Source organism: Amblyomma americanum, chromosome 3, assembly GCF_052857255.1.
Source record: "Amblyomma americanum isolate KBUSLIRL-KWMA chromosome 3, ASM5285725v1, whole genome shotgun sequence".
NCBI lineage: Eukaryota > Metazoa > Arthropoda > Arachnida > Ixodida > Ixodidae > Amblyomma > Amblyomma americanum.
Window position 1 is genome coordinate 38,040,876 of NC_135499.1, and position 248,646 is coordinate 38,289,521.

General features: G+C 48.5%; 1 protein-coding gene across 1 annotated transcript; it reads right to left on the reverse strand.

Moving 5' to 3' along the window:
* Nucleotides 1–27,887: 27,887 nt before the first annotated feature.
* LOC144123685 (alcohol dehydrogenase class-3-like) lies at nucleotides 27,888–205,668 on the reverse strand. The gene is made up of 9 exons (XM_077656467.1): nucleotides 205,656–205,668; nucleotides 205,430–205,596; nucleotides 201,006–201,153; nucleotides 174,332–174,419; nucleotides 158,290–158,422; nucleotides 143,011–143,227; nucleotides 100,852–100,982; nucleotides 37,670–37,799; nucleotides 27,888–28,030 (listed from the first exon to the last, which is right to left on the reverse strand). Exons 1-9 carry the CDS (start codon nucleotides 205,666–205,668, stop codon nucleotides 27,888–27,890), a joined length of 1,170 nt encoding a protein of 389 aa, XP_077512593.1.
* Between the last annotated feature and the right edge of the window lie 42,978 nt (nucleotides 205,669–248,646).

Below are 248,646 nucleotides of genomic sequence, written 5' to 3' on the forward strand. Positions count from 1 at the left end.
GAATTACTCGTTTCTGAATAGTGAGAAGTGTGTTTCAATTTCCTTTTCTGGTTGCACGCCAACTAAGGTATACCAAAATAATGAGAAACTAAACAATGATCGATAGATCTGAAGTTTTGTCTTCCGTAGAAGTATGCAGCGATAGCATGACAGGGATTTTATGTTCGTGAACGATTTTTATTTCCTGGTAATCAAACTGAAATAAGAGGTTAGGTGAACTTCCTTATTCCCAGCACAAAAAATTACTGCTTTTATTCTGGCAGCATTGTTGCTAAATTGATTTACTTTTGACCATGTTAACAATTTTGCAGAACTTCATTGCATTTCAGACCTGCTGTGAACATGCTTCCTATGTTCGAGAATGTTTCCTATGTTCCGTCTATGTTTTCGAGAATTCGCTCCTTTAATGTTAACAGAGCCGTTTCCGTGGACGTACGTTTCACAAATCCAAATTGAGTGTTAGTTAAAATTATATATTTCAAAAAACTTTGTTACTCTAAGAAATATAAATTTTTAGTGCTTTGCTGAAAGCTGAAAGGACTGATATTGGTCGATAACTTGTTTGCAAGTTCAGTTTCCTCCTTTAAAAATTGCGGACACCTTAGCAACCTTCATTGCATCCGGGAAAATGACAGATTCCATCAGTAAGTTGAGTATAACAAGCATATATGCGCAGTTACACTTGATGCGTACTTTGTTCTCTTAATTTAACGGTATATTACGTCTAAAGCTTTGCGGTTGCACAAGGCTATCACCACATTAAGAACATCAGAGTGTGGGGAATCAGCCCCGCAGTTTCCCCTTGTGGTTTTGCTTTCCCGGGTTGCACCGTGTAGCCTCGAGGCGTGGTTAGTTACCTTAACTAACAAGGGAGGGCGCCAGCGTCGGAGCGCTAGAGACGGCTTTCAACTAGCGCGCGGGAGAGGGCATGACGCTCTTCGGCTGGGATCGTGGACGCGAGCGGACGTGTCGCTCGTGGCTCCGCTTTTCTCCAGTGGGGCGAAGTGGCGGGAAGACTTGCTCCCGTATCTCGTCCCGTCCGGCCCCGGAGTATCCCTTGCCCTAGCATGGGCGAAAATTCGCTCGTAACCTTGATGGTGAGTCGGACGACCTAGATTCATTAGCGTATCTAGTTGCCAGCTGGCGTTATTGTTGCTGTAGAAATGAATGCCTGTTTGTGTCAGCCAGTGTGTCGTTCCTCTGTTCCGTCATAGGAAGGCCTGCCATGGTCGACGTGCGCTCGGTAGCGTACGAGATCACGGGGTTGGGTCTGGCGGTTTTTAACTGTGTCAGCCGTGATTAAGCGGGGAGAACGTATTTATCTCCTCTCGTAAAACCCAATAATTGTCATCGGTTGGCTGAACGAATATGCCATGGCCGATGTTACTTCAGTATATTGTTTCTTCCAGGGGATTGTCTCTGGGGTTAAAGACAGCAACGTTAACAAAGTAACGATTTATGTGATCAGTAAGTTCGTTTCCATTAAGTTCTTCGCCGTCTGCCGCTGAAGTATTGCTGAGCTTGAATGCCGTGGATAACTAAGGAATGCATAAATGCGAAACAAATTAAAAACTTACCTTTAGAGCTTTGCTCTACTGGTTGTGTTTCGAGCCTCCGTGTTATGCTGATTCCACAGATAGAATCCAAGATGGCGGCCTCCATGGCAACGACATTGTAATGGAGCATCAAGCTCTAGTTCACGTGTTTTGGGTCAGAGCGTTATAACGCAAATCGTAACCCACTGGTTACCATGGTAACCATGGTGGTTATATAATGGAATAAAATAACAGGCGGTAGCGTGATGCCTGAGTGCCAGAGATGGAGACTGAACAATGTCGATCCGCTATACATATTCGTCTGGACGGCGTCGAAGCTGGTGCAGTTGGCCCCGACATTCGTGTGAGATTTGTGGGCTATCCGTGGGCCGCAAAATGTCCGCATGGTATCATACGATTCAACGTTTCGTGCATCATAGACTTACTAGTTAAGCTAGAGCCTAGCACGGGATTCGAACCGGCGACCTATGTACACCCAACTCCACGCCTTTCCGAATCTTCATATGAACGTTTCGGATCAATCGCTTATTGGCGTGGTGGCATACGATTTCGTGTTTCATGCAGCATGTACTTCTAGATCGCGGCAGGGATTCGAACTGGCGACAGATGTTACGTGTGTTAACGCTTCATGTTCAACCACTGCCTCAGCGTCGGCTCATTTTTTCCATAAAGAGAAGATTATTATCTTCAGAAGTTTAAGGATGCGAGAAATGGAGCAAACAGTATAAAGTCGCAGGCCAAAAAAAGCTGCATCGGTAACCCATTTAACGAGGAAGTAATCAAGCACCTTAATATTGTCTGCAAACGATTCATTAATGTTCTGAACTTATAATAAAAGCCTGTAGTGGATGAAATAACTGCAGGTGGCACTCATCTGTTCGGTTTTGCTTTAGCATATTTTAATTTCTTCGTGTCCATTGCAGACGGCAGCAAATGCAATCAATATTTAAGATACATGGTTTTAGGCTTATGGGGACTTAACGCCCCAAAGCGACAAAGGTTATGAGGGACGCCGTAGTGAAGGGCTCCGGAAATTTCGACCACCTGGTGTTCTTTAACGTGCACTTGCATCACACAGTACACGGGCCTCTAGAATTTCGCCTCCATAGAAAGAGGTTAGCAAAACCATCAAAAGGTTAGCGAAGCCGTATTTTCAGTGCAAGACAAGAACTAAAGCAGTGCTTTTTACGCCTAAAAACAAGCCACTAGGACCTTCACATGTACTTACAATTGGTTCCCAATGCATTGAAATAGCTTCCCCAGAAAAGTGCCTATGTGCCATAATGCAGTGCAATATGTCATGGGACTTATATGTTGATAAAATCGCTAAGGAACTTTCCAGATGAACAAGCATGCTATGCAAAGTTCGTTTTTATCAGCCCATAGTGTCAGACTTTATGCTTATAATCGAGTATTTCTATCAGATCTTTCTTATTGTCACATGATGTGGTGCACGACAACATGACAATACGTGGAGAGGTTTCAGAAAATGCAAAAAAGGTCCTTAGTATCGCTGCTAATGCCCCTTTAAGGCTCATACTCATCCTCTTTTCACATCGGTGAAAATTACACCATTAACTGACCTTTTTAAATTATTGCGAAGTGAATGTTATGAAAGAAAACGAAAAAAAATGCCCTGAGATGATCTAGCTTATTTACAGCCGTGGCGTCCTCTCTTGTTAGTTAAGGTAACTAACCAGGCCTTGAGGCTGCACGGTGCATCGCGGGAAAGCAAACCACAAGGGGAAACTGTGGGGCTGATTCCACACATCCCCCAACCTTAAATAGACCCTCGCGCCTGAAAGTACATACAATACAATACACTGTGCAGTAATGAACAGAAACTCTCGCATCACCACTCCTCTGGCTGTAAAATTCTCTATTATCTTTCGAGGAATCTTTATATGTTAAGACAGGGTCAGTGCAGCGTGACAATGATAGCCTGTGTGACTTGGAAGCAAAGCACGATAACACTGCATACTTCATTTCAGATACAGGTTCTTCATGGAAGAACTCTTGCTTTCATAACAAAAATACGTCTACAGACAGACAAGCCTTTTTTTATTTCAATAAATTTGGCCAGTTGGTCTGTGCCTTCTATGGAGAAGCGTATCGTATTCTAAGGGTGCTCCATAGAGGATGGTAGCCGCAGCTAGCTTTTAGCGGCAACCGGCGAAATCACGTTGCTCCTGGAAATGACCACTTTTAAGCCCGCTTCTTCTCTTCAAACTTGTCAGCGCGCTTCACCGCCACGGCTTCTTCCACGACCTGAGATACCGGCGCCGACCTGCCTCTTTTCTTGAAGATGGACAGCGCAGTGGTTGTCGTGCGCCGTTTGTCCTGCTTGATCCCTTTCGGCCCAGGTAGCGTCAGTTGACCCCACAACACAAGTGTCTACCGCTCGCTGCTCAGTAACGGACGGCAATACTATTAATTTCTGCTTATAGAATTCAAATTTTTTTATAGTGCGATTCCGCCAAGACCCTTCTTGATATCTGCATCACAGTTCTCGAATTTCCACTCAGCTGTGCGGTCTAAGAAGCAGCAGCAGCATGGTAGGCGCGACTTAAGAAGCCGAGGTACAGCAATTTTGTAAATTTATAATTTCTACATTTTATTCATTTATTGATTATATTTGATTATTCCATAATTCAGACGTTGTTCAGGTCCAAGCAGGGTGTTAAAGACAACAATATTACAGACAATGCATCAATCGATGTACAAAGGCAACAACGAGTCATTCCACTCTATGCGGAGAAAAAAAATTGTGTACTGGGTTTAAGTTTCAGCTTGGTTCTGCTTGGATTGGATTTGGCCTTGTCTATATGCATCTATAATTTATTAGTGACTTCACGCTTCGCAGCACCAATGGAGGAAGCAACCTACTTATTGCATCAAGTTCCTTCACAGCGTCAAGCAACGCCATCGTTGCCACAAGTTCCTCCGCAAATTCAATGGGAAGCTTCGTCTTTTCGTCAAGTTCGTCCCCGAAATCAAGAAACCAAGCCTCCGTTTAAGCAAACTTATCCGCAGTCTTCTACTGCATTTCAAAAGCGGCAGTACACCATATGTCCACAAGGTCCAAGATCTTCAAGACGCCCGGTGCAACAACGTATCGTCGCACAGTCAACGGGCAGATGCAACTTCAGCAGCGTTGCTGCCAGTGTTCCGAACGAACGTAACTTTTCCGCAGCGTCCTACTTCCGCAGTGATGAGTGATGCACCTGTGAACGGGTGTGAGGTGCCTTTTGGCACAAGTTCTCAGTGTTCAAGTGATATATCAGTGGGCAGGCAAGATGTGCCTCCTACCTTGCGTGCCCAGTGTTCAGTGCTGCCTGATGAAAGTGGGCCCGCCCTAGCTGTTCCGCCTAGGAAAAGACGCTGACGGCAGCCTTCGGAACCTGGTCTGAGGACGTTTTCTCAGGAATCCAGTTTGGCACCGGAGCGACCGAGAAGGAACGCCAGCAAGCCATTCTGGTTTAAGGACTATGTGTCCCAGTAACGTGTCTTGCATTCTTCTCCCTTGCCTAAGAAGGGGCATTGTTGAGATTTCAATTCTTGGGTAATATAATTTTAACTTTCATAATGAAATGCAACCGGGTATTTTACATGCCTTTCAATGTCATTTCGGTCGTTCGCAGTTTCTCCTTCCCAGTAGCTATTGTATGGGAAGTGAATATATTTCTATGATATATTTCTGTGCATAATATCATACTGATATTATGATGTGATATGAATGTTTCAATATTTCTGATATTTGTTTCACTGTGTTTTCAAGATTAATAATTATAATATTTTGAGGTTGCATTTTTCATTAAGAACATTCTTCTAATTTATATTCTCACATTATTGAGATAATACTCCACTGTTCAGAAATGAGTATGATTTTTCAGGCTACTATGCATATTTCCTTTTCTTCGTGCAGGCAGATGCACCTATAGTACTGTTTCATGTCAGGCATCATATGTCATTTCAGTCGTGTGACTTCTTTAGAAGGTGACTTGCTGCTCTTTTGTATGTTTATTCCTGTTTAGTAGTTTGGCCAATGTTCATGTGTGTATAATCCGATTGAGTAAAGCTCGCCGATGTTTTATGGTCGTGTGGACCTTTAGTTTTCATTGATGTAGGATGTTTTTTCCGACCAATTAAAACTAGCCGATGTTCCTTATTTTTTTACGAAATGACCGTAATGTCATTTCGTAAAGAAAGCAAGAAGGAGCATTTTATGAGATATCACTTTATTTAAATGAAGGATTCACTGCTCATGGGGACGCCCATCAGCAGATTCCCTGGGGACGCTCAGGGAATAGATAATTCATCCAAACCTAATGATATCTTGTGAGCTCCAGTGTCTGAGTACTAGTAGCCTTCAGTGACGCTGCGCTAGCAGCATTTGTTGACTCAAAAGAAAACATTGGACAGAAGTCTGTCTGGTTGGGAAAATTTTTTTTAGTAGAAAGATGGCTGACGCCAACCAGGTTAATTTTTGAAAAATACGACGTTTCGGGACCGGCTCGGTCCCTTCCTCACGGTGTAACTACGGGCGAGGCGCAGCTTGGTTTTTAAGCAATCATGTTGAATACCTCCGGGTCAATGGCCGCAAACCATAGATGTAAGGCGAAGGAAGTGTCCCCAGGGAGCGATTAACATTCCTTCGTGTCTTTTGTATGTGCCACGACGCCAGCAGAAGCCTCCTGCGCTTGAGCATACTTGAGCATTTAAGTTTGCCATGCATTTAAGAACCCTCATTATTTCTAAAGAAAAAAGAGAAGATATGTTTCGGATGGGTATATTCATTGTTTTCTATGAAGTGTTCATTCAATGTTCTTTCGGGATGGAGTATCAAATTTTGTTTTCGAATTCAAAGTTTACATAGGAGTAAGCTAATTTCTGTGTTCAGATATTTGTTCATGTTGTATTCATACTTGTATAACTTCGTATTCAAAATTTCCTATGCCATTTCAATTTTTCGCCAAAGTTTGCTTTTCCCCGAAGGGAGGGAGTATGTTGTGTCCTTGTGTCCTGGGTTTCAGTTTCGGTTTGATTCTACTTGGATTGGAGTTGGCCTTGCCTATGTGCATCTGTACTTTATTAGTGACTTGAATTGTCACGTGATCGTTCTATATAAAAACGCATCCCGCCATGAATCTCGACTCACTTCTTCGGCGGCCCTCCAGGCCGACACCACAAAAATGAAAACTTGAATCAATCCGTCTGTGCAAAAGAAGAGGTTAGTGAATTCACATGATGGTGTAGAGTAAGCCTGGACGTTGAACGAGACAGATAGCAATAAGGGTTAATTGCTAAATCTCCATTAAAAGCATGGAAAATAAGAGAACTGTTGTATCCCGTACCTTTGGGGAACTGCCCGGTCCGATTGCCCGGAGCAGCCGGAGCACCACCACGTCAAGCACCCGCCACGTACATCCTTCGACCAACTCCCCTTTATTCCAGTTCAATGATGAATATATATACAGATGTGCGAGTCAGCTGACCAGATAGGGCGCATGCCTAGCGCCACCTAGTTTATACAAACATAACTACAGAATACAATACCACATTATTCCCCCTCAAAAGAGTTAGCAACTAACACTGGAAAAACACAATAAACACTCAATGTCTTTCATAGTCTTTAAACCACACTGGTGGTCTTCTTTGTCTCGTCGAATGCCTCAGTCCTGGAACGTCCCTTTCAACTGGCGTCTGAACAGATGGCTGCTGGGGTGGGTCGTGGTTCTCCTGCTGTGGTTCGCCAAGTGGTTTTGCTGATTCAGGCGAACAACTTTTCGGAACTGTAGGTGGTGGAACTGGTTGGGGGCAAGGTACCAGCCGACTCCGATTCCATGTGCGGCCATCATTGAGCTTGTAGGTATCTTGACCACATTGGTCCACAATGGTGAATGGACTCGAGTAGCTCAGAGCGCCCTTAGGCACGTGACCAGGCAACTTGACTCTCACCGGTTGACCTGTTGTTAATGGAGAGTACTTTGCAGCTCGTCGACGGTCAGTGTAAGTCTTACTTGCTTGTTGCCTTTGTGCTACTCTGCTGTGGATGGACTTCATCGCTGCCTGCGGATCTTGAAAAAACTCTTTACCTGGCGCTCCTACAAGATCAAGTTTTGTTCTGGGATGACGGCCGTGAAGAAGGACGGAAGGCTTCACTCCTGTGGTCGCATGCGGTGTGAAACGGTAGACTCCCAGGTATTCGGTGATAGCTTCCTTCAAAGGCCGATGTTCTTGTGCGCAGACTTGAACGTACTCTTTGAGTACTCGATTAAACCTCTCTACCTGCCCGTTAGCTTGCGGATGATAGACTGCCGAATACGTATGAGCGATGCCACGTTCTTTGAGGAAACTGTCAAACTCCAAGGCTGTAAACTGAGCACCATGATCACTCACAATCTCGTCTGGATATCCTTCCCTGCTGAAGATGCTTCGCAGAAAGGAGATGACTGTTGCAGTTGTCACCCTTGCTGAGAAACAAACCTCAGGCCACTTGCTGTAGTAATCGATGGCTGTAATGGCAAAACGGCAATCTGCCGGCACTTCGGAAAAAGGGCCCACAATATCGATGCCTAGCTTCTGCCATGGTGCAGATGGGAATGCAACTGGCTGCAGAGGTGGTGTCACGGGTTTTGCAGACTTGTCAACAGATTGGCATACCGCGCAGGATGCAATGAATTGTTCTACTTGCTTGCACATAGCAGGCCACCAGTATTGCTCACGTAGTCGCTGCTTTGTCCTCGTTATTCCCGGATGAGACTCGTGGGCTGCGTCAAGAAGACGTGCTATGAGGGACGAAGGTACTACAAATTTGTCACCACGAAGCAGGAGGTCTCCAACGACTGAGAGCTCAGTTTGCACCCGGTAGAACGGAACTGCTTCGGCAGGCAACATCTTCACTGCGGGCCATGCCGATGTCACCCACTTTATAACCTGCTGCAGCAACGGGTCCTGCATCGTTTCAATGACAAACTCTTCATGAGTAATGCATGTTGAGACAACACAAACAGTCTCTTCTTCCTCTTCCTCCACACGACCTGGAAGGGGCATCCTTGAAAGAGCATCAGCAACAGTATTCTTGTCACCCTTGTGAAATTCAATCGTGAAGTTGTATGCCAACAGCCTGGCGTGCCACCTCGCAATCCGGAATGGTCGGCGACCTACTCCCTTTGTACTAAGGAGTGTGACCAGAGCCTGGCGATCGGTGCGTAATATGAATGAACGACCCCAAAGGTACACTCTCCAATATTCGCATGCCCACAAGCAAGCAAGGGCTTCCAATTCCCCTACAGAATACTTCTGTTCCTGTGAAGTAAGCCTGCGAGAAGCAAAAGCAATCGTCACCAGTTCATCATTCCTTGTCTGTTGCAACACTGCTCCCAAGCCAATGGATGAGGTATCCGTAGTGACAATAATGTCACCCGCAGGATCAAATAGCTGTAAACATCTTGTGGCCAGGGAACATTTCAGTTGCTCGAAACAAGCTTGTCTTGCAGGGTTCCATGTGAATGTGGCATTCTTACGTAGCAACTCTCGAAGAGGCTCGACAACCACCGCATAGTCAGGTATAAATTTGGCGTAGTAGCCTACCATGCCCAAGAATGAGCGCAGAGTACCGACATTTGTTGGGGCTGGCACAGCCTTGATGGCGTCAATGTTACTTTGTAAAGGGCGTATTCCCTTGTGACTGATCCTGTGACCAAGGAAGTCGACTTCTTGCACATTAAAAATGCATTTGTCATTCAACTTCAATCCAGCCTTTGCAATCAAGTGCAAAACTTGTTTCAAATTCTTGAAGTGCTCTTCACGTGTGCTTCCGTACACAATGACATCATCTATGTAGCACAAAGTGTTTTTGCAGTTCTGCAAAATAGTGGCCATCATTTTCTGAAACGCAGACGGTGCTGATGCAAGACCGAAACAGACGCGCTTGAATCTGTACAGTCCACTATCGGTTATGAAGGTAGTCAGTTCCCTGCTTTCAGGGCTTAGCAGAACTTGGTGATATGCAGCTGCTAAATCAATCTTTGAAAAGTAATTTGCGCCATGAAGTTTGTGCAATATTTCTTCCGTGTGCGGCAGTGGAAATTTGTCAACGACAATCGCTTTGTTTGGTTCGCGCAGATCGACACAAATTCTTATCTTGCCGTTTTTCTTTGCTACTACTACGATTGGAGACACCCATTCAGACGTGTCAATCTTTTCTATGACATCTTCTTGCTCAAGGCGCTGCAGCTCTTCGCGTACTCGGTCTCGCATTGAAAATGGCAAACGCCGCAACTTAGCAACAACAGGCGTGATTCCTTCTCTTATCTTGACCTTATGGACAAAATTTGTTGCAAGCCCTAACTTGCCATCAAACAAGTGCGGAAACTGGCAAAACAGTTCACGGTCAAGGCCTTCTGGCGCTTGCGTAATATGGGTGCATTGCAATGACGTACCGTTGATTTGCAGACGCAGCGTTTCGACAGCGTCGATGCCGAGAATGTCAGTACCGTCCTTGACGACGTAGAAGAGAATGTCGGCCTGCCGATCCTGGAAGATGACTGGCGCCGTGGAACACCCCTCGATGGTTATTCTGCGGCGAGAGAAATCGTAGAGTGACGCTGATGTTGGCTGCAAAGGGAAGCGTTTCAACCTTGAATACGTGGCGTTCGACAGAATGGAGACAGCAGAACCCGTGTCTACGAGGAAACGTATAGGAACATCTTGTACGAAGACTTCTGTGTGTATCCCTCCTTTGCACTGCCGGTCGAGAAGCAACACGTTGAGATCGCCGGATGCACTGCAGGTGTCGACTTCTCGGACAGCAAGGGCCCTTTCGTCAGGCATGCCGCTTCTACAGACACGCTGAAATGTCCTCGTTTGCCACATTTGCTGCAAGTTTTACCCCGCGCCTTGCATGTCTTGGAATCTGCAAGATGCCCTGAAGACCCGCAACGGAAACAGGACTTCGGCTGCTGCGAACGCGGTAACTGCGTTTCTGAGCGGCATGGCATCCGATGTTTTTCGACCTTTTGAACGCTCGCAGCCGATGACTGCAGCTCAAGTGAGTATTTCGTGGCTTCTTCGATACTGTTTGCAATAGCCAGTGCGCGTTCAAGAGTGAGCGAAGTGCCTTCAAGCAGTAAGCGTTCCCGAAGAACAGGGTTGCACGTTTTCGCTACAAGTTGGTCACGAATAAAATCGTCAGCCTGCTTACCGAAGTCGCAACTTAATGCCAGCTCACGCAACGCCGTGACGAACGCTGTTGCAGTCTCCCCGGGCAGTTGGGTGCGTTGTCCGAACCGATGCCGCTCCACGACGACGTTCGTTTTAGAAGTGAAGTAAGCGTCCAACGTAGCCACCGCTGCATCGTACTCGTCGCTCGTACCGCTTCCTTCCTTGCCTTCTGTAGGCGGCGTCGACGATTTCTCCTCCGGCAACGCGTAGTACAAGCGTTGGCCTTCCACACCCAAACAGTGTAGCAGCAAAGCTTTACGGCGCGCAGGTGGGTGAGCGTCGCTCCCGGACGCCAGGAGATAGTTCTTGAAAAGGCGGTGCCACTGCGTCCAAGGAATGGCGGGCTTCCCGGGCGTCGGCAGGAACTCGGGCGGTTGATGCAGGCTCATTGCTTCCGCGTTCGGTTACTTCACCACTCGTCGCCAACTGTTGTATCCCGTACCGTTGGGGAACTGCCCGGTCCGATTGCCCGGAGCAGCCGGAGCACCACCACGTCAAGCACCCGCCACGTACATCCTTCGACCAACTCCCCTTTATTCCAGTTCAATGATGAATATATATACAGATGTGCGAGTCAGCTGACCAGATGGATGGATGGATGGATGGATGGATACGGCTGAACCCTTTACATCGGGCGGTGGCTCAAGCCACCTAGCCATGTCTTGTGAAATTTTACTCCTGTCTTGCTTTTAGCCACCAATCAGATAACCTTCGCTTGGTTACTTCTAACCTCTTAAAATCCACTTTCCCTTCACTATCCCTAAACCCCAATGCCTTGGGTAAGTCAGCCCCGCTGCCTTCCACTGTAGGGTGAAGCCCTTTACAGAAAAGTATCAAGTGTTCAGCCGTTTCCTCCTCCTCTCCGCACGCAATGCACAAAGTGTCTACCTCCTGGTACCTGACTCTATACTTCTTAGTCCGCAAAACTCCAGTCCTGGCCTCAAACAACAAAGAACTTCCCCTACAATTATCATAGATATTTTCTTTGACAATTTCCTGTTTAAAGGTCCGGTATGTTTCTAGTGCCGATTTCGTCAGCATCCCTGTTTTCCACAAAGCTCTCTCTGTTCCTTTAACCTTTTTCTTAACCGATAATTGCTGATTTGCCCCCTTACTGCTGTCCAGATATTTGCTTGTCAATTTTCTAGTTCGCTTTCTCCATTTCGTGTCAACATTCTTTATATACAGGTATCTGAAAACTTTCCTAGCCCACCGCTTTTCCTCCATCCTTCTCAATCGTTCCTCAAATGCTATCTTACTGCTAGCCTCTCTGCTCTCGAAAGACGCCCATCCCATATCACCCTGTACCCCCTGATTTGGTGTATTGCCATGTGCTCCCAAAGCTAACCTCCCTACTTCCCGTTGCCTAATTTCCAGCCTTGCTTGAACATCTGGCCTCATACACAGGACCGCATTCCCGAAGGTCAGGCTAGGGACCATCACCCCTTTCCAGATCCCTCTTACCACCTCATACCTATTGTAATTCCACAGTGCCCTATTTTTCATGACAGCTGCATTCCTACTAGCTTTATTCATTACATATTTTTCATGCTTTGTCAGATACTCAACACTGTTATTTATCCACACCCCAAGATACTTGTACTCATTCACTACCTTTAGCACGAACTCCTGTATTCTATGCTCGCCGCCCTCTTCATTAAATGTCATGACTGCAGATTTTTCCTTACTATACTTGAAGCCTAATCTATCTCCCTCTGTACTGCATATGTCTAACAACTTCTGCAGGTCTTCCTTGTTGTCAGCCATTATCACTATATCGTCCGCATATATTAGTCCCGGTAATGTCTGTTTAATCAATTCCCCTTGCTTGAAAAAAGATAGGTTGAAACCTAGTCCGCTCCCCTCTAGCTTGGCCTCCAAACCTTGCAGGTACAACATGAACAACAAAGGGGACAGAGGACATCCTTGTCTAAGCCCCCGCTGTATCTCTACAGGCCCTGATACATTTTTTTCCCATTTTATGAGCACTCTGTTACGTCTATATATATAGGGCGCATGCCTAGCGCCACCTAGTTTATACAAACATAACTACAGAATACAATACCACAAGAACCCTTTGTGCCAAACGGTTGGGACACAATTTTGTCACCAATGGCTACCCCACGTGGCACCAGTCTCTGCACCCGCTCAAACGGTACGTTATGGAGGAACGCCAGCATACGGGGCAAACCGGCCGCCGTGCACGCCCGACGACTGCGCGCGCGCAAGGTAATGTGATGGGGGGGGGGGCAGCAATTTGATCACGTGACCAGCCGCCATCTTGAAATTTTGGATGGACTAGATGGAAAGTTCGAATGCGACTAGTAAGAGCTCACGCTGTTAAAAAAAAACAAAGGCAGAGGTAAACGATAAAGGAAAGTATAAAGAAGCGATATGGAGTAGTGGGAATGGAAGTGGCGCTTGTTTTTTTCTTGTGGCATTTTTTTATTTACATGAACAGTAAAGGAGAGGCTGGTGCTGCACAGCGTCTCCGGCTACTCCTTTTCACCAATTCATAACAACCACTTGGTCCGACGACGTACAGATCAACATAACAGATACAAAGATTGCACAACATAAAACAAAGTACAAGCGCCAGGAGGAGTAACATTACAGCGAGCATAAAGGCTGTGAATGTTCAGAAAACAGTACAGAATGCAATATAAATAATAGATATGAATAAACAAGGACATAACAAAAATAAGCTTATTACAGTATACACAGCAAAAGTTAATAGAGAGAGAGAGAGAGAGAGAGAGAGAGAGAGAGAGAGAGAGAATAACAAAACTTTTTTGCCGGAGAAGAAGGGTTCTTAGCAGAATTCTTAGCAGAAGGGCCAGGTGCCCGTGAGCTGACAACAGGCGGCGACCTCTTCGGCGCACTCGATGGCTCCCGCCTGGGCGGCGGGGTCCGAGCTGCGCAGCACTTCTTCCCAGGCTTCTGATGACGGAGCAAAAGTGAATAACAACGCTATTGAAGCACTCACTCACAAAAATGAATAAAAACAATACTAAGTTTGCAGCAAACACAACAAAAGCAAATAACAAAGATATCGAAGCACTCACTCACAGATAGGTAAGAGCTTTAGCTTTGACTCCAATTCTATTAAACTACTATTTCCCAAGGATACCCCTGTCCTCAAGGTATGGTATCAACGCCGCAAGTGCTCGCTTTTGCAGTTCTTACGTCAGCCACGAGCCTAAGAGCTTTTGTAGATTGAAGGGTCTTTTGTGAAGAGCGCTCAAGTCCCTCTTCAATCGCGACCTGAGGTTGTCGTGCACTCGGCAATCCAGTAATAGGTGGGCCACATCCTCATTTTCTTGGCCAAACGCACACCGTGGGCTGTCTGCGCGGTCAATTTTATGAAGAAAGTGCTTCGTGTAAGCCGTTCCTAAACGCAAGCGGTGAAGAAGCGTTTCTCAACTTCTTCTGATAGATAGTTGAATATTAAACCACAGCAATGTATCGATAAAATGCAGATCATAACCTGTATGGTCTGGCTGAAACCACATTCTTTTCGTTCATTTTATTATGCATGGACTTCAAGAAAAGGCGCAATGCGCCACTCGATAGCGGAAGGCTAGAATTGAGGGCATTGGAGTGTGTTTGCCGAGCCGTTGCATCCGCTTCGCTGTTTCCAGGAATAAAGCAATATCCGGGTATCCACTGGAAAACTATATGCTGCTTTTTGGTAGCCCTGGAAAATTCTTTAAAAACTTCGTGTACCAGCCTAGCTTTCAATAGTATGAAACTAGCGCTGGGAAGAGATTTCAGCACGGATTGGGAGTCGCTAGAATTTACCCACATACGTCGGACTCGCACCTAGGAGATGAACTGGAGAGCAGAATAAATAGCGTGAATCTAAGCAGTCGTTGATTCTGTCGCGAGAGCCAGTTTGAATGCCTCGATCATTCAGATGCGGCATCACAAATGTGGACGCTGATAAATTTTGAAGACTATAACCGTGAGTATACACATGAATGTAACCGGGATACCGCATGTGTAAAGTGCCAACTGGTGAGCAGCGAATATCATCGTGTAACGCTTCCTAACTACCCCTTGGACCGACAACTGCATTTATAGGGTTAACTAAAACCATGGGGGGTTGTCTGCGTGTCCTTTAGAAAGTTCATAACTTGGGAAAAGCTGGCGATGGTGTTTAAACACTTGATGTTTATGACTTCCATTCATTTCATGAAGTGCGGAAGCTAATGGGTGCCTTTTATGCTGTTTTATCAGGCGGAAAATGCGTCTGCAGGTCTCTGCTGTCCGTAACACTTGAAACGGAGGCTGCTGTGCCTCAGCAATGACCACAGCGCTGGAAGTGTTTGAAGTACTCCCAAACACACACGGAGACCCCTAGCTAACAGTCTTTGCATGCGTTTCTCGGAGGTTCACGACAGACCGTGAAGAATCGGCGAGGAGTACGCAATTTTTTTGATAAATGAGTGCATTGTCAACTGTGAGCAGAAATGACGAAGAACAGCCCCAAGACGTACCTGGAAGCCTGCGTAGCCCGTGCACAAAAGTGTTCACCTGATCCTTGATAGATTTTGTATGAGGAGCCCAAGAGAGTTGTCTGTCAAGAACTGCACCCAGAAAACGGTGCTGCTTAACAGACGCCGAACGTTGACCGTTGAGGCGGAGTGGGAAATTCTTCAGATTCTTACGAATAAAAGGCAGAAGAGCTGTTTTTGCGTGAGAGAGCATCATGCATCTCTCTTTTAAAATTAATCATTGATATGGTAGATATGCAATGCCTCATTGGGGTCTTAAAGGGAAAATTAATGGTAAATGATGAATGATATCTAGGCCTTCTTGCAAGGTATACTGGATGAGGCGTGCAGTTTTGCCAGAAACCCAAATGCAGACATCATCGACATATAGCGAACAGTGTAACCCAGAAAAGAGCTTTCACGGCAAATCCGCCATCACGCAGTTTAAAAGAAAAAGGCTTAGCATGCTTGCCTGCGGCCCCCTTGCTTTAGGCTATGTTCCGCGTTTTTTCCTTCACTCGTCTGCGTGAATATTTCACTGCCACCTAAAAGGTGGCAAATCAAACGTAATGGACTTCCACTCCTACCGAAGTCTAGCAAACAGGAGAGGACATGAATATGACTTAGAGTATGGAATGCACGCTTGATATCTAAAAATACTGCGACGGTGACGCCTTTGCCACGCTCATGCTCAAGCATGTTACTATGTTCATAATTCCATCTATAGTGAATCTACCTCTACGAAATCTAGTCATGAGCTCAGAAAACACTCCTCTTTCATCACACCACCACTGAAGCCTGGCGTCTGTCATCTTCTCCATCATTTTGAATAAGCAGGTCGTCAGGATCACTGGGCGAAAGGAGCCGAGAAAAAAAGGGGATTTATAGGGCCTTAAAACAGGAATAACACGCGCAATCTTCCATGACTGGGGAAAAATTCATTGACCCACACCTTGTTAAATATCCCTCAAAGTACTGCGGTGCCCTTGAGCCCATGATTTTGATGCATTTCATAAGAAATGGCACCAGGTCCAGCAGTCTGGACAGCACAACGTCAGAGCACTTTTAAGTTCACCGGTTGTGAATACAGAATCCAAATAGGCATGTTGTGCGTTGAAGCAAGCACTAACTTATTTTATTGAAGCTTATTTTATTTTAACTTATTTTATTTAAAGTTTATTGAAGCGCCAGGACGAGAAATAAGCTGACAGGACTCATCAGCCAGGTCTGCTTATAGAGTTTCCTGTATCCTTGCAAGAGCTCTGAAAGGGTTATTCTGATGAACGGGCCTCCTTAAGGAGCGGATCATCACCCTATCGTAGGTACATGAGTGTGAAGGGTCAATGTACAGCAGAAGTCATGCCATTTTTTCCTTCCTTATTGCTGCGGACGTTTACGCATTGAAGAATTAATCTTTTAGCCCCACGATACGATTTTAAAGATCCGGATCCACGTTAAGCCCTTCCTGCTTTTCTTCGTAGTGCCCTCAGTCGTTCATACTCTCCATCAGTACTTGTGAACCCATCAGGTATGGGGACTTCCTAGGCACAACGACTCAGGCTATATTGCGCCAGTGAAGTGAATAAGTCGTCAATACTAATGTAAGTGGAAACTTGTTGAGTTATGTTTTGACGAAAAGCTTCCCAATAGGTAAGTTTAGATTTACGTTGGACACCCTGACATCGTAAGCTAGGATGATTTACCAGCATCAGATAGTGATCCCTACCACGTGTCTCAATGTCTGTGGCCAACCTCACGTTATACACCAGGCCTTGAGTTCACAGTCAGATCTAAACCCTCGAATAAAGAAAACCGCGTAGAATGGTCGGAGAACCGTCGTTCAGAACACTTAAGTTACATTTCTCTGCGGCGCACTCAACGACCCTTCCACGGGTGTCACAGTGGTCACTACCCCAAGCAGTATTATGAGCGTTAAAATCACCGCAAATCAATAAACGAGAGCCCACTATTTTAAAGCTATTCAATAGAGCATTAATCGAGACGTGACAAGATGCTTGCAAGTAAATACTTATAACAGTAACTCTGACCTTACCGAAGGACACTTTGCAGGCCAAGAATTCCGGAACGTCAGAATCAGTGGACTCGATCAATAGCAGGGTCGGTCCTTCCTCGCACACAACATTGCCCTACTCAAACCACAGGGAGACGATGATTTGTATGGCACATACTTCGAGAGATGGAAATCGTCACCTAAGCCGGCTTCCTGTATGCACAATACGGGAAAATTGTTTTGCTCAAGAAGTCTGCGAAAGTCTGCACTTTTTGTTCTTAAGCTGTTTGCATTCCACTGAAAAACGGTGACATTTTGATAGCGGTTGTTCATAAACAAATTGCCCAGTGGAGGACCTAGGAAGCTGAGCCAGTAGAGGCTACACCGACAGCAAAGCTTTCACATCCGGCTGGATGTTTGCTTGCGGAATGGCTGTCAGAATTGCTCGAAGTGCACTAAACAGCATAGGTAGAAAGAGCTGCACCACTGAGACGGACGAGTTGACTCCAGCAACTGGGACTGGTTCAGGTACGACTTGCGCTGGCCGAGCAGAAGAACGCTTAAATGAGGCAGTTGAGGGATCCGAAATAGGACCTTGCACTTGGCTGTCAGAACGTTCCCGAGTACGCCTCTTCAATGCGGAAGCGGGCAGCACAGCTCAAGAACTGGAGGTAGAATTCTGCACTTAATGGCTTGAACTTTGGCGAGAAGACTGCAGCGCGGACGCATATGACGCAGGTTTCGAAGCCTGGCGTTTGTAATGATGGACTGGATTCTGGCGCACCCGATTCACTGCTTCCAGAATTAGAGGAAGTGCGTTTTTGCGAGGCGACCTGCTATGAAGTATTTCGTGGCGCCAGAGGTTTCGAGCATCTGTGCTTTGGGGACAACCCGAGAAAGAAGCGGTATGATTACCACCACAGTTGGCGCACTTCGGATGCAGGAGAGATTTGCACTGGGTGTGCTCATGGATCTCAGAACAAATCTTGCACCGGCACAATGCGCGGCACTTCTTCGCAATGTAGCCGAATCGCTGACAGTTGAAGCAGCAGAGTTCTGGTCTAAGGTGCTCTTGCACAGGTAGACTAGTGAAGCCCAAGACACCCTCTCTGGCATTGGGCGGTCTTCCCTGAATGTCAGAATCACGGAGTAGAAGGGACGGGGTTACACTGCTCCATCTTCTTGACGCCGGTACATAGTCCGTCGGCGTGCGAGATCACCTCGACATCCCTCAGAAATGCTAGAAGTTGCTACAGAGTAACGTGGAGGATTTTATCAACGTTTCTTGTGTACGACTCGGGAATGGAAGAACTGACACCTAATCCAGCCACTTCAGATAGCAATAACCGACACTTAGCTGATGCTAAGGAATTAACACATACAGAGAAGCTGCCGTCTCTATTCACTCTGAATGACGTAACTTTCTCCTTTGCGGCAGAAACAGTTTCTGACGAAACTCTGTTTGGGTTCACTTGCCAAAAGCTTCGGCCCTCTTGAGTCGGACTGAACACTACAGGAATTCCGGTCACTTTTTCTTGTAGGTGACAAGCGTAAACGGGGCTTGATCACACTCTATATTTATTTATTTATTTCAGAATACTGCAGACAAATATATTGACCCATGCAGGAGGGGCTATACAAGGCATTTAGCATGACAAATACCCAAGGGATACATGCAGTTAAAATCAAGAGGAAAAAAAAAATACAACACTAATTCTCTCAAGAAAATGCTTCTCGAGAGCTTTACTGAAATTGGAGGACTGGGAAATGGCATCAGAAAGAGAGTTCCAGTCGAAAATAGTCCGTGGAAAACAGCTGTGCTTGAAGGAGTCAGTCCTTGCAAAAATGGGGTTGAGCAAGTGAATTCGTGAATTGTGTGTTTGGCTCGACAACCGTTTGAGAATTGCTGGGCGGGGTATGTTTAATTTATGTGTTCAAAGGTTATGCATAAACAATAGACGGGAAATTTTTCTCCGTACTTCTGGTAGTGGAATATGATTGGCTTTCATTATTGTTGTATTTTTTTGTGTTTTATGCTTTCATCAGTCATCATCATCATTAGTGTTGTAGATGAGTCTAACCTCCTGTATTTTTATCAGTAAACCTAACCGCTTTTCTTTGCACCATCTCTGTCTGGTGAATGTCTTTTTTTATTAATGGATTCCATAAAACCGTAACAAACTCTAATTTGGACCTAATATATGTTGTGTATGCAAGGAGTTGGGGCATCTTTAAGCTTCCGCCTTAAGCCACAAAACTTATAAAAAGACGAGGAGCAAATGTCTGCAATGTGGGAAGTCCATGTTAAGTCATGTGTTAACGTTACCCCTAGATATTGTTGCGACGAAGTGGCAATGGAAGACGAAGTGGCCTCCCGCGTGAGAGGACGAACGAAGGCAAAGAAGCTCCTTGTTCGTGTTGCTGCTCCCTGCTAGGAACTCTTTATTCTAACCCCAACACTTGTAAATAAATGTAAATAGTTTTTCCCCGTAACATCCTTGGTGGAGGTGCGGCAAGACGGAACTACGTAGCGGACGATACCTACCACGGCCGACAATGACGGAAGCATCCCCCCAAAGACTCGGCAGCATCGGTGCCCTCCGTCGTCCTCACTCACCCTCGTGATCCTGGACCCTTCTCTGGCGACGATGACGCCGACGTCGAGACTTGGCTTCGCAGGTATGAACGGTGCAGCGCTAACAACCGCTGGGACCAAACTTTCATGCTTGCGAACATAGTTTTTTACCTTAAGGGCACGGCGTTCAAGTGGTATGATGCCAACGAAGAGACACTGACCAGTTGGGCTGACTGCAAGCAGAAGCTTATCGACCTTTTCGGCAAGCCACTCGGCCGGCAGCTTGCCGCTAAAAGAGATCTTGCCAGTTGCGCCCAGTCATCCACGGAGCCCTACGTTTCTTATGTTCAAGCTTTGTTGTCTCTGTGCTACACAGTGGATACAAAGATGAGCGAGGCTGACAATGTTGGACATGTGCTCAAGGGCATCGCAGACGACGCCTTCAATCTGCTCATCTACAAAAACTGCGACAAGATCGCCGACATCATAAAAGAATGCCGCCGCTTCGAGGATGCCAAAAGCTGACGGATCACCCAGCATATTGCACGCCTGCCCAAAACGGCTGCGTCTTCCTCCTGCCAAGATCTTTGTTCTCGGAATCAGCCGACCTCACCTGAGAGCGTGACCCGTATTGTGCGCCGTGAGTTTTGAAGCAATGGGTCCGGTTCCCTTAGCAACTCCTGTGGCCGACCAGCCGTTGACCCTTCCTCTTATTCAAGCAGTCGCGCAACAGGAAATATCTAACTTGGGTTTCAACTCAGTCACCGCTATTCACTCCCCCCCCCCCCCCCAAGTACCCGAAGTCTCTCCTGTTTATCCTGTCCGGCCTGTTTACGCCAATCCTCGACCACGCAATCCCTCCGAGTGGCGTACACCTGACGACAGGCCCATATGTTTCAATTGTTCTCGTGTAGGCCACATCGCCCGTCATTGCCGTAGTCGATGGTACTCCTCCCAGCGGACCCGTTCCTCGACTCCCCCTTATCGCCCCGACGCTTCCCGCTCAAGCTCTTTCTCGCGATCCTTGGACCCTTTCTCGCGATCCTTGGACCCATCAAGCCCCACCAGCGACGTCTCACCGCCCCGCTTCAGCCGCTCACCATCCCCACAGCGCCGCCAGTCCCGTTCGCCGCAACGACCACGCGCTCCCTCTCCTAGATCCTACGGACGATCACAGGCGGAAAACTAGCTTCTGGAGCGTCTAGAGGTGATTCTGCAGTGACGACCTGGCCCCAAAATCCTCGTTTAGTTCTTCGTGCCCGCGGAATTTACTGACCATACAAGTCGATGGAGTTGCCGTATCCGCTCTAGTTGACACGGGCGCCCACATTTCTGCAATGAGTTCCGACCTACGTCGCCGCCTCCGCAAAGTACTGACGCCTGCTCCTACAGCCGTTGTTCTAGTTGCCGATGGCACAACGTCCCTAGTCCTCGGCCTGTATGCTGCTCGTGTGACGATTTCTGATCGCCAAACCACCGTGCTCTTTACCGTTCTCAACCACTGCCCTCATGAAATCATACTCGGCCTTGATTTACTTAATGAGCACGCAGCCTTTATTAACTGTGCTACAAGTGTGGTTGAGTTGGACCTACCGTTCCTCTTAGAACCACCTGCCCAAGTTGTGCACCGTCTCTGTACTGCCGAGTTCACCCGCTTACCACGTGCAGCCGCTTCTTACGTTTTGTTTAAATCTGTTCCACGTCTTCCCAACGGCCAGTATGTCATCACTCCCGATCTTGATTTGCCCGTCACAAAGTGTGCTGCACTTGAACACACAGTTGTCACAGTATCGGCAAACCGCGCATGTCTACCTGTTCTCAACTTCCGTACGCACGTCCAGACGCTTCCTCAAAGCATGTACCTCGCCACGCTGTCCCTGACCGACGAGTACGTGATCTCCGCAGTCACAAACTGTGTATCACCCTCTTCTGGCTGTCATTTCAGAGCTATTTCAAAACCTGGCCATTATGCCAATATGATCGCTTCCGATCTCCCCGCAGACCAAGATCAGGCGCTTACCCATTTACTGGCATCCTTTCAGGACATATTTGATTTCAATGACCGCCCTTTAGCGCGTACGACTATTGTGCAGCATCGTATGAACACTTGTGACGCCGCTCCTCTGTACCGCCGGCCTTACAGGGTGTCCAGTTTCGAACGCCAAGTGATACAAAAGGAAGTCGAAAAGATGCTCGGTAAGGACATCATCAAACCGTCCTCCAGTTCATGGGCCTCTCCCGTCGTCCTTGTTAAAAAGAAAGACGGCAGTTGGCGTTTCTGCGTTGATTACCGCCACCTGAACCGCATCACAAGAAGAGAAGTGTGCCCACTCCCAAAGATCGATGACGCTCTCGACTGCCTCCACGGATCTCAATACTTTTCTTCCATTGACCTTCTTTCCGGTTATTGGCAAATCGCCGCTGATGAGCAGGACCGCGAAAAAACGGCTTTTGTCACACCTGATGGTTTATTTCAGTTTAAAGTCATGCCGTTCGGACTTTGTAATGCACCAGCTACCTTCGAAAGGATGATGGACTCGCTTCTTCGCGAATTTAAGTGGACTACGTGCATGTGCTACCTCGACGATGTTGTTGACTTCTCGCCCACCTTTGCCTCGCACCTTGAACGTCTCAGCAGTATCCTGACTGTATTTCGTACGGCTGGGCTACAGCTCAATTCGTCCAAATGCCGATTGGTCCACCTTTAACTCACCATTCTTGGACATCTCGTCGACTCCTCCGGCGTACGTCCTGATCCCGCTAAAATTGAAGCGGTACGAAACATTCCGCGTCCACAGTCCCAGAAGGGCGTGCGCAGTCTTCTTGGGCTGTGTTCCTACTTTCGCCGTTTTATTCAAGATTTTGTCCTTATCGCTCGTCCCCTCACTGACCTACTGAAGACCGACACCGAGTTTACCTGGGGCCCGGATCAACAAATTGCGTTTTCCACGTTTGTCCGCCTGCTGACATCATCACCGATTCTGGCACATTTTGATCCCGCGGCCCCTACTGAACTCCGCACAGACGCCTGCGGCTACGGGATCGAAGCAGTGCTCGCACAACGCTCCCGGGGACTAGACCGCGTCGTTGCGTATGCTAGCCGCCTGCTTTCACCTTGCGAGCGAAATTACTGGATTACCGAACGGGAGTGCCTCGCCCTGGTTTGGGCTGTAGCTAAATTCCGGCCATACTTGTTCGGGCGCACTTTTTCTGTTTTCATGACCACCATGCCATTTTCTGGCTGTTCTCGCTGAAAGGCCCTTCCGGGCGTCTTGGCCGCTGGGCGCTACGCCTTCAGGAGTATTCGTACACTGCTGTGTACAAGCCTGGACGTCTTCACCAAGATGCTGACTGCCGGTCTCGGTACCCTGTGCAGCCACCTGATCACAGTTACACTGACGATATCCCTTCCCTGTTTGGCATTTCTGACCTACACAACATCGCCGAAGAGCAGCGCAATGACCCATATTTGCAAACCATCATCGAGGGCCTCAGCTCTGGAAGCTCGAATCGCTCCCTGCAGCTCTTCGATACCAAAAATGGCATCCTCTATCGCCGAAACTTCCGTCCTGACGTGCCCTCTCTCCTTCTACTCATTCCCCAGCAGATGCGCTCTTATATAATCGTAAACTCCATGGCCTGCCTGCAGCTAGACACCTTGGTGTGACAAGAACCTACGACCGGATACGGCGCCGCTTCTTTTGGCCTGGCTTATACCGTACAGTCAAGCGTTACGTCACCACTTGCGACCTGTGTCAACGCAGGAAGAAGCCTTCAGCACCACCTCCTGGTCTTCTGCACCCTATACACGTGATCGCGGAGCCATTCCACCGTGTAGGGCTCGACCTCCTTGGACCATTCCCGACCCCGGAATCCGGAAGTAGGTGGGTCGCAGTAGCCACCGACTATGCCACTCGGTACGCTATCACCCGTGCGTTGCCTACGAGCTGCGCGACCGATGTCGCTGACTTCCTTTTGCACAATCTTATTTGCAACATGGTGCCCCTCGTGAATTACTTACGGACCGCGGACGCTATTTCATGTCTCGAGTTGTTGACGACATCCTGCGCTCATGTACAAGATTGCCACAGCCTACCACCCGCAGACGAACGGGCTAACCGAGTGTTTGAACCGGACATTAACTGACATGTTGTCTATATAGGTCTCTCCCGACCACAAAGACTGGGATCTCGCCTTGCCCTATGTGACGTTCGCTTACAACACCTCCCGGCATGACACAATTGCCTACTCTCCATTCTATCTCTTATATGGGAGACATGCCGTCCTGCTTTTGGGCACACACGTCCCATCCGCTAACCGTCCCGTCACCGCCTACGCTCGTGACGCCATTGTTCAAGCTGCAGACGATCGCCAAATCGCCCGTAGTCGGCTAAAAGCGTCCCAACAAGCACAGAAGTCTCTGTACGACAATCGCCATTGCCACGTCACCTACGAACCGGGGTCGCTCGTTCTTCTGTGGTCTCCTTCCCGTCGCGTCGGTCTCTCTGAGAAACTTTTGTCCCCCTACCATGGCCCTTATCGTGTGGTGCGTCAGGTCACCGACGTCACGTATGAAGTTGCTCCTCATACGCCTGCACCCTCATCAAGTAGACCACCCACCGATATTGTTCATGTCATGCGCCTCAAGCCCTACCACGTCGCTTCTCCAACACCGGCCTAGCGCCGAGACGGCGCTCGTGCCGCCGGGAGTCATGTTACGAAGTGGCAGTGGAAGACGAAGTGGCCTCCCGCGTGAGAGGACGAACGAAGAAGGAGAAGAAGAAGCTCCTTGTTCGTGTTGCTGCTCCCTGCTAGGAGCTCTTTATTCTAACCCCAACACTAGTAAATAAATGTAAATAGTTTTTCCCCGTAACAATATTTATAATGTGTAACCTCCTGAATTAAATGATTTAGCAGGCTGTAAGAGAAAAAACTAAAATGTTTTTTATGCGAAATTCGCAAGAGGACAGTTTTATCAAGGTTTAATTGCATATATCATTTTACGCACCATTGATAAGCAGCTAAAAGCGCATTTTGCAAGATGTAGTGGCCATTCTGTACATTTATCGTCTTAAATATTATGCAGTCATCAGCAAAAAGCTGTAACGAGACATTCTCGGGGATAGAAACCCACAGATCATTTATGTAGATTAGGAAAAGCAGCGGCCCAAGACGCTCCCTTGGCGTAAACTTGAAGTTACTGGAAGCTCGTTAGATGTGCAGCCATTAACCGCAACGTATTGTTTCCTGTGTTTAAGATAAGTACAAATCCAATTAACAAGGTAAGTAGGGACGTCAACACTATCTAATTTATAAATGAGTTTGTGTGAAAAGTGTGTGAAAAGCCTTGCGGCAGTTTAAAAAAAGAACATCAACCGGGTCGACAGCTGGGCTTGTTGGTTTGCATTATTATGGAACATTGTACCAGCGCAAGCAACAAGGACGAAGTAGGAAGAAAGACAACACGAACGCCGGCGTTCGCGTTGTCTTTCTTCTCCCTTCAGCCTTGTTTCTTGCGCTGGTACCATGTTGTATAACATCAACCGGCCCTGATTTTCAAGAACAACTTGGAATTCATTAACCGTAGTAACCAACTTCGTCACCGTGGACATATCCTTTCTGAAGCCATGTTGCAAAGGAGATAAAAAGTTATTTTCAACTAGAAACGAATTAAGGTAACCAGAGGCTATGTGTTCTATTAACTTACAACTCGAACTGATTGAAATTGATCGGTAGTTAGGAATAGCTTATCTCCTTTTTTATGGATTGATACAACGCGGGCCATTTTCCAGTCATCCGGTACATCACCAGAAAGTAAGGAAACTTGAAATATCTGCGTTAAATATTCAGATAATTGTGCTGCAATACTTTTAAGAAAAGCATTTGCAAGCCCATCAGGACCAGAGCATTTTTTATCGTCAAGTTTACACAGCATGTACAAAACACCATTTACAGAAATAGCCGGTACGTTACCAGGACCTTCACTTCGAATTCTAGTTGTGGTTTCCCTCTCCCTCAGAAACACGCTTTGAAACAATGTTAAAACCTTCTGCAATCATCGTGCAGTCGGTCACAACGTCAGCATTAATTCGAACTTTACTGAACTGCTCATTCTTTTGACCTAAAAAATTCTAAAATTTTTGGGGACGTAGCACGTCCTGTAAAATTACGTCCACCGCTATGGGCGAGGGTGGCGCTGGCGAACACGCTCAAGGTTCGCTTACACGCAAAAAAACATAAATACCCACGAAAGCAGCAGATTGGACAGCCGTCACCATAGCTCAGTTGGTAAGAGCACCGGACGCGATATTCGGAGGTCGTGGGTTCGGATCCCACCGGCGGCATGGTTGTTTTTTCTGCTGGTTTATAAGTAATTTTCTTTAATCCAACTGATTGGCATTAGAAATAAAAAAAGAAAACATTCCCCTATGCACCTTGGTTTCGGTGACTGTTGGCTTCCTTAATATGTTTGTCAAACGAGCCCCTCATTTCATTTGCCTTGTCTGCTAATATATATATATATATATATATATATATATATATATATATATATATATATATATATATATATATATATATATATATATATATATATATATATATATATATATATATATATATATATATATGCGCTTCGCCTCAGTGCATTGCAGTCATAGAGAGCGCGAAAGAGAACAACGACAGAACAAAGCGAGCAAAAGACGACGCGCGCGAGAGACGCCAGAAGAACGCGCCGCACGACTCGAGAAGCGTCGTAACGCAGACGCCGCTAGAAGTGACACCTCCCGTAGTGACTCTTCAACTGCGGAAGAGACCGGTTTGAGTTCTCGAGGGCGTCGGAATGAGACGCTGCGTAGACGACGTGCCGAGGAAACGAAGCTTTCGCAATTCAACTAGGGTTAACCAGAGCTAAACCACAGCCAATTTTTTTTCCCTTGAGGACGCTGTATTGCACAATTGGAGACCATCAACACCAAAGGCGAGCTACGAAAAAATAATGTACCAGGTTCTGCTGGATGTCCTAGCGCGCAAAGCTCACTTCAGTGCTTTCACGTTGGCATCATTAACACTACTTTAATTTCATGCAGTTGTCAAGAGAACTTTTCGGAGCACAAAGAACGGGACAAGTGCTCCAGGCTTTAGCCGCTCTTCCCGTCCCAAACATAAGAGTTGTAGGACAGGCACGAGGACGAGTAAATCACGTTTATTCTTCGATACAGTCGTCTTCGTCCACGCGCGGAAGGCGAACGCATGATGCGACACTTTCGTTGCAGCATCAGAAGCTGATCACTGCACGAATTCTGTGGAAGAGAGCAAAAAAGGTAACGGTGGTGAAAATATGAACTGGTTTACACTGGTGACCGCCAGAGTAAAACATGCACACAATGACTCCCACTTTTCTAGAGAATCTGAAGGGGAGGCATACAATGTGACTATGACTCTATCGACCAGATAACAGCTAAAGGTAAATTAAAAACAGCATCCTCTACACTGAACCTCGTTCCATAGTTGCGATTTCGTTGTCCGGTGTCTCTGTTAAAGTTTCCATTCCGGGCTCTCATGAGCATATTTCTTTAGGGACAACAGCGCCAAATACGGGGACGAAAAAACAAACACACCATCAGGTGTGGTGTTGAACTTAATTTCTTTCAGGCTCTGTTACTTGTCCTAACCATTGTCTTAAGACAGCGCTCGTCCTGTGTTTCCTCTTCTTTTCGTCCCCGTCTTTCACGCTGCTGCCCCTAAAAATGTATAAACAACTCGCCCCTTTAGCCATAGTCAGGAGGATATATTTCGGAAGAACGACGCTTCATTTGCTGCGGCGCATCAGGAATGCGTGAGGCGCATCCACTTCTTAAACCTTACTCATGGTTCTGTTCCACTCATGCGATGTCCATGGACTGTACAGTATTAACAATGCCTCTCTGACAGCCGCTAATACTGCTCCTAGATCTCCTGGCTGATCTGTTTCTCTGCAATTGTTGAACTCGCGGCCAGCCAGAGCGGCAGCCAGCAGAGAAGACTCACGAGCGGCCACTCCGGCGCATCGCGAATGCCTCGTTGATCTTGGCCAGCGGCAGGCGGTGCGTGATGAGTGCGTCGAGCTTGATGGCCTTCTTCAGGTACAGCTCGACCAGTTGAGGGACCTGGTCCACACTCTTCCAGCCTGCGCGCAGGAAACGTCCATGGTGTCGGCCTCTTCGTCGGCTACCATGCACTGATTGCGCATGAACAGACATGCGCTGGTCCGCTCCAAGATATTGCTTTATTATTACCAAAAGCACGGCCTAATTACGGCAAGGAAACGACTTCCTCGAATGCTTCTTCCAACTGGAATAACTTGAATGAATCCTGGAAATGCTCTATGTAATTGCGTAGTGTCACATGTGACAGGAAGTTTGAAATAGAAATGTGAACTAAAGAAGTTTGGAGAAGACGACGAGGCTGACGATAAGCATGACGTGTATTAATACAAGAACAAAGAAGATGCAGAAGTATTTGATGAGGTGGAGAAGACTAAGACGACAAGGATGATGTGTACCAACACCAAGGTTAAAAAAGCGCGAGGGATAGCGTAGCACTGAGGGGAATAATAGAGAAGCGGAGGTTCCGGCAGGTCAGGAACACCTCGGATGGAAGAGAGCGACCCCGGCTACTGCTCCGGTGATCTCGAGTTCTACGGCGTCGCAAAGTAAACTTCCTGTCGTTCCTGAGCCCATTCCGGGGAGTCAACGGCTGACGCAACAACCTGCTACGGCCAGGGTGCCTCCATGGCGCTGTTGGCACCCATCCGGGTGGTGCCCACGAACGCCAACATCACCAGCATCACCTCCACCGCCATTTGGACCGGCAGTTGTACGACGCCGCCAATGACGCCGCCAGCGATGCCAGCCTGAGCACTTTGAACTCCACCTCGACGCCGCCTACTTGGACACCACTGACTGGACCCATGCAACGCTTCATCAGCACTGAACCGTGAGCACGAACGCGGAACTCTAGTAGACTGGGTGTTCCAGGATAGTGTACATTGGCAGTCTTTGTGTTAGCTTTGTTAGTTTTCTGTGCTAGTGTTTGTGTCACGTAGGGTGTATTAAATCATTTTTGCTAGCGCTTAGTGAACACAGGCGACAAAGAACACAAATACACAGGATGTCTGTTCCGTGTGTTCACTAAGCGCTAGCAAAAATGATTTCAAACGCTTGTTTCCGCCTTAATAGGTGTAATAAATGTGCGTCTGTGTGGACACACCTGTCGCCCAGTCCATTCTCTCGGCCCGATAGTTCCCCGGAGATCCGTGACAAAGTGGCGAGCCTTGTTTCCTGGTTTATTTTTGTTTTGTCTCGGATCTTTCCGATCGCTAGACGGTGGAAATTATAGTTTTGGCAAAGACGTTAGAACTGGCTCTCAAGCTAGGGTTAAGCCAGGAAGAGGCGATGAGTATGACGAGGAGGCAAAGAAGCAGAGCGGGGAAAGAGCGCTAGCATGCGCAGACGCTCGTGAGGCAGAAGAGCGGGAGGATAAAAGAGCTCGCGGGGCAGTAAAGCGGGAGCCTAAAAAAGCTCGCGAGGCAGAAGAACGGGAGAAAAGAGAGATAGAACGGGAGAAGGAGTTTCTTTTGTGGAAACAGGCGCATATCGCAGGAGGATATGAGGAGATGACGGACGATGGTTAGCGTTTCTTAGCGGGTACAGAATCTCCCATACGAGCCAGAGTTTGTCCAAGAAAGCTGATGGCACCTTTTGATGACAGAAGAGATGATTTGGGCGCATACCTGCAACGGTTCGAGCGGATAGCTTTGGGTAGAGGCTTGGAGCGCAGTGAATGGGCCACGGCATTGGGCATGTGCTTAGTAGAGGTGGCGCTGAATGTGTTTGGGAGGATGCCTGCTACTGATCTCACGGACTACGAGAAAGCCAAGAAGGCACTCTTCCAAAGATTTAGGCTTACGGCAGAGGGTTTTCGCGAGAGATTTCTCACCGCGAAACCTGAAGATTCTGAGAGCGCTAAGCGGTTTTCCTGAAGGCTGACAAACTATTTCGACAGGTGGCTTGATATGTCAAACACAGAAACGAGTTTTGAAGCGGTGCCTGACAAGCTGGTGACAGAGCAGTTTTGAGCATGTTGCAGTACAAAGCTAGCGCTATTCCTCAAGGAAAGAAAGTTGTGTTCATTAGGAGAGCTTGTCGACACTGCAGACAAATTCCTCGGGGCTCAAAAGCTGAAAAATATGAGTAAGGCAAAGAAGGAAACTCAAAAAGTCCTAGAGACAGATGCGGCAACACCAAGAGCCTATGGCGGTGCATCTAAGGCCCTAGTAAGGTGCTTCCTCTGTGCCAAGGTGGGACACCGTGCAGTTGACTGTCGGACTAGTAGCGTTGCCCAAAAGATACACGTTGTGTGTCAAGGTTGTAAGAGGAGGGGTCATACTCTGGATGAGTGCAGATACAGAACGCAGGACCAAGCTGCATGCGTTGTCGACTCTAGGGTAGAACTTGTCACGCCACCTGAAGTTTCACAGCTGAAAGGAGAGCAAACGTCGCTGGAAAATGAGGCGGTGAGTGGAGCACCGAAGTCGAAAGCAGCAATGCCGGTGGTGGTTGGGCAAATAGCAGACCGTCCCATATTGATGCTTAGAGACAGCGGAACCAACACAGTTTTGGTTCGGAGAAGCCTGGTGAAGGAGGAGGACCTTATAAAGGAAGCGTCGGCCGTCACTGTTGTGGATAGTGCAGTCAGGTACCTTCCTGAAGCCAGGATTCTAGTGTCCACGGTATATTATACTGGACAGGTAGTGGCAAAAAAAGAACAACTAAACTACGATCTCATCCTGGGAAACATTACTGGTGCAAGAAGTGTCGAGGACCGCGATCCCGAGTGGAGGATGCTCGACTTTGAGGAACACCCAAAGGAGGAAAGGCCCACGACAGCTCAAGTGGGTGATGGGGCAGTCTGTTTCTCGTCGGCAGCGGAGACAAGAGCTCAAGTGACAGCCCGAGCAACGCAGCATCCACTCAATACTCCCGTTGCGACGTGTCTGAGCGTAACACCGGGCGAAATTGCAATTACGCAAAGGGAAAACTCGAGCTTGAAAGCCTGCTTCGAAAGATTTGGGGAAAAGGTGAGAAGAAAGAGTAGTACATCATTCGAATATCAGTTGCTAAACGGTCTTCTGCACAGGGAATGCATATTTAGCTCTGGAAGGTGGGTCCAATAGCTGGTGTTACCGAAAGATATGCGAGATACAGTGTTATGCTTAGGACATGACGCCACTATGGCCGGACACCAGGGTGTTCACATAAACAGTGTCTAGAATCACCAAGGAGTTCTTCTGCCCAGATGTTCAGAGTGACGTTAAACGCTTTTTTTCGCTCGTGTGGCGTGTGCCAGCACACAGTTCCAAATGGAAGAGTTGGTCCCATACCTCTGGCAAGATGCCAGCCATCGACCTACCGTTTAAAAGAGTGGCTCATTGTGGTGTCAATCCCTTCAGTATCCGCCAGAGGCAATATATATATGCTTACTCTGGTTGACATGGCCACTCGTTATCCTGACGCTATTCCAATGAAGAATACGGACAGTATCCAAGTGGCGGAGGGTCTTGTGCAGATTTTCTCGTGTTATGGGCTCCCGAGGGAAATTTTGAGTAACCGGGGCTAGAACTTCACGTCGGAACTAATGAAGGATGTTAACCGCCTTTTGTCAGTAAGGCAGTCACTAACAACGCACACCATCCCATGTGTAATAGGCTTGTAGAACGGTTCAACGGCACCTTTAAAAATATGATCAGGAAAATGTGCCAGGAGAGACCTACTGATTGGAACAGACACCTCCCAGCTCTCTTGTTCGCTTACCGCGAAGTACCGCAAATGAGTTTTGGTTTCTCACCCTACGAGGTGTTGTATGGGAGAACCGTTAGAGGTCCACTTACAATACTCAAGGAGCTGTGGGCTAACAAAAAGATTTCGTCAGATCTCAAGACAACATACACATACGTTCCTGAGTTGCGGTAGAAGTTGGAGGAAACATGCAGGCTTGCTCATTAAGGCCTGAAAGGGTGCGCGAACGCTATAAGGGCTACTATGACAAGGAATCCACTCACAGATTTCTGAATCCGGGCGACAGGGTTCTCATCCTCTCATCCTGCTACCCATGGATCACAATAAGTTACTTATGCAATGAAAGGACCCTTACTTTGTAACACAGAAGAAAAATGACATGGATTATGAATTATTGATGAATTATTGATGAATTATCGACGCTGCCAAGTGTCGGCTACAAAAGCATCGGAGCAGCACTGTAACGATGGGGCGTGGAACTGGCGAGATGGCGGTGACCCTTACAAGCTTTCTACTGCTCACGCAGGTTGGTCTTTTTCACCCTTTGAAACCGTCGCGCTACATTTTGCCGGTTCCACCCCAAATGCTTTATCTTACTTTTTCCTGTAAGCCACGCGGTTTTGTGCTGTCAAATCGTCTGTATGTTAAGAGGCATTTTTCAGTTTTTCGTAGCCCAGCGTTTTATCTTCTAATCTTGTTGCTTTGTGGCGGGGATATTGAGAGTAACCCTGGCCCAGCAACAGCTGAACAATTTCGAGAGCTGTTGAATGGTCAAACCACAATTCTTTCCAAGTTATCGCAGCTTACCGCGGACGTAACTGACGTAAAAGCCCGGCTTGTTGTATTGGAAACTAAGTTAGGAAAAATTGACGCAATTGAAACAGCTCTAGCCAACGTTGAAGATCAACAACGAAAAGATCATGAAGTTCTGACAAGCATGATTGCAAAAATAGACGATTTGGAAAATCGTGGAAGGTGTAATAACTTGATTTTTTACGGCTTAACTGATTCTGATGACAGTGAGACGGCAGCCAAGTCTGAGGAGCTTATCATAAGTCAGTGCACTGAGAAGCTGGAATTGTCTTCCGTGTCTATTGAACGTGCTCATAGGCTGGGTAAATTCTCCCAAGGAAAAAATCGGCCTATCATTGTGCGCTTCAATTCCTTTAAAGACCGCCAGGCTGTGCTTGCAAATGCATTCAAGCTCAAGGGATCCAGTGTTGCTATATCTGAAGACTTTTCCCGTACTCTCCGTGATAGGAGAAAGAAATTATGGGATTATGCCAAGCAAAATGGCGAAAAAGGCGTGAAAGCAGTTCTGAAATATGATACGCTTCATTTGGGTAGTAGGCGTTTCCAATGGGACAGTGAAGCCGGCACCGTACGGGAACAATGACAAACCACTGTTCATTCTGCGATGTGCCCGGTCAGCATTTTGTCAATCAATTGCCGCAGTATAAAAAATAAAGTTGATGACTTTCACTTTCTTCTTCGTACCGTGCAACCGACCTTTGTTTTGGGAACAGAATCGTGGCTCGATCCTACCATCTCAAGCGCTGAAATATTTCCTGACACGTACGAGTGTTTTCGTCGCGACCGTTGTGCACGTGGCGGAGGAGTGTTTATTTTGGTCCATAAAAGTGTCCCGTGCGCTCAAATGGAATTCTCTGATAGTGAAACTGAATTGGTTGTTTGCAAAGTACGACTGCCGAACGGGAAAGCAATGGTTCTTGGGTCATTTTATAGGCCTCCTGGTCCTTCTGTAAAGCCGCTAGTTGGCTTATCTCATTTTCTTGAAACCATTAACACTGAATGCCTTGTTTTAGGGGGGGACTTTAACCTTCCAGACATTGACTGGTCAGCTAACGAACCAAGAGATATAGCTCGAGGGAATCTATACTCAACTTTTTTTGACATTTTAGATTCCAACACCTTTTGTCAGTATGTGCATGAGCCATCACGAACGGACGGAACTGGTCACGTACTCGACCTCTTGCTGTGTAACGTGCCTGATGTTGTATGCAATGTACAAGTGTTGCCTGGTTTGAGCGACCACAATATTATTCTAGCAGATTTATTAGTTCACTACGTGAAGGTTGCAAAACCACCTAGGCGAAAGATTTATGTCTACAGCAGGGCCAACTACGAGGCGATTAGCGCTGCTTTCGATTCGTTCTTTCCAACTTTTGATGAACTCGCGGATAACTTAAATATCGAACAGCTATGGAGTACATTCAAACAGAAATTGTTCGAATTACGTGAAGCTTTTGTTCCATTAAGCGTTATATCAAATAAGAGAGCTCGAGATAAACCCTGGTTTAACACCGAGTTACGTGCCCTTGTTCGCAGACAGCGACGAATGTATCGAAGATACAAGTTGTCTAAATCGCCAGAGTGTTTGGCCTTGCTGAAAACAATAAAAAATGAATTCAGACAGAAGTCTCACATCGCTAAAGACTTGTATTTTTCGAATTTAGGGGAAAAACTTGTCAAAGATACCAAAGAATTTTGGAGATATGTGAAGCGTAATGGTAAGGATGACAGCTCAGTACCTGCTCTGAAAAATGATGAGTTAATCATCCATGATGATGAGGCTAAAGTTGAAATGTTTAGCCGTTATTTTTCATCTGTGTTTTTGCCACCTAGTTCACGTTCTGTCTGTTTTGCATTACCTCTTGAAATAGATTGCATGCCGGAAGTTACTTTTTGTGTTGACGGTGTGCGTAAATTATTGAAGGATTTGAATCAGGCTAAGGCTTGTGGCCCTGATGACATTCCTGCCGCAATTTTAAGGAATTGTGCGGATACATTATGTCTGTATTTCACCCGGCTGTTCCAGAAGTCTCTTAATGAAACCGACTTGCCTGCTGATTGGAAGGTAGCGCGTGTCGTGCCCATACATAAGAGTGGTATGCGAAACTCCGTTCAGAACTACAGACCCGTTTCCTTAACCAGCATAACCTGTAAAATTATGGAGCATGTAATATATAGTTGCGTTATGGCCCATCTCACCAAACACAATCTCTTATGCACTAGTCAACATGGTTTCAGGCGTGGATTTTCCTGCAATACGCAGCTGGTGGAGTTCGTTCATGATTTGGCATCGGCAATCGATAAGCAACAAATTGTGGACTGCGTTTTCTTGGATTTCCGCAAGGCATTTGATGTTGTCGCGCACAGTCTTCTTCTCTCCAAATTGAAAGCGTATAACCTGGATTGTAAAATAATTGCGTGGATTGCAGAATATCTGTCGTTACGAAGGCAGGCTGTTGTTCTGAACGGTATTTCTTCACAGTATGCACCAGTTACGTCGGGAGTTCCCCAAGGCTCAGTATTGGGACCACTTTTGTTTTTGCTGTATATTAATGATATTTCAGTTGGCATACAGTCTTCATTCAGGATGTTTGCCGATGATTGTGTTGTTTACAGAGTAGTAAATTCCACTTCTGATTCACAAATCCTGCAAACTGATTTAGATACTGTGGCAGACTGGTGTGTACGTTGGGACATGTCCTTAAATATAAACAAAACTGTTCACGTCACCTTCACAAGAAAACGTGCTAATCATCCGTATAGGTATAGAAATAATGATCTTACTCTCAACATAAGCAAGTCATTTAAATATCTAGGCGTCTTTTTTACATCGGACTTACGATGGAATAAGCACATTAATTATATTGCGAATAAGGCAGAGTCACGTTTGGGTTTTCTACGGCGGAATTTTAGCCATTTACCAAGTAACTTAAAAACACAGCTGTATTTCAGTTACGTACGCTCCATACTTGAATATGGATGTGTTTGCTGGGACCCACACACATCTGAGTGTGTAGGAAAATTAGAGAAAATTCAGAATAGGGCAGTTAGATTTGTTCTTGGTAATTATAATTGGCAAGTTAGTATGACGGAAAGCAAACGAAAACTTAACTGGCAAGAGTTGAAGGACCGTAGAAGGTACATCAGATTGAAATTTTTCCATGAGATTTATTATTCAAAAACTGGCATAAACCGCGAACAATATATCCAGGCACCTCATTATATATCAAAGCGACTAGACCACTGTTTGAAGGTCAGAGAATTTTCTTGCAAGGGTGACATCTTGCGTTATTCTTTTTTTGTTAGAACTGTTCGGGACTGGAACAGTTTGCCATCGAGCATTGTATGTATTACATCTAACGAAGCATTTTTCCATGCACTGCAATAATTGCTTTATACCTATAAATGAAGTCTGTACCCCCCTGCTGTAATGCCCTGCGGGGCGATGCAGGTAACTAATAAATAAAAATAACACCAATAAGGTTTTCCTTGCAAATATGTTAAAAAAATACGAAGAAAGAGTTCCCGTAAGGTATGCCCCCAAGGCAGCATGCTCGGTAGTGGCAGAGAAGACAGATGATCTTGCCGAGGTGCCCACGTGCAGTGGGAAGAAAAGTGTAGGATGGGATAAGGTACTAATAAACCCCAATTTAAATGAAGACAAGATCACAGACAAGATTACTCATTTTAGGTGGAATATATTAAAGGCAGAGATAACGCTGGAGCGGACTTCATGAATAGAGCCAACTAAACAGCTTTAGCTATCTCTGGGATCTATCTTGTTGTTGTGTGCTTATACATCGCAGTGTGTTGTGGACATGTTTATTAAGGACACCGTACAGACAACGGTAGTGGCGTGTTAATGTTCGGTAAATGCAATTTGGTGTGCTGTGTCAGTGGTGTGGTTTTACTGCTTGACATCTGCGGTGTGCGGTGTGCTGGGTCTAGAATCGCCACAGAAGATATTCGGTTGGCTGGAACGCTTGAAGATAGGGATGATGTGAGCAGCTTTTTGTGGAAAAACTTTTGAGAGAGGGGGCCCTTGCCACATAATATGGAGTCTGGAATAAAAGTATGAACGGAAGAGGTTTGAAGAAGATGACGAGGATGGCGATAAGGATGACATGGAATAACCGAAAAAGAAAGAAGATGAAGAAGTATTCGGTTAGGTGGGAAGAGATGATTGGTGGAGAAGAGGAATACGACGACAAGGATGATGTGTACCAACACCAAGGTTATAAAAGCGCGAGGGATAGCATAGCACTGAGGGGAAGAACAGAAAAGCGGAGGTTCCGGCAGGTCAGGAACACCTCGGATGGAAGAGAGCAACCCCGGCTACTGCTCCGGTGATCTCGAGTTCTACGGCGTCGCAAAGTGAACTTCCTGCCGTTCCTGAGCCCATTCCGGGGAGTCAACGGCTGACGCAACCACCTGCAAACGGCCAGGGGTGCCTCCATGGTGCTGTTGGCACCCATCCGGGTGGTGCCCACAACACCAGCATCACCTCCACGGCCATTTGGACCGGCAGTTGTACGACGCCTCTAATGACGCCGTCAGCGATGCCAGCCTGAGCACTTCGAACTCCACCTCGGCGTAGGCTACTTGGATACCACTGACAGGACCCATGTAACGCTTCATCGGCACCGAACCGTGAGCACGAATGCGGAACTCCAGTAGACTGGGTGTTCCCGGATAGTGTATATTGGTAGTCTTTGTGTTTTGTGTTAGCTTTGTTAGTCAGTTTTGTGTGCTAGTGTTTGTGTCACGTAGGGTGTATTAAATGTGCGTCTGTGTGGGTACGCCTGTCGCCTAGTCCATTCTTTCGGTCCGAGTGTTGCCCGGGGATCCGTGACAGATAGGTTCAGAACGTTAGAGCACATTTGGGAAGCCTTAGATAATTAATCAGCCTGTTTCACATTCCGCTGCTCTGCATATATTTTTTATCACTATTTGAACTTAAGATTATTTTGCACGCACTGTTTTTGCTTGCTGATGTGATCATAAGTGGTCCCTTTTCAAGGTTCGTCTTTTGGGCCTCCTGCTGGAAAAGTGTCCTGTATCCTGCAGTACACGTTAAAAACTGAATGCAAAATAAAACTTGTTGAATGGGGAGGGGGCCGCAGGGACTGTCGTCCAGACTCGAAAGGGCGACGCACCTCCGAAGGTGCATCCGCGCCAGCAGCGGCCCTGCTCGAGGGTGGTCGGTGCCGCACACGCCTGGCTCGCGGAGGCGCCCAGCACCACGCACTCGCCCCAGCCGTCGTGGCTGCACTCCAGCGCGTCCCGCTGCGGAGGTGCGGCGGTGCGTGAATAAACTGCTTCTGTAATTAGATACAAGTGAACAAAAAGGCGGCTTTTCCCCGGCGCGGGACACCCTTCCAGGAAGTGGCGTCGGGCGATTCTTATAAACCTGCTACAGCGACAATGCAGGGAGTGGCGGATGAAAGGGATAGTTCACACGTTGCACTGTTAGGTGGATGGATGGATGGAATGGATGGAAGGTAGGAGCGTCCTCTTTAATGGCAGCGTCCTCTTTAATGGTGATGGCAGTTGCCACCATGCTCAGCTTTTCTTCTTTAACTCTGTTGTAAGTTGTTAAAATTCGCCATTTTCTTTAAATGCGTCTTCCTACAGTTTTAACCCTGTGTCACTTCACTGCTTTTGAGCCAGCAATCTCCCAATCGCTATTTGCTAATTTTCAACGCACATTTATTTACATGACCACTGTTATCTCTAAACCCTAGGGCCTCAGGAAGAGTGACTGTGCCTGCATCGACATCGGAATGGTTACCATCACATTTGGGCATAAGGTGTTCTATTGTTTAAACAGATCTACCTCATACATCACACGTGCCATCTTCTTTGTTAATTTTTTTATAGCTGCGCGTTCTAATACATCATGACCTAGCTTCAAAGAGCAGGGCACTGCCTCTTCAGTTATCATAAAACGCTTCCTTCCTGAACTGCGTTTTCCAGTATCGATATAGTTCTACACTAAGCCTGTTTTCCATGCAATTTTTACCTTCCGCGTTTTTAACCTGTCATTTAATGCCCTTTCCTTCCCCGTCCTTGTGTCTGGCATACTGGTTAACTTCCTAGTTCTTTTCCGCCAATGTGAGTCAACGCTCTTTCTTTATAGGTATTTAGCTGCCCACCTGTTATCATCCAATTTCCTCAGGCGTTCTTCGTATAGTATTTTACTCTGAGTTTCCCGTGCTTCGAACGGTGCCCAGCACATATCCCCCTGTACTGCCTCGTTTGTGGTTCTCCAGTGGGCAGCTAGTGCTAATCTTCCAACAGCTCTCTGATTTACTTCTAATCACGACTGAACTTCTGCCCTTAAGCACAGAACTGCATTTACGAGAATAAGCCCGAGCAAAATTATTCCTTTCCAAATACCTCTCAGTACTTCTTATTTGTTGTACCCCCATAATGCCCTGTTTTATTATCCCGGCATCTCTTCACCCTTTCGCAATGAGAGACTGTTCGTGCTTTTACGTGTACATCTGCCCTTAATTTACCAATAACCCGAGATATTTGTTTTCGGCCACTCGGCGCATTTCATGGTTTTGTATTGTGAGCTCCTGATCAGTTGTATCGTCAAAAATCATCACACCTGGCCCGGTTGCGCTAAAACGGAAACCTATACTGTCGACTTCGTCTCCACAGCAATTAACCAGTGTTTGCAAATCTTCCTGGCTATCTGCAAACAGCACAACATCGTCCGCATATATTAAATCCGGTAGTCGATGCTCAACAACCATTCCGCCTAATTTGTAGGACAGATTATAACCTAGATTGTTTTCTTGTAGCCTTCTTTTCATACTTATCATATAAAGCATGAACGGCAGCGGTGATAAAGGGCAACCTTGCCTTAACCCTTTGTGTACCTGGACAGTGGTCGTAATCTTAATTCCTTCCCATCTTATTTCAACTTTATTTTATCGATATATTTCCTGTAGAAAATCAATTACCTCATGACCGATACCTTCATCTTTTAATATGTTCCACAGGAGTTCCCTGTTCACGTTGTCGTATGCACGGCTTATGTCCAGGAAGGCTAAATACGGAGGTCTGTTTTCCGCCTTAGCTATTTCTATGCACTGGGTAAGCACGAACAGGCAGTCATCTAAGCGCCTACCACTTCTGAACCCGTCCTGAAGTTCTCCGAGTATTGCATTACGTTCTACCCATGTCTGTATTTTTATTTCCACCGCCTGCATCGCCAGCCTGTATGTAACTGATGTTATCGTAATCGGTCGGAAGGGTTTTATGTTCGCCTTATTGCCTTTCCCTTTATAAATCAAATTTATTTTACTCTGTTTCCAGCTGTGCGGAATTTGCTCATTTGTTATGACTGCCTCCAATACTTTTATCAGCGTTTCATTGCCTCTTGGGCCAAGTTCATCAATTAGCTTGATTAGAATTTCGTCGATCCCTGTGCGATGTGCATATTGGAATATTTGCTTCCGCCTTTTTCCACTTAAGATTGGTCAGTTCTTAGCTGTTTTCTACTGTGCTATCCTGCGTTGCTTTGCTCCCTCATTTGAGGCGATTACCCTATCGCCTTTCCTATACGACTCAGCTATACATGATACAATGTAGTTCACACCGTCAGCTCCCTCTAAACATTTTCCCTCAGCATCGTGAATCTCTTCCTTCTTTCTGTGATTCGCTTTGCCCAGACAGCTTATATGGGTGCAGAATTTTCTGAACCAACCTTTAGTTGAATCGCGGACTTCAGTCAACCAGCGATCAGAGGACAGCTTTATTTTAGCCTCAACGAGGACCTGCACTTGCTGTTTCTTTTCTCGGTAAGATTCCCATTTTTGGCCTATTTCCTTTTCAGATAACTTCACCCCCTTTGCTTCTATGTGTTCCCGTGATGCCAACCGTCGTTGTTCGATGGCCTCTGTAATTTCCTTATTTCACCAACTTCGTGGCTTCCTCTTTCCTCTACAGCGGTTTACTACTTTTACTTATCTTACTTTTGTATTAATTAGGAGTTCTAGCTGATTATAATCCCACTTTTCCATGGGATGTTTTTCTATGGCTTACTCTATGCAGGCAGCTATTATCGCTATTTGTTCGTCATTTAATTTTGCGTACTCTTTTTGGGTTCTCTGCATTTCTATTTTGAGCAGGGCTCGCAACTCTACACTATTACGCTTATGATCGCTTGCGAGGCTGTAATTGTCCTCTTCGTCTATTTCCATTATTGCGAGCTTGCGATACATCCCATCCCCTGCGACATTAAGCAGTAGTCAATGGCCGTTCGCCTGTTACGGGATTCCCACCTGATTTGTCCCTCACACTTAGTTTTTCTATTTACAATAACTAGTTTGTGCCGCTCACCGAAGTCTAGCATCAACTTACCGGCCGTTGCAATCTGCGTATCCCTCCAGATCGTCGATGTGGCCATTCATATCACCCAGCAGATTAATATCGGTACCTTCTCCAAACTGCTTTATATAGTCATTGAGACATTTATGTAAATATATCCTTGTTTTCTTGCCTGCATTTGTCCCCAGTCCGTAAATAAACTACTCCCATTCATGTAATTTTACCGGCAATTGTACCTGATACCCAGATATGTTCTTTCCAAGTTGACTTTATTCTTTGCCAATTTGTTCCTTGATGTATCAGCATACCTACTCCTCCTCCCTTCTCTGATGCTCCCTTCCCAGACGTAGCCACCAATAAACGGTGGATCTTCTAGATCCCTGAGATGTGTCTCACATAGCGCGTATGCACCCACTTCTTCGTCCTTTTACTGCTGTTCTGTTTCTAACCGCTTCGCTCTCTTTCTACCGCCTTGTGTGTTTATGTACCTGATCCTGGTTTTTAATTTCTTTTTTGTAGTTTTCTTCCTGGACTTCCTAGCGGCCATTTTGTTGGGGTCAGCCGCTATTGTTACACTTTCTGCTTTGCTTTTACCTACCCCTACGCACTGAGCCGCAGTGGACGCACTAAAATATCTACTGCCCAGCCTGCCAGGCGCCAGCCGATCTCGGCTCCTAGCCTTGCATTAAAATGGATGTCATCTCGTGTAAAGCCTCCGCCAAAGCCTGCTCTATGCACTTCCCTGTTTACGTCTGCCACTTCAAAGCCTTTCTCCTGGCTTTACTTCCTTATCTCCCAATTAACAGCCAACGTCCTTGGCAATTTCTTCGCTCCGTCCTTGCACTTCCGGCACTGTGCACACCACGATCTGGGCTTGCTGTGCTATCGCCCTAAAATCGTGAACTCCTTGCGCTAATCTTTCCACTACTTTTGGGGCTTTACCATTCAGGACGTCATTTAGCCCCGCCGCTATCACTACCAAATTTCGCTCTGCAACATTCTTAGAAAGTTCGTTTTTTGTCTCTCTCAGTACTGCGTCCACTTTCCTGCCTGGGAATGCCCCTACAGCTACCCGCTTATCACTATTTACACACTCCATTATAGTTCTTTTGCACCTACTCATATCTGAGTCACCACCGATAAGAACTTTGCTATTCCCTTCCTCCATCCTAACTTCCAGATTATTATGCCGCCTCTTACCTATGACTGCGACCTCATTCCTGGAAGTTAGCTTGTTCCCCATCTCTCCATCTCCTCCTGACTTCGTAGCTGCCACGTGTGAGCAGCTGTTCCTGTCTGAACCTGCCTTACCTGCTTCCTTATCATTGTCCATGCCAGTGCAGGCCCCATCCACATGGCTGACGATGGAATGTCCGCCAGTGTGGCTTCCCTTGGCGGTGTCAGCCATTTTTACCACCAACAATTGACTAAACTATTCTTGAAGTTTTCGCTTCTCTGCCCTCTCTACCTAAAGCTCTCTTTCATGAACATGCATACGTAACGATAGGTTGGTATTCGCTTCGTCAGCCCTGTCCAGGCGTGCACTTAAAACGCAGCATTAGCAAATAAAATAAGCGCCTTCGGCCTCCTCTACGGATATGAATCATGTTTCCTTCAAATGTACCGATGTCTCACACTCCTTGTATTGAACCTTCAGTTGCTTTACCATTTTAGCAGCACTCGATTATTGCTACCACAAAATGCTACAAAATCTACAGGCTAAAAAAGAAGCACCCGCAAGCACGCGCTCAAATGAAATTCTGCCTACCGCAAAAGCCGATCACCTAAAATAAAGAATAACTACGTATCTAAACAAGTTAAACTTTGTAATGAGCGCTACAGATCTGTAGCTGCCGGCCGGATAAGACCCCGCCATTAGGGCACTGACCTGTTCTTTCGTGAGCACTTCACTTAACAAGCCTAGATCTAAAAATAGCCTTAATCTAAACTCTCAAAATATTAAACGAAATAACTCATCTATTCCTCGTAGTCACGGCGCTCTCGCAGTCGTCCGTCCGTCCGGTGCCGGTCACCACGTGTAATCCGAAGAGTACCGAAACAAGCGTAAGCGTCCGCACCGCACGGCTGTCAAATATCAACTTTTCCTGTCCTCAGTGCCACCATGCGTCTAACGAACATCAGCGCCATCCGTCGAGGATATAAAAGCCAGTGGTTTGAACGACTACTTTAGTGGGCAGAGATGAGCAGCTACAGTGCGGATGCCTGAAAATCCTTTTTTCTCTCTTGCTGTACAGATTCTCATTCTTCTTGGCACGTGACTATCTCCACCTCGCCGACAACATACCGACATCAACGCAACGTCACCGTGGTTTGTGGCTGTGAACTGGACGGCTGATGTCATCGATTATGCCAACATTTTCCTGCCCTCAGTGGCACCATGCGTCTAAAGAACGTTCGGACCACCCACCGAGGATATAAAAGACCGCGGTTTGAACGACTTCTTTAGTGGGCAGAGAAGAGCAGCTACAGTGCGGATGCCTGAAAATCCTTTTTTCTTTCTCGCTGTACAGGTTGTAACGGTACCTCTTTATGCACTAGACATACCAGCAGCATCTGTACGCTGCTCTCCCCTTGCCCACTTGTGTTAGCTTCAACAATTTGTGAATGCGTGCATTCTGTGAAGCTTTTATTGTTAACAAGCGACATTGAGACAAATCCTGGCCCAAATCCAGGTGAAGCTAACCCTAATGCTGATGTGCTTGCTGCTTTTGCAACAATGTCAGCTAAATCAGATGCCCACGCTTAGCAGATGGATATCTTAACCAAGCTTAAGGCAAACTAACTTGAGCTAGAGCAGAAAGGGTGTGATCTGACTACCAGGCTCACTGCTGTTGAGTCCCACGTAGGTAGAGTGATTGGAAGGTGAGCGTTCTCCCGAGCTCACAGGTGCTATATCCGATGCTGTTCATGTTGATTCTGCTGCAATGAATTCACGGCCAGATGATCTGGAGGGTCGGTCTCGTCGAGATAACCCTATCTTTAACGGTGTCCCGGACACCAGTTTAGAAACCTGCGCTGAGTCTGAAGAACACGTTCTGCGAAATTCTTTCCGACACATTAGCCTTATCGTTTCCTGATGATGGCATTCATCGGGCTCATATTCTGGGCTCGTATGTCTCGGAGAGATGTCGATCTATCATTGTGAAATTCGGTTCCTTCAAAATAAGAGAGAAAATTTTATCGCAGAGCTCGAAGTTCTAAGGTTTTAAGATAGCAATTAATGAACACTTTTCATGTGCCACATGTCCGCCTCGAAAAAAACTGGCCGAGTTCGGGAAGGCTTCAGGAGAGTATTTATTGCGAGCAAACCGATTGTACATAGACAAAAAATGCGACGTCTACCGTTCGACAACCGATCTAGTTTGTGAAGTAGATTTTGCCGAGAACTGTTCTAGTGCTAACAGACACCAAATTGGTGTTTCGGTTTCACTGATAATACCACGAGTGGATGATGCACTGTCATTAGTCCGCCAAGATAGCTACCTACACGCTCGGTTGCAAAGCCAGTTTCCTTTCTTTTTTCCAATGGGCGCAGTGTCCGTAACAAACGTGACGATTTGTCTTCAGTTATTCACGCGTGTTCAGCCGACATTGTTATCTTAACCGAAACATTGGTTCGAGTGATATTGCAGATCATGTAATTTTTGAATGTGACAGTACTTTCAAATTTTTTCGCTGTGACCGCATTTTGCACACTGGTGGCGGGGTACTGATCGTCGTACGTGATGATCTGAGATCGCGTGTTTTAGACATTACTTCACCGTTAGAAACTGTGTGTGCACGTGTCACTCTCATGCATCGTGATTTTATTTTTGGCGTGTTTTATCACGCACCCACTTTGTCCATGAAATTTAGTTCTGATATTAAAGATGTATTAAATGAATTGTCCGGTTCCCTTCAAGTCCAGTCTTTCTGCTTGGCGATTTTAATTTTCCAGCAGTTATTTGGCATGACTCTCCTACATCTGATGGCTCATCCAAGTTCTCTCTCTTCATTTGCATGGATCTCAATTTTAAGCAGCTTGTTCTTCAGCTTACGCGATGTACAGTTCGTTCTGCTAACATCCTTGCTCTCATCCTTACTTCCATACCTCAACTTGTCTCCTGTTTAAAATATTGACACGAGGATTGGAAGTAGCAGAAAGAGATCGCGGCCTCTAGAAGTAGACGACGCTGAAGTGTAGGTCCGTTTCTCTGGTGCCCTCGATCGCTGGTCGCTGTTCTGTTGACGTGGCTCAGCTACCCAGGCTGCGGGGCAGTGGCTAAGTACCTGGCGGTGTTGCTCTAGCTTGCTAAATTCCTCCTTTTTGTCTGTGCCTGTTTGCTCCTGTTCTTGGGTGATTGGGTGCGGGACGAAAGCTTAATGTCTACTTCTCCTGGCCAGGGGTTTTCCCCTTGGTCGGCATCTCTTCCTAATGACCAGCTCCCAACCGATCTCTTTTTCCGCAGCGGTGTTTCAAGCATTCCAGTCGCATTAGTGCCTTCCGATGGAGGCGCTATCCGACTGAACAACCCGGAGGCCATGCAGGCGGCCCTTAGGTCAACATCGCAGCATTTCATGCACATTACCGACGTCCGGCAGTTCGGCAGGGGTGGCATTTTGTGCAGGTCGCCGGATAAAGCCTGTATTGAAGACCTGCTGAAGTGTACGTCATTCGCCAACCACCCGGTGAGCGCATTCATTCCGCCTCATCTAGCATGTTCCAAGGGCTTGGTCCGAGGGGTCGACTCTCGATTGAGCCCTGCGGAAACGCTTGAGAACCTCTCGCCTGCGGGAGTGATTGATGTCCATCGATGCAGCAGGATGGTTGACGGAGAAAAAATTCCTACGGAGTCCGTAATTGCCACATTTGCAGGAATATTTTGCCCGTCAGAGATTAAGGTGTGGCCATTGGTTTTTCGAGTAGATGCCTTTAACTCTCGGCCCCTTCAGTGTCAAAACTGCTGGCGATTTGGCCACAGCGGCAAAGCCTGCAAATCGGCCTTACGCTGCTGTGCCTGTGGGGAACGTCTTTGCAGAGAGGAATGTCCTGAACAGCAAGAGAAATGTTGTTTGTGTAGCGGTGCACACCCTGCTGATTCGCCTGACTGTCCTGCACGAGCACAAGAAGTTCAGGTGCTCGAGCTTATAGAGAAGCGCAGATGCACGCGGAGAGAGGCTTTTGCCGCAGTCAAGGAGAGAACCTCAGCCTACTCTAGTGTGGCCGCCAAATGTCCACCCATAATGGATTCTAGTTGGTCCCAGGCTATTACAGCGGCAGTTGAGAACGCTGTGGCAAATGCAATGGATCGCATTATGGAAACCGTGTCCACGTGCATTTCGCAGGTCATAGCTGCTCAGATGACCAATCTTCTGCAGGCGTCCACCGCTCCGCTCTTGTCTTCTTTGGCTTCGGAAGCTACCCCTCCTTCTGTAATTATCGATTCCGCTCCACAGGGCCAAAAAAAATGTGAGCAACAAAAGACCTCTCAGGCCTCTCCTTCGCATAGCGTTATGGACGCATCCTCTATGGATTGTATGGATATGGAGTCTGATCTCCGCGCCCAGAAACGAAGTGGGTCTCCTCTGAATATTGCAGGTCCATCTTGCCCCCAGTCAAAGACAAAGAAAAGTAACGCAAGTCAAAATGCTAAGACCAGTATTCTAGAAAAGGCAGTCGCGGCTGCGGCACTTCCGCCAAGATAGGGTTCTTAAGTGTACTCCAGTGTAATTGTCGATCTATATTCTCAGCTTCAACAGATTTAAATTGCCTATGCACTCAGCTTCTACCACATTTAGTTGCTTTACAGGAAACATGGCTAACTTCAAATTTCAATTATCATCTCAAGGGTTACCATCCGTTCCGGCTTGACCGGTCATCACGAGGGGGAGGGTTGTTAGTGCTCATATCTACAAAGTTTTGCCACAGGGCATGCATTTCTTTTCAATATGCGGACAATGAATGTGAAATCCTTGCGGTTGACCTTAGTGTCCCAGGTCAACAGCCCTTTACGGTAGCTAATGCATATTTCTCTTCTGGTGTGCGTGACACTCGGCCCCTTGACTCACTCATGTCTAGTAGCTGATCTCAGGTTCTTTTACTTGGCGACTTCAATTCGCACCATGTGACTTGGGGGTTTAAAACAGACAGCTTTGGTTCTAGACTATTTGATTGGGCTTCTGGCAATAACTTGATCTGCAACAATTCCGGATTGCCTACGTTCGTTCGCAGTCAATGCCGCTCTGCCTTGGATTTAACTTTTTCCTCCCCAGGAGTCTCTGCTATGTCTTGGGCGCCTGTTGACTGTGCAACAAACAGTGATCATCTACCGATTAGTTTCAAGTTTGCGTGTACATTAACTCTTCCTGAGCGACATCAGCGCACGTTAATAAATTACAATTGCTTTAAAGACACGCTAAAATCAGCCCTCCAAATCACTTCAGACACTCGCGCTTAGAGAAGTGCCGAAAGCAAGGCTGCACATCTATGCTCGGTACTGGACCATGCAAGGCAAAAGTCTGAATTTTTGCTTAAGAGCCCAAAGGGTGCAATCGCGAACAATTGGTGGAATGCTGAGTGCACGCGTGCATATAGACGACGAAAAGCAGCTTGGAAGAAACTTCTCATCAATCAATGCCCAAAAAATTGGCTGGATTATAAGTATGTTGCAGCAACATTTAAGCGCACTGTCACCCGTGAAAAGGAGGAGTATAATACAAATCATTATGATTTCCTTTCCCAATCAGGAAATAAACGAGCTTTATTTAATTTCATGAGGCGCAACAAGGTGATTCCTCCGGCTGCCAACATTGAATCCTTTGTTCAGTCCCCTGCTGACATCGCAAAGGCCTTAGAGGATATTGCGTGTGGCCTAGAGCTTCGCTTTACATCTGCTTTACCTTCTCCTACTATATTCACATGCACCTCAAGTGATTTCACTGAGGTCTCTATGCCTGAGCTGTCGCAAATTGTTCTGCGCTTATCCCCAGCGGCTCCTGGCCCGGATAGGGTCACTTCATCTATGATCAAAATATTGTTCAATGAATCTCCTGCAGACCTGTTGGCTCTAATTAACCATTCTATTAAAGGTCCTTGGATACCGCATGAGTGGCGTCTTGCTGAAATAGTTCCATTGCTTAAAAAGCAAGGGAAGGACTTAACTTTAGACAGTATACGCCCTATTTCGTTAACATCGAACCTTGTGAAATTGGTGGAAAGGGTCCTTCTCAGCCGTGTCATGTCATTCATTTCAGAAAATGCTGTATTGAATCCATGCCAAATTGGTTTCAGGCCGGGTTGTTCAATTTGGTGTGCTCATACTGACCTTGAGAGTCGTATTAAATTAGCTCGCAATAGAAAAAAGTTTGCTGCGCTTGTCACCTTGGATGTCAGTAAAGCATACGACAGCGTGAAGCACTCGACTCTATTACTAAGATTACAGGAACTCAACTTCCCAAGCTATTTTGTAGCCTGGATATCTGTTTTTTTTGGAAAATAGAGAATTTTACTGCTGCCAAAATGGTGTTTCCTCAAGGAGATTTCCACAGACAAGAGGTGTTCCGCAAGGATCAGTTCTCTCACCTGTTCTTTTTAACATTTTTCTAAGCTCAATTCCATGCATTCAAAATGTGAAAACTTATGTGTACGCCGACGATATTGCATTTTTTGCATCAGCAAGTGACATTCACACTCTTTATCAAACCCTACAAAATTACCTCAATGTTCTTGACAACTGGAAAGGAAGAATTCATCTGTCCCTTAATGTGAAGAAATGCGCATTGTTAGTATTTCCAGTTTCTGTTCCAGTAAATATCTGCCTGGTCTATAGAAATAACATAATACCTGAAGTTCAGACGGTGAAGTATCTCGGTGCAATATACGACTCTACTCTCTCCTGGCGGCCCCACATTGAGCAAGTTTCTGCAAAAGGAGTTCGGGCCATTGGCATCCTGCGCAGGCTTTGTAGTGCTAGGTCAGGCATGAGAAGGCATACGCTTCTGATGATTTATAAAATGTACGTCCGCCCAATTTTGGAGTTCGGGTGTGTTTTATTCTCAGGAGCTCCTGCCTATAAACTTCGCCCTCTTGTGCTTTTGGAGCGTGAGGCGTTGCGCCTTTGTCTGGGGCTTCAAAAATATGTCTCCAATGCTGTTCTGCACCTTGAGGCGCGAATGCCTTCGTTATCAGCTAGGTTTCGCCTTTTAACAGTTCAAACATTTTTAAAATTGTGCGACTCACCTCTTCACGCTTCCAGTATAATATTTCTTAGTCAACCTTCCGCCTTTTTTAGTGTTGCCTGGTCTCGATTTCATACCCCGCAGATATGTTACGTGCAGTCCCTCCTTGATCGCATAAATATTCATTTCATAGATGTCCGCCAAATATATAACAACTCCTCATCTGTCCAGATTGAATTCGATGATATTTTCCCATCGAATGCAAAGCTGCAGCCCTTCCCACTTCTTCAGGGTCTATTGCAGGACCACCTAAGGTCCTTTCTCTCTCATGTTCTTGTTGCTACCGATGCCTCGCAGGATCGCGAAAAGGCAGGTGTGGGAATTTTTTCGCCTTCACTGGATTGGTTTTTTTCTCTCCGTCTTCCTGACTTCACTCCAATTTTTCTGGCTGAATTATTAGCAGTAATCTTAGCCTTATGAAAATTAGAATCTACAGTTTCCCAGGTCGTGGTTATGACACTCTCTGTCCATTTGCTCTTCCTTATCCTCACCCACTGACTCTCGGCCATTACGCCTCTTTAAGTTCCTGATTCCGCTCCATCTAAATTCGGTAAGGTTGCTTTGGGTACCCGGTCACATGGGCTTTCACTTAAATAAGGTTGCAGATTCCTTAGCAAGAGCCTCTCTCAGCGGCCCAATTGTTGCTGTCCTGCCATCATATGCATATACAGCTGCGGTGAGGTTTCGCAGCTACACAATATTTCAGGAATTTGTTGCCTCGGCTCTTACATCATCTCCCGAATATCAGCATCTTCTGCATCCTTGGAGTAGCAAAGACTGGCGCTCACGCAGACTAGAGGTCTCTTTCACACGCTTGCGTTGCCGGGTTCCCCTTCTAAATTTCTACCTTCACAGATCTGGCCTGGCAGCTTCCCCACTGTGCCCTTTTTGTGCCGAACCTGAGAGAATAGATCATTTCCTGCTGTTCTGCCGCCGCTTTTCTCATTTGAGGAAGAGTATTTTGCAGATTCCATTTCATCAACTCGGCTTGCCTGTGTCTTCCGCGGTTGTTCTTTCCATTGGCGCTTCTTTGCTTGGACGAAGCGACAGGAGTGTGCGCTCTGCTGTGCAAAATTTTCTTCAAGAAACGCAGCGACTCCCATTCTAATTTCTTTTTCCCGCCCTCAATCAGTACGACATTGCAACATTACAGGCATTGTGTTCTATTATGCACATTAAGCAATTGTCCCGTCTTTGATCTCCAAGTTAACTGGACCCCTTTCCTTCCCTTTTCCAATCTCTCAGACTACATACTATTACCACTCCTTTTCCCGTCAAAACATTCCTGTATCCAGTAATTAACCGCCTGTGTCTTGGTTACTCCCCCGTAGTGGGTATGTGCCAGCAACGTCTGAGGCCTGCCTTCCTTCCTTCCTTCCTTCCTTCCTTCCTTCCTTCCTTCCTTCCTTCCTTCCTTCCTTCCTTCCTTCCTTCCTTCCTTCCTTCCTTCCTTCCTTCCTTCCTTCCTTCCTTCCTTCCTTCCTTCCTTCCTTCCTTCCTTCCTTCCTTCCTTCCTTCCTTCCTTCGTTCAGCCGCTGCAGTTCCTTTTCAGTGTAACAACTGTTACACATCTGGTGGAGCAGTGCTGGGTACGCTCCCCGACCTGCGTACGCCTACGAGATAAAGACGGCACTCACACCGGTCCATCAGCGCCCAAGCCGCCGCCTCCGCGGTGAGACACCTGAGTTCGGGCCTCTTGAGAACCCGACGAGGAAGACGCAGCCTCGACCGACGGTCCCACCGGAAATGGCCACAGACAGTAGGTTCCCGGCGCCCATCCTCTACCACACGCCGCGAACACCGCCATCTTTTCACGGCGACGTGTACGAAGATGCGGAAGACTGGCTGGACACCTTCGAGCGGGTCGCCCGCTACAACGCTTGGAGCGACGACCGTAAGCTCCATAATGTGTATTTTGCGCTCGAGGACTCCGCTAGGACATGGTACGAGAACCCCGAGAGCAACCTGTCCACCTGGGAGACATTTCGCCAAAATCTCATAGCTACATTCCCCAACGCAGACCGCCGGTAAAAAGCTGAAGCTGCGCTTCGCTCCCGTAACCAGCGGACTAACGAAAGCGTCCGCATGTATGTAGAGGACATGACGCGCCTCTTCAAGCGTGCTGACCCATCCATGGCGGAGGAGACGAAGCTCCGCCACCTCATGCGCGGGGTCAAGCAGGAACTTTTCGACGGTCTTGTGCGCAGTCCACCGCGTACTGTGGCCGAATTCCTCACGGAACGACTACCATGGAGACGACGCTCCTGAAACGAGCCCGGCAATACAATCCGGATGTAAGCACGCTTGGGCCCGCTGTTTCTTCGATGCCGCTAGGGAGTGATGCGGCCGTTTTACGGGACCTAATCAGGCCGATCGTCAGGGAGGAATTAGAAGCCCTCCAGCTGCCTCCCAGCGCGCCGTCTGTTACATCGCTGTCTGAAGTCGTCCGGGACGAGGTGCGCCTAGCAGCACAGCAGCAACAACTGCCTGAGATCCCAAGACAGACTGAGGTCAGACCGATCTATGCATCTGTCCTCTGCTGGGCCCCAACGCCAGGCTATGACGTGAATACCGCGACTCACGCAGCGCAGCAGTCTGGTCTTTCCCGTGTGCCTGCTCGACCAGCTTATCAGCGGCCACGGAAGTGTGAAGTGTGGCGTGCACCGGACCGGCGGCCCCTTTGCTACCACTGTGGTGAGGCGGGACATCTTTACAGGGCCTGCCCGTACCGCCGAGTGGGTCTGCGTGGTTTCGCGCCCGACGACCCTTGCCCCCGGAATGGCGAACGACCATTCGAAATTGAAGCTCATCTGTCGGCCCGTCAGAGGCCTGGGACATACGGTCGCTACGATCCTAGGTCGTCATCTCCGCTGCGTTACCGTTCCCCAAGCCCTCGCCGAGACGCCGGCTACCCTGAGCGGCGTTCTCCCAGTCCACGCCGGGAAAACTAATTCCAGCGGTCTCCGGAGGCAAGGCCGCTGCTGTCGGGAAAACTGAAGATCCTCCGCCGCCGATATACCGATACGCTGATTCCTCACCGGGGCAGGGTAGCGACAGCATCCGACGCGCTACTTCTGATTTGCGTGTGACGATTGACGGAACTGACACCATCGCTTTACTTGATACTGGGGCTGACTATTCCGTGATGAGCCACACCCTCGCCCAGGAATTGAGCAAAGTTTTGACACCATGGTTGGGCCCTAGCATTCGCACGGCTGGAGGTCACCTCATTAGCCCGGCCGGAAGGTGCACAGCCCGAGTCGGCATCCGCGGTTTCGTCTACGTGGATGAATTCGTCGTGTTGAGCGAGTATTCGAGGGATTTGATCCTGGGCCTCGACTTTCTACAGGCAAACGGTGCTGTGATCGATCTACACGAGGCTCGAGTCACATTTTCGACGAAGCAAGCCGTGGAGCACAGTAACACAGAAGGCCCAGGAGTCAACGCTCTGCGTATAGTCGAAGACGACGTAATGCTGCCACCACGGTCCAGTGTGCTGGTGTTAGTGAGGAACGACTCGTTTCACGACTACGAAGGTATTGCGGACAGTCACCCTTCGCTGTTGCTCGAGAAGGGTGTGGCTATCGCGCGCGGTCTTGTTGAACTGAATGACGGCTGTGCGACAGTTTTCCTGACGAATTTCACGAACGAAATTCAGCACCTCGCCAAGGGAACGGCCGTCGCCTTCCTCGACGACGTGGATAGGTTGCCGAATCTGTGCCCCGTACAGGTGAATCTTCACGACGATGCCGCACCAAGTAACGCCCTTCAGAAGGTTAAAATCGACCCGTAGTTGTCACCTCATCACAAGAACCTTCTGTCGTCGCTGCTACTTGATTTTAAAGATTGCTTCGCGGCGAGCTCCAAGGTCGGACGTACGCCGGTAGCCAAGCATCGCATTGTCACCGATTCGGCCACGCCACCAGTTTGTCAGCGTCCATACCGTGTTTCGCCTAAAGAGCGCGAAGCTTTTAGGACGCAAGTCGATGAAATGCTTGTAGACGACGTTATACCGCCGTCAACAAGTCCGTGGGCGTCGCCGGTGATCCTGGTGAAAAAGAAAGACAACACGTTGCGATTCTGTGTTGATTACAGGAAACTGAATAATGTTACCAAAAAGGACGTATACCCACTCCCGAGGATCGATGATGCCCTTGACCGACTCCGGGACGCCAGGTTCTTCTCTTCCTTAGATCTGAAAAGCGGATATTGGCAGATCGAGGTGAACGAGCGAGACCGCGAGAAAACGGCTTTCGTGACACCCGACTGTCTGTACGAATTTAAGGTGCTCCCGTTTGGACTTTGCTCCGCTCCGGCCACATTTCAACGCATGATGGACACTGTTTTAGCTGGTTTGAAGTGGCAGACGTGCCTTGTGTACCTGGACGACGTGGTCATCTTTTCGTCTAGCTTCGAACAACACTCGCAGTGATTGCGCATTGTCCTTCAAGTTCTTCAGTCTGCACAACTAACGATCAAGCCAGAGAAATGCCATTTCGCCTTCGAGGAGCTCCTTTTCTTAGGACATGTTGTCAGCGCACAAGATGTTCTTCCAGACCCCGACAAGACTTCCGCCGTCTCCAGTTTCCCACGCCCAACCGACAAGAAGGCCCTCCGACGTTTTTTGGGCCTCTGCTCGTATTACCGCCGCTTTGTTAAAGATTTTTCTCGCCTAGCTGAGCCATTGACTTCCTTGACTCGAGATGACGCACCCTTCGTATGGGGAAGTGCCCAAGACACAGCCTTCGAGGAACTCCGCTGCCGCCTTCAAAGTCCACCAATACTAGCTCATTTTGACGAGAATGCCGAGACTGATGTCCACACTGACGCCAGCAATGTCGGCCTCGGTGCGATCCTCGTACAGTGGCAGGACGGCGCAGAGCGAGTAATCGCCTACGCGAGCCGCACACTTTCTCGATCGGAACGGAACTATTCGACGACCGAAAAAGAGTGCCTTGCCGTCATCTGGGCTCTGAGTAAGTTTCGACCTTACATCTACGGCCGACCGTTTCGTGTTGTCAGCGATCATCACTCGCTATGCTGGCTGGCCAGCATTCAAGACCCTTCTGGCCGGTTGGCCAGATGGGGCCTCCGTTTACAGGAGTACGACGTTACGATCGTCTATAAATCGGGTCGGCAGCACCAGGACGCGGATTGTTTATCACGAGCGCCCGTGGAACCGGCTACGCAAGACATCCCCGAAGATTGCCCTGTTCTTTTTGCCATTAGCATCTCCCGTATGGCGCAGCTTCAACGAGCAGATTCTGAGTTGGCGCTACTCGTTAAGTATCTGGAGGGTTTGAATTCTCATGTACCTCGTGTGTTTCGGCGTGGACTACAGACCTTCATTCTGCGGCGTGGAGTCCTCTACAAGCGCCACTTTGACAGCAACAAAGAGACGTTTCTTCTTGTTGTGCCATCCCAGTTACGCTCCGAAATCTTAAGCGCTTGTCATGATGAACCATCCGCCGGCCACTTGGGGGTTAGTCGCACACTGGCAAAGATTCGGCTTAAGTATTACTGGCCCAATTTACTCCCATCCGTGCGTAGATACGTAACAACATTCCGGGATTGCCAACGGCGCAAATCTCCTCCTCTGAAGCCAGCCGGCTTTCTGCAGCCCATAGCACCACCAAAGACCCCTTTTCAGCAAATTGGCATAGACCTCCTCGGCCCTTTTCCGAAGTCGACCAGAGGAAACCGGTGGATTGCGGTCGCGAAAGATTATTTGACCCGATACGCTGAGACCACGTCACTTGCAAACGGTACTGCTGCTGAAGTCGCCGACTTCTTCGTCCACAACATCGTCCTGCGTCATGGCGCTCCTGCAGCTATCATTACTGACCGTGGAGCTGAATTTACGGCCCGCTTCACTCAGGCTGTACTCAAGCTCACGCACACCAGCCACAGACGTACAACAGCCTACCACCCGCAGACAAATGGCTTGGTAGAACGCCTCAACAGGACCTTGACCGACATGCTTGCCATGTATATTGATATCGAGCACAAGACATGGGACGAAATTCTCCCATACGCAACATTCGCGTATAATACCGCGCAGCAAGAGACGACGCAGTTCACTCCGTTCGAATTAGTTTTCGGTCGACAGGTTACCACCCCCCTCGATGCTACGCTACCCGTGGAGCCCCCTGACAGCGAGAGTGAACTTGTTGTCGACGTCGCCACCTATGTTCAGCGCGCGGAAGAAGCACGGCAACTGGCCAGACACCGCATTCACCGTCAGCAGCAGATCCATGCTGACCGCTACAGCCTTGGACGCCGCTACGTTACCTACCACCCAGGCGACTATGTGTGGGTTTGGACGCCCGTTCGTCGTCGCGGGCTGTCCGAAAAGTTACTGCGCCGCTACTTCGGCCCTTACCTTGTTGTCCGCCGCCTCAGCGATGCGAAGTTGCAGCAGCCTCGCCAGCTCGTTCATCGCACAACGGCAAGCGCAGCGACGTTGTGCATGTGGTGCGAATGAAGCCGTACTACGAGCGACCCCCCGAGTGACTTTCCGGCTGATGTCAGACTCGTGGTGTACCTCTTGAACACTTTTTCTCCCCGCTATTCGGTCTGACGGTAACACCGCATCGGGGCGATGCTCCTGCGATGCACCACAAAGTTGATGTGAAGCGCAGCTACACGTTCATTTTTGATTAATACCGAGAGCTTTATGCGGTCATTACAGAGCTGCTACATGCCAAATGACTAGAAGTGGTTCCTTTACATAAATCAGAGAACAGTGTTTTAGCTCTAGTGACACGAGGATTGGAAGTAGAAGAAGAAAGAGATCGCGGCCTCTAGAAGTAGACGACGCTGAAGTGTAGGTCCGTTTCTCTGGTGCCCTCGTTCAGCCGTTGCAGTTCCTTTTCAGTGTAACAACTGTTACAATATATGCCTGGTTTAAGTGATCATTGCCTCATTTATTTCGAACTGCGATTGTCTGTTCCCACTATCAAAGCGCCAAAAGTTATTTTTGACTTCAACAACGCTAACCTTGACTCTATAAACCATGCACTAATGAATTTCATCGCTGACTGACTACATTCCGAGTTTCCAAACTCATTGCGTTAAAGGAAACTAGGCCTTGTGCAAAGAAAAAGCGAATTTTTTATCGGTACATTCATCCCTCGGAGACGCATTACATCTACCGCCCATGCTCCGTGGTTTAACGCGTGCTTGCGACGCCTACTGAACGAGAATAAAAGGCTGTTTTGGCGGACTAAGGCAGCATAAACAGCCGAACGCTGGCACGCTTACGCTACCGCTAATGCTGAATACAAAAAGGTTGCATGTGAAACAAAAAAAAAACTTTCGAGGTCATTACGGTAACCCGCATTGGAAGAATGCGAAAGCATTGACGCCGCCAAGTTTCTCTTTGCGCATCTTTTCCTCTCTTTGCTTCTATGTTCCTCCCTTTGCCTCTTTCTGCTTCACACGCGCCTCTCTTTAGTTCACTTGTCCCTTCTCACATTTACTCGATTAAGCACTGATGAAAATTCAACCAATTTCCCAATTAGCAGGAGTAATTGTCTTACTTAATCAAGTTCCATCAATTCCCAATTTCAAGTTTTCAAACTTGGCGCTACGCTTCATTTTCTGATTTGGCGCCATGCGCTGGCTCCGCCCACACTTCCGGTTTTTCAAATTTGGCGCCACACATTGCCCTGGCTCCGCCAACTTTTTGGACATTCTTGGCTCTAATTGATTACCTGATTAAGTTATCTACATAATTCTTTTTTTCGACATCAACCTTACATCATCCTCTTTCGATTAAAATCATTTGTTTTGCGCTACCTCTTCTAAGTTCCTCACAACATCTGCGGACACGTTTCGCAGACACGACCTTGTCGACATAGCCTGGTAATGCTTTCGCATTAAAAAGCAATTCTATCAGCTCACCCTTCCGACTCTTCTGAAAGGCAATCCTAAGAAATTTTGGAATGTGGTCAGAGGGAATAAGCCGAATATATTAGATCTTTCCGCTGATTGAAACGCACCAATAGCTGAGACTAACTGCTGCAAAGTGTTGAATGAATATTTTGGCTCATGTTTCTGGCCTACTTTTCCGAACTGTTACCCCCGATCTTCCTGCATCTGACTATCTACCCATGGATCCGATAACCACTGATTCCGTTAGTGCGTCACGCTTAAATCAGAGGTAGATAATTTCAGCTTCGTGAGGTGTCGACGGAATAACCACAAAGTTGATGTGAAGCGCAGCTACACGTTCATTTTTGATTAATACCGAGATCTTTATGCGGTCATTGCAGAGCTGCTACATGCCAAATGACTAGAAGGTGGGGATGGTGGTTCCTTTGCATAAATCAGAGAACAGTGTTTTAGCTCTTAACTACAGGCTCATTTCATTAATCAGCGTACCCTTCAAACTTCTTGACCACATTAGTTACTCTCACGCAGTTACATTCCTTTAAGAACCTTTCAGTTCTTGTCAACATGATTTTAGAACATTTTTTCGCGCGAAACGCGACTTCTCTCTTCCACTAACGATTTATTTCGAGCTCTGAATGCTAACCTTATTGTGGACTGTATTTTTTGATTTTTCCGAGGCATTTCACACTGTATCGCATGACTTGCTACTGATTAAACTCAATGTTCTTATTATTGACGATAAGGTATTAGGCTGGATTAAATGTTTTCTTTCAAACCGAAACCATCATGTCTCAGTTAATGGTTATGGCTCCCCTTTACTTCCGTAACTTCTGGAGTACCTCATGGATCTGTGTTATGCCCACCCTTGTTTCTAATTCATAATAATGATCTTCCTAACAAAGTTTCCTCCCACATTAAATCGTTTGCAGATGATTGTCGGTGATATTCTATAATTACTAATCCCTGTGATGAGGCATGTCTGCAGACGGACCTGGATAAAATTTATTCATGGCGCTGTGACTCGCTTATGAAGCTTAACACTACTAAGTGCAAATACATGCGTATTAATTTAATCATTGGTACTATGAGCCCAAATAGAGCCTGGATAGGAGTGGTTATATAATACATCATGCAAGAACGAAAGGAAAAAAACTGCAAAACCGTTGGAACAACAAACAGTGCGAAAATACAACAATAGGAGCTGTTTCGTACAGTACCGTATGAAAATGGAAGGGGAAAAACGATGGAAAACTGTAGAACAGAACAAGGCAAAACACTTCATAAGAACTATTGCAATACATCCTAATGTGACAGTTGAAAGGAACAGAAAGTGGAAAACAGTACAAAATACACTTATACCCAGGACGTCAGTATTCTATTTTAAAAAGGCTCAATAACAGTGATGAAAACACTTCACGGCTCTCAGCCTTTACTGCTTGTTCAGGCAGGTTGTTCCAATCACGCGATGTTATTGGAAAAAAAATTGAATATTTAAAGCAATCCTCGGAAACTTTTCTCTCTAGGACGGCCCTATTATGCTTATTTCGCATTATACGTGAGAAAGTTTCATTGATGAACTTGCGTCTGTGTAGGAGTGTTTTGTTATAGATAATATTACAAAACAGACTCAGCCTTTTTATTTTTCTTCGAAGCTCTAAGAGGGGTAGGTAAGCTTTGATATACAATGTGAAATTTGTTCCTGTCTCCAATACTTGGAAAAAAATGAAACGCAGTGCACGTCTTTTGGGCATGCTCCAGTTTAGATGTTAGGGACTTAGTGTGAGGGTCCCATACCTCACAAGCGTATTCCAACATGGGGCGTACTATCATTTTGTAAGATATTAATTTTGTCTCTGGTGTGGCAAGTCTGGGCGAGCGTCTTAAGCATCCTACTTTTTGTAGCGAGAGCTACACTGGGCTACCAGTCGATCATTTCGCGGTGCATGGGAGAGGACAGTTGTGCGCAAGCGCTGTTACCGTGGCAAACGGAGAGGAGCAAGGTGCGACGTGCGCTTCGCCGTCGCCGCGGTCGCGCGCCCGCTCCACCGTCGGAGCTGAGCGTGACGGACGCCGATGAGCAGTTGTGCGCATGTGCCGATACCGTGGTAACCAGAGACTCCACAGCTACGCCGCATTCTTCGTCGCTGCCTCTCCGCACGTCGCTCTATCACCTGAACCGCGCGTCGTCGCATACGCAGTATTGCGTATAAAAGGCGGAGATGCAATGGGAGTCTGTATCATAACGTTTGACACGGATGCAGAGAAGGAGAGTCCAGCCGCTGCTAAACGGCGGTATAGACAAGAGAAGAACTCTTCCAATCCTGAGGTTGCCGCCTGGCACGTGGCTACTCGTCAGAGAGAATGAGCGTCACAATGCGAAGAAAGCAGCGGAGTCGCCCGAACAGAGAGAGGAGCGGCTTGCCAAACGGAGACGCCAGATTGCCGAGCGTAATTGACGGCGCATAGCCGCCGAGATGGAGCCTATGGAAGGCGTCAGTCAACGGGAACCAACATAAGAGGAACTGAAGTTCCGTCTATTGACTGATCCCACCTTTCGGGTTCCCCCCCAAAAAAAGCTCAGCCAGGAAAACGCACCTCTCGCTACGTATATCCTGGCATAGCCGAGCTAAGCAACTGCCAATTGTTTATTTGTTTTCTCTATTATGCTGTCTATTTGCGTGGTCCAACCAAGTTTTGAATCAATTGTTATGCCTAAGTAATTGTATTCTGTAACCTTCGATAAAGCATTGTTCTGTAATGTGTAGGTATATTGCAGGGGTGCACGTTTATGAGAATTTTTCATAAATACTGTCTTCTTCAAGTTTAGAGACATTTGCCAGCCGTTACACCAGTCGCTTATTCTTTTTAATTGTTCGTTGAGTTTAATTTGATCGGCTACTGATTTCACTTCAGTGTAAATAATGCAGTCGTCTGCAAAGAGTTTGGCTCCACGGATGACTTTTCAATCAGGTCGTTTACATACACCAAGAACCGAAAGGGCCCAAGGACGAAACCCTGCGGCACACCAGACTGCGAGCTGCATGTATCCGACCTGTATCGCTCGATAATGACAAATTGGTGTCTGTCTTTAGTACAAGCTTCTATCCATCGGACAAAGCTATTATTACCTAATACAGTTCTTATTTTCAATACCAGTTTTTCGTGAATAACAGAATCAAATGCATTTTAAAAATCAATGAATATTATACCTATTTGCGTTCTGCAATCGAGTGCCTAACTGATATTGTGTACTGTTTCAATTAGTTGCGTGACAGTTCACAATCCCTGACGGAAACCGTGCTGGCAGTTGTTGACGAAATTGTCTGTCTCTAGATGTTTACGAACATGTTTGGAAACAATGTGCTCTAAGATTTTACAGGCACTGGAATTGAGCGCAATTGGCGGGTAGTTTGACACGCACTTTGCATCACCACTTTTTAATATGGGGATTATTTTACGTACTCTCCAGTCTGTTGGGAGTGTGCCAGAGATTAGGGACTTCTGGAATATCAGTAATAGGTGTTTAGCCGACCATTAAGCGTATCGCTTAACCAAAGCGTGGGGAATTTCATCAGGGCCCAGAGATTTCGTTTCTTTGAGATTAAGCAGCTGCATCGAGTTCTTTCAGTGGTCAGATCAATCTCGCCAAGTGGTAAGGGCTGGCTGGTCAGCTGATGACCTACTACCCGATTATTATCTGTGGTAAAAACACTGGAGAAGTATTGGTTGAAACAATTCGCTATTACTTGTTTGCTTGTAAGTGTAGTGTTATCTGATGCAATTTCGGTAACTCTTCTTAGCAGGAGCTCGCTGTCTCAATAATTTTTCTGGTGATTCGCATAGGTACTTCTGCAAAGCAACATTATAATATCTGTGTTTTGAGTCTTTCATAAGGAGCTTCAGCTGATCGTTCAAAAAGGCATCATCATTCCTGCGTCGTTTGCTGCGTCGTTTCCGCTCTATGTTATTGACATTCCTCGTGATCCAAGGTTTTGTTCGTTCGTCCTTTTTTAGTGTTTAGAGGCACATACTGAATTATACATTTATCAACCATAGTTTTAAATTTCAGCCAAAGCTCACTAACAGTTCCCAACATGTTCTTACTTAGTGTCACAAAGTGACCGTATCGCAGGTCTCATCAAGAATAGCCGTATCATCGGCCATATTGAAGACACGATACAATGAGACAGTCTTTGCTTCTCTTTGAAATAATAAGCTCAAAATCATGCGAATAATAGAATGGTCGGAGATGCCTGACAGTACTTCCACAGTACTGGGTCGGGATTCGATGGTGTTACTCACAAATATGAGGTCAAGTGCGGAGCTACTGTTGCCTTGCATTCTCGTGCAGTCTTGAACTATCTGTTTGAGACCGTGAGAGAGACATAGATCAATGATTGCCAGTGATACTTCATATTCACGTGCTCCGGGAATCATTTCATCCCACTTAACATCGGGGACGCTGAAATCACCTCCCATAATAACATTTTTATTTTCTACGCGCAAGTCATGCAGAAAATTGCATAACTGTTCGATATAATTCGCCTTCTTCCTGGAGGACGATACACCGCCCCTATAATTATTTTGTTGCATGCCAAGAAAAATCTTGCACCATACCAATTCTTTATACACCGCCGAACTCATTATACACCGCTCGCTATCTTCCTGATAACACTAAGTTATCGCCTGTTTCGTCGTACAAATATCCCGGCGTTCACATAACACACAATCTCTCCTGAAAAATGCATGTGAACTATGTATCTAACAAGGCTTACCGCACACTGTTTCTAACGCCACCATTTCACAGCTGGAAACAGTTTCGTTAAGCCTCATTTGTACAGAAGTACCAGGACGGTAATAAGCCCTAAACTAGAATACGCATGCTTTATTTGGGATCCTAAACAAATGTCTCTAATTAACAGTTTAGAGTTTAGAGAACTATAGTTTCAAATTACTCATGAACAGGAAGCGTAGCTGCAATAAAGTCGACCCTTTGTCTTTCAGCTCTTTCTCAGCGCCATAAATATTTTCGCTCATGCCTTTTCCACGAGATTTACTATACTCACCGTGTTCTCAAAGATCAGTTACTGCTTCCTCCTTTTTATATATCCTCACGCACTGATCACAGTTTTAAGGTAGAATCCCGCACTGCAGAACCACCGTTTGCTTGATTTAATATAGTCCTTGAACTGCAAATAACTGAAACCAACTCCGTGCCTTCATCACTGTCATCACTGATGTCGGAAATTTCAAGAAAACCATTGCTCATTTTGTATGAGCCTCCTCTCTGTAATGCGTCCGGGCCTTGAGATTATTGGAAATAAATAAACAAGAAATAAATAAATGTGTTTTGTTTTTGCTTATGGGGGTTTAACGTCCCATGGCGACTCAGGCTATGAGAGACGCCGTAGTGAAGGGCTCCGGGAATTTCGGCCACCTGGGGTTCTTTAATGTGCACTGACATCGCACAGTACACGGGCCTCTAGAATTTCGCCTTCATCGAAATTCAACCGCCGCGGCCGGGATCGAACCCGCGTCTTTCAATAAATAAATAAATAAATAAATAAATAAATAAATAAAAGGCTCATTTGCTTACCGGGACGGAATACGTGGGTATGGACTCGATGCTAAAAGAGGCGCCTACATCCACAGGTGCGATCTCACCGTTAGCGGAGGGGAAGGAATTTCCATGGGACAACGTCTCCTGAAGGGACACTTTAAACTCGCGTAGTTCACAGGGTCCGGAGCACCTTTTCTTTCAAACTGACATTCGCCGCCGCGGTGGCTGAGTGGTTATGGCGCTCGGCTGCCAGCCCGAAAGACGCGGGTTCGATTCCGGCCGCGGCGGTCGAATTTCGATGGAGGCGAAATTCAAGAGGCCCGTGTGCTGTGCGATGTCAGCGCACGTAAAAAAAACCCCAGGTGATCGAAATTTCCGGAGTCCTTCACTACAGCGTCCCTCATAGCCTTATACCCCTGTCACACGGGCATTTCGAGGGCCCTCGAACCGATAGTCGATCGACTCAAAGGCGATCGAGCGCTGCTACACGGGCAGTTTCAATGGCGATCGAGTCAATAGCCTATCGAGTCAACGGAGCAGCGCGGAACTCCATCGAGATTTCGAGGGCCTTCGAGCGCTGCCCAAGGTTGCTAGCGTTGCTTCGAGCGGCGCCAAGCGCACTTTCGTACACGACACATTCATGGTACAAAAGCATGAACAAACATTATTCGCCTAGACTTTAATGCAAGCAGTCTGTACAATAATTCTAAAATTGTATCAGACTGGTTTTAAGCGCATTAATTTGGCGTAGCGGTCTTTGCGTTGTTTGCGTACTTCGCGTTGACAACATGGCGGCGCCCTGCCCGCCCGCTTCGCAGCGATAACAACTTCGTCGCTAATTCCTCAAAGCAATATCGTGTTCTAAGTTGTTGTATTCGCCTTCGATTTGCCCATTCTTACCCTCGCATAAAGTTTCAAGAGACAAATAGCTTTTGTTTTTCGGATATCAAGGCGACTTCCCATTTGTTAAGCCTAACGAAGCAGCGCTGCGACGCGGTTGGACTGGCTTGGTTTTGATTCGTCTTGTATTAGAGTGGCTACAGCAGTCTCTGCATCTGTCCGTCACGTACGTGCAATTAAAAGGGTTTTAAACGACGTGGGCGTATGCGTGTATTTAAGCATTTCGTATACATTTATCAAATATTTTTGTTATTTTGTAAAATCTAAAGTAGCGATTGTGGCGCCACACAAGCGTAGCGTGAGACACGAGAACCATTTCAATGGCCATTGAGATTTGCCATGTAGCAGCGACACAACTCCTTCGAGTTCGATGGTGATTGAGAATCTCGAAGACCCTCGACTCGATCGGCATTGAAACTGGCCGTGTGACAGGGGTATTAGTCGCTTCGGGACGTTAAACCCCCATAAACCAAACTGAGATCCAGCACTACCTTGAAGTTTAAAAGCTTTTAGCAGTCACTGGTGGAGAACCGTCAACGCATGTCCGACCACTACGTGGAGCGAAGAACTCGAAGAGCAGCCGTCGCTTTTCTCATCTTATGGTACGTCGCGCCGCAGGAACGCCGGTGACATCGATGGCAGCAGCAAACCTACGTGGGCTATTGGTAGCTTCAGACGCCTCACCCTTAGTGCCGCAGGAACACGGCCCATATTGGTGTCGGCAGCGCGCCAGTGCGTTGCCAACCTGCACTTCACCGACCAAGCTTTCCTCCTTTCCCATCCCGCCACCTCGTCTTACCTAATTGGCCGGCACGCTCTTAGTTTCCAATGTTTTTTGTGTTGTTTTTTTCTGCCTTAAATAATTTATATGTGCTCGAGGAAATACTTTTCGGCCCAAGGGGTCGCTAGTGCCCGCTTTGCGCATAAAAAGCCTGTTTTGTGGAATAAACCTTAGTTGATGTCCGGGGTCCGTTATGTCTACTCTCTTCGTCTGTGTGTTTTTGTGCACTGGAATGATGTCTCATAATTCTGCGAAACGGAAGCACATTAAAGTCATACAAACCCTCAGGAGAAAAAGGGCGGCCTTCTTTTGGTTGATTTCGTCGACCTCTATTTGCCAATGCCGACTTCGGAGGTACAGTGACGAAAAGTACGTGGCATGGCGGAGGTGATCTAGGAAGTCATCAATGCGCAGCAGGGTACACATCCTTTTCCGTGACGTTGTTGACGCATCTGTAATCCACGAAGAAAACTAGGGTGCTCTTCTCCTTTGTGACGAGTACAACAGTCGATGGTTGTTTGACATCGTCCTGGAGCATTTCTGTAACTTGGCCGCTGATAACATCACGTTCTTTTGAAAACACCCGATTAGGGCGCTGATATAGCGGTCTTTGGCCGTCCGCGACTATAATTCGGTGCTTGGTGGACGGCGTCTCTTGCATTTTAGTTGATCAAAACAGTCGCGGAAGGAATGGATAAGGCTTTCCACGCAGCAATTCGGAATGGCCAAGGGGTGCGGGTTCACGTCGGTCGTTGGGGATGTGTGCGTCGCCTCATCGAGGTCCGTTGTGTTGGATAAAGAGCACTGGCTGATATACTATCCAAGTTTTTCTAGATAAGCGGCTGTCGCTTTCTTTGTTAAATGTTAGGGTTCACTTGTAACTAAGATGTCGGTGCGACCACTGGCAAATTCTACAAGGCCTCGAGCTACACAAACTTGCCGAGCGAGTAGCAACGACATGTTCGCTTCAGCGACGCCGAGTGCCGGTGGTTGGATCGCACTCGACTGTGACGAACTTGCTCGCTCGCGAAGGGGTCGTTATGTGGTCGTCACATACGTGCACCAGTGCTCTGCGGGGCTGGGTGTCGGTATGAACAGCTCGCTGGGGGGAAAACGATGCCATGAGTTCACGAAGGTCGACGACCACACCATACGCTTGAAGAAAATTTATGCCGAGAATCACATCGTTTGAACACTCGTGTAATACGGAATAGGTGCCAGTGAAAGTGAGACCGCGGATCGGCATTCGGGAGGGGCAGTATCAAGATATCGTGGGCGGCTGTGGTGTTGGTTGGCGCCGAAGTGACAATTAATCGGGCCAACCTGACCATTACTGCATTCTCCGTAAGTTCGGAGGGGGAGGAGCGACAAACTTCTCCACCACGCGTGCGAAAGATTGTGATTCGACTGCTGACCGGCGATAGGGGCCACGCCTGATTAGTCGTTGACCGAGGCATGAGGCGTAGGCAAGTTCCGTAGGGAATTAATTTAATTAGGCAAACAACAACCAAGTATTACAATATGCCCGACAAGGTAGCGACGTACACTGACGTGACGCAAAAAAAAAACACAAGCACCAATTGAACAAGTTAACACAACAATTAACACAAAGAAAGCAACATCAGGGCGATTGCTATACAAAAATGTTACGAGACAGAAATACAGTATAAATGACCACAACGAGAAACACAGAAAGCAAAAATACAAAGATAAAAGAGTTGAAGTGAGTGGTGAGAAACGATGGCTTAGCTGCGGAGTGGCAAGGTCCAGTCGCAGGGAGCGTCGGGCTGCGGTTGCTCGTCGCGGGGCTGATGGGGGCTTGCGGATACGAGCGAACTTGGGCCTCGCGTCTTCGCGACCCCCGTCGCCGCGCTCTACGCGTCAGATCTCCGCCTAGGCTCCTTGCCGACCACTTCCCTGGCTGACCCAACACCCTCTCAATGCTAAGGCCTCTCCACCGGCCGCGTGACGTCACGCCAAGGGACCGTGCAGGCCCCGCGCTCCGCGATTTCAGCGCGCCGCGCCCGTCTGCACTATTCGGGTACTGCCGTACGTAGCTGCCTTATAAGTGATTCCTTCATTTTCATTTTTGTCGTTGCTGCAGAAAAGAAATTCGCTAGTTTGTGCGCGCCTTAGGCTATCATTTTATCTGCTTTATATATTTTTTTTATTGCAGAACACGTTATTGTCAAGAAAGTTCGAGCTGCTAATACAGTTTTTTATAATAAACAATTTAGCATACGGCCGCCAATTTCGCATTATTGGTCATTATAATAAAAAATTGATTAGGTAATTTCAATTAATCATCTAATTATTAGGTTCTATCACGTACATGATGTCTGCCGTGCGGTAAAATCCATCCGCACAGACCGCACATGCGTATATCTAGTTGTTAAAGTAGAAGTTCGTGAACATTGAAAAAAAAAACACCGTCTACTGCGCATTGTGTTAGTTTTATTCTGTATTGTGTTTTGCTAAAAGCTTTCACACACAGCAATAATGACACTCACAATAATGTTGCGCTGTTGAGTATTTGTACAGCTAATCTGACCCTTACAATAAAAAACGACGAGACACCAGCAATGAAGTGTGTGCAAAGCATTTTTATTGCTTGGGAATAAAACTTACTTCTTCTTAAGCGTTGCTGCTTTCCGGGCTGCGGCCTTCTGCTGCGCATTGTCTTGTATGGCATCATTTCTTAGTTTGCAAAAGTTGTTTAGAACAACGTTGGTTGCAACGCGTACTACCAAGCGCAGGAGAGTTTGTGCAGTGTGGCCATTTTCACATGTCTCAATGTCGTGTTCGTCCAGGAGGGAAATCGTCTGTGAAATCACGACACCACGTTGATTTCTACAGGAGAGAAAATCTTCCGCGGTTGCTCCAAAAGACAACTTCTCTGCAACTAGTTTAGTCATCAGTACCATGTGAACTGTGCATGGCTGGGGAAACTTCAGCCCTCCTCTCGACAGGTTAGCTATCATGGCAGTATTTTCCGCTTCGATCTCTCGATTTTCAATCACCAATGTGCTGAAGCAAGCAGAACATGAAAGCTTCTTTAAAGCAGCATGAGCAGCGTATCCTGCAATGTAGACAATAGCATCCATGTCAGAGTGGGCGTGTGTAATATCGTCGTCGCTGACAGCCACAGAAAAGTTGCATGGGACAAGATCCTCACTTACGTCTTCAAACTCTGTTTCCTCGCGTGGAAATGTCAAAAGTTTTTGAAGACGAAGCTTCTTCTCACATTCGTAGAGCTGACGCACGGAAATGTGGTACTGTGATCCTGCCAGCTGGCGGTAACGGCCGAACCGGTCTTCTAGCGCATCCGTCTGAAATTTGCCCAGCAGTACGTACTTGAAGTGAAGTTCTTCTAAGCAGTAGCGCGAGAGTTCTACCAGAGAATAGCATGTCAGTCGCAAAGCACTGTGAGTCTCTTTCGTCAGCGAGCCACTGGTGATGTTTATTCTTGCCCAAGCGTCCAACCAGTCCACAACGCCGCTCAGGAAAGCTAACTGTGTGTCATCAACAGACCTTACAGGGTCTTGCATGCTGTCCCTTAGCCTCTGGCCTTTGCAAGGGGTCTTAACATTGACTATTTGCCACCATGTGAGGATAACGTCAATGAAAAGAGCAGTCGACTCAGCTTGAGGAATCTTAAACGCGGAACCATGTGTCCTGAGGGCATTTGAAACAAACTGATTAATGACGTCGAGAGCGAGCTTTACATTTTGCCGCTCCATTGAGGTTGGATTCACGGCTTTTGCGTTCAGTCTGTAAGCAGCCTTCACAAGCGACGTCTTCTCTGAAGAATAAAGCTGCCGCACAGCTGCGAAAGAAGCAGCTTTCATACGAGGAGGCCCTTCGGGCATTGCTCCACTCAAGTCCATTTCAGGGAAATAGAGGCATGTTCCAGGGTTTTTCTGGTTAATCCAATTGTTCCTAATGCACTTCAAGAGATGCACAGGATCGACCACGTAGAAAAGAGGGCGAGCGTTATCGGCTGGATGGGGATAGACAATGCTCACCTGAGGACTTGTAGCAAATAACGACATCATCTTGCGGTTCAGAGCATTGTTGTCCGTTATCACAGCGATAATTTTGAGCCCCATTTTCTCAACATTAATGATTATGTTCTTAGCATGCTCGTGCAAAATTTCTGCGCTCAGTTTGCTCACAGGTAATATGTGAATGACGTCCTTGTTTGCAGAAAGGAGTGATTGTACCATGAACACATGGGCTGTTGTTGCTGGTTCCGTTGAATGAACCGACGATCCTACTATTGTGCCCCCTTTGTAGTCGAAGTATGGTTTTATGTGGATCTCATCGATCATCAGGGTCACTGTCTTCTCGTGGTCTTTCATTGATTTGACTCGTTCTCGGATGTAGGAGAGACAGTGCGGTTGATTTTGCTCCACAAGAGGGTCAGCTTTGTAATTTGAGCAAACACGGCGCAGTGTGGAAGGATGGGGCAGAATGATTCTTGATGCAGCTCTTGTGAAGTGATATGCGTGAGGAGAAATTGAATTCAAAATACTGGCGAATACCAGCAGCTCTGCGCTATACACATGCTGTTTCGCGAGGAGAAGCTCTATCTGCTCAACCAGAAATTTCAGCAAAGAAGACTGTTCTTTCGTCGTATCACTGTCCTCAATGAGGTCTGCAAGCAGTGAACCGACAAACTGCAATACTTTAGTATGTTTCGACTCTTTCGTCACCTCAGGTATATTATGCAAGCCTATCTCGAGTTCTTCTAGCAGCAAGGACAGGCTGGAGGTGTCGCATACTTGAGCTGGCAGAATCCTGCCTGAAGGAAGCGACAGAAGCTTCACTCCATTCAAGAAAACAGAAAGTGACAGATCAGGGAGAACTACCAAGGCGCATTTCACATTAGGTGAAGGATCATTCTCGATGAGAAGGAACCTAACGCACTGCTCATCGACAGAAACGGTCCAGAATTTCGTGTTGCAGATTCCAGGCAACTTAGATTTGAACTCCTCGTAAGATGAAACTTTGTTTCTTTTCTGTTCAAGCTCATTAGACTGAAGTGACTTCCTCATAGCCTCCTGCAAAGCAGCGTTTTCCCTTCTTGCTTTTTTCGTCTCTGGCGATTCACTCCGTCCAGGCGTTGAGGACAAGTATTTTGGGCAGTTTGGAAAAACAGAAGGCGCAGCATCAATCTTCAACTGTAGCCTGTCACGCTTCACCTCTATTATTTTCCCTGTCAGTTCATCTTGGTGTGACAACGTCGTAATGAAGTCGCCTGCGTGGAAGTGCAGTTCACACACCTGCACGAGAAAATGAAGCAAGGCCATTCGCCATGACTCTCCATTGCCTAAAACACTAAGTAAAAAGAGTCTGAATAGTGAACAGCTTTTACATATTTACACAGCTTTTACACAAGCCTTATGCACATCCACAGAACTAAATGCTTCCTGGACAATTCATACATAAGTGTAAGAAGTGATATCATTGCCTACAAAGACAGCATGCCTTTCCGGGAGCGACAGCTCACAACTAAGATAATTACCAGCGCCTATTAAGCAATATTTCAGAGTCTTACCCTCGAATGCTCTGTAGGTGTGAAATCCTTCCGTGGAATGGCTCGCAACCAGGCTTTTCTTCGTACTTCGTCTCTTGGGAAGCAATAAACACGTACTTTGGGACCATTCTGGTAGTTCCCGCGGCACCCGGGAACACAGCACCGGCCCATGTTTCACGAAGTTGCACTCGCTACACGGCAGGCAATCAGTTTCCCATTCGTGCGCTAGCACAGGTACGCACGCCACACAAGAAACGGCCACACGAAACAGACACAGCCGTGCGAGGAGCGAACGGAAATGCACCCAACGCCAGGCTGAAAGACTCAAGCAGCAGCTAGACGCTCACTGCAAGACTGCGTTCGTGTCTGTGCTTGCCCGGGCAAGCGCGAGCACATCGAGGGAGACAACCGAGCGGAGCGGAGCCGCGCTTGGTGAGCAGCCTGACCGGACACTTGGCGTGACGTAGCGCGTGTGGAAAGGAGGGCCTGGAGAGGCCTGAAGAAAGTATTTAGAGGGTGTTGGCTGACCTCACTCACGACCGCACGCACCGAAATCTCCAGACCAACTGCCTGCGCGCGGCGTTCCCGTCGCCCCCTTCGCATGGCAAAGAATGAAAAAAACAACACAGGAAAAAAAGACTCTTCAGGGGCCACGCACAGAGGAATGCAGCTCCCAAAAAGAAAAAAGAACACATGAAGGAATGTCGAAAGAATTTGGCACAATGCCTTAATCCCACGAGGAGTCATTGGGGGCCGCGAACAGTGCCGGGGCATTCCATCCGCTTCTGCTGTTCTCAACACGTGCAAGCGCTTGCCACCTGTATGGCAACAATGCTAGAAGGGGGGGGGGAAGTAGTTTTGAGTGACCCCTCCAGCGCTATGGTGAGAATGCCGTTCCCCCGCGGTGGAGGGAGAAAAAGTCGTCGACGCCGCTCCGCGACATGTTTCTGGGAAACAAAGGTCAAAGCTGGACAGGGCAGGCATGAACTTTGTGACAGGCAGATGGCAATCGGCGTCACCATATGACTACCGCCAGTGCGGATCTCAGGTCCACACCAAGGCGTCAAAAACCTTGATGACGATGACGATGATGATAGCGAATTTTTATGGTGCAAGTGCATCTGCCCCCGAAGAGGGCCATGTCACAAGATATGTTCGTTTGCTCAAGGTGCGGTCAAACACCCATGTCCCAAGCATTTCACCCTGTTTAAGCCGAGCACCAGGCCAGGGGAAGCTTGTACAGCCTAGCGTGATTTGAAGGTTATCGCGCGAGCGTCGACAGAGAGCAGGAATAGCGCCATGGCCCAGGACCCGCCACGGTGGCTCAGTGGTTAGGGCGCTCGACTACTGATCCGGAGTTCCCGAGTTCGAACCCGACCGCGGCGGCTGCGTTTTTATGGAGGAAAAACGCTAAGGCGCCCGTGTGCTGTGCGATGTCAGTGCACGTTAAAGATCCCCAGGTGGTCGAAATTATTCCGGAGTCCTCCACTACGGCACCTCTTCTTCCTTTCTTCTTTCACTCCTTCATTTATCCCTTCCCTTACGGCGCGGTTCAGATGTCCGACGATACGTGAGACAGATACTGCGCCATTTCCTTTCCCCAAAAAAACCAATTATTATGGCCCAGAATCTTCTGCTGTGGTGAGGGGAGTATCAGGGTAGCTTCCCTCACTCTTTTTGCTGTTCCTTAAGCAGCCGCCCCTCCTTTCTAGGCAAGCAGCTTTGAAATTTTTTTTTGCTCCATCGAACAGGCTGTGATGGTATTGCCCGCAACATATGCTTCGGTATTATCTGGGATTGGACCCAGCGAAGGTGCATCTGGCGTGTGTAACAGCAGTTATACCCTTATGCAAAAATCTTTTTCGAAATTTCATCGGTGGACAAAGACAGTATGACGAGGCGATGTTGTTATGGTATATTTTTTGCAACTATGAAATTCGTTCAAATGAAGCAATGCTAAGGATCAGCTTTACGAATTCTTTCTCACTAATTTTGTTATCGTTCGCGAGGATAAGAGGTAACAAAGTCCACATTTGATTGTAAAGAATGGAAAGCTTAGAATAAAGAAAAAGGGTGGTCATTTCGTCGTGGGGGTGATGGTTGTAGCCTGGAACAGCGAACGAGGGAGAGAACAATGTGAAATCGCGACTTTCATTGTTCCAAGAACTGCTGCTAGGCGCCTGGAGCGCTAGGCCGGTCGGCGCTCGCGTGATAACCTTCAAACCGCGCTAGACTGCACCCATTGTATCACCGGTGGGTACCCAGCGGCACATAGAATCGAACCCCACACCTCCCGCATGCGAGGCGGATGCTCACTCACTAGGCTGCCGCTGCGGTGGCATCAGAACCTTACTGGGAGTCGCGGTTAGCTGGCTACTCATCGCAGAAAAATCAGCGCCGGTATCCACGATTGCTTTCACGACACAACTGTCAGCGCTTGCTAAAATTTCAGAGAAGACCAGTAGTTCGCAGCACATTGTTGAGGTCGCCGGGTCGGGTCGTCGCGTCATATTGCCGGGTGGAGGGTGTTGAGTCTGTGCAGTAGCGGCGGCCCTACTTTCAGAGGACACCGTTTTCAGTTTTCCTGGCGAATGGACGTGCCTCTGAATGGACCAGGGAATGAGTGCAGACTGGGCGATTGGCGTTGCTGTGTGCTCGGCGGCAAGACGTGAGAGGCTAGGTACTCCTCAATGTCCTGCGGTCTTTCCCCAAAGCGGGGGTCTAGCCGCGACGGAACATATAGCGCTGAGAAACCAGGACGAACAAAGAAAGAGACAGCACGAGCGCTCTGCCGCGTTCTGTGGGAATCCTTTCAAACCCATCTTCCGGCACGGACAATTGTGAAGAATATGGCGAGACTTCCCGCAATGGTAGCAGAGTGGCCTATTATGGGACGTGCTTCAAACGTGAGCTTTCCTGATAGCAGCGCACTGGTCCTGCTGCTGCTCGACGGGGCGCAGGAAATGATGGGGTGTTCCGGCATCGGGCCGGAAGGCGTGCGGCGCGGGGCCAGGCCGGCGTAGGGCATCGTTATCAGACATGACATAGGGCTCCGGTAGTGGCGCTGATGGTGGCTGAACCGCTCGCCGGATTTCATCACGGATGATGTCCCCTGTAGAAGCAGTGCTTGCCGACGGGGCATAAAAGCAAAGGTATCGCAGTTCTTCGCGGGCAAAGCTCCGGACAAGCTCTAGCAGTGCCTCGTCCCTGGCGCGGCCACGGACGCGCAGTAGTGAGTGTGCGCTACATCTGTCTGACGGCCGTATTGTGCACTCCATCCCTGCAATAAACGTGTAATGCTCGTGGCTTCCCTGATGAAGGCGGCGACGGTTCTTCGAAGGTCGTCAATGAGGCCAGCAAACACCTGCTTCTTCACTCTCCGCATGAGGTTCTGTACGTTCGTTGCCTCTCTCATGGTAGGTGCGAGCTGGGCGACATTATTTTTCTTTCTTTTTTTTTCTGCCCACACTAATATATATCATGTTAGGGTCGCACCGATTGAAGTGTCCTGTAATGTCTTCTCTAAACATAGCCATGCTCTCGTTGGAGTGCTGCGACTTGGAGTGATGGGCAAATCTAGCGTTTTGTTCTCGCTCGTTAATCTGGCGAGCAATTCACGGCGGAAAACTTCCAGTTGGAGAAGGACGCCTCATGGTTCTCAGACCATGTCTTGGCCGAGTCTTGCAGGGCGAAATATACGTTTACCAGCTTCCGCTCATCGTCCCATTGGCTGAATGCGGGCACACGCTATAAACTGCCAACCAATCTTCTACATCCTCTAACCTCTCGCTGTCGAAAGATGGCAGCGACCGATGTTCGAGAAGGACGAACGGCAGGGCATTGCCGGAGTACTGACCTGTCTGGCTGCCCGTAATCACAACAATAATAATAATAATAATAATAATAATAATAATAATAATAATAATAATAATAATAATAATAATAATAATAATAATAATAATAATAATAATAATAATAATAATAATAATAATAATAATAATAATAATAATAATAATAATAATAATGATGATGATAATAATAATTATAATTTTATTGCACAAAAGAATTCAAAGTACAAGAAACGGGCCTGTCAAAGCCACCAATGGCTTGAAGGACTTGGCCCGGCAAAATCAGCGGACGAGTGTGCAATATTCACTCGACGCATAACAGGGTGAATGCAGGGGTATTAACAGTTAAGAGGCTAAACACAAGCAAGGAGCAAATCACGAGACAAGAATCAATACACATAAGATAAGATGAACATATTTCAGAGGTGATGACCAATACTTTTTAGAAGTATTGAAACAGCCGCGTTACAATGAACAAATAATCTTTTCAATGCATTTTTTGACTGAATCGAGAATGCCTCATTTGGCAAATCGTTCAGAATTTTCGGCACGTAAACACAGCGTCTAGCTTCACCATAACTTGTTGAGGATCGCGGCACTACATAGCGAACACTATTACGAATAATAATAATAATATTAATAATAATAATAATAATAATAATAATAATAATCAGCCTGACTACGATTACTATCGGGCAAAGGCATCCACAATGTGTCTCCAATTAACGCTACCTTTTCCCAGGTGCGCACACTGTATGCCTGCAAATTTCTCAATCTCATCCGCCCCCCTAGGTTTCTGCCGCTCCCTGCTACGCTTTCTTTCCCCTGCAGGGGGGCGCCTGCAGCTTGCAGGCGTCGCGACGGTGAGTGGCGACACCGCGGGTTCCCGAGCATCCGCAGGGACATCCCCGCAAGGGGATGATGGTGAACTGTGCATCACCACGGACCCGAGCACCCGCGCCTCGCCGTGCGTGGCATCGCCGTGTCCGGGGAAAAGGGGATCCTGGTGGTTGAGCCGATGCCGAGCGTTTGGACCCTTAAGGCCCCTTGGCGGAGGCAACACATCACTTTGGCCCCAGCTTCCTGCAGACGGCACCTCCGGCCTGACCCGACCGGGGTGAATCGGCAGTCGCCTTTTCCTATCCTCCTCTCCATCTTTCACTTTCCTATCTCTGTCTCACAACTCTCCTATATCCTACTCACTCCTTGGTTTTTCCTGTTTTCCTGGTGGCGAGGGTTAACCTTGTGTGACCAACTACCCTGAGTTGAGTCATATTTGGTTATAGTTGAGGTGTACTGCTGGCGTTAGCAGGACTTGCTTTCAAGTTCCTGTCCCGTCCCCTTGTTGGACTCCGTGGTGGGTGGCTGGCACCATGACCGAATAACTAAATTTTCTTTATGGCTCCCCCCCTTTCAAACCTGATCGCTCTCTGAAAAGAGGGCGGAACGAAGCAACAGACTTTTTCCCGAAAAAGAAAACAACCTTCCCAAAGTTCCATGTCATACATAGTACAGTAGAAGGAAAGTAGGCAAGAATACTATCCCCCTTTCTTGTATCAAAGTGCCTAACAGATGCACTGGGCCCCGGATATAAGCTATCGAAAATGGCCAGTGGCGACTTATTACTAGAAATCCGTGACCATACCCAAAACTCCAAGATCTCAGACATTCTCTCTATTGGAGACATCCCAGTCTCCATAACAGCCCACAGATCCCTCAATACCGTCCATGGTGTCATCTCAGAAAACGACTTCATTCATCTAACAGAAAAAGAAATGCTAGAAGGTCTCAGCGACCAAAATGTCACAGATGTCTATCGAATTAAAATCCGCAAAGACAACAAAGAAATAGATACTAAACACCTGGTACTCACATTCAGCACAAGCACATTACCTGAAACCATCGAAGTCGGATACCTTAAAGTTAATGTCAGGCACTACATTCCTAACCCACGCAGATTCTTCAACTGTCAGAGATTCGGGCACGGCTCTCAGAGTTGCCGCGGCCGCAAAACCTGTGCGAAATGCGCTTCTAAGGACCACAATTCAGAGGAATGTGACGCAGCACTGCGCTGCGCAAATTGCGAAGGAGACCACGCTGCGTACTCCAGGGCGTGTCCGTCCTGGAAAAAGGAGAAAGAAATTATCACCATAAAGACCAAAGAAAACATTTCATTTAAAGAAGCCAGGAGGCGTTTTGCACTAACCAACACATTCTCGTTCACAGCGAAACCAAACTTCGCTGATGTGGTGCGCAGGGGCGTAGCACCACACAGCACTCCGGCACCTGCCGAGGCCACTTCCACCGAGCCTATGGCAGGGCCATCCACGCCCCAGGCAGGGTCAGCGAAAGCTGCCCTGCCATTGTCACAGCAGGGAGCGCCGGTCCATGGGTCGGCATCCCGCAGGACTTCCCCCCGTCAGGGGAGGCCTGAAACTAACACAACCGCGGCTGCGCGGTCCTCCAGCACCTCTGGCGAGGTGATGGATACAACTCCCAGTCCGCCCGCTTTGCAGCGGCGGAACAGCTCTCTTGAGCGAAAAAAAGACAGACCCCTCATAACGGGCCCTGAGCATAAGTAAACGCCTTAGCGTTCTCACCCCAAAAATAAACATGGCTTTCTTAACTCAGTGGAATTGTAGAGGAATTATGCGGAACTACAGCGACGTAACACATATTTTAGGGTCAATGTTACCCACAGTTTTATGTCTTCAGGAGACCAATCTTGGTCCACAACATGTGCATATCCTTAAACATTATAACATTTTTAGACGCGATCGCGAGCAGGCAAATCGACTCTCGGGAGGCGTCGCGATTGTTCTTCAAAGTGGCGTCCCTGCTCAAGAAATCAAACTTTACACAAAGCTTGAGGCAGTTGCAGTTAGCGTCGTTACCTACAAAACAATAACAATTTGCTCTTTATATCTCCCCCCACACATCACATTAACAATACAAGATTTAGAAGGCCTGATCAATGAATTGCCGGAGCCATATCTGGTAGTTGGCGATCTTAACGCTCACTCCCCGTTTTGGGGAAGCGAACGCTGTGACTCTAGGGGCAAAATAATCGAAGATTTTCTCCTCTCGAATAATGTCTGTCTTTTAAACACAGGAAAGGCCACATATTGTTGCCCAAGCTCAGCAAAAATGAGCTTCCTTGATTTAGCTTTCACATCACCGTCTCTTTTTACCGATTTTATATGGGATGTTTTAAATGATCCTCTGGGAAGTGATCACCTACCCACTGTCATCAGGCTCTCGTCTTCCACTGCAGTCATCCCCACAAGACCACGGCGCTGGAAATTTCACCTCGCCGACTGGTCACTTTTTACAGAAAGTGCCACTCTAGATAAAGAATTTTCTGAAGACCTCAGCATAGATGAAATTAATGAAAGATTTACTACATGCATAATATCTGCTGCAACACTCGCTATACCACAAACCACAGGACTCGTACAGAAGAAACACAAAGTATGGTGGACAGAAGAATGTAGATTTGCAAAAAAACAGCAAAATAAAGCATGGGGCACCCTGCGCCGGTACCCCACTGCAGAGAACTTACTTACTTTTAAGAGGGCCAAGGTGAGAGCGCGGTACGTGCGCTGGAATGCTGGGAAAACCTCCTGGCAGAAATATGTGTCCTCTATAAATAGTTCAATACCATCAAAGAAAATGTGGGACAAAGTTCGTAAATTCTCTGGTGACCATACTTCATTCACACTTCCGCTTTTGACAACACCCGGTACACAAACATTGTTGGAAGAACAGGCCAATTTATTGGGCGAGCACTTTGCTGAAGTCTCAAGGTCATCCCACTACACAAACACATTCCAGAAACACAAAGCTATAGCTGAAAAACAAAAACTTCCATTCGGAGCAGGCATGCAGGAAGACTACAACCAGCCCATTACACTCCAGGAATTAAATAGGGTATTATCTTCCGGTAAAAAGACAGCACCAGGCCCAGACAATGTGCATTACAATATGCTTGCCCATCTCTCTGATACAGCCGTACAGGCACTGTTAAAATTCTTCAATAAAATATGGATGACTGGCAGAATACCTGAGAAGTGGAAGAAAGCAGTAATAGTACCTTTCCTGAAACCCAGAAAACCACCAACAAGTCCTGACAATTACAGACCAATAGCCCTCACCAGCTGCATTGCTAAATCTTTTGAAAGTGTAATAAATATTAGACTCACCTTTGTACTCGAATCTCGGCAACTATTAGATGTACATCAATGTGGATTCAGAAAAGCATGCTCAACCACCGATCACCTTGTCCGCCTAGAGAACACCATACGGGAGGCGTTCATCCACAAGCAGCAGCGTATCGGGGTCTTCTTCGACATGGAGAAGGCATACGATACCACGTGGAAGTTCGGCATCCTCCGCGACCTAGCAGAGCTAGGTATCCGAGGCAGGATGCTGAACTGCTTGAACGACTTCCTGGCTAACCGCACATTTAGGGTCCGCCTAGGAACAACTCTCTCCATGACTTTCACCCAAGAGAATGGCGTACCCCAAGGTTGCATTCTAAGCACGACACTCTTCGTAGTAAAAATGAATTCGTTAGCCAAAGTAATACTCAAGTCAATAATGTATTCGGTTTATGTAGATGACCTACAGATAGCATGCACTTCCTCCAGCATATCGTCCTGCGAGAGACAAATACAAATCACACTAAATAAACTAGCTGCTTGGGCAGAGATAAATGGGTTAAAGTTCTCTCCTCAAAAAACAGTGGCTGTTCTGTTCTCATTGCGACGAGGCCTACAATTCAATCCCAACCTATACTTGAAACAAGCCACACTACCAATTAAACCAGAACATAAATTTTAAGGACTCACTTTTGACAAGAAACTCACATTTCTACCACACATTAACAACCTAAAAAAGAAAGCATCCCAAGCCTTCAATGTATTAAAGGTGCTCTCGCGAAAACGGTGTGGGTCCGATAGAACATGCCTATTACACATCTATCGCTCTCTGGTACGCTCCAAGCTGGACTATGGGTGCATAGTATACGGTTCAGCAAGAGCATCCTACTTGAAACGACTGGACCCTGTTCATAATCTTGGTCTGCGACTATCAACTGGAGCATATAGAAGATCCCCGATAAACAGTCTTTACATTGAAGCTAATGAGCCTGCACTAGAGGATAGAAGAGTCACACTGACATGCGCATACGTCCTAAAAACCCGTTCTCTTCCTAAACATCTGTGCCATCCCATTGTTACCAAGTGCCCATCCAAAAGATTATTCAACAATAAACCACAATCCATCCGGCCACTAATAATGCGCTTTGAAGATAAATGTGAAGAGTTAGGAGTACTGGATGCCCTGCCGAATATTGCACAAAAATATGAAAATTTACCACCATGGTACAGCCTGCCTTCAGTGTGCGACTTCACACTGACACACTTACATAAAAAGGAAATGCCACATCAGCTCATACTACAAGAATTCTTTGAACTGCAAGAAAAATATGACACCTTCACTGAATTTTACACTGATGGGTCAAAAACAGAAAGTCACGTTGGAAGTGCAGTAATTCAAGAAAAAAAAATGAAAAAATGATACGACTGCCACAGTATGAATCGGTTTTTACTGCCGAGAGTTATGCAGTCTTTGAAGCCGTAGACCAAATAGTAAAAGAAAACATTAAAAATAGCGTCATTTACACCGATTCACTGAGTATGCTCAAAGCGCTGCACTGTAGAAACGCTGCTGAACCCATTATAGGAAACATCATACATAACATAATTAAAATAAAAAAACAAAAACATAACATTATATTCTGCTGGGTGCCCAGCCATGTTGGAATTGTCGGTAATGAGAGAGCAGATGCATGCGCAGCACAAGCTCGAATTGATCAAATAAAACAAGATAACATACCACACAGGGATTTTTTGAAATTAGTGCACAGTAAACTCAGAATTAAGTGGCAGGCTGCATGGGAAGAACAGGCAAACAACAAACTGCATTCTATAAAACCCGCTTAAGGAGAATGGAAATCATGCAGACATCAAGAACGTTTCACTGAAGTTATTTTATGTCGGCTACGCATAGGGCACACACACCTTACACACAACTTCTTACTGACAAAACAAGACAAACCTCTCTGCGAAATGTGCGGCGATGTACTCACTGTAAACCACATTTTAATTTCATGTACAAAACTGGAACAACTGAGAAAAAAATATTTTACAACACTCTACAATGAATACATCCCATTGCACCCCAAGTTGCTTTTAGGTGATCAAGCACTGGTTGATATTTCAAGTATTTTTAAGTTTCTTAATGAAGCCAATGTTTTAAACAAACTCTAGGTATAAAAAGTGTAACATTTAACAAAAACCTAACCTTGTGTTTGGCGCATCATTAAAATCAATATAACTAACTACGCTTTCTTTCACTTGGAATTCACTCTGTTAGTCTTAAGTACCACCGGCTACTTTACCTTCGCATTACATGCCCTGCCCAAGCCAATTTCTTCCTCATAATTTCGACTATGATGTATTAAGTGGCCTTTGTTCCTTCACCCACTCCGCCCACTTCCGGTCTCTTATTTTGCACATAACATTTTTCTTTGCATAGCTCGCTGCGTTGTCCTTATCTTAAGCTGAACCCTTTACGTTAGCCTCCGCGTTTCTTTCCCGTAGGTGAGTACCGGTAAGTTACAGCTGTTGTACACTTTTCTCTTGAGGGATATCAGTAAACTGCCATTCATCTGAGAGAACCGGCCATATGCGCTTCACCCCATTCTTATCCTTGTAGTTATTTCCCTCTCATAATCCGGATCAGCTATCAATACCTGCCCTAAGTAGACGCATTCGTTTACCAGTTCCAGCCCCTCGCTGCCTATTGTGAACTGCTGTTCCTTTGCTAGACTGTCGAACATTACTTTAGTTTTTTGCATGTTAAGTTTTAAACCCACTGTTCTGCTCTGCCTGTCTGACGCTTTGCAGTTATTCTGAGTGAATCAGCAAGGCAATGTCATCAGCGAACCGCAGATTATTTAGGTACAGGCTCTATTTACTCTTAACCCCAGTGTTCACATTCCAGGCCTCGGAATACCTCCTGTAAACAGGCAGTGAATATATCATTGGCAAGATCGTGTCTCCTTGCCTGACGCCCTTCATTATTGGAATTTTATTGCTTACTTTATGAATGACTTTGGCAGCTGTGCAGTTGCTGAGATATCTTCCAATTTTTAACATAAGGCTCTTCTATACTCTGATTCTGCAATGCCTGCATGACTGCTAAGTTTGCACTGAGTTAGATGCTTTCTTGTAATCAATTAAGGCTATATATAGGGATTGGTTATATTCTGCGCATTTCTCTATCACCTGATCGATAGTGTGAATATGATCTTTTGTGGAATATCCTTTACGAAAGCCTGCCTGATCGTTTGGCTTATTGAAGTCTAAGGTTGCCCTCACTCTGTTAGCGATCATCTTTATAAATACCTTGTAGGCAACGGAGAGTAAGCTGAACGGAAGTCTTTGGAGTCTCCCTTCTTATGAATAAAATAATGTTAATAATAAAGATAATGGAACGGGTCTGCTCTTATCTGACCCTCACCATGTGATTTTCCCTTTTGAAATGCTCCTAAGGCTTTCTTTACTTCCTCTTTCGGTAATGACGGGATGACGCATTGCTGCGCGCTACTGTCTGTCATTAACGTTAAGATTACTTTTAACTATCTTATCTATATTGCTAATGACATCGCCCTCCTTGTCTCCTAACGGATTAATCTGGCTTTTACCTATGCCTAGTTTCCTCTTCACTGCTTTAAGGCTACCTCCGTTCTGTAGAACGTGCTTTGTTCTCTCCATATCAAATTTTCTTATGTCGGCTACCTTGCGCTCATTTAACTTCTCTAGCTCTGTTAGTCTTATTCTGTCGATCGGGTTAGACGCGCTCATGCTTTGACGTTTCTTAAGCAGATCTTTCGTCTCCTGATATAGCTTGCCGGTATCCTGTCGAACTATTCTACCGTCTACTTCTACGGCGCATTCCGCAATGATAGCAGAGATATGATCGTTCATTGTTTGAACATTAAAGGGACACTGAGGAGAAATTGAAGTTGGCTTGTATCGATAGAATACCAGCTCCTGATCACAAAAACGCCGCTCTTACTGAAAACAAAGCTCTTGTAAGATAGAAAATAGCAAGAACCAAAATACAGGTATCGCCACCACAGGCCAATCTCGCAAGTACAAGCGTGGTGACGCCATAGGCCAAGAGACGCCACCTTGGAGGAATTTTCCATCCTACTTGGTGTCGCGAATCTCTGAGGCTGACAAAGGTAGGTTGCGCATATCAATATTGAAGTAAGTTTTGTTTTAAAACCAATAGTGCACTTTTGTCACACAAGGAAGGCAGGCAAAAGACAACCTGAATGTTGAAAGCAAAGAAAACGGATGCTTGGTGGCCCCACAGTCGGACAGGAGAGTTTCGATTTGTTATGGCGCTTCGCGTCTATGAGCATTGCGTGCCCCGTGGTTTTGTTTTTGACGCGCTTTGATTTACAAGCGCCGAACAGCAGAGGAACTCCAAGTGCCGCTTCAAGTGCTAACCTTTGAAGGAGCCTGTTAAGGCTTGTCAGATGATCGCCACGGTTGATGAAAAGCTGTGATGGCACGATGGTCGGTGATCGTACAAGGCAGCACTTGTGTATTCGCACGCTTGCCCGGCGAAGCATTGCCGGCTGTGCCAGTCAACTTCAAACTACTTCACGGAAATCGTTTATTAGCGACGGGAGACAAGGTACAAGGCAGTTCAGATAAATTGCTGATGGCCTAGCTCTGTTAGGCCAGGATATACCTAGCGAAAGCGCGGAGATATCTGCATCAGAAGAGTGCATTCACTAGATGCGCCTTTATTGACGGCTGTAACTTGAGCGTCGTGGCGGAGCGGTAGCGTTTCCGCCTCAAACGCCGAAGGCCCTGGTTCGATTCCGAACCTCGGCACCGGACATCGTTTCTTGTATTCAGTGAGTGGGCGGTGGGTTTCAGTGGCTCCCATGGATGCCGCCGCTGAATACGTTGGTTAGCGGTTAAGCGCAGGCTCTGTTAAGGTACGTTTATGCTGCGGCGAGGCGCGCGCGCGCGCGCGCTGCACGGCGAAGTCACGTCGGTCAAAGCGAGACCCTCTATACTCCAACTGCGCTTGACCGCCGACGCGTTCGGCGGCTTCGGCGCACTCTGACCGCACTGGTGGGGAGATTGGAGCATGTATCTGTTCATCTATTTCGCTCCGAGTGCGCCAGCCGCCGCCGGCCCGGCCAGACTGATTTGGCTCCGCGGCGAGGTGCGCGTTATATTCAATAGCTGCGGCAGTTGGGCGGAACTGTTCTTTTCGAGCCCGGCTATTTTAATCCATTCACAGTACATATCTGAAGGTACATGCAAGTTGGAGAGAGAGCCAGATCCAGTGGGCCCGTTGGATCTAGCGGAATCCGTTGAAGCGTCGTGCGCCGGCTTTGGTTTCAAGCCGCCGACTTTAAACGTGACCGCCCTCGAGCACCCATTTGTTTTTTGTGGCAAAAAATCAATAACTTGGCCCTTGCAACCGTGGGAGACCTCGACGCCGCCTGCTGCGCCGTGAAACCGCGCCGTTCAAGGAATCACAATCCGTTGGCCCCAAAGCCCCGGCCAGCCTCCAATGGGCGCAAAGCGCCGATCTTGTCCTGGCCCCTTGCGACTCCCCGCACTGGGGTTATGATATTTAGTTTGCAACGGCTGCTCTCTGAGGAAGGGGGAAACCACCCGCCGGCGCCTAACCTAAACGTGCTCCCTGAAAAGCATCGCACGCTCTGTGGGGCTAAGGTCGCTGAAATGCAGGCGAGAGTTTTTGCGAGAACTACGTCGTCGGGTTCGGGAACGGGATCCATGGTAACGCTGGCAAGACGCCGGTGCAAACATAAACGAAGCGACGGTGGCGACCCACGATAGATGCCTTCAACGTGCGGCGGTGGTAGCTTTCATTCGGCAGCTGCTAGACCGCACCGCTAGCCGCAGAAATCACGGAGTCTCCGTTTACGTCACGTGTCACGTCACTCCGTTCTGTGTCGTCATAAGAGTTCTCCGTGTCGTCATAAGAGTTCTCGAGTTTGAATCGGAGCGGCGGGAAAAAATTTTTCAACTTCGAATCCAAATTTCTTTGAAATAAATGCATCTTTCGCTCCCGGACAAGCGTGAACAAAGCCATGAAATGCCGAACTATCAGATATTGCTAACAAAAAAATTTTGATAGGGTTCTCCTCAGTGTCCCTTTAAGATCGCCTTCTTCAGCGAAAGCCGAGTATCTGTTCTGCAGCGAAATCCTGAATTCCTCTACTTTCCCTCTTACCGCTAACTGGTTAAGGGACTTCCTCTTCACTATAGTCGGGTACAACCAGTGCCTGCTCTATACTTTTGTGTGCCTGGGAAAAGGAGAGGCGAACAATGGGAGTCGGCCGTCGGGGCTAGTACGGCCTTTCGCCGCCAGGCGCCGTCACCGGAGTAGGACGCCCGTCGCATCACCGTCGCTCATAGAAACGCAGACCGTTCGCAGCTGTTCTGTCGTTGACTTTTCGACTGCGTTCATGTTGCTTCAAGTACAATCAAACCCTTTTAAAAGGGAGGTCGGAAGCTCTTGTCGCTAAGGGTAACGTGCCCATTTCAGTCGTGTCGTTTGCGGCTATTGCTGCGCAATGCGCTCGCGCGTCGTCTGCTGCGCTGATATGACAGCGCGCGCCTGCTTGAATCCAATTCGTGAAAAATTGTTCTGTCACCTTTAAGTTCGCTTGTCTGAGGGTCCTTATTTTAATGCAGTGTTTGGCAGCAGCTAATACTGAAAGCTTGGGCGCTGAAAAAAGCTCTGTTGCGTGCTGTTTACTCATGTAGCAGACGACGCAAGCCGGAAGGGCTTGCGCCAAGTAGCACGTAAAGCCGTTAGACTGCTTCCAAAGCGATACCTGATCCCTCATTTCCTTCGTGAAGTTTTTGAGAGTTACCATTGTCGCCACCGAAGCCACAGTTGGCGCCAGAAAATGTGGAGCTGTGCCATGTGGTTTCATCATTTGATCGGCCACGCACTTAATTTCCTGTAGCCCTGTTTCTCGAGTCGCAGTGTTGACGCTCAACTTGAGCGGTACGCGCGAAAAATGCGCCCTCGCCCTGCTGTCAGTGCCATCAGTTAAGTAACGTGAGGCGCTGCACCATCTGCCTGAAGATAGCACTGCGCGGACTACCTCAGCGCAACGGGCCTTCAATCCTTCTTTTAACTTTCTGTCTCGCATTCCTTCTACTTTTTTCAACTTAGGCCTCATGGCGAACTTTTCGAATAAAAAAAAAGATATAGGGGTTCATGTATTCAATAACGGTGCGTTGTGACTCAAAACTTACTCCAAATCGAAAAAAAAAACATTTATTGTGGAGTCCAACTCCCACATGGCAGGTTCGCGTGCTTTCGCGAAAGGGGCTTTTTGCAAAATGTTTAACTACGTCATGCTTGTCAGTAAAATTGAATGCGTAGTTGCAGAGGAGCGGCCTCAGGAAACGAAATGGTTCATGAGCTTTTAATTAAGCCTGTGCTCGTTGCTGCCATCGCTCTTGCACTTAGCAACTCTGAGGCACAAAGAGCTGGGACATCGTGCTCTACTAATGTAGAGAGAGGCTTTTGCAAGGTCTGATCTTCCAGCAGGGCGCGGTCAGCAAAAGCTCTTATTGTGTCGAGGACGAAGAGAAGTTGATCTGATGGGTAGAGCAGCCCATCTAGGTCATGGCTGCGGGTGAACAGAAGGAGTGGCTGGTTGCTAACCGGCTTCGTACACAAAGTAAGGTTCTCTCATTCTAAATGCTCGCCGACAACTCGTGCAATGTAACCGCTCACATAAGCGGTAGCCGAGTTCTGAAGCGATGTTGGGTGCTGTGGCAAAATTGTGATAGTAAGCCTCTGAAGCACCAATCTTTCTCTCAACAGCCTCGGCGCTGCTTGCACAGTCGACGTCAGGGGAGGCTTTGGAGCTGAAGTAGAAGTTGGTTGCGCAGAAGAGAGGAGATCAGCGGGCATGAGCCTTGACATCGAAGCACATTAATATTGGATGCTGAATTAGACGCAGCGATCCAGGTCTTCAGTAGCTTTCCGAGACCTGACAGTGCAGCCCGAAAATCCAACATGTCGTTACACCCGGGTGACATTGGCAGACTGCCAAACCGGGATGTTAAATTGGATCGCTGTTGAATTTTCGGGTGGGGACGAAAAAAAACTCTTCTGTAAGCAGGTATTTGACACACGCCACTGTAGAATAGGTAGTGAGCAGAATCGCATGATATACGTCTAGTCTGTGAGAAATTCACGGGTATGCCCACATCTTTTTTCTTTTTAGCGCTTTTAAATACATAGGAACAGATTGCATGCGGAATAAGAACTTGAAAAAGCCTAAGGAAATCATGAATGCCATTAAACACGCATGCAAACGCGAAAGCAAGAATCGTAGTGCGCGCGGCCGATCAGCGCAAGCCCAGCTTCTCGTACTCCCGAAGAGAGCGGAGGCACCCGACGCGCCAGACGTATTCTTAGGGAGCCTACATACATGCCGCCTGCCGCCTGGCTTAGGGTGGTGACATCTCTCCCAGTGTTGCCGAAAACGGCCGCTAAACATGACGGGCAGCCATGTTGTTCCCCTTCAAGAGACCATCCCCGGCTTTCAGTGGCGTGGTCGCTGGGGCGATATACAACATTAGTTTATATTCTAGTTTATCGGCGTTTCTTTCGAAGTTAGTACCAACAGATGACGCCGTTCCGACGACATAGAGCAGTTCTCAGCGACGGTGCATTACACTCCGAACGGGTCTCTCCTCTGCGCGCGTCATCGCGCCAAAAGGCAGCGCTTATCAATTACGTAAAAAGGGTTCCTCCTCACGATGAGCACTAACCGAGCTTAGGTGTTGGGCGTTCAGAATTTAATGTTATGACGGTAATCAAAAGATTACGCAGGCCCACTTTTTAATGCTTATCAATTACTTGGTTCATGCGCGGCCTGTACAGAATGTGGCCGTAGTGGCTGTGTAGCTTATGTCGGGCATAATCGCCGCAAGTGTTCTATCGTTGGATAGCTTATGTCGAGTATAATTGCACCGGACTAATTGTAGGTCTCAATTAATTACCGGTAATTAGTTAATTGTAATGTAATTGAAATTTACGCTACATCACTAAGTCGCTGGATAGCTTATGTTGAGTACAATTGCACTGAACTAATCTTGTCTTACCGACCATTAATTAGATAACCGTGATTAAAAATCAATCGTTATGCTCCATCATCAAGCTATATATCGTTGGATAGCTTATGTCGAGTATAATTCCACCGGAGTAATCGCAGGTCTTAATTACCATTAATTATTTATTTGATTTAAAATGGAACCTAATGCTATAGCATCGTCATATATCGTTGAAAGGTCTCGATGAGTAGAATCGAAAATGTAACGGTAAACCGAGCTAACGCTGGTCTATGTAGGTTCAAAATAAAACCACGCAACAGAAGCAAAACAGTAGCACCTAATGCTTATGCATTCACAGCACGGGAAGAGACTTAAGTGCCCCAGTAGTTCTATTACCGACATCACAATGGCATTTGCGTGTGCAATGTACCATTAGTTTGTGCATTTTGCTCTTCTGTGAGCAATTACACATGCTCTACGCAATGAGCTATGCAACCCCATACTAGCACACTGTAGCTTCAGCAAAAGGTATAAACATACTTAAAAAAATTTAGGGAATCTTGAGGCTGATGTTAACAAATTAAGATCGAGTGTTGTAAGCGTCTTAGTTTTGTACAGATTGCCATTGAGTTAACATTAAAGCAGTGCTTCATTTCACATTGCCTACCATTTTTCCACGTGTGCTGAGAAACTAACTTACACAGGGTGTTCAGTAGGAGGCTCAAATGTTCAGAGTGTAACATGAGACTTGCTGGAATGGAATCAGAGAAAGAGGAGCAATACAAACAATGGGACAAGTGAGAAAACCTAAAATCAAGAAACCAAATGACATTTTCAGACGCCTTCGTGTAAACATTCAAGAAGCTTCTTTTATTGCCGACACACTTCTGGCAACTGTCAATTAAAGGGGAGGTGCTGATATTCTTTCTCAAGCAAACTGACAGAATATATAAGCATCCGCAGCCAGCTAAAGTGCATATGAAATTACATTCTTCCATTATCAGCATCTGTGAAACCAGTGAAATTTTTGTACACATATCAGTCACTCCTGTAAAACATATCTGGTGCGCACACTGATGGTGTAATTGCAAACAGGCTTATTATTTTTAAACATTGACCGAAGTAAAGCAGCTTCGTTGCTCAATGAACACTTCTACATAAAACAAAATATACTGATAGCCATGAACAAATTGCATGAGTGCAGTACAGAGGACACAATAAATGGGCTAAATTAGCAGGACTAGTAATGCAAACAACTCAAATGATAATGAGAAACACCACGGCAACTCTGTGGGAGCGTATGTTTTACTGCCCCTAAATAATGCAAGGCATGGTAGTGATGCTCCAGCCACAAAAATAAGACTGTTACGCACTTCACAAAAGACTTGAAACAGTGGTTTACACATTTGCATCTAGTTCCAACACTTGCTCCTAAAAACTTCACCTTTGATGAACACACTAGTGGCACGCACTGTAAATCAGTTTGCTATTTCCAAATGCTGACTGAAGCAAAGCAGCTTCATTGGTTAGTGCACACAATCTGCAAGCAACAGCTTGCTACAGAGAGGTGACATAAAAATATGCTGAAAGACGTGAACAATTTACAGGCGAGCAAAGTACACACGACATACACAGTGAAAGTGTCAGAGTGCTATATTCGGGTACAACCCAAGGAAGTAGTGGCAGATGCCCCCCGACCGTTTCCCTCCAGCCAATAGCAGTGACCGATTTTCATGACAACGCGGTCAATCCGATTAAGCCACGGTTAACTGCCGTTCATCTGCCACTCCCAGCGATGCAACTTCCCAGCATTAAACATGGTGTCATGAAAATCGGTTGGCGCCATTGGCTGGATAGAATTCTTTAAGGACATCTCCCCTATTTTCTTGAGTTGTGTCAAACTATAGAAAAACAAAGAAAGCAAGGCCAAATCATTAACTAGCTGACTGCAAGCATCTAAGCATATGATGTTACCATCCTTCTCAGAGTTCAGACCAGGTTTGTTGCGGCACATGTTTTGCTAGACATTCCATCCACCCTCTGTGCATGCTGCTGTCGTAGATGGATCCTCAGTCTTGTCCTCACATATTTTGTCAGGAGGACCTTCCCTGCCTGAGCATGATGTGTTTCACAGCAACCTAAGTTCAACTTGACAGCCTTGCACAGGGCATTCAGAATGCTAGCAAATGGGGTTTTGAGCACCATGATTTCCTTCATATCTGCAAAAGTCTTAAACTGCTCCTCACATTCTATAAGGACATTAATCACTGCTTGCGTTGGATAAATGAGGTTCTCAGAATTTTTCACGTACTCTTTAAGCTTAATAAGATTGCTATACTGATTTGTAGCATCTCCAAGAAGGGCATTTCTGCAGTCACTACAGTTACCAATGGACTTCATGACAGACTTGACCAGGAATCCTCCTAGATAAGCAAGAATGTCACATTCTGCTTCTGTGAGAGCACACACAAACAGGTTTTCTAGCTCTTCAGGCTCTTGGTTTTGTCCTTCATGTCTCTGGATAGTTGGGTCAAGGAGGTCAGCTAGATGCAAGCTGTCATCAACCTCGTAGCTAGAATTTGTAGGTGTGTGCATGAACTGTCCAACACAAATCAGCTTCAGTGCACACTTAACGTCGTATGCACTAGGGACCGGCTTCTTGAGTCTCACCACAGAGAATATGTTTTCGAGACAATCTTGTACGAGCCGGCCAAGAAGCACATACTTGTAGCTTTGGTTGTCCAAGAGGTCTTGCGACAGGCTGAGAGCAACAGTGGTCGATGCCAGAAGGCCAGCTTGTGAAGGCTTCCAATGTGCCGTTGCTCCCATTTTCATTTGACGGAAAGTGCTGCACGTCAGTTCCAAAAGCGCAGTGGCCTCTTTATGCTTTGAAGGATCTATATCGCTCAGAGCAACAACCGGATGTCTGGCCGACATAAGGGTGTACCACCTGCTCACGAGGTTAAAAAACCACGCTGTAGCCTCTGCTTCGGGGGGCAAAATTTTTTGTTGGATTAAATATCGGATAGCAGCAGGAGCCTCACGGAACAATTGCACAGCAATGTTCACTTTCATGGTAGTGAAATGTCCACTGCTGATGTGGATTTCCGACAGCCTATTTGCAATCTTCAGCTCACTTTGACAGTCGTACTTCAACACTGCTTCAACATGCTCCACCTTGACAGTGCCAGAAGGAAGACTTTGTTCCTTAACAGTTTCTTCACCCAGAGTGAATTCTCCCACTCGGAGTAGTTGGGCACGGATGTTCTTCAAGACGTGGGTGGGGTCAGCCATAAAGAATAGTTGCCTGCCACGGAGGTGCGGGTGCGGAATACAGCAGACAGTCTGTGAGTTTCTGTGGTTGGACAAGCCAAGCAGGCGCCAAACTGCACGGTTGGCAGCTCCCATGTCACTTGTGACAACAAGCACTCTAAGCGAGATTTGAAAACAAAGCTCAATCAAGTGGAACACAATGTCCTTCAAAATAGAGCCATCTATCGACCTTCCAGTGAAGTGATAGGCGATAACCTGTTTCCATCTCGTGTTCACGCCACCAACCATGAACACAAGAGCATGGTTGGCAACATCTGTAGCGGACTCCGGCAATGTAGTGCTCCCAAAAAAGCAATCAAGCGAGCGATCGTGGTCAAATCCTTGGGAGATTTCCATCTCATCCATGAAGAGCACACAGTCTTTTTCTATGTCTTGCATTGTGGCTACTTTGGATTTCAGGACATTAAAAACTTCATGAAGAACTCCAGGCAAAAATTTAATATTTTGAAGCCTTCGTATTAATGTCCTATTGCATGGCAGTGGATATGATAATGATCTTAATAATTCATAGCCTGCTGTTCCACATGCGTGCTTTATTTGAAGGGCCTCTCGAATAGTCTTCTCAGACCACTTAAGGCCCTTCGTAGTTTTCACCGTCAAAGCCCTTCTCTGGTCGTGTTTGAGGAACGGTAATTGTTCCAAGGTTATCATTTTTTGTTGTGGCGACTGTGACTTCTTTACAAGACTGCGCAGTTTTCTCTTTGTTTGCTCGTGAAGCCTCTGTAGGTTTCTGTACTTTTGGGCCAAGTCCTTATTTCTCTTTCTCAGCTCAGCATTCTGTCTTTGAAGAGACAAGTCAGTTGAAGCCGTACTTGAACCAAGTGTGAATGCAGCTTGAGGTATTTCTTTACTTGATCGCTCATTACTATGCTGTGACCTTTCAGCGCTTAAGGATTCGGCCTCCATGGGTGAAGCTGCGGGCAGAGGAAGTCGACTTCATCAGTGGAATCTTCCCCACTGGCTTTATCTGTTCTCAGAAAAGAATGGGCAACGCTGTCTGCATAGATAACAGTGTCGACAGCTTTGGGCGGCAGCAAGCTGGTTGTTAAAGGTAGATCATACCCTGGTACCTGAGCACATTGTAGTGGACTGACAGTGTCCTGGGAACTCATGCTGTCACTCACAGCCGAGTCTTGTGTTTGTTCGGCTGTTGATGCGAAGACAGGCTCTAGAGCAGCACTACCACATGGTTCATTTCCGGTGGGGTCAAGTACTGGGCTTTGCGTTGGCGTGGCCGGACGAAAGCAAGACCGCTTCTTCGGAGGCTTCCGGTGTTTCGGGATGGCTGAAATAAAAAATTCAGTCAATAGGGTAGCACTACACTCAAGAACTGCAGAAATTCTGCATTTACAGAAGAGCAACCTAGTACCTGCATAAAACTTCCAAATAAACTTCAGGAGTAGTAATATCAGTTGGGTTTTAAGATCCCAAAGCTGTACTGGGGGGCTTTAGATTTCTTACCGCCAGTGCATATTTACCAGCGTCGGAAAGCATGCTACAACTGGCAATGATTCAGTCGTGCAAAATTGTGCTCAACAGCAGGTTGTGTTAGCAGCTGAGGTACCATTGATGCAACTAGAATTACTAATCGTCCTGAATTTTGCCATTTTAGCTTCTGTGCCAGGTGACATAGAACAAATGAGACAGCACAGTATGCAGTCTGCTTTAGGATATTTGTTTGATTCTAGACGCCCCCTTTCTCGCAGGCGTCGGGTGAATTATAAAGAAAAAACGATGCTATACAAAGTATAAACACACTATAGGTGGCCTTGTGCTCTTTGAATACAAGGCTATATCTGTGTGTTACGTTTTGGATCTTAGTATCATATATATGAGTGCATTCAATGTGTAGAGAAGATAAACAGTAGTCCCTTAGGGAAGCAGTGGGTGTTCAAGAAAAGCAAATATAGTAGGGGTAGGCAGAGAGTTAGGTGGCAAAAGTTTTGTTTAGTGCCATACTTTATACCTTTATGGCTTACACGGAAGATTTCGATTGTCATTCATTCATTTTTTTTCAATCTACAGTGAAAAATGAGCCAGAGGTAATGCAGAAGCCGTTAAAACACGGCTTAAGGTGATTTTATGTTTGAAGGTGCTGTTCGAATGCATGATCCTACAATAACGTGCAATATACATATTTTTTTATGCCCGCGATTTAGTTTTACAAGTAATGAATTGCATGGATCCCAACAAATTTCTAGCTAGGGATCTAGATGCTGATGCAAACATGCGCTGTAGGAATGCTTGGATATAAAAGCCATATCAATAGACCAAGAAGTTTGTGTGGATAATGTGGCCACAGATGGCACAGGAACCGGTTAAAGGGAAGTCAGTAGGAGAGGCTTCGTCCTGCTATGGACCTTGAAATGCTGATGGTGATGAACCTTTCTTTGCAGCCTTCTAAAAGCAGATGAGCGCACATTTTTGAGCTTGCACAAAGCAACCACAGCACTACCGTATACGTGTAGACAAATTTCTTTGCAAACATTTCATATGAATGAGGCAGAGTTGTATTTAAGAGATGGATCAAAATTAGAAGCTTACCTCGATAAGTAAAAAGTGTGGGAACCGCATCTGGCCTTAGCTTCTTTAAGCCATCCTGTCTGTTTTGCTCGAAACTTGTTTCTTCAAAATGTGCCTGAAATGAATGGCAGCAAGTACTTCATAAGCATCAAGAAGTATATTCATACCTGCACATAACTGTGACAAATGCTGCAAACCGGAACATGACTAGCGTTACAACTACAGAGCTGTTTCTACCTGCTGTAATGTTTTCACATGCTGTCTTTTACCAGGCTATAGTGCCAAGCTAAAAAAACTGGATAAGGGCTTCCTAAAGGCTTCATATGCATGCCAGTAACCGGGCATATACAAAATGTGTTCTTTTAGTCTGATCTTGGGTTTCCAATCTTTTTCTACCGAATAGCGTCGTACAGCAGAACGGTGCCTAGATAACCAGACCTGACTGAAAATAAGTTCCTCCGACCACAGCGCTCACGAAACAGCGAACGCGTACAATGTCAGAGAGATGTAGAAATTTATTTTCACTACCTCAGTCATGTTCTCTGACATGACTCTTGGCGCATGTATTACAGCGCAAACAAGGAAGCGGGCGCCAATATATCGTGAGTGCACTCGCGTGAGAATTACAGTCAGCGAGGGCGAATGCGAACCGTTGCTTCTCGCCCTTGGTGCTCGAGACACGCCGCCAGCGCATCTAAAAACTAACGAGAAGATTGCACCCACGCCCGCAATGCGTAGCCTGTTATCAAACCCACGCCGCGCACGCCGTTCGAGGCGGCCGTGGTTTAATTATCGTAAACGTGAAGCACAGTACACCAAACATAACAAGCGAGCAGGTAACAAAAGAGAAAAAGGTACGGTACTCACAGAACATATGCGAGAAGCAGCAGTGGGTTCCCAGCAGTCTCGCTTTACTTGTGCCAGCCAACGTTTTCTTCGGTTGGAGTCAGCCGGGAAACGAAACATCCGTGTGCCCTTCCTGCAGTGGTTCGAGCACTGCGGAACGCAACACCCGGGCATTGCTGCTGCGTAAGCTTCCTGGCGCACTTAGTGCAACAACCGACAACATATGACTGTCCCACTCAACGATGAACGGCGATGAAGACGCAACTGCTGCAGCAGCTAATGCGCGCCTATGCACGGCGGGGAACAAGATGGCGCGGCGTCTTCCCGTAACCATGACAACACACGCGCTGGCAACATGGGTCTTAGCGGGAGGCGGCATGTGCTGTGTCAAAGGAAGTCACCACCCTAAGCCGGGAGGGGGCGCGACATGTAGGCTCCCTACGTATTCTACTCACACAGCGCCGCCATGCGGCAGCCGCGAGCGGCGGCAGAGCCGGCGCCCGACGGCCTGAGGAGAACGTTCGCCCAGCAAAGAAAGTATAGAGGAGGCACTGGTACAACTTAAAGAAGGCAGCGGCATTTGCCCCTCAAAGGCGGATGCACACGAGCCTCCGCCAATAGGCGCGCACTTCAGGTGACGTCATGAGCCGGACGGCCGGTGACCCTGCCGACGGAGAACATGCCTAACTTACGATGCACAACTTGTGCCGCGTGCGTTTGTTCTGAGCCGTGAGGCGACGAAAAAAGGTTACAGCGAACATCGGTGACTGCGCTGCGCTGCGCTTCGTCTGGAAACAGGATCCCGCAGCGGCCCACCGCTGCAAACAAATATCGCGCGTGTTTGTTCTATGGTGTTTTGTTTTGCTCCTAAGTGAAGTTACGACGAGGAGAATTTGCCAAAGTCTGGTACCTACTGTGAGCGGCGGGTGTGTTTGTGTACTGTGCCCCTGCGTTTCTCGTCGGACGTGGCGAAGTGATGGAGCAAAACCATTCTAAGGATAAATGAGAAAAGCGTGCGCGGATGAAACCAACCTACGAGTTTCTCAACCGAAAAGATTTGCGGAAGCAACCTCCAACGCAAAGATTTGCTGCTGCCAGCTCAGCGCGCAAACGATCCATCGTTGGCAGCAGTATGATAAGATAGCCGAGCGTCTAGCAGGACATCGTTCGAGTGTTGTGTAGCACCGTCGATTGAGCACTTTCCACCAGTGCTAACAATCAGTGACTAACACGCGCTGCTTGAGCGAATCTCATTGGATTATTAACGGTCAGGCGTGTGAGAGCAGTATTTGTTTCCTTAATGTCAGCCTTAGTACTAATATAAAATTATGACCGATACACTGGTGCCTTTACAAGGAAGCTTGGCACGAATTCGCGTCTCTGTATGGCTTAGAATTCTTCGCTCACTGCACGCGCCAGCTGTAAAATGCCTGATGTGACACAATCGCAAATCAGTTGTGCTGCCAGCGCTCGACTTGCTTTCCCACAACACAGCTTTGTGCTGCTTTTCGATTGTTATGATATGTTGCTACTAAAAAAATCGTATGACAGTGAAGGCAACAGAGCCAATATGTACAGTAAAAAAAAAGTACGACAAAGTAGGCACAGCTGCTTGCGAACTGACTCCTAATACCTTTACTCGCGTCTGCGATAAATGTGTGTGCATGAGTTCTTGCGTGTTTGTTTATATTTGTTATTTTCCCATTTTTTGCATTTTAGATCTTAGTTTTCGCGCTCGCGTTTGTTTGCATGTGCGTGAATATGTGAGTGCTTCTTTGCGTGTATGTGTTTATTATTCCTATGTGTGTCCTTTTATTTGTGTGTTTGTGCTTGTAAGCATGCTGCATCCACCTCTTCCTTTACAATTTAATTAACTCGTCTCATTCAAAGCACCAAGTCCTGTGAATAGCAGGGCTGGCCTCTTCGGTGTCATTAAATCCTTACACCTTGCCTCCTCAGTCTGCCATCTTGCTGTGTTTTCTCCTACTTTTCTGACCTTGCTTCTTGTGCTGTTGTCGCAACGTGATTAACCAACTTGCACTAAAGAAACTTCTATCAGCTGTGACAACAGAAACATTGACAGATACAAAATGTTAAAAGCATCACGTGGCTTGCGCAATAACTTCGTCTCTTACCTCTGTTAATGTGTTTATGCATCAGTGCATACGGCAGCTCGCCGGGAGTGCACATGAAAGGGCGCCATATTGTGCAACAGCATCTTGCGATGTTGTTGCATTCAGTCTTAATAAATGGATTGGTTTGCTGCCCGTCACATATGGGGATACACATAACATTGCGCAGTGGATTATAATTTCCTGTCATGAGGCTTTCATCATTACAAACGCAGTTTTCTAGTGAATGGAGTCCAGCAAAGCAGTGCTGTGAGAGCTTTTGCAGCGTTCACCATTTATTACCTCACCAATATCACTGTCTCAATCTGGCCGTCATTTGGCCTACGGCTTGTAATGAACAAAGTGACTCACTAAAACACGTTCAACCTTGCTGAGCATTTTTCCGGTACATAAATACGACAAAAAAATGCTAGCAGAGCTATTCACGTTAATAATTGTGCTTGCATTCGCGTTTATGCCAGAGTCAGATAAAGAAATTAAAAATTGGCTATGACAAGGCTGCGATTTTCAGTGCAGACTGCTAACAGAGCCATAAAGCGTGCTCTGACTACTGTTATTTCAACATGGGGACCGTCAAACTCGACGATGGCTGCCTGAATGAGCATTTTGGGCCTCAATAGGCTAATGATGTTTTATATTTATTCTCTTATTCTCATTACTTGTGTGAGCCAGATCACCAAAATAAACAATGCCACCACATGAATGTGCTTTGGCGTGCAAGCTGCTAACAGTGGCTGTTAGTTTCTTCTTGACTACTGGTATCGCAGCAGCACTCGCTATGACATGACTGCGATTTCCAGTGCAGACTGCTAACAGAGCTATAAAGCGTGCCTTGAATACTGTTATTTCAACATTGGGCCCGTCAAACTAGATGGTGGCTGCCTGAATGAGCATTTTGAGCCCGCCAAAGATAATCAGAGTTAACAGTTGTGTTTCAATTCAGATATACCAGCATTTAAACATGTTTCTATGCCACTTCTTAAATCGAGCACAATGTGTACAGGACGTTGTTTATCAGAATTGAGCTTCTATTATAAGGAATACGCCATAAATGGAACTGCTTGTTTATTTCAGAGGTCACGGAATGGATGGTTGTCTGTTGCGAACCAACTGGAAAAATATTGGCAGCCCTAATAAATGCTGTTCTTTCATTAAAAGAAGCCGTTATGCTTCGTCGAGTGGCTCAATGCCAGACAGCTCGCAGTCGGAGTCACTTTCTTCAGTGTCATCTTCACCCAGCTGGATGATGATGGGTTGAATGTGCCCACTCCCAGACGTGTCAAGTCTGAACTTTGCCTCCAAGTCCATCACGTGCTGAATACTCTTCGCCCAGTCTTCCGCCGCTACGCGCTTGATTTTCTCCCTCAAGATGGCGTCGACCGTGGACAGCTTGAAGTCTCTGTTGTCCGCAGCGATGCCATTTTTGACCTTGGCCCACACAAGCTCAATGGGATTAAATTCGCAGTGGTACAGCGGGAGTCTGAGTACAATGCAACCGGCGCTTACAGCTGCATTGTCTACGATGTAGTTCCGAAAGCATGACTTTACAGATTCCGCAAGCTCAAGCAGCTGCTTCTTTACCATCCTTTCAGCGTAGGTGATGTTCTTGCTTGTGAGCCACTCCTGTATCTCCTTCTTTCAGGCCGTCGTTGGCAATTTCTCTTCTCGCCGGCTATGGTATGGTGCATTGTCTAAAACAATGACGCTACCAGCTGGCAACTTCTGCAGAACGCCATTAAACCAGTCCTCAAAGCGATTGCCGTTCATTTCCTCGTGGTGTCGCCTGTCTTTTGACCTCGGAATACATCCAAGCAGCCGTTGACGAAGCCATCCTTGCTGCCGATGTGCGTGACGATCAGGCGCTGACCTTTCCCAGAAGGTTGTTTTAGACCCGTCGTTAGGCCATTTGCTCGAGCGAACAGGCGTCCGCGCTTCTGCACCACGGTGTCTGTCCACACGATCGACCGAGTGTGTACCGCCGTCACCCACGTATTGTCCAGGTAGAAGATCTTTCGGCCTTCCGCTCGGTAGCGCTCCATGTCACGGAGGTAGCGATTCCGCCAATCGGTGATGTCATCCCGGTCGATAAGCAGCGAGTTGCGGCTTCTCTTTTCGTGCTTGAAGCCGATCTCGGCAAGCAGGCGACGCACAGTACACCGCCTTAGTGATGGGAGTTCCATACGCTCCGAGAACTCGGTAGTGAACTTCTCGACCGTCGGTATCTCGTTGCGGCGAAAGAAATCGTGCACACACGACCTCAGCGCGCACAACGTGAAGCTTTCAAACTTCGCGCTGCGTCTTCTCTTCTCCGCATTGCGTGGGCGCTTTCGCGACGGCGTCGTCAGTTTGCCACCCGAAAAATGCGAAGCTCTAACTTCCTTCCTCACCCTGAACACAGTCCTTTCGCTGACACCGAGCATGTCAGCGACAAACTTGACAGTCTCCTCTACGCTGCGTTCAGGCTCCCTGTTACGCCAAAACGTGTAGCAGTGGAAGATCATGTTGCGTAAATCGCTGTTCAGGATGCGGCCGCTCTTGCTCTTGCCGAGGCTCCTTGGTGGTGTGATCATCGATGCGAGACAAGGCTCGTTCGGCAACAAAGGCTCGCGTTCCGATGTCACGACGCTGGGCTCCATGACGGAAAAGAGGTACGGAATGTCGTGCGCGAACGTGCGTGAACTCACGAGATTTTAGGTTCGCAACCGCAAAAAAAGAAACAAGTAGCCATTGAAAAATAAGCCTCACACATTAAAAAAATAAGCTTGTGAAAACACACAAAAAGTACATATGAATCATATGCTATTGAGCCAGACTGTTTTGTAATTACACGCCCAGTGCCGTCGATCTCACTCCGTAACAGACGACGCACAGCGTTGTAGAAGGCACGGAGTTATTTTTCTCTCGCGATCCGTTATGTGCTGAAGCATTTGCATCATGATAGTTTTACTAAACCACTCATCAAGATACACAAATCTTATTTATACCGAGAAATACGCGTTTTAGAAGCAGTCACAATTTTTTGAGCGGGACTATTTCTTTAGTCGCGGACGCAATTGGCTGCTGCGCTTCGGTCATCTGGGCGGGGCCTCTCCTGTCTTCTAAAGTTGTACCCGACTAGCTTCTTCCGTTCTCTCTCCAAATCTAGGCTAATTCGAGACCTTACCATTCTGTGGTCGCTACAACACACATTTTCGGCGACCTCCACATCCTGCAAAATGTCAAGGGGAGAACATAGTAGAAATCTACTTTATTTTTGTCTCACAACTGGGGCTCTTCCACGTCCCCTTCCTGTTCTCTCGTTTTCGGAAGACAGTTTTCATGATGCGTAAAATAATTACATCTGCGAACTCTACTAATAAGTCTTCCCTTCTATTCCTAGAACCCATATCCCATAGTCGTCTACCGTCTGGTCGCCAGCCTGCTTCTTGTATACCTTCACGTTGAAGTCGCCCATCAGTACAGTGTACAGTGATTTTACTTTGTTCATTGCCAACTCCACGTCTTCACAGAAGCTTTCATTGCTCTGGTCAGCATGGCTGGAGGCAGGAACGTAAACCGGCACCACCTTCAGTTTTTGCCTCTTATTAAGCCTAATTACGGTAGCTACCACCCTATCATTAATACTATAGAACTCCTCTACATTGTCAGCTATATCCCCAATAATGAGGAACCCCACACCTAGTTCTCGTCTATGCGCTAATCCGCGATAGCACAGTATGTGCCTGTCCTTTATACTGCATACACCTCACCTGTACAACTAACTTCACTAAGCCCTATAACATCCCATTTAATGCCCGGTAGTTCCTCGAAGAGCACTGCAAGGCAAGCTTCACTAGATAACGTTCTAGCGTTAAACTTTGCCAGGTTCAGATTCCAGTGGCGGTCTGTACGGAGACAGAGATTCTTAGCACCCTCCGCTACGTCACTGGTCTGACCGCCGCTTTTTTCAGTGGCTTTGCAGCCGCTGGGGACTGAGGGCCGAGAGTTAATTGGTTTGTTCATAGAATTAAGTTTGGGGCCAACTACTACACCATGGGTGGCCATATCCTGTTCTGGTGAGAGACTTGTCAATTCTGGTCACCGTGATCAGGGCACACCCTAGCCTTGGTTATGCAACTCCATCAACACGCGGAGTTCTTTAGTTCTTAAATCCCATGAAGAATTAAGCGGCCCCATAATTAAGCGGATGCTCTACCTCTACGAATTTGCGGCGTGGAGCCTCCTGGCTGCCCGTGGTGTACATCAAGGCTCGCACCGCCGTTGTCAGTGGGTCAAACTCGAGTTGCAGGCCTCACAGGTAAGGACGTCGGGGAGCAGCGTCAAGAATGTCGTCGTGGTGTTTATTTCAGAATACTGCAGGCCACTGCTTGGCCAAAGCGTACATGGGATTGTATACCCAGCACGTGTCCACCAAATGTCAGCGGCAGGAAAGCACAGCCGTTTACTGGGGAGTGGCTCAGCGAACAGACGCGCTCATTACAGACGAAGTTGAGGCTCGGCCACTCGCCAAGGTATAAAGTTCGGCCACATGGTGGCGCCAGAAAAATGTAAGCAGTGTGGCAATAACAACGACGTTGTCCTGGTGGCTTTTTATCAGCTTTTCTAGGGTCTTCGAGACCTTTCACAGTGTCTACTCTGCCGCCTTCAGCAGAACCAAGTGCGTGGCCTGCTGAATAATTTCTAGGACTGTTTGCTTACTCTTTAGGGTGCCTCAGGGTGCCTTTAGGGTGCCTCAGGGTGCTTGCCAACGTTTCCACAAGGCCTTGTCTTCGTCTGGGCAAAGTGCTGATCATCCATTATCACCCTGACTATGCCCACTGAAGGACAAATTCCTCTGCCATATCCATCCAATGAGCCCTGTCCTGTGCCAGATGCGGCCACCATATCTCCGCAAACTTCCTTATGTCATCCGCTCACCTAACTTTCTGCCGCCCCCGCTATGCTTGCCCTCTCTTGGTATCGAGTCAGTCACCGTCAACGACCGTCGGTTATCTCTCCTTAGCATTATATGCCCTTTCCAAGTCCACTTTTTGTTCTTGATTTCGAATAGGGTGTCATTGACCCGCGTTCGTTCTCTCAAGTTTAACATAACGGATTGCATGCATGGCCCTACTAGTCGCATTAGACACTGTCACTAAACTTGTCAAAAAAGCGGCTCGCGGCAAGAAAGGCGTTTAAGCGTGCTCACCATGGCCTGTACGTTCCCGACGCACTCGAACGTGTAGTCGAATCCACCCTCAGTTTTCTGGCCCACGTAGTTGCAGATCGGCACCGTCAGCGAGTAGGGGTTGATGCACTCGGTGCACCCGAACTCCTTTCCTGTTCCAGAATTAAGCGCAAAAGAGAAACAAAGTTCTGAACAGATACCTTGTAACTTCTGCGCATAGCGTTTAAGTGATGCTTTGAAAGCGAGAAATCGTTCTCACGTCGAAACCCTGCAATGGTTGCATGATTCCGGGACGCAGCGGGTTCGGTTGCGTTACGCGGTCAAAGTGACCAGAGTGTGACATAGAATAGGACGCTTATAATAAACTGCACAACTACAACCAAAAATTTTAACTTTAACCCAACGTTTCGAAGCCAACTCGGCTCCTTCATCAGGGGTGACTGAGGGCAGTAGCTAAGCGTCTTTAAGTATGGAGAAGAGGAGGGGGGGTCAAAGGAACGACAGCTGTGACGCGAAAGGCGCGGAGGAGGGGGGTTTAGGCTGTTAGTCACGCTGGCGCACTGCAGGGAGGTGGTGACTGGCGACTTTTTTTCGTTAAGTTGAAGAGCGAAGTCCCTGGGCATATACTGGGGGCAGGTTTCCTTTCCTGTGGTTGATATTGTTCGGGGTGGTTTGGATATGCCAGGATTCCAGAAGGAGCCTTTTGTGGTAATTTGTTTCGGTTCCGAGGATGCGGGTTCATTTCACTTGTAGGTAAAATTCCCCGTTTGACGAGAAGTATGTGTTCGATAGGCACAACTCCAGGAGGCGGCACACATCATCTACGCCAATGGGAGCATCCATCTCTGTCGTCATGGCCAATTTAACCATGGAACACATAGAACAACGAGCCCTCAACTCATTCCACCCGAAACCAAAGATTTTCGTCAGTTATGTCGACAACTGCTTCGTCGTCATCAAAACATCTGAGACTCAACATTTCCTTCGTCATTTAAACTCCGTAGAACCTGACATTCAGTTCACGCTAGAGGTGGAACAAGAAAACTCCCTGCCGTTTTTGGACGTCTTCGTGTCCCGAAACCACAATACCCTTCAATGGACCACTTGCGGAAAAGCGAGCGCCGCCTGCCGTGCAAACAGGGAAGCTCCGCTGGCACTTTCTGTTGGAAAGGGGTTCTCGAGCAGGCGTGTGCAAAGGTAGATTTCAGCTGTTCACGTGCGCTTGTTTTCTTGTTTTAGCGTTGTTTCTTCGCCGGAAGCGTGCGTTTGCTAACGAAAGACGATGATGGAGGAGGAGAACACCCCATTTCCGTTTTTAGAAACGGGGTGGGGCGAAGAGTTTTCGAGTTGTTGCCTGAAAAACGACCATGTGTGGCTGAACCTGCAGTCTACTACCTCACCGGAACGCCGAATGACCAAATGAAAGTGTGCATGAATGTGCGCCTATGTGCGGGCGAGTGTAACAGTATAATGAAATGCACTTTCCTAATGCCCATTTATGTTCGCGCTTCCTCGATAGGGCAAGAGTTTCTGCTAACTTCATGCAGCACCTTTTGCCGCAGGCCACACTTAACTGATCAGTAAACGACCCGTTGCACCATCTCAACCACGGCTCGTGCTGATACGATAGAGCATTGCTTTGCGTTCTAACAGGCCGCTGGAGCGTTGGAATGCGCGGATATAGGTGAGGTTGCGCTCTGACGCGTGCTTCGCTGTTGAGATAGCACAGCTTGACATTGTAGCATTTATGAATGTTCATATTAGTACAAATAATTTGGCTGTCACCGAATACGCACGTGCGTCGATGGCAAAACTCTTCTAGAACGACCGAGCTGTGCGCACTTGGGAGCAAGCGCGAAATGTAGCAGGAACAGTCGTTTCGAAACGTGCTCGATGCGCGAATTGCTGGCTCCATTAACGGCTTCGTCTTTTGCGCGTTGTATCTCGTAGCGGCTTTTATTACGTCCAAGTATCGCTGTTGCAAAACGCGTGGTCAGTTTAGTTAGAAACGCGTTGAAGTTACATGACAGTTACGTGGCAGTTACAGCTCACATCTGTCGCCGTACTACAGCGCTGGAATGCACGGCCAGCTCATGTTTTCCAACCAAAACCAAATCGCCTACAGAGGGCGCTAGCTGCGCTTTCACCGCGCATGCGCAGAAACTTTTCCGCAAATGGTCAATTCTCCGTTTACCGAAAACCAACCCACTCAGGCCGGTATCTCCACTTCTCTTCGAACTACCCGTCAGTCCATAAAGCATCAGTGGTGAAGACGCTGTCCAGAAGAGTTGAGACACACTGCAGCACAGAACTTGACAGAAGAAAAGAACAACGCACGATATTCAAAGAAATCTTAAACGGCTACCCAAAAGACTTTATTCAAAAAACCATTCGACGTCAAAAACACAACATTCGTCAGGAAATCAACGCACACAGTCCAACGCCACCACCAAAATACGTCACTTTACCTTATGCAGGAGATGTCAGCGAGACCATCGCCCGAATCCTGAAAAAATCGGGTCTCGTCTCCAGGTTGCGCACAAGCCCACAAACACTGTTGCGCTTTGCCTACCTGTTCCCAAAGACCGGCCGCCGAAAGAAAGAGCCCAAGGCATTGTCTACAAAATTCCATGCGCCGACTGCGACGCAAGCTACATCGGCGAAACCAAAAATTTCAAAGAATTCGGCAGCATAAAAACGACGTCCGCAAATTCGCAAGAGAACGCAATCCAGTAGCCGAACATTCCGAGGACTCCGACCATAGAATCAACTTCGAAGAAACCCGCATCCTCGAAACCGAAACAAATTACCACAAAAGGCTCCTTCTGGAATCCTGGCATATCCAAACTACCCCGAACAATATCAAACTGCACAAAAGGAAACCTGCCCCCAGTATATGCCCAGGGTCTTCGCTCTTCAACTCAACGAAAAAAAGCCGCCATTGACCGCCTCCCCACAGTGCGACAGCGTGACTCACAGCCTTAGCCCCCCCCCCCTCCTCCGCGCCTTTCGCGTCACAGCTGTCGTTCCTTTGACCCCTCCCCCCCCCTCCCCTCCATACTTAAAGACGCTTAGCTACTGCCCTCAGTCACCCCTGATGAAGGAGCCGAGTTGGCTTCGAAACGTTGGGTTAAAGTTAAAATTTTTGATTGGAGTTGTGCAGTTTATTATAAGTCTTCAACCCCAACCAGACAAGCAAATCTGTCAAAATGTTTAGTTTTCAATAGCACACTTAGCGATCACTTCTTTTAGGCGCCCCTTTGGATGTTCGCTTTACGGCATGTGCTTTTGTTGTTACGAACCGGTGCTGCTGCAATTTCCGTTTACACTTAAAGCGCTCTGGAAGTGTTCCCGAAGCAAGCGGCGTCTTCGAGCGATCCTTTTTCGCCGTCGCATAGAAATGAACTGGGAGCTTTCGCATTGATTCACACAGACTCCTCGAGGATGACTACAGGTCAGAAGAGCGTGTTGTCGGGCAAGTTGGCTTTGCATGATATAGAAGAAGTTAGCGCAAAACTTAGACGAAGACAGAGAAGAAACACACGAGACACGAAACACACGTTTCTTCTCTGTCTTCGTCTAAGTTTTGCGCTAACTTCTTCTATATGATGACTACAGGACGTGGCGCCCTCGTAGCGAAGGAAAGCCGCGGGATCACGTTCTTCACTTCCTCTCCAAAATTTCTTACATTGTCTGCAGTTCTGCCTCGCATTCTGTTCCCTCCACTTGGCGTTTTTTATTTTCTTGTTCAAGTCCTTCGTCCTGATAAACTGAAAATCTCCAAAGCCTGAAGTTGCAACTGAAGCACGCTACCGCGTTGCTTAGCGTCGCCCTGCTGGCAACTACACGTACGGCCTTTGTCAAAATTATACCGCACATCGAGCTTGTTCCAGGGGCATAGTGTGTCGCTTGTTTCACACCGAAAGTGTTCCATGCCTCTTAAAGGAGAAAGAAACTTTCATACTTACCCATCTCAAGCTTAGCATTTCCGCTGGTGCTACGGGGCCTCCCTGCGCGACTAACAAGCAGCCCCCATGTGCCTTTTGCTTTTGACAAACGTTGCGGTCGTGCAGGCTGGCAAGACTTTATGGTCACTGCAAACATGGTTCCTGCGCGTGTTCTTGCTCGTGTCTATATGAGTCCCGTCGTTTGGGTTCTGTTATCGGTTGGCTTACGGGGCAGTGATCTGAATTTGTGTCACATCTCGCCATACTTCGGAAAAATGTAACATGGTGACACACAAATTAGTGTCTTATGTCTCATCACGTAATCTTCACTGCCGACTGAAAACCATCCTTAGAAGACATATACGCCACTTTATTGTATTTATGTATTTCAGAACTAAAGCACGCGGACATTCCCGGCAGCAGATGAGACCGACTCTTGAGCGCGGTCAGCATAACGGAACCTTCTTTCACACCATATGACATCCCCGAGCACAAGGATGGAGACCGATTCCTACACAATGCGGGAAAAAGCACTGCTAAGGAGTACAGCCATTACTCCGACCTGCACACCTGTGTAAAAAGCGGCGAGAAGCTCCAGTATAAAACAACGCGAAGGAACGAGGGCGAAACATAGTAGCATTTGTTAGTAGTTTTCTAGTTTGGTAGTTTGTTTTTTGAAGCTGGCTGTAATGAAACTGAACGGTCGTGCTACACTAAATTTATATACTTATACTTTTATATTTAGAATGTTTGCATTACTTTTTATTTTTATCGGTGACAGAAACGTGAAGGCCGAGCAACCAGCGATCGTAGTGCCGTCCACTTTTGAATAGAACTGGAGCAGATCTGAGGCCGCTGCAGTCGGCGCGCTGTGGCGCTTGGGATGAGGGGGCGGTCTTCCCTCCTTACCACCTTTAAGACTACGCTGGACAAGAAGAAAAAGAGCTCACGTACCGCTACTAGACTTACAAGTAGATTTTCCACCCTTTAGCTAAACATGAAAGCAATCCATGGCGCGGATGCATAGGAGTTATCCGAAAATGCTACTATTTATAAAGAAAGTATACGTGCATGAAGTTGTATTTTAGCCCTTTTCCCTCAGCCCATTCTTCTTTTTCATTGACTTGTCACAACCAGTGATGAATGAAGTTTATTTGACTTCATACTTATCTCGGACAGATGCACAGGGCGCAGGTTTCGCGCGAACTTTTGCAAGTGCTTGGCATGGGGCTGAGCTTCATATTAGGCTGCGTCTTTTCCAGTAAAGAACATACTGTAGTGCTAGGACATTCTTCAATAAACTACTTCTGAACAAACTGACATGAGTAGGCGCTAAACACAGACACGAATTTTTCAATTGCGACTATCGCAAGCACATAAAATGTGAAAAAGGGAGGGGGAGCCTCAGGATGCCGAGACGTTTCGACAAGATGACTTGCCAGAACGTCGGCTCCGCACCCTAAGGATCACCCCACCATTATTCACTTTGTGTTGTCAAGAACCCCACCTACCTGCGCTCTCTCTTTCATGGACTGTAAGTAATAATTGCCGGCGTGCAATGTAATGCAGAGAGCACTTTTATTTACAGCAGAAGTTTCCATACGTACTACGCGAAAAGAACCAATTAGCGTATAAACCTATAAATATGTGAACAGATGTACGCAGCTAGGTACACTCGATTCACTCTTTTTTGTTCCGAGAATACTTGTTCTGTTTGCCACAGGCGGTCTGTGTATCGACGGAATATGCACGTTTTCACAATGTTTCCGGAATAACATTTATCTTGCAAATAAGACTAATTCTTTCTAAATATGAAGACGGATTCGCCGGAGCATATGAACCCTACATTTTTTAGGCGCAGCTGTAGTTATTTTCCGAGAGAACTGGCTATGCATACAGTCATGAGTAGGCTTCCGTGTTTTCGATATAGACTGATATACCACGAAATATTACCCCTGATGCGCTTTTATCTGAATCGGTGAAATCCGCAGTTTAGCTGCACTTGAAAAAAAGGGTGTTAATTGGCAGGGAGAGCAGGATTGATTGGTGAGATGTGAGAGAGGCCTTTTTCTTGAATTGGGCGTAGTCATGCTGTTGATAATCATGAAAAAAAAGGATGCCAGCTTCGTGTGAAGAAATCCTCTTTCAAAACATTAAGGTATTCATACGTGTCTCGTATAAATTCACATGAGTTACAAATGAGCTCTTCTTTGGCCAATGTTTAGGGGAATTCCTCAAGGTGGAGGTGATGCTTTACGGAGGTTTATCGTCCCAAAGCGACTCAGGCTATCAGGGACGCCCTAGTGAAGAGCTCCTGAAATCGCGACCTCCTGGGGTTCTTTAAAGGGGCTCTGAAACACCTTCCCAGGAGAGCATGTCAAATCATTCAATCACTGCACTGTGTGTTCACGAAAACCTGAGCCAAATAATACACTTGCGCACGCAACAGAGGACCCATAAACACGCGCTGAAGTTGGCGAGCCCATCCCGGCGACTTTTTCATGCTCGCACCCTGCTCCGTCACTCGCACCCCAAAACCTCCTATATACTTGTCAAGGCCTGCGCCTCACGTGACGTGACGTCAGCTACGTCACGCTGTGCTGTCTGGTTCCCTCCTGCTCCGCTGTGAGGTGCACAACACATCTGCGGAGGATTTTTGAACGCGGTGCGTCGATAGTGGCGCGTCGGACAGTGGAGCGCTGCGCGTGCCAGCCCAGCGTTGCGCGTGTGCACGTGCGAATAGTGTGTGCGAGGCGACGGCAACAGGGAGCGTGGCGAGCACAAGGAGCGCAGAGCTCATGTGTAAAAAAAAAACGAGGTGTGAAGGGAGACAGCGCAGCGGAGATCGTGTGATTCAAGCGTGGAGGTGCCAGCCGTCGGACGTTGGGTCCGTGCTGCTGTGACCTCCCTTGGACCACCGACACAAGCCTACTGCGTTCCTTTGAAGCGTGGAGGTGGCAGCCGTCGGACGTTGGGTCCGTGCTGCCGTGGCCTCCCTTGGATCACCAACGCAAGCCTACTGCGTTCCCTGCAAGTGTGGAGGTGGCAGCCGATGGACTGCTAGTCCGTGCGGCCGAAAGGCACCCTTGGATAGCCTGAATTAAACCTCCGGCGTTTTGGGACGCCGTCGACGGCATGTGGATACGCTCGTTCTTTCTGCTGCTGCCAAGCTCTTCGGGATGGTGTGGGCATGCCAGTCAACCCCGAACCTAGACCCTAAACCCAACCCCACCCCGGAGGACTTGGAGGCAGCCCTGCTCAACTGCTACGACCTAACGAGCCAAAACGCCCTAGTCGTCCGAGCCCGAGCAGCCCTGGAGGCCAATGGGCTCCTGTAACGAGGAGCCCACCTAGTGTTTGTAAGGGAGGGTCCCTTCAGGGCCCTCTCATACTTCCTCCATATATATTCCCAATAAAGTTTTCTCTCTCTCTCTCTTGACGAGAGACCATCGGCATCTCCCTGTGTTCCTCTCCGCTCCTAATACCACCTGGCTCCCTTCCGTCGCTTCCTTCGACGCAGCGCCAGCGATACATTGCACTACAACCACCCGCGTCCGCCCTGTCTGCAAGTCATCCTCGCTTCACCTGAGGCGCTCAGTACCTGGTGAACTTTCCTTTATTTCTGTAGTGTTGTACGCGTGTTGACTCTGCAATTTTCGTGGTGTTTTCCTTTCTTATTGGCTCTTTTCCTTTAAATTATCACACTCAACATGCGTACAACACTATAGGATACAGGAAAGTGTTCACCACGTACTGAGCGTCCCAGGTGAAGCGAGTATGTCTTGCAGACAGGGCGGACGCGGGTGGTTGCAGTGCGACACGTCGCCGGCGCTACGCTGAAGAAAGAGGCGGATGGGAGCCAGGTGGTGGTAGGAGCGGAGAGGAACACAGGGAGACGCCGGTGGACCCCCGTCAGCAGCCCGAAGAACTTAGCATCAGCAGAAAGGACAAGCGTATCCAGGTCCCGTCGACGGCGTCACGAAACGCCGGAGGCTTAAAGCAGGCTATCCAAGAGTGCCTTACACTGACCCTCAGTCCATCAGCTGCCACCTCTGCGCTTGCAAGGAACGCAAGAGGCTTGCGTCGGTGGTGCAAGGGAGGTCACGGCAGCACGGACCCAACGTCCGACGGCTGCCACCTCCACGCTTGCAAGGAACGCAAGAGGCTTGCGTCGGTGATCCAAGGAAGGTCATGAAGTCATGGCTAGGTGGCTTGAACCACCGCCTGATTCAAAAGGTTCAGCCTCATCCGTCCGTCCGTCCGTCCGTCCGTCCGTCCGTCCGTCCGTCCGTCCGTCCGTCCATCCATCCATCCATCCATCCATCCATCCATCCATCCATCCATCCATCCATCCATCCATCCATCCATCCGTCCATCCATCCATCCATCCAGTCAATTTTTTCAGATAAGGACAGTTAAAAAACGCCCCCGGGATACGGCCCCACTTCCGTTACCGCTTTCATCGATGGATGGATGGATGGATAAAGCTTAACCCTTAAAACCGGCCGGTGGTTCAGCCCACTTAGCCATGACTTGTGAATAATAATTGGTTTTTGGTGAAAGGAAATGGCGCAGTATCTGTCTCATACATCGTTGGACAACTGAACCGCGCCGTAAGAGAAGGGATGGAGGAGGGAGTGAAAGAAGAAAGGAAGAAAGGGGTGCCGTAGTGGAGGGCTCCAGATTAATTTCGACCACCTGGTGATCTTTAACGTGCACTGACATCGCACAGCACACGAGCGCCTTAGCGTTTTTCCTCCATAAAAACGCAGCCGCCGCGGTCGGGTTCGAACCCGGGAACTCCGGATCAGTAGCCGAACGCCTTAACCATTGAGCCAGCGCGGCGGGCTTTGTGAAATTTTACTTTTGTCTTGTCGCATCTCAAATCAAAGGGGCTTTAATCGGATGGATGGATGGAATGGATGAATGGGATGGAACGTAGGAGAGTCCCCTTTGAAACGCGGCAGTGGTTGTTGCCACTATGCTCAGTTTTTTTCCTTTATTTTTGTTTACTCTGCTGTAAGTTGTTAATACAACTCGCCAGTTCCTTTAAAAAAACGTCTTCCTACACTTTAAAACTTATTTCACCTCTCTGCTTTTGTGGCACCAATCCTCCAATCGCTTTTTGCTAATTTCCACCGCAGATTTATTTACATGACTATTGTTATCGCTAAACCCTAAGGCCTCAGGAAGAGTGACTGTGCCTGCATCGACATCGGGATGGATACCATCGCATTTTAGGATGATGTGTTCTATTGTTTCTTCAGATTTACCACACACAACACATGTTTCATCTTCGTTAAAATTTTCTGTAGCTGCGCGTTCTAAGACCCCTTGACCTATACTGCCTCTTGAGTTATCATAAAACGTTTCCTTCCTGATCTGCCTTTTCCAGCATCGATATAGTTCTACACTATGCTTCTTTTCCATTGAATCTATTCAATTTTTACCTTCGACGTTTTTAACCTGTCGTTTAATGCTCTTTCTTTCTCTTTCCTCGTCTCTGGCAAACTTACTGACCAGCTTTCTAGTTCGTTTCCGCCACTGTGTGTCAACGCTCTTTCTGTACAGGTATTTAAATACGTTAGCTGCCCACCTGTTATCATCCAATTTCCTGAGGCGTTCTTCGTATAGTACTTTACTCTGAGCTTCCCGTGCTTCGAACGTTGCCCAGCCCATATCCCCCTGTACTGCCTCGTTTGTGGTTTTCCCGTGGGCACCTAGTGCTAATCTTCCGACAGTTCTCTGATTTACTTCTAATCGCGACTGAACTGCAGCCCTTAAGCATAGAACCGCATTCCCGAAAGTAAGCCCCGGCACTATTATTCCTTTCCAAATACCTCTGAGGACTTCATACCTGTTATACCCCCACAATGCCCTATGTTTCATTATCCCGGCATCTCTCCACCCTTTCGCTATGATAGACTGTACGTGCTTTTCCGTGTACATATGCCCGTTGTTTACCCATACCCCCAGATATTTGTATTCAGCCATTCGCGGTATTTCATGGCCTTGTATTGTAAGCTCCTGATCAGTTGCACCGTTGAAAACCATCAGACCTGACTTAGTTGCGCTAAAACTGAAACCTAGACTGTCTCCTTCGTCTCCACAGCAATTCACCAAAGTTTGCAAATCTTCCTGGCTATCTGCTAACAGTACAATATCGTCCACACACATTAAACCCTGTAGTCGTTGCTCAACAACCTTCCGCCTAATGTGTATGACAGATCATAACCTAGATTGCTTCCTTGTAGCCTTCTTTCCATACTTATCATATAAAACATGAACAGCAGCGGTGATACAGGACAACCTTGCCTTAATCCTCTGTGTATCTGGATAGTTCTTGTACTCTTAATTCCTTCCCATGTTATTTCAACTTCATTTTCTCGATATATTTCCTGTAGAAAATTAATTACCTCATGACTGACACCTTCACCTTTTAATATGTTCCACAGGAGTTCCCTGTTCACGTTGTCCTATGCACCGCTTATGTCCAAGAAGGCTAAATACAGAGGTCTGCTTTCCGCCTTAGCTATTTCTATGCACTGGGTAAGCACGAACAGGCAATCATCTAAGCGCTTACCACTTCTGAACCCGTTCTAAAGTTCTCCGAGTATTCTATTACTTTCTACCCATGACTGCATTTTTATTTTCACCGCCTGCATCACCAGCCTGTATGTAACTGATGTTATCGTAATCGGTCGCAAGGATTTTATGTTCGTCTTATTGCCTTTTCCTTTATAAATCAAATAAAGGTCAAACGCGCTCGCGTCAAAGAGACGCGAGCGCCATCTCTAGTGTTTCGACAGTACCACGTTAGTTTTCTTGGTTTTATCTTCACCGCCGCTACGCCCATTTGCTGCGCTTGGTCACGTGAAGAGTGTGCTGCAAAAGTTGTCTGAGCAGGGTCGCGCTCGTCCACGTATTGCAAAATTCGCGTGCGCTGTACGCCTGCAGTACGAGAGCCCAGGATCTCGGGTGAAACTTGGCCTTTCTTTCCGCGGTTCCTCGCGGCAAAATCAGAGAAACACGGCGTGCCGCTTACCACCTCGTAGTTTGGGTTCCTCGCATGTGTAATATGTGGTTGTGCAAAGTAGTCGGTAAACTTTCCTCTATTGATTAGGTCACTAAAAGTTGAGTGTCTGTAAATAAAACCCCGCAAAAGCTTCAAAAGACACTAATTGCTTCTTTCTTTTTTCTTGCGGCATACACACTTTTATTTTTTCCTTCATCCACTTTCTGTTTTAATGTATCGAGATTAAAATATAAACGACCTGGTGGTTGAGGCAATTTCTATAGGTAAAGTGATCGATAATGGGAGCACGGTGGCTTTACTTGTTGAATTCGTATCTAATACGCATGTGATAAGCTGCTTGCCAACGCGTCTTCAATGTGCCCGGATAAGTTTAGGTTATAAGTGGTACTAAGTCGTCTTGTTTCATTAATAAAAAAAGAGATGAAGGCGCAACTTACGTTTGTATTCATTATAAATACGTTTCTGTACGCACGCGAGACGCCGTCTGCTGACGCTTCTCAAGCCGGAAGTAGCAGACGACGCGCCCATCTCAAAGCGACCGTAGCGCCACCGCTCAGGCGACAACCGTATGTGTCCGCTCTGCTCCTTGGCGCGCCGCTGCTGTTTTCCAACTGCCCTTATCTAAAAAAAATTGGCGGTGGCTGAGCTCGGCTATGCCAGGACATACGTAGCAAGAGGTACGTTTCCCTGGCTGAGCATGTTGTGGTCGCTGTATGTTTAGCAATGAGAGACATTGGGCTCCATCTCGGCGACAACATCAGGATGGGAAGAGTTAATCTTCGTTTGTATATACCGTCGTTTAGCAGCGGCTGGACTCTCTTCTCCATTCATCTCGAATACTGTGATAGAGCCGCCCACTACATCTACGCCTTTCATACGCAATGCTAAGCATTCGACGCGCGGTTTGGGTGATAGAGCGGCGGGTGGCGAGGCGGAGACGAAGCGCGCGGCCTAGGCTAGGCGACGGCGAAGGGCACGCCGCACATGCTGCTCCTCTCCGGTTGCCATGGTAACAGCGCATGCACAACGGGTATCTCCCAGCCACCTCGAAATGCTCGGCTGGTAGCCCAGTGTACCTCTCGCTACAAAACGTTGGCCTACGTTCTGCCGCTAAATTTAGATCCGCTTGGTGGCGCCTTCGGAGCCCTCATGACCGTAAGCTAGCGACGCGTCGAATTCAGACGCCGAGACGGGAAACATCATGATTGATAAATTCTGACTCCACTGTGAAGCGTGTGTGGTCGTGCTATAGCTTGCGCTTGGCGAGTCTGGCCAGATCCTTATCAGTCTGTGCACAGCCTAGGAGCCTGCAATTTTTTCATCCCTTAAAGCATCGCAACCACCCACGCATTTTGTAACAGGGGCGTGAAGGGAGCGTACACAAATACGCTGGAAAATATTTTCAGGGATTGCGCACCGATGATAATCGTCCGTGCAATGAGGGGTTAAATACCAATCTGGAATGTGTCACGTGGGGTGAGACTCTAGCAGAATTTTGATATTCGTTTCCCTGTGGAAGGTTGCTAAACACTTCCAATCATGTAGATCAGCGTGAAAGAAGACCAGGAGGTTTCCTTGTAGACGGTAACTGCAGAACATGTATATATATATATATATATATATATATATATATATATATATATATATATATATATCAGTTGGTAAGAGCACCGGACGCGATATTCGGAGGTCTTGGGTTCGGATCACACCGGCGGCATGGTTGTTTTTTCTGCTGCTTTATAAGTAATTTTCTTTAAAACTAATAGATTGGCACTAGATATTAAAAATAAACATTCCCCTATGCACCTTGCTATGCACCTTTTTTATTAATGTGTAGTGCTAATGAGTGGGATAATAATAGATTAATCTATCGCCTAAAGAAGATTACTTATAAAGCAGCAGAAAAAACAACCATGCCGCCGGTGGGAACCGAACCCACGACCTCTGAATATCATGTCCGGTGCTCTTATCAACTGAGCTACAGCGACGGCTGTCCAATCGGCTGCTCTCGTGGGTATTTATGTTTATTGGGTGTAAGCCAACCTTGAGAGTGTTCACCAGCGCCACCATCGTTCATAGCGGCTGACGTAGCACGTCCTGCATTACCGCGAGTGTGACGTGGAACGTCATCTAACGGCGAGGGCGGAAACTGTGCGAGAGCCCTCTTATGCTACCTATGGAATCAAGACTGCCAGAACCGAGACGGACTCGTTCTGAGAAACTTTTATATATATATATATATATATATATATATATATATATATATATATATATAACGATTTCTGGCAGCTGATTGGTCATTATATTATAAAATCACCAAAAATTGAAAAACATAACAGGATTTAATTCACGACGTTTCGGCTGGAGGACCAGCCTTCTTTAAGCCGCGCTCGTCCACGTATTCGTCCACGCGCTCGTCCACGTCCGCGCTCGTCCACTAGAAAAAGGCTGGTCTTCCAGCCGAAACGTCGTGAAGTAAATGCTGTTATGTTTTTCATTTTTTGGTGATTATATATATATATATATATATATATATATATATATATATATATATATATATATATATATATATATATATATATATTTGAAGTGAGGAGGAACGCTTCATTTAGCCATAGATTTATTTTGAGTCGACATTTCGGACAGTACCTGTTGTTTCCTTGGTCACATGGCACATACCCACGACGGGGGATTGTCCAGGGTTCAGGATGTGAAGGAAGGACCGGATGTGAGCATAATGTTAAAAAAGCTTGTGTGTTCAATGCGCGTGCTGCTTTCAGGCATTAACACGCCAACAGCAAAGACTGTTGTGCAGTTTTTGGATGCACTTGAGCCGCTCTTGGCGGCGTTGCAGTAATTCATTATGGCTCAACCAAAACCCACCTCATCTGTGCCAATGCACGTGCGCCGTAGTGTAGTGGTGCAATGGAATGCCCGAGGCCTACGAGGTCGTCTGAGTGACTTCCGGCAACGCGTCCACAAGTACCGCTTCCCTGTGCTGGTTATATGTGAGCCCAACATGCCGTCGCCTTTCCGCCTTTCTGGATACGTGCTGCTGTGGTCTCGCACAGAAGACGAAACTAGCAAAGTGTTAGTTTGCATACGCCAAGACATTGCGCGCGTCCGCAAAGTTCTACAGCCACACAACACAAACCATTACATCTGTTTGACAGTCACGCTAAAAGGACGGGCCTTTTCGATAATCGGTGCCTACATTCCACCTAGAGATGCCATTGATACTTCGTACCTATATTCAGCCATCCAGAGTTGTCCAGCACCTCATATCATAGTGGGCGATTTTAATGCTGATCACCCTCAGTGGGGCAGTGCTCTTATGAATAACCGAGGCAGGAACCTGTTTGACTTTATGCACTCCCAGAACTTCGTCAATATCAACGATGGTTCACCTACGTTTCTGAGTGGCACGTCGTACAGCAGCTGCTTGGATCTGGCGTTTGTTTCAGCAAGTCTCCAGTTTTACGTAGGCTGGTGCAGTGACGTGGAAACACATGGGAGTGACCACATTCCAACGTATGTTTGCGTCAAGTGGTACGCACCTACTACTCCGTCTCGCGTGCGATATAGACTGGCCTGCCTTTAGGTCGTCCGTGGAGATTTCCTGTGTGGACCTCTCAACACCATCTAAAATAGAAGGCCTGATTACGTCCTCTCTCAGTGAGACCACGCGGTATATATGTGCGCCTACGCCAGGGTCTACTATTGACGTGGAATTCGAAAGACTACGCGCAGTCCGTCGGCGCGCCGAAAGGAAATACAGAAGAACCAAATCCACGTATGATCTTGCCCTTTGTCGCCGAGCTCAACGACAAATATAGCGCCACCTAGCGAGACTAGGGAGACAACGTTGGAGGCAGTTCTGTTCATCGCTGGACCCTCGCAAACCACTGTCGCGTATTTGGCATGTAGCCAGGAGCGTGCGTTCACCCCCGCAGGAACGCTATCCTTTCCATGCCCTGTCTATTTACCAACGCCGTAATAATGTAGAGGTAGCAGAAGAATTCTGCAAAATGGTTGTGGGCACAACTATGGTACCATCAACCAGTTTGGAGGCTTTTGTACCACCTTCACCAGATGACCACTACGACATGCTATTCACGATGCCTGAACTAGAAGCTGCTCTTTCCTTGTGTAGGTGTCCATCTGCACCTGGTCCTGACGGGATTTCGTACGCGTCCCTCTCTCACCTTGACATGGAAGGCCGAACTGTGCTGCTCAGTTACTGCAATGATACATGGGCTTCCGGAATCGTTCCAGAACACTGGAAGATCAGCCGCCTGGTTGCACTTTTGAAGCCTGGCAAACCTCCTTATGAGCTTACCTTATACCGGCCAGTTGCACTAGCAAGCTGCGTCGGCAATGTTACGGAGCTAATGGTGCTGGCGCGGCTCGAATGGTTTTTAGAGCAGAATGCTCTCTATCCGGATATGATGACCGGGTTCCGGAGGGGACGTTCTTCGATTGACAGCGTAATCGACCTCATATCGACAGTGGAACATGAAAAACGTAGTCGCCGACTCGTCGCTGCTGTCTTCTTGGACATCAAAGGGGCCTACGATAATGTACTTCATGACGCATCCTTGATGCCCTTGACGACATTGGCGTTGGCGGCCGGATGTATTCGTGGATTGGGAGCTACCTCAACGGCCGGTCTGTTTACATGTCTACGCCTGATGGGGAGACTACCCGTCATCAGGTTTGCCGTGGAGTTCCTCAGGGAGGAGTTCTTAGCCCGACCCTATTTAACGTGGCATTGATTGGACTGGTGAATGAACTTCCCACTAACATTCACATCAGTGCCTATGCTGATGATATCTGCATCTGGGCGTCGGGTTCGACACGTCGGCAAATGCGTGCGAGATTACAACGTGCCGTGTCATCTACTTCAAGGTACCTACGGCGTCAGGGTTTGCACTTGGCAGCTGAAAAATGTGCTGTGGTCGCATTCACGCGCAAGTCTGTCTGCCACTACCCGGTAACTCTTCAAGGGGTTGCAATACCATACGTCTCCCACCACAGATTTTTGGGCATTATTATTGACCGCGATCTGTCATGGTCGAGGCATATAAACATGCTAAAGAAAAGACTCACTCTTTTTTGCCATTTGCTTCGCTTTGTGGCAGGCATTAAATGGTGCCCAACGGAGCACTCCTTGCTTCGACTTTACTATACCCTCTTTATTGGCTACATTCGTTACAGCCTTCCTGTACTCTCTAACATGAGTATTTCCTGCTTGCGGACATTAGAGAGTGTCCAAGCACAGGCGCTCAAGGTATGCCTCGGATTACCACGTTGTGCCTCGAACAAAGGCACGATTGAGGAATCTCGTGCGTGCCCAATATCAGTCTACCTGTCACACGAACCACTTCGTGTATATTTACGTGCGCTTACACGGCACCGCTGTCACCAGCTGAGGAAGATTTTTGATGAGCGACCGGACAGCAGTTTTGCACGCGCATTGCGCTTCCATCGCTCCGAATTGCCATCAGACTACGCCCTGCAGCATCATTCCTTGCAGCCCCATGGGTAATGGCTCTGCCTTCAGTCTGCCTGCATGTCCCTGGCATAATCAAGAAGTCTGCGATGCCGGTTAGCGGACTGAAGCAACTCGCACTTGCCTACATCTGGTCAGAATACCACAAATGTGTGCACGTCTACACGGATGGATCTGCGTCTCCAAATGCATCAACAGCAGCTTTCGCAATCTCTGCACAACAGACGACCCGCAGATTCATTTTGGGACACAAGTCTACTTCAACCGCTGCAGAGCTCGTGGGCCTTCGGGAATCGATTCGCCACATCTGCGGAGAACCGCCTCAGGAGTGGTGCATTTTCACCGACTGTAAACCTGCTGTGGAGCTCGCTGACCTTTCCGCGAGCAGGTCGGTCTCGTGTTCGCAAAGAAGGCCGCAGCAGTGGGGTCTGAAGTCGTCAACAAAGGGGCCCGTCCCGTCCCTGCGTCCCCTTCATGCGGCGGACGTCCTTGTTTACTCCGTGCCGCCTCGGGCATAATCCGCTTTGAAAAAGGCTAGCCAGATACAGCTGTCGACATGTGTGCGTCGTCAAGGGCTGACGAGACTTCGGCGATGTGGGAGAGATACAGCTGGGTGAGGATCGAGTGCTGGGTGACCAGGAAACAGATTATTCCCTTAACGACTGTGTTCTCTTTGTTGCTGTCAACAACCTGAGTCATCGCCTCGTCGGCACATGTTTCTAGCATCTGTGGTGCCGTGGGTGGCGTGGGGAACGGAAGTCGCATTTGTTTTGTTTGTGTGGTTTTTTGAAACCTCCTTCCCAAATGTTTTAATTAGAACTTTTTCCCCAATCTCTGATCAGTGGGCGGACCTTATTTTCCTTTCTCTAGCCACTGATTGGCGAGATGGATTGTTTGTTATCTTATTGGTTGCTGTCCCCGCTAAGGGCGGAGACAGAGGGTTTAAAACCAAGCGCTCTGGGTTGAGCGGGGGCTGAATTCGTCTTATCCACGATTTAGTCATGTAAATAGTTTTCTCCTTGCTTTGTTTCTTCTCGTTTTTTTACCTATGTTGTAAATAAATAGTTAACCTTCTCCTTTCCTTGAGTAATGTGAATGTTTGCGAGTAGAACCACCGGGTCATCAAGAAACCCCGATTTCATCATCAAGTAGTTTCCTCTCATCGCCACCGGAAGGGGAAACTCAACTCCTGCGCTATACATTTTAGGATGCTTCCTACGCCACACAGCCTACCAAGCTCTGGCTCTTGATATCATTAGTCTCGTATCATTTGCTCAGGGAAACGGCCACCGTATAGTGTTTCAGTGGATCCCCGGACACTGCGGACTCGATGGAAATGAGACCGCCGACGCTGAAGCAAGGAGCGCCTTCAGCAGTGGCCTGCGTACAGCTGTACCGTTCTCTATAGTGGACACAACTTGTCTCCTTTCGGAATTTATGAGGAGGGCGACGGCTAGGTACTGGGCCCTGCCAGACACCCGCCACATCCGCCTTAAACGGCTAGATCCGACGATGACCTTTTCAGTTTCTCGCGGAATACCCCGCCATATTGCATGCGTAATCCGTAGACTACGTTTGAACGTGGCATTCGCGCGCAAATACTTGCACTTAATAGGACAAGCGGACTCCCCGGAATGTACCACATGTGGCGTGCTAGAGACTATAGAACATGTTTTTGTGGCGTGCCCAGCGTATGCACGTGAAAGACTCATACTCGCATCTGCTCTGAAGCCTATGGACACATCGCTCCTCTCTGAGGATATGATCCTCGACGCTTGGCCAGATAGTTTTAGAACTGTAAAGGCAACGCGAGCGCTCTCACGCTTTTTGAGCGACACGGACCTTGTCTAGCGTTTGTGATGTGAGAAAGTGTGCCTTTTTTTTAAAAGTAGTTTTTCATCTGCCTCCTTTCATCATCATCGTCCCCCATCGTGACCTTCTTTTATCTCCCCTTCCCGTCCCCCAGAGCAGAGTAGCAGGCCAGATATTTATTTTTCAGGCCAACCTCTCTGCCTTTCTTATCAATAAACCCTCTCTCCCTCTCTCTATCCAGGGGTCAGTGGGGATACCCCATAAAGTAGGAAAAACTGGAGTCAAGCTAAAGATTGTACCTTGGGTGAAATTTCAGAGTAATTTAAAAGAAAAAGAAGAAACAAAATATCGGGAGAGATTATGTGAGAAATAAATAATGAAAGATATGAAAATACCTAAATGCTTTATTGAATGCGGGAATTTTTGGAAGCATTAAGCTAGTAAATCTGCCGGTAGCTGTTACATAATTGTGGAGGTATTCATAAACCTGATGCAATGCAAAACCCCTGGCACTCGCGCCGAAAGAGAGGAGGAGAGGAACCGACAAGGTGAGACCCAATTTTGTAATGGGAATTTTTAAGTGTGTTCTCCTCTGGTGTGCAAACCTCCGGCAAGAGAGTACAAAATCCTCCAGTGTCTCTACTTCGCCACAAGCCGCACAGAGGTTTGTGTGACTGAACCCGCATCTACATAAGTACAGATTTAAACGGGGAATCTGCACCGCATGAGTGTCATCGTTACCTCACACTGCCGGGTTTTACATGCACGAGTCTTCCATGGGTACATGAGGTGTTGGTAGTCGACAGTAGAGAGTAAGGGATCGTTGCTTGCGGCGGTTATAAACTGAAAGCGCTGAAATCGAGTCATTCCAAAGAGAACAAGATTAGGGACGCTACTGACAACTGGTGCATTTAGAGCTGCTTTTGCCAGAAAGTCTGCTGCTTCGTTTTGTAAAATACGGCAGTGGCCTGGTATCCAAACGAAGCGCACTGTGATGACCCCCATAATGCGCAGGTCCACACGGGACGGAGAGGCAAAGAGACACCGTATGGCTCAGTTTAAACAAACAGGTATATTCAATAATTACACATGATTAAGATTATACATCAGAGGCTGGGGCGTCCGAGCTTACGTGCCGACGACTTCATGGTGGCGATGGAGTGGCTCCGGAGTTGGGCTCGAGCGGTTGCTGGCAGAAGCTGCACGCCGTCGGGCTTCGGCGCTGAAGGCCCTCTTGGCGAACGATGTCGTCCTGAGCGTGCCTTCTTCCGTACTGCTTCTCGATTTTTATATCCTCTTCTCCACACTCCCTAGGGTGAGGACGCCCACGCCGGAGGGGAAGGAGGGGGGCTAGGGCTTTCACTTGGGCACACAAACATACCACCGCACTTATCGTCTCGCTCCCCTCACGTGTTGAGTCCGAGGGAAAGAAGGTTGTCTTCGCGGTAGCGCATAGCGTCGGCTGTGGTACGGCGCGCTCTGGCCCGCTGACAGTTCCCGCGGGTCACCGGCCTCCATTCTTCATCCATCAACTGACACTCGCTCCTCAAGGTAAGGCGCGCTCTGGATCGCTGACAGTTCCCTTGTCCTGGAATGTGCTCGGGAAGGCCGCCCCTGGAACCGCCACGCCAATTGGGGAGGATAAAGCCTGTTTCCCCGCGGCGGCGGCGGCGGGTCCGGTTGGGCTTAAACCCCTTCGTTCTGGTTGTCACTCTCAACGAGCATGGCTGGGTAATTGATGATGCCTGTCATCTGGGTCTCCGTCTACGCCGCGCCGTCGAACGTGGAACCTCGTAGCACACACAAGGAATGTACCTCGTAGCACACACAAGGAATGTACCTCGTAGCACACAAGGAATGTCACACTCGCTCACCCTCCAGAAGAATGTTCTCCGAACATTTGAGTCCCTGCAGCTCCCCTTGTCTTTCTGAATCGCCTCGCACAGTGCGTCCGACAAAACACTTTTCGCTGCACTCAACACCACTGCACAACACCATATGCCTCCGCTGTCATAACTGGCGTCTCCAGGGGCAGCACTGATCTTCTTTTACAGATAAACATGAAACTCAGCACCCAAGCCTCTCCTTTCTAGTTCAAACTGGACGAAATAAATTTACCACAGTTACAAAGGAGCTCCCACTTCTAGCACGATCACGGCACAGACAAAAATATAGATAACGAAAGGAAGTAGGGCAGGTTCTGCATGCGCTCCGCATGCTCTCCTGTGAAGGTGTTACTTAATGACAGAAAGGTTTAACTACCAACTCCGATAACTTAACACATAAGCACATAGCAATGTTATGAGCTGTGGCATTACACAATTCTAACCAGTTCAAAACTCCGCTCTGTTTACGCCATTAGTCCGACTTAGCTTTCCGATTTCGCAGCGGATATCGGCCTTCATGAGTCATACTAAGTAAGTCTGTGACCCTTTGTCTGCACTGGGACTCGCGAGGGCTCGTGGCAGGAGCCTCTCCTGGCGTTATCTGCGCGGAAACCTCGCGCGCTTCTTCTTCTAGCAATGCATGAAGTAAATCCGGTGGCATTCCGGCCGTCACCTCTGGCGCCTGCCGAACAAATGCAGGAGAGGGCGTTTCTTGCGAACTATCTGCGCGCTCCGCTTCACTTCTGTCCCCATCAAAATCCGCGCTTTCCCTTTCCTCATTTCGTGAATACTGAACCGGTGCCGACTTGAGGCGATTTGCGTGTATCCTTATCAAGCGCCGGTTTACGTCTCGGACTCTGAAGTTTACCGGAGAAAGCTTCTCGACAACCTCGCACGGTCCTCTCCACTTCGTCTGGAACTTACGAGCTAGCCCAATCTGCCTTTGGCAGTTTTCAATGTACACGCTGTCCCCCACATTAAACGGCGCGTCTCTAGCACTGCGATCGTGCACCTCCTTCCTGCGCTTCGCCGCTTTCTTTAAGGCCTCCTTTGCGATGTCCCTCGCCACTTGCAAGCGCGATTCTAGCTCAACCTTATAGTCGTCCAGTGAAGCGTATGGGACACGACGGGGGCCCTCTGGCACTTCACTAGGCTGGTCCAGGTCTCGGCCGTAGAGAAGAAAGAATGGCGATTCGCCCGTGCTCTCGTGTGCTGCGGAATTGTAGGCAAACATTGCATACGGGAGCCACAAGTCCCAGTCCCGCTGGTCGCGCGAAACAAAATGCGACAGGAACCCGGCCACGGTTTGGTTCAGTCGCTCCACCGCGCCGTTGCAAGCCGGATGGTACGGTGTTGTCTTCTTCTTAGCGATGTTAAGCAGCTCGCAAACTCTCCTCATTAGCTGCGACACGAAGTTCGTTCCCCGATCTGTCAAGAGTTGCCTCGGGGGTCCATGTCGGAGCACGATCTGTTCGACAAATGCTCTTGCAACCGTGTCTGCCTTCTGATCTGGGAGTGCTACCGCTTCCGCGTATTTTGAAAGGTGGTCGACAAATACTAAAATGTACTTGTTTCCGGAAGTGGTCGTGGGCAATGGGCCCATTATGTCCATACCTGTCCGCTCGAAGGGAGCCGAAACCTCAGGGAACGGCTGACTTGGAGCTGGTCTTCGTCCCTTGGGTGTTTTTCTTTCGAGACAGGAATGACACTTCGCACAGTAGTCTCTAACATCCTGTCGCATGCCACTCCAAAAGTACAAACGCTCCACACGCCTGCGTGTCTTCGCTACGCCAAAATGACCGGCGCATGGCGCATCGTGAAACGCGCGAAGAACCCTTTCTGTCCACGACCGAGGTATGACGACTCTCTCCCAAGCGGTTTTCTCTGGTCTCCCTTTCCTGGTTGGCCTCGTGCGCCGACACAGGGTGCCGTCTTTGCCAATGAAATAACCTAGCTGTTCGGGGTGAGACGGTGCGCCCTCTAAGCTTTCGATTATTCGCTTCAGGTCAGGATCTTTGCACTGCTCTGTGCGTAATTCGGCGGGGTCGACTACGGGGACAAACTCATCTATAGCTGCCACGGCAGCTGTGCGGCTGAGTGCATCAGCATTCAGATGCGTCTTTCCTGACTTGTGCTCAACTTCAAAGCAGTATTCCTGCAGGTGTAGATTCCATCTAGCGAGTCGCGAGCTAGGGTCCCTGACACTCATCACCCATTTCAGAGGATGGCAGTCTGTGACTAGCTTGAATTTGCGGCCGTAAAGGTAGCATCTGAAGTGCTTTACTGCCCAGACAACGGCGAGGCACTCCCTTTCCGTAGCTCCGTACTTTTGCTCTGTGGGGCTCAGCTGTCGGCTAGCAAAAGCAACGGGATGTTCTTTGCCCTCGATAACCTGAGATAGCACGGCACCAACTGCGAACTTTGACGCATCTGTGGCCATAACGAAGGGCAAATTAAAATCCGGGTGGCGTAACAGCGGTGCACTCATTAGCTTCCTTTTCAGGGCCCCAAAAGAATTCTCCGCGTTTTCGTCCCAGCGAAAGGCGACATTTTTGGCTGTTAAGGCGGTGAGCGGCTTAGCGAGCTTGGCGAACTCCTCTATGTGCCTTCGGTAGTAACCGATCTGGCCGAGAAACTGCCGGACCTGGCGGACGCTAGTCGGGGATGGAAAATCCGAGACACACCTTAGTTTCTCAGGGTCCGGTCGCACGCCGTCAGCTGAAACAACGTGCCCGAGGTATTTCACCTCGTTTTTGAGGAATTGGCACTTAGAGGGCTTCAGCTTGAGACCCGCTGCTCTTAGTCGCACCAAAACTTGCTCAATATCGCGCAAATGGTTATCAAAACTGTCACTGTATATGATAATGTCATCCATATACACGAAGCACAGCCTCCCCAGAAGACCTGCCAGGATAACATCAGCGGTTCTCTGCCAGACAGCAGGGCTGTTGGCCAGACCCATCGGCATTCTTTTCCATTCATAGTGCCCTGAGGGCGTGTTGAATGCCGTTTTCTCGGCATCTGCCGGATCCATTGCAATCTGCCAGAATCCCTCCGCCATGTCCACTACCGTGAAGTACCTGGCAGAGCCCAGCTGAGAAAGCGTCTCCTGTATATTGGGGATGGGGTATGGATCGATGCGAGTTACGGCATTTAGTTTGCGGTAGTCCACTACCAATCGATACGAGCCATCTGGCTTTTCCACCAATAGTGCTGGTGCTCCCCAGGGTGACTTTGAGTGTTCGACAATGCCGCGATCAATCAGGTCCTGCACCTGCCGCTCCATCTCCTCACGTTGGGAGTAAGGAATCCTGTACGCACGCTGGTAAACGGGCGATGAAGTGCCGGTTTCTATCCTGTGCTTTATAACGCCACAGCAGCCCAAATCCAGGTTGGACGCGGCGAATACCTCCGAGTAGTCGTTCAGCAATCCAGCCAGAGCCTCCCTCTCCCTGGATTTTACTTGAGAAAGATCGAAGGACTAGCATGCTCTACAGTTGCGAGTACCGTATCGGTGGGCTCACGTTTCTCTATCGCAGAGGTGAAGAAAGCCAATGTTTTGTTCTTGGGAAGGCTCAGTGGCTGCTGGCTACAGTTAACCACCCGTAGGGGCACTCTGTGGGCGTCATTAACTGTCACGAGGCACGCGGCTGCCTTCAGGCCATTGCTGAGAGAGTCGACCGGCTCAAGCACTCCCACGGCGCCGCTCTCTACATCTGAAGGCACAAACGCGTACAAAATGTGCTCCGACCAAGGAAGGACGACCGCCTCATCGACCAGCCTGACGGCAACCCGCGAATATACCTTCTCCAATGATCCCACTGTTTGACGGGTGTCAATATCGGTAATGCGAATCTCAGCCCCTCTCCTGTTCAAAAACGGAACTTTTGAGCCGCCCGCATTAACCTCTTCCTCAGAGAATGAGACTACTACCTTCCCTTTTCTCAAAAAATCCTGCCCTAATATACCTGACACTCCGTTTGGCAGAGACACCGTGTCCGGGCATACGTAGCAGGGGTGCTCCAATGCAATTCTGCCGAGAGAGAAGTGTAACCGGTAGAGTCCACTTATGCCAAGAGGATCCCCCGTTATGCCTACAAATTTGGTTGCCATACCACCAGACGCTTCCAACACCTCGCGGTCCCCCTTCCTTCGAAGCGTGTTAAAACTGCTCTCCTTAAGCAATGTCACCTTTGACCCCGTATCTATCAACAATTCCATGCAACAACCATTTAACTTGCAACGCACAACAGGGCATGCCTCGTCGGCCACACAAACTACCACCACCTCATCATCCACTGCTCCCTCCTCACGCTCCTCAGGCTGGGGAGGACTAACTAGTTTTTTGTCTCGGTATCTGGAGCCCCACTGTAGGCTTGCTTAGGGCGTGTCTCGCCTGCTTCTCTTTGTGGCTCCCCACGGCGCACGTTTTGGCAGAACCTGGCGATGTGTCCGCGACCCTGGCAAGCGAAGCATACGATTTCTTCAAAATATCGCATACCGCGCCTGTAGCTTTGTGGCGGTCTCCGGTTTCCAGCGAATGGGCGCTGTTGAGCGCGCGCTTCAACCTGGCGTTCTACCTGCTGAGATAGCAGCTGTTCCAAGCGATCTAACCGCTCTGTCAAGAGAGCAACCTCAGGGTTGAGCACCGCTCTCTCTATGACGCGTACTCTTGCTGCGGCTGTCGTTAACGCCTCATTTCGTTCCTCATCCAATGCGGCCTCCACGGCTTGGTCGAAATTGCTCGGCTTGCGCGAGAGCACGAACCGGCGCACGGGGTCTTGCAGACCAGCCACGAACAAAGCGGTCATTTCCTCTTTAAGTAGATCCTCCGCGTATTTCTTCCTTAGCTGGTCTCCTTCCTCCTCCCTGCTTAACGTATCGCGTGCTAGGCACTGAAGCCGCGACGCAAATGTTCGCACGTCCTCCCCTACCATCTGTCCGGCGTCACGGAACCTCTGTACCCGCACGTGACGTGGTTCAGTGTCGAAATGCTCAAACGCGAGCTTCTTAAATTCCGCAAATGATTTTGTGGATTTTCCTTTTTCGTCTCGCCATGCAAAATCATGAGCAGCTCCTGCCATCTTACACCTCGCCATTCCCAGCATTTGAGCATCGGACCATCCCCCCATTTTCCCAATCTCTTCTAGCATGGAAAAGAAATCGCAGATTGGAACCCCTGTCTTATCTCCCGTAAACGTCGGAATGACGCTTCCTAATGCCAGCATGCTTGCTCCGAGCGACGGCTGTGGAGTGGGAGCTCCCTCAGATACAGACATTTTTTTTTCTCAAGCCCTCCAGTGCCTCAAGCCTCTCAAATGGGGGTAAAAGTCCCACAATCAGTCCCGTGATTCCCTTTTGATTACAATTTTGAAGTCATGAATGTCACAGCATTCAGAGGACATTTGCTTTTGAGACCCTACTCCTGACACCAGTGTGATGACCCCCATAATGCGCAGGTCCACACGGGACGGAGAGGCAAAGAGACACCGTATGGCTCAGTTTAAACAAACAGGTATATTCAATAATTACACATGATTAAGATTATACATCAGAGGCTGGGGCGTCCGAGCTTACGTGCCGACGACTTCATGGGGGCGATGGAGTGGCTCCGGAGTTGGGCTCGAGCGGTTGCTGGCAGAAGCTGCACGCCGTCGGGCTTCGGCGCTGAAGGCGCTCTTGGCGAACGATGTCGTCCTGAGCGTGCCTTCTTGCGTACTGCTTCTCGATTTTTATATCCTCTTCTCCACACTCCCTAGGGTGAGGACGCCCACGCCGGAGGGGAAGGAGGGGGGGCTAGGGCTTTCACTTGGGCGCACAAACATACCACCGCACTTATCGTCTCGCTCCCCTCACGTGTTGAGTCCGAGGGAAAGAAGGTTGTCTTCGCGGTAGCGCATAGCGTCGGCTGTTGTACGGCGCGCTCTGGCCCGCTGACAGTTCCCGCGGGTCACCGGCCTCCATTCTTCATCCATCAACTGACACTCGCTCCTCAAGGTAAGGCGCGCTCTGGATCGCTGACAGTTCCCTTGTCCTGGAATGTGCTCGGGAAGGCCGCCCCAGGAACTGCCACGCCAATTGGGGAGGATAAAGCCTGTTTCCCCGCGGCGGCGGCGGCGGGTCCGGTTGGGCTTAAACCCCTTCGTTCTGGTTGTCACTCTCAACGAGCATGGCTGGGTAATTGATGATGCCTGTCATCTGGGTCTCCGTCTACGCCGCGCCGTCGAACGTGGAACCTCGTAGCACACACAAGGAATGTACCTCGTAGCACACACAAGGAATGTACCTCGTAGCACACACAAGGAATGTACCTCGTAGCACACAAGGAATGTCACAGCACCTCTTTCACCCATCCAGGAAGAAAAAAGTTTAGTGAGCGTCTCAAAAAGTGTCTCGTGTGGACTCCAGCGCCAGCAAAAGAGAGAGACAGTCTGAGACGAATATCACCCGAGAAACAGTTGTGGGAATTGCCAAAGCGGCCAGCCCCGGAGCCATAAACTCTGCTAGAAATATGGTTGTGTAATCCAAGATTCTGACCGAAAAGCTCCACGAGAGAGACTGAGCAAAATACCAACCCCTGCCTTCCTGTAGACCCCAGACGCATCTGTTGCAATTACAGTATGTTGCGGGTACTGGGCAAGGTGATCCAAGAGGATTCCAGATAATATTCTTGAAGGCAGATGCTTCGAATTAGGTGGGAAAATGATATCAAAAGCAATATCCACAGGGGACGGTGCGAAACCAACTCTATATACAAACTTGAGATCCACACCAATATTGGATAACAGGTTCTGAGTAAATACAACCTGAGGTAGGCGGAACCTTGGGCAATGAGGAGTGAGAAAAAGGACAGGGTGGGAGACGAAAATAGGAGTAGCCACACAAGGAGCCGACTCAAATGCTCGCAAAAAAGTCCTGACAGTTAACAGGTGAAACCGGGAGGTAAGGTCGAGAATACGAGCCTCCAAGTACAGCACTGCGGTGGAAACTGATTGAGCGAGACCTAGGCAGAGACGCAGTGCCCGCTTTTCTAACAGTAGTAACGGATGAAGCTTATATTTAGGGCATCCAGAAAAAAGTATGCAGCCAAATTCCAAAATGGGTCTGACATAGGCTTTGTAGAGAAGTAGAAGCGTATCCCGGCGCATACCTAATTTCCTATTAGTCATCCGTAGTAGCCTACCTAGTGCACGCTCTCCTCTCTCCTCATTATTTTTGATAGGGGGCCGCCAATCCAAAGTGGCATCATAAATGACGCCTAGATACCTCAACGATTCTACCCGAGGTATGATGTCCGAGCGATAGCGCAGTGATATATACAGAGGTATGTTGGTTTTAAAAAGAAGTACGCTGCTTTTGTGCACATTTAATACCAAATGTAATGTATCCAGCCAAACATCGAGCGCATTGAGGTAATTCTGGAGAGAGCGATATAGGTCATGAATGTCTGCTGCAGAAGCAAAGAAGGCTTTGTCGTCTCCATAAACATATACTGTAATTTCAGGGTGAACTGGAATGTCGCATATCAACAGATTGAATAGAAGTGGCGAAAGTACAGCACCTCCAGGCACGACTCTGGTTTGGGCATAGGTGTCTGAAGTGAAGGAACCGTCAGAGCAAAAGAACTGCCGTCCTGTTAAAAATTCGCAGATCTATGCATAAATGTAGTACGGCGTGCGTAATAATGCCAACTTAGACAGAAGGATCGAATATTCAACACTGTCCTATGGCTTAGCAATGTCAAGCATCACTAATGCTGACACTTCCTTCTTGTACATAGCAAGGCGGATTCTGCTCTCCAAATCGACATGGGCAGACCAAATGGAGCCTCCCAGGCGAAAGCCAATCTGGGCAGAGCTCACTGCATTCATTACTGAGATATGCGCGGATAGATGGCTGTGCACAATTCTTTCTATGAGCTTTATCAAATTGGATGTTAGAGCTATCGGCCGAATGTTATCAATATGGAAGCCTTTCTTTGAATCTTTTAAGAGCAATATTATTTTCGCCACCTTCCAGGAGTGCGGCAGCCATGTAGTTTCTAATGATGTATTAATCAGGTCGAGGAGGTCCTGAGTGAAGTCTTGCGCAGTATTTTCACCATACCGACTGTAACACCATCCCAACCCGAAGCTGAGGATTACAATAAAGAAACTGCAGTTGTTAACTCTGATTTGTCAACGAAAACATAGTCTGAGCAGTGGTAGGGGGCGAACAGAGGAACTCTACGCTGCTCCTGAAAACGTGAAGCAAGCCCTTGGGCAATTCGTTCTAACTCAACTTTCGCTTCATGTGGAGAGAGCACCACCAAGCTGGTTAACTGCATGACTGAAGTGTTCACATTGCGTTCCATAAAACGATACAAGGCCTTCTTATGTTTTGGGTTTGACAAATATGTGTTTAAATTTTGATTATAGTCATCCTTTCCTTTGCTATGGTTCCTTTAAATGATGCCGAGAAAAACCTGCAGTTCGTCCAATTTTCCGGGCTCTGATTATGCGATAGAGACCTCCACGCTGCTTTCCTACTACGGAAAGCTGTCTCACACTCATCATTGCACCATGGGTATGGTGATTTATTGCAAACAGCAGAACGCACAGTGAACTGGGAGCTCTCTGTAGCCTTCAAAACTGAAGAAAACACACGCTGAGCCCTGGTGGTCCTACATGAACAAGGATAAGATGTGAAGGAGGCGCGCAAAGAAGATGTGTAGGCTGCAAGATTAACTAATTTTCGGACAGAACCATGCTCTCGGAAGAGGCTCACCAATATGGGGAAAGTATCTGGCAGGTGGTCACTAGATGTGCCAGTCAATCGTGGACCATGCCCCTATACCTACTCCTCTTGTTGCCAAGGGCAAATCGAGAACTGAGCGCGAGTGTCTGCGGATGAACGTTATGGCCCGAGAGGTGCAACACCGCACATCATTTGCAGACATCCATGCCTATAACGTATGGCCACGTGAATCAGTATACGAACCCCAGACTACGAGGTGGGAGTTAAAGTCCCCAGCAATGATTACCCTGCTCGAGTTTGCAAGTAAGCTGTCTAGGTGGTCTGTTCTACATACTCCATTTGGAAAATAGACGTTTGCAACTGTGACTGCAGAGCAGTGCGGCAAAGTGATATCTATAGCTAGAAGCTCGCAATCGGAATCCATTACTCTTTTAGTTATTGATGCCCGATGGCACAATTTTGACGAAATCAGGGTCACCAACCCGCCGCCCCTACCATTTATGCGGTCCGCACGGAGAACACGAAACCTGTTTAAAGAAAATGACTTAATACGGGATAAAGTTTCTTGCAAGAGCACGATATCTGGGTTATGAGAAGATAGAAGAATTTTTAAATCAGGAAGAGAAAATGCAATAAAAGGGCAATTCCATTGAAGAACCTTTATACCCGCCATAATGCCTATTCGAGAATGGAGGCTGAAACAGCCTCTTAAATAATATCTGACTTGGAAGATACACTAGGAGAGCCTTATTTGGTCTTGATCTGGGGAACGGAGGACTTAGAAGGAGAACAAGCCATTTATAAGTCATTAGTGCAAACAGTGTTGCGAGAAAGACTTGGAGGGACACTGCCGAGAGGCAGCACATGAGACGGCACTTGGGGTGATGACGTGGCAACGAAATTTTGAGCGCAGGCTTGCTGTGATGTTGGAGCTGGTGGAACTACAAGCTGAGGTTGAGAAATAGCCTGATTTGTAACAATATCAGACAAAACCTGCGTGAAGCTGTTGAGCATGCGCCCGGCCACCACTGAGAGCGCTTTTTCGACGGTTGCCACCATTGAGGCAGACAATGTGGCCTCGAGGTCAGGAGTAGAGGAACGCACTATGCTGGTATATGAATGTTTTCTGCGGTTAAGGAGCGCATGAGCGCCTGCCCGTGAGCAGCGATTCTGCTCAATTAATTCCAATAAACTTTGCTCTTTTGACCGACTTTCACAAGTGGCATCACCGGCGCTGTGACTGTTATTGCATAGACAACAGCTTGGCTGTTCAGCGGTGCAGCTGTCGGAAGAGTGACTTTCACCACACAACCGGCATCTGGTCGCCGACTTACAGGCTCTACCACTATGTCCAAATCTCCAACAGTTGGTACATTGTAGGGGTCGAGGATGCAGCGGATCCACGCGGTAGACAATTGGCCAAACCTTCAACTCCGAGGGGCATGTGCGACCAGCAAAAGTTATGACTGCCTCTGTAGCTGCACGTACTCCAGCCATCTCGCGAGAGCAGCGGTATACAGCAATAATTCCCGCCCCGGCTTCTTGGAACTCCTCCGAAATTTCTTGAATTGAAGATGACGGGTCCACTCCTCGGACAATGCCCATAGTGCACGCAAGCTGCTCAGGAATGAAGGCTTTAGCCGGCATAAAAGCGAATGTTTTACATTGGAGCAGATCCGACACGCACTCAAAGTTTGCCGACTTACAAACAATGCCACGCCTGCCAAAAGGTCGCACTTCCGAGATGTCGAGATATTGAGCGGTTAGATTTTTCAGTTGTTCCTGGATTGATTTTGGATTCTTCATTTTGAGAATTCCATCTCCAATCTGTACAAGCGCCACAGGGATTGTATCAATCCCATTTTTTAGAAAATAATTTAAAGGCAAGCTTTCGGCCGGCAGGCTGGCGAACCAGGCTGCCGAGCCTCCCCCCGGGGAGGTGAGAGACATGCCTACACACAGCGCGCCGGCAACCTTACATCACCCAAGACAACAAAGCTACCCTGAACCCTGGCAAAAAACCCACGAACGTGAAGCGGCCTCACCAAAGGACACGCCCGGCACAACATGGAAATGAAGCAGACAGGCGGTTATGAAGCAGCAGCAGCCACGAACGGACGCCACGAACCACGCCAGGACCGCTACCCCGTTCAAGTGCCTGTCCTTTCTCGAGACTGCAATTACAGCGATCTTCGTCCTCTTTTTAACGAGTTGGCATTGGCACACATGTACGACACATGGACAAAACAACAAGCAAACGGATGCTGGAAAGAAAACGGGCACAAAGGAAAGAACACTAGAAAAGAGAGAGAGAGAGAAAGAGAAAAAAGTAAAAATAAAAACGAAAAACGCGTTGTCCCCCACCACCCACCCCGCCGCCACGGGGAGCCGGCCCGGGAAAAGAAAAAAAGAAAGAGAAACGAGGAGTGGGAGGGGATAACAGCCACCCCTCAAGGCAACAGAGCAGCGGCGAGTAAGGCGCACAGAAACAGACGGTGGTGGAATCGTCCAACAAATAAATATTAGAGATGCGTGCACTCGCGTGCCCCGGCGATAAAGAGTAAACAAAAGAATAAAATGCAGACAGGCCAGGAGACTTCCATCGTCTGGAACCTCACCGGCAGCCAGAATAAAGGCCGAATCAGCGGCGCGGTGAGCTTAACTAGACACACGTGCATTGTGCATGAAAACACCCAGACACACAAAAAAAAGAAAAATGTGGCAAAACATCCGAGGTCGAGCAAGTGTCGTGTGGGGGGTAAATGATAATGGCGGGATCACTTAAGCGGGTAATGTGTACGGAAACAGACGGCGGCGGAATCGTCCAGCAGATAAAAATTAGAGATTCGTGCACTCGCGTGCCCCGGCCATAAAGAGTAAACAAATAAACTGAAGAAAATGCAGACATGGCAGGAGACCCGTCATCTGGAACCTCTTAAAAGGCCGAATCAGCGGCGCCGTGAGCTTAACTAGACACACGTGCACTGTGCATGAAAACACCCAGACACACACAAAAGAAAAATAGGTGGCAAAACATCTGAGTTCGGGAAGTGTTGTGTGGGGGTAAATGTGAATGGCGGGAGTATTTAAGCCAGGGCTCATCAATTGCACCCCGCTCGGCAAGTTGAACTGGGAAGATAGAGGTGGGATGGGGTGGGGGATGAAGAAATTTGTGTGAGCTTGAAAAAGATGCCGCTGGCAAGAAACGACCGAGGTATGTCAAGCTGGCACTCGTAAGGTCAGCACCGGCCCTGCTAGGGGCGGATGGAGGACAATACACCCGGACCTTCATTAATACCGTGAGGAATTGTTCCAAATTTGTAAATAAAGTACGACTCGCGTTGCTCTCTTTTCCGGGTGTTGTGGAACCCATCCTGTAGGACTGTTAACTTAATTGCATCAAATGGGTGGTTTTTCTCATTTATGTGTTTTGACAAGGGGAGGTTGGGTAGGGATAAGATGTGCGCGCGGTGGTTATTAAAGCGAATTCGTAGACGGTTGACGGTCTGATTAATGTACTGCAAACTACACACACTGCATTCTAGGAGGTATATTACGTTGCAGGAATCACAATGTAAAAAATAAATACCCAAGAAAAGCAGATGATTGGACAGCCGTCGCCGTAGCTCAGTTGGTAGAGCACCGGACGCGATATTCGGAGGTCTGATCCCACCGGCGGCATGGTTGTTTTTCTGCTGCTTTATAAGTAATTCCCTTTAAACCAATTGATTGGTACTACAAATTAAAAAAGGAAGCAATCTCCTATGCCCCTTGGTTTCAGGGACTGTGGGCTTCCTTTATACATTTGTCAAGCGAACCCCTCATTTCATTTTCCTTGTCTGCTATATATATATATATATATATATATATATATATATATATATATATATATATATATATATATATATATATATATATATATATATATATATATATTCGCTACATTACTCATAAACCTAACTGGTTAGTGCTTGAGTAGAACCGCATTAAATGCTAAGCATGGAGAGCGAGCTTAGATTTGACCGGGCTGCCCCTCGTTTGCTTACTTTAATTCCTAAGCAAAGAAATAGGGGCGATCATTTTCAGTGGCCCGCAACTACCATCAATTCTCCAATAAGAAATGTCATGCGAGGTGGGAACTTCCCTGTGGGTTAGGCTCAGCCTCGAACCTAGGGTTCTGTTAACTCAAGCTAAATCACAAAGACGACATCGCTATCTCTGCGGTAAGTGTATGTGCACCCTCTTCCATCGGGGGCTTTCTTCCCACTTCCCTCCTGCACACGGCTGCGCCTCCCTTCACGCTTGTGTTGCTAGTAGAATTCTTGACACTCTCACCCGTCGTCGTCAGTAAAAAAAAGGGAGGGGAAATGAGCTTTTACCGGCGCTCGTTACCATCATTGAAAGTCTTTATTAGACAGTTTTAGCTGTGCGTACGCATCTCTTCGTTGCGTATGCTGTGAATAATGTAACCACGACACTTTTAGTGGGCCGTGCCGTAGCGTCCCTCACGTGCACGCGTAAACAGTAGCGCCATCTAGTGACAAGACGTCAAAGCACATCAATGCTCGATTGAAGAAAATTTCATCCGTGATTACTGATAACTAGGGTGAGTGCAGTGTGAGCTTTTTTTTCCAAGAAGAAAAACTGTGCAAACTGAAGAAAATGTAAGAACTGGCTAAAAGCTAGAAAACTACTTCGCCAGATGTCGTTGCTCCGTTACTACGGAGAAATTGCCAAGGACGTTGTGGCGGTTAATCCAGAGATAAGGAAGTTAAGCTAGGAGAAAGGCTTTGAAGTGGCAGTCATAAACAGGGAAATGCATAAAGCAGGCTTTGGCGGAGACTTTACACGAGATGGCATCCACTTTAATGGAAGGCTATGAGCCGAGATTGGCCAGCACCTGGCAGGCCAGGCAGTAGCTTTTTTAATAGGTAGAAGCAAAGTAGAAGGTGTAACAATGGAGGCTGACGCCAATAAAATGGCCACTAGGAGGTGCAGGAAAAAGCCACAAAAAAGAAATTTAACCCCACGGTCAGGTACATAAACATGCAAGGCGTTAGAAGGAGACCGAAGTGGTTAGAAATAGAACAGCAGCTAAATGACGAAGAAGTATGTGTATACGCGCTATGCGAAACACATGTCAGGGATCTAGAAGACCCACCGTTTATTGATGGCTACGTCAGGGAAGGAAGCAACAGAACAACAACGCAAAGGGAGGAGGAGTAGGTATGCTGATACGTCAAAGAATAAATTCGCAGAGAATAAAGTCAACTCGCAAGGAACATGCCTGAGCATTAGGTACAATTGCCGGTAAAAGAAATTGTCTAGGAGTAGTTTACTTAGGAACAGGGGACAAATGCAGGCAAGAGAACAAGGATCTAGTTAAGTGTCTCAATGACGATACAAAGCAGTTTTAAGGCGAAAGCATTACTACCCACGAACTTGGGATTTCGCCGTGGCGGTGCTCCGAGGAGGCACATGACATCACAACGCGCGCCTCGAAACGGATATTTCTCTCTCTCTCTCTCGCTCCCTAGTCACTACTGCGCATGCACCACTAGTAGCACCGAGCCACATGTGTTCCGCCGCAGCGCAGCGCCGTGCCTTTCCTCAAAATCCAACTTTCAATTTTCAGTTTTCTCTTTCTTCTTTCAACCCGCCGCGGTGGCTCAGTGGTTAGGGCGCTCGACTACTGATCCGGAGTTCCCGGGTTCAAACCCGACCACGGCGGCTGCGTTTTTATGGAGGAAAAACGCTTAGGCGCCCGTGTGCTGTGCGATGTCAGTGCATGTTAAAGATCCCCAGGTGGTCGACATTATTCCGGAGCCCTCCACTACGGCACCTCTTCTTCCTTTCATCTTTCACTCCCTCCTTTATCCCTTCCCTTACGGCGCGGTTCAGGTGTCCAACGATATATGAGACAGATACTGCGCCATTTCCTTTCCCCCAAAACCAATTATTATTATTATTATTATTTATTCTTTCCCTCCCTCCTTTATCCCTTCCTTTACGGCGCGGTTCAGGCGTCCACCGAGATATGTGAGACGGTTACTGTGCCATTTACTTTCCTCAAAAACCAAACAAAAAAGTTAGCCGACGGCGTTTATAGAGTTCATTGGCGTTGACAACTTTGCAAAGGCTGTTCATTTTCACGAAAGAAAAGGCGTACAACCGGGTCCGTGGGTCAGTGGAGACACCAATCTCGCCTTCATGTACGTGGCGTTGGTGTCCAACTGCGGAGGCCTGCTTTGATTGCGTTCCGCACACTGGATAGGCAGCGCGCCCTCCCTGCCACCCTGGGAGGTGGCATGCAGTTAATGGTTGATCGCGAGAGATTGATCACCAAATGAACGCTGCTGCCTAGCTATTGCTGCAGTGCCGCATGTTAACCACAACGCTCTCAGCGCTAATGCATTAAGGCCACATCTCTCTCTTATCACTGCCACATGTATCAAAGCACGAATGAGGTGTCCGCATATCCAGGGAGCCAGTTATGCGCACTTCCTTTGCTCAAAGCCATCGCCGTCTAGAACATTGTCAACGTCAACGCCAATGAGCACTGTGAACGCTGAAATGCTTCGCTTTTTATATCCTGGATTAGCTGAGCTAATCCACATTAATTTTTTGACGGTGCCGATATTATTCTGCTGGGGGACATTTTTATTTATTTATTTTTTATTGTACCCTTAAAGGCCCTTTTCGGGCATTACATAAGGGGGGGGGGGACAGTTGAAATACAAAGTAAAGAGAATAACAATGTTAATACAGTAAAATACAACACAATGCAAAAAGGATCTGGAATACACTGTGAAATGTTAAAATGCAGTTCTAAACAATACATGGTGGCGGATAGGCTAAATAGGGAATAACAAGAAAAAATAAATGGTAAAAATCAAAGCATGAGGTAGTTTATTTTCATTTGATGTAATGTTCGATTAGTGCGTCTCTAAATTTACTAGCGTCACGCTTGTTTACGATGTGATCTGGTAACTGGTTCCAATTTTCTATTGCTGTAGGTAGAAATGATTTATTGAAGGCTATTGTAGAACCATGTAAACGCTGAACACTCAGGGAATTGAAGAGGCGACGCGATGTTCGGATGGGAGGTAGGAGTAATGAGTCACGGAGGTAAGGAAAGTTGTAATACAATTTATGAAAAAGGCAAAGTTGTGAGATTTTTCGACGGTTCTCAAGTGGTAGCAGATTGAGTGTTGATTTAATCCTGGTGATGCTGTAGTATCTGTCATAATTTGAGGTTATGTAACGTGCTGCGCGGTTCTGAATAGCTTCTAGGGTGTTAATTAAGTACGCCTGATGAGGGTTCCATATAGAAGATGCATATTCAAGTTTACTACGGATGAAGGTTTCATATGCCAATTTACGGACAGAAGGAGGAGCCAAGTATAACGATCGTCTGATGAAGCCGAGTGATTTGGATGAATTGGCCGCTAATTTCAAGATGTGTTCGGACCAGGTTAAATTGCTGGAAATGATGACTCCGAGGTATCGGTAGGATTGCACGTTTGTTAATGTGTTTGAAAGCAATGAATAAGCGTAAGTGAGGCTGGAATGTTTGCGAGATACTTGCATGTATTGGCATTTTGAAATGTTTAGCGACATAAGCCACTCAGAGCACCATCGTTCAATTACGTTCAGTAATAATTGGTCCCTGTTAGTAGCAATGCGGCGATAAAGAATGCAATCATCTGCAAAGAGGCGAATTGTGGAAGAAATACCAGAGGGAAGATCATTAATGAAGGTGAGGAAAAGAAGAGGGCCAAGGACCGAACCTTGTGGTACACCAGACAGCACTTTAGAAGGACCTGAACAATGGTTGTCTATTACCGTGTACTGAGAACGATCTATTAGAAAACAGTGTATCCATGCTACAATTAGAGGGTCAATGGACAGACCGGAAAGTTTAGACATGAGACGATGGTGGGGTACACGATCGAAAGCCTTAGAAAAGTCTAAAAAAATGATGTCAGTTTGGAATGAAGAGTCCAGATTTAAGTGAAGATCAGTAGTCAATTCAAAAAGCTGAGTTTCGCAGGAGAGACCGGAGCGGAAACCATGCTGTTTAGTGAAAAAGAAAAGAGTTATGATCGAGATGCGATGCGACTTGTGAGTATATTATGTGTTCGAGAAGTTTACAGGCAATGCATGCCAAGGAAATGGGGCGATAATTGGATGGGTCTGATCGGTTACCAGCCTTAAACACCGGCACAACTTTACTTATTTTCCAATCTTTAGGTAGTTCACCCGTTGATATAGACTGTTCAAAGATTACTTTCAGGAATTGACTGGAAATGTCCTTGGTACTTTTAAGTAATTTCGCGGGTATTCCATCAGGCCCAGGTGCGCTCGATGTTTTAAGATTGTCAATTAATTTTGTAATACCATCTGTTGTAATGCAAACTGGGGGCATCTGAGAAAAATTTGAGTCTGGAAATGTTGGTATGTTCAAGGGAGGTTCGTGGGTGAAAACTGACGAAAAATATGAATTCATGACGTCTGGCCACATCGAGGATCTGGATGGGTACACGGATTGTAACGGGAAGTTGATGCTAGACACCTGTTAGCGACACAACCCAGTTATTGTAAATAGAGAAACTAAATGTGAGGGACAAATTACGTGGGAATCCCGTAACAGGCAAACGACCATTGTCTACTGCCTAATATCACAGGGGATGTATAGCAAGCTCGTAATAATGAAAATAGACGAAGAGGGGAAGTATAGCCTCGGAAGGGATCATAAGCGTATTAGTGTAGAGTTGCGAGCCCTGCTCAAAATAGAAATGCAGAGAAGCCAAAAAGAGTACGCAAAATAAATGACGAACAAATAGCGATAATAGCTGCCTGCATAGAGTTAGCCATAGAAAAACATCCCATGGAAAAGTGGGATTATAATCAGCTAGAACTCCTAATTAGTACAAAAGTAAGATAAGTAAAAGTAGTAAACCGCTGGAGAGGAAAGATGAAGCCAAGAAGATGGTGGAATAAAGAACTTGGGGAGGCCATCGAACAAGCACGGTTGGCATCACAGGAACGCAGAGAAGCAAAGAGGGCGCAGTTATCTGAAGAGGAAATAGGCCAAAAATGGGAATCTTATAGACAAAAGAAACAACAAGTGCAGGTCTTCGTCCAGGCTAAAATGAAGCAGTCCTCTGATCACTGGCTGGTTGAAGTTCGCGATGCAATTAAAGGGGGTCAAGAAAACTCTGGAACCATATAAGCTGGCTGGGTAAACGTTTTAATCACAGAAAGCAGGAACAAACTGACGATGCCGAGGGAAAATGTTGAGAGGAAAATGACGCTGTGAACTACATTTTGTCCCTTAAAGCTGAGGCATTTAGGAAAGAAGATAGGGTAACCGCCCCAAATGAGGGAGAAAAACAGGATAGTACAATAGAAAACAGCTCAGAACTGACCAATATTAACTCGAAAAAGGCGGAAGCAAATATTCCAAAATGCACGTCCGCAGAGATAGACGACATTCGAATCATGTTAATTAATGAACTTGGCCCAAGAGGCAAGGAAACACTCATAAAAGCATTGGAGGCAGTCCTAACAAATAAACAAATCCACACAGCTGGAAACAATGTAAATTGAATTTGATTCATAAAGGAAAAGGCGATAATACGAACATAAAATCCTTCCGACCGATTACGATAACATCAGTTACATACAGGCTGGCGATGCAGGCGGTGGAAATAAAATGCAGTCATGGGTGGAAAGTAATAGAATGCTCGGAGAACTTCACAACGGGTTCAGGAGTGGTAGACGCTTAGATGATATCTGTTCGGGCTTACCCAATGCATAGAGAAAGAAGGAAAAGAGACCTCTGCATTTAGCCTTACAGGACATAAGCGGTGCGTGCATACGACAACGTGTACAGGGAACTGCTGTGGAACATATTAAAAGATGAAGGTGTCGGTCATGAGGCAATTTATTTCTGTAGGAAATATATCGAGAAAATAAAGTTGAAATAACATGGGAAGGAATTAGGAGTACGACAACTGTCGAGAAACACAAAGGATTAAGGCAATGTTATCCTCTATCACCGCTGCTGTTCATGCTTTATATGATAAGCAAGGAATGAAGGCTACAAGAAAGCAGTCTAGGTTATAATCTGTCGTATAGATTAGGCGAAAAGGTTGTCGAGCAACGACTAGCAGGCTTAATGTATGCGGACGATATTGTACTGTTAGCAGATAGCCAGAAAGATTTGCAAACTCTGGTTAGTTGCTGTGGAGATGAAGGAGACAGTATAAATTTCAGTTTTAGCAGAGCTAAGTCCAGTGTGATGATTTTCAACGATACAACTGATAAGGAGCTTATAATACAATTCCATGAAATACTCTGAGTGGCCGAATACAAATATCTTGGGGTATTGGTAAACGAAGGGCAGATGTACACGGAAAAGCACGAACAGTCTCTCATTGCAAAAGGGCGAAGAGATGCCGGGATAATAAAACATAGGGCATTATGGGGGTACAACAAATATGAAGTAGTGAGAGGTATTTGGAAAGGAATAATGGTGCCCGGTCTTATTTTCATAAATCAGTTCTGTGCTTAAGGGCAGAAGTTCAGTCGAGATTAGAAGTAAATCAGAGAGCTGTTGGAAGATAAGCACTATAGCTGCCCACGGGGAAACCACAAACGAGACAGTATCGGTGTTCACAGTTCGAAGCACGGGATAGCTCCGTGTAAAATACTATACGAGGAACGCCTCAGGAAATTGGACGATAACAGGCGGGCAGCTAAGGTATATAAACACCGATAAAGAAAGAGCTTTGTCTGACAATGACGGAAAAGAATTAGGAAGCTTACCAGTAAGTATGCTGGACACACACACACAAACACCATTAAACGACAGGTTAAAAACGCGGAAGGTAAAAACTGGATAAATTTAATGGAAAAGAAGCATAGTTTAGAACTATATCAATACTGGAAACAGCAGATCAGGAAGGAAGCGTTTTATGATAACTCAAAAGGCAGTGCCCTACTCTATGAAGCTAGGTCAGGATTTTTTAGAACGCGCAGCTATAAAAAGACCCGGGTTCGAACCCGACCGCGGCGGCTGCGTTTTTATGGAGGAAAAACGCTAAGGCGCCCGTGTGCTGTGCGATGTCAGTGCACGTTAAAGATCCCCAGGTGGTCGAAATTATTCCGGAGCCCTCCACTACGGTACCTATTCTTCCTTTCTTCTTTCACTCCCTCCTTTATCCCTTCCCTTACGGCGCGGTTCAGGTGTCCAACGATATATGAGACAGATACTGCGCCATTTCCTTTCCCCAAAAACCAATTATTATTATTATTAGCTATAAAAAGAAGTTTAACGAGGAAGATGACACATGTTCTGTATGCGGTGAATCTGTAGAAACAATAGAACACCTCATACTAAAATGTGATGGTATCTATCCCGGTGTCGATGCAGGCATTCACTATTCCTGACGACCCAGGGTTTAGAGATATCAATAGTCATGTAAATAAATCTGCGGTGGTAATTAGCAAAAAACGATTGGAAGATTGGTGGCTCAAAAGCAGAGAAATGACATAAGGTTGAAAGTGTAGGGAAATGTACTTAAAGAAAACGGCTAATTTTAATAACTTACAACACAGCTAAACAAAAAAAAAGAAAAAAAGCTGAGTATGGTGGCAACCGCAACCACTGAATTTCAAAGGGGGCGACCCATCCATCCATCCATCCATCCATCCATCCATCCATCCATCCATCCATCCATCCATCTCCTACATCGGAGACGTCACCCTAGCTTACGGCAACAGTTGTCGCCGCTGTCCTCCTCACACTCCTTCTGTAACCGTTTCGCACAACGCCTCTATTGACACGCATCAAAGGGATAAACGTTGTCTTGGCCCAGCCACCGCTGCGTATATTGCGGATTCTTCAGCATCCATCCATCCATCCATCCATCCATCCATCCATCCATCCATCCATCCATCCATCCATCCATCCATCCATCCATCCATCCATCCATCCATCCGTCCGTCCGTCCGTCCGTCCGTCCGTCCGTCCATCCGTCCGTCCGTCCATCCATCCATCCATCCATCCATCCATCCATCCATCCATCCATCCATCCATCCATCCATCCATCCATCCATCCATCCATCCATCCATCCATCCATCCATCCATCCATCCATCCATCCATCCATCCATCCATCCATCCATCCATCTCCTACATCGGAGACGTCACCCTAGCTTACGGCAACAGTTGTCGCCGCTGTCCTCCTCACACTCCTTCTGTAACCGTTTCGCACAACGCCTCTATTGACACGCATCAAAGGGATAAACGTTGTCTTGGCCCAGCCACCGCTGTGTATATTGCGGATTCTTCAGCATCCATCCATCCATCCATCCATCCATCCATCCATCCATCCATCCATCCATCCATCCATCCATCCATCCATCCATCCATCCATCCATCCATCCATCCATCCATCCATCCATCCATCCATCCATCCATTCGTCCGTCCGTCCGTCCATCCATCCATCCATCCATCCATCCATCCATCCATCCATCCATCCATCCATCCATCCATCCATCCATCCATCCATCCATCCATCCATCCATCCATCCATCCATCCATCCATTTAGTTACGCCCAGGAGGTTGAAAATTGCCGAATTATGTAAGAAACAGTCTCTAGTTATCGCTTATACCGCTACGTGTGGGCAAGAGTAGGCAAAATAAAAACGAACCGCTACCATTTGAGCCAGCTATTGCGTCGGAGAATCCAGCATCGACATGTATTTATTCGGAAGCCGGTGAGCATTGCGCCGCCATCTTGCCAACGTTAACCACGCAAGCCTCCCAAGCGCCGTAACGCAAAGTCCGCTGGCCAGCGTACGTACTCAAGACGCAAGGCTTGCGTTTGTGTTCTGCGCATGCGCACTGCCGTCCCCGTAAACTCCTTGTTTACGCTAAGCCGCTGCGTACGCACAGCTAAAACGCTCTATTGTTAGGCCATGCAGCAGTGCGCCCAGGTCATAAAACGGCGGTGGAGCGTCAGTGACCCTCTCCATTTCCCCTCTGCACGGTGTGTGCGGTGGCTCTGTGAGCAAAGAAAGCAGCTTCGGCGGGTGCAAGCGTCACGCAGAGGAGCGCAGCTGGACACGAGCGGCGCCTTACAACTCTCTCCGATGGTATTCACCTCACTCCTACGTTTCTCTGAACGTTGAGTTGTAGGCATTAGTTTACCGGTCGGCGTTCACCGTTTGCGACGTGCCTTTGAGGAAGCGCGACTCGTTGACGTCAATGCCAATGATCGTCTTGGCGCCGCGTTCCTTGGCGCCCGTGACGACGCCCAGGCCGACGGCGCCCAGTCCCCATACGGCCACCGTGCTGTCCTTGGCGACGCGGGCCACGTTCAGGGCTGCCCCGTAGCCCGACGAGAATCCACAGCCCAGCAGGCACACGCGGTCCAAGGGGGCGGCAGGGTTTATCTGTGGTTTGGTCATCATCTCAGCTTTGCGCAAAAAACTCAGCCCTAATAAATCTCAGTCATGGAAGTCGGAAGGTGTACCAGTGTGCACCGAACGCCAATTGCCCAAGCCGACAACATGACATACTATCCCTCGTGGCAATCATGGGAAGTCTAAGTGATTTTTATCATCTGCGAACTTGCGTGTGCCGCAGGACAAAGCTTTATCTTCGCGATTAACTTCGTCCATTATTGCCTTTACTTCTGTTTCGTGATAGGAATAGGAATTCACAGAGCAAAACTACCTTCTATAAAGAAAAAGCGTGCTTTCACTCATACTTTGCGAGTAATAGTTCGCAAAATAGGTTCAATATATTTTTGCAGTTTACACACTAGGACGTTCTCTGGGGCTAGAAAGGTGCGACCGGGGCGTTGACTTGGTCGCGGAGACGTTTTACAGAGCAGAAAGAGCCACTATGTATACATACATTCAAAATAAACTAAATGGAAGATTGTATAAAGTATGTACAGGATATATGGATAAATACAAACTAGGTGCGACCGGGGCGTTGACTTGGTCGCGGAGACGTTTTACAGAGCAGAAAGAGCCACTATGTATACATACATTCAAAATAAACTAAATGGAAGATTGTATAAAGTATGTACAGGATACATGAATAAATACAAACTATATAAACGGGCACACTTATAGATTGTCAGGCATATATCCGAGTAAAAAAGTAAAGATGAAAGATGAAACAATTCTTGACTTCTTTGATCAAAACGTTACTCATATTTTTGTATTTATGTAGTGAGACAAAAATTATTGTGGGACTACAAAAAAGAAAGAAAGAAAAGTGTCCCTGCCCGTGCTGTGTAGTGTGACAGGAACGCTACTTCAAAGACTGCAACTTCCAATTAGTGTGAAAACGAGGAATTACGCAAGGGTCAGGTGCAACAGTATATTCGTGAGCCGAAAGTAAAAATACAATACATTGACAAAAATGTTTAACTCTTGCAGAAAACAGAAATCACTGTAAAATGCACACTCGCAGAACTACTGAATTCGTATAGTGTGGTGGTAAGGGACACTAACGGCGTTCGTCATGACGAGATTGATGTTTGCAGTATGGAGCATAACTGCCTTTTGAAGGACAATGATCTTCGTTTATTCTTTGGGGTGGCCCAGAAAAGCCTGCAGTAGTTTGCTATTGAAAATAAAATATCGTATGTTTGCAGCTTAGGTTTTACAGGCACTAGTGTTCGACAGCAAGATGCCGCACCAGCGAAGACAAAGCTTTTTGCAAATTTCAACTGACATCAGCGTTCCCGTTCAAATCAAATGCAAAACCTTACGCCTTGAATTTGGTCTCCCTATATGAGGTGAGTTGCGTGCCCGAATAACGCATAGCATGGATTACTTTATATACTGCATTTCTGGCTTCAAATAAAGTTGGTTTAGTGTTGCTTTTATTGATTTTCATCAGATTAGACTGCGATCACGGAGGCAGTTTAACAAACATTTCGTCACATATTAAAAATTAGTTTTTGCGTCATGGCCGATAATGAGCAAGCTGCTGTCGTCAGCTTAAATGGAAAGTTAACTAAGCTTGGCCTCTCTGTTATGCTAAAAAGGGAGAGGCTAATATACTAGCCTGGTGTTATATTGTTGCTGGTGTAGCGCCCCTCGTGCTGCGCTGTGGTCTCAGGCCACAATACTGCACCTGGAAGGAAGTAGTTGCCGCTAGGCCGCCGCAGCACGAGCAGTGCGCTAAAAATATATGAGAACCTCAACAATATCTGAGCTGGTCTTTCCTCGCTTTAGCTCCGACAGATTTGGTGACCCGGAATCGAACACGCAACCCTACCTTCCTATATGAATTCCGCTGGCTCTTCCACCCTTCCTACAGGCGGCGACATGCCCTAGGACGCTTCGCCTCGCGGTGCTTCGCTGGGCGCGTTCCATCCAGTCAACCTGCCGCCATTTTGGACCAACAGCGCCCGCGCCTGGCTCCTGCAGATTGAGACGCATTTACAGCTGCGGCGTATCACCAGCCAGGAGAGCAAGTTCCGCCACTTCGTGTCCTCCATTGCGTACTGATGTCGCCGAGGAATATTAGCGGAAGTCATCCCCTCGCCGGACACGCCCCGACCCTTCGACACGTTGAAGGCGGCTATCGTCGACCGCAAGCTCGCGTCGGAGCGCAGCAGACTCTAGCAGGGCCTTAGCGTCACAGAGCTCAGTGAAAGCCGTCCTTCGCAGCTGCTCCGTCGCATGCGCCAGATTGGAGGCCCCACCGCCTAGTAGGAGACTCTTCTGCATGCGTTGTTTCTCCAGCGTCTTCCCCAAAACGTGGTACTCCGGCGGCGGGTGATGTCTCATTGGACAATCTCGCCGAACTCGCTGGCCGTGAAGCGGGCTACTCACGGCAGCCTAACCTCAGACCACTCTGCTTCCAGTTACTACCACAGCATCCCAGACTGCCAGCATTCAAGGTCAATTTGGTGCTCTTGCCGGGCGGCTCTCGCGCCCCTGCCACGCCATTCTCCACCGAGGTCATGCCCCCGTTCACTGGCACGTTCATGCTCCATGGAGCCCCAACCATCCGACTCGCGGTCGGAGACCTCTTCCTCGGCTGTCTGCTGGCACCGTACCTTCGGCAGCTCTGCCCGCAAGTGCACACACCCGTGCTCCTGGTCGGGAAACGCTGCGACCGCCCAATGACGGCGCCAGGTGGTGCTGGTGGACGGACATGCCGCCTCTTTTACGTCTCGGACAAGGTCACTGGGGCTCGTCTCCTGGTCGACACGGGAGCACAAGTCAGCGTAATAGCGACCTCTTGGGCAGATCGGCCTGCCAACGAACAGACCTCCCCGCTCCAAGCGACAAACAACTCCCGCATTCCCACGTGCGGCCAACGGCCCCTTACGCTTAACCTTGGATTGCGCCGCACGTTTCGTTGAACTTTCATTGTCGCTCAAAGCGGCCCTTACCACGATACAACCAAGGAAATGCTGGGCCGAGCACCTTCCCCCCTAGTCCTTTTGGGCATTCGCCCAGCACTGAAGGTTGACCTAGGCTGCTCTTCTGCTGAGCTAGTCTTCGGTGTTCCCTGCGCCTCCCTGGGGAAGTATTCTCTCCTGTGTCTCCTCCGCTCATCCATGATGCTTCCCTCTACCCCCGAGGCCTGCGCAACACATTTCGCCACATTACTCCTGTCATCTCTGCTGCCCGTCACACTCAGTCCCTGTTTGTCGGCCAGCACCTGGGCTTCTGCCTCCATGTCTTCGTACGGCATTACGACACCCGCCCACCCCTTATGCTGGCCTATGATGGACCATTCCTCGTGCTCCATTATGCGAAGACCTTCACGCTCGACATCAAAGACCGTGAAGACGTCGTGTCTGCTAAGAGGCTTAAATCTGCCTACATTGCCGCTCTTCCGCCCGTGGTTCCTCCAGTCAATCTCGCGCCGACTGTGCCACCATTCTGTGCGACCTCCTCCAAACATGTCCGCTGGGCACATCCTGTGCCGTCCGCTCTACGGGGGAGGAGCCTTGTAGAGCCCCTCGCGCTGCGCCCTGATCGCAGGCCGCGGCGAAGGGAAAGAAGAGGTTGGCGCCAGGCCGCCGCCGCCCGAGCATCGCAATAAAAAAAAAATCAGCTCGAACTTCAACGCTGTCGGAGCTGGTTTTTCGTCGCCTTAGCTCCGACAAGTACGTTGTACTTCACATTACTTGTGCCTGCAACGTTTCGTACACGTCAGAGCAGTATTTTCATTTTTGTTCTTTTTATGCAGCTGGTGCGTAACATTGCACCATTCCTACCATATAGAGTGGCCTACACGTCTATCAGAGGGCAAAAGCTTAAATTTGTGTAGTTTCGGCGACCTTTTAGAGCAGCGTAACGCTCCTTGCAGTGGGAATGTCCCAGCAACCGTTAGCAGCCCTCACGCACTAGGCATATGACGAGAGCACTGCGTGCTGTACTATAAGTGCCCTTTGGCTGGGGCCTAAGCATATACATTTCACTTGTTGATTACTTCGTTTTTTCTTCCGACACTGATCAAAGTCTTACCATGTTGAAGGGTTAGCTACGAGACAGAAAGAGGCTGCGGAGTTTCTCTGTCTTCAACTCATGCAGGCGGCATTTGTTCAGATTATGCGCACCACTCCTGTGATCTTGAGCGCCCCTCCCCTACGTGGCGTGCAGCTCGTCTGTAGTCCTAATATATCACTGGTTCAACTAGCGGTGGCAGCCTGCTGCTTATCCGTGCTTTCTGCTGCATCCAGTTCCATGGGTGCAAGTATGTGTCTTCAGCAGGCGAGTTTTCTTAAAGTGGTAACAAAACTTAGCCTACCGTTCATGAATCCTTAACGAATTTCCTTTGCCGATCCCTATGCATGTCCCATCCCTGGTAGTTGCTGCGCGATGACAGCGGAATATGGCGAAGTTTCAAAACTGACTTGAACTGCTTGCATATATATATATATATATATATATATATATATATATATATATCATCGCGCAGCAACTACCAGTGATGGCACATGCATAGGGATCGGCAAAGGAAATTCGTTAAGGATAATTCATGAACGGTAGGCTAAGTTTTGTTACCACCGTAAGAAAACTGGCCTGCTGAAGACACATACTTGCACCCATGGAACTGGATGCAGCAGAAAGCACGGATAAGCAGCAGGCACATCTGCCACCGCTAGTTGAACCAGTGATAGGACTACAGGCGAGCTGCACGCCACGTAAGGGAGGGGGGCTCAAGATCACAGGAGTGGTGCGCATATATATATATATATATATATATATATATATATATATATATATATATATATATATATATATATATATATATATATATGCTAACGTTGACGCTTACCTTAATATGTTTTGAAAGGGAAAATGGTTAGGGCAGTTCAGGAATTGTTACTAGAACTTGCTTTCAGCTTCCACTCTTCATCACCTGTGCTCTTATTGTGACGCAGCATCTTTGAATTCGACTTTGGCAGCGGGTGCGTCGCCATATTTGTCACATGAAAATGATATGCTAGTCTGCCCCCCCCCCCCCCTACTTTTAATGCTCATGCGTTAATATGCGCATGTGCGAGTTCACGTCCGAAAAACAAGAGGCGTTGCCACAGCAAGGCTGGAGCATAGAGTTTCTCAATATTACTTAGAGGGAAACCAGACGGCGCTACACTTCATCCACTATGAAAAGGCGCATCTGTCTCACATTCTTTATCGAGCAACAGAATACTTTTAAATCCAGCTCAATTTTCTTTAGGAATAACATCTCAACTGAGCTTGTCCAGCTCACTACAAAAGAGTTTGGTTTATGGGGGTTTAACGTCCCAAAGCGACTCAGGCTATGAGAGACGCCATTGTGAAGGGTCCGGAAATTTACCACCTGGGGTTCTTTGACGTGCACTGACATCGCACAGCACACGGGCCTCTAGAATTTCGCCTGCATCGAAATTCGACCGCCGCGGCCGGGATCGAACCCGCGTCTTTCGGGCCAGTAGCCGAGCGCCATAACCAATCAGCCACCGCGGAGGCTTCTACAAAAGAGTGTATTTTAGGCAATTTTGAAGAAAAAAAATTAGTCCTAGGTATATTAGTTGATTTCTTTAAAACTTGCTACAGCATTAATCACACGACGTTACTCAGAAAACTAGACCGCTATAGCATACGTGGTGCAGCCTACTTTTTACTACCTTCTTATATAATAAATAAAACAGTTTGCCTAAATAAATTCTTTCCTCTGCAGTCAAGCCCGTCATCTCTGGAGTTTCACAAGGAACCCTACTAAGCCCCTTCTTTTTATTCTTTACGTTACAATACTGTTAGCACACATCCGTCTACAAAATAGAATATCTATGCCGATGTTAGCAGTTTGTTTTTCTCCGGTCATTCAGGCATTGAACTACACAACCGTGCTAACCCAACCTTGGCCTGAATTAAACACTGGGAGTGTGAAAAAAGCTTAAAACGATATAAACAAAACAAAGAATGTACTCTTCTACCACAGAAATAAAGTATTCAAGTTGCCCCCTCTGGTACTCAGCGACACAGAGATAGGAGATAGAAGTTGTTAAATCTGTGAAATGTTAGGCGTATATTTTTCTCAGGATATGCCATGGGATGCTCACTGAGAGCGTTTAATCATCAATATCGGTTTCATACGTCGACATTGCTCAATATTTCCGATTTCAATGAATATTCAGTTTAACAATTCACTTTTCCTCTATTTTAAATTATTGCTGTGTAGTGTGGGCAACTAGAACAGGAGAAAATATTACGAAGTTTTTGCTGGTTAAAAAGAGAGTCATCAGACGAATTTCTAAAGCGCCTTACCTCGAGCAGAGAACACAATTATTTAGGCAGCTGAAAATCGTTAACTTGACAACTTTGTATAAGTATAGACTTTCCCTACTATATAAGCAAGATACAACCAAAACGGCCAATGAACTATCGCTATTAGCGGCGCTTCAAAAAACGTAAGTACTTAGAGCATCCGTAATCCTGAACGTTAGCACGTCACTGGCTGCCATACGAACTACGGCAGTCCGATGCTTCGCTGCAGGCTTGCTAGCTTACTGAACCAACACTCATCCAATATTGGCAAAGGTCTCACATTTCTTTCCTTTAAATAAATACATGAAATGCTTCTATGGAAGTTTGTGCATGTTTCCGCAACAGCTTTTGCACCGCCTTTGTGCTCTTCGACTACTGCATGCATAGACTACTAAGTGCGCAATTCCACAAGGAAAATACGACGTTGTTGCACCTATTGAAGATTTGTTTCTATAGCTACAGCTCTCTTATAAAAGGTTATTTCTCCCAGTAGTACAAGCGCCTTTAAGCGAACATTGTTTTACTCCGCATGTTTCTTTGTCTCAATGTCAAATATTTTGCCTGATGTACTTCGTGCATGTAATGCAAGATAACCAATGGTCCCTAAGGGTAACGGAGTGGATTCCAAGGGAAGGGTTAGACTCAGATTCCATTGCTTCAGTCTCACTAACGGATGAAGCCGTCGTCGAAGACACAGCAGCGGCAGCCGTCGCTGCTAAACGTTTTCCTTTCTCTCCTGGTCATGCTTCCATTGCTTCGCAAGTCTAGCTTCTCTTTTTCCCCCAGTTTCAGCGGCTGGTGCAGCTCGCGCCCTCTGCGGTACACTTTCTCGGCGAGCTCTATCGACTGGATGATCGGACTGCGGCGCCGAAGTGTTGACACCGTGGAGGAAGAATTTATAGTAGCGGGCGGCAGAAGTTAGTTGGCAGGATAAGAACTCTGTGAGTGGCCTCAGCTGGCACATGACAGGGTTAATTGAAGAGTTAGGGGAGAGGCCTTTTTCCTGCAGTGGGCGCTGTCAGGCTGGTGGTTATGATGACTTTACTGTAATACGGGGGCAGTCGCTTCGTCAAGCTGCTCTTGGAAGCAGCTTCTTTGCGTCTGCTCCATATCTTGTGCCCAAGAGAAAATAAATGAATAAATAATAAAATGACGCAAAAAGATGACGTTTTGTATTTCCCTTGGTTGCTGTTCGGCATGACGTGCGGATACGGCCAAAACAATACGACTCTCCTCTCTGAAAACCTCAACGAAATGCTGTGAAAGTCTCCATACTAGCCTAGCACTTGTGTCAAGCTTATTAAAGAAGTGAAAAACGCTATTTAAATAATTTAATCTGCGCTCAGAGAAGAGCATCGCAGCGCAACTGCGAGCTCTAGCTCTGCGGGCCAACACTAGGCAAGCCAAATAAAAAACCCATCTTTCCGGCATTCCCGCCATGGATAAAGTGCACTTCAAGGCACTCGCACAGACGATGCCGCCAGCTTTCCCTCCAGGTAAAACTCAGTGGGTTGGCGTGAACACGGGGCAGACATTCCACGGGCTGCCATGACTTAGGTCAAGAGGGTTCCTACAAGCTGAGCACTATCGCGACGCGCCTTCAGAGTTGAACCCCATGAGACTACGGCGGCGAACAGCCAAGTGCAGAGGACGCGCTCACCTGGGCGACTGCAATCTCCGGCAGCACGGTGTAGTTGCTAAAGGTGCTTGTGCCCATGAAGTGGTGCAGCTGCTTTCCCTGGCACGTGAACCGCGTCGTGCCATCCGGCATAAAATAAAATATCGTATGTTTGCAGCTTAGGTTTTACAGGCACTAGTGTTCGACAGCAAGATGCCGCACCAGCGAAGACAAAGCTTTTTGCAAATTTCAACTGACATCAGCGTTCCCGTTCAAATCAAATGCAAAACCTTACGCCTTGAATTTGGTCTCCCTATATGAGGTGAGTTGCGTGCCCGAATAACGCATAGCATGGATTACTTTATATACTACATTTCTGGCTTCAAATAAAGTTGGTTTAGTGTTGCTTTTATTGATTTTCATCAGATTAGACTGCGATCACGGAGGCAGTTTAACAAACATTTCGTCACATATTAAAAATTAGTTTTTGCGTCATGGCCGATAATGAGCAAGCTGCTGTCGTCAGCTTAAATGGAAAGTTAACTAAGCTTGGCCTCTCTGTTATGCTAAAAAGGGAGAGGCTAATATACTAGCCTGGTGTTATATTGTTGCTGGTGTAGCGCCCCTCGTGCTGCGCTGTGGTCTCAGGCCACAATACTGCACCTGGAAGGAAGTAGTTGCCGCTAGGCCGCCGCAGCACGAGCAGTGCGCTAAAAATATATGAGAACCTCAACAATATCTGAGCTGGTCTTTCCTCGCTTTAGCTCCGACAGATTTGGTGACCCGGAATCGAACACGCAACCCTACCTTCCTATATGAATTCCGCTGGCTCTTCCACCCTTCCTACAGGCGGCGACATGCCCTAGGACGCTTCGCCTCGCGGTGCTTCGCTGGGCGCGTTCCATCCAGTCAACCTGCCGCCATTTTGGACCAACAGCGCCCGCGCCTGGCTCCTGCAGATTGAGACGCATTTACAGCTGCGGCGTATCACCAGCCAGGAGAGCAAGTTCCGCCACTTCGTGTCCTCCATTGCGTACTGATGTCGCCGAGGAATATTAGCGGAAGTCATCCCCTCGCCGGACACGCCCCGACCCTTCGACACGTTGAAGGCGGCTATCGTCGACCGCAAGCTCGCGTCGGAGCGCAGCAGACTCTAGCAGGGCCTTAGCGTCACAGAGCTCAGTGAAAGCCGTCCTTCGCAGCTGCTCCGTCGCATGCGCCAGATTGGAGGCCCCACCGCCTAGTAGGAGACTCTTCTGCATGCGTTGTTTCTCCAGCGTCTTCCCCAAAACGTGGTACTCCGGCGGCGGGTGATGTCTCATTGGACAATCTCGCCGAACTCGCTGGCCGTGAAGCGGGCTACTCACGGCAGCCTAACCTCAGACCACTCTGCTTCCAGTTACTACCACAGCATCCCAGACTGCCAGCATTCAAGGTCAATTTGGTGCTCTTGCCGGGCGGCTCTCGCGCCCCTGCCACGCCATTCTCCACCGAGGTCATGCCCCCGTTCACTGGCACGTTCATGCTCCATGGAGCCCCAACCATCCGACTCGCGGTCGGAGACCTCTTCCTCGGCTGTCTGCTGGCACCGTACCTTCGGCAGCTCTGCCCGCAAGTGCACACACCCGTGCTCCTGGTCGGGAAACGCTGCGACCGCCCAATGACGGCGCCAGGTGGTGCTGGTGGACGGACATGCCGCCTCTTTTACGTCTCGGACAAGGTCACTGGGGCTCGTCTCCTGGTCGACACGGGAGCACAAGTCAGCGTAATAGCGACCTCTTGGGCAGATCGGCCTGCCAACGAACAGACCTCCCCGCTCCAAGCGACAAACAACTCCCGCATTCCCACGTGCGGCCAACGGCCCCTTACGCTTAACCTTGGATTGCGCCGCACGTTTCGTTGAACTTTCATTGTCGCTCAAAGCGGCCCTTACCACGATACAACCAAGGAAATGCTGGGCCGAGCACCTTCCCCCCTAGTCCTTTTGGGCATTCGCCCAGCACTGAAGGTTGACCTAGGCTGCTCTTCTGCTGAGCTAGTCTTCGGTGTTCCCTGCGCCTCCCTGGGGAAGTATTCTCTCCTGTGTCTCCTCCGCTCATCCATGATGCTTCCCTCTACCCCCGAGGCCTGCGCAACACATTTCGCCACATTACTCCTGTCATCTCTGCTGCCCGTCACACTCAGTCCCTGTTTGTCGGCCAGCACCTGGGCTTCTGCCTCCATGTCTTCGTACGGCATTACGACACCCGCCCACCCCTTATGCTGGCCTATGATGGACCATTCCTCGTGCTCCATTATGCGAAGACCTTCACGCTCGACATCAAAGACCGTGAAGACGTCGTGTCTGCTAAGAGGCTTAAATCTGCCTACATTGCCGCTCTTCCGCCCGTGGTTCCTCCAGTCAATCTCGCGCCGACTGTGCCACCATTCTGTGCGACCTCCTCCAAACATGTCCGCTGGGCACATCCTGTGCCGTCCGCTCTACGGGGGAGGAGCCTTGTAGAGCCCCTCGCGCTGCGCCCTGATCGCAGGCCGCGGCGAAGGGAAAGAAGAGGTTGGCGCCAGGCCGCCGCCGCCCGAGCATCGCAATAAAAAAAAAAATCAGCTCGAACTTCAACGCTGTCGGAGCTGGTTTTTCGTCGCCTTAGCTCCGACAAGTACGTTGTACTTCACATTACTTGTGCCTGCAACGTTTCGTACACGTCAGAGCAGTATTTTCATTTTTGTTCTTTTTATGCAGCTGGTGCGTAACATTGCACCATTCCTACCATATAGAGTGGCCTACACGTCTATCAGAGGGCAAAAGCTTAAATTTGTGTAGTTTCGGCGACCTTTTAGAGCAGCGTAACGCTCCTTGCAGTGGGAATGTCCCAGCAACCGTTAGCAGCCCTCACGCACTAGGCATATGACGAGAGCACTGCGTGCTGTACTATAAGTGCCCTTTGGCTGGGGCCTAAGCATATACATTTCACTTGTTGATTACTTCGTTTTTTCTTCCGACACTGATCAAAGTCTTACCATGTTGAAGGGTTAGCTACGAGACAGAAAGAGGCTGCGGAGTTTCTCTGTCTTCAACTCATGCAGGCGGCATTTGTTCAGATTATGCGCACCACTCCTGTGATCTTGAGCGCCCCTCCCCTACGTGGCGTGCAGCTCGTCTGTAGTCCTAATATATCACTGGTTCAACTAGCGGTGGCAGCCTGCTGCTTATCCGTGCTTTCTGCTGCATCCAGTTGCATGGGTGCAAGTATGTGTCTTCAGCAGGCGAGTTTTCTTACGGTGGTAACAAAACTTAGCCTACCGTTCATGAATCCTTAACGAATTTCCTTTGCCGATCCCTATGCATGTCCCATCCCTGGTAGTTGCTGCGCGATGACAGCGGAATATGGCGAAGTTTCAAAACTGACTTGAACTGCTTGCATATATATATATATATATATATATATATATATATATATATATATATATATATATATATATATATATGTATATATATATATATATATATATATATATATATATATATATATATATATATATATATATATATATATATATATATATATATATATCATCGCGCAGCAACTACCAGTGATGGCACATGCATAGGGATCGGCAAAGGAAATCCGTTAAGGATAATTCATGAACGGTAGGCTAAGTTTTGTTACCACCGTAAGAAAACTGGCCTGCTGAAGACACATACTTGCACCCATGGAACTGGATGCAGCAGAAAGCACGGATAAGCAGCAGGCACATCTGCCACCGCTAGTTGAACCAGTGATAGGACTACAGGCGAGCTGCACGCCACGTAAGGGAGGGGGGCTCAAGATCACAGGAGTGGTGCGCATATATATATATATATATATATATATATATATATATATATATATATATATATATATATATATATATATATATATAATATATATATATATATATATATATGCTAACGTTGACGCTTACCTTAATATGTTTTGAAAGGGAAAATGGTTAGGGCAGTTCAGGAATTGTTACTAGAACTTGCTTTCAGCTTCCACTCTTCATCACCTGTGCTCTTATTGTGACGCAGCATCTTTGAATTCGACTTTGGCAGCGGGTGCGTCGCCATATTTGTCACATGAAAATGATATGCTAGTCTGCCCCCCCCCCCCCCCTACTTTTAATGCTCATGCGTTAATATGCGCATGTGCGAGTTCACGTCCGAAAAACAAGAGGCGTTGCCACAGCAAGGCTGGAGCATAGAGTTTCTCAATATTACTTAGAGGGAAACCAGACGGCGCTACACTTCATCCACTATGAAAAGGCGCATCTGTCTCACATTCTTTATCGAGCAACAGAATACTTTTAAATCCAGCTCAATTTTCTTTAGGAATAACATCTCAACTGAGCTTGTCCAGCTCACTACAAAAGAGTTTGGTTTATGGGGGTTTAACGTCCCAAAGCGACTCAGGCTATGAGAGACGCCATTGTGAAGGGTCCGGAAATTTACCACCTGGGGTTCTTTGACGTGCACTGACATCGCACAGCACACGGGCCTCTAGAATTTCGCCTGCATCGAAATTCGACCGCCGCGGCCGGGATCGAACCCGCGTCTTTCGGGCCAGTAGCCGAGCGCCATAACCAATCAGCCACCGCGGAGGCTTCTACAAAAGAGTGTATTTTAGGCAATTTTGAAGAAAAAAAATTAGTCCTAGGTATATTAGTTGATTTCTTTAAAACTTGCTACAGCATTAATCACACGACGTTACTCAGAAAACTAGACCGCTATAGCATACGTGGTGCAGCCTACTTTTTACTACCTTCTTATATAATAAATAAAACAGTTTGCCTAAATAAATTCTTTCCTCTGCAGTCAAGCCCGTCATCTCTGGAGTTTCACAAGGAACCCTACTAAGCCCCTTCTTTTTATTCTTTACGTTACAATACTGTTAGCACACATCCGTCTACAAAATAGAATATCTATGCCGATGTTAGCAGTTTGTTTTTCTCCGGTCATTCAGGCATTGAACTACACAACCGTGCTAACCCAACCTTGGCCTGAATTAAACACTGGGAGTGTGAAAAAAGCTTAAAACGATATAAACAAAACAAAGAATGTACTCTTCTACCACAGAAATAAAGTATTCAAGTTGCCCCCTCTGGTACTCAGCGACACAGAGATAGGAGATAGAAGTTGTTAAATCTGTGAAATGTTAGGCGTATATTTTTCTCAGGATATGCCATGGGATGCTCACTGAGAGCGTTTAATCATCAATATCGGTTTCATACGTCGACATTGCTCAATATTTCCGATTTCAATGAATATTCAGTTTAACAATTCACTTTTCCTCTATTTTAAATTATTGCTGTGTAGTGTGGGCAACTAGAACAGGAGAAAATATTACGAAGTTTTTGCTGGTTAAAAAGAGAGTCATCAGACGAATTTCTAAAGCGCCTTACCTCGAGCAGAGAACACAATTATTTAGGCAGCTGAAAATCGTTAACTTGACAACTTTGTATAAGTATAGACTTTCCCTACTATATAAGCAAGATACAACCAAAACGGCCAATGAACTATCGCTATTAGCGGCGCTTCAAAAAACGTAAGTACTTAGAGCATCCGTAATCCTGAACGTTAGCACGTCACTGGCTGCCATACGAACTACGGCAGTCCGATGCTTCGCTGCAGGCTTGCTAGCTTACTGAACCAACACTCATCCAATATTGGCAAAGGTCTCACATTTCTTTCCTTTAAATAAATACATGAAATGCTTCTATGGAAGTTTGTGCATGTTTCCGCAACAGCTTTTGCACCGCCTTTGTGCTCTTCGACTACTGCATGCATAGACTACTAAGTGCGCAATTCCACAAGGAAAATACGACGTTGTTGCACCTATTGAAGATTTGTTTCTATAGCTACAGCTCTCTTATAAAAGGTTATTTCTCCCAGTAGTACAAGCGCCTTTAAGCGAACATTGTTTTACTCCGCATGTTTCTTTGTCTCAATGTCAAATATTTTGCCTGATGTACTTCGTGCATGTAATGCAAGATAACCAATGGTCCCTAAGGGTAACGGAGTGGATTCCAAGGGAAGGGTTAGACTCAGATTCCATTGCTTCAGTCTCACTAACGGATGAAGCCGTCGTCGAAGACACAGCAGCGGCAGCCGTCGCTGCTAAACGTTTTCCTTTCTCTCCTGGTCATGCTTCCATTGCTTCGCAAGTCTAGCTTCTCTTTTTCCCCCAGTTTCAGCGGCTGGTGCAGCTCGCGCCCTCTGCGGTACACTTTCTCGGCGAGCTCTATCGACTGGATGATCGGACTGCGGCGCCGAAGTGTTGACACCGTGGAGGAAGAATTTATAGTAGCGGGCGGCAGAAGTTAGTTGGCAGGATAAGAACTCTGTGAGTGGCCTCAGCTGGCACATGACAGGGTTAATTGAAGAGTTAGGGGAGAGGCCTTTTTCCTGCAGTGGGCGCTGTCAGGCTGGTGGTTATGATGACTTTACTGTAATACGGGGGCAGTCGCTTCGTCAAGCTGCTCTTGGAAGCAGCTTCTTTGCGTCTGCTCCATATCTTGTGCCCAAGAGAAAATAAATGAATAAATAATAAAATGACGCAAAAAGATGACGTTTTGTATTTCCCTTGGTTGCTGTTCGGCATGACGTGCGGATACGGCCAAAACAATACGACTCTCCTCTCTGAAAACCTCAACGAAATGCTGTGAAAGTCTCCATACTAGCCTAGCACTTGTGTCAAGCTTATTAAAGAAGTGAAAAACGCTATTTAAATAATTTAATCTGCGCTCAGAGAAGAGCATCGCAGCGCAACTGCGAGCTCTAGCTCTGCGGGCCAACACTAGGCAAGCCAAATAAAAAACCCATCTTTCCGGCATTCCCGCCATGGATAAAGTGCACTTCAAGGCACTCGCACAGACGATGCCGCCAGCTTTCCCTCCAGGTAAAACTCAGTGGGTTGGCGTGAACACGGGGCAGACATTCCACGGGCTGCCATGACTTAGGTCAAGAGGGTTCCTACAAGCTGAGCACTATCGCGACGCGCCTTCAGAGTTGAACCCCATGAGACTACGGCGGCGAACAGCCAAGTGCAGAGGACGCGCTCACCTGGGCGACTGCAATCTCCGGCAGCACGGTGTAGTTGCTAAAGGTGCTTGTGCCCATGAAGTGGTGCAGCTGCTTTCCCTGGCACGTGAACCGCGTCGTGCCATCCGGCATTACTCCGCGGTTCTGGGTGGCGCTGCAGGAGAATAAAGAAGTGAGCGCCGCCTGCTTCTGTTTGTAGAAGCCGCCACGGCACATTTTGGCCGCGCAGCGAACTGGGTCAGCACACCGGGCTCTTCGATGCAACGCTACAAAACACTGTCGGGTGTTGAACAAGCCGGAAAATGCACAATCGACTGCGCAGAAATCGTACGCTATGCACGCTCTACCACTGCTGAAAACACTTTGTCAAGTGGCGAGTTTGCAACCTCGCCATTTCAGGTGAAATTAACATGGCACTGCCAGGGTAAACAATGACGCACTACGAGTCAAATAATATCAAATTTTTTGCACCATAATTTTGGTAGGATGATTCATTTTACAATCTAAGCATGGAGTGCTTTTTGGTTCTCCAGGAAGCCTGCTGAATCAACAGTTTGTAAAACAATCCGCAGCAGAACAAAAAAAAAGAAATATGCATCAAAACATATTTACGATGCATAATATTGAAAGTTACGGACACGAATTGAGCCCTCAGAAATACAATTCGGGCAAAAAAAAAAAGAACACCACAGTAGCTTGAATTGAGCCATTCCGGAACGACTGACCGAATATCCGCTTGAAAACAAAGCAAAAGCACCCAGAAACCGCAGCGCCGAGTGCTGCTATCTGCTGCTCAGGTGACACGTCGCAGTGCTAATGTTTTTTTCGTTGCGACTCTACACCCTTCCAGATATTTAGTAATAGACGCCAGCGTCGACCGGTCGCTCGATCAGAGCCCTATGTTGGAGCGATTAGGCAACCTCGTCGGAAGTTGGCACGTGCTCGAGAAGCACAGAACTGGGCGACCGTCGTCTCCTAAGATTTTCTTAAGCTGCGCTGTGCCACCCATTCTTTCCTTCGGTTGTCGGATTCAGTTGGCATATTGAAGGCAAACGACGATGTGGCGTTGACGGCTAGCACCGTGCTCAGCATCTCTAGCGATTCTCGAAATCAACTATTTGCTTGTTTTTATATTAAAGACATTTAGCAAAACGCAATCTGCGATTCGCAGCCACGAACTGGTATCTCGAGGCGCCGGCTACACATGAGCAGATGGCCCCGAGGGGCGCACACTTGTCACTATGGAGACATAGATCAGTTCTTATGGAACCGGATAATGGTAACCTCTCACTCTCTCTCTTTACTACAGTAGCGTTAAGGCTCCCATTCTGCAGAAAATCTGGCGTCGTCATCGGCGTTGGGAATGAAAAATTCCCGAAGAAGCAACGTACGCATCCGCTGATTGCTGGGGACGGTTCAGGCACACGCGGATCGGCAGCCCCTGATAACTATAGTTGCAAATTTCATGTGTGTGCAAATTTCATCTATTCCTTAATTAGTGCTTCCGCAATTGGTGCCTGGTCCGTCCAGAAGCAATGTCGGGTAGTGATGACCAATCGGAGTCTGATCAAAGTGATTCTGAAGTTCACTAAAGTTCCATCCACAATAAAGGAAGTCGCTGATCTTCTTCTAAAGGTTTACATCATGGTCCTAACAATGGACAAAACTGTTAGAAAGGAACTAAGTACACCGAAAGAATCTGTTAATTTCATTATTTGACGAATTCAAAAACACTCTGAAAAAACAAACAAAAAGAATTGCAAGAGCAATTCGTCTGAAAAGTGAGAACAAAGCTCTTTAAAGTGACTTTGAAAAGTGCGATATGAGCTAACCGAGTTGCAACAATACAGCCATCGCATGAATCTTTCACCACGATTGCTCTTGATATCGGCGCAAAGGTGGGCGTCTCAGTGGCAGAAACTGATATTGATGTAGTTCTTAGGGTCTCTGCGAAAGATAAGCCGCCACATGTTGTCAAGTTTGCTTCTGGCCGCCTTCGTGACAGCATGCTTGAATCTGCTAAAAAGAAGCGTATCGTTGCCTCCGATCTTGGGCTGCCTGGTAAAACGCCCATATACGTTAATGAACATTTGTGCCCTGAAAACAACTTGCTTCTGCCTAAGGCCATTGCAGTAAAGAGGAGGCACAACTGGCAATTTGCGTGGGTGTCACGAGGAAGGATTCTTATGAGGAAAAACGAAGGCTCAGATGTGATCCGAATTTTGTGTGAGGGTGATCTTGAACAGATAGCCTAGTCCTTTGTCGAATGCTGACAACGTACGTACGTACATTAACGATAGTTTTTTTTAGCGCCAATAACCTTTTTGCACTGCAATTTAAGAAGCATCCACAAAAAATTTCATGCCTTACGCTCTTCTTTGACTCAATAATACTGTCATTACGATGGTATAGTTTTAACAGAAACATGATTACTAATTTATTTTATTACATACCTCCCTATACCTTTCTCTCTCGTACTCGCGTTACTAACACAAGAGAGGTGGCATTGGTTTGTACATATGGAGTGGGGTTCCATACAAACAATGTACTGGGCCCGGATTACGGAACTCGCTCCGACCGCTCTACAATTGAGAGCGCTCTAAAATGCCCGCTCCTATTGGCCGCCGGCGCCATTTTGAAAAGTTGCGTCACGGGAAGCTGCAATGGCGTCACGAACAAGAAAAAACGCATGACGTTGCACAGCTACTTATGCCCGCGGTTTTAGACTGTTTTTTGCGACCGCGAAGAGTCGGTCTAAAGAGTTTTAGAGGGAAAATGGCGGCGGCGGCGTCGTCTGCTATTTATTGGTGGCGGAGGCGGCAACGTCGGCGCCAGCAACTACGAAGCACGGTGTACGAGGACGCGTATGACTTGCCGGACGAGCTGTTCCGTCGGTTATTTCGACTCGATAAGGAGAAAGTGGAGTGGTTAGCGGCGAACTTGCCGACGAACTGCGAGGCGTACGGACGAGCGCTTTGTCGGTGCGGCGGCAGGTGCTCTGCGCTCTCCGTTTTTTTTTTTTTTTGCCTCCTGGGGCTTTCAAGTGTGCGTCGGCAACGAGCAGACCGTCGGCCTCGCACAACCGACGGTGAGCAAGTGCGTGCGGTGTTGCTGAGGCCATCTGCAAAGTCGGCGCACAGAAGGGATGGGTGCGTTTCCCGGCGCGCCCCGAGGAAAAGGCGGCAGCGAAGGCGACCTTCCTTCCCCGCGGCACCATCCCCGGCGTCGTTGGCTGCGTCGACGGCACGCTGATTGCCATCAAAGCGCCGTGGGGAGACCCAGCAATTCGGGCAGCATTCTGGAGCCGCAAAGGATACTACGCGATGAACACCATGATCGTGAGTAGACTGGTGTTCTGACCGCATGGGTTCGAAAGCCGCGACCTCGACAATGGAAGTTCACGTCCAAGATTGTCTGCCTGTGTTTCTCGCAGATCTGCGACGCAAACATGAAGATCCTCGCGGTCGACCCTCGCTGCCCGGGGTCCTGTCACGATGCCTTTTCTTGGCGCTACTCACGGCTGCGTCGGAAGGTGGAGCACGGGCTGCTGGAGGATGGAGAGTTTCTTCTGGATAAGCAGCCTATTGATCATCGGGCCACTACGACAGCATGTATTAAGCTACAGCAGTGGCTCATACCTAAATGAGGCGGGTTATAACATGGATGACATGCAACAGTATGATGTATCGTATTTATTTTAGTGTATTTACTGTTACTGCTGGTGCAGAGGCACAAGAGACATTGTTATAAAGTGAATCGTATTTAAAGCGTAAAACACCAAGGCAAAAGAGGTGTGCACATAATTATTGTTGTGTAGGATATCACAGTACATCAGTATATCCTAGAAAGCTGTGCTTACAGAGGTACCCCTTAGTCATGGATCTTCTGCATGCCTATGAATTCTGGTTCAGCCTACTGGTTTTGAGCTGCTTGGTATGCATCATTTATTTCATAGACAACAACACACTTCACTGCAAATTTTGGTCGAGCAGGAGACAGTGGATATCCACTGGAGCCGTGGCTGCTCACACCAGTGCCAGGCAATCCTGGTGCAAACACTGTAGAAGGGCAGTACAACGCAGCACATTCCTCAATGCGATGTGTTGTGGAACGCTGCATTGGCGTTTTGAAAAGCCGCTTCCGGTGCCTTCAAAGGTACCGGACACTCCACTACGAACCGGAGCGGGCGGTGGTCATTATTGCAGCATGTGCTGCGTTCTACAACATCTGTCTTGAAGAAGCCCTGGCAGCAGACGAAGGCGACACTACTGATGACCATGGCAACAATGGGCCACCTCTGCTTGCCGGGTACTTGGCGGGGACAGGATCCCGCATGACCTACCTGCGTGGTAGAGCCATGCGAGACCGTTATCATTGGCCTCTTTGGCCCAACTCGTCCGCAGAGGCAAGCACGCCTGCAGATGGTGCGGCGACAGCAGCAGCGGTAGCAGCAGCGGCAACAGCAGTACCACCGGCAGTAAGCCCTAGACCATCTGGCAGCTGTGGCTGCAATGACTCACCATGCTGGCGTGGCGAGTTGTCGTAGCCACTCTTGCTACGGGCAGTGCCATTGCCCTTTGTTAGTGCGCGAGCCCGTCTGTGATATGATGACTTTGGCCACTGGTAGCCACATTCCAGCATTTGTAAATTACTTTTTCTTACATGTGCTTGAAAGCCTCCAGTGGCAAGATATGAAGTGCACACACCAACTGCTGCTCCACCGACATTGGTCACCAGCATGCCTTTCAGTGCATCAGCAAGCTTGCCGCACAGCTACTGCACTTTCTCCTTCTCAAGTCGAAATACACGCTGAAACAGCTCGTCCAACAAGTGAAATGCATCCTTGTACACCGTCTTTCGCCGTATCTTACGTCGACGTGCCCATTTAGGCAAACAGTTCCTTGTGGTCACTATGTGTTTGATGAATGTGCACGAGGAAAAAGTATGGTGTGGAGACTGCTAGGCACCAGTAAAGCGTTTGCTTTTGCACCACGTTTATTCACTGGTCACAATAATTTCTTTCGCCACAGCTGTTCATATTAGTTTCCCAACTGTAACACTCAGCAGGGAAACAAAAGCATGCAGCATCAACAGTGATTTGCATATGCCTTGTCGAATGCTACGCAGAGATTGCACAAGAACAGTTGCATCTTACACTTTGTCCAAACGGGCGAGTTGACTGTACATTTTTAAGGCGAACAGTGCGAAAGACATAGCCGGAAAGCAGAGGAAACACAGGATGAGCGCTCGTCCTATGTTTTCTTTGGTTTCCGTCCAAGTCTTACGCGCTGTTTGCCCTTTAAAAAAAGCTTCATCTTGACTGCCAGCTTGAATGCTAATAATCACAGGTTTGGCATGTTGTGCATACCTGTAGGCCCGATGTAGCCCTGGTTTGCACTTTGCTGAAACACATTACATAACTGGTGGAATGCACAGCAAGTGCTACACAAGACATTCCTCTTCGTAGATTTTACTGGACTAAAAAACCATGTTTCGTGTACAAGACACACGAGTATTACAGACGATGATGCCAGCATGGCTGCGTTTGAAGTTGTAAAGGGACCCACAAACGAGAGCCATTAACATTGTTGCATCATACCTTTAACGGCGGAGCTCAAGCGTCCCCCAAAATTTTTTTGCCTGCATTCAACACTAGTTCAGAAGTGACTTTGGACGAATGCTGGCTAGCTTCATTTTTCCTCGTGTCTATTGAGGATAGAACATTTAACAATGCACACAATGGACGCTGTACGGAAAATCAGGTAAAGTAATGCGAAAAAAAACGACTCAGGAACATGCAAAAAAACCTTAACAGGCACAAAATTGAAGTGTTGAAAATTTATCCACAATCCCCATATTATGATGCCCTTCATAACTACAGTCACTTCAGAACAACTTTGCCCCACATAATGCACTTGCCCACATATTGTAATAAAAGAAAACAAGCACTAGAAATGGCACCTTGTGCACCTGCCACAGCTGCAGGTAAACATTTGAAAGGAATAGAAAATAAAAGAGTATAGGAGGCTTCCGCATCAGGCAGAGCTTAACTTACAGAACTGGAAGAAAATAAACAGTGTGAAGCATCCGGGCCTGCAGAGATTACAAGAAATAAAAAAATGATGCCATGGCACATGGCAGAGATGATCTTGAATAAATACAAAAACAGAAACCTGACAGAGAAGCAAACAATGTAAATAAAACCAAGCATAAACCAGCACTTCAAAAACACAAACAAAAACTGGTACATCTCTGCGACTGGCAGAGAAGCAAACAATGTAAAAATAAACACACAAAACGGAAATTTTAAAATGCAAACTAAAAATACTTCAATGAGTCTGCACCTGGCAGAGAAGTAAAAATGTTCTTGAATAAATATAAAACATATGAAGCTCTTCTTTCATAAATATAGAAACACAAAAATAAAAATGAACAATTCAATGCGGTGCACGTGGGTCAAGCTGCTTTTGCAGGATCAGCGTCAGTATGTTGACGTTCTGGATGAGCAGCTCTTGCTGCCCATTTGAAGCCCGCACAGCAGCTGCCACATCCTGCATAGCCTGCATGTAAAACAGCTCCAATTACAAATTATTACTTTCAATCAATGTTGAGGTCTCGCTTAAGTATTGTGTAAAAGGTCAGGTGCTGAGATATTTAGCACAAAGTATGGGTGTAGAAGACTCGTGTCACTTTAATAAACTCAGCTTTCCCAACCACGCCCAAAAAGATGCGTCAAAACAGAAGTAGAGGTGCTCAAGAGAGAGCACTGATATTTATGTTTAAGGTGACAGTTTCTACTGTGAAAAGTGCAGTGTGCGCAGTGAATCCACACCTCCAGCATGCTCTGCTGAAACGCAGCGTCCTGGCGGTTCCGGTCCTCAGTAAGGTCCGCCAAACGCCGTGATTCGTATAGCGTCTGCCCCAGCACCTCATCGGCCTCATCGTCTCGCCATCGCTTGCCAAGAAGGCTAGGCGTGGCACGCGATGAGGGCTGCAGTCGGGGCGCTGGTGTGGGCTTCAGTGGGGGCCTCAGTGGGGGCTGCGGCGAGGGCATCGGTGTAGCTGTCAGGAAAGAAAATGTGCTCATCACGCAATGCTTCATGTGGTGGAATAAGCAAAGCATTTAGTACAATGTATTAGATGACTTGACGTAAATATACAGGACAGCAATCTCGGGCAGCATTGCTGTAGCATATTTCATGTGCACATTTGCTAGACTACTAGGAGATATCGCAGCCTCACTGCAAGAGAAATAAACATTTTGCACAGAGTTGCACAGAGAGAGTTTTGTGGATAGTGCAGAATCACTGCACTTATTTGGCTACTGCTGTAAATGGTGTCAGAACGGATAATGCTATTACTTTAAAGCAGCTGCCAGAAAGAGTAGTATGGAGCTTGAATAATGGCAAGCCAACTCACGGTCTTAGGGGCTCAGTGTGTCTTGTCGACAACTTGCTGAGGCTCCCTGTTCGTCTTCTCTGCTGTAACAGGGTAAAAGGTGCAGCTGGTTGGTAGTGGCAAACCATGAAACGAAAAGAGCACTAGCAAAAGAGAAGCAATCAATAATGCGCAACCACTAGCTTATGCATTCCTGCACCTCCTCCGAGACTAAACTAAATCACACATGAAGTAAACAGTGCTTGCAAGACGCAAGTCACAGACATCATGTTCACCTACATGGGGTTACGCACTAGCCGCTCGTCCCCCAACAAACACGAAACCTCCTCAAAATCTCCCAGAAATATCCCATCAGGACATTTGGAATGTCCCCAGGAGGTCCTCATTTTTCCCGAAGACATCCAAAAAACGTCCCCACAACTAGCCGTGTCCAAAAATTTGTGCGTCCCAGGGACAGCCCCAAAAGGTTAATTCTAGATTTATCGGCTCTGGCTCAATAAAATTATTTCTTCTTTTTCATGCAGACTTCAGGCATCTAAGCGCACATGTGTGCCAAATTTCAGGCACATGCTTACGTTAAATGTGGTGTGATACATCAGTCCACTCGCGTGAATGCTTGCTGGCTGGGCCATTTAGACACCTGTTTTCATGAAATGTGCTTTAACAAGGTGAAAATTTGGGCTGGTTGGTGCATGATCTTCTGACGGGAGCAGCGCAGCACGAAACAAAATGAGAGAGGCGGGACACGACGCTGAATAACAACCATATTTTTAATGCACGTTCGTCGAATATATACATCTCGCTCGTATAAGAAGGAAAAGAAAAAAGCATGAAAAACGTACAAGATGTACACGTGGTTAATTATTAAGACATCGCACGCAGATAATCAATTTCTCTGTCACGAAGCGCTAATGAAGGTATGCAGACACATACGTCGCTCATTGGTCGGATGTTGAAGGCTTTTTCAATCTCTCTGATTCGTTGATCAAAATATGACGGGATGACCATTGTGTTGATAAGCTGCGGAGCGCATTCATGCTCTCTGCAATGTTTTTCTAATTCACTGCTGATGGCGCCCTTTAGGGATCTTTTGAGCTCTCGATGCCGTTTATTCAAACAGCGCCCTGTTTGACCAAAGTAGGTGCGTCCGCATCACAGAGGTACTTCATAAACCCCGATTTTCACACATTTCATATGTTTTTCCGGTGTTTTGTCTTGCATTCATTTTTTCCTTTGCTCGCTGTTGACTTTGGCGCACAGGCTTCTAAACTTGTTGGGTGCTGACATAAGCACTTTTACACCAGCTCTTGCTCTTACCCTTTTGATCCTGTTTGAAATGTCATTAATGCAAGGAATGACCGCGTACGGCTTCCTTTATTCTGATGTGGTTGGGACATATTTTCGGCCTCTAAGTGCTTGCAGAATCCCTTCTGCAACACTGTATAGCAGTATCGTCGGGCAACCTGCTGCTTTCAGCCGACGGTTCTGGGTGTCAAAACTGCCGTGAACTTCATGATGACAGGATGTCGTCAATGCGGCTCTCACTGCTGTTTTTTTCTACCCCCGCTTGATGATCTTGGAGTGCGCAGGTGTGTAGGGGAGCAGTCCCTTCTAGCTTCGTGGTCCGTACCGCCAGCATATGTGAGCGCCTAGAAAGGCTAGCGTAAAGTGAAGAAATTGCATAACGTTGTTTTCTGGGAGTTCACTTGCTATTTCTAGTCCTAGTTCTTCTAGTTCTTAGCAAAAGTAGCAATGAGAGCCGCATTGACGAGATCCTCTCATCATGAAGTTCAAGGCACTTTTGACGCCCAGAACAGTCGGCTGAAAGCAGCAGGTTACCCGACGAGACTGCTATCCAGTGTCACAGAAGGGATTCTGCAAGCACTTAGAGGCCGAAAATATGTCACAACCACATCAGAAGAAAGGAAGCCGTACGCGGTCATTCCTTAAATTAATGACATTTCCCTCAGTCTCAAAAAGGTAGGCGCTAGAGCTGATGTAAAAGCGCTCATGTCAGCACCCAACAAATTAAGAAGACATGTACGCCAAAGTCAAGAGCGAGCAAAGAAAAATCAACGAAAGAAAAAAGCACCGGAAAAAAAACACGTGAAATGTGTGAAAAGAGGGTTTGTAAAATACCTCTCTCATGCGGACGCACCTACATTAGTCAAACAGATCACTGTTTGAATGAACGGCTTCGAGAGCACAAAAGATCCCCAAAGGTCGCCATCAGCAGTGAATTCGCAAAACATTGCAGAGAGCATGAATGTGACCTGCAGCTCAGCAACACAATGGCCATCACGTCATATTATGATCAACGGACCAGAGAGATTGAAGAAGCCTTCAACATCGGGCAAAAGAGCGACGTATATGCGTCAGCATACTTTCGATAGCGTTTCATGACAGCGAAATTGATTATCTGCGTGCGTTGTCCTAATCTTTTGCCACGTGTACATCTTATGCGTTTGTCATGCTTCTGTTCTTTCCTTATTGCACGAGCAAGATGTATATATTCGATCGAACGTGGATTAAAAATCTGGTTTTTAGTCAGCGTTGATTCCTGCCTCTCTATTCTTTGTTTCGTGCTGCGCTGCTCCCGCCACAAGAACATGAAATGTGGCAAAATTGTACACACAAAGGAAATATGAATTCAAAAAGTCGCCCGATCCTGCCCATATAGCCGGAAGTAGCAGCGCAATACAGATGTAATTTGAGTTTATTAGATGTGCTCTTTGCATTTAAATGAATACAAACAGGAGACGCATATGTATGCACCATTTAACACACAATGCACGGAGCACTACGGCACCAGCATATAATAATGGCCAAATTTTTCTCCAGCTCTGAGAAATCTGAAAAATAAAGCAATAAAAACATAACACAGGCTGAAAGTTGATGCACCTCAAGCAAACATTCTAAATGGTACAAAAGCATATATGCACACGCAAAAGCAAACGCATGCAAAGAGCAACCTGGGTGCCAAAAGAAAAGACGATATGGGCGTACGATACAGATACGCGGTTTCAGGTCACGGATATTCTGCAGGGTGAATCCTCCCTCTGGCTTTGCCTTTCGCATGAGCCTCGGAGTAAGCTTGAGCGTGTTATCAAAAGCGCAAAAAAAATTAATTCTACGAGGCGAAAATAACAAAACGAGCATAAACCAACATACCTTGACGACGTTGCCAACGGAAACCCGGGAATGAAATGAAATGCTGAAAATATATACATGAATTCAACGCAGCCTTCTGTCCTGCGCCTTCTCACGGCACAGCGAACGCTCAAACATACGCCTTACATCCTCGTTACATCCCCGTTTTATTTTCTTGTGACTAAGTGTGGACTGCTTGGAGCCGGATGGAAAGGGGGGACGTCTCGAGGTAGCATCCCTGCCGCGCCGCACCCATGGTATAGCAGACCGCGCGTGCGGATATATACGGCGGGGGAGGCGAAATCAAGGGGATCAAGGCACAAGTAATGCGGTGGGGGTGGGTTGAAAGTTAACGACGCGAACACAACACAAACTATACCGCTGCGACAGGACGGCAATGTAGGTAGAGCATGCAGGTTAATCCAAGGGCACTCGCAGCATGAGTCTGGTGGGCTTCCGAAGATCTCTCCTGCCTACGACCGCAGTGGACGGCCACGCTGCCACCAACAACACGCCACAGTCGTCGGAGGCGCTCAGTGATGCAGAGTGCGCGCAGGGAGTCGCCCATTGCCTTGAAATCCGCTGCCGCGAACGACGCCTATAAGAGCGCCATTGTGGTGTAGGGCCGTGAAGCTGCACAGAAGACTTGCGATGCGCCGCGCGCCACTGCATAAGTTCAAAAGGAATTATGTGGGCACGCCGAGCTGCGCGGGAAAGTTGCCATGAACCCGTAGCTACGAAGTTCACGACTGCCTAGTGATGAGAGCAAGAGCTGCCGCGCGCTGGGGCTTGTGCGCGAGGGGCTAGGGGCTGCGCGAATACGTGTGCGCAAGATGGCTTCCGTCCAGCGAGGAAGCCGGGCGAGCGCAGCGAGGAAGCCGGACGAGCGATGGGGGGCCATTACTGCGCCTCTGCTAGACAGCGGCGCAACGAGGACTGCTGGTAGTTGGAGATGCCTGCAGGGACCGCTGCACCGTGCTGAAGTTGGAAACACTATAGAAGACTGGCACGTTGGTGACCGCCGCTCCCGGCGGTGCGATGAAAAGGCAGGCCGCCGTCGCCTGCCTGCCTGCAGCATGGAGCCGACGGCCCACGAGAGAGATGCGGGGTGAAATGCGCTTCCTTCGGCTGTTCGAACAAAACTGCTTGATCTCTCAAAACGGCGAGTGCAAGAGCAAAACCTTCTCTCCCCGTAGCTTTTGGGGCGAGGGAGAGAGAAAAGGGAGCGAGGAGTCAATTTGTATTTTTTGTTGAAAAGCATTGGTCCCAAAAACGTTCTCCGAGTTACCTTTCTGAGACCAAAATCCTATGATTTGTTTTTGTTTCTGCTTAACACCCTCGAAAAAAACGTTTCTAGGACATTAGTGGGCACACTCCCCTTTTGCTCGTGTTTCTGTGTCCTGCCTCTACGTCCTGGAAATGTTCGATAAATGTTTTACTGGGACTGGGATATTCCATCCTTTCTGGGAGCACCTGGGGACGTACGTTGTTTGCTGGGCCCTGCTGTACTTCCAACTGACACCCTGCTGGGCAGACTGGTGACGTGCTGAAGGGGGACGACTGGCGGCGTGGTGCTGGGGACCGTTGGCGACGGGTTGCTGGGGACCGTTGGTGACGGGCTGCTGGTTCTCTTGTTGCAAGAAGCCATAGCGCCGTATAAATTCGTACACGAGTGCCTTAACGTTCTCCCCAGCAGAAAACGTTAGATTTCCCCATAACGTCATCACGGTTTACAAACAACTGGACGCCCCACTCCAGTTGTAGTCAACATAGTACTGTGTGCGTGTTTTTATTGCCTCATCATGAACTAATCCCACACGCAACCTGTACACTTTTGTTATTGTGTAAATAGTTTGTGTATATTGCCTCTCTCTCTATCCTCTCTTCCTGTTCCCTCACCTCTTTCATTTCATTTCTCCATTCTGTCTGCTATTCTTTATTTCCGCTTCCCCAGCTCAGGTGCTCCAGTACCGATGGCAGATGCCGGGGCTAGCAAAACTCTTATCCTTCCTTTTTATTATTATTTTAATAAGCCACCGCCACAACTACTACTACTACTACTGCAGTGCACACCCACCTCAGTTGCCTCACCATCGAAGAACGACGGCCCGACGCCCATGGCACTGGCCGTGCCTACCTACAAGGGTGATAATACGGCCCCCTCGGCCACCAAGCAGGCCTCCTCCGGTGTGCCTACGATAGGATGCGGCAAGGCGTGTTCAAGTGGCATTTCACAGAATGACGTTGAAGGACTCACCTGCCCTCTTGGTTTAAGCGCGCCATTTCTGCCCTTTTCTTGCAGCAAAGCACATGCCAAAGGTGCCGCCAACCGTCGGTGGTCTTGACGGCCGGCCCCTCGTTGTTAAGTATCGACGCGAGCTGGTTCCACAGATCGCGCTTTTCACCAGCTGTGTATGAGCTTGTTAGGTCGGCAGAAGCCCGAGCCAAGAGCGGATGGCTCTCCATAAACTCTATTAAGATAAGCTCTTGCTCGCTCGACATTCTTCGAGTTGGCGCCATTGCGAGACTAGAATTCCCGCGCAGAGCAATGCAGCAGCGAACATAGCGGGGAAAAGAGGCTATAGTTTCGGTTTCGTTTTTCGAAAGCAGGGAACAACAGGGAGAAACCTTTGCTCTGGGTTTGGGCTAATATGTTTTCACAGGAACATATGCGTGTGCTGCGCTGCAGCAACTTGTATCACAGCCAAGAACGAACTAAAACAAGCAAGGTTGTTAGTGTGCGCCCAACCGCCTTGCTTGGTTCTTTCTCCTTCCTAACTGAATCATTTGTGCAACAGACGTTCATGAGGCCAAAAAAGTTTATTTTACCCAACAAACCGTGCTCCGTGGTCGTCTTGTGTTTCCTAAAGCAAAAGAAACTGAACCCCAATCACATACTTGGTATATGGCATCTTTAAACCAATAACACAGGCTTACCTCAAGTTGTCTTCGTCGATTTTCGGTACCGACGTTTCTTGCAGGTTTCTTTCTGGAGGCTCGTGGCCTTCACTGGCTTCGATAAGTGTTATCCGTGAATTTAGGATAACCAAATAGAAACGTGATTTCAGACGACGCGTAAGAAAGCAGGAACTAGAAGTGGGATCAGCTGTTTTTTTGAAGGCCGCCATGTTCACTGTTTACATCTGTCAGCGCGCCCTCATGGCAGCAAAAGTTACCCACGAAAGCAGTTATTTGCAAAAGTGAATGTTCTCCTTGTTTTGTTTCATGTCAGTGAAAGTGAAATGCGTTTGTTTGAAAGAATAAAACAATATTTATTTTATTCGCTGCGTGTTTTTATAAAAAGGTTAGCATACGGCCCCTTGCCGTGCAAATAGGCTTCTTGTTCAAATATGTGCTTCCGAGGCGGCACCCTACTAGCCATTGGTTGATTGCGCATTTCGTCAAGAGTTGACGTCTCGCCTTGTCGTCATGCTTTCGTCATTTTGACGTCACGCTGTATAACTTTAGAGCGAGTTCCGTAATCCCGGCTCTGGTTTCACAAATGCAGTAAATGATGCTTCACAGTTTCTGTTCCCTGACCTTTGTGACGTTATATTTGGTGATATCTACAGAGCCCCTCATGCCGATAGTAGTGTTTTTCTACATGACCTTGAAACAACACTCTTCAATTACTTCTAAACATGTTATAATAACTGGAGAAATGAACATGGTTATGTTAGGTTGTAGCCATAGAGAATATTTAGATCTTATCTCCTCATATGGCTCCAAGAATTACGTTTCATGTCTTACGCGTGTCACAAGTACTACCTCAACCTGCTTTGATCATATACTATGTAATTTTGAGCCTCTGAATTTAGTTGATGCCTTCGACGCAGTTTTTGCTGACGACTGTCCTGTTGCTTTATTATTATATTCTCTTGAAGCTATACCCAAGCACACAGACTTCATATCTAAAGCAAAAAATAAATAGACTATACGATGTTCTAAAGGCTAAGTTCCGATATAAATTGCACCGAGTTCGAATCTTTGGATGCCAATGTGCACAGTAATTTTTTAATTGGAATGTTACAGCCGTCGGTCGATCAAAGGGTTTAGCAGGACCATCATAAAAAAAGATCACTATATGAAACCTATTTGTCCTTGGATGACGCCTGCTGTACTTGATGTTATGAAGCAACGTGATCATTGGATTGTTAAAATGAAACAGAATAGGGGTAATGAATATTATAGCATGCAGTGTGGCACCTATAGAAAGAAAGCGGTGAGCATGATGAGGTTGCAGAAGAAGCAACATCATTGTGGTGAAATAAGCGCGCTAATATTTCTAAAAAGATCCGGAATATTATCAGTTCAGTTACTCAGCCTTCCGTCAATAAAAGAGTACTGTCCACACCCGACGACTCTCCACTAACACCACCCATGGTTAATCGCTTTAATAATTTCTGCTCAGTAGGCAGTAATCTACAGTCCACTATACCCGTAAATACTAATGTTATTATGCAGAGCGCGGATATAATCCAGTTTCGTCTGCGAATATGTAACTGCTGATGAGATCATAATAACTGTTAAATTATTTGAGTCAGGAAAGGCGACGGGCATTGATGAAATTTCTTTATCATTTATTAATTGAAACATCAATACACTTGGGCCAACTTTGGCCTCAATAATTTATAAAGCGTTTTGTTATGCTAGCTACCCTGACGCGCTAAAGGTTCCCAAAATTATTCTGATATTTAAAGATGGCGATCCTAATGAGCTGGGAGATTGTAGACGAATTTCTATTCTCAGTTGCGTCAATACTCTCTATAAGAAATTACTAGCCCGTCGTGTAAAGTTGCTCTTAGAGAAGAGTCACCTTCTTCACCCTAATCGGCATAGTTTTCTAGGTAACAGGTCAACGACGACTGGTATTTATCTCTGTGTGAAAGTATTAATGAGCATCTTGATGACAACAACATTGCGATCGACGTATTTTTAGATATTAAAAAAACATTTGGTATTGAAGTTCATGATATTTTGTGTCAGAAAGTCGAAAGATATGGACTGGATCACACGTCGAAGAGCTGTGTGTGCACGGCAGCTATGGCAATGAAAGTCTCTCTCGTGTTCACGGCAACTATTGTTAGAGCGCTTCTGGGACACATTTTTCTCTTTCTTTTTTCTTGGTCGTAGAAAAGCGTGCTAATAGGCATAACTTGAGAAACGCAGGTACACGGCACACAGCATAAACGTCGTGCTCTGTTTACATATAGCAGTCTGCAGAACTATAATCTTGGCTGCTGAGCTAATAGGCGAACAGACCAACGTTTTTTAAAATTGTGTAAGCGAGCTGTTCTTGTTTCGACATCCTGTATCTCTATCGAACGTACCATGAGTGCGAAGCTCTCTCAAGTCATTTCGTTCAGTTCGATGGTAATTGATAACCAACATGTTGCACTTGCCGATTCAGACAATTCCAGCAATGACATGAAAACTGTCTGCGTTCCCGGATCCTAGAGTCTGTTCTAGACGCCACAAGTGGAACCGCTGCAAGCAGGCGCTCGTTGACACGTACCTGATTTTGGAACATAGGTTGGCGCGCGGATGCCTGCAGAAGTCGCACTGCTTGCACTGGGGAACGTAGAGCGGAATAACACGGTCTCCTGCGCCCAAAATGCACAAAAGTAAGACCCCTTTCGCCATGACACCATTAGTATCAATCAGCCCTCGGCAATCCAGAATGTTAGGTACACGCCCGTCGGCACCGCCGCTTTTGCTCCGGTCACGCCATCTCTCCGTGCACTTCCCGCCTTGCAAGGCCCCGCAGCTAACGGCCATAAGCAAACAAACCCCAATCCCGAATAAACCACAGCTCTTCTTCTGTTCACGATTGAAACTACACAAACGTTTAACTGATAAATGTGCTCAAGGAAACTTATTTGAGGTTTGGCATTTCAGTTTCAACGACTATCGCCTCAGACTAGGGACTACCTTTCGACAGCGATGGGCTCAGAACTGAGACGTGGCCCACCAGCCGTCTTTTCGTTTATACCCCTGCTGCAATGGTCAAGCAGAGAGAACCACACACCATCAAGTCACTGATTACAGAGCTACAGAATAAAGCAAACATCTTGCAATAGTCCTTCTAAACTATGCCTCCACGACAATATCAGATGGAAACTCACCGGCTGTACTGATGGGTAGAAAGCTTCCCACATTCGTATCAACTCTACAGAGTGCCTTCGAGGAAAGCTTTGAAAACCAAGCCTTGAGGCCAAGGGCCTGCCTCTCGGTACCACATATCATACCTAGTCATTACCACCATCAGCAGGACTATGACCTCTGCAGGCCGAATGCCTCTCTCATTTCTCTTCTATTAACCCTGTCCTTTGCCAGCTGCGGCCACCTTATCCCCGCAAACTTCTTAATCTTATCCACACGTTTAACATTTTGCCACCCTCTGCTATGCTTGCCTTCTCTTGGAATCCGCTCCGTTATTCTCAAAGACTTCTCTACATTCACAGATCCTTAGGCATCTTCCTACCACTCCTGGCCCAGTGGTGCAGCGGTCAAGCGGTGCACTACTGCCCTTCTATGGCAGGTGCTGCCATAGGGTGGACTTAAGTTGCTTGGGTTTGGTTGCGACTTAGGTTGTTCTTCACGAGCAGCCTCTCACGATTAATTGAGCTACCGCCTGACATGGTGGGCAGGCTGCCCACGCTCGCCTGTCCACCGCTTGGTGGGTAGGTGAGCAGCCGGTCGCAAAATCAGCTTCAGAGAAAGAGACAAACACAAAACGGCAAAGTGCGGGAAATGGGCAATAATCCGAATTTAGCGTCCGGAGCTCTACCACATGAGCTACGGCTACGGTTGTTCCATCTTCTGCCTTCCGGGGTATTTATGTTCGGTGTAGCCAGAACCTTGACAGTGTTCACTAGCGCCAGTCTTGATATGCGCGCTGTGTTTATGCGATGACGTTGACGTTGACGGGAGGAAATTTCACAGGGAACTTGAATACGGCATGAACTCGGGAATTTCATTTGCGAATTTCTAAGGAACGTGACCACGTCTCCGCAAAAAAAAAGAAGAAAAATCGTTGACAGCACTTTCGAGGAATACTCTATCAATGTTTATAATTTAGCGACATCCCATGGGTCCATTTAAGGAACACAAGATGGCTGAAATTAATCCGGAGCCCTCCACAACTGCGTCCGTCATAGGCATTGTCGCTCTTGGACGTTAAGCTATTCATGATAATAAATGCCATAACCGAATGAACAGCGCACTCTTGCGAAAGTTCATGCTACGGCATACGAATTAACCTAAGTCGTAAAAGGATGTGCAGTTCGCAGAAACGCGGCAGCAATGATGATTCCGAAGAAGTTGCATCACCCAAATCAAAAACATTGAAACCAGGAAAGTATCCAAGCCCTAACGATGAGAACGATCAGAGCCATTCAAAAATGCATTTCGCAGAATTTAGATAATGCGGGAGTAAATCCAACTAAAAAACTTTAAGTCTCAGCGCTTTACCGCAACGGTGGCATTGGAATTTCAGCACGCGCCTCGCGTGCGAGAGGTGCGAGGTTCGATTGGTGGTGGTAGTGTTTTTTTTTTATTAAAATAATAGTAGAAAGGAAGAAAAAGATTTTTGCTAGCCCCGGCATCAGCCATCGATACTGAAGCACCTGAGCTGGAGCAGCGGAAGTAAAGGATAGCGAGGTTCGATTCCCAGTGCCGCCGGTCACCCATCGGAGATACAATGAGTACAAACTTTCCCTGGCCTAGTGCTCGGCATCTCGAGGGTAAAAGGTTGGAAAGTGGTTCTGTGTCCTCACCTTCAGTAAGGAAGAATGCCTTTCGACATGAAGCAGTCTCTGCGCAAAGCTGCCCTTGACCGATTAAAATCCACCACCACGATGATGATCGGATCTCAGCGCTTGCGCTCTCCGGCAGTGCGTCGCCCAGCACCTGTCTTTTATTTTTGTCTGGATTAATACCGCAAGGGATTGGTCAGGAGCACCGAAAGCGCAGGTGACGAAATGCAGAAACACTGGCTACTAGTTGCTGGTCGGAATCCCGGCGGAATCCTTGCGTGCCCCAGAGGTTTTCACCTCGGCAAGCGGCAAAGCAAAGAACGCCTACGCCCAGTCCACTATGTGGAGGCTACAACGGGGGCCACCAATTCGGGAGAAGCCTGGCATATATAAAGAATGCGTGACGGGCTGCCCGTCTGAGCAAGCCAGGATGCCTTGCCCACGGCCTTGTTGAATCAAGGTCCACAGTGACACGCACACCGTGGTTGTAAGTAGAAAGCGTTCAGAGGCCTTCGGTACTGATCATAGCATAGTGCTTAAGCGGAGTGTTCGCAGGAAAACTAAATAATTTTCAAAATAGTCTTTTTGAGGTAAAATCACCATTCCGTCGTGATCATAGCGACGGCATATAGCGGATTTCATGAAACTCGTGACACAGGCGGATTGCGGCAGATAGCTTGACTCTCTTAATTACTATTTAAACTTAAACAGCTAGGCGTCACGGACAATTAGTTGTAGCGGACTATGAGGGAAGCTAACATCAAAGGAAGTGGAAAAATGTAACTTGACCTGGAGCTACGACGCTGGAAATTTTGGCCATCCAGATGCACCCAGCAGGCGCGCGGCTTCTTCGGAGCTAGCGTCACGCTCGCGGAGTGACGTGGCTTGTAGCGGACGCGTCACATTCCTTTCACTCTCTGCCTTTCGATAGAACGGCGGGATGCGACGCGCCGAGTGAACAAACGGGAGAGAGGTGAACATGCTTACGCTCGCTTGCGCCTGCGATGCGTGTGGGCGCTCTGAAATGAAATTCCTCGCTCTGTTGTGCTAAGGGCAGTTTTCATTTCTGAACAACTAATAACTAATCATATACCCCAACGGACCTGCTACCGTTCACTAATTAGCGCTAAGTGCCAGAATATGAATGTAATTAACCTATTTGACCTAATAACCCTGGCGCTGAACTTCTTGCACGTTTTTGACGTCAGCCAATGCCGTCGCTATGATCGCTAAAGAGTCATCATTTTATCTAAGGAAGCCTGTTTTTAAAAGTTACTCAGTCTTCCCGCGAACACGGCTCCGCAAGTTAGAAAGCCCCGTGATTCGGAGGTAAGGGCGATAGCGCTGTGGAAGGTGAATGAAACGTGAGTCGCGACAGCTTGAATGAGAGGCTCTTCGGTCACGGGGAACCGGCTAGATGGCCTGACGAGCCCCGTAACCGCAATCACATTACTATTACCCAGCGGTTGATGAAAAAGAGTTCGTTGATCGCCTGGCCTGTCAAATTAACATCTAAGCTCTTTCGATTCCTTGGCCTGGTCTAACGTCCGTGGAACAAGGTGTAACACACAGAGCAAATTTTTTAACCCTACAAGAACATCAGGGAGGTGCACACTATATTTCGCAACCGTACCCGTCCCTCAACACTGAACAGGAAAGCATCTTTCGCCAAGGCCAGTCTAACATCCTCTTCTCTCCAATAATGTGTTAGCTCTAAAGGCGTGATTCAGCTTACAGACCAAAACCGTGTTTACAAACAAACCGGAGGTTCTCGCCAAGCACTACTGACCTGGAGAGAAAAGTAGGCTTGGAGCCTTTAAGAATATAAGCAAGCAAAAGTTTTCAAAGTATTTTTTCTGATTTCGCAATCGACCTGCCTGTGACATCGTCCTTTCGAGTAGAACAAACAAATTCATCCTAGAACAGGCTCTTAAAGCATGTCGCGTCATATCGAAGGGGATGTATATTTAGAACACCTACGCTTAGGAGTGAAATGGAAATGAAAATTGGACAATATCTTACACCATGCCGTAAGGAAAGCGATGAAAGAGGGAGTGAAAGAAGAAGGAAGAAAGTGGTGCCGTAGTAGAGGGCTCTGAAAAAAAATTGACCACTTGGGGTTTCCTTAACGTGCACTGACATCGCACAGCACACGGGCGCATTTTGCGTTTCCGGAGCCCTTCATTACAGCGTCCCTCATAGCATGAGTCGCTTTGAGACGTTGGACACCATACAGCACAAAGGGTTAATACTGGCCTCCAACACAGTTTTCCCCATTTCCACGTCTTTCTCTGCCCGGTGGAACTGAACGCGTGCACATGACAGCAGCAGTGCCCTTCGCATCTGCATTAGCAACTGTCCTTATTCAGTTGGTGCATTGTCTTACAACACGTCATAGCCGGTGAACTGTGCGCAGCAAGCACTCATCGTTCTACCGTATGTCTCCCATAACGCTCTCGAGGAGTACCCAGGTTCCAACCCGACCGAGGCGGCTGCGTTTCGATGGAGGCGGAACGCAAAACGCGCCCGTGTGCTGGGCGATGCAGTGCACGTTAAAGATACCCAGCTGGTCGAAATTATTCCGGAGCCCTCCACTACGGCACCTCTTTCTTCCCTCCTTCTTTCACTCCCTCAGTTAACCCTTCTCTTACGGCGTGGTTCTGGCGTCCACCGAGATGTGACACAGATACTACCACATTTCCTTTCTTTAAAAACCAATTTTCATTTTCTTTTAATTTCATGGGTTCTGGAGGCAAAACTCATGCTCAGGAGTGCGGTCGAAACGCGCACTCAAAGAGGCCCGCTGTACCTTTATTTGTCTAGCACACGCACGGTATACAGACACACGTCAAGCAGCGACGTCACGGAGATGCGGCGGCGCTGGCGTCAACAGTGAATTCTGTTGTGTAGGCAAAAGGCGAGACCGTCCGTATTCCTTAGTTAGTTAGTTAGTTATATTGATTTTAATGGCGCAAAAGAAACTGAGGATATGATGCGCCAAACACACGGTTAGAGCTTTTGTTAAAGGTTACGCTTTTTATATCTAAAGTTTGTTTAAAACATTGGCTTCTCTGAGAAACTTAAAAATGCTTGAAAAATCAACCAGTGCTTGATCTCCCGAAAGTAACATGGGGTGTAGTGGCATGTATTCATTGTAGAATGTTGTGAAATATTTTTTCCTCAGTTGTTCCAGTTTTGTGCATACAATTAAAATGTTGTTTACCGTGAGTTCATCGCCTCACATTTCGCAGAGAGGTTTGTCTTTCTTTGTCAGTAAGAAGTTGTGTAAGGTGTGTGTGTCCAATGAGTAGTCGACATAAAATAACTTCTGTAAAACGCTCCTGATGTTTACATGATCTCCATTCTCCCAAAACGGGTTTTATAGAATGTAGTTTGTTGTTTGTCTGTTCGTACCATGCAATCTACCCGCCGCGGTGGCTCAGTGGTTAGGGCGCTCGACTACTGATCCGGAGTTCCCGGGTTCGAACCCGACCGCGCGGCTGCGTTTTTATGGAGGAAAAACGCTAAGGCGCCCGTGTGCTGTGCGATGTCAGTGCACGTTAAAGATCCCCAGGTGGTCGAAATTATTCCGGAGCCCTCCACTACGGCACCTCTTCTTCCTTTCTTCCTTCACTCCCTCCTTTATCCCTTCCCTTACGGCGCGGTTCAGGTGTCCAACGATATATGAGACAGATACTGCGCCATTTCCTTTCCCCCCAAAACCAATTATTATTATTATTATTATTACCTTGCAAGCTGCCACATATTTCTGAGTTTTTACTGTGCAGTAATTTAGAAAAATCCCTCTGTGGTATGTTAACTTGTTTTATATGACCAATTCTAGCTTGTGTTGCGCAAGCATCTGCTCTCTCATTACCTAAAATACCAAAATGGCTAGGGACCCAGCAGAATATAATGTTATGTTTTTGCTTTGCGATTTTAACTATGTTATGTATGATTTTTCCTATTATGGGTTAGGCAGCACTTCTAGGGTGCAGCGCTTTGAGCATACTCAGTGAATCGGTGTAAATGATGCTATTTTTTATGTTTTGTTTTACTATTTGTTCTACGGCTACGAGGATGGCATAACACTCCGCAGTAAATACCGATGCATACTGTGGCAATCGTATCATTTTTTTGCTTTTTCCTTGAATTACTGCACTTCCGACATGACTTTCTGTTTTTGAGCCATCAGTGTAAAATTCAGTGTAGGTGTTATATTTTTCTTGTAGTGCAAAGAACTCTTGCAGTATGTGCTCGTGTCGCATTTCCTCTTTGTTTACGTGTGTCAGCGTGAAGTCACACACCGAAGGGAGGCTGTACCATGGTGGCAGATATTCATGACTGTGTGCAATATTCGGTAGGGCGTCCAGCACTGCTAACTCGACATTTATCTTCAAAGCGCATTATTAGTGGCCTGATAAAATGTGGTTTATTATTGAATAATCTTCTAGATGGGCACTTGGTAACAATGGGATAGCAGAGATGTTTAGGAAGAGAACGGGTTTTTCGGATGTACTTGCATGTAAGTGTGACTCTTCTGTCCTGTAGTGTGGGCTCATTAGCTTCGAAATAAAGACTATTTACCGGGGATGTTCTATATGCTCCAGTTGATCGGCGCAAACCAAGATTATGAACAGGGTCCAGTCGTTTCAAGTAGGATGCTCTTGCCGAACCATATACCACGCACTCGTAGTCCAGCTTGGAGCGCACCAAAGAGCGATATATTAGCAATAGGAATGCTCTATCGGACCCCCACCGTTTTCGCGAGAGTACCTTTAATACATTGAGGCCTTGGGATGCTTTCTTTTTAAGGTTGTTAATGTGTGGTAGAAATGTAAGTTTCTTGTCAAAAGTGACGCCTAAAAATTTATGTTCTTGTTTGATTGGCAGTGTGGTTTGATTCAAGCACAGGTTGGGATCGACCTGTAGGCCTCGTCGTAATGAGAACAGAACAGCTACTGTTTTCTGAGGAGAGAACTTGAATCCATTTTTCTCTGCCCGAGCAGCCAGTTTATTTAGTGTGATTTGTATTTGTCTCTCGCAGGACAGTATGCTGGAAGAACTGTATGCTATCTGTAAGTCATCTACATAAACTGATACATTACGGACTTGGGTATTACTTTGGATAAAGAATTCATTTTTACTATGAAGAGTGTCGTACTTAAAATGCATCCCTGGGGTACGCCACTCTCTTGGGTGAATGTCATTGACAGAGTTGCTCCTAGACGGACTGTGAATGTGCGGTTAGTCAAGAAGTCGTTCAAGCAGTTCAGCACCCTGCCGCGGATCCCTTGCTCTGCTAGGTCATGTAGGATGCCGAACTTCCACGTGGTATCATAGGCCTTCTCCAAATCGAAGAAGAGCCCGATTCAGCGGTGCTTATGGATGAACGCCTCCCGGATGGTGTTTTCTAGGCGGACAAGGCGATCAGTGGTCGAGCATGCTTTCTTAAATCCACATTGATGTACATCTAAGAGTCGACGAGATTCAAGTGTGAAGGTCAGTCTAATGTTTATTATGCTTTCGAAAGATTTAGCAATGCAGCTGGTGAGGGCTATCGGTCTGTAATTGTTTGGACTTGTTGGTGGTTTTCCGTGTTTAAGAAAAGGTACTATTATTGCTTTCTTCCACTCCTCAGGTATATTCCCAGTTGTCCATATTTTGTTAAAGAATTTCAACAATGCCTGCACGGCAGCCTCAGAGAGATGGGCAAGCATAGTGTAATGCACATTATGTGGGCCTGGTACTGTGTTTTTACCAGAAGATAATACCCTATTGAATTCCTGGAGTGAGACGGGTTGATTGTAGTCATCGTGCATACCTGCTGCAAATGGAAGTTTTTGTTTTTATACTATTGCTTTGTACTTCTGGAACGTATTTGTGTAATTGGACGAACTGGAAACTTCAGCCAAATGCTCAACCAGTATGTTACCCTGTTCTTCTAATGATGTTTGTGTCCCGGGTGTAGTCAATAGAGAAAGTGTGAAAGGGGTATGGTCACTACTGAATCTACGAACCTTTTCCCACATTTTTTTTTAGGTTATTGAGCTGTTTATTGAGGACACATGTTTCTGCCACGATGATTTCTCGGCATTTCTTCGAACGAATCGCGCTCTGGCCTTGACCCTCTTAAAGGCAATCAAGTTCTCCGCTGTGGGGTACCAACGCAGAGAGCCCCAAGCTTTACTTTGTTGTTTTTTTGCCAATGTGCATTCTTGTGTCCGCCCTACCTTATGTTTTTTGTGTACGAGTCCTGTTGTTTGTGGTATGGCCAATATAGCGGCCGATATTATGCATGAAGTAAACTTTTCATTAATTTCGTCTGTGCTGAGGTCTTCACAAAGTTCTTTCTATAGTGTGGCACTTGCTGTAAAAAGTGACCAGTCGGCGAGGTGAAGTTTCCAGCGCCGTGGTCTTGTGGGGATGACTGGAGTAGACGATGAGAGGCTGATGATAGTAGGTAGGTGATCACTACCCAGAGGGTCTTTTAAAACATCCCATTTAAAATCGTTAAAAGCGATGGTGGTGCGAAAGCTAAATCGAGGAAGCTCATTTTTGCCGGGCTTGGGCAACAATGAATGGCTTTTCCTGTATTTAAAAGACAGATATTATTTGAGAGGATAATATCTATTATTTGTCCCCTTGAGTCACATCGTTCGCTTCCCCAAAAAGGGGAGTGAGCGTTAAAATCCCCAACTACCAGATATGGCTCTGGAAGTTCTTCTATCAGTTCTTGTAGGTCATGGACTTTTAAATTAGTGTGGAGGAATGTACATGGAACAGATTGTTGGAGTTTTGTAGCTGACAATGCTGACTGCTACCGCCTCAAGTTTTGTTTTGAGCTTGATTTCTTGAGCAGGGATGCCACATTGGACAACAATCGCGACGCTTCCCGAGAATTGATTTGCCTGCTCTCGATCACGTCTAAAAGTTTTATAATGTATTAGGATATGCACATGTTGTGGACTAATATTGGTCTCCTGAAGACATAAAACTGTAGGTAACAGTGACCCTAAAATATGTGTTATGTCACTGTAATTCCGCATAAGTCCTCTGCAATTCCACTGAATTAAAAAAGCCATGTTTATGTTCTTGAGAGGAAATGAAGCGGGGTTTACTTATGTGGTGGGCCCATTATGAGGGGCCTGTCTTTTTTCCGCTCAAGAGAGCTGTTCCGCCTCTGTAGTAGAGGCGGAGTGGGTGTTGTATCCATCACCTCAACCGAGGTGCTGGAGGACCGCGGAGGGGCCGCGGGTGTGTTAGTTTCAGGCCTCTCCCGACGGGGGGAGGTCCTGCGGGATGCCGACCCATGCACCGGCGCTCCCTGCTTTGAGGGTAGCAGAGCAGCCTTCGCTGTCCCTGCCTGGGGCGTGGATGGCCCTGCCACTGGCTCTATGAAATCGAAGTGGGGTGGCGAAGCTGGTTTTTGCTGTGAAAGAGAATGTGTTCGTAAGCGCAAAACGCCTCCTTGCTTCTTTGAATAAAATGTTTTCTTTTGTCTTTATGGAAATTATTTCTTTTTTTTCCCAGGACGGACATGCCCTGGAGTACGCTGCATGGTCTCCTTCGCAGTTTGCGCAGCGCAGTGCTGCGTCACATTCATCAGAATGGTGGTCTTTCGAAGCGCATTTCGCGCAGGGTTTGCAGCCGCAGCAACTCTGTGAGCCGTGGTCAAACTTTTGACAGTTGAAACATCGGCGGGGATTGGGTATATAATGTCTGACGTTGACTTTCAAGTATCCAACTTCGATCGTTTCGGGCAAGGTGCTGGTGTTAAATGTGAGGACCATGTGTTTGGTATCTATTTCTTTGTTATCCCTGCGGATCTTGATTTGGTGAATGTCGGTTACATTCTGGTCGGTAAGCCCTTCAAGCATTTCAGCTTCTGTGATATAGATAAAGTCTGATTCAGAGATTACACCTCGGACTGTGTTTAGAAATCGGTGGGGGGGTTACAGAGACAGAGATGTCCTCTATAGACGCAATGTTTGACAGTTTAGAACACTGGATGCTGTCGCGCAGTTCAAGAAGTAAGTCGCCGCTGGACATTTTTGAGACCTTGTAGCCAGGGCCCAAGGTATCGGTTAAGCATTTTGACACTAGGAATGGGGATATTATTTTTGCCTGTATTCCGTCATTTTCACTGTGGATTACGTGGAACTTTGAAACTGTTTGTATTTTTTTTGAGAAAAAATCAGCTGCTTCGTTCCGCCCTCTTTTCAGAGAGCGATCAGGTTTGGATAAGGGTGGAGCCATAAAAAAATTCAGTTTTTTGTCATGCTGCCAGCCACCCAGCACAGAGTCCAACAAGGGGACGGGACAGGAACTTGAACGCAAGTCCTGCCCACGCCAGCTGTACACCTCAACTATGTGATGACCCCCATAATGCGCAGGTCCACACGGGACGGAGAGGCAAAGAGACACCGTATGGCTCAGTTTAAACAAACAGGTATATTCAATAATTACACATGATTAAGATTATACATCAGAGGCTGGTGCGTCCGAGCTTACGTGCCGACGACTTCATGGGGGCGATGGAGTGGCTCCGGAGTTGGGCTCGAGCGGTTGCTGGCAGAAGCTGCACGCCGACGGGCTTCGGCGCTGAAGGCCCTCTTGGCGAACGATGTCGTCCTGAGCGTGCTTGCAGTAGAATTTCAATAGTCGTCCGTTTCTTCGAGGATGGTTCACAAACCCTTCCTCTAGTGTCGTTCGGCTTGGAAGATGAACAGGAGGCGAGCTTGTAGATGATGACAGCAGAGCATAATTTTACAACATACATATACAGAGAGTTAAACTGGAAAAAGCAGAACTGAATTTACAAAAGAACAAACTTTGCACTACTTTACTCATCGACCGGGCAGGTTAGTGCCTAAGTAGCATCACATTACATGCTAAGCATGGAGTCCCAGCTCAGACTGGACTGCATCCGTTTACATGTGCTTTTAAGCACTTGATTAACAAAGGACTAAGGGCGGTCATTTCCAGTGGCCCGCCCAAAGCATCAATTCTCCAATCCAAAATAACATGCGAGATGGGGACAACCCCTTGGGTTGGGCTTAGCCTCGAACCCAGAGTCTGTTAACAATACAAACTAAATAAACAACAAAAACGCCACCACTCTCTCTCAAGTGAGAGTATACACAGGCTCTCTCTTCGGAGCTAATTCACTAGCGCCTGTCTTTCCACATTCTTGGCGAGTACTGCCTGTCCGCCATGACAGGTGTCCGTCACGGCCCTTCTGGGAAGCTGTGGGTGCCTTCCCGGCGATAGCCCACGACAAAGGGGGGGAGGGAAAGAATGTTGTCTTCGCGGTAGCGCATAGCGTCGACTGTGGTACGGCGCGCTCTGGCCCGCTGACAGCTCCCTTGTCCTGGAATGTGCCCGGAAATTGGGGAGGATAAAGCCTGTTTCCCCGGGGCGGCGGCGGGTCCGGTTGTTCTGGTCGTCACTCAAAGAGCATGGCTGGGTAATTGATGATGCCGCTGTCACGCGTCTCCGTCTACGCCGCCCCGTCGAACGTGGATCCTCGTAGCACACACGGAATGTCACGCTCGCTCACCCTCCAGAAGAATGTTCTCCGAACATTTGAGTCCACGCAGCTCCCCTTGTCTTTCTGAATCGCCTCGCACAGTGCGTCCGACAAAACACTTTTCGCTGCACTCAACACCACTGCACAACACCATATGCCTCCGCTGTCATAACTGGCGTCTCCAGGGGCAGCACTGATCTTCTTTTACAGATAAACATGAAACTCAGCACCCAAGCCTCTCTTTTCTAGTCCAAAATGGACGAAATAAATTTACCACAGTTACAAAGGAGCTCCCACTTCTAGCACGATCACGGCACAGACAAAAATATAGATAACGAAAGGAAGTAGGGCAGGTTCTGCATGCGCTCCGCATGCTCTCCTGTGAAGGTGTTACTTAATGACAGAAAGGTTTAACTACCAACTCCGATAACTTAACACATAAGCACATAGCAATGTTATGAGCTGCGGCATTACACAATTCTAACCAGTTCACAACTCCGCTCTGTTTACGCCATTAGTCCGACTTAGCTTTCCGATTTCGCAGCGGATATCGGCCTTCATGAGTCATACTAAGTAAGTCTGTGACCCTTTGTCTGCTTTGGGACTCGCGAGGGCTCGTGGCAGGAGCCTCTCCTGGCGTTATCTGCGCGGCAACCTCGCGCGCTTCTTCTTCTAGCAATGCATGAAGTAAATCCGGTGGCATTCCGGCCGTCACCTCGGGCGCCTGCCGAACAAATGCAGGAGAGGGCGTTTCTTGCGAACTATCTGCGCGCTCCGCTTCACTTCTGTCCCCATCAAAATCCGCGCTTTCCCTTTCCTCATTTCGTGAATACTGAACCGGTGCCGACTTGAGGCGATTTGCGTGTATCCTTATCAAGCGCCGGTTTACGTCTCGGACTCTGAAGTTTACCGGAGAAAGCTTCTCGACAACCTCGCACGGTCCTCTCCACTTCGTCTGGAACTTACGAGCTAGCCCAATCTGCCTTTGGCAGTTTTCAATGTACACGCTGTCCCCCACATTAAACGGCGCGTCTCTAGCACTGCGATCGTGCACCTCCTTCCTGCGCTTCGCCGCTTTCTTTAAGGACTCCTTTGCGATGTCCCTCGCCACTTGCAAGCGCGATTCTAGCTCAACCTTATAGTCGTCCAATGAAGCGTATGGGACACGACGGGGGCCCTCTGGCACTTCACTAGGCTGGTCCGGGTCTCGGCCGTAGAGAAGAAAGAATGGCGATTCGCCCGTGCTCTCGTGTGCTGCGGAATTGTAGGCAAACATTGCATACGGGAGCCACAAGTCCCAGTCCCGCTGGTCGCGCGAAACAAAATGCGACAGGAACCCGGCCACGGTTTGGTTCAGTCGCTCCACCGCGCCGTTGCAAGCCGGATGGTACGGTGTTGTCTGCTTCTTAGCGATCTTAAGCAGCTCGCAAACTCTCCTCATTAGCTGCGACACGAAGTTCGTTCCCCGATCTGTCAAGAGTTGCCTCGGGGGTCCATGTCGGAGCACGATCTGTTCGACAAATGCTCTTGCAACCGTGTCTGCCTTCTGATCTGGGAGTGCTACCGCTTCCGCGTATTTTGAAAGGTGGTCGACAAATACTAAAATGTACTTGTTTCCGGAAGTGGTCGTGGGCAATGGGCCCATTATGTCCATACCTGTCCGCTCGAAGGGAGCCGAAACCTCAGGGAACGGCTGAATTGGAGCTGGTCTTCGTCCCTTGGGTGTTTTTCTTTCGAGACAGGAATGACACTTCGCACAGTAGTCTCTAACATCCTGTCGCATGCCACTCCAAAAGTACAAACGCTCCACACGCCTGCGTGTCTTCGCTACGCCAAAATGACCGGCGCATGGCGCATCGTGAAACGCGCGAAGAACCCTTTCTGTCCACGACCGAGGTATGACGACTCTCTCCCAAGCGGTTTTCTCTGGTCTCCCTTTCCTGGTTGGCCTCGTGCGCCGACACACGGTGCCGTCTTTGTCAATGAAATAACCTAGCTGTTCGGGGTGAGACGGTGCGCCCTCTAAGCTTTCCATTATTCGCTTCAGGTCAGGATCTTTGCACTGCTCTGTGCGTAATTCGGCGGGGTCGACTACGGGGACAAACTCATCTATAGCTGCCACGGCAGCTGTGCGGCTGAGTGCATCAGCATTCAGATGTGTCTTTCCTGACTTGTGCTCAACTTCAAAGCAGTATTCCTGCAGATGTAGATTCCATCTAGCGAGTCGCGAGCTAGGGTCCCTGACACTCATCACCCATTTCAGAGGATGGCAGTCTGTGACTAGCTTGAATTTGCGGCCGTAAAGGCAGCATCTGAGGTGCTTTACTGCCCAGACAACGGCGAGGCACTCCCTTTCCGTAGCTCCGTACTTTTGCTCTGTGGGGCTCAGCTGTCGGCTAGCAAAAGCAACGGGATGTTCTTTGCCCTCCATAATCTGAGATAGCACGGCACCAACTGCGAACTTTGACGCATCTGTGGCCATAACGAAGGGCAAATTAAAATCCGGGTGGCGCAACAGCGGTGCACTCATTAGCTTCCCTTTCAGGGCCCCAAAAGCATTCTCCGCGTTTTCGTCCCAGCGAAAGGCGACATTTTTGGCTGTTAAGGCGGTGAGCGGCTTAGCGAGCTTGGCGAACTCCTCTATGTGCCTTCGGTAGTAACCGATCAGGCCGAGAAACTGCCGGACCTGGCGGACGCTAGTCGGGGATGGAAAATCCGAGACACACCTTAGTTTCTCAGGGTCCGGTCGCACGCCGTCAGCTGAAACAACGTGCCCGAGGTATTTCATCTCGTTTTTGAGGAATTGGCACTTAGAGGGCTTCAGCTTGAGACCCGCTGCTCTTAGTCGCACCAAAACCTGCTCAATATCGCGCAAATGGTTATCAAAACTGTCACTGTATATGATAATGTCATCCATATACACGAAGCACAGCCTCCCCAGAAGACCTGCCAGGATAACATCAGCGGTTCTCTGCCAGACAGCAGGGCTGTTGGCCAGACCCATCGGCATTCTTTTCCATTCATAGTGCCCTGAGGGCGTGTTGAATGCCGTTTTCTCGGCATCTGCCGGATCCATTGCTATCTGCCAGAATCCCGCCGCCATGTCCACTACCGTGAAGTACCTGGCAGAGCCCAGCTGAGAAAGCGTCTCCTGTATATTGGGGATGGGGTATGGATCGATGCGAGTTACGGCATTTAGTTTGCGGTAGTCCACTACCAATCGATACGAGCCATCTGGCTTTTCCACCAATAGTGCTGGTGCTCCCCAGGGTGACTTTGAGTGTTCGACAATGCCGCGATCAATCAGGTCCTGCACCTGCCGCTCCATCTCCTCACGTTGGGAGTAAGGAATCCTGTACGCACGCTGGTAAACGGGCGATGAAGTGCCGGTTTCTATCCTGTGCTTTATAACGCCACAGCAGCCCAAATCCAGGTTGGACGCGGCGAATACCTCCGAGTAGTCGTTCAGCAAACCAGCCAGAGCCTCCCTCTCCCTGAATTTTACGTGAGAAAGATCGAACGACACCTTTGGAGCAGCCGAAGGACTAGCATGCTCTACAGTTGCGAGTACCGTATCGGTGGGCTCACGTTGCTCTATCGCAGAGGTGAAGAAAGCCAATGTTTTGTTCTTGGGAAGGCTCAGTGGCTGCTGGCTACAGTTAACCACCCGTAGCGGCACTCTGTGGGCGTCATTAACTGTCACGAGGCACGCGGCTGCCTTCAGGCCATTGCTGAGAGAGTCGACCGGCTCAAGCACTCCCACGGCGCCGCTCTCTACATCTGAAGGCACAAACGCGTACAAAATGTGCTCCGACCAAGGAAGGACGACCGCCTCCTCGACCAGCCGGACGGCAACCCGCGAATATACCTTCTCCAATGATCCCACTGTTTGACGGGTGTCAATATCGGTAATGCGAATCTCAGCCCCTCTCCTGTTCAAAAACGGAACTTTTGAGCCGCCCGCATTAACCTCTTCCTCAGAGAATGAGACTACTACCTTCCCTTTTCTCAAAAAATCCTGGCCTAATATACCTGACACTCCGTTTGGCAGAGACACCGTGTCCGGGCATACGTAGCAGGGGTGCTCCAATGCAGTTCCGCCGAGAGAGAAGTGTAACCGGTAGAGTCCACTTATGCCAAGAGGATCCCCCGTTATGCCTACAAATTTGGTTGCCATACCACCAGACGCTTCCAACACCTCGCGGTCCCCCTTCCTTCGAAGCGTGTTAAAACTGCTCTCCTTAAGCAATGTCACCTTTGACCCCGTATCTATCAACAATTCCATACAACAACCATTTAACTTGCAACGCACAACAGGGCATGCCTCGTCGGCCACACAAACTACCACCACCTCATCATCTACTGCTCCCTCCCCACGCTCCTCAGGCTGGGGAGGACTAACTAGTTTTTTGACTCGGTATCTGGAGCCCCGCTGTAGGCTTGCTTAGGGCGTGTCTCGCCTGCTTCTCTTTGTGGCTCCCCACGGCGCACGTTTTGGCAGAACCTGGCGATGTGTCCGCGACCCTGGCAAGCGAAGCATACGATTTCTTCAAAATCTCGCATACCGCGCCTGTAGCTTTGTGGCGGTCTCCGGTTTCCAGCGAATGGGCGCTGTTGAGCGCGCGCTTCAACCTGGCATTCTACCTGCTGAGATAGCAGCTGTTCTAAGCGATCTAACCGCTCTGTCAAGAGAGCAACCTCAGGGTTGAGCACCGCTCTCTCTATGACGCGTACTCTCGCTGCGGCTGTCGTTAACGCCTCATTTTGTTCCTCATCCAATGCGGCCTCCACGGCTTGGTCGAAATTGCTCGGCTTGCGCGAGAGCACGAACCGGCGCACGGGGTCTTGCAGACCAGCCACGAACAAAGCGGTCATTTCCTCTTTAAGTATATCCTCCGCGTATTTCTTCTTAAGCTGGTCTCCTTCCTCCTCCCTGCTTAACGTATCGCGCGCTAAGCGCTGAAGCCGCGACGCAAACGTTCGCACGTCCTCCCCTACCATCTGTCCGGCGTCACGGAACCTCTGTACTCGCACGTGACGTGGTTCAGTGTCAAAATGCTCAAACGCGAGCTTCTTAAATTCCGCAAATGATTGTGGATTTTACTTTTTCGTCTCGCCATGCAAAATCATGAGCAGCTCCTGCCATCTTACACCTCGCCATTCCCAGCATTTGAGCATCGGACCATCCCCCCATTTTCCCAATCTCTTCTAGCATGGAAAAGAAATCGCAGATTGGAACCCCTGTCTTATCTCCCGTAAACGTCGGAATGACGCTTCCTAATGCCAGCATGCTTGCTCCGAGCGACGGCTGTGGAGTGGGAGCTCCCTCAGATACAGTCATTTTTTTTTCAAGCCCTCCAGTGCCTCAAGCCTCTCAAATGGGGGTAAAAGTCCCACAATCAGTCCCGTGATTCCCTTTTGATTACAATTTTGAAGTCATGAATGTCACAGCATTCAGAGGACATTTGCTTTTGAGACCCCACTTCTGACACCAGTGTGATGACCCCCATAATGCGCAGGTCCACACGGGACGGAGAGGCAAAGAGACACCGTATGGCTCAGTTTAAACAAACAGGTATATTCAATAATTACACATGATTAAGATTATACATCAGAGGCTGGGGCGTCCGAGCTTACGTGCCGACGACTTCATGGGGGCGATGGAGTGGCTCCGGAGTTGGGCTCGAGCGGTTGCTGGCAGAAGCTGCACGCCGACGGGCTTCGGCGCTGAAGGCCCTCTTGGCGAACGATGTCGTCCTGAGCGTGCTTGCAGTAGAATTTCAATAGTCATCCGTTTCTTCGAGGATGGTTCACAAACCCTTCCTCTAGTGTCGTTCGGCTTGGAAGATGAACAGGAGGCGAGCTTGTAGATGATGACAGCAGAGCATAATTTTACAACATACATATACAGAGAGTTAAACTGGAAAAAGCAGAACTGAATTTACAAAAGAACAAACTTTGCACTACTTTACTCATCGACCGGGCAGGTTAGTGCCTAAGTAGCATCACATTACATGCTAAGCATGGAGCCCCAGCTCAGACTGGACTGCATCCGTTTACATGTGCTTTTAAGCACTTGATTAACAAAGGACTAAGGGCGGTCATTTCCAGTGGCCCGCCCAAAGCATCAATTCTCCAATCCAAAATAACATGCGAGATGGGGACCACCCCTTGGGTTGGGCTTAGCCTCGAACCCAGAGTCTGTTAACAATACAAACTAAATAAACAACAAAAACGCCACCACTCTCTCTCAAGTGAGAGTATACACAGGCTCTCTCTTCGGAGCTAATTCACTAGCGCCTGTCTTTCCACATTCTTGGCGAGTACTGCCTGTCCGCCATGACAGGTGTCCGTCACGGCCCTTCTGGGAAGCTGTGGGTGCCTTCCCGGCGATAGCCCACGACAAAGGGGGGGGGGGGGAGGGAAAGAATGTTGTCTTTGCGGTAGCGCATAGCGTCGGCTGTGGTACGGCGCGCTCTGGCCCGCTGACAGCTCCCTTGTCCTGGAATGTGCCCGGAAATTGGGGAGGATAAAGCCTGTTTCCCCGGGGCGGCGGCGGGTCCGGTTGTTCTGGTCGTCACTCAAAGAGCATGGCTGGGTAATTGATGACGCCGCTGTCACGGGTCTCCGTCTACGCCGCGCCGTCGAACGTGGATCCTCGTAGCACACACGGAATGTCACAACTATAACCAAATATGATTCAACTCAGGGTAGTTGGTCACACAAGGTTAACCCTCGCCGCCAGGAAAACAGGAAAAACCAAGAAGTGAGTAGGATATAGGAGAGTTGTGAGACAGAGATAGGAAAGTGAAAGATGGAGGGGAGGATAGGAAAAGGCGACGGCCGATTCCCTCCGGTCGGGTCAGGCCGGAGGTGCCGTCTGCAGGAAGCTGGGGCCAAAGTGGTGTGTTGCCTCCGCCAATAAGGGTCCAAACGCTCGGCATCGGCTCAACCACCAGGATCCCCTTTTCCCCGAACACGGCGATGCCACGCACGGCTAGGCGCGGGTGCTCGGTCCGTGATGATGCACTGGTCACCATCATCCCCTTGCGGGGATGTCCCTGCGGATGATCGGGAACCCGTTGTGTCGCCACTCACCAACGCCTGCAAGCTGCAGACGGCCCCCTGCGGGGCCGTCCGTATTCGGTGCGCCGCGCTTGCATATTTTCGGACATAATTGGCGTCATGCTCATAAATTGTGGTGCGGTTGGTTGAGCCGCGAGACACAAGAAAGGAAGCGGCATGTTTCCCCAACTCTATCCAAGTCAAATAGGGGCAAAAGCAACGGGTAGCGGCCGAGGGGCGGGGCTAGTACGGTGTCCGATCGGCTTCGTAGCTATTGCATTTTTGCATCGATATCTAGACTTTGCGTCTCTTAATGTAGTAGTAGTAGTAGAAAACATTTATTCTAAAAAGGTATGATAGAGAGGCGAAATTACAGATTTTGGGTGGAGTCCTTATTTCAGGACCCCAATGTCCACCGCAGTTGCTCTTGCTTGGGATATCAGCTTTAGCTGCGTCGCCAAGTCAGAGCTGAGCAGGGCAGACTCCCACTGTTCCTCAGAGTGATGTTTGTCTAGTTCGGGGGGCTTGGGACCCGAGCAGCCCCATGTTACATGATATGTTGTTGGAATTCCGCCACACCAGGGGCAGATTCTGTTATATCTGTCGGGGAAGATGATGTGGTACTTGTGTAGGTTAGGAAAGGTGTTTGTCTGTAGTGGTCGTCATTCCCTCGCCTCTGCCGCCGTTAGCTTAGGGTGTGGTGGGGGATAGACTTGTCTTTGTGTTCGGAGAAGGAGGAGGCGCTCGCCGTACGTAGAGGGGAGAGGGGTGAGGTCGGAGAGGTTAGTGGCTCGGTTAGTATATCCTCGAGCTAGACTGTCCGCGGCCTCGTTTCCCTCGAGCCCCCGTGCCCAGGAGTCCAAATGATTTGGTGCTTGCATGTGGAATTTTGAACTTGTGGGGAAGTCAGAATGGGAGCGACGGAGTGTGGAAGTCTGCCAAAGAGGAAGAGGTGACACGCAGGCTGGGAGTCGGTAATAGATTTTAACTCATTTCCCGTAGCACCGCCGTGCTGGATTGCGAGGGCAATTGCAGCAGTTTCTGCTACTGTGGGAGAGCAGTTTCGTAGGGAGGCGCTGGCGATTTCCTTGAAATTGGTGTCCAAGACGACCGCCACCGCGTTTGTTTAATCGGGGTACATGGCTGCGTCGACGTATACAGCATTTTGTGCCTGTCGATGTGTGCGGCGCAGATAGTCCACTCGCGCCTTTCGTCGTCCCTTTTGCGAGACCGAGTGCATGTTCTTCGGGAGTGGAGCTACATACACGCGAGTTCGCAGAGTTGAGGGTAGGTCTCGGTTGTCCTGGACGGTGCGTATGTCAGCCGGGGAACCCTCTCTTTCCAAGATGGCGCGTCCAGCTTTGGTGGTGTGGAGGCGTTCCTTTTGCGATGCAAGGACGGCTTCTCGAATTTCTTCTATTGTGTTGGTCAGTCCAGGTCCTCGAGGTGGCAGCTGGCCGTGTACATCGGGAGGCCTAACGCATGTTTGTAGGCGGTACGGATGATGGTGTCTGCTTTGTCTCGCTCATTCCCCAGAAGTGGTAGAAATGGGAGACCGTATGACAGGCGGATCATAACTACAGCCTGTATCACTCGAATTGTATCCTCCTCTCTCATGCCTTTTCGGTTGCGGGTGATGCGCCGAATCATGCGAGAGATCTGGAGGGCAGTTGTCCGGAGACGCTGTAACGTGTGGTTGGCTTTCCTGTCGCTCTGAAGCCAAAGGACGAGGATGCGGATAAGAGGGACTTCCTTTATTCTCGTGCCTTCGAGGTAAACCTCGATGTCGCCGGGAGATTTGTAGGCATAGCCCTGAATGCGGATAATTTCGGATTTTTCGGGTGCGCAGCGGAGGCCGCAATTTGCTGCTTGTCTTTCTACGCAATTGACTGCCTCATGTAGGGTGTTTTCTTTGTCGGCAAGGAAACCCCAGGTGGACCAGATGGAAATATCATCAGCGTAAATAGTATAGCCGATGCTTTTAATAGCCTCGAGTGCTTTTGTCATGCCGATCATAGCTATATTGAAGAGGAGAGGAGAGATGATAGAGCCTTGGGGAGTGCCTTTGTTGGGTGTCTGCTCTGTGCCGGAGCGGACATCTCCCATGCCAATCGTGACCGTGCGGTTGCTGAGAAATTTTTTGATGTAGTTGAAGGTCTTGGGTCCGCAATCGAGGGCGTTGAGCTCTTTCAAGATGGCGTCGTGAGAAACGCTGTCTAAAGCGCCTTTCAGATCAAGTGCCATAATTAGGTGCTCGCCGCCTCTCGAGATGCTACTGAGTACTTCTTCCTTGAGAAGGAGGAAAGCGTCTTGCGTAGAAAGACATTTCCTGAAGCCGATCATAGTGGGAGGAAAGAGGTTGTTGTCCTCTATGTAGTTTTCGAGGCGGCTCTGGATAACGCGCTCGTATAGTTTGCCCAGGCAAGAGGTGAGGGAGATGGGTCGTAATGCTTCCAGGCTTGGTAGTTTGCCTGGTTTTGGGATAGTTAGGATTTCGGAGTGTTTCCACTCTGCAGGGAGTTCTCCCGCCTCCCATAGGGTGTCATTTATGTAGGTAGTGAGGACCTCGATCTGCGACTTGCCCAGGTTTCGAATCATCCCATTTGTGATCTTGTCCGCGCCAGCTGCCGTGTTGCGTGTGGCAGATCGAGCCGCGGCGTAAACCTCGGCAGTGGTGATGGGGGCGTCCAGCCTCTCAATTGGGCCTCCCGTGCACGAGATTGTGCTGGGAGGATGGGGGGTGCCGATGTATTTGGTTTTGAGGGCGGTGAGGAGGGCCGCGTCGTCTCCGGGGTACAGATGGGCGATTTTCTTGAGTGTACGGTTAGAAGTTCATACCGACGCAAGCAGCGAAGAAGTTCTGCACGCTTCACACAACGAGCTGACAGCTGGACATCTAGGGTTTAGGCGCACCCTCCACCGCATTCAAGACAAGCATTACTGGCCGTGACTGTCTGCGATGTCGCACATTTTCTGAAAACCTGCCGAGATTGTCAGCGACGAAAGACTTCTCTCACTCGACCAGCAGGATTTCTGAACCTCATTGAACTCCCCTCATGGCTCTTTCAGCCTATCGGCATAGACTTGCTTGGCCCTTTCCAAAAGTCAACTTCCGGAAATAAATGGATCATAATAGCGACCGAATACCTGACCCGCTACGCTGAGGCAAAAGGCCTACCGAAGGGAACAGCAGCAGAATTCGCCAAATTTTCGTTGAGTGCATTCTTCTGCGACACGGCGCCCCTGATGTGCTAATCACGGAAGAGGAACAGCATTCACGGCGGAACACAACGCAAGCCATTCCTGCGTTACAGCCAAACCAGCCACCGGAGAACAACTGCATAACACCCGCAGACCAACGGACTTTACGAGCGCTTGAACAAAACCATCGCCGATATGCTCACCTTGTATATCGATGCCGAACACAAGACCTGGGACGTCATCCTGCTTTACGTCGTCTTCGCCTACAACACCGCAGTGCAGGAGACCACGCAGATGACGCCTTTTAGGCTCGTCCATGGCAGGGAGGCCACGACCACGCTAGACGTCATGCTGCCAAACGTTACAGAAGAATAGAAAGTCGCCGCCTACCTTCAACGCGCCGAAGCCCGAAGACTTGCCCGATTACGGATCAAAGACCAGCAGCGGTTCGACGCCAGGCGCTAGAACCTACGATGACGCAACGCGGAATACAAGCCAGGAGACCAAGTCAGGGTTTGGACGCCCATTTGGCGCCGTGAATTGAGTGAAATGCTTAATAATGGTAATTGGTTTTTGGGGAAAGGAAATGGCGCAGTATCTGTCTCATATATCGTTGGACACCTGAACCGCGCCGTAAGGGAAGGGATAAAGGAGGGAGTGAACGAAGAAAGGAAGAAGAGGTGCCGTAGTGGAGGGCTCCGGAATAATTTCGACCACCTGGGGATCTTTAACGTGCACTGACATCGCACAGCACACGGGCGCCTCAGCGTTTTTCCTCCATAAAAACGCAGCCGCCGCGGTCGGGTTCGAACCCGGGAACTCCGGATCAGTAGTCGAGCGCGCTAACCAAAAGCTTCTGCGCGGCTATTTTGGCCTGTACAATGTTCTTCGCCGGCTAGGTGAACCGGATTATGAAGTCATCCCGGACGGAATGACTGCATCCTAGCGACGCCGCGTACGACCAGAGGTTGTTCATGTCGTCCGTCTGAAGCTCTAATATGCGCGCTAGAAGGACGCTGCATTTCCACACTCTGTGTTTATTTTCGCACGATCCGTTTTGTTTGTTGCTTGTCGCATTATTTGTTTTAATGCATCAGGACGATGCTTCTTTGAGAGGGGGGTAATGCAGCGGGTTTTTTCAGTATTTGCTCATTCTAGAAATCTGCCGCCACGCAACTTTATGGCTTTGTTTGCGACGCAAGACACGACCAGATTTACCTCGATGGATCGCATCCAGGCAGAGCGGACTATACGTTGTTCCAGAATGTTCTAGTAACTTTGCACGCTTTATCTAGAAAGTTCACTGTCGGCTTTAAATTGAGCATGGCCGACCGCGGCGGGGATTCTGTTCGACGACCGCCGAGCACGCTTGTTGCTACGCCGCCGTCGAGTGATTCAATCCATTGTGGGCGCAAGTCAGCCCAATAAGCAGTTCTTTTTTGGAAGAACTTCTGTCCGTCTTCATCGCTGCTTCGACTGCCAGCCACTACGTGACAATATCAAGAAGTAACTCGGTACTACAGGCAACACAACAAGAAACTTCCCCCGCCCAGTTTGAAGCTTAATAATCAGTAAGCGATGGCGGGCAGACGTCTTTAAACAGGCGTCTACCCGCACCAAATATTAATTAAACATATTTTCCCGGAAAATGAGGATGGCAAATGCAAGAAATGCGGAGCGAGAGGGACCCTCGATCATATTATTTGGGAGTGCACACAATCCCCGGGCAGGGCGAATAAGATAGATAGTAGAGACGCCTGAGAAATCTTGCTGCGTAGCTCGGACCCTGAGCACCAGCTCCTCGCCGTCCGACTGGCTGAAGAGGCCGTCCGGTTTCAAGAATTCTAGACCAGCATTTGACGCGGGGACCCTGCCCACCCCATTCCCTCCTGGCTTTCATCTCTCGACAGAGAGGGAGAGCCGGAGGGTAGGATGAGGTCGTCTTCTGTTGGACAATAAATTCTTTCACTCACTCACTCAATGGCCGCTTCCGGTAAGATCCTGCCTCCTCCAAATTTTGAATGGCAGCCTTACAGTCGCTTACTACGAATTTGGCTTTTGTTCCTACGCAGGCGAACGCTATAGCAACTTCCTCCGCAGTCTCTATGTTGCGCGCTCGGATGGCTGCCGCGGAGACTGGAGCCCCTCGGCCGTTGACGACCTAAGCTTCTGCCACTGCCGTCCTGCTATCCGCCGCATGAACTTACGCTACGTCCGCTTCCTCTATTTTGCCGAATCTCAGCTCTAGAGCCTCGGCTTTCTTGGCCCTGCGTTCAACGTTGAACTCCGGGTGTATATATTTCGGGAAGGGGGGCTCTACCAAGGCGTTCCTTCGTTCCCTGTCGATTTAAACTTTCATTTCGATCCCTCTTTCGGGATTTATTCCAACTTTTGCTAGGATTACTCTGCCTGTTTCCGTTGTGCTGAGTCTCCCAATCTGGGAAGCGCGCACTGTTTCCACTAGTTCTGTCCACTTGTTATGGACCCCTAAAAAAAGCAGTCGCTCCGTCGACGTACACATAGGAAACTCTAGTGTCTTTTGAATTCATTTCCGAATGAGGGAATCTATTTTCTTCCTCTCTCTACTTTTATATCTTAGTACGGCGTCGCGTAACTAATTCTGCGTACTAATTCCCGAACTAAGTCTAATTCTTATTCGCCGAGAAACAAGTGTGTCGTTTGACCACAGGTAGCAGAGAATTGTTCAATGGCGCTGGGATCTCGCCAAAGTCACGTAGTGTTATTTCCCAAATTCTTTGAATTTTCCCTTTGTAGGTCGATAGAACCTGGCGAACACAGCAAATACTACACCAAAAGCGACACCGATCAAGGAGAAGGCGGACATTCGAATGCAAGCTTAAACGAAACATCAAAATGACTACTCTCTTTCTGGGCGCCGCCCACCGCTTCCAGAAATTTCGTCCTTGGTTTTACATACCGTCATAGGGATCATACACACGCGTCGACGGCTTGATTAATGTGCTACCGCCGTCGGCGTGTGGCGATCGTCTCTTCTGAATTCCCCCAACCTGTCCGAATGGATATTCTTAAGGAAATTATAATGTTAAAGGGTAGTGTTCCGGCAGTTAGCCGTGGCATTTCGCTTAACTGTTTTAGTCAGCATGAGCGGAATCATCCTTCTCCCATTTGCGACCGCTTCCTCAGTGGTGTGTGATGTTTTGCGCTGAATAGTGCAGCTCATTAGCAAAGGGTGTGCAGTATGGTGTTTTGTGTGAGCAGCTGCGCGTGCGATTGGTTATCAGTCCCTCGAAATTTAACGAATCTGGATGAGATAACGGGAGCTGGCGAATAAGGCATTTAATTGCGCTGTGTAATCCACTGAATTCCAAGAAATTGCGTAGCCCCCTGTCAGGCGGCTAATTTGATGCCATTTTCGACGAGTGGCATTAGCCTGAGTTGACATCCTTGCTTGCGACGTTGTCAGGTGGCCGAAGCTGTAAAGTCGTTTGCAGTTGCATTCCGTGAGGATTCCCGGAGAGGTTCACATATCATCTCAGCGCCGACGGATCGCTGTGCGCGCTGCCGAATACAAATCCTGCCCCTCTTCGACACTGCGTGCCACGTCTGCTGCCGCCTGGGGTTTAAATACCCCAGCAGCTGCACTCAAAAGTCGCATTATAGATGAGCGTAAACGTCGGTCAATTTTTTGTGTATATTTATTTCCGGCAGCTTCAAAAAGTGTGTCGTTTCAACGCCGGTATCAGAGAATGATTCAACGGCGCTGGGATCTCGGCAAAATAACGTAGTCTTATTTCCCAAATGATTTCAATTCCCCTTTTATAGGTCGATCAAAACATGGCGAGCACAGCAAATATCACATCAAAGGCCACCCCGGTTAAGCAGAAGGCGCACATTTGAATGCCAATTTTAAAAGAAGCAGCAAAATGGCTTATCTATAGTTCATCACAGTGAACATAAATTTCGGTTGAAGCTCGAGAAAAACGTTTACGCGCATATGCGCTTGTGCAGCTGTCAGATTGCAGTTTCCGTATTCAAAGTAGATTTAAGACTTCAGTGTCCATTAATTCCGAAGTTCTCCGGAGTGAAAACAAGAAGCACATCCACCCTGATCACAAGGTTCGTCATGTGAAAAGCTGCCCAGCGCCGTGCATTGCGTCGTCCTACATCTTGCTCTAGCAATCGCGCATGCTGTACCGGCGCACGATTAGTTTATCTCCACAACCTGTGCCTTCTCTTGCCGTTGCCGCGCTGCTACATACTGGCAACTAGAACCGTCGAAGGATCGGATGCAGCTCCAGCCGGTACTTCCGTCTGGCGAACAGGCTGGAAGAGTGCGGAGCTACTCTACGTGCATCAGTGAAATGTTTCCTAACCACAAGCAAATCGCATGCTTCGAAATGGTTTTACCATTTGACTTCGAAAGCAGCGTCGCTGGGCCAGCGTAGGCACGCTGGTATTTTAAAAACTTTGCCTACAGCCCTCGTCGCTGCCGAGCGCAGTGCCACATTTGTTTACAAACATGACGCTCGTCTGCATATACACACGAAATGAACAGCAAGTCAGTGGGTGCGTAACTGGGCCTTATCGTCTGTAAGCACCCTTGTAGAGCGGGCCCATCATGCTGCCGACAGCTATGCGAGCGACTGGCGTACCGGGCTTGAAACGCGTCACTCCGGGACCAACGCTCTCGACAGTGCCGGCAGCCTCGTGTCCCAGAACGCAGGGCAGCACTGTTCCCTCGGGCGCCGCTGGGCCGTCCACCACGAGCCCGTCTGTCGGACACACGCTCGTGTGCGCGATCTGCAAGACACAATCACTGCGCCGTCTGGACGCCTTTTCCGGCCGGTCAACGCAGGGGCACTCATGAAACTCAAAGGACGCCTAATTTTATTGCGTATTTTCTTCTATCAAATGATGCGTTAGACATTATAATACATGGATTATCGTGTGGTTTTTAACTGCGACCGCTTAATAATTTACAATTGAATTTCGTCTTTCCTCATATGGCCATGCGAGGGGATTGGTTTATGGTTTATGGTGGTTTAACGTCCCAAAGCGACTCAGGCTATGAGAGACGCCGTAGTGAACGGCTCCGGGAATTTCGATCACGTGGGGTTCTTTAACGTGCACTGACATCGCACAGTACACGGGCTTGTAGAATTTCGACTCCATCGAAATTCGACTGCCGCGGCCGGGATCGAACCCGCGTCTTTTGGGTCAGCAGCCGAGCACCATAACCACTGAGCCACCGCGGCGGCTGCCACGCGAGGGGACGTGATGCGCAATCTTCTAAATCAACTTTGTCTGTTCTCCTCGCTAACGTACGAAGCATCCTTAACAAACGTGACTCCCTGAACTCTGTTATCGACACCGGTGACGCAGACATCATTGCACTAACCGAGACCTGGTTACACCCCAATGTTCAAAGTAGTGAAGTATGTTACGGGTCATCGCATTTCAGAATTCATCGCTGTGATCGCACTGCCCGTGTTGTTGGCGGTGTGTTGCTCGCGATAACTAAATTCATTCCTTCCTACTCTATTCACATTTAAACCAAGTTTGAACCTACGTGGAGATGCGCAGAACTTGGCCACAATAAATTTATTTTTGGTGTTTGCTACCGCCCTCCTTCGTACTCGTCCACTTTTGTTTCCGAGTTTCATGCCTCCCTTAACATAGTATCAACACGCCATCCTACTGTAGCAATATTTTTTTAGGCGGCTTGGACTTTCCCAGGCTTTCATGGTAGTCTGAAGTGCCTGTCTTAAGCCCATTTTCATCCCAGAGTCGCGTTTGTTTATATCTTTGTTCTACCTTTTCCTTAAGTCAACTGGTGACTAATCCCACCAGGTCACTGAACCGTAGCGCGAATGCCTTGGACCTTATTCTAACGACATGCCCTGACCTCGTGTCTCTAATATCCTACGTGCCTGGTTTAAGTGACGCCGTAATGTTAGCGTTTGAAATTAGAATCGCGAAAGGTAAAACAATTAATACCACTAGAACCATTCGCGATTACAGCAGAGCTAACTTTGCACTTAGCAAATACTTAGCCACTTTCCTAGATTTGTTCCAGGCCATTTTTTTCAGAGCGAAGCGTGAATCCAATCTGGACTATTTTTAAATCCAAAGTCAGCGAATTGATTCCGGCAGTCAGTCCTTTCTAATCTGCATCACCACCCTGTAAACCACAGATGTCATTGTTGTGGGACGGTAGTTACTTAGGTCAGCTTTGTCCCCTTTTCTCTTATATATCATGTTCATTCTACTCAATCGCCATTCATCGGGGACTTTTGTCTTCCACTATCATTTTATTCGCTACCTGTATTAATGTTTGCTTGTATTTTGGTCCTAGCTTCTTTATTAACATAATCGGAATACCATCTGGTCCTGTTTACGTGAGCCTTCTTCTCTGCATTTTCCCACTCTCTTTGCTGAAGTGAAGCAGTTGCAGTAACCGGTCTATCCTCCTTCGATAAATTATGTGCAACATTTCTTTCTTTAAATTTTTTTGTGATCCTTGTTCCTATGTGTTTCATTGCTTCATCCGCTTCCAGTCGAATGCCCTGATATGTAACAATAAACCTTTGCTCTAGCACCCTGTAGCTGCGCTGCCATCCTGTGGCAGCGCCGCCACCCCGTGGCTGCGCAACCATGCTGTCACGTGGTTGTTCACGTGGTGCGGAACAGCTGCCAACGGCACGATGCCGTTGCTGATCACGTGGCTCGTCACCTGGTTGGTCACGTGACCAGCCACGTGGTGAGGAGCCGAGCTGCCACAGCTGTGCGCATGCGCCGTGTCAAGTGGGACGAAGATGAAGGAACGGGCAGCAAAACGGAGCGGCGAAAGACTGACTTTGCAATTCAACTGAGCAAGCTCCACTCGGTCATTTGTAGCTATCGCGTCATTCCAGGTTTAACCAGAGCTAAACCACCGCCATTTTTTATCATAGATTGCCACTGAGTTTGGTTGCAATTTGGCTGGTGACAGCCGTATGTAGTCGAACTCACACGTTACTCTGTTTTAACGCTCGCGTTAAAAGCCGCGTTCACCAGAAAATTCGGTATTGGTGTTGTGAGCGAAACATTCGCGGTGGTTTAGCTCTGGTTAAACCTCGAGTGACGCGAAAGCTACAGCTGGCCGAGTGGAACTTGCTCAGTTGAATTGCATAGTCAGTCTTTCGCCGCTCCGTTTCGCTGGACGTTGCTTCTTCATCTTCGTCCCACTTGACACGGCGCATGCGCACAGCTGTGGCAGCTCGGTTTCGCCGGCAGCAGCAGCTGCTCCGCACCACATGGCTGGTTACGTGACAACCAGGTGACGAACCACGTGATCAGCAATGGCGCTGCGCCGCCGGCACCTGCTCCGCACCACGTGACCAAGCACGCGATAGCGGGGCTGCGCAGCCATAATGTGGCGGCGCCGACACAGGCGGCAGTGCAGCCACAGGGTGGCGGCGCCGCCGCGCTGAAGGCTCGAAATGCTACCGTAATGTAGCTATTGCTACAAAATCATGGGCATGGCTCTGGCAGGTGGTCCCCGTAGAGCAACCTAGGAGGCAGGTGGGCATCTAGGTGAGCTGACCTGGCGGCGTCATCACAACCTGCCGCCGGGTAGTGAGCAAAGTGCTCACGGGGTAGGTGGCAGTTTAATTATTGTAGCGATTATATTGTAGCGAGTATACAGTGCAGAGACTGTAACCATGTGTATGTGGGTGAAAGTGGAAACTTTGTTAAAAGGTTGAAGCAATACCAGTATGATGTTGCAAACAAGAAAGCGTCGTCAAATGCACTCGTTGAACATTCTGAAAGCAGGCAGCATTACATATATTGCAGTAACGCGCGCATTTTAAAAACAGAAACGAATCTCCAAAGTCGCTTATATCTAGAATCCTTATTCATTCAGAAAACCGAGCACACTCTTATCGCACTGACAGGGCACTTCTTAGTGCGTACGCCCACTGCCTAGGGCACATTTTCAAGCTTAAATAGCCAGCCTTTCACGTCTGTACCTGTTTGTGAACAAGGCTCCCGCGTGGGAGCCGAAACGTCATTGAAGTGCAAATTTTATTTTGGTCGGTGTTCAACCTTGACAGTGTTCACCAGCGCCAGTCTTGACATTCTCGCTCTGTTTATGCGATGAGTTATTTTAAAATAGCGTTATAAAAATTACGTTGACGTGAGGAAATTTTACGGGAATTTTGAATACGGGACGAATTCAAAAATTTCATTTCCGAATTTCTCAGAAACGTGGCCAACTTTCCGCAAAAAAAAAGAGAAATCTCATTAACAGTACTTTCGAGGAAGACGAAGCGGCCCATTCCGTCCATCGTCATTGTGAAAAAGGAAGCCGTAGGGGCCTCGTAATGTCGTGTTTTAAGGAATTAAGTTGGGCTAGTTGGTGCTTTTGATCCGCAGACCGCGACATATTACTTGTGTGCATTTTAACGCTAGTAATGTGTCGCAGTCTGTGGTCATGTTGTAAAACCTTTTTTTGGCGGCTGAATGTTTTAGTTAACCAATACTCTATCCATAGTTATAATTTTGCGACTTCCCTTTATTGTCCCTTTCACCCGAGGTGGCCTATATTAATCCAAGGCCCACCACTACGGCGTCCCCTGCCGCTCTTGGACGTTAAACTATTCACGATACCAAAAACCTTTACCGAATGAACAGCGTACTCCTCAGAAAGCTCATTCAGCGGCTTACGGATTACCCGAAATCGGGAATGGAACCTAGAGTTCCCGCTTTCAAGTTACTTGAGAGGTGCGGTAAATTTGGTGCGTGCTTTAAATGGAAATGAAAAGTGGAATGTAAAAGCATGGACGTTGATGACCTCCTATCTCTATAAAAGGCTGAAACTTTGTAATGTTACCTACCATATGACTTTGCCAACACTACAATTTGGTCATCTGGCGCGCACTTCAGGGGAAGCGGGTGGAAATGTTTTAAGCTGGACTACAACCACTCAGACCTGCATACAGAACCAGCCGCTCTCAACTCTGGTGGGAGGGGCTTTCCTCGTGCGTGTCGTGAGCAATGAAGCGCAACGAGTCCAGCGCCAGCGCAGCCGCACCTTGATTCGCAGTTCACCCTGCTTGGGAGCGGCCACTTGAATGTCTTCAATCTTGAGTGGTTCGCCCACCTTCCAGGCCACGGCCGCCTTGCACGTGATCGGCTGCGAGGAACACGCGGTTTTTTCTGCATTGGTACTGTGGGCACGCTCGCAGTGCTTTAGTGTTCCTGGCAGCGCGAGTAAACGCCCGTAAGAATGAGACAAGGTGAAGCGCAGGCATGCGTACCTTGCTCGTCCATGCAATCTTTCAAAAGTTCAGAGCCCAGGGGGCTGGGTTCTAAGCGCTGCAGTAGAGGCCTTGCAGCATCCGTGAAAACCCTCGTCTGCGGGATGGGAGGCTTAGGGTTCCCCTTTCATTAATAAGATTTGGATTCTTTCCTCTGTCTCCAAGTTTCCTATGTACGTCCTTTTAGCGCACGCTGTTTATCAGTGAACATCTCAAGGCGGGCTAACGAGCGTATCTGGGTGCTCCATCTGGACCACCCTGAATACATTGCCACAAAAACCGATGAGGTGCTTTCGTGCTGGGCACTCATTCCTTTTCTCTCATTAGAAGATTTAAAATACAGCTCAGCGCTCAGAATCTCGAGGCTTTTCCGGTCGAGGGCTGTGTTTTCACTCAGCTTCACTGAAATCTAGCAGCCTTGAGAACGCAGAGCTAGCGTCATTAAACTGGGGCCTGTTCCTCAGTGTTGTTCGTCTCACGTTCCTCTCGTATCTACGTCCGTGAGAGTTGAGATCGGCGATCTGTTTTAGTATTAGAGGACTAATTTGCTCACGCTAGCCCTGAGGTTCCTGACGCTGGTAGATTTTTGAGCGGCACAGGACAGCTGTATAAACATGGATTATAGTTTTTATGTTAACTTGCATGACCGCATTAAGAATGTTATAGCCGGTGGCGATAACGACCGCACATCTACAAAGGGTTTCGTAAATCATATCTGCAACCATGCAGATGGAAAGGGTTCAAACAGAAGTGCCCGTTTAATTTTGATGCCTCATAAAAAGCTAGCAAACTGCGTAAATTTCGCGTGGGGATCGTACATGGTGCCCGAAGAGGACACCATGCCACAATTATGATGGAGCTGTAGGACGCGCACTACTACTTTTACCGCGCATCGATAGTATCAGCGATGCACCAGTCCGACAGTGCTACTAACTGAAGATCAAGAACTTGCCTTTCCCTGCACAGACATGCCTTCAATGCGTCAGAAGAGCAGCCTCTTCAGTGCACACTATTCAAGATGGATGTCACCCTCGTTTCACGCGGATCATACCACTTCCTTCTCTTCATTTAGGCTGGCGAAGAAGTTGCTACGTTCACCATGACAATGCCAAAACCTCGAATGGATGAATGAATGAGCGTTTATAGGTGGAAGAGGTAGTTGGAGTTGTACGTGGGGTCCTCAGCCCAGGGTCTCTGTGGCTTCAGCTCACTTCTTGGCGATGGTGAGCAGCGCCCCCTCTCTCCCAGAACAAGGATGATACAAACCAACACGTTTCACGCCTCCAAATCATTGATCGCCTGACGCCCAGAAATTTACTGGCGAGAACCTCTGTACTGTGGAGAAATTGCCCCACCTCTTCCATACAGCTCCTAACCAGCAGGAGGTTGCCCTGCTAAATGCACGCGCTGAGAGCTAGAAATGACTCGTAAGTAGGGCCGCCATCGCAGCTTCTCGCAATGGAATTATTTAATAGGAAGTCGAACCATGAGGTTCGCTCCCAATCTGGACAATAAACATTTTAAACAACCACAACAGAATGCTCAGTACGCACTCAAATGCTCAGTACGTACTCAATAATACAAGAAAACAGGAGCATGTAATGGACAAGTATGCCAATCGGAAATTGCTGTGCTGTTACATAAGATAGCGCTGGGCTTAAAAGCTACCGTAATTGAGTGTGTTACGTGCCAATAGGATTTATACCGGGTGTTTCATTCGTCACAAAAAGAATTTTGGCACTACTTTTACGGCAGTGAAAAAAGTCGAAAGGGGAGATGCATAATGACGTTGCGAGCGCACCGTGTGGCAGTGCAAGCTTTAGCGGGAACTGGCCACCTGGCCGAGCATTGCAGAAAATCTCGTCACTGTACTGCTGAGTTCAACGCCAAAAGACTGAAAAAAATACAAAGGAAAAAAGATTTTGGAAGGCTGCTATAGATATAAAAGGAAAGTGATAACTGCAAGGAGGACTCCTCTGGCCATATCACAAGAAAGAAATTGCACATTTCGATACCTGTTCGCGCGGTATCAGTCCAGGTGCGCTAGCCAGCCACTCAAGTAGCCTGAATCAGCTTTCGCCCCCATCGTCTTCATGCGGCACTTCCTGCACTAGAGAAAAGGTTGCCGACCAGCCACAGCCTGCTCCTTTCTCTGGTGTCCTTTACGCTAGTGGGATGTTCAAAATTTTGGCTTTACGCTTTAGATCGATTTACCAGCGCTGCGGAGCTGAGAACAGTTAATATAATAATAATAATAATATACAGCCAGTATTTGTTTTGGGTGAACTGAAGTCCGTGTGCTAGTCAATAGTGATGCTGCAATTCGGGTGCCTTGCTGAACGATTCGCAAGGCAGCAAGCGTCCTTAGAGCGTCCCCCCCCCCCCCTTTCCACAAAGCACTTCAAATCCCTTGCTAAGACCAATTCAAGAAGTGCAGCTTCCGGCCGTTTAAGAATGTGCGACGAACTTATATGAAGAGCCGATCTTCACAGTTGTTTCCAGAATTATCCATTTACAGCATCTCATGTCTGACAGTGGTCACCACAGACCCAACAATTGTGGACAAAAGCATTTTAAAGCGAAAGATTTACAACTGCCCTCCGTAGCTTATTCCCCGTGTTCGCGCGTTTGACCTTGAACGTCACTCAGCAATAACGTCACCCAGCCGCCGCCGACACCGAGCGCTCGCCTCTATTTTTTTAGGCTGTCGGCGTTCATTGTGCTCATTGGCTTTGGAGTGGGCAACGTTCTAGAGTCCGATGATCATGAGGAAGGGCGCATAACTGCTCCCTGCGCCAGTGAACACCTCCATCGCGCTTTGAGGTACGTGGCAGCGGTGAGAGAGATGTGGGCTGCCTGCATTAGCCCTGACAACGTTGTGGCAGATACGCGGCACTGCAGCAATAGGCTGCAGCGTTCATTGGGTGACCAACATCTCGTGACAAACAATTAATTTAACTGCCACCTGCAAGGGTGGCAGGGCGGGCGCACTGTTTGTCCAGTGTGCGGAATGCACTTAACATCACAGACGCCAAGCCTCGTGCACTATCCCGATACACCACACCTTTCGTAATCCAGGTTCACCTGTAGTTAAACCGCAGAATTTTTTTTGAGCGGCAAACTGCTCATAAGCGCAATTTTCGTATATAATCGGATATTTTAGTAAAACAATCAATATACCCGCAGGTCATTCCACGGCAGTTTTAAAATTTTTGATTATCGTTTTTGCAATCGTCCAAAGCATTCCCATTCATTTTCTATGGCAGTCTTAACTGTTTGCTGCGATTGATGGGAACACTTTAAAAGAAAAATTTTGCTGAGCATCAGAATACTAGACCATTACATTCAATACATAACAGCTCCTTACAATTTTTTAATTTTCAGAATTTTTTTCGAGAATGTTGATGTCTGAATTTATGCTGATCATTTTCAATGATCATAATCATCAGGTTGACGTAGATGGCGCTCGTGATATTCAGGCGTAGGGCTGGCGATGAGGACATCATAGATGTACGCAAACACAGAAAGGAGGCCCCGCGTGACCTCTGCGATGAACCGCTGGAAGGTTTGAGCCGAAATGCGGAGACCAAAAGGCATCCGCACGTACTCGAACAGACCAAAGGCGTCGTGACGGCGGTCCTAGGTATGTCGGCGGGCTCGACGGTTATCTGGTGGTACGCCTTAACCAAGTCAACTTTGCTAAAGATGGTGCAGCCGTCTAGGCGCGATGTAAAGTCCTGGATGTGAGGCAGCGGATAGCTGTCGCGAACAGTGTTCGCGTTCAACGCTCGAGAATCCCCGCATGGACGCCAGTCTCCGGGATCCCGAGTGGGCACTAGATGCTGCGGGGAAGCCCACGCGCTGGACGACAGGCGGATAATGCCGAGCTCTAGCATGTGGTCGAACTCCGGTTTGGTGATAGCCAGATGGCCCCCAAAGAGGCGTCGTGGGCGAGTGGCGACTGGTGGGTCACGGGTGACAATGTGATTGGTCGCCGTATGCTTAGGCGGCTGAGTAAGGTTGCATGGCTTCCGGAAAGTCCCCCTGGGTTTCCTCGAACGGCGAGGAAGGTATCGGCTTGCGGGTGCCGACGGCAGCAAGGCCAGACAGGACTCCAGAGATGGAGAGACATCAGTCAAGAGATGATGTTGCACGCTGACGTCCAAGTCGAAGTAGGAGAGCAAATCCGAGCCGATGACCACATGAGCGATGACGAAGACCCATTGGAAAATCCGGCGAAGTCCGAAGTCCTGGGTGATGGAGCAAAGACCGTATGTCGCTATAGACGACTTGTTGGCAGCACGGCGCGAGTGCCCCGTTGACTTGGGACGGTCAGCCTTAGCCGGAGGCACAACGCTGGTCTCCGCGCCCATGTCTACGAGGAACCGGGTGCCAGATAGCCTATTGGTAATCACAAAAAGGCGACCGCGGCGGGAAGGGAGATCACACATCGCCGCAGTGATCTCGGCGGGCGTTTCTCGACCACGAACAGGGAGATGTGCACTTAGTGGCGCGGTGCCGGAAGCGACGGTGGTACCAGCATACAGACGGAGGGCTGGTGCTCCGAGCATGACGAGAGCGTGAAGGGCAGCGATGGCTGGGGCGAGCCGAAGAGTCCCCCCCCCCCCCCCCCCCCCCGGGCGGGTGCCGGAGGACTGTGACCGAGACGGTAAGCGCATTGATGCGCGCCTCAAGGCGCGAAATCGCCGTGTCAGTAGGCGACAAGACACTAACGACGGACAGGGAAGCCACCTCATGAACACTATCAGCGAGCTCCGCCAGGTGGTCGAGGGTCACATCGCCGGCCGCCGCGAGGACAAGGCGAATTGGCTGAGGGAGGCGGTTGAGTCATAGCTCTCAAAGCAACGGAGTGTGGCTGGGGAGTCGCGCTCCCCAATGAACTGCCGCATCTAGAACAGCAGGTGGATGGGCGCCTGTCTTCAAGGTCTTCCGCGGCAAGGAGCTGCTGGAGGCGGGCACGGTCAAACAGAATGAATCTCTCCAGCACAATGGTCTTGAGGTGCTGATAAGGTGTATCGCCCGTGGGTTCGGAGAGAAGCTCCGAGAGGTCACAGGCCACACCAGGAGGAAGCGCTGAGACAACCTGGCAGTAGCGCGTCGCTTTCGAGGTGATGCGATGGAGGCTGAACTGCGCCTCGATCTGTAAAAACCAAACTTGCGGGTTCTGTAGCCAAAAGAGAGGGAGGCGAATTCCCAGCGATGCGACGTCCTGCGGGCGCGAGTACTGTTCAGTGGAGGGGTCGCCCCGATCAGTCATGGTGTTCGTCCTAAGTCACCACTTGTAGGCTTATGCCTAAGGAGCGAAGGAACGAGCAGCTGACTCGGATGTAGCAACAATAAAACAGCCAGCCTGGGCATCGTGCCAAAGCCCCGCGCCTTCTTTATTTTCTTTCTTGCGCGGGCACGCTTTGGCCGTGCTCTAGGCGCAGCCCAAAGCGGGCGCTACAACCTTTTGACTAGTAAATCCCCTATATAAACTTAGAGTAACGACATCTCTTTCCGCCTCCTCCTATGCGGGCGCTCCTTCTCTCGGCTCCTCATGGACGCCGATGGTGGCGGAACGTAGGCTGGAGGATGCTAGCAGACGCCCCAACGCTCGCCTTTTGGCGCGCAGCAGATCGCGCGCCCGAATGAATTCTGTGTTGCGCTTTTTGCCTTGCGTCGGTCGAAATGACATGATGACATGGGAGATTGAAAAATCAGTCACCGAAATAACTGCCCCGACCAACGCTGCGCTCCATTATCGAAACTTTTTGTCCTGCGATCGCTTTGATTGCGGAGCATACACACTAAACACAAATCAACCCAGATGGGTGTTTTCGGCTTGTCCTCTAGCGTCCTCCCAAATCGAGGTTCGATATACAGCGTTAGACTTGGGGTAGATCTCAGCAGCAAAAAATACGGAGGACTTACGGTTGGCGAAGGGAGCAGATTGGGTGTAAATTTTTACACCAAAAAAATACGAAGCACTTGAGGTTGGCAATGTGAGTATATTTGGTGTAGATTTTTACACCAAAAAATACGATGCACTTCCGGTTTGAAATGGGAGGTTTCAACCGCGGCGATACGCTGAGCGGTGGCTGCGGTGTCGTGTTTATGCAGGCGCCGATTTTGCAACGCCGGCATCTAGGAGGAGGTGATAACAGCGGTCCGTTTTTCTATATTGCATTTTGCTCTTTCTTACAGGGCTACTAGAACTGCTAACTATATATGCAGAACGGTGCTAGTTCGTTAATCAAAATAATCAGGTTCGAATGCGCTTTATAATCATTAACAAAGCCCAATTGAACTTCAATTTTGAGATATAACAACCAGCCCCGTTCCGTCCATGCCGTTACGTAGTAGTACTGCAAGGAACAGGGCAAGAACGATGGATACAAAGTGCATCGGACCGCTGTCTTCACCTCCTCCTGGATGCCTGCGTTGCACGATCGTGGCGCCATGCATACACACGACGTCCCAGTCCCGTCACAGCGTACTGCCGTACATCGCGGAAACAAAACCGAGACCAGCGGTGGCGGCAAGGAAACGTCTTTAATCTGACTCCGCTGAGTATACGGCACTTCTGTAAAAAATACACAATCCGTGGCTCCGGCGCTAGCCGAAAGTATCTTGACGGGGTGGTTCGCAATGGGCAAGAAAAGCAGAGTGGGGGAGACGACAGGCAATGAAACTGAAAACAAGACCGTGGTAACGGATCTACGTGCCAAATTCCTGCAACACATTTTTCTTCTCGTAAAAGTATATACCATCTCTTCACTGTGGTTCAAAAACCGAATCCCTGAAGTTAAAGAACCTGAATAGTGCACAAGCCACTTGCGGGCAGCTCCACATTGGACAAATAATGTTTGCCACCTCTCTGCCTTTAGAAGTTTTTAAAAAGAATGCATTTGTATATTGTATCCTTAAAATCCGTTCATTACTGTTACATATTTTTGCAGTCCCTAATGGACCTTTTTAAAGATAATTTTGAATTCCGTGCTCCACTCGCGCATTGAAAATATTTTTCGGGCACTATTTTCATCCTGTCCACAAAAGTCGATAAAAGCAGGATTCACAGTAAGGATTACACAAAAACATTGCATATAGCTTGTGCTCTGTGGTTGTATTTTCGAACAAAAATATAGTTCTTGCATTTTACCTTCATAGTGCAAGGTAGCTGTGTAAGTTTGTGAGACATTTTTTTTTCGAGAACGCAGTTTTAACCACTTTACAGAACATTGTTACTAGCACGTCCTCAAAACACTGTTCGCAATTTAACTTCTGCATGCGACTTACATTCATTCCATTGGATGGTCGAAAATACTGAATTACACAGACCACCACTATAAATAGCACTGGATTATCACAAATGTCAGTTACTAACCTACACACATATATGTAATATTAACACCAGCAGCATTAAAAGGCTGCTTAACATGTCAAGCTTATTCAGTTGAAAATAAATTGAATAGCCTGCGTAATGTAAAGAAAAGGTCACAAAGACCTGTAGATTAAAATTTTTTTTTCTAATGGAGGAAAATAAACAACATTTGAAACCACAATTCTTTAACAGGTATTACAGATAGGGACTAAATTGAAATCAGCACCTAAAAGTAATCAAAACGATTCAATACCAAATCTTGAAAAACAATGCAGAGTTGACTTGAAAACTTCTTTGCTACACTTCAGACTAACTGGTGCTGTCAGATAAGATTAGGTAAAAAAAATGTTATGCACCAGACAATTCCCAGTGGGTAATTCCAAGTGGCTAACTTCAAGATTACCAAGTGGCTAACTTCAAGATGCAGATTACAAACTACAGTAAAAGAAATACTAAACAGACATCCTAAAGCAGCCCACTAAATCTACAGTAAAATATCACAGGCATCCAACCCCTAATGTTCATTTGTTCTTGAGAAACACATAGGATGAACATAACCTTAGAAAACGTATACAATGCATTCAATTTAACACAATCACATAAAAAGAACACAAAACAAAACTTTAAACTCAATATATGAAGGCCTATGCTCTAGAGAAAGTTTATGTGTCCCGAAAGATATGTTAGCCACCCATTTGAAGGAGCCTGTCGGAAATAAAATGCAGCACTCATAACCTATATGGAAAAAATTAGAATACAGAAACACATGCACACATGCTTTTCAATCTAGCTAACAAGTAATGACTAATGCTGAAACACAAGGATTTAGTCAACCTGGTGTTACGTGACTGTGCGCACTACAAGCAAAGCAAAAACACATGGGCTAAGGTCAAAGCGCTCAGGACACAGGCATTCTTTTTGATCGCAAGAAAGGCATTCATCACCTTCACTTTAGGATGAAGTGAAGAAAAATTCCAGAAAAGTTCCCATGGCAACTGATCAGACTAAGGACTAGTAACTTTGTGATTAAATAAGTAATTGAATTTCTGAAGACCTGCATCTAAGCACATATTTGCTTGAAAACTTTATTGTTCACCAAATCCATTATCACCATTATTTTTTTTCTAAATAAAGGATATGTATAAATGCTAGCAAACGTGTCATGTGGCAGAACAGGAAGTCTATTAAAAAACAAAAAATTACAAAATGCTGACAGTGCTCCCAGGAAGCTGTCTGAGCTAGATGCAAAAAGATAAAATCCATGACTAGCCCATGCAGGGACAAGAAACCAGTGGGGTGATTATCCTTAGGGTCAACAATATGTTGCTGTTCCTGTTTGTCATGTCTTTCCATGCTGTCACATAATGCGAGTACAGCATTTGTCGAAGTTTAGAGCCCAAGGAATTCGTTTCTGAGCCTTGTCGTGCATCGCTAGCATTCCATATCTCTTGAAGGTACAGAAAATCTTGCCTTGACCACCGTAAATGTTGGGAATCCAAGGATGCTCAGAGGCCTTATAACACGGCTTAGAAGCCAAACCCTTTGGCTCTGTACTTTTTGACAAAGGCTATACATAAGTTTTCTCACAGATTCATGCTAATATTGTTTTCCTTTTTCTTCGCTCTGGCCAACTGTATCATGTTAACATTGATAACTTATAGCAGCAAAGTTTGTGTTCCACTACCAGTGTTCCAAACAGTACTAAAAAGTTAGACATGTAAAACATGTACAGGCAGATAGAAGAGGCAGCTGTGAAGGAAAGACGAAGTGGTTTTTGAAAACTGATGAGCTCAAAACCATCGAAACGTGGTTTATTTTAAGCCAAATATCTAAAAGCACTCTCAAGAAAGGTCAGCAGACAGAGTGCCTTCTTTAGATTTTCCAAACAGAACACCCAGAAGGCTGCAAACAGCAAAATCCCCACAGAAGCGATCAGGTTTTCACTACAGGGTGATGCCAATGAACAGGAAAACTGCGCCTTGATAGGTGAGGAGGCATGCTGTATGTGCTTGGTCCTGCAAAATTAAAAACGAAATATCACTGACATTTCTAACACTTGTAGAAGTGCAAAAAAATACTGTCACATTTCAGTATAATGCACATTATGACTACACTATCCTAGGGATGAATTCATGAGGGGGTGGTCTACCTTCCTCAAAGTGAGAAATTTTACATAGAAAAACCATGCTCAACCCAATTTTTTCAAGAATAAAGTCAAAGAAATGCGAGGTTCAAACATGCCATTAACCGATTTTTAAAGATAATGGTAACCAGGCTAATGTACTTGGAGCGATCAACACTGTCTAGCTTCAACTTCATTGCCCACCACTACGTGCAGGAGACCTTGGTGACAAGTTTTGTATCAAAACTTTTTCATTCATGATTCGTTAGTATGGATGAATCACTTTGCGAGAATTTTGCTCGGAAACCAAAGTGTCCATATTACAGAGGTGGAACTGTACATATGATTTATCGATTAGAGCCATGATCACATTTAGTGGGCCACCAAAACTATGCAAAACCTAAACAAAATGCTGCAATGGCCTCCCTGCCAAAGATTTGAAAACCATATTCTAGCTATAAGACAAATGAGCCGCTCAATCTCATTCAATTGCAACCAGTGCAGCAACAGCCTACTTGTAATTGAACTAGAGGCTAAAGAAACAATGGTGAGCCACTGCTCATAAGGAAGTGTGATACAAAGTGCGTATTCGAAAGGAACAGCTGCACACGAAATCTACCACTCTTGCTTTGTTCGTGACATTTGATACATATAGCGACTACAGGAATTTTTGCTGAGCATCGAAGAAGCAAATGTTCTTTAGGGAATCACATTTTGAGCACCTATAACAGCCTGGGATGCAACAATCAGTACTCCCCATGAATCATATTAGCGTGTGTATAATGAAGACCTAAACATACAAAACTGGTATGGTGTTGTTCAAAGTGTATAACACCATTATACACAGCTTGTGAAGTAGCGCTCCACAATGATTGGATGCCATCGAAGACTACAACACAAAACACTCTTTTCCAACTGAAAACAAAAAATAGCTGCACCGTATCCAGACCTCATTACAATTTGTCAATAAAATGAAAAAACCAAAAAACCACAGTCGCAAAAGCAAATAATGGTGATCACCTCTCCATAATTTTGTGCAAGTCTAAAGAAACCACAACCGTCTCAACATTGAATTATTGGTTAGTTGAAAAGAGTGGCAGTGAACACGCGTGAAAATGACAGTGGCAATGCAAATCCCAAAATAGCACCGTGTCAGTACGCTGTATCTGATTTAGTCATGAAATTACTCTATTTTCAGAACTGAGCATAGTTGCAGCACTTACACTGGCTCCTTATTCCTACTATTGTCTTCTTTTAATTGCACAAGTAACTATGCCCGAATTTTAACGAAAATCCCTTGGGGGTCAGCAGCTCCTTACTGTCACTGTTTGCATCCCACCTCTTTGCAAGATAACGAAATACCAGGGCTTTGTGCCAGCCCCATTCTAAAATAAATATTCACAAAACCCAAGCTTAGCTAAGGCTCGTGACATCAATGACTAAATTTGAGTAAATTCTGTGCCTAAAAGGTAGTCATCAGATGCTCAGATAAATACTGAGCTTCTATTTTCGTACAAAAATTTCAGTTCCTGCCTATGTCCACCAATAATTTGCACAAAAATACCTACAAGTGTTGCAGGGGGCATATTTCTTTGCTCATAAGGAAGTGTGATACAAAGTGCGTATTCGAAAGGAACAGCTGCACACGAAATCTACCACTCTTGCTTTGTTCGTGACATTTGATACATATAGCGACTACAGGAATTTTTGCTGAGCATCGAAGAAGCAAATGTTCTTTAGGGAATCACATTTTGAGCACCTATAACAGCCTGGGATGCAACAATCAGTACTCCCCATGAATCATATTAGCGTGTGTATAATGAAGACCTAAACATACAAAACTGGTATGGTGTTGTTCAAAGTGTATAACACCATTATACACAGCTTGTGAAGTAGCGCTCCACAATGATTGGATGCCATCGAAGACTACAACACAAAACACTCTTTTCCAACTGAAAACAAAAAATAGCTGCACCGTATCCAGACCTCATTACAATTTGTCAATAAAATGAAAAAACCAAAAAACCACAGTCGCAAAAGCAAATAATGGTGATCACCTCTCCATAATTTTGTGCAAGTCTAAAGAAACCACAACCGTCTCAACATTGAATTATTGGTTAGTTGAAAAGAGTGGCAGTGAACACGCGTGAAAATGACAGTGGCAATGCAAATCCCAAAATAGCACCGTGTCAGTACGCTGTATCTGATTTAGTCATGAAATTACTCTATTTTCAGAACTGAGCATAGTTGCAGCACTTACACTGGCTCCTTATTCCTACTATTGTCTTCTTTTAATTGCACAAGTAACTATGCCCGAATTTTAACGAAAATCCCTTGGGGGTCAGCAGCTCCTTACTGTCACTGTTTGCATCCCACCTCTTTGCAAGATAACGAAATACCAGGGCTTTGTGCCAGCCCCATTCTAAAATAAATATTCACAAAACCCAAGCTTAGCTAAGGCTCGTGACATCAATGACTAAATTTGAGTAAATTCTGTGCCTAAAAGGTAGTCATCAGATGCTCAGATAAATACTGAGCTTCTATTTTCGTACAAAAATTTCAGTTCCTGCCTATGTCCACCAATAATTTGCACAAAAATACCTACAAGTGTTGCAGGGGGCATATTTCTTTGCGACTTAACTCTGAACTGTTTGGTACTGCTTGTAGATTAAACTGATGCAACCTTGGAGTTCTTCATAGATTAGAACCTGTATAGAAAAATGTTCAGTCAGGTTTGATACCAAACAAATCATTATGAATAAAATATATGTCGTTCGAATTACTGACCCCAATAATGAGAGGTGAGCAAGGCAATGAAGTATGTGATGCTTTGAAATTAAAGCAGCTGTTACATTTTCACAAATAGAGACAGCACGTTTATACTGCACCCATCGAAGTTATGCCGCAACGAATCGCAGAACATAAGGCAAGATGTGACAGCCGTTGCTTTCTCGCTTTCACTCGTGTTCCAGTGACAAAGAGATTGCGCCATTGACTGAAAGCAACAAATAATAATAATAATAATTGGTTTTTGGTGGAATGAAAATGGCGCAGTATCTGTCTCATATATCGTTGGACACCTGAACCGCACCGTAAGGGAAGGGATAAAGGAGGGAGTGAAAGAAGATAGGAACGAATAGGTCCGTAGTGGAGGGCTCCGGAATAATTTCGACCACCTGGGGATCTTTAACGTGCACTGACATCGCACAGCACACGGGCGCCTTGGCGCAATAATCAGATTGGAATTCTAAATGTCGCGGGCGAATCTATGACGGCAGAATACAAGGGTGCACTTCAGAAGCTTGGAGGACATTCATAAATTTGCTGCGACGAGCACGATAAGCAATATTATGTTTTTTGAGGGAAATATGGCATTTTAGAAAAAGCAACCCGATTTTTTCTTATGTTAATAGCGATGCCGCATACCTCGTTCTGCGAAAATGCATGAAATTAAGAGTGGCCAAAAATGCTGCACATATCCAAACTAAAGTGACACAAATGCTTCGGAGGGCACTAAAATAACAATGCCGAAAACATACAGCCGCTTGCAAGGTGTACTTCAGTGCAGACGCAAGCAGACTTGTACTACAGAGCGCTCGTGCGGTGCTTTGCGGAATGAAGGCGAACATATAACGCAGGCAGTGGGATTGACTGACAATGCAGGTGCTCAAGCCCTGGCGCATAGTCAAATAAAGCAACCCATACACTGGCAGCGCGTCGTTAAGAAAACTGCGCTCATGTTTTGTTCCATTCCGCAGCACAGTGCTTCAGCGCTCCACACAAGCCTGCTCACGTCTTTATCGTACAACGATATTTAAGACGCAAAATCACTTACCATGACGGCGAGACGGATGTGAGACGGCAAGGATTCAAGAATATCCTTCCGGGCAGCAGTGTCGAGGTAGAAATTTCTCTCCCGCTGGCCAAGGGCGTGGCAAAGCCAGCGCTTGTCTCAATTCGCTCACAACGGCGCCATACCGCCATTCGCAAACCAGAGCGACGGGCAAGCTCAGCCGTCGTTTACGATATCCACTTCGGTGAACTACGTTAAGCATCCATCTTTCCTTTCTCCGTCGCGCAACGAAAAGCAGCAGCGGCAAACGCACAGTCGCCGCTCACGATATCCGTTCCAAGAGAGGCTCCAGACAACCCACCGCGCTCAATTCTGCGATGCAATCCGAAACGGCCCCTCTGGCGCTGCTAGGCCTAGCGCCTACGCCGCTTCGGTCACAGCGTCCCGCGACTATCTCGCCGTCTTCTGATCCTTTGCGCCGCCTGCTGTCGATTTCATCTCGACCGAAACCAAAACTTGCTGCTTCGTTCCGGAACTAAGCGAATAAAGATAAACGTACACAGTTCCAATGGCGCGTTCTTTTGAACAGCAGCAGGAATTCGACCTCGCTCCGTCGCAGTTGCCGTACAATGTTTTTTTTCTACACCATTCGGAAGGTTCCGAATGGCGACAACCACTCCGTTAGAGACGGCTTGTGAACGATTGCGGACCTCGTTAGCACACCGTCAGTTCTAGCTGGTGTTGCTTCGGTGTTTATGATATCATGTGCACCGTTTTACCGGTGTTCTCATCTGGCGATGCGGTGTTTTAAAGCGTACAAACACGGATAAACCTCCCATCTCGTGTCATTCGTGTTTAGTGTGTACGTTGGAAGCGGCGCGCTTTGGCGCGCAGTGGACTGCGTGCACGAATTAATTTTTTGTAGCATTTTCTGCCTCTGATTCGGCTGCATAGCATGGGAGATACAGATATAATAATAATAATAATAATAATAATAATAATAATAATAATAATAATAATAATAATAATAATAATAATAATAATAATAATAATAATAATTATTATTATTATTATAATTTTATTTGCATCAAACGCACATGATGCTTACCCATATAACTGCCCCGACCCACGTTGCACTGCTTTATCGGAACTTTTTGTACTGCGAAGGCTTTGATTGCGGGGCACGCGCTGGAAGTGGCGCTAGAATTAGCTCTAGCACATGGCCCCTGATACCATATCTCTGAATTTTCGCAAGAAGAGTCTCATGACTAATGCTGTCGAATGCTTTTTTAAAGTCTATGAAAACCCCAAGTGTAATCTTTTTTCTTCAAAGCTCGCTAATATAAATTCTTTTAGGACCACCAATGCAGTTTCAGTAGAAAGGTCTTTCTGAAAACCGTGTTGAGAGCGGGGGATAATAGCGTGGCGATCCAAAAATTGGTGCAGGCGTTGAGCGACCACTTTTCCAAGACCTTTGGAAAACACTGATAGAATGGATATTGGTCTATAGTTGGCGATATTATTGCGATCAGCTTTTTTAAATACGGGCAGTACTCTAGCAACTTGCGTCTCCGTGGGAAACGTACCAGTTCTAAGACATAGATTAAGGATATGATTCAGTTAGGGTGAAATAACGTCTATAACATACTTAAAAGGAGAAATTTGAGGTCCGTCCGCATCACATGATGGGCTATTGTGTAGTTTCCTGAAGACTGGTCGAACTTCTTCATTGTCAACTGCAGTAAGAAAACACTCTGCGGGTTGTTAGTCTCGAGAAATTCGATCGCTTCCGGGTTATCTTGTGACCACGAGGTATCAAAGGAGGAATCATTAAACGCATTAGCCAAGTCTAACCTACTCATCTCAACACCATTAACTGTTAAAATATCATAAGCTTTGGTAATACTTGAAGGGTATAATGTTGTTGGAAAGCTGTTTCCACAGTATATCCGTACGACCACCGCTATTCACAAAGATATCACTGTAGTAGCAGTCCTTAGCGGTTCTAATATCGCGGTTTAATTGGTTGCGATAAGCTATGTACTGTGTCTAGTCATCAGGCTTTCTCGTTTTGGTAAATTTGCAGTAAACATTGTTTTATACCTCGATGTGATGCAACCAAGACGGTGAAATCCATGGCTTCCTAATTCTTCTTCGCTTTGTTACCTTCGTAAGGGGGACATTACTTTCATACGGAGCGATAAACTTGCGTAAAAAAGTGTGGTATCCGCAATAAGGACGCATTATAGAACAAATGTCATCCCATGTGTCATTTTCTACTGCTCTGCGGAAGGTGTTCAGTCTATGCTCAGTGAATTTTGGCGGTAATAAGGCTGATCAGACAACCTCTTTGTACGATGTTTTCCTTCACACATATAAATTCTCATGCGGTCACTAATGTCGCAGCAGATTACACCACTCTTAATGCGGGGTGTATCAAAATTAGTAATAAAAAGATAAAGCAACGTTGCCGTATTGGAAGTAATGCGAGTGGGTTCTCTTATTATGTTTGAGCAGCCACTTGAGGAAAGAATTTCAAAATTGTTCTGAATAGTATTATTAAACAACATATCAATGTTAAAATCATCGCCTCATACAATGCTATACTTCCTATATCAGTGAAATGAAGGAGGGAAAAATCCGGACGACGGACAGAGTAAGGGAACACAAAAAACAGGTTCACGAGCGTCCGGTTTTTTGCGCTTCCAAGTTTACAACATGCATCACCAACTAGCCCGGCAGCTTGCTCTCCTGAAAGAGGGAGTCGAGACATTCCAGGAAAGCATTCTCATCACCACTAGGAGGGCGGTAAAAAACTGAGAGAACAGTTAAGTTGCTGAGAACTGTGAGAACTTCGCTACAATCAGTTATGAGGCCTAGCTCTGGGAGCAGTTCAAACTTCACGCATTGATTCACAAGCAGGGACACACCACCGCGTTTCCGTACATTTTGACGATTTAGGAAAAACGTTTCGTATGAGGGAAGCGTGAACACATGGTTATTTACGTACCATGTCTCGGATATCACGAGTACATCAAAGTCGAAATCAAAACTTGCCATTAGTATGGAAAATTCATCAAATTTGCTGCAAAGAGACCGGGCATTAATATGAAAGCATTTCACGGGAGCGTCGAAAAGGTAGTCAATTCCAAGGTGGGTTTTTAAATCTGTGGGAAGGACTGGGACAGGCATTTTGGTGTTTTCCGAAGTTTTCTAGTTTCCTCCCATTTTACCCCATGCGGAAGAGTCTACGGTTTAAGACGTCCTGAGATACAAATCACGCATTGAAGTTATGCGTAAACTGTTGATGTTTTGCTTTGCCTTGCAAGAATTTTGCCATGGCTCGTCCAAACAAACTTCCAGCATGCTGCCTTCTTACGAGAAATAGCAACACCAAGCCGCACTTAATTTGTTCGAGTGAGATGTTCATTAACAAAAACTGACTTGCTTGGGCCATCAAGTCCAAGGGACTCATTTGCTGGGCGTGTCTTCCGTGCCTTTGCCAAGATGCTATTTCGCTTTGACCAGCGAGTGGAGCGGATAATTACGTTTTTATCACTGGAATTCGCACTGCCAACTTTGTCGCATATGTCAATATCGGCAACTGTCAGTTCCTCACCCAGTGTCTCAGCTCAGGTTTTAACTGCAGCCACTTCATTACAGATTTCAGGTAGTCCTTTGATTTCTAGATTGTTCGACCTTTGGTACTGTTCTAGTTCGTGAACTCGAGCCTGCAAGGCCATATTTTTCTCTTCAAGTTCTCCGTTTTTTCGAATGAGTTGTTTCATGTCGTCCTTCAGTTCTTTAATGTCTGTCTGAATTTCTATCACATTATCAGAAGTGTCCGAGCAAAATTTTGCACTGTCCTTGAGTGTGCGCATTTCAACGCGCATCTCTTCGGAATTCATCAAGCTGCTTTGTTAAGTCTTTCGCATCTTTCGTAATAAGATTTCAGCACAACAAAAGAGAACGAAAACAGATGCAAATCTAGGGCACTGATCGGCAGCGGCGCACAAGAAGCAAAGTAAAGAAAGTGATTAGAAAAATTTGGCTCAACCGCACAAGCAGGAATACGTTTTAAGGTGCGTGCCCGCCGGTGCAACGCTGCCGAACTAAGCAACCAGATTCCACGCTCCGCTTTCTATGGCGTCCGCAGGCGCCTGTCGACGCGCAGTCGTCGTTGTCGAGCTCCTGATGCGCAGCAGAGCCAGTAGATACCAAAAGATGCGTAGATGGCCAGGCCCGGAAGACAATCCGGTCAGGGTAGGTGTCACTGCGCTGTCAGCTGCAAAAGCAAGAATACGTTTTAAGGCGTGTGCCCGCCGGTGCACCGCTGCCGAACTGAGCGGGCCGATTCCGCGCTCCGCTTTTTATGGCTTTCGCAGGCGCCTGTCGATGCGCAGTCCTCGTTTTCAAGATCCTGATGCGTAGCAGAGCCAGTAGATACCAGAAGATGCGCAGATGGTCCGGCCCGGTAGACAATCCGGTTAGGGTAGGTGTCACTGCGCTGTCAGCTGCAAAAGCAGGAATACGTTTTAAGGTGTGTGCCCGCCGGTGCACCGCTGCCGAACTGAGCGGGCCGGTTCCGCGCTCCGCTTTTTATGGCTTTCGCAGGCGCCTGTCGATGCGCAGTCCTCGTTTTCAAGATCCTGATGCGTAGCAGAGCCAGTAGATACCAGAAGATGCGCAGATGGTCCGGCCCGGTAGACAATCTGGTTAGGGTAGGTGTCACTGCGCTGTCAGCTGCAAAAGCAGGAATACGTTTTAAGGTGTGTGCCCGCCGGTGCACCACTGCCGAACTGAGCGGGCCGATTCCGCGCTCCGCTTTTTATGGCTTTCGCAGGCGCCTGTCGACGCGCAGTCCTCGTTTTCAAGATCCTGATGCGTAGCAGAGCCAGTAGATACCAGAAGATGCGCAGATGGTCCGGCCCGGTAGACAATCCGGTTAGGGTAGGTGTCACTGCGCTGTCAGGTGCAAAAGCAGGAATACGTTTTAAGGTGTGTACCCGCCGGTGCACCGCTGCCGAACTGAGCGGGCAGATTGTGCGCTCCGCTTTTTATGGCGTCCGCAGGCGCCTGTCGATGCGCAGTCGTCGTTTTCGAGCTCCTGATGCGTAGCAGAGCCAGTAGATACCAGAAGATGCGCAGATGGTCCGGCCCGGTAGACAATCCAGTCAGGGTAGGTGTCACTGCGCTGTCAGCTGCAAAAGCATGAATACGTTTTAAGGTGTGTGCCCGCCGGTGCACCGCTGCCGAACTGAGCGGGCCGATTCCGCGCTCCGCTTTTTATGGCTTTCGCAGGCGCCTGTCGATGCGCAGTCCTCGTTTTCAAGATCCTGATGCGTAGCAGAGCCAGTAGATACCAGAAGATGCGCAGATGGTCCGGCCCGGTAGACAATCCGGTTAGGGTAGGTGTCACTGCGCTGTCAGCTGCAAAAGCAGGAATACGTTTTAAGGCGTGTGCCTGCCGGTGCACCGCTGCCGAACTGAGCGGGCCGATTCCGCGCTCCGCTTTTTATGGCTTTCGCAGGCGCCTGTCGATGCGCAGTCCTCGTTTTCAAGATCCTGATGCGTAGCAGAGCCAGTAGATACCAGAAGATGCGCAGATGGTCCGGCCCGGTAGACAATCCGGTTAGGGTAGGTGTCACTGCGCTGTCAGGTGCAAAAGCAGGAATACGTTTTAAGGTGTGTACCCGCCGGTGCACCGCTGCCGAACTGAGCGGGCAGATTGTGCGCTCCGCTTTTTATGGCGTCCGCAGGCGCCTGTCGATGCGCAGTCGTCGTTTTCGAGCTCCTGATGCGTAGCAGAGCCAGTAGATACCAGAAGATGCGCAGATGGTCCGGCCCGGTAGACAATCCAGTCAGGGTAGGTGTCACTGCGCTGTCAGCTGCAAAAGCATGAATACGTTTTAAGGGGTGTGCCCGCCGGTGCACCGCTGCCGAACTGAGCGGGCCGATTCCGCGCTCCGCTTTTTATGGCTTTCGCAGGCGCCTGTCGATGCGCAGTCCTCGTTTTCAAGATCCTGATGCGTAGCAGAGCCAGTAGATACCAGAAGATGCGCAGATGGTCCGGCCCGGTAGACAATCCGGTTAGGGTAGGTGTCACTGCGCTGTCAGCTGCAAAAGCAGGAATACGTTTTAAGGCGTGTGCCCGCCGGTGCACCGCTGCCGAACTGAGCGGGCCGATTCCGCGCTCCGCTTTTTATGGCTTTCGCAGGCGCCTGTAGATGCGCAGTCCTCGTTTTCAAGATCCTGATGCGTAGCAGAGCCAGTAGATACCAGAAGATGCGCAGATGGTCCGGCCCGGTAGACAATCCGGTTAGGGTAGGTGTCACTGCGCTGTCAGCTGCAAAAGCAGGAATACGTTTTAAGGTGTGTGCCCGCCGGTGCACCGCTGCCGAACTGAGCGGGCCGATTCCGCGCTCCGCTTTTTATGGCTTTCGCAGGCGCCTGTCGATGCGCAGTCGTCGTTTTCGAGCTCCTGATGCGTAGCAGAGCCAGTAGATACCAGAAGATGCGCAGATGGTCCGGCCCGGTAGACAATCCAGTCAGGGTAGGTGTCACTGCGCTGTAAGCTGCAAAAGCATGAATACGTTTTAAGGGGTGTGCCCGCCGGTGCACCGCTGCCGAACTGAGCGGGCCGATTCCGCGCTCCGCTTTTTATGGCTTTCGCAGGCGCCTGTCGATGCGCAGTCCTCGTTTTCAAGATCCTGATGCGTAGCAGAGCCAGTAGATACCAGAAGATGCGCAGATGGTCCGGCCCGGTAGACAATCCGGTTAGGGTAGGTGTCACTGCGCTGTCAGCTGCAAAAGCAGGAATACGTTTTAAGGCGTGTGCCCGCCGGTGCACCGCTGCCGAACTGAGCGGGCCGATTCCGCGCTCCGCTTTTTATGGCTTTCGCAGGCGCCTGTCGATGCGCAGTCCTCGTTTTCAAGATCCTGATGCGTAGCAGAGCCAGTAGATACCAGAAGATGCGCAGATGGTCCGGACCGGTAGACAATCCGGTTAGGGTAGGTGTCACTGCGCTGTCAGCTGCAAAAGCAGGAATACGTTTTAAGGTGTGTGCCCGCCGGTGCACCACTGCCGAACTGAGTGGGCCGATTCCGCGCTCCGCTTTTTATGGCTTTCGCAGGCGCCTGTAGATGCGCAGTCCTCGTTTTCAAGATCCTGATGCGTAGCAGAGCCAGTAGATACCAGAAGATGCGCAGATGGTCCGGCCCGGTAGACAATCCGGTTAGGGTAGGTGTCACTGCGCTGTCAGCTGCAAAAGCAGGAATACGTTTTAAGGTGTGTACCCGCCGGTGCACCGCTGCCGAACTGAGCGGGCAGATTGTGCGCTCCGCTTTTTATGGCGTCCGCAGGCGCCTGTCGATGCGCAGTCGTCGTTTTCGAGCTCCTGATGCGTAGCAGAGCCAGTAGATACCAGAAGATGCGCAGATGGTCCGGCCCGGTAGACAATCCAGTCAGGGTAGGTGTCTCTGCGCTGTCAGCTGCAAAAGCATGAATACGTTTTAAGGTGTGTGCCCGCCGGTGCACCGCTGCCGAACTGAGCGGGCCGATTCCGCGCTCCGCTTTTTATGGCTTTCGCAGGCGCCTGTCGATGCGCAGTCCTCGTTTTCAAGATCCTGATGCGTAGCAGAGCCAGTAGATACCAGAAGATGCGCAGATGGTCCGGCCCGGTAGACAATCCGGTTAGGGTAGGTGTCACTGCGCTGTCAGCTGCAAAAGCAGGAATACGTTTTAAGGTGTGTGCCCGCCGGTGCACCGCTGCCGAACTGAGCGGGCCGGTTCCGCGCTCCGCTTTTTATGGCTTTCGCAGGCGCCTGTCGATGCGCAGTCCTAGTTTTCAAGATCCTGATGCGTAGCAGAGCCAGTAGATACCAGAAGATGCGCAGATGGTCCGGCCCCGTAGACAATCCGGTTAGGGTAGGTGTCACTGCGCTGTCAGCTGCAAAAGAAGGAATACGTTTTAAGGTGTGTGCCCGCCGGTGTACCGCTGCCGAACTGAGCGGGCCGATTCCGCGCTCCGCTTTTTATGGCTTTCGCAGGCGCCTGTCGATGCACAGTCCTCGTTTTCAAGATCCTGATGCGTAGCAGAGCCAGTAGATACCAGAAGATGCGCAGATGGTCCGGCCCGGTAGACAATCCGGTTAGGTTAGGTGTCACTGCGCTGTCAGCTGCAAAAGCAGGAATACGTTTTAAAGTGTGTGCCCGCCGGTGCACCGCTGCCGAACTGAGCGGGCCGATTCCGCGCTCCGCTTTTTATGGCTTTCGCAGGCGCCTGTCGACGCGCAGTCCTCGTTTTCAAGATCCTGATGCGTAGCAGAGCCAGTAGATACCAGAAGATGCGCAGATGGTCCGGCCCGGTAGACAATCCGGTTAGGGTAGGTGTCACTGCGCTGTCAGCTGCAAAAGCAGGAATACGTTTTAAGGTGTGTGCCCGCCGGTGCACCGCTGCCGAACTGAGCGGGCCGATTCCGCGCTCCGCTTTTTATGGCTTTCGCAGGCGCCTGTCGATGCGCAGTCCTCGTTTTCAAGATCCTGATGCGTAGCAGAGCCAGTAGATACCAGAAGATGCGCAGATGGTCCGGCCCGGTAGACAATCCGGTTAGGGTAGGTGTCACTGCGCTGTCAGCTGCAAAAGCAGGAATACGTTTTAAGGTGTGTGCCCGCCGGTGCACCACTGCCGAACGGAGCGGGCCGATTCCGCGCTCCGCTTTTTATGGCTTTCGCAGGCGCCTGTCGATGCGCAGTCCTCGTTTTCAAGATCCTGATGCGTAGCAGAGCCAGTAGATACCAGAAGATGCGCAGATGGTCCGGCCCGGTAGACAATCCGGTTAGGGTAGGTGTCACTGCGCTGTCAGCTGCAAAAGCAGGAATACGTTTTAAGGTGTGTGCCCGCCGGTGCACCGCTGCCGAACTGAGCGGGCCGATTCCGCGCTCCGCTTTTTATGGCTTTCGCAGGCGCCTGTCGATGCGCAGTCCTCGTTTTCAAGATCCTGATGCGTAGCAGAGCCAGTAGATACCAGAAGATGCGCAGATGGTCCGGCCCGGTAGACAATCCGGTTAGGGTAGGTGTCACTGCGCTGTCAGGTGCAAAAGCAGGAATACGTTTTAAGGTGTGTACCCGTCGGTGCACCGCTGCCGAACTGAGCGGGCAGATTGTGCGCTCCGCTTTTTATGGCGTCCGCAGGCGCCTGTCGATGCGCAGTCGTCGTTTTCGAGCTCCTGATGCGTAGCAGAGCCAGTAGATACCAGAAGATGCGCAGATGGTCCGGCCCGGTAGACAATCCAGTCAGGGTAGGTGTCACTGCGCTGTCAGCTGCAAAAGCATGAATACGTTTTAAGGTGTGTGCCCGCCGGTGCACCGCTGCCGAACTGAGCGGGCCGATTCCGCGCTCCGCTTTTTATGGCTTTCGCAGGCGCCTGTCGATGCGCAGTCCTCGTTTTCAAGATCCTGATGCGTAGCAGAGCCAGTAGATACCAGAAGATGCGCAGATGGTCCGGCCCGGTAGACAATCCGGTTAGGGTAGGTGTCACTGCGCTGTCAGCTGCAAAAGCAGGAATACGTTTTAAGGTGTGTGCCCGCCGGTGCACCGCTGCCGAACTGAGCGGGCCGGTTCCGCGCTCCGCTTATTATGGCTTTCGCAGGCGCCTGTCGATGCGCAGTCCTAGTTTTCAAGATCCTGATGCGTAGCAGAGCCAGTAGATACCAGAAGATGCGCAGATGGTCCGGCCCGGTAGACAATCCGGTTAGGGTAGGTGTCACTGCGCTGTCAGGTGCAAAAGCAGGAATACGTTTTAAGGTGTGTACCCGCCGGTGCACCGCTGCCGAATTGAGCGGGCAGATTGTGCGCTCCGCTTTTTATGGCGTCCGCAGGCGCCTGTCGATGCGCAGTCGTCGTTTTCGAGCTCCTGATGCGTAGCAGAGCCAGTAGATACCAGAAGATGCGCAGATGGTCCGGCCCGGTAGACAATCCAGTCAGGGTAGGTGTCACTGCGCTGTCAGCTGCAAAAGCATGAATACGTTTTAAGGTGTGTGCCCGCCGGTGCACCGCTGCCGAACTGAGCGGGCCGATTCCGCGCTCCGCTTTTTATGGCTTTCGCAGGCGCCTGTCGATGCGCAGTCCTCGTTTTCAAGATCCTGATGCGTAGCAGAGCCAGTAGATACCAGAAGATGCGCAGATGGTCCGGCCCGGTAGACAATCCGGTTAGGGTAGTTGTCACTGCGCTGTCAGCTGCAAAAGCAGGAATACGTTTTAAGGCGTGTGCCCGCCGGTGCACCGCTGCCGAACTGAGCGGGCCGATTCCGCGCTCCGCTTTTTATGGCTTTCGCAGGCGCCTGTCGATGCGCAGTCCTCGTTTTCAAGATCCTGATGCGTAGCAGAGCCAGTAGATACCAGAAGATGCGCAGATGGTCCGGCCCGGTAGACAATCCGGTTAGGGTAGGTGTCACTGCGCTGTCAGGTGCAAAAGCAGGAATACGTTTTAAGGTGTGTACCCGCCGGTGCACCGCTGCCGAACTGAGCGGGCAGATTGTGCGCTCCGCTTTTTATGGCGTCCGCAGGCGCCTGTCGATGCGCAGTCGTCGTTTTCGAGCTCCTGATGCGTAGCAGAGCCAGTAGATACCAGAAGATGCGCAGATGGTCCGGCCCGGTAGACAATCCAGTCAGGGTAGGTGTCACTGCGCTGTCAGCTGCAAAAGCATGAATACGTTTTAAGGGGTGTGCCCGCCGGTGCACCGCTGCCGAACTGAGCGGGCCGATTCCGCGCTCCGCTTTTTATGGCTTTCGCAGGCGCCTGTCGATGCGCAGTCCTCGTTTTCAAGATCCTGATGCGTAGCAGAGCCAGTATATACCAGAAGATGCGCAGATGGTCCGGCCCGGTAGACAATCCGGTTAGGGTAGGTGTCACTGCGCTGTCAGCTGCAAAAGCAGGAATACGTTTTAAGGCGTGTGCCCGCCGGTGCACCGCTGCCGAACTGAGCGGGCCGATTCCGCGCTCCGCTTTTTATGGCTTTCGCAGGCGCCTGTCGATGCGCAGTCCTCGTTTTCAAGATCCTGATGCGTAGCAGAGCCAGTAGATACCAGAAGATGCGCAGATGGTCCGGCCCGGTAGACAATCCGGTTAGGGTAGGTGTCACTGCGCTGTCAGCTGCAAAAGCAGGAATACGTTTTAAGGTGTGTGCCCGCCGGTGCACCACTGCCGAACTGAGCGGGCCGATTCCGCGCTCCGCTTTTTATGGCTTTCGCAGGCGCCTGTAGATGCGCAGTCCTCGTTTTCAAGATCCTGATGCGTAGCAGAGCCAGTAGATACCAGAAGATGCGCAGATGGTGCGGCCCGGTAGACAATCCGGTTAGGGTAGGTGTCACTGCGCTGTCAGCTGCAAAAGCAGGAATACGTTTTAAGGTGTGTGCCCGCCGGTGCACCGCTGCCGAACTGAGCGGGCCGATTCCGCGCTCCGCTTTTTATGGCTTTCGCAGGCGCCTGTCGATGCGCAGTCCTCGTCTTCAAGATCCTGATGCGTAGCAGAGCCAGTAGATACCAGAAGATGCGCAGATGGTCCGGCCCGGTAGACAATCCGGTTAGGGTAGGTGTCACTGCGCTGTCAGCTGCAAAAGCAGGAATACGTTTTAAGGTGTGTGCCCGCCGGTGCACCACTGCCGAACTGAGCGGGCCGATTCCGCGCTCCGCTTTTTATGGCTTTCGCAGGCGCCTGTCGATGCGCAGTCCTCGTTTTCAAGATCCTGATGCGTAGCAGAGCCAGTAGATATCAGAAGATGCGCAGATGGTCCGGCCCGGTAGACAATCCGGTTAGGGTAGGTGTCACTGCGCTGTCAGCTGCAAAAGCAGGAATACGTTTTAAGGTGTGTGCCCGCCGGTGCACCGCTGCCGAACTGAGCGGGCCGATTCCGCGTCTGCTTTTTATGGCTTTCGCAGGCGCCTGTCGATGCGCAGTCCTCGTTTTCAAGATCCTGATGCGTAGCAGAGCCAGTAGATACCAGAAGATGCGCAGATGGTCCGGCCCGGTAGACAATCCGGTTAGGGTAGGTGTCACTGCGCTGTCAGGTGCAAAAGCAGGAATACGTTTTAAGGTGTGTACCCGCCGGTGCACCGCTGCCGAACTGAGCGGGCAGATTGTGCGCTCCGCTTTTTATGGCGTCCGCAGGCGCCTGTCGATGCGCAGTCGTCGTTTTCGAGCTCCTGATGCGTAGCAGAGCCAGTAGATACCAGAAGATGCGCAGATGGTCCGGCCCGGTAGACAATCCAGTCAGGGTAGGTGTCACTGCGCTGTCAGCTGCAAAAGCAGGAATACGTTTTAAGGTGTGTGCCCGCCGGTGCACCGCTGCCGAACTGAGCGGGCCGATTCCGCGCTCCGCTTTTTATGGCTTTCGCAGGCGCCTGTCGATGCGCAGTCCTCGTTTTCAAGATCCTGATGCGTAGCAGAGCCAGTAGATACCAGAAGATGCGCAGATGGTCCGGCCCGGTAGACAATCCGGTTAGGGTAGGTGTCACTGCGCTGTCAGCTGCAAAAGCAGGAATACGTTTTAAGGTGTGTGCCCGCCGGTGCACCGCTGCCGAACTGAGCGGGCCGGTTCCGCGCTCCGCTTTTTATGGCTTTCGCAGGCGCCTGTCGATGCGCAGTCCTCGTTTTCAAGATCCTGATGCGTAGCAGAGCCAGTAGATACCAGAAGATGCGCAGATGGTCCGGCCCGGTAGACAATCCAGTCAGGGTAGGTGTCACTGCGCTGTCAGCTGCAAAAGCATGAATACGTTTTAAGGTGTGTGCCCGCCGGTGCACCGCTGCCGAACTGAGCGGGCCGATTCCGCGCTCCGCTTTTTATGGCTTTCGCAGGCGCCTGTCGATGCGCAGTCCTCGGTTTCAAGATCCTGATGCGTAGCAGAGCCAGTAGATACCAGAAGATGCGCAGATGGTCCGGCCCGGTAGACAATCCGGTTAGGGTAGGTGTCACTGCGCTGTCAGCTGCAAAAGCAGGAATACGTTTTAAGGTGTGTGCCCGCCGGTGCACCGCTGCCGAACTGAGCGGGCCGATTCCGCGCTCCGCTTTTTATGGCTTTCGCAGGCGCCTGTCGATGCGCAGTCCTCGTTTTCAAGATCCTGATGCGTAGCAGAGCCAGTAGATACCAGAAGATGCGCAGATGGTCCGGCCCGGTAGACAATCCGGTTAGGGTAGGTGTCACTGCGCTGTCAGGTGCAAAAGCAGGAATACGTTTTAAGGTGTGTACCCGCCGGTGCACCGCTGCCGAACTGAGCGGGCAGATTGTGCGCTCCGCTTTTTATGACGTCCGCAGGCGCCTGTCGATGCGCAGTCGTCGTTTTCGAGCTCCTGATGCGTAGCAGAGCCAGTAGATACCAGAAGATGCGCAGATGGTCCGGCCCGGTAGACAATCCAGTCAGGGTAGGTGTCACTGCGCTGTCAGCTGCAAAAGCATGAATACGTTTTAAGGTGTGTGCCCGCCGGTGCACCGCTGCCGAACTGAGCGGGCCGATTCCGCGCTCCGCTTTTTATGGCTTTCGCAGGCGCCTGTCGATGCGCAGTCCTCGTTTTCAAGATCCTGATGCGTAGCAGAGCCAGTAGATATCAGAAGATGCGCAGATGGTCCGGCCCGGTAGACAATCCGGTTAGGGTAGGTGTCACTGCGCTGTCAGCTGCAAAAGCAGGAATACGTTTTAAGGTGTGTGCCCGCCGGTGCACCGCTGCCGAACTGAGCGGGCCGGTTCCGCGCTCCGCTTTTTATGGCTTTCGCAGGCGCCTGTCGATGCGCAGTCCTCGTTTTCAAGATCCTGATGCGTAGCAGAGCCAGTAGATACCAGAAGATGCGCAGATGGTCCGGCCCGGTAGACAATCCGGTTAGGGTAGGTGTCACTGCGCTGTCAGCTGCAAAAGCAGGAATACGTTTTAAGGTGTGTGCCCGCCGGTGCACCGCTGCCGAACTGAGCGGGCCGGTTCCGCGCTCCGCTTTTTATGGCTTTCGCAGGCGCCTGTCGATGCGCAGTCCTCGTTTTCAAGATCCTGATGCGTAGCAGAGCCAGTAGATACCAGAAGATGCGCAGATGGTCCGGCCCGGTAGACAATCCGGTTAGGGTAGGTGTCACTGCGCTGTCAGCTGCAAAAGCAGGAATACGTTTTAAGGTGTGTGCCCGCCGGTGCACCGCTGCCGAACTGAGCGGGCCGATTCCGCGCTCCGCTTTTTATGGCTTTCGCAGGCGCCTGTCGATGCGCAGTCCTCGTTTTCAAGATCCTGATGCGTAGCAGAGCCAGTAGATACCAGAAGATGCGCAGATGGTCCGGCCCGGTAGACAATCCGGTTAGGGTAGGTGTCACTGCGCTGTCAGCTGCAAAAGCAGGAATACGTTTTAAGGTGTGTGCCCGCCGGTGCACCGCTGCCGAACTGAGCGGGCCGGTTCCGCGCTCCGCTTTTTATGGCTTTCGCAGGCGCCTGTCGATGCGCAGTCCTCGTTTTCAAGATCCTGATGCGTAGCAGAGCCAGTAGATACCAGAAGATGCGCAGATGGTCCGGCCCGGTAGACAATCCAGTCAGGGTAGGTGTCACTGCGCTGTCAGCTGCAAAAGCATGAATACGTTTTAAGGTGTGTGCCCGCCGGTGCACCGCTGCCGAACTGAGCGGGCCGATTCCGCGCTCCGCTTTTTATGGCTTTCGCAGGCGCCTGTCGATGCGCAGTCCTCGTTTTCAAGATCCTGATGCGTAGCAGAGCCAGTAGATACCAGAAGATGCGCAGATGGTCCGGCCCGGTAGACAATCCGGTTAGGGTAGGTGTCACTGCGCTGTCAGCTGCAAAAGCAGGAATACGTTTTAAGGTGTGTGCCCGCCGGTGCACCACTGCCGAACTGAGCGGGCCGATTCCGCGCTCCGCTTTTTATGGCTTTCGCAGGCGCCTGTCGATGCGCAGTCCTCGTTTTCAAGATCCTGATGCGTAGCAGAGCCAGTAGATACCAGAAGATGCGCAGATGGTCCGGCCCGGTAGACAATCCGGTTAGGGTAGGTGTCACTGCGCTGTCAGCTGCAAAAGCAGGAATACGTTTTAAGGTGTGTGCCCGCCGGTGCACCGCTGCCGAAGTGAGCGGGCCGGTTCCGCGCTCCGCTTTTTATGGCTTTCGCAGGCGCCTGTCGATGCGCAGTCCTCGTTTTCAAGATCCTGATGCGTAGCAGAGCCAGTAGATACCAGAAGATGCGCAGATGGTCCGGCCCGGTAGACAATCCGGTTAGGTTAGGTGTCACTGCGCTGTCAGCTGCAAAAGAAGGAATACGTTTTAAGGTGTGTGCCCGCCGGTGCACCGCTGCCGAACTGAGCGGGCCGATTCCGCGCTCCGCTTTTTATGGCGTCCGCAGGCGCCTGTCGATGCGCAGTCGTCGTTTTCGAGCTCCTGATGCGTAGCAGAGCCAGTAGATACCAGAAGATGCGCAGATGGTCCGGCCTGGTAGACAATCCAGTGAGGGTAGGTGTCACTGCGCTGTCAGCTGCAAAAGCAGGAATACGTTTTAAGGTGTGTGCCCGCCGGTGCACCGCTGCCGAACTGAGCGGGCAGATTGCGCGCTCCGCTTTTTATGGCGTCCGCAGGCGCCTGTCGATGCGCAGTCGTCGTCTTCGAGCTCCTGATGCGTAGCAGAGCCAGTAGATACCAGAAGATGCGCAGATGGTCCGGCCTGGTAGACAATCCAGTGAGGGTAGGTGTCACTGCGCTGTCAGCTGCAAAAGCAGGAATACGTTTTAAGGTGTGTGCCCGCCGGTGCACCGCTGCCGAACTGAGCGGGCCGATTCCGCGCTCCGCTTTTTATGGCTTTCGCAGGCGCCTGTCGATGCGCAGTCCTCGTTTTCAAGATCCTGATGCGTAGCAGAGCCAGTAGATACCAGAAGATGCGCAGATGGTCCGGCCCGGTAGACAATCCGGTTAGGGTAGGTGTCACTGCGCTGTCAGGTGCAAAAGCAGGAATACGTTTTAAGGTGTGTACCCGCCGGTGCACCGCTGCCGAACTGAGCGGGCAGATTGTGCGCTCCGCTTTTTATGACGTCCGCAGGCGCCTGTCGATGCGCAGTCGTCGTTTTCGAGCTCCTGATGCGTAGCAGAGCCAGTAGATACCAGAAGATGCGCAGATGGTCCGGCCCGGTAGACAATCCAGTCAGGGTAGGTGTCACTGCGCTGTCAGCTGCAAAAGCATGAATACGTTTTAAGGTGTGTGCCCGCCGGTGCACCGCTGCCGAACTGAGCGGGCCGATTCCGCGCTCCGCTTTTTATGGCTTTCGCAGGCGCCTGTCGATGCGCAGTCCTCGTTTTCAAGATCCTGATGCGTAGCAGAGCCAGTAGATATCAGAAGATGCGCAGATGGTCCGGCCCGGTAGACAATCCGGTTAGGGTAGGTGTCACTGCGCTGTCAGCTGCAAAAGCAGGAATACGTTTTAAGGTGTGTGCCCGCCGGTGCACCGCTGCCGAACTGAGCGGGCCGGTTCCGCGCTCCGCTTTTTATGGCTTTCGCAGGCGCCTGTCGATGCGCAGTCCTCGTTTTCAAGATCCTGATGCGTAGCAGAGCCAGTAGATACCAGAAGATGCGCAGATGGTCCGGCCCGGTAGACAATCCGGTTAGGGTAGGTGTCACTGCGCTGTCAGCTGCAAAAGCAGGAATACGTTTTAAGGTGTGTGCCCGCCGGTGCACCGCTGCCGAACTGAGCGGGCCGGTTCCGCGCTCCGCTTTTTATGGCTTTCGCAGGCGCCTGTCGATGCGCAGTCCTCGTTTTCAAGATCCTGATGCGTAGCAGAGCCAGTAGATACCAGAAGATGCGCAGATGGTCCGGCCCGGTAGACAATCCGGTTAGGGTAGGTGTCACTGCGCTGTCAGCTGCAAAAGCAGGAATACGTTTTAAGGTGTGTGCCCGCCGGTGCACCGCTGCCGAACTGAGCGGGCCGATTCCGCGCTCCGCTTTTTATGGCTTTCGCAGGCGCCTGTCGATGCGCAGTCCTCGTTTTCAAGATCCTGATGCGTAGCAGAGCCAGTAGATACCAGAAGATGCGCAGATGGTCCGGCCCGGTAGACAATCCGGTTAGGGTAGGTGTCACTGCGCTGTCAGCTGCAAAAGCAGGAATACGTTTTAAGGTGTGTGCCCGCCGGTGCACCGCTGCCGAACTGAGCGGGCCGGTTCCGCGCTCCGCTTTTTATGGCTTTCGCAGGCGCCTGTCGATGCGCAGTCCTCGTTTTCAAGATCCTGATGCGTAGCAGAGCCAGTAGATACCAGAAGATGCGCAGATGGTCCGGCCCGGTAGACAATCCAGTCAGGGTAGGTGTCACTGCGCTGTCAGCTGCAAAAGCATGAATACGTTTTAAGGTGTGTGCCCGCCGGTGCACCGCTGCCGAACTGAGCGGGCCGATTCCGCGCTCCGCTTTTTATGGCTTTCGCAGGCGCCTGTCGATGCGCAGTCCTCGTTTTCAAGATCCTGATGCGTAGCAGAGCCAGTAGATACCAGAAGATGCGCAGATGGTCCGGCCCGGTAGACAATCCGGTTAGGGTAGGTGTCACTGCGCTGTCAGCTGCAAAAGCAGGAATACGTTTTAAGGTGTGTGCCCGCCGGTGCACCACTGCCGAACTGAGCGGGCCGATTCCGCGCTCCGCTTTTTATGGCTTTCGCAGGCGCCTGTCGATGCGCAGTCCTCGTTTTCAAGATCCTGATGCGTAGCAGAGCCAGTAGATACCAGAAGATGCGCAGATGGTCCGGCCCGGTAGACAATCCGGTTAGGGTAGGTGTCACTGCGCTGTCAGCTGCAAAAGCAGGAATACGTTTTAAGGTGTGTGCCCGCCGGTGCACCGCTGCCGAAGTGAGCGGGCCGGTTCCGCGCTCCGCTTTTTATGGCTTTCGCAGGCGCCTGTCGATGCGCAGTCCTCGTTTTCAAGATCCTGATGCGTAGCAGAGCCAGTAGATACCAGAAGATGCGCAGATGGTCCGGCCCGGTAGACAATCCGGTTAGGTTAGGTGTCACTGCGCTGTCAGCTGCAAAAGAAGGAATACGTTTTAAGGTGTGTGCCCGCCGGTGCACCGCTGCCGAACTGAGCGGGCCGATTCCGCGCTCCGCTTTTTATGGCGTCCGCAGGCGCCTGTCGATGCGCAGTCGTCGTTTTCGAGCTCCTGATGCGTAGCAGAGCCAGTAGATACCAGAAGATGCGCAGATGGTCCGGCCTGGTAGACAATCCAGTGAGGGTAGGTGTCACTGCGCTGTCAGCTGCAAAAGCAGGAATACGTTTTAAGGTGTGTGCCCGCCGGTGCACCGCTGCCGAACTGAGCGGGCAGATTGCGCGCTCCGCTTTTTATGGCGTCCGCAGGCGCCTGTCGATGCGCAGTCGTCGTCTTCGAGCTCCTGATGCGTAGCAGAGCCAGTAGATACCAGAAGATGCGCAGATGGTCCGGCCCGGTAGACAATCCAGTCAGGGTAGGTGTCACTGCGCTGTCAGCTGCAAAAGCATGAATACGTTTTAAGGTGTGTGCCCGCCGGTGCACCGCTGCCGAACTGAGCGGGCAGATTGCGCGCTCCGCTTTTTATGGCGTCCGCAGGCGCCTGTCGATGCGCAGTCGTCGTCTTCGAGCTCCTGATGCGTAGCAGAGCCAGTAGATACCAGAAGATGCGCAGATGGTCCGGCCCGGTAGACAATCCAGTCAGGGTAGGTGTCACTGCGCTGTCAGCTGCAAAAGCATGAATACGTTTTAAGGTGTGTGCCCGCCGGTGCACCGCTGCCGAACTGAGCGGGCAGATTGTGCGCTCCGCTTTTTATGGCGTCCGCAGGCGCCTGTCGATGCGCAGTCCTCGTTTTCGAGCTCCTGATGCGTAGCAGAGCCAGTAGATACCAGAAGATGCGCAGATGGTCCGGCCCGGTAGACAATCCAGTCAGGGTAGGTGTCACTGCGCTGTCAGCTGCAAAAGCATGAATACGTTTTAAGGTGTGTGCCCGCCGGTGCACCGCTGCCGAACTGAGCGGGCCGATTCCGCGCTCCGCTTTTTATGGCTTTCGCAGGCGCCTGTCGATGCGCAGTCCTCGTTTTCAAGATCCTGATGCGTAGCAGAGCCAGTAGATACCAGAAGATGCGCAGATGGTCCGGCCCGGTAGACAATCCGGTTAGGGTAGGTGTCACTGCGCTGTCAGCTGCAAAAGCAGGAATACGTTTTAAGGTGTGTGCCCGCCGGTGCACCGCTGCCGAACTGAGCGGGCCGATTCCGCGCTCCGCTTTTTATGGCTTTCGCAGGCGCCTGTCGATGCGCAGTCCTCGTTTTCAAGATCCTCATGCGTAGCAGAGCCAGTAGATACCAGAAGATGCGCAGATGGTCCGGCCCGGTAGACAATCCGGTTAGGGTAGGTGTCACTGCGCTGTCAGCTGCAAAAGCAGGAATACGTTTTAAGGTGTGTGCCCGCCGGTGCACCACTGCCGAACTGAGCGGGCCGATTCCGCGCTCCGCTTTTTATGGCTTTCGCAGGCGCCTGTCGATGCGCAGTCCTCGTTTTCAAGATCCTGATGCGTAGCAGAGCCAGTAGATACCAGAAGATGCGCAGATGGTCCGGCCCGGTAGACAATCCGGTTAGGGTAGGTGTCACTGCGCTGTCAGCTGCAAAAGCAGGAATACGTTTTAAGGTGTGTGCCCGCCGGTGCACCGCTGCCGAACTGAGCGGGCCGGTTCCGCGCTCCGCTTTTTATGGCTTTCGCAGGCGCCTGTCGATGCGCAGTCCTCGTTTTCAAGATCCTGATGCGTAGCAGAGCCAGTAGATACCAGAAGATGCGCAGATGGTCCGGCCCGGTAGACAATCCGGTTAGGGTAGGTGTCACTGCGCTGTCAGCTGCAAAAGAAGGAATACGTTTTAAGGTGTGTGCCCGCCGGTCCACCGCTGCCGAACTGAGCGGGCCGATTCCGCGCTCCGCTTTTTATGGCTTTCGCAGGCGCCTGTCGATGCGCAGTCCTCGTTTTCAAGATCCTGATGCGTAGCAGAGCCAGTAGATACCAGAAGATGCGCAGATGGTCCGGCCCGGTAGACAATCCGGTTAGGTTAGGTGTCACTGCGCTGTCAGCTGCAAAAGCAGGAATACGTTTTAAAGTGTGTGCCCGCCGGTGCACCGCTGCCGAACTGAGCGGGCCGATTCCGCGCTCCGCTTTTTATGGCGTCCGCAGGCGCCTGTCGATGCGCAGTCGTCGTTTTCGAGCTCCTGATGCGTAGCAGAGCCAGTAGATACCAGAAGATGCGCTGATGGTCCGGCCCGGTAGACAATCCAGTGAGGGTAGGTGTCACTGCGCTGTCAGCTGCAAAAGCAGGAATACGTTTTAAGGTGTGTGCCCGCCGGTGCACCGCTGCCGAACTGAGCGGGCCGATTCCGCGCTCCGCTTTTTATGGCGTCCGCAGGCGCCTGTCGATGCGCAGTCGTCGTTTTCGAGCTCCTGATGCGTAGCAGAGCCAGTAGATACCAGAAGATGCGCAGATGGTCCGGCCCGGTAGACAATCCAGTGAGGGTAGGTGTCACTGCGCTGTCAGCTGCAAAAGCAGGAATACGTTTTAAGGTGTGTGCCCGCCGGTGCACCGCTGCCGAACTGAGCGGTCCGATTCCGCGCTCCGCTTTTTATGGCGTCCGCAGGCGCCTGTCGATGCGCAGTCGTCGTTTTCGAGCTCCTGATGCGTAGCAGAGCCAGTATAGATACCAGAAGATGCGCAGATGGTCCGGCCTGGTAGACAATCCAGTGAGGGTAGGTGTCACTGCGCTGTCAGCTGCAAAAGCAGGAATACGTTTTAAGTTGTGTGCCCGCCGGTGCACCGCTGCCGAACTGAGCGGGCAGATTGCGCGCTCCGCTTTTTATGGCGTCCGCAGGCGCCTGTCGATGCGCAGTCGTCGTCGTCGAGCTCCTGATGCGTAGCAGAGCCAGTAGATACCAGAAGATGCGCAGATGATCCGGCCCGGTAGACAATCCAGTCGGGGTAGGTGTCACTGCGCTGTCAGCTGCAAAATCATGAATACGTTTTAAGGTGTGTGCCCGCCGGTGCACCGCTGCCGAACTGAGCGGGCAGATTGCGCGCTCCGCTTTTTATGGCGTCCGCAGGCGCCTGTCGATGCGCAGTCGTCGTCTTCGAGCTCCTGATGCGTAGCTGAGCCAGTAGATACCAGAAGATGCGCAGATGGTCCGGCCCGGTAGACAATCCAGTCAGGGTAGGTGTCACTGCGCTGTCAGCTGCAAAAGCATGAATACGTTTTAAGGTGTGTGCCCACCGGTGCACCGCTGCCGAACTGAGCGGGCAGATTGCGCGCTCCGCTGTTTATGGCGTCCGCAGGCGCCTGTCGATACGCAGTCGTCGTTGTCGAGCTCCTGATGCGCAGCAGGGCCAGTAGATAACAGAAGATGCGTAGATGGCCCGGCCCGGAAGACAATCTGGTCAGGGTAGGGGTCACTGTGCTGTCAGCTGCAAAAGCAGGAATAAGTTTTAAGGTGTGTGCCCGCCGGTGCACCGCTGCCGAACTGAGCAAGCCTTTTCCGCGCTCCGCTTTTTATGGCGGCCGCAGGCGCCTGTCGACGCGCAGTCGTCGTTTTCGAGCTCCTGATGCGTAGCTGAGCCAGTAGATACCAGAAGATGCGTAGATGGCCCGGCCCGGAAGAGATCCGGGCGGGGTAGGTGTCACTGCGTTGTCACCTGCAAAAGCAGAAATACGTTTTAAAGGGACACTGAGGAGAACCCTATCAAATTTTTTTTGTTAGCAATATCTCATAGTTCGGCATTTCATGGCTTTGTTGACGCTTGTCCGGGAGCGAAAGATGCATTTATTTCAAAGAAATTTGGATTCGAAGTTGAAAATTTTCTTCCCGCCGCTCCGATTCAAACTCGGGAACTCTTATGACGACCGGAGAACTGTTATGACGACACAGAACGGAGTGACGTGAAACCTGACGTAAACGGAGACTCCGTGATTTCTGCGGCTAGCAGTGCGGTCTAGCAGCTGCCGAAATGTAAGCTACCGCCGCCGCACGTTGAAGGCATCTATAGGAGGTCGCCACCGTCGCTTCGTTTACGTTTGCACCGGCGTCTTGCCAGCGTTACGATGGATCCCGTTCCCGAACCCGACGACGTAGTTCTCGGAAAAACTCTGGCCTGCATTTCAGCGACCTCAGCCCCACAGAGCGTGCGATGCTTTTCAGGGAGCACGGTTAGGTTAGGCGCCGGCGGGTGGTTCCCCCTTCCTCTGAGAGTAGCCGTTGCAAACTAAATATCATAACCCCAGTGCGGAGAGTCGCGAGGGGTGCGTTGCGCCCATCGGAGGCTGGCCGGGGCTTTGGGGCCAACGGATTGTGATTCCTTGAAAGGAGCGGTTGCACAGCGCAGCAGGCAGCGTCGAGGTCTCCCACGGATGCATGGGCGAAGTTGTTTATTTATTTTTTGCCACAAAAAAACAAATGGGTGCTCGAGAACGGTCGCGTTTAAAGTCGGCGGCTTGAAACCAAAGCCGGCGCACGATGCTTCAACGGCGTCCGCTAGATCCAACGGGTCCACTGGATCTGGCTCTCTCGCCAACTTGCATGTACCTTCAGATATGTACTGTGAATGGATTAAAATAACCGAGCTCGAAAAGAACAGCTCCGCCGAACTGCCGCAGCTATTGAATATAACGCGCACCTCGCCGCGGAGCCAAATCAGTCTGGCCGGGCCGGCGGCGGCTGGCGCACTCGGCGCGAAATAGATACATGCTCCAATCTCCCCGCCAATGCGGTCAGAGTGCGCCGAAGCCGCCGAACGCGTCGGCGGTCACGCGCAGTTGGAGTATAGAGGGTCTCGCTTTGACCGACGTAACTTCGCCGTGCAGGGCGCGCGCGCGCGAGCCTCGCCGCAGCATAAACGCGCCTTAACAGAGCCAGCGCTTAACCGCTAACCAACGTATTCAGCGGCGGCATCCATGGGAGTCACTGAAACCCCCGCCCACTCACTAAATAAAAGAAGTCCGGTGCCGAGGTTCGGAATCGAACCGGGGCCTTCGGCGCATTGAGGCGGAAACGCTACCGCTCCGCCACGACGGCTCAAGTTACAGCCGTCAATAAAGGCGCATCTAGTGAATGCACTCTTCTGATGCAGAACTCTCCGTGCTTTCGCTAGGTATATCCTGGCCTAAGAGAGCTAGGCCATCAGCAATTTTTCTGAACTGCCTTGTACCTTGTCTCCCCTCCATAATAAACGATTTCCGTGAGGTAGTTTGAAGTTGACTGGCACAGCCGGCAATGCTTCGCCGGGCAAGCGTGCGAACACACAAATGCTGCCTTGCACGATCACCGACCATCGTGCCATCATAGCTTTTCATCGACCGTGGCGATCATCTGACAAGCCTTAACAGGCTACTTCAAAGGTTAACTATCACTTGAAGCGGCACTTGGAGTTCCTCTGCTGTTCGGCGCCTGTAAATCGAAGCGCGTCAAAAACAAAACCACGGGGCACGCAGTGCTCATAGCCGCGAAGCGCCATAAAAAAATCGAAACTCTCCTGGCCGCGTGGCGCCGCCAAGCATCCGTTTTCTTTGCTTCCAACATCCAGGTTGTCTTTTGCCTGCCTTCCATGTGTGATAAAAGTGCGCTATTGGTTTTAAAACAAAACTTACTTCAATATTGATCTGCGCAACCTACCTTTGTCGGCCTCAGAGATTCGCGACACCAAGTAGGATGGAAAATTCCTCCAAGGTGGCGTCTCTTGTCCTATGGCGTCATCACGCTTGTACTTGCGAGATTGGCCTGTGGTGGCGATACCTGTATTTTGGTTCTTGCTATTTTCTGCCTTACAAGAGCTTTGTTTTCAGTAAGAGCGGCGCTTTTGTGATCAGGAGCTGGTATTCTATCGATACAAGCCAACTTCAATTTCTCCTCAGTGTCCCTTTAAGGTGTGTGCCCGCCTGTGCACCGTTGCCGAACTGAGCAAGCCGATTCCGCGCTCCGCTTTTTATGGCGTCCGCAGGAGCCTGTCGATGCGCAGTGGTCGTTGTCGAGCTCCTGATGCGCAGCAAAGCCAGTAGATACGAGAAAATGCGTAGATGGCCCGGCCCGGTTGACAATCCTGTCAGGGTAGGTGTCACTGCGCTGTCAGCTGCAAAAGCAGGAATACGTTTTAAGGTGTGTGCCCGTTGGTGCACCGCTGCCGATAATGTCACAAGCACTAAATCATTGCTCCATTTTTGTGACTATCATGCGTTAATGTGAGAGGCGCCAAGTATCCTTACACTGCTAGATTGTTATGGCCCATTAAACTGCTCCTTCTGAATCGGCACGCTTTTTGAAAAACATTCCTGTAATAGCCCTTTTGTCATACTTCATGACATGCACTTGCATCTTGGTGTCTTTGAGAAAGCATGCGATAAATTCCCCTATGCAATAGAAATCCCTTATGCAGCAGCGGCACCGGACTGGCCTTGGCTTCACGTTTCGTGCGTTTCACACCTTGCAGGATAGCCGCTTCACCGTTGAAAGCATCGCACCAGAAACGTGGCTTTGCGCCGCAAGAAGTCTGCGATAACAACGGGCTCAAGATTCAAGGGTTCGGCCGAAGCCAAGAGGCGGACAAGCGTTCTGCGACGGATTTAAGAAGGGTGTGCTTTGGAGCGGCCAAGCATTTGGCGGCAGCGGCACCGGACTGCCCTTGGCTTCACGTTTCTTGCGTTTTACGCCTTTCAGGTTGGTGAACACTGAACTTGTCTTGTGCTCTCTTTTCATTCATAGTTACGAGAAAACTGACGCCAACCAATATTTTTAACTTTACCCAACGTTTCGGGACCAACTCCGGCTCACAAAGGCGGCGATGAATAGGACTTCACGAACGCTTTCCTCCGCGTACGTTAGTGGACTGTTCCACGGGCTAACAAAGGCAGAGCGAAGGCAGCAACCAGCTGCTGCTGCTGGCACACTTTAGTCAACCCTGAAGAAGGGACCGAGTGTGTCCCGAAACGTTGGGTAAAGTTAAATATATTGGTTGGCGTCAGTTTTCTCTTAACTATCTCAAGAACCCATCCAAACGGACTTCCGTCGAAGATGTAGGTAGGTAGGAAAAACTTTATTGAAAATGCCGGCAACCGACGGTTTGACGCGTCGTGACGTTGGCCAAGCGTCGACCCGGGGTTATGCCCTCCTCTGCACTACCCCCGTTCGGCCCGTTTGTGGTGGGTCGTGAGGCTTGTGCTTTTCGAGCGCACCCCGGGCCTGCTGGACGGCCCATAGTTGAATGTCCTTGTCTGCAGACTGCACTGCACTTTGAAGTTCGGGCGGGTATATCCTGGAGGTAGCCTCGGTCGGGAACCTGGCACAGTCCCACATGATGTGCCATTGGTCCGCCGGACCAGCTGCACAAACATTGCACACATCGCTCGGATAGAGTTCTGGGTGAAGTACGTGTAGCACTGCCGGGGCGAGGAGTGACCCGGTCTGTATCTGTCTTAGGATGACGGCCTCCTCCCGACTGAGTGCCGGGTGGGGAGGCGGCATTGTCCGTCGAGCTAGGCGGTAACACATGGTAACTTCGCCATAACTGGTTACGCGGTCCTTGGTTTCGAACCACCACACGGAACGGTCACTCTCGGGGGCGCGGACGGTAAGCGCTCGCGCCGCCGAATGGGCCGTCTCGTTGTGGTTCGGCGAGGATGCACACTCGCCCGCGTGCGCCGGGAACCACTTGATACGGATGGTGCTGCGGCGGTCTTGGGGCTGGAGCTTGCCGATGATGGCGGCCGCCGGCGCGCTCACTCGCCCCTTGGCAAAGTTGCGCACGGCGTTCCTCGAGTCACTGAGCACGGTGTGACACTCGGCCTCGGAGATCGCCAGAGCGATGGCAACCTCCTTGGCGTCTGTGGCGTCCGTGCACCGCACGCTCGCTGCCGTTGTCGTGGTGCCGGTAGCCGCCGCAACGACCACTGCCGCGAAGCCTTCTCGTTTGTATTCCGCTGCGTCCACGTACCGGGCGTGCGGGTCTTGGGCGTGTTTCTCGATGAGGGCCTGGGCCCGTGCCTGCCGCCGTTCTTGGTTGTATTCGGAGTGCACGTTCTTCGGGATGGGGTCCACATGGATGTGAGCCCGCGCCTCCTCGCTGATCTCGCATGGTTGCCGGCTGGGGGTTCGGGGGTTGTAACCCAGGGATGTCAGTATACTGCGCCCCGTCTTGGTGGTAGAGAGGCGCTCCATTTGCGCGGTGAGCTGCGCCTCGGCTATTTCTTCTAGGGTGTTATGGACGCCGAGCTGCAGGAGCCGAGCCGTACTCGTGGTCTCCGTTAAGCCCAGCGCCGTCTTGTAAGCCCGTCTGATCAGCGTGTTGATCTTGTTCCTGTCAGTGACCTGCCAGTTGAGGTAGGCCGCAACGTAGGCGATGTGACTGATCACGAACGACTGGACGAGGCGCACGAGACTGTCTTCACGCATGCCCGCCTGTCGTGTCGAGACTCGGTGTATGAGCCGGATGGCGTCCATTGCCTTGGTGGTAAGTTTGTTGATGGTCTCGTCGTTGCGGCCGCTCTTGTTTAGCAGCAGGCCCAGGACTCTGATCTTGGGAACTTCGGGGATGCGTTGCCCCGATGCGGTCATGATCTTGATGTGATCGCACTCCCGAGGGGGAGCGCGTTTCCGTCCGGGTCGTAATGGTGTGAGGACGAACAGCTCGGATTTGGCGGGCGAGCACACTAGGCCGGTGCCGTCAAGGTGCTGCTCGATGGCGGTAACCGCGGCTTGTAGCTGTTGCTCGATGCTGGCGTCAGTGCCGCCGGCCGCCCACAGGGTAATGTCGTCGGCGTAGATCGTATGCCGGACGCCGGTCCCCGCTACTGCCCTCGCTACCCCGATCATAACGAGGTTGAAGAGCAACGGCGAGATGACCGAACCCTGCGGGGTACCCGTGCTACCGAGCTTGCGTTCGGGGAGTCTGAGGTCTCCGGCGTGCAGTTCCACCGTGCGGTTGGTCAAGAAGTCTTGGATGTAATTGTAGCTCGTTACCCCCATGTTGAGTCGTGATACTTGTGCTAATATGGCTGAGTGTTTGACTTTGTCGAATGCGCTTTGTAGATCGAGCCCCAGAATTACTTTGCTGTCTTGGGTCTTGTTGTCGATGATTTCTTGTTTTAGTTGTAGCATGGCGTCTTGTGTGCTGAGTCTGTGTCGGAAGCCGATCATCGTGTCCGGATAGAGGCCTTCCTTCTGCAGGTATTCCTGCCACCGGTTGGCCACCACGTGCTCCAGCACCTTGCCCACGCAGGATGTAAGCGAGATGGGACGCAGGTTGCCGATGTCCGGTGGTTTGCCCGGTTTCGGGATCAGGATTGTTCTTGCCGTTTTCCACTGTCCGGGGAGCTTGCCCGAACGCTAGCATTCGTTGAAGTAACGGGTTAGTGCCTCGATCGATGCATTGTCGAGGTTTCGTAGCATCTTGTTGGTAACGAGATCGGGGCCGGCTGCTGAGCGGGTGTTGAGCTCGTGCAGCGCTACTCGTACCTCTGACACGGTAATGTCTCGGTCGAGCCACGCTCTGGGCAGCCCCCCGTACGGCGGGTGGGTTTCCGTTGGCGTGTCCGGCAGATACTTGGCTTCCAGGCTCTTGATAACGGCGTCTTTTCCTTGTTGTTGTGTGGTGGTGTGCAGGAGGCGGGCGAGGCGGTCGCGCTGGTGTGACTTGGTCTTGGTTTCGTTTAGGAGGTGCCGAAATAGATTCCAGGTGCAACCGCGATGCAGTTGCCTGTCAGCTCGGTTGCAGATTTCGTTCCATTGCTGACGGCACAGGACCTTGCAGTGGTGTTCAATGGCCCTGTTTAAGTCGGCTACCTTCTTTCTCAATTTGCGATTCCACCGTTGCCGCTTCCAGCGCGCCTGTATCGAACGTTTGGCCTCGAACAGATGGGCAAGGCAGCTATCCATGGCGATGACGTCCTCGTCCATTTCGATGGTTTTGGTGGCCGAGTGCACAGCATCGCAAAGCTCTTCCGTCCAGGTTTCGATGTCTGTGATGTCTTGTGCTGTGGTGGGACGTCCCTTACGGAAGCCGTCCCAGTCCGTCCACTTGTGCATAATGGTGTTGCCCCGGAATTGGTTCGGTATCGTAATTTCGAGGGCCATTGAACTCCGTCGAAGATGTTATCGTTCAAATGTCTTTTTATTACAGCCGCTGCCGCGTATGTATAACCTGTGCTGCTTTTTTCTGTACTTTTATTCTTATGATATTCTTTTTGTGTCGCTGTGAGTGGTCAGAACGAGTCATTTTGTCACGCTTGTTGCAATCAGTTAGCCGGTGAGGATCAGCCGGTAGTTTGTATAAAATGTAGCAAGGGCCTCATGTAACATTGTGTGGAGAAACAGCACCCCAGCTTCGTTTGAAAAAGAAACTTGGAGGAAAATTCGAAATGTCCCTCTTGTGAGGAAAATACACCAGACGCTGGCCAGCCCGAAGAGTCTCAAGTGAGCGGCGACGGTCTCACAATACTGGCAGGATTAACGCAAAGCTTGAAATGCTTATGCCGCTCGTGGAGACGGTTTGCAGCATTGAACAATCTAATGAGCTATAATCTACCAAATACGACGATGTGCTCAGGCAGCGTCTAGACACGACACAGAACTATAATCCGTAAAGAAACGCCTCGAGGTTTTTGAAAGAGCTCAATTGTCTGCTTCTGTAAAACAGCTTACCGCAGACCTGAATGAACTTGAATGACCCAACCTGTATAGCCTCTTCAGAAGGCAGACGACTCAAACACTTACAGAGTATTTGTTCTCTGTACCGTTGTATCGGCAACCTTTTCTGGAGTTTCTTGACACCACTGTTTTAAAACGTGTTAAGCGAATGTGCATGGGAAGCAAAATCTTGAAATTTATAGAATTCAGAAACGGAAAATGAGAACTTTTTGAAAGTTGATGAAGTTGCGCTCCAATTGGGCGTTGCTGAACTCCAGGCAAGCGAAGTTGCGCTACACAGGCTTCCAGAGAAGCAGGAAGAGCAGCGTGGCACAATAATTAGGTTTTCCAGCCAAGAAACTCGAGAGAACTGGCTAAAGAATAAAAAAAATCTCGAAGAACCGAAATCAAAGCCTTTTGTTGTGGAGATCATGACGCGGTACAACAGGTATCTGCTATAAATGGCCAAAACGTGGGCAACTGAACACAATTATCGGTACTCCTGGCACAGAGGTGGCAGCGTGTACACCAGGCGCCAAGATCGGGAACCGAAGCGCGTTATCACATGTGAGGAGGACTTGCGAGCCCTTGTCCGATGACGCTTGGTCGATGACAACGTTTCAGTGGTTTTTCGGGCGCGATGGATGCAAAGAGGTACAAAACGTTGAGTTAGAAAATCACCCTGCTTTGTCTGAAACCTATTTTTGTTGTTTTAACCTCAATGTTAGGTCTGCTGTGAGTAAGGCTGCTGCTCTAGAGCTTATGTTCGCACAGCTAAATATGACAGAAATCTTGATGCTCACGGAAACGTGGTATGCTAATGAACGAAATGTGATTAAGATAAATTACAGCACGTATTTTGTAAACCACGCAGACAACCGTAGTGGTGGTGGTATCTGTGTTTTAGCGAGTAAGAGTGTGGGGTGTGATATAATGCCAAAGTTTTCTTTGGCAACACAGGACTATGGAATCGTTTGATATCTGGTACTGCGGTATTTGCTGCCTGTTACCGTCCTCCTGACGGCTGTC

Bases quoted from the DNA above. Each gene is read 5' to 3' on its own strand.
- LOC144123685 (XM_077656467.1), bottom strand. The intron at 158,423-174,331 runs GTACGTGTCAAC...ATTCTCCTGCAG, and splicing joins AACCTATGTTCCAAAATCAG to CGCCACCCAGAACCGCGGAG. The intron at 37,800-100,851 runs GTGAGCACGCTT...GCACCTCCGCAG, and splicing joins TCGGGAACGTACAGGCCATG to CGGGACGCGCTGGAGTGCAG.